The sequence below is a fragment of the Numenius arquata genome, chromosome 14, assembly GCF_964106895.1.
Source record: "Numenius arquata chromosome 14, bNumArq3.hap1.1, whole genome shotgun sequence".
Classification (NCBI taxonomy): Eukaryota; Metazoa; Chordata; class Aves; order Charadriiformes; family Scolopacidae; genus Numenius; species Numenius arquata.
In genome coordinates this window covers 18,609,339-18,869,974 of record NC_133589.1, presented here as the reverse complement: position 1 = coordinate 18,869,974, position 260,636 = coordinate 18,609,339, and the positions used below count along the sequence as shown (strand labels likewise).

At 44.5% G+C, this 260,636-nt stretch overlaps 9 protein-coding genes across 11 annotated transcripts; 3 read left to right on the top strand and 6 right to left on the bottom strand.

Moving 5' to 3' along the window:
* Window positions 1–13,225: 13,225 nt before the first annotated feature.
* Window positions 13,226–26,145, top strand: LOC141471738 (lysosomal dipeptide transporter MFSD1-like). Its single transcript, XM_074158412.1, has 13 exons — window positions 13,226–13,285; window positions 13,470–13,570; window positions 16,449–16,573; window positions 16,670–16,725; window positions 17,473–17,616; window positions 18,094–18,252; window positions 19,811–19,926; window positions 20,796–20,896; window positions 22,842–22,953; window positions 23,574–23,711; window positions 24,296–24,435; window positions 24,564–24,675; window positions 24,962–26,145. Exons 1-13 carry the CDS (start codon window positions 13,264–13,266, stop codon window positions 25,076–25,078), a joined length of 1,443 nt encoding a protein of 480 aa, XP_074014513.1. The 5' UTR covers window positions 13,226–13,263; the 3' UTR covers window positions 25,079–26,145.
* Window positions 26,146–30,248: 4,103 nt separating this feature from the next.
* On the bottom strand, window positions 30,249–41,590 carry JPT2 (Jupiter microtubule associated homolog 2). The gene is made up of 5 exons (XM_074158411.1): window positions 41,459–41,590; window positions 35,903–36,051; window positions 35,257–35,399; window positions 33,383–33,425; window positions 30,249–32,621 (listed from the first exon to the last, which is right to left on the bottom strand). Exons 1-5 carry the CDS (start codon window positions 41,500–41,502, stop codon window positions 32,437–32,439), a joined length of 564 nt encoding a protein of 187 aa, XP_074014512.1. The 5' UTR covers window positions 41,503–41,590; the 3' UTR covers window positions 30,249–32,436.
* A 2,834-nt stretch (window positions 41,591–44,424) lies between these two features.
* Window positions 44,425–94,282, bottom strand: CRAMP1 (cramped chromatin regulator homolog 1). Of its 2 annotated transcripts, none has more exons than XM_074158513.1 (21): window positions 94,239–94,282; window positions 93,410–93,759; window positions 83,482–83,675; window positions 81,673–81,826; window positions 79,465–79,548; window positions 76,863–76,911; window positions 70,257–70,342; window positions 69,404–69,527; window positions 68,188–68,269; window positions 65,913–67,172; window positions 63,251–63,428; window positions 59,918–60,099; window positions 59,179–59,253; window positions 57,850–57,931; window positions 55,962–56,066; window positions 54,792–54,970; window positions 54,178–54,258; window positions 52,822–53,056; window positions 52,357–52,521; window positions 51,572–51,717; window positions 44,425–49,059 (listed from the first exon to the last, which is right to left on the bottom strand). In XM_074158513.1, the coding sequence occupies exons 1-21, from the start codon at window positions 94,280–94,282 to the stop codon at window positions 48,895–48,897; spliced, it is 4,020 nt and encodes a 1,339-aa protein (XP_074014614.1). In that variant the 3' UTR covers window positions 44,425–48,894. The 2 variants fall into 2 exon arrangements, with proteins under 2 accessions (XP_074014614.1, XP_074014613.1); XM_074158512.1 differs by having other exon boundaries at window positions 94,192–94,241.
* Window positions 94,283–100,846: 6,564 nt separating this feature from the next.
* On the top strand, window positions 100,847–188,663 carry IFT140 (intraflagellar transport 140). The gene is made up of 30 exons (XM_074158802.1): window positions 100,847–100,924; window positions 105,311–105,486; window positions 106,740–106,961; window positions 110,961–111,082; window positions 111,765–111,907; window positions 116,784–116,959; window positions 118,069–118,160; window positions 119,099–119,205; window positions 120,037–120,185; window positions 123,503–123,706; window positions 124,064–124,136; window positions 125,608–125,699; window positions 126,559–126,686; window positions 128,250–128,367; window positions 128,807–128,934; window positions 131,489–131,636; window positions 133,233–133,364; window positions 137,152–137,348; window positions 177,154–177,331; window positions 180,355–180,545; window positions 181,624–181,719; window positions 182,070–182,202; window positions 182,294–182,437; window positions 182,850–182,978; window positions 183,192–183,374; window positions 184,353–184,559; window positions 184,776–184,988; window positions 185,072–185,238; window positions 185,576–185,717; window positions 187,756–188,663. The coding sequence occupies exons 2-30, from the start codon at window positions 105,340–105,342 to the stop codon at window positions 187,954–187,956; spliced, it is 4,362 nt and encodes a 1,453-aa protein (XP_074014903.1). The 5' UTR covers window positions 100,847–100,924; window positions 105,311–105,339; the 3' UTR covers window positions 187,957–188,663.
* Window positions 137,644–169,535, bottom strand: TMEM204 (transmembrane protein 204). Its single transcript, XM_074158803.1, has 3 exons — window positions 168,587–169,535; window positions 152,187–152,342; window positions 137,644–139,873 (listed from the first exon to the last, which is right to left on the bottom strand). Exons 1-3 carry the CDS (start codon window positions 168,864–168,866, stop codon window positions 139,629–139,631), a joined length of 681 nt encoding a protein of 226 aa, XP_074014904.1. The 5' UTR covers window positions 168,867–169,535; the 3' UTR covers window positions 137,644–139,628.
* Window positions 187,969–208,191, bottom strand: TELO2 (telomere maintenance 2). Its single transcript, XM_074158767.1, has 20 exons — window positions 207,956–208,191; window positions 207,243–207,508; window positions 206,550–206,618; window positions 205,778–205,925; window positions 205,289–205,391; window positions 204,446–204,514; window positions 203,357–203,498; window positions 201,977–202,113; window positions 201,133–201,221; window positions 199,413–199,523; window positions 198,700–198,785; window positions 198,308–198,399; window positions 197,247–197,363; window positions 196,262–196,333; window positions 195,532–195,702; window positions 194,785–194,876; window positions 193,879–193,978; window positions 193,403–193,467; window positions 192,670–192,785; window positions 187,969–189,731 (listed from the first exon to the last, which is right to left on the bottom strand). The coding sequence occupies exons 1-20, from the start codon at window positions 208,189–208,191 to the stop codon at window positions 189,628–189,630; spliced, it is 2,385 nt and encodes a 794-aa protein (XP_074014868.1). The 3' UTR covers window positions 187,969–189,627.
* A 250-nt stretch (window positions 208,192–208,441) lies between these two features.
* Window positions 208,442–218,475, bottom strand: RNPS1 (RNA binding protein with serine rich domain 1). Its single transcript, XM_074158433.1, has 7 exons — window positions 218,423–218,475; window positions 214,169–214,324; window positions 213,688–213,879; window positions 212,381–212,483; window positions 211,462–211,615; window positions 210,839–210,980; window positions 208,442–209,551 (listed from the first exon to the last, which is right to left on the bottom strand). Coding segments are annotated over exons 1-7 (855 nt in total). The 5' UTR covers window positions 218,425–218,475; the 3' UTR covers window positions 208,442–209,445.
* A 6,238-nt stretch (window positions 218,476–224,713) lies between these two features.
* Window positions 224,714–238,548, top strand: LOC141471917 (uncharacterized). 2 transcript variants are annotated; one of them, XM_074158653.1, is made up of 4 exons: window positions 224,714–224,889; window positions 233,084–234,136; window positions 234,276–234,454; window positions 236,382–238,548. In XM_074158653.1, the coding sequence occupies exons 2-4, from the start codon at window positions 233,728–233,730 to the stop codon at window positions 236,757–236,759; spliced, it is 966 nt and encodes a 321-aa protein (XP_074014754.1). In that variant the 5' UTR covers window positions 224,714–224,889; window positions 233,084–233,727; the 3' UTR covers window positions 236,760–238,548. The 2 variants fall into 2 exon arrangements, with proteins under 2 accessions (XP_074014754.1, XP_074014755.1); XM_074158654.1 differs by lacking the exon at window positions 224,714–224,889 and adding an exon at window positions 229,337–229,454.
* Window positions 238,185–254,516, bottom strand: LOC141472014 (uncharacterized). The gene is made up of 12 exons (XM_074158766.1): window positions 253,646–254,516; window positions 249,668–249,839; window positions 247,936–248,093; window positions 247,479–247,580; window positions 246,466–246,663; window positions 245,536–246,095; window positions 244,153–244,426; window positions 243,259–243,469; window positions 241,961–242,103; window positions 240,003–240,206; window positions 239,180–239,273; window positions 238,185–238,248 (listed from the first exon to the last, which is right to left on the bottom strand). Exons 1-12 carry the CDS (start codon window positions 254,514–254,516, stop codon window positions 238,185–238,187), a joined length of 3,051 nt encoding a protein of 1,016 aa, XP_074014867.1.
* Between the last annotated feature and the right edge of the window lie 6,120 nt (window positions 254,517–260,636).

Here is a 260,636-nt window from a genome sequence, read left to right as displayed (position 1 = left end):
AAAAAACAATTATTGGACAACTTAGGTGTTTAGGTTCTTGGAACATACATATTTCACTCTCCCTTTGCAGTTACAGAGCTTCTCCTGAAGAATCAATTCATATTTTGTACAGCGTTTTTAAAAAATTAAAAGAAAAATGGCCAAAGAGAGACTAAGAGAACTATACAGCCCATTCACTATAAGGAAACATTTTTGGTTTGGGTGGTAAAAGGAGGAGACCAAACAACTGCTTAAATTAAAAATTTAAGTTTAAAATCAGAAATAGGTTTTCAGATTTGGTATTTTTATTAAAGGCTGAAAAATGTCGATAAAAAGACATACCTGTTTTACACCACCATTGAAGTCTGTGTTTTGCAATACATCTGCGTTTAGACTAAAAGATAATTTAGCAAGTATGGTTTTGTAGGCCAGCAATGCTTTACAGCCAGAAAGAGTTGTTTGTATCTTTCTAGCGGCCTTTAAATAGTTTACATCAGTAGAATCTGTTGTGGTTTTGACCGGATTGACCAATCAGAAGGACAGATGGCCCCTCCCTCCCCCCTCTAAGGAAAAGAAAGGGGAGGAAGAGATAAAGAGATCTATGAGGTTAGAAAAAAACCTAAACTACTTTAATGAAAATATTAATAAATAGTGAAATAATAAATAATAATAAGAAAATTAAAAAAAAAAAAAGAGAAAAATTATACAGTATATACAAAACCATATCAAGCTCCCAGGATGACAATCAGGTCACCAGCAGGCACAGGGAAAAGTCCCAGGCTGGACTCGGTGATGGACAGGAGCTGGATTCCGGATCTGCAGTCAGGAATGCTCGGATTGGGATCAAAGACAGACGAATAGACAGGGTCCTCCTCCGGCGCTGGCCATTGAAGAAAAAGAGTTGACCCTTTGATCCCTCAGCTTTTATACTGAGCATGATGCAGATGGGATGGAATACCCTGTTGGTCAGGTTTGGGTCACCTCTCCTGTCCCCTCCTCCCCCCAGGTGTGACCCCTCTGCGCTTTTCCGCTTCTGACCCTCCAACGGGGCAAATAACAAAATTACCTGACCTTGGTTGTTATAGCAATAAGTATAAGCAAGGGCCTCTCTGCACACCATTCCTTGGTATAATCAGGTCTTATCACTGTGAGAGTGAGCAGTTTCTTAACAATATGCTGTTAATTTCAGAGTTTAGTTAGTTAGAAGAGGCCCAGCTAAAAAAGTATAATCTTTGAACAAAAAATTAGTTCTGTTTTACCTCAAACCAGGACAGAATCCCAAATATTGGATTTTATTACATAAACTGAACGAGCCAAAGTATATCTAGTCTTTCTGAATTTCAACTGGGCAAGGCTGCAACAAATAGTGGAACCGCCGTGACAAAAAAAAAAAAGGATATGCCCCAAAGTTACTGTGTTCTTCAGAGGAAAATTCAATGGTTCAATCACCAGAGTATTATCCCCGGTATCAGTGGTTGTTATCAGGTGGGGGGATGAAATTGGTATGATAAAAAACAACATGGAACATTTTGCTCACAGATTAACTGAGACGTCCACTTGCATTTCTACGGATATATTATAAAACAAGTTTCCCCACCTAATACCACCAGTCAGCATACCCAGTGTAACCTTCGGATTCTGGTGGCTCATCTTGTTCTCTAAACATGGGAAAATGATGTTTAATCTCAATCTCTACTTGCTTATTAGACATGTAGAAAAGAAATACCCACTAAACCCATACACTAGTACTTACATGTAGCTATTTCCCCTGCATATATGCAATAAGTACTAAATCAGGTATATCCAATTGCTTTTTCAGGCTCTGCATCAGATGTAGTGAACATGTACTGCTTTCAAATAGGTCCTCATTTAAAAACATATAATAGTGCAATTCAGGTCTCAAATTTTTTCTTGGAAATTTTTTTTAAAAATTGTACAAATGAGTGCCCTCGTGTTTTTGTAAACAGTCTAATCCACAGTTTTATGTGGATTTAAATCAGAATTTCATCAGAATTTATAGATAAATCTGCTGAGTTAGCGGGGGGGGGAGAAGATGGAAGTGAATTGCTTACTTTCACAGAGGAGAAATGAGATCATCCTGGTTATAACGTAATCAAAATGGAAAATGTTTCTGTAGCTCATGCAAATGAAACAGAGCTTAAAGGGGATGAAATTCTCATCAACTAAACGGGGTCATTTTTTTATCATTAATAGTAAATAAGGTAGCATCTAAAACTCCCAAGTACAAGCCACAACAACAGTATGCTAAACACAAGGCAAACAAAGGCAGTAAGATAAAAAATGGCCCCATCCAGAACAGTCTTGTGATCTAGGAAGAAAAAAAATGCCTAGAAAAAAGTCTTGCAAAACCACGGGCAATTGGGAATTTTCCCATACAACAAAGGAAAAGTAAATACTAAGGCAGTTGTACATAGCAGCATATGTATGGGCATATTTGACCACACCTTGAGTGCTGTGTCCAGTTTTGTTTCCCTCACAACAGGAAAGACATTGAGGGGCTGGAGCGGGTCCAGAGAAGGGCAACGGAGCTGGTGAGGGGTCTGGAGCACAAGTCTTGTGAGGAGAGGCTGAGGGAGCTGGGGGTGTTCAGCCTGGAGAAAAGGAGGCTGAGGGGAGACCTTCTCACTCTCTACAACTCCCTGAAAGGAGGGTGTAGCCAGGGGGGGTTGGTCTCTTCTCCCATGGAACAGGCGATGGGACACGAGGAAATGTCCTCAGGGGACCAGGGGAGGTTTAGGATGGATATTAGGAAAAAATTCTTCACCGAAAGGGTTGTCAAGTACTGGAAGAGGCTGCTCAGGGAAGTGGTTGAGTCACCATCCCCAGAGGTATTAAAAGACCGGACAGACGTGGTGCTGAGGGACATGGGTTACTGGTGGACTTAGCAGCATTAGGTTAATGGTTGGACTCAATGATCACAGAGGTCTTTTCCAACCTAAATGATTCGATGATTCAATGATTCTATATCCAGCAAGCAGAAGTAATACATAACTGAGTGGGATTACAGCAATATGTGTATTAATGATTTTTGTAAGAAATACCTGGTTTTGGTATGCATGAGACCACCGATCCACAGCAACATACTCAGTAACTCCCATTTTACAAATGCTAATTTCACTGAATTTCACTGAATCTTTTTTAGAGTTGGAAGGGACCATATAGATCATCTAGTCCAACTCCCCTGCTGAAGCAGGATTGCTTAGAGAATGCTACTCAGGACTGCATCCAGGCGGGTCTTGAAAATCTCCAAAGAAGGGGACTCCACACCCTCCCTGGGCAGCCTGTTCCAGGGCTCTGGCACCCTCACCGTGAAGAAATTCTTTCTCATATTCGAGTGGAACCTCCTATGTTCCAACTTGTGCCCGTTGCCCCTCGTCCTGTCACTGGGAACCACTGAAAAGAGTCTGGCTCCCTCCTCCTTCAGCCCACCCTTTAGATACTTATAGGCATTAATAAGGTCTCCCCTCAGCCTTCTCTTCTCCAGACTAAAGAGTCCCAGCTCTCTCAGCCTTTCTTCATAAGGGAGATGCTCCAATCCCTTAATCATCCTCGTTGCCCTTCGCTGGACTCTTTCCAGTAGTTCCCTGTCCCTCTTGAATTGGGGAGCCCAGAACTGGATGCAGTATTCCAGTTGTGGCCTCACCAGTGCAGAGCAGAGGGGGAGAATGACTTCCCTCGACCTACTGGCCACACTCTTCCCTATGCAGCCCAGGATTCCGTTGGCCTTCCTGGCCACAAGAGCACACTGCTTGCTCATTGTCATTTTGCTGTCTACCAGGACTCCCAGATCTTTCTCTTCGGAGCTTGGCTCCAGCAGGTCCACGCCTAACCTGTATTGGTGCCTGACATTCTTCCTCCCCAGGTGCAGGACCCTACACTTTTCCCTGTTGAACCTCATGAGGTTCTTCCTTGCCCAGCTCTCCAGCCTGTCCAGGTCTCTCTGGATGGCAGCACGGCCCTCCGGGGTGTCAGCCACCCCACCCAACTTGGTATCATCAGCAAATTTACTGAGGAAACACTCTGTCCCCTCGTCCAGGTCACTGATGAATATGTTGAACAGGACTGGACCAAGTATTGACCCCTGGGGGACACCGCTGGTTACAGGCCTCCAGCTTGAACCTGTTCCATTAACCATTACCCTTTGGGTCCTGTCACACAGCCAGTTCTCAATCCACCTCACTGTCCCCTCATCCAGCCCACACTTCCTTAGTTTTCCAATGAGGATGTTATGGGAGACAGTGTCAAAAGCCTTGCTGAAGTCAAGGTAGATGACATCTGCTGCCCTCCCCTCATCCAGCCAACCAGTTATGGCATCATAGAAAGCTATCAGATTGGTCAAGCATGATTTACCCTTGGTAAATCCGTGTTGCCCACTTCCAATAACCCCCCGCTCTTCAACTTGTTTGGAGATGACATCTAGAATGAGTCTCTCTATTACCTTCCCAGGGACGGAGGTGAGACTAACTGGTCTGTAGTTCCCAGGGTCCTCCTTCTTGCCCTTTTTGAAGACTGGTGTGATGTTGGCCTTCCTCCAGTCTTCTGGCACCTCTACTGTTCTCCATGACTTTTCAAATATGATAGAGTGTGGCCCAGCGATAACTTCTGCTAGCTCTCTCAGCACTCGCGGGTGTATCTCATCTGGGCCCATGGACTTATGAATGTCCAGTTTGGCCAAGTGGTCCCGAACCTGGTCCTCAGGTTCAGGTCCTCAGAAGGCATTACACCTTCTCGTGAATATTGTCTCTGGTTTAACAATGGAAGAAACTGAGGCAGAAGTGTTAAATGGACCCACAAAGACCATGTAGGGAAGGCTGGCTAGAGCTGGGATTAGAGCAAAGGAACTTTTGAGGACTAAATGCAGATCTGGAGTCTGCGTTTGACCTGTATTTTCATCTTCCCATGACAGCGTCAAGCACTGTCCTGCCCGGCAGCCTGCTGTGGTGCAGTGGTGCTGCCTGACTGTTATAGAGTTGTCAAGGTAAGGAAAATGCCAAAAGGTTGTACTTGTATGGGGACCAGCTGTTCCCTCCTGCAGCGCAGCTACAGAGAACCACTGCAGGCACACCTCGGAGCAGGCTCAGCTGATGTCAGGCTGTGGAGTTCAAGCAGGAAGGCAGCAGAAAGCCATCTTCTTCGTGCCAAGTCCAACCTGGCAGGATGGAGAAATGAGGCTCCCAACATACACATTTGCTTTAGAGTTCTTGAAGAAGAGTGCAATTCCAAAGTCGTTATTAGCAATGATCCTAAAAGCTTCCTATCACACAAAGGGAAAGAAAGCATAATTGCAATGGGAATATCACATCTCATCAGTAATTAACAGTTTTAAGTCTTATGACTGTTTCATCCTGTTATGTCATTATAGCTAACTGTATTGCTAGTATACTATAGATTCATTGCATGACAGCTTTTAGAGACAGCTGCATTTATATCAAAAAATGTGTTTGTCTCCCAAAAAAAGGAGAATTGACAGAGAAAGTATGGAATGGAATGGAATGGAATGGAATGGAATGGAATGGAATAGAATGGAATGGAATGGAATGGAGTAGGATAGGATAGGATAGGATAGGATAGGATAGGATAGGACAGGATTCGAGTAGTTCTCTTAGAAGGGACCTACAATGATTGGGTCTGAGGAGTAATTAGTTATGGGATGGGTCACCAATAAATCATGAAGCATCTGAATATAACAGTGAGATTTTCAAGCGTTCTCCACACAGAGCAGGTCCAGCCAAGTGCTGTGGATACAGTGGGTGAATAGGTGTAAACAAAAAATGTGAGTGCAGAGGATTCCACTGAAAAATTTAAAACTCAAAAAGTTGACCAACATGTTGGGTCGTGATTCACACTGTCTTGCATGGGAAACTATGCAGACAAAAAGTTGTACTGTCATTCACAACAAAACCAGCATGCCAGCAAACTTGATTGCATGCTTGATTAAATTGCATTTAAAATATTATGAATAAAAATTTACAAGATCAGGTAAAAAGTGAGAGAAACAAGCAACTATAGGGTCAGAGAAGGTTTATTCACCATTATTTTTTTTGGTTCATTCCTCATTACGTTGAACTTCTAATTTCATGTAATCATCTAGAGGGTATGTAAAAAAACATTTAGAAAGTTTTCTTCTGTTTTGCCCATGTACATAAGAAATTCTAACCAGGGAGTGACACGACTTAAAACCCATTAAATTGCATAGCCTGATGGCATTACCCACACTTCCTGACCGTAATCTCAGAAGGTCCAGCAGGCATCCCTGAGGTGAGGTGATCGGAGCTTAATTACATTATCCTTTCTACAAAAGAGCTTGTTCAAGTCCTGTGACCGCTGTTAAAGCTCCTACTGAAAAAGACAGGTGATTGCCTTAAGTGAAATTATACATTAAAATATACATTCCTTTATTTATAAATCCATAAATAATTTAAAGTCTAGAGATGAGTCAAGAAATGACAGAAATGGTAGGTGCTGCCACATGTGAAGAAGAGTTAAAATTACCACTTCAAAATGAAAGTTGGCAAGAAAAATATTTGCTTATTGTATCCCTCTTGGGTTTTTATTGCATCTAGCATAGGAACTTATATATGATTCAAATTGTTATTTGCTTAGCACTAACAACATGCTAAAAACTAATTGTTCTATAGATATGACTGCAAAGTCCCTTTCCAAAAGAATTTACAAGTAGATAACATAAAGGCAAAACACAAGGAGGGACAAATGGATAGAAACACCGGGACTAAGCAAGTAAAATCAGGATTGTTTTTAAATAACCACACGATCTCCAATTAGCCTTTTGGGTTTTTTCCTTTGGCAGCTGGAACTTTGCTGTGTGAAAGAATAAATGTTTTTAGGTCTTTATCTTGATGGCATGCAGCCAAGGAAAATATTAAGTTGTTTTTAGTGGCTAGAACTTACCTTCAAATAATATTCAGCTGAAATCCAAGACATCAAGCTGTTTCTGCAGAAAATTATGGCACCGTAGTACCAATATGACAGTTGGGGCAGAGGTAGGATTTCTGTGCTACAGACTTTCTTTACAAGTGATTATTCTTGTTTAAAAATGCCTGTACAGCAGAAACTATGTGTGCTTGGTTTCTCTAAGCCAGAATCTGGAGAGTTGACTGGCAAAATTTAGCTGCAGGAACAGGATTGTATAAAACCTTTTTAAAGATGTTTACCAGTTCAAGAAGGACAGGAAACTGCTGGAGAGGGTACAGCAGAGGACTACAGAGATGATTAGGGGCCTGGAGCATCTCCCTTATGAGGAAAGGCTGAGGGACTTGGGTCTTTTTAGTCTGGAGAAGAGAAGACTGAGGGGGGATCTGATCAACACCTATAAATACTTAAAGGGTGGGTGTCAGGAGGACGGGGGTGGTCTTTTTCAGTGGTGCCCAGTGACAGCACACGAGGTAGCGGGCACAAATGGGAACATAAGAAATTCCATCTAAACACGAGGAGGAACTTCTTCACTTTGAGGGTGTCAGAGCCCTGGAACAGGCTGCCCAGAGGAGTGGTGAAGTCTCTGTCCCTGGAGACATTCCAAACCCGCCAGGACACATTCCTGTGCAACCTGCTCTAGGTGGACCTGCTCTGGCAGGGGGTTGGACTGGATGGTCTCCAGAGGTCCCTTCCAACCCCAAATCATTCTGTGATTTCTCTCTAGCATAAGAACTGTTTAGTGCTATTCCATTTAAGTTTAAAAGGAATGCTTCATTTAGCTTCAAATAATTTAATGAAGTTCCATAAACATTTTAAAAACAATGTTTACAGAAGCCCGTTGAAAACCCTATCTAACAACAGCAACCGATGCACATATAGCTCATCTCCCACTACAGAAGCTTCTTCCATATTTGTTAAGGTCAGGAAAAAAATTATTCTGGTAGTTTTACAAAACATCTTTCACTGTAGTGAAAGTAGTTCCTGAACTGTGGTAATGACTTGTGCTTTGACCAGAGAATGCATGTCACAGAGGTAGTCAGCCTTTATTTTTAAATAGAGAGTCTACCATAACTCTTGGAAATCCCTACTAGTGTTTCCAGCTTTCAATTTTTTATTTTTAATTTACAGCCACAAGATCTTAATATACCTTCTACAGGACTCAGGAGCTGCTTTGAATCAGACATCATTCCTTGGTAGGTACCTACAGACCACAGACTCTCATATTTCTGTTTGTTCAATTCTCTTTATTAGACAGAGCTTCTATTAATTAAATGCACTGTAAAAAAAAGGTAGATAAAACTACATATTGGATACCCTCACAACCATGAAAGTTTTGTATAGACTAGCTGTGTACATCTACTCACCCTACTGAGCACTCCATCATTGCTTTGCAAATATACACTCATTTAGTCAAAATTTAATTAACTGCTTTGATGTAGCGCTTCGTTCTCTGCAACCAATGGCAAAACACGTGCATCAGGTCATTCTCTCTAATCTTTTACATTTCTTCAGTAGAGTAAATAGTATAGTATAGTATAAATACGCACAACAAATACACACACAAAAAATCATTTTCAGTCAAGGAGCAATAGGCAAGATTGTGCAAATACCAAACAAGATCTCAGGTGGTGATTAGGGGCCAGATAATGTGACCTATTCCCTGTCCCCTCCTCCTGGCTAAGCAAGGAGGCATTTTGAAGGCTCTGGCAGAACTGCAACCAGAGTCTTAGTCTTCAGAGGATGGTGGAGAGAAGAGGAGGAATTCAGGCCTTGTAGGAAGACCCTGGAGAGTTTTTGTTTAGCGTTCAAAAAACATTAGTAAAAGTAACTTTCATTCTGGGTGAAATCCCTGAGATGTGCAAAGGCGGATTTCTGCATCCCTGAAGGCAATTCTCCTTTTCTGCAATCTATTTTATTGAATTCTTTAAAGAGTGTAAGAAAGCAGAGGTGAATTCTCTATTAGCACAAGCGATTACATTTTTTACTACATTTTGATTAAAAAACAGTTTATAAAATCTGACATAATTTTCTTCCCATCTGCTGGTTTGCTGAATTTTGAAGTGCACTACTGCGATGATATGGTTTAGCAACAGAAAAGCTAATTTCTCCTCTACCTCTCTTCACGGCACTTCAGAAGCATTTGCTGGACAGTTTTAAAAATGGCATCTTTGCCTAAAGCAAACGTCTTTTTGACATGGTTAGCATATACCCAGTTGTTACGCAGCTTTGGATCTGTCACAATAAACTGCTCACCTCGTGCTCTGACTGACTTGTCCCCAGTACTCGCAGCTGAAGTTCACTTGAGAGCTCTGCAAAACGTCAGGACACGATACGCAAATGGTAGAGTATTTCCTTAAGATGGTGCTAATTACAAAACCACTGATTGCAGTGATCTGCCCTAAGGGTCTGTAGTAAGGATGAGAGTTTCATCTTCTGCCTCTGTATTTTATTAATTCTCATTGCTTTATAACTGATATCCAAGTGTGCTTTTCAGGGCAGATGATAATTACATTCACAGTTAAGATTAACACCAAAAATGTATGCAAAGTGTAAGTTCAGGGTATTTATTTTTTTTAATAACTTGCAGGTAGACTTAATTTGTTTTTCTTGCATATTAAATTGATGAGTAGACCTTGAACTGAAGGCAAAAAATATTTCCAGAATAAAGCCAAGGTGTCCTGGCCCACTGATCTTTTACTCCCTGCCTACATATAGACAGAGGGGAAAAAAACCACCCAAACCAAATCAAAACCAAACAAAAAACCAAACAAAAACCAACAAAACACCAAAACCCCAAGCAAGCTGCATTATATGAAAACCATAGCCAAAATCATGGTAAATTAAGGAAGAGTAGAATCGTAGTAAAATGTGCAGAAGCTCATGCTGTTTTCAGTAACGCTGGCTGCTACTAAATGTTTTATAGTAGCCCTTTTGCACTTGATGTCCTTCCCTGCCAGTGAGAGACAGAGAGAGACATGAAGGGAGTAGGATGGGAGATTTCGAATGTCAGTTTTGACACAGATATTCTATACCAGCATGATGCTTTCTTCCTGTATCCTGGACCTTACCCCCAGCCCCACTCTTACTGCTGTGCTTCCAGCTGACATGCTGCAGATGCAGGGATGTGCCTGCCTAGGGACAATCTTTTCAAGCAGCAAGGGGCAGCTGCTCACCCCTTAGTGCTTAGAAGTTTACATCAACTCCCCCATTTCTTTCCACTTGCTTATTATAAAGTAGGAGAGAGTCTCTTGCAGAGCCTTTAGAAAACTAAGCTATATTTAAAAGAGACCTTCAGTACAAATTAAGGTGACAGACAATGCTCAGATATGGCAGTAAGGGATGCAGTACAAGTACCGAAACAGTCAGGTTGCCTTTATTAGCGGTTCAGCAAAGAGGGAAAATTCTGCCTCTGTGACAAGGGCAAAGAATATCATTAACTACCAGGACTCCTTAGTTTAGTGCTATATTAAATCCATGGTGGGTTTTAAGGTCTGTCCTGAACCCATGGGAGGGACAGTTTCTCAGCTAGCTGGAATGAACATCAGCAAATGGAGCAGTAATGCTGGGGAAGGTTACATTATTAATTACATTAAAGAGCTCTCTCGCAACAGCAGGACATTACAGAAAAAAAAGCACAGCTCATTCCTCAGACACCATGGTAAGCAAACAGGCACAAGCGTGGGTCTTCCTGCCATTGCAAATCCTCCTCCTCCTCCTCCCTGCTGCTCACCTGAGCTCTGGGGATTTTCGTCTCTCCTGGCGCCCATCCTCGGCGGTGAGCAGCTCCATCAGCTAGGGAGGCAGCTGCTGGCAGCACCAGCAGCAAAAAGACATTTCCGAGCTTGGCAGCAGAGCAGCCTCTGGGGAGCCAGCAAGCCTGAGAGAAGACACGGGCTGGCCAGTAAGAAAAACACACAGTCATGAGAAGGATATGGGAAAATATGTTAAATGATTACGTATTAATGCTGCTGTTTCCTCTGTTTTCAGAAGACATGCACAATTCATTGCTAAATGAAGTATAACACCGGACAAATTAAAATTACTCACCTGCCTGAAAACGATGTGCTTACTACAGCTGTATTTTACCTGTTTGTGACTGAAGAGATAACAAAAAATACAGTATCTTTTCTTTTAAAAAAAGATTTAAGACAACTTGTCACAAAACCAATTTCACTGTTTTCTCTCATGAAAGGCAATCACTGGGAAACAGAATGCAAATAATGACACATGCTTTAATAAGTTAAGCGTTAAACTCAAAGGGCTATCCACAATACTTGAGGAGTCCCTGAGACTGAGATCTCAGTGATGAAAAAAGCAGATAAACAAGAGGAAACGTATACCAAAAGAGACTCCCTGCTTTAAGACAGAAAATTGAAGCTATAAAATCAGAAAAACTGGCACAAGAACTTCAAGGGCAGGAGAAGGACTTGATACTACTTTCAGTAAGCTTTCTGTAAAACTGAATTACAATTATCTGTATAGGTTTTTATGAGAGGACTAAAACCAGGACTTCTGAGAGCTTCAGGAAATAACAAAAGCTCTACAGTTTTCAAATAAATGTGCAGTCAAGGCAAAATCTTATGATGATACATTTAAGGATGCACAGGTGTAGGAACCAGGCAATGGTTCAAATCAAAATCAGAATGACTGAACACCTACAAATTCAAGTTAAGATGAATGGAACTTGACAGAATACAAGAGGCGTAATAGACAGGAGACAATATTCAAACCATAGCTATACTTACAAGGTAGAACCTAAGGCAAACCTTGAGTCAACCAGCTGCCCACAACTGTGCTCCAGAACGTACAAAGCCATCACAGATCCTCTATGATAAAGGTCTCCTTCAAGGATGGTCTCCCTAGATTGTGTTCAGAATCCCCATCTTACCTGTCAGCTAATTGATTTTTCTTATCAAATATTAATTCTCTTCCTTGAAGCAATACTGGAAGAAGAGCTCTCCTCCTCCTCTCCTCTGTCTGAATTGGTCTGTTTTTTGCCCCGTAAGAGTTGTGAGTAGATGAGGCTTCTGACACACTGTGGCTTCTTTGGTTTTAAATTTTTTTTGTTTTTTCATACTCCATTTGCAACATAAGCCCACACCTCTTCTACTACATAAAGACCTATTACTGAATAGAAGATGGAAATAGTAAGAGTCTTCAGGTTCAGTGTTCCCAAATGATTTCTGGATCATAGATTTTTAGTCTTTTAGTTCTGATTCTCTTCTAGGAAGCTCTGAGCAACAGCAGACACCAGAGCTGCTGATGTAGATTCAGCAAGAAAGCATTTCACCCGGCCACGCTCAGAAAGTTATCTTTAACTGACAAGACATCTAAAGTATTTTTATGCCTATCCCTTTCCTCCCTAAAGACAGCCTAAGGGTTCTTGTAGACATGCAGTAACCTGAGTCCCGACAAACATTCATGCCACCACTGCAAATCCCTCACAAGTGTTTGAGTTCACCATCACTAGTCCTATATACTAATTTTTACTAAGGGCTCATGAATCAAACACACTTCCAGCCCCTACTCCAGATCATTTATGAGCTGGAACTAAAGGCGGGGGGGAAAGAGTAAAATTCAAAAGGTGAATTAATTCTAACACATTGAATTCACATAGCCTGTTAGCCAAAGACTGAAAGGAGGGAGGGGGAAATATTTCGTATGTGTGGAAAATATATATTTCTATACATATAACATAGAATATTATGAAATATATATAATTATATATATTTCCATATATACACATACATATATATACAGAAAATACTTCATATATTTATAAAACAAAACACTTCCGAGGGAGAAAATTGGAAGTGTGTCTCTATCTGTTCTCGTGCAGCATCATTCACTACCTTAAAAAACTGCTCTCTTTCCCCATTTCTTACCTGAGACACTTCTATTAACACATCCTAGAAGATACGCCGTTCCCCAGCCCAGCCACCACATTTTTGACTCCTGTTTACGATGCGTTACAAACCAGTGTCTTCTGTGCTGCTGTTCCCTAGTCAGCTATTCCTCATCTTGTATTTACCCATTTAACTGCCATACATATGAATAAAAACATATGAAAGTACCGTACTAGTTTTCCTTCTCTTTACCAAATTTCCTCTTTTTGACTCGGGAGAACTCCTCCAGTTTATCACGCTGCTGTTCAAACGGGACCCTTCCCCTCCAGATTCCTTTCGGCCCGCTCCACCTCGGGCCCCCCCCCCGGCTCCAACCGCGGCCTGCCCGCGGGGCGCGGCGGAGGCCTCGGCGGGGCCCGGCCCCTGTCCCGGCTGCGGGCGGGGCCGGGCCCGAGGCGGGGCTGGGGGCGGTGCGGGCTGAGGCATGGCGGTGGCGGCGGAGCGGGGTGAGCGCTGGCGGGGCGGGGGGAAAACGGCCCGGGGTTGCGGGGCTCCGACCCAACGCCGCCCGCGGGGCCCGCGCCCCAGGGCCCGCCGGTCTCGGCGGGGCTTGCGGGAGGGACGGGCCGAGGGGCGAGGTGGGCGTGAGGCAAGGAACGGGAGGCGAGTTGGGTCCTTTTTGCCCCGTAGGCTCCTACAGGTTCGTGGTGCTGCTCTTCAACTGCCTCCTCACCTTCGGCTCCTACTTCTGCTTCGACATCCCCAGCGTCCTGCAGGAGCAGTTCCAGGGGGTAAGTGCTGGGCCTTTGCCTAGGCTGCGGCCTGGCAAAAAAAAAAAAAAAAAAAAGGCAAAATCAGCAAAATGGAGGCCTTGGTCGCCAGTAGTTTTGAAACCTTCTCTTACGGTGTCAGTATAGGAGTCATGCTGCGAGGTCTTCTGTTCCAGATGCTGGGGGTGAGGGGTTGTTACTGGCATGTTTGCTGTGAAGAAGGTGCACAAAGCCGGGACAAGCTGTGAGGGGTTTGAGTTCTCGCTGCTGCCTGGAGAACTGGAAATCTCAAACCTGACCTTGCGTGGTGATCACCAAGCCATCTCCATCCAAACCACTGTTATGCTAATGAAGTTCAGAGCTGGAATAGCATTCACGTCAATCTGCACGTACAGATACGTAGAACTGACTCTTAGTACCTACACTGGACTGGGAGACTGGTGATGTTGGAGGCAGGGGAGTAGAAAAGACTTCTGATATCATATATATATATATATAGGTATCATATCGTGTGTTTATTTGGTAGCCAAAAGACAGAGCTATGCAGGGAGATCACAGGAGGACTCTGTCATGTAAAAACTACTAGTTTCACAGAATGATATGGGGTTGGAAGGGACCTCTGGAGATCATCCAGTCCACCCCCCTGCCAGAGCAGGTCCACCCAGAGCAGGTTGCACAGGAACGTGTCCCGGCGGATTTTGAATGTCTCCAGAGACGAGACTCCACCACCTCTCTGGGCAGCCTGTTCCAGGGCTCTGACACCCTCAAAGTGAAGAAGTTCCTCCTCATGTTTAGGTGGAACTTCTTATGTTCCCATTTGTGCCCGCTACCTTGTGTGCTGTCCCTGGGCACCACTGAAAAAGACTGGCCCCTTCCTCTTGACACCCACCTTTTAGATATTTATAGGCGTTGATCAGATCCCCCCTCAGTCTTCTCTTCTCCAGACTAAAAAGACCCAAGTCCCTCAGCCTTTCCTCATAAGAGAGATGCTCCAGGCCCCTAATCATCTCTGTAGTCCTCTGCTGTAGCCTCTCCAGCAGTTCCCTGTCCTTCTTGAACTGGGGAGCCCAGAACTGGATCCAGTGCTCCAGCTCTGGCCTCACCAGGGCAGAGCAGAGGGGGAGGATGACCTCCTTCCACATGCTGCCCATGCTCTTTTTAATGTAGCCCAGGAGACCATTGGCCTTCTTGGCCACAAGGGCCCACTGGTGGCTCATGGGCATCCTGTTGTCCACCAGTACTCCCAGGTCTCTCTCTGCAGAGCTGCTCTCCAGCAGGTCACCCCCAACCTGTACTGATGTGTGGGGTTATTCCTCCCCAGGTGCAGGACCCTACACTTGCCCTTGTTGAACTTCATAATGTTTCTCTCCACCCAGCTCTCCAGCCTGTCCAGGTCTCACTGTATGGCGCTACAGCCTTCTGGTGTGTCAGCCACCCCTCCCAGTTTTGTATTCTCAAAATCCCAATATTCTCGAATGCTAGAAAATTTTGTTGTTCAGGGTTCAGACTGCTATCCCAGTTGATTTCTGAGATTTTTCCAGGGATGCCAGTCCCAAAGTTCTCACCTGACTTCCTGAATACCTGACAGGAAATCTTACTTTACTCATTTATCTGTCATAATCGCGTTTGTTTCATGTCTTTTGAGAGCTGATTTTCCTCATGTGTGCCATCTGCTGGTAGATTAGTATGTGTAGGATGAGAGTCACTGTCCTATTCTTTGTCTGCTTCATTAGCAAGGGCAGAAATATATATAGCGTGCATGTAACTTGGTTTGTTTTTAAATGCAGTTAATCCATAACATTCAGTGAACTCCAGGCTAAATTAGGTGCAGTTTGTCATTGCAAACAGGAGTAAAAAGAAAAAAAAAAAAAAGGTCAGTATTTATTCCTTGATCCTCCACAACATCTGTGGGAGAAGAGTCAGTTATTTATGTATAGAATATAGGACAGATTGTGTCATATTTTGTTACCTATGTAACTTTATAGGGTAGTGAAACCAAGCAGTATTTTTCTGTGTTAGGTACTGTGCAAACAGTGTTTTTATATGTTGACACTCTCATAATATTTTCACTCTGGGGAATTTAGCCTCTACCCGCCTTGCACAAGTGGTACAGTGGTAGTCAGAGCATCTAAGACCAGTGCTTGCAGTGAAAACACTTTGTTCGAGAGAACTGTTTCCCCTCAGCCTCAGACATTTCTACTACAGCAGATGTGAGGGGTTTATAAACACAATGGCTGTATGAAAATCATGTGGCTGAAATCGCACGTGCCTTGTGCTTATTCAAGATGATAAGCTTGTGCCTACTAATGTGGAAGACCTGGTGTCCATTTCCTAATGCAGGTAGGTTTTTAGTAGTTGGAAGATCTAGGTTTTTTTTCTGATCATATGGTGTTGAGGAGAGGTTGCTTTTCAGTAGTAAACCTGACGTTATTAAGTCATGGTAGGACTACCAGTTTCCTACTGTTCAGTGAACGCCTTATAGCTGTGAATCACTAAGCTATGGACTACTGCTAAGTGTCATATTTACACACTGCTTAAGACTTTATAGAATGGAATGAAGAGTCAGATCAAGCTAACCTATAGCCAAGAAATTAAGGGATCAAATAAACCTCATGGTGCAGTCTCCCGGCTTTTCTTTTGGACTGAAATGCTTATAAAAGTGCTGAGCTACTGCCACAGCAAGGGAAAGGGAAGACGTGACACGCTGATGGCCAGTAATTTCTCATTTGGCAAGGGCTAGCTTCCTGGGAGAAGACAAAAGTCCTCTAATTCCTGGTTGTGGAAGTGGGAACTGAGTAGGAGAAACAAATCTAGTTGGCAAGAACTTCATTTTTAAAGGAGTGTGTGGGTGTTCATCCACGTCTGCTGCCTAACACAGGCTCTGTGACTTGTTACGCAGAACTTGACCTGCCCCAATGGAACCCATCATAACAGCACTGGGCATAACAGCACGCTGGAATGTGTTGAAGGCTTGGGAATGGCACCTGCTCAATACAATTTGCTGTACGCGATCTACGCTTGGACGTAAGTCACTTCTCTCTCGCTTCGAGGGGGTGGGGTGGTTTGCTAGTTGCTTCCCAGCAGCAAGACACAAATGTTTCTGTTCTTGCTTTCTCCTAGAAATGCAGTAGTGGTTATTCTGGCTGGATTCCTAATTGATAAACTAGGAAATCGCTGTAAGTTCTGAGGATCAATTAATTTCTTCTTGTACTGAAGTGGGATTTCAGGCTCTTCTTTTGGTGCAAAGGGTTGATCAAAGGTTTGACTTCAGTAAGATCCCAGAGGGCTGGGAGAGGAGGGACACCTCCGTGTGCGGAGCACATGACGGTTACTTGAGCAGCTCCACGAAGGCAAGTGAGATGTTTTCATCATTTGACCACTGACTGACCTGAGTTTACACAGCAGTGCAGTAAACGTGCTTTCCTCTGACATGCACGTAACAGGGAACAGCATTATCTGTTTTCGATGGGACAAACTGATAAAGTAGCGTTCTGCTCTCTGCACTGACATTTGTTCTGGCATGTGCCATAATCTTAAGGCCCAGCAGTCCCAGCAAAGGCAGTTGTGCCCCATCTCTGTATCACAGAGGTAGACATCTTACAAATGAGGAGACGGAGAAGGAGATGGCTTGCTCTAGGCCATAGTCTGTAGGGGAGCTCAGGACAGAAACAGGGACTCTATAGCCAAGTCCTCTTTCTGACTTAATTGGCCTCATGCCTTCCACCTTGATAATGTCATCATTATTTTGAGGATTCACAGGTCATTTTATGAAGAGAGCAGTCTTTACAAAACTAAAATGATGAGGGTAAATAGGAAGCCCACAGGTTTACTGACATGATTTTGCTTTTTGACAAAGAATGCTTTTGTCCCAATCTCAGCATGTCTGTTGAGGTTTATGTATTTTTTTGTCTGTTTCTCCCTAGTTGGTGTCTTTGTTTTCTCTCTTCTGACTGTGTTGGGATCATCAATCTTTGCTCTAGGCTCACATTTCAAGGGATCGCCATACCTCTTACCCATGATGCTAACAGGAAGGTTGCTCTTTGGCTCCGGGAATGGGTCACTTACTAGTAAGGAATTCACATTCTTAATTTTGCCTCACCAGAGGGTCATGATACATTTTTATTTTGCCTCCTAGACCCTTGTCCTACCAGTCAGCTTCACCTGCTCTGCACCAGCTACCCACATTGCTGACAAGAACGCTCCTTCTTGAAGGGTCGCATGGATTTAATTTGTGCCAAAATGTTTAAAAATCTTCCCCTCTAACAAGTTTGCCCTTCTCCCAAGGGTGGGGACTGACGTGATTGCTATGCTTTTGGGGTTGTTTTTGCTTGCCTTCTTTGAGGGATAAGTTTACCCCCATGTCCCAGCATGATGTAGTATATTTTAAAATGGACTGCGAAGTCGACATGTACTATCTTCCCTTGGGGTGCGTAGAGGCCTCAAGCACTCTAGCTGAGAGGCTGTGTTTGTTGCTGTGTTGCACAAGAGTGCAATGTTCTTGGCCAAGTCTGCCTGTTCAAGAGAGAATTTTTGTCTTCTCCAAGTTGTGCAGAATCGTATCACAGCCTTCTGGTTCAAGGGGAAGGAATTGGCACTGGCATTTGGACTGACTCTGTCTTTCTCCCGTCTTGGGAGTGTCCTCAACTTCTTCTTCACCCAGCAGTTTGAGGCAAAATTTGGAATGCAGTGGACACTCTGGGGTGGTGAGTTTCTTTGGTGCTTTGGCCTTTTGTTTTCTAGACCTGAGGCTAGCTTGTTTTGTCCTGTTATGAAAAGTACCTGAAAGAGATGGTGAAGTTAGCAGGAGGAGGCACGTTATTTTCCTGTTGCTATCTGTATGCAATGGAGTGGTGTTTTCTTCTTTGATGCCTGAAAACTCTCTAAAGCTGTAGTGTCAGCCCGGCAGTTTTGTCTGCAGTTTTCTTGAGATATTTTAACATTTGCAATCCCAGGTAGTCAGTACTTAGTGTAGGTTGACTCCCATGGAATGGACACTTCGGAGTGAAACAAAGGAGGAAATCTAATGTGTGTGTTCTTCTGTATTTTAGCTAATAGAACGTGCAGGTTCTGTAGTAGTATCTGAATTGGTCTCAGGTTAAGGTGCCTTGCACGTGGACTGATCAAAACCGTAGGTTTAAATTACTGTGAGAAGCAGAATCTGAATTACATGTTTGTCAGTGAATCTGTTCTGGGGCTCCTATCTTTAGAAGATTTGAGTTTCTGTCCTCTCTTTGGTGCAGTGAGAGGGGGTCTGTCTCTAGTGGAAGGGATGATCTGTTTCACAGTGCAGTTAAGCTGGAGTGTGCTGGAGTGGTGAGGGCGGGGGGGCCTGTCTCAGGGCATCAGTGATTATAGGAAAGACTCAGTGTCTGGGAAAGTGTTATTTCCCAGACAACAAAACAGTATGGTCTGCAACCCTGGAAAAGAGAATGCATATGTGAGAGAAATCTCTTGCAGAAGTTGAAAGCCATTGCTCTCCTCTGATTCTAGCTCTCAGAGAAGAAATTGTGACAGGCATGGTGTGTTGTACCCCACATGACACTATTAGTTTCATTCTCGGGCAGCATTTGCAAGCACAGCACAGTGACTTCAGTAGCCCGTGAAGGGATAGATACATCAGACAAAGTGTGTATGCATCACAGAGATAGTTTTGGCTCTTTGGAAAACCAAAACGAGATACAGATCTCTTTCTGAGAGAAGGATGTCTGCAGCAGATGCCTGTTGCCAAACTTGCTTCTGGCATACCCAGCATAATCTGACTCACTTCTCTGGAGCCGAGTGTGCTAGCAGGTCAGATTGCTGCGTAACTGCAGTAGGTCACATAAATGAAGAGCTAAGACTTGGCTTCCAGTACCAGCCCGGCTGCGGTACCTCTCCTGCTGAGGGGACCATGGAAGTTTGTTAATGTCTGGCTTGTTTTAACCTTGGGTTTGTTATGCATAGAGCTGCTGCAGTTCAGAAGGCATTCTGGACACAGTCCAACAAAGTGGCTATCTTCAGGGATGGCTGGGGCTTTAGCTTTGCTGGCCACAGGCAATTCTGCAGCGCATTGGAAGCTTAGGGAACAAAAAGCTCAAGGACTCTGACAGGGTGGTCAGAGGTAGATTGTCCTACTCTATGGCTGTAGTAGGGAAGGCTGTTAATGTTAAGAGAAGCCAGGAGCAGAAGTCCTAGAGAATTCTGTGTATTAAATGTGGTTGGTTTTGTCGTTCAGCTGTCTCCATGTTGGGCAATTTCTAACCCCTCCTGTGTCTTTTCCAGGTACCCTGCTCTGCGTGCTTGGTTTTGTTTCAGCCCTCACAGTCAGTGTACTAGATAAAGTGGGCATGAAGCAACTGGGCTTGGATGGGGTTATCCAGCAAGAGTCCAAAAAAGTGGTATGTGGTGCACAGACAGCTTTTCCATCTGCATCTTTGAAAGCCTGGGGTGCATGAGCACAGCTTTTGCAGTGCAGGGAAGCCTGCAGCAGTAAGAGCTCGTCCTGGCCAGAAGAGGGCATTAACACCACTTGGTTAAATCTTGCGCAATAGTTCTTCAGCTACATCTGAGGATATTGCATCTGCAAGCCACCAGACAAGTGTAAATTTTCTGGTTTGGGCCTATGTATTTGCAGCCTTCCAGAGAGCGGAGTTAGCATTCTGAACAGCATTACTTTTCTGAGCCAGTTAGTTCTTGAGTGTAGGTGGCTCAGAGGAGGATCTTGTGTATAAAACTGGATAGTAGCCTCTTGCTGGAACTGCTTTCTGCCTCACCGGATCCGTGATAGAAAATAGTTAATCTGGTCAGTACTCAACTATCTTTTGCCAGGCCCTGTCTTCCATTCCTCCTTTCATTCTTCTGTCTAGGAACAAGTATTACAGACAATAGGTTGTTTTATGGCACCTAAATCTATTAGACTGCTTCCTTCTCATGACAATATTCTGTTTTCTCTAGCTCCTTGTTGTGACTCCTGTTTATACTCCTGTTTCATGTAAGGTTTTGCAGTAGGCTCTTAATAGAGCCCGCTTAGAAATAGGAAAGCTTTTTTTTTTTTTTGTTTTCTTTACTGAATAGTGTTAAAGAAGGAACGCTTTGGAGTCAGCACATGCCAAATTTTGCCCGAAGGTACACGAGCTGCTTTTCAATTCTCTTTTACCTGCTGTTACCTTTTTTTTTTTTGTGACCTTCAGTTGCTTGCAGAAAGTGACATTACTGTGAAGCTGAAGACTTATTTCCTGGTGAGTGAGGGCACATCTTATCTTTGCAGCGGATTCAGGACATTCGGCGACTTCCCCTTCGCTACTGGCTCCTGGTCCTCACCATCATGTTCTTCTACAACGGAGTCTTCCCCTTTGTGGCAGACGCCAGGTATTGCTCTATGGCTATCCCACTGACCGATACAAGGCCACCAGAGCCTTGCAGGCCCTTGATTTTTGGCTGACTGGGAAGTATGGGGGCAACGTGCATGTTCCTTCCACTCATGAAACACAGAGAAACGTAACTTTAATACCTAGATAAGGATAGGAGCGTTCTTTCACCTTTCTTTCCTTTCAAAGATGAGGGAGACTTCTGAAGGAAAGCAAAAATAACTCAAGGGGAAATGATTCATCCAATATTTAAAGCTTGGAACACTGCTAAAGGAGGATCAGAAGGATTTGGGAGAAGGGGAAGAAATACTTTATTTTAAAAATAGCCCATAGACTTTTCACCTTTGTGAGAGTCCAACAAAGTGGCTGTCTTTGAGTGGGGTGGGGCGTTGGCTTCACAGGCCAGGGGCAGTTCTGTCCTGCAGTTCCTGGACGTTGTCTGCTGTGTTTGGATAAAAGCTAAGCTTGTGTCAGCCTGGGTTTGTATGTGAGGAAGCCTTGGCATCCCAGTACAAGGCTTGCAGACTTCCTTTTTTATGCCTTCATTTGCTTAAAACAAAGACGCAACCTGCGCAACTAAATTGGGACTCCTGCTTCTGTCCTGTGGCTCTGCCACAGACCTGTCATTTTGCTGCTTTTTTCCTGTTTATGGATGATACAGCTTCTATCACATAATGAGAAAAAACTTTTATATTAGCAAAGACCTGCAGTAAAAAAAAAAAAAAAGAAAAATATTTTGGTAGTATTTCATTAATGATGTGTAGTAAACCACTGTGAAATCGGCAGTGAAGAAATGTCATCAACATCATCACAGCAAATGCGCAAGTGACCTCTTACTAATAAAATAAAGACATTCAAGATGGCAAGGATCATCAAGGCCTTGATGAGATGGGCTTTCTGTCAGTTGCCCTCTCATTTTAACTGAAAACAGTGTCTGTTGGTCACATAGAATCCTCATTTCCGCAATTCTGCCTCCCTGCAGAATTATTTTTTTACTCCCCGTGGAGCAAAAGTTCAGGCACTAAGAGTCATGTTTCACACCTCTCTTCTAACAAAAAAAGGCTATGCTGCTTCCCATTCGGAAAAATAATGGTCCCAAGGCCACTGCTCTTTGGTGAATTCTGCTGCAGCAACTTTCCAGGGACCAGTGTCCTGTTCCATACTTTGCTGACAGCACAGGCTATAGAGGCTCATTATTACTCATGGTAAGTAGCCCTGCAAGGAGCCAAACCAGGTTTGAGCAGCTACATGATCTCTAAATAAACTAGTCTTTCTAAGCTCTTACGACCGTATGACTGTAGATTCTGTAAATAATTTGTTAAGTTTCAATGCCATTTTTGTGTGTCCATAACAAAAAGTGAAAGGCTGACTTCTGACAATGAAAACAAAACTTGGGTTTCTGCTTTAACGATAAGCCTTCTTAAAGATGCCAAGGGGGAATTCCGAGTACTTCTAAAATGCAGGCATTCCATTTAAATGCTGATCTTTGCTGCTGGATTAATTTAAAATATTTTTCTTGCCCCTCAGCATTCTCAGTCTTGGATCGATAATGCTTTATGCTGCTTCAAAAAGAATGTAAAAAAAAAATCCAACCATATCTTTTGGACAGGTGACAGCGAATTGCTGCTTGTGAGCTGTGCTGATGTCATTGAACATATGCCCAACCTTAACCTGCAGTTTTACTCTGAACTTGCAGAAGTCGCCATTTAAGAAAGCAGCCATTTAAGCTACCAGCTTCTCTATGGTGTGCAACAATTAAAAAGAAAATAAAACAACAAAGGCTTGACACTACAAACCAGATAGAATCAAACTTGTTTAAAGTCCTCTCATTAAAACACTTCCTGTCCATATGTTTGTGTTCAGAGTTACTTTCTGTCAAAATAACCAGATCAAGTATCCTAATTATGTCATTCCTCTCCCCCTCCCCCCCTCCATTTTATTTTTAGCAAGTTTATCCAGGATAAATATTCTGGTTACAGCCAGCAGGCAGCCGCTTATATTGCTGGGGCAGTGTACGACAGCTCCCTCCTCCTCTCTGCAGCAGTTGGCATATTAATTGTGAGTACCCAAAACCAGACGTGCTTCCTGATAACCTTTTCCTCATTTTTTTGAAATGTCTTTGTTACAACCCCCTCAACCAGAATTTAGCCTGTTGTTGCTGAACAAGCAGTCCTTTAATTCCTTGCAACCTGCAAGATGCACTTTAGTATGAACTAAATTACAAGAAATAAAGTTTACCTGTTTTTCCCTCTGTCCCTTAATTGTGCTATGGTAGCACCAAAGCATGGCAAATGGCTGTATTTTTTGAGAAGTCCGAGACTGGAACAGAAAGCATTGGGATAATTTTTGCATGTAGATGGGAAACGACAACGTCCATGTAATCAGTCCCTGTTCTGTCAAACTCTCCCTTTCCTTATTTCGGTATTTGTCAGGGCATAATGGTGTGGTTTGTCTCCCCCTTTATTAAAGCCTGCCATTTCACATGAATACTGATGCTGATGAGTGTTTCAGTCAGTTCAGGCGTATGCAAGAGGAACTAGGAAGAGCTGGTCTCCTACAATATTAACAACTAGGAAATGACCTCTTACTGCCACTTGTGCCGGCCCTCTTTGGGCAGCCACTCATGCCACTACAATCTGTGGGAAGCAGGAATCCCTTCTGTTTGTTTTCTTTACCAGGACTACGTTGGGCTGAGAGGCGTCTTTGCTGTCGGCTGTGCTGCATTGACTCTGCCAGTCTTCGCTCTGCTGGCGTTTACCTTTGTTCCTCCTTTAGTCTCTACCATCTGGTTGGGGATTACTTACTCCTTTGCTGCTGTAAGTTCACAACCCCACTGCTGTAGCTGAGTGGTTTGTGGCTGTGCTCCTCCTGCATCCCGGATGGTGGCTATTGCTGCCCGCCTGTCCTGGTCAGCAGGTTTAGCAGCCAGTTTTTAATCACTGGCTCCCCATTCCTGAAGACTTTGGTTACTGGCAAATAACCCCAAAGAATCAATATGGAGCAAAATGCAAAGCAGAGTAAGGGACAGTTTGATACAGTGTGACATGTTAATCTGTTTATGCTTTTCTTAGTGCTTTTTCACCTTGAATGTAACACCTGATTCTCATTTGAGTCTTATGAGCTAAACCATCAGTTCTAACTGTCCTTCAGAAATGTGGAGTTGGGTTTATTCCAGTTTCAAAAAACATATTGTCTCTGCTGGCTCAAGCTGCTTGAGAAGGATGGGGAACAGTCTAGAACCAGCCAGTAGGCTGGGAGGGACAGATAACAGATTTATATTTTTTTTTAAGAGAAAGTATAAATGTTTATTTAGTGGTAATAATGGCTTTTTAAACCAATGACCACCTAACACCTTTAAACAAGGCTTCACAGTAATTCCTCTCCTCTTTACTCCTACCAGGCTAGTATGTGGCCATCCATACCTCTTGTGGTCCCCCAAGCGAGTTTAGGGACAGCTATGGGGCTTGCAACTTCCATGCAGATGATTGGAGTTGGCCTTTCGAATCTGATTGTTGGCCACATTCTAGGAACAAAGTCCAGGTGAGAATGCTTTTGCTTTTTTTTTTTTTTTTTTTCCCCCCAAGCAGAGGCACCAGCAGTGCTTTCGTGGAGTGCCTTGAGTATCTTCGTGTGACTAAGTTGTTCTATCCTGTTCTGGCCTTTTCTAGTGAATTAAAGATCCCCCTGTGGCGCTGGCAACAGATGATGATCTTTATGTTGGCAAACACTATCGCATGCATCGCTGCCTCCATTAGCCTCAACGTTGTGGACAAGAAACAGGTAAGTGTGATAAAAGGTGAAGAACAGCCTTGCATCACTGAGCTGTTTTATCGATGTAATAGCTGTTGGCTGTGTATATAAGCAAATCCCCCCCATAAAAGTGGGACCGCATAAGAGAACTATCTGCTTCAGTATTGCTGCAGCACACAGGAATCTTGCCTCCTGTCAAGCTACTAGTGGCTGTACTTTTTTGCAAGGAGGCATGGGAAGGGCCAGGGCACACCTGGAGCACCACTACGCGTGCACAGTCTGCTGTTTGTCGCTAATCACTGCTTTGAATTTCCAGGGTGGGACACTGAACCGAACAAGAAAGGGCACCCCTGTGGAGCAGGAGGAGAGAGCCCCTGCAGATGCAGCGCCGCTCCTTGACAATGAAACAGGAACCGAAGGCTCCGTCAGCTGAGCCTTTGCAGCGCGAGGACAGTGACGGCTGCCAGACACAGCACTGATCACCTCTGTTTGAAAGTGGATTTTTACCTTGTGTATGTTAAACATCTTTAAAGGAAATTGTGAAGGGAATTGTCTACAGGAAGGGAATATTTCCACTTTCTTATGCCTTGCACACAATGAGAGGTGTCTGCTGTATGGTTCTGAGGCACTCTCCAACACACACAAACCTGCCTGGGGCACTTTAAGAACCACATGACAGTAAGTAACACTAACTTAGCTGCAGCTTGTGCACAAGCTGTTAGATAGTTGTGTTTCACTTTGCATCCACACTGCCTGCACGAGGTGTGCCTGCTGCGTGCACCACCCTTTCTCCCTCACAGGAATCCTGTACATCAGCACTTGCTAATCCCATACCTTGGCAGGCCTCCTGTTTTGCTTACTGCTCCAGAGCAGCGTGCATCTTTCACAAATTGCATATCCACGTGAGTGCCACCATCATTATTCTTTAGGCAGGAGCCTGAATTAATCAAATTGATTACCTTTTGCACACAAGCCTAGCTTAATTCCTTATTACCCTACTAGAAATGCTTCCATAAGCCTTGCCTATTCATTTGCCTTCCAAAGCATAAAGTGTTTAATCTGAAGTTCTGTCTTTTAAACCGGGGTGCTCTTACTCATGAATGCTAGAGGCTTATTTTACTCAGGCGGTTTGCCATTTTCACTATGCAAAATGCTCACAAACAGTCACACAGCGTTTACAAAGGCTGCTTTAAGAATGAAGTAAACTTTAACACAGCCAGGTACAAGGAATGCTAAAGTGAATGACTTATGTAAATGATTACACATCCTTAAGTGAAAGAGCAGCTCTGCTCAAGTTACATTTAATATAAACACTAATAGATTAAAAGCAATTTAGGCACTGACAGCATCCAGTACAGTCACACTTAAACCCCACCCATCAAAGCAAAGTTTTCTTAAACTGATTTACTGATGAGAGCGTTCAGAGACCAACGTCTTCTAAACATTGTTACACTGTGTATTCATTGCAGACCACTGACAATTAAAGGGTTTCCTTCTTGGAGTCTGGTGCAGCAGAAATTTTGGGATGGGGCGAGAAGTCACAAAACTGCAAAAAAATCACAAGACTCCTTTAGTTTGTCAGTGGCCTCCCGAGACCATTGAGTCCAGCAGTCCCTGCTCAAGAACGTGGTTTAATTTGTGCCTATTGCCTCGGGTCCAGAGAAGAGTTTGGCTCCCTTGTCCTCCCTCCCTCTCAGCAGGTCCCTTGAACACACTGGTAGGATCTCCCTGAGCCATTCCTTCTCAAGGCTGACCAGCCCCAGCTCTCTGAGCCTCCTCTCCTAGGAGATGTCTTCCAGTCCATCTACCACCTTTGTGGGTCACCACTGCCCTCCCTCCCTAAGTCACAGCTCTCTCTAGGGAGCCCAGAGCTGGACTCTGTACTCCCTGCAAGGCTTCACCAGCGTTCCCACTCAGCTGGACTGCGCCTTTACATCCCTCAGCCTCCACTCCCTGCGCTGCTCTTCAGTGCTCAAATCATAGTGAAAAAATCCCATGGTGACTTTACAAATGCTGTTATGAAAAACCACACGCAGCAGTAACTATACATTCGCGTTGGAGGCTTGTATACAGAAGAAAGCACGTGTTCAACAGAGCTGATGTTTTGTGTCAATACTACCAACACCTGGCTTCAAAGCAGTAACTTCAGCCTGCCTGGCAGGAAGTCATCAGCTTCCTCAGTTTATAACCATCTGATGCTCCAGCTGAACTCAACGGGGCTGTTCCTGTAACGAGTGCTGGGATACCGAGTCCTGTACTTGGTTCATCATGGAAGAAGCTCAAAAACTAGCCATTCCTGTTTGCCATAATCTACTTCCAAATTACCAGAAGAAAAACTTTACTCTTCTGTTTTAATGAAGAGTTGTGACATACTTTCCTTAAATCTGCCACTGGTTCACAAGGTTCCCGATGATGTAAGTCTCACTGCCCACTCCATGAGGTTTTGCTGTGGAGCATTCCTGCGAATTCCCAGCATTCCCGCCTATGGGGAGAACTTTGGTTGGCTGCAGCAGTTGTTGTGAATCCCATTGTACAAAGATCCCTGCACATGCTTTTAAACACCCTTTCATATAATCTGAAGATGTCAGGGGATTCTACGAGTCTGTTGCACAAAGACCATCTCTAGGTTGGGAGGATTCTACTGGAGCCTCTTACAGCAAAGACTTGTTCTTAAAAGACTGCTCCTGCCTTTTAGCTCAGATGAATAAAGCTTGAAGCTGACGTAACAGCAGCAAAGAGGCAGAGGTATTCCTGCAGCAGTACCTGCTCATTGCCACTACAGTTCATCAACAGCTTCCTGTTGCTCCTGTTTAACTGCTTTTTTTTTTCATTAATTACTCCACTGATGACAGGAAAGCCACCTTCACTTTGCCTGGCTTCCTGATTCTTGCTCGACACCTGCTGTTGAGATGCCAAACTCACTTCTCAGAAATTTTTTACTAAGTAATTGCATGGCTCTCTGCTTTGAGCTCGTCATGAAAATGAAGGGGTGGCATTCACAGAGGTCAGCATGCTGCAAGAAATGGAAAGAAACAACCGGCTGGTTTTGTTTAATAGTTGCAGCACCGCACTGCGGGTGTATACAGGTAACCAACCCCCCCAGCCCTCACCTCTCCCCCAGCCTGGAGCGACCCTGGGAAGGGTAAGCTCTTTTCAACAATATTCTTTGGCAGAACCCTCCTCTGGTGTAAGACACGGCGCGTTGCAACTCCTAAAATATAAACTGTGAAACTTTAAAGTGAACTTTAGTTCAAGCAACTCACATCAAGGTGGATTTTTTTTCTTGCTCATCACTCCCGAGCATGCTCCCAGGAGCCAGAATGTTAAACACTTTCACACGAGGGAGCACACATTTACCCAAGCCTGTGGGAGGCGGCAGAGGAGGAAGAGCCATCAGCTTTATGAAGAACCTGGCACAAGAGGAAGTTCCCGGTTGCTTCCCATAGACCTCTCTGCTTCTGATACACCGACACAGAGCTGTTTGTGTTTGGGGTTAAGTGGCAAGTAGTGAAAACCCAGCAGCAGCACAGGAGAGATAATGGAGAAGCCAAAGGCAGCATCGCTACTGTTTAAAATACATGTATATGTAGGAGGGAGGAGGAAAGGCAGCAGGTAAGACACCAGAACTAGAAGCTGGCTGGAGGCAGAGGCAACGCAAATGACTGTGTCCTTGCTAGTTAGGCCCAGCATTTGACCTACTGGAGGAGGAGGAGGTCCTGTTACCAATATAAGGAGCTGCAGCTTGAAAGAAAGGGAAAGCCAGATTCCAGAGAGGGTAGTCTTCATCTCCAGAAGCAAGACAAAACTAAAAATAATCAGGGCTGCAAATTTAGCACAATAATTAAAAGCTGCTCTTTCTGCTCACTGACTGTTTTGAGGAGCAGGCAGCCGTGGGGCTGGCAGCCTGGACGTGCAGCTTGGTCTGCTGGCTGCTTGTGGGGTTCTGTGCACAGTTCTTGGGTAGCAATAAACCGTTACCCAGTCTACTCCTTGCACAGCTGACAGCAAGTAATGACGTAAATGGCTTATCATGTGCTGAAGTTTCTCTACAGCCCTGCCCTCTGTTACCAGCAGACAACCTGTGCTCACAGAGGTCAGCGTCCTTTTTGCCTTCTTTAGTCTAGCACAGCACAGCATCCTGGTTGCGACCCCACTTTGTTTCTCAAGAAAAATAAACAATGGAAAACTCCAGCCTCAACAGCCTTTGTTCAGTGAGAGCTTCAAGCTGAAATTCAGCAGGAGACACACCAGGGAGCTTGAACTCAGTGCTGGGTGCCCACCTGGCTTCCAAGCTATGAAGATGCATGTTGTCAACTGAGCACGCTCCGCGTTGACAGGCAAATGTCAAACTGTTCTCCACCACACGGTCACACAGGCAGCCAAGACACCTGGGCATCCCTGTGATCACCTTACACGTAAGCAACAGTGAGAATGTTTCAGGGAACACACAACAGTCACTCATGTAGTGCTTAAATAATTGTTTCCACACAATACTGCTTTACAGATGTTCTCTCACTAGACAAGCCCCAAGAATGTACTTTAGATATTCCAAGTCTGATTAACCTCTGTAAATCCTTCAAAAAACCACAGTAATGTTACTTAAAACGCTGAGGGAGAGGACATTAATCTTCCTCTTTAAGAGCAGGAAGTGGGTATCAACTGTTAACAGTGTTAGTATCAGACAGTGCTTGCTTAAAAGGTATTGCATGGAAGCCAGGAGTCTCAACAGGGGAAAGCATGGACTGATCTGGGTTAATCAGGTTCTCGGGGGATCAGGAGGGATGACACGGTGTAGCTGGGCTGCTCATGAGAGCATTCATTAGAGCCGTCTGGTACTAGATGGGCATGGTGACATATTTTGGAACTAAGCAGCAGCTATGTCTGGAATTGTACACAGGACTTATGAAAGCATGCAAATCATCCTTTATCCACTTTCCAAGCTAAGCTTGTTATAAGAGATATCATAATTTTCCTTCCAAGACTGAAACAGTAGCCTGGATAATAGTCTATCCTCAGTGTTTAAGCTACAAACCTTCAATTTAGGGGTAAGGAGGTAGCGTACAGAGTTGCAAACTGAAATATACTGTAATCTCCTAGTTGGCAGCACTTCAAAGGAAGGACAATCCTTTGTTGCTTATGTGTTATCTATCACGGATATTCCCAAATTCCCACACTCCGCAGATCCTACCCACGGCATTGTGCACACCTGAGAGAAGAGTTCTGAACTACACACGGCAGAACTGCCAGCGCAGAGCACAGAAGTCACTGCAGAAACGTGTGCTGCCCGAGCAGCTTTGTCTGGCATCACAGTCTGTAAATTACGGGGTGAACACAGCAGGTTTAGAGCACCCTGGCTGAGAGGCAACCAGTCCAACCATCCCCAGCGGGGACTTCTGTAGCTGTAGTTACCTCCACACCCCCCAGGGACACGAGCTGCTTGTCTCAGTAGCAACCTTGAGCAGGATGCCACATCTCCAAAGCGTACTGCCCACTACCGAAGACCTGAAAAGATTGGTGCAATTTTTCCCGCTTCAGGTAACAAAATTCAGTGTATCTCCATTGAACTAGACTACTGGTTCATTTATAAAAAGCAGACACAATGAAGTAACAAAATACAGAGGTTTATTGACAACTGAATGATTTGATTTCCAATCTCCTCCTGTCCTGGAGAAACGTTCTTATCAATCTTACTTGATGAGTTGAAAACGTGGTTTAGATTCCAAAGAAAGAAACGCAAGAAAATGAACACAGTTTAACTAATTTAAGGCCTAGTTGGAAGTTGCTGTTTAGAAGACAGGCACTGTAGCCAATGCACATCAGGTAGTAAAAGATGCCAAGCCCAAGCTCAGTATTACAGACAGCGACAGTTACAGCAGCCTCCTCAATGCAGAAAGCTGCCTCCAGTTGGGTTTTCCACATGGCAGCCTCTTGGAACCCTCTCAAGTACCAGAACAAGGAATTGAAACAGACAGATGTGTCTGAGAATCAGGCAGAGGCCAGACAGCAGGGACTCAGGAACAGCTGCTGGGAAATACAGGTTTGGAAGTAACATAAATCCATGACAGGGTTGCAGTCAGAACCACTGTCTTGCTTTCCCGGGGGAGGGGCAATAACGGGGACCTCCAAACCTATCTGAAAGGTGCAAAGGCATTGAAATCCCTACTTCCCACACTATTTCTACCCTTAGCACTGCCCCATGTATTTCACTTCCACCATTTGAAAAGGCAGCTAAGTCTTCATGCGGTCATCCACTGCTTCTGACATCAACCAAACCAAGCGGCCTACTGAGCACTACAGTCACAGGGTGTTTTAGCACCTGGCCCAGAGACAGTCCCCCCCGAACAGCAGGGAACCTGGGCTAGAACAGCAGTGGGCTGGTAACAACGCAGATAAGGCCACTTGTTCTTTGGTGTACCCGAACAACTCCTGTTTGGATATGTCAAATTTAAAGAGTCACTATTAAATACATTGAACAGTAAGCACCTCATGTTAACATTCATATATCAAAGCTCTGGATACGATCAGAAAGTCCCTTCAGAGAACAAATGATGGGAGCTACCCTCCTCAACAAACGTTTGTGCAAAACATGCACATCTTCCAAACATGATTTAAGACAGCCAGCTCAACCACAAGATTTGTATTGCTAAAGTCTTTGTTTCTCCAACTAGGATAGTCTATAGCATGTCTCAAAAGAACTACAGCTGTGGTTTGGGGAGAATCCACACCCTTCTCCAAACCTTACCAACAAAAATCTGAGGGAGTCAAAGGCAAACGTAAGGCTGACCAAAGACACGAGAATTCACTAACAGAGTCAGCACAGATAAACAAACAAAAAATGCACTGTGGTGAAGAACAGTCCTGGTTTCCGCAGGGTACAAAGTAAAAAACCTTTGCAGAAGCTAAGGCGTTTCTATAGGGGTTGGGTCAAAGCTGGCTGACATGTCAGTATATTCTCCACGGTAATGGTACACTTCTGTTCAGGAGCACCATAAAGCTACTGTTTGCACCCAACCAGGACACTTTAAATAGAAGTCTTCTAGAAGCATCTAAATGAAACAGTACATTAGACTGATGTTATCACTTGTCAAGAGCTAGTCATAGTAATCAGCAGATTCAGCAGAAGGCCTGAATACTCTGGGGAGGGGGAAGACATGATTTTTATTAACATATGACGGTTTAGGAGTATTAAAAAAAAAACTTTCAGTATGTTTTGTCTTTGTTTCAGCAATCGTGTGCTGCAAAGCAAGAAAGGAGACAAAGAGAACCAAAGACTGGACACTCAAACCCATGGCAGCACTACTTGTTCCACTGGAACATACTTATATTCAAGTGACCGCAAGTCAGCGCATGCTGTGATGCCACATCCTAAGGAGAGCAGAGCCCTCCAGCTGTGCTTCACAGTCTTTCAGAGGTGACCTCCAGGTCCCCACCCACTCGCAATGTTGTATGTGTTGATTGCAGGGATAAGCCTGACTCCACAAGAGCGTCCCGAGCCATGAGCTAGCCAAGAACCTAACAGTCGGATGAACTCACCACAAAGCAGCACTGATCTTTCACAAAGTTACACTAATGTCCCCTCTGCCAATCCCATACTCACATCTTCCACGGGGCACCCTTTCCCTCCCCAGCCCTCCCTCCCCAAATCACCAGGATACCCTTCCCACGCATGTTAGCATAACCTTCATCCATCTGCCTAAGAATCTATCCACAAACAATAGTCTATAAACTGACCTCCTGACCACAGACAAGGGTTTCTCTGCAGACTCCATTAGTGAAAGTGAACGGATGGCCCTAATAGAATGCAATACTGGATTTCCCCCCCGGTGGATTGAGGACTTTGTTGTGTGAGCGTGGCCTTGGCCCCAGTCGGGGCTCGTGATTGTCTATCTTGGGTTCTGGCTCCTTGCATCGCTCCTCTTTGCCCAGATCTTTTTTCTCGCCTCCATCTTCCAGCTGTGGTTTGATATTTTCTGTAGCTGAATAAAAAGAAAATAGGGATTAGATCAACTGGCTATTCTGTAGAGCAGGAAATGCCTCTTCTTCTGTAGGCTGCATTACTTCCCACGTCTCCCATCCATAGGGCACTAAGGTTTCTCTGCATCTGTTCACTTTTCCCCAAAGGAAACAGATGTTGAAGAAGAATTTAACTTTTTGCAACAATTCCTCTCTTCCTTCAGCAATCTTTCTAACAAGGATACGTAGCTAAGTCATACACCTTTGGAATTATTTTGGCAGCTTCAAGCAATTAAGAGATGCAACATACCCTTGAATCCTTTCACAATGAGCTCAAAAGCAGCGTTCCCATCATTCTTCAACAATAACTAGCTGAGCAATAATACGTTTTGTCAGTCAGCTATTTGTTATTTACGACTATGGAAGGCCAAGATTACACACTTGAAGGAGATGGCAAAAGAGGAAGAAGCAATCTGATAGGATGTTTTTATATACATATACAGATTCTATATGTATCTATATATATATACACATGGTATCAAGCAAAGTAGATACACACCCATAGTATCCAGATTTATACCTGCAGTGTTCTCCTCAGTAAGAGGAAGAGAACCATTTCCCTGCAGTCAAATGATTAAATTTCTGACTCTCAGAAGGAAAATTTCTCAGTTGTATTATCCTTAACACCAGCCTCGGTCTTATGTTTTTAAGAGGAAGCATAAGAAACTATTTCTCAGAGCTTATCTTCTCAAAGAGAACACAGAAAGAAATTTCTCTTGCTGACCTTCTAACTTTGGTGTTTCATCTTCTTTCAAGACAATGTGATCCTGCAAGGAAACCAAAACCTATCTTAGTATATTACTGTTTTCAAACAGGAACTGTCACAAAATCCTTCAGAAAGTTCTACTTTGTTCTAATGTAAGTTTATACGTTTATCACGGGAAAAGTCAACAGCTGCTGACACTGTGTGCAGCCCCTCCACTACTGCGTATCCCCAGAACACTGGTAGAAGGCAACTCCCACGTCCCGTCAAGGTGCACACCTCAGACAATTCATTGAAATGCAGATGACGATGCTACATTAGTTCATCAGAGGCTTAAAACTTTGTCAATTTTCAATTGAAAGGCCTGGAATTACCGTTCTTGTCAAGCACCCTATTTATGTTCAGCAATTCCTGTCTTCCTGTGAGTATCCAGAGAGACCCAAACAGTCAGGTAATTAACAAAACCCTTTAATACCATTTCCCCAGCAATCCCAAGTGACTGTCAGCAGCACACAGCAATACTTTAGAAAAACTTGCATGTTTTCCTACCCATGAAACTCTACCTGCAATAGTTTTTGTAAATATGCTATCTCCTTTCCATCCCAGTATTTCCCACAATTCCAATGCTCTAATTAAAGACATAGGAATTTCCTAAGTGTTGTCCTGTTTGTCAGGAGTTCACAAAAAATAATGTTACATTTTTAAAAAAGCAACTAAAAAGAATCAGAGACCAGCCTGATAAAGATGTACAGAGGAACAAAACAAAGCCCTTCTCTGCACCAACAGCACTACTGCTGAAAAAACCTAGCTCACAGTCTTCTTTTTTCTCCTCTTTTCTTACGACCAAATCCCCCAAAATAAACCCCAGAGCCTGCATAAAAAGTTAGGCAAAGCACACCACCAGAACCTTCAAATTTAAGGGGAAAAAAGGAGAAAAAAAAAAAATTGGACTAATCTTTTCTTCCTAAGGTTCCAGGAAAAATGAGACTGCTGCTGCTTTTTCAGCACAAAGTCAGTCATCTGTATTTCATGGGATGTTAAGTTCCTGTGCTACCCTCCATGCCAACAGCACTGCCAACATAGTAGCTACTCACTCAATAGTATCTTAGAGTAAGGCAGCAGGTTGTAAATCCCAATATAGGGCATTTAAATACAGAAATAAAGTATTTGGCAATGTAACCTCCTTTTTTCCAGAACAGATTGGGTCATAACTACAAGCCTCTCCAACTATTACACACCCCAGCTTTAAGATCAAAAAATAACAACTAATAGAGCAACACACACTTTTGTCTGACATCACAAAGTCAAGTGCATGGCAGACCTGACACTCGAACCTGATCTCAAGTTATCTTTTTCGCTTTGATCACCTAAGCTTAATCTCCTGCTAAAGTGCTTCCATGTTGCACGTAGATGCATGTATGGAAGAGCGGTGAAGGGCACAGCCAGGCTACATGAAGATTTATGACTGTAGCCCACCAGTGCTCACTGACTGTCCAAAGCTGGTATCGAGATCACCTCTGCTAAATCGCAGAACAAAGGGAAATATCTTCTCCCTGTCTAGCTTAAATGCCTCTCGGCTGTGTGCCAAGAACTCCAGCAGTACCTCACTTATGAGAAGTCCAAAGGCTTCTGAAACATTTCTTCCTCCTTTTTCTTTCGAAACACATATCCACGGTCTAATTAATAGTTCTACTGCAAACTACAGAGCATGCTAAGATCTCATATACCAAAGCTAACAAGCTATCAAATGGAGAGTTCAGGAATAACTGTCTAACTTCAAGTCATCCTATGCATAATTCATCTGATAAAGAACACAGGTATTGCATTGCGACAAGACAGAGACAACTCGCTGAGCTGCCAGCTCCTTAGTTTGACAGTGAAAGAAGTACAAATACCTTAGGCTTGTTTGGGTGCACTCGCACAACACTGGTAGGTACAGGAGACCCAAAGATATCACTGGTCTTCCCACCAGGTGGATTCATGCGGGGACGAGGTTGAGCAGAACTAGAATCCTCAAAAATACCACTTTCTTTTCCCCCTGCAAGGCAGTTGTTAGATTTATTATTTTTTTTCCTAGATGACTTAGTTTTACCACGCTATATTAAAAAAATTTAAAAAAAAAGATATAAGAATTCAAAGACTTCCAGAAACCTACTGCCTAGAGACTTACTTTTATTTGCCTGGAGATACTAGTTGAAATCCCTTGTTACAAGAATTCCCTAGAGGATCTCAGATTCACAGCTGTACTAACTGCAGCTAACTGATGACCCAGCTCTAGAATAGAAGCAATTTCCTTTCATCATTTCCTAGACCTCAACTTCGAAAGAATTAGACTTGTGCTAAAAAGTCTGTGAACAGGTAGATCACTGAAATATTCATATATTCAGAAGTCTGAATAGCTTTATTGTTCAAGCCCACTCAATTTGTAAAAGTGCAACATAAAGAGACAGACAGATCCCAGTGTTCCACTTAAAGAATATGAACCCAGTTCTGTGCCGCAATTCAGAGCCCAGTCACGCTGAAGGAGGTGGCTCCTCTTACCTGGAGGGTTTGTTCTTTTTGGAATGTTTTGAGGTTCTTCTGATGCTCCAAAGATATTGGATGCCATCCGGTGTGGCCTGCTTGAAGAAGAGATTTCTTCTGTACTCCCAAAGAGATTACTAGATCCTCCTCCTGGGGGCTTCAATACCCTGTATTGCAGAATGAGAGAAGCAAGAGACAAAAGTTTGTTTGAGATTTACAGCATTTAACATATTTTACGTCCCCTCCCCATTCTCCCTTGTATGTTATGAATAACTGTTCTGATCTGAACTTACTCCAAGTAACTCTGCTATGTCCACCAGGTATCTTCAAGAGCTGTTCTAATAAAATATTCTGAAGTCCAGCACAAATATTGCCAGCTTCCTAGTCACTCAACTTGATCATTATGTTATCTACAATTATTCGGAATGGTCATAACAGTACCACCAGAACAAATAGCTCTGCTCTCTGGGGTGTTCCAGAAGCAACACAAGATTAAGGGAAGTCACACAACTCTGGTTAGTATTTTAACAGAATCAGACTTTCTGCTAAACTGCACATACCAACTTCTAAATAAAAGCAGACATTTCATAACTACTAAAAATTTGCTAGTTTCAACCATGAGTTATCATGAGCTGCTGCAGAGTTTAGAACAGAAAGGTGGAATGCCAAGCAGCCAAATTTTTAGCGGTCAAGATGCAAATCCATTAAAACCAAAGCTTGGCACCAGAGGTATTTCAAACAGACCCTCATAAAAATTGGAGGTTACAATGGAAATGGACTGACTTCTCAAAAACCTACTGAAAATCATGCTTGTCCACAGTTAATACCTATGCCTTTTTCAACTGACTTCAGGTCCTGTCCTGAACCTGCACTGAACCACTACGTGGGAGTAGAATCAGTAGAATTAAGTGGAAAACTAACAGGAAAAACATGGGAAAGCGTTGGAATACCTAGGTAACAAAAATAATCTTTACAGTTGACCAATTACCCACAATCTTGGCAGCTGAGCAAAAATAGTAGCTGAATTATACCTCTCCTAATCTGAACACTTGATCTGGGACCTAAACTAACCAGATATTTTTATACAAAGAGAACAGTTATAAATTGCAAGATCTTTATCCCACTCTACCTGAACAGAATTCCAATGTCGTTAAATTAATACAACACATGCCCTCCACAGATCTGTGACAGAAGCAAGCCGTCTCAGGTTAGATATCTGCCAGGCATAAAAAGAAGTCCCTCTTGGAGCCAAGATCTACCCGAATTTAATCCTAAAGTTGAATTTCACAAACATGGAGATATTTGACTGAAAATGAGCTTTGTCAGCATTTCAGATCTCAGGATGCAGAAAGCAGTTCTATTTGCTTTGGAAGGAAGGAGGAGAGTTCCTCTTTTAGCCTGGGAGTAGTTTATATAGTCAGAACTAGCCTCAGAGAAACTGTCTTTACTGGCCAATTTCAGTATTTCAATCCTTAGTACAACAGTGGATTCAAGGAAATCCTTTAGCTTGAGGGAGTAACTAAAACTTCAGTAGACAGGATAACTATCTTGTCCACTGCACAGGTAAGATCACATCTGAGCAGAAGGTTTATTTACAATTTAGTGTCCAACAGACCCAACTATGCTATGGGTTTTTCACATATCTTAGAAGATCTAAAACTGCCATTAAACCAGACATCATATAGGCAAATTATGTATTTTAATCATTCACAATGGTCCAGAAATCATGAGGCAATTTAAGCATTTAAACTTGGAAGATGGAAGGAAGAGAAAAGGGAACAATTGAAAAAAGCCAACCAAACCTAGAGGAGTTCGGGAAGGGGCTCCTGTTAAAAAGTAGGCCTGCTAATATCCCTCATATAATTTAAGTGATTTCAGACTTTACCCATTGTTTTCAGCTATTTTTTTAAACATATCTAGTCTTTCTTGAGTTCTAAGCATACTATCAAAGAGATTAAAAGAGTGAAACACAGTTTATACAAATGGAGTTTCTTACGCTATAGATTCACTCCATATACCATGTTTTCTTAACACGTGCCTACAAGCACAGGAGGGATTAACAAAATAACTACATTCAGATTTTTTTGGTTTAAGAAAAACAACCAATCATAAGAATCAAATTACTTCCCATTCCTGCAACTGGATTTAAGATTTATTGCAGAAAAAAATTCTAGAGAAACCCCCTTTTAAGATTAAATGACTTGATTATTCAGCTAACAAACTTAATTTATGCATCAAAAGAAATCCAACACTGATTAATCTTATATTGTCCTCCCATTTTCAGCTCAGTATACATACTAAGAAAACCCTACTCTTGCAATGAATAAATCACAGGCATCGCTTGAGGTGCTTACAAGGCACTCTGAAATCAGCATAATAGGTGGCCTTTTCTGCCAGCATTATCCAAAAGAATGTCTCGACTCCACACACACAACATGGATTTGCCTCAATTTCAGACACTTCTAATCACTAGTAACCTTCCAACCCTTCCAACCATTCCATAAACTTTCAAGCGACTTTGATACCAGGTCCACAAAATTCTAACTAGTGCAAAGTCAGATAACTAAGTCATTCACAGGAATCACCAAAAATAATCTTGAAGTAACAAGATCTTCCAGCTTATAGCAAAGAGAACAGGGTTTTGAGCTCCTTCACTTCAGCCAAAACCCGGGGAGAACACAAAGCTATTCTCCTCCTGTGTAGCCTCTCGAGGATCGCTGACCTCCTTGTACCCCCATGTCACGCCGTTCTAGATCAGGGAGATGTGCAGGTCCCACAGACCAAATAAGAAAATAAGACTCAGCCTGTGAATCCTGCCAATGGAAAACAGTTACGCTAAACTTGGTAAGACAGCATGAGCTGTTTCAACAGAGTACAAGGAAATTCAACATACACTTTATATTAATTTTAATTTATAGTCATTTTATATTGGTATTATGCCAGTTTACATAAAGAGGTATTTTTGTGTTTTGTAGCCAGATAAGTTAGATCTTTTTTCTTTCTTTGTGAGGAAGGAGGGGAAGAAGGGAAGGTGTTGTTTTATTCTTTTAAACAGTAATGAAAAAAAACCCCTTTGTTTTCTACGCAATCTAAATCTGTCTGTTCTCCTCCTCCCCTCCAGTAGACTAGAAGTCCGTCAATTCATCTAGAACAGCTAAATTGAGAACCCTACCCTGTAAGTTTAAAGCCTCTACTAATTGCTTTGTTCTCTTCTGGCAGACTTGAAGAATTTTAATTAGTACTTGTGGTCTTTTTTCCTACATTCTAACACACTTGAATTTGAACGCCCTTTCCTCATTAAACCTTTCAGCCAAACTACAGAAGAGGTGCCAAAACTTACCCATTAATTCAAGACACTGGCTATATATATATATTATTTTTTTTTTTAAATTCTGTCTGAAAGTTAAACACTGAAGCCCCACCATTTTTCAGACAGTTCTAATAAAGCATGTAAAACAGAAGAGTTGCATTATATGCAAGAGACCCTCACTAAGGTAACTAGCAGAAAGCGAGTGTTAAGGTTTGGAACACGAGGCTCTAAAGCAAAGACTACAGAGGTACTGGGGGCTCTCCTGCTGTTAGATAATACAAATTCATGCCTCATGTCATAAACAAACAGCAATCTTTGTTACGTCAGTTACACTCTCCATCAGAAAGCTGGGGGATATTCTGCAGTAACACTGATGGGGAGGAAGGGAACATGCGCATCCCGTTTCCAAGATGGCTACATTTTGCATTTTCAGCTCTATACAGCAGTTGTGAAACTGCTCATATGCTACATGAATGGATGATACATAAAATAAACGCATCCTCATCGTGTGCACCAACAGCAGAATGATAGAATTCTCTCCTGCTTTGCTTTCAGAGCAACAACAACTCTTAGACATGCAATTCCTCGTTTTATTTTGGAAAAGCAGAACTTCCTTAAAAATGCAAAGTGCCATTATTGAAGTTTAGTAAAATAAAACTAGACAGTCAATTCGATTCATCAAACTAGTTGTTTGCTATATCACTGTACACATTAACTGGATCACGAGAGATACATCTCACGGGGCAATCATTTAAGTGGAGGCTTTCATTTAAAATATTTTTAGCACCCTTCATTTCTAACAGTAATAGCTCTGTATTATGAAGTTCTCAAAATGCAAAGTATATGTTTATAATTTCCTCACAAAGATTTTCACATTTTCTTCATTAGGAAGAGTTATTTTTTCCCCACTTCCACAGCTGTTGGCAGCTGCTGCAGAGATTTTGAATTAGGCTCAGTTTTAATTAGAGAAACTTATACATGTCAAGAACTGCAAAAGGATTTGCATTATCACCAAATAAAGTTTTGTTCAGGGAAAGAACAGAAAAAGTGTCTTTAAACCAAGTACTTTTTGCTTCTGACGGCGCAGGCTGTATGTCAATAATCACCATCTCGGAGACCACCCCATGCAATCCAATAACGCACGGAGACCACCCCATGCAATCCAATAACGCACGGTACCGCGGCGCCGCAGCAGGGCCGCTTGCTGTGCCGGGTCTGCTCAGAGCCGTGAGCCCTGCTATAGCGTGTCGGGCACGATGTCAGTCGCTGCCACGATGCCAGAGAACAAACGCGAACAAAATCACCTTTGCTCGCTGGTAACTAAAAAGTTACGGTCTGTGTTCCAGACTCTATCCAGAAACGCAATTTATGAGTTAAACACGGTTTCAAAGTTACCATGAGAACAGAAGCTTCTCAGACACTACACTAAGGACAGAGCATCCTCACAAGTCTTTTAAAACCAGGCGGTAACTTAGAGCACCCTGACACGATTTCGAAACATTTCCTTCCCCTCCGAGCACATGATTACCTGGCAGTGGATTAATCACTCCAGCTCCAAGTTATTAGGATATATGCCCCTGTCCAAGCATAACAATGTACTTCAACTTCACGAGGCGAAAACACACGAACATGCGCTTATGCGGGGGTTTGTGTCGCATCTCCTCGAAGCTTCGCAGCGCGCAGCCGGGCCCCGCTCCCTCCCCGCGCCGGCACCAACCCGGGGCAGGAGGGCCCCGCCGCGTCAGGACCTTCCTCCCGCACCGCGCCCCTCGCCGGGCCCTGACCCTCTTCCCAGCCCGGCCACCCCCGGCGAGACCTCACCCCTCCCGGCGGGACGGGGCGGGGCGGGACGAGCACTGCCGCCCCGCAGGGACAGACAGCTGCCGCCCTCCCTCCGCGCCCCACGCCTGCCCCGAGCCGCGGGCACCGCGAGCAGGGCCGCGTAGCCCCTGCGGACCAGCCCCTGCCCCCGCGAGAGGGAAACTGAGGCACGGCCAGGTCAGCGGCCACCGCCCCGCGCAGGCCTCCTGCCTCAGCGGCCACCGGAGGGACGGGGGTGGCCTTCCCGCCTGCCGCCGCCGCCGCCCAACAGGCCCCTCAGGAAGGACCCGGTCCCCCCAGCAGCCCCCGCCTCCCGCTCCTCGGCTGAAGCCTGCCCCTCTCCCACCTCTCCCTCGCCTCGAACAAAGCCCCGCCACGGGCTCCGCGCCGCTGCACGGCTCGTCCCGTCCCCCCGTGCCGCCAACCCGCCCCCACTGCACCACCTGGAGCTGGGCTTAGCTGAGTCGGCCTCAGGGCCCTGGAACATGGTGCCGGACGACGGGCTCAGCCCCACGCGCGGCGCCTCTCCTCAGCGGCCGGGACCGCAGGTAGCGCCGGCGGACCCTCCCTAGCTCACCGTTGGTTGGGCCAGCTGCCCATCACGCCGAGCAGCCTATCGAAAGTAGCCCGCCCTCTCGATGTCCCGCCTGTCCGGTGAGCCTCGCGGAGGGAGGGAAGCTTGAAAAGGGCTCGCATCGTCGCCCGTTCATTGGTAACGCCGCGCGTCCGTCAGAGGGAACTGCAGAGCTATTGGCTGAGGGGGCGTAGCGGCGCGAGAGGCGGGAGGGCATTTAAAGGGCCAGGCAGGGCAGTAGCCGCAGAGCGGTGCGCTGTGCGGGTCCTCGGGGCGGTGGAGGAGTATGCGGGGCCCTTACCCGCAGCGAGCCTGACCCCGCCTCGGGCGAGAGAGACCGAATTTCTCCACGGGGCGTGGGCGCCCTGGGGTAAAGGGCTGCGATCGCCCCGGGAGGGTCCGGCTCCGGTCCGTGCTGCCGGGCCCCCCTCTGGGCATCTCACCCGAACCGTCAGAACTCCGGCCCGCCGTAAGGAGTAACCTCACAGCGGCTTCATAACCCGGGGGCTCCAGCCTCGCCTAGCGCTGCCGGACGGGAGAGGGCCGCGCCTCGGTCCCGCGCAGGCGGCGGTGGGGAGGAGGCGCGGCCGCGCGGGGATGGGCCCTGTGTGCGAGCCCCTGCGCGCGCAGCCTCTCCCCGCCCCGGGACCGGCGGCCATGGCTGCCCCCGGCGCGGCGGCCGAAACCGCGGCCTCGCTGGAGCCCGCGGCCTCGCTGGAGCTGGTGCAGCCGCGCTCCGGGAGCCAGCGCTTCGACCGAGCGGTTCCGAGTGACAGTAACGCTCCAAGCTGACATTTTCGGTTGAAGGTTTTATTTAACGGCTCCGCAGCTTTCCGTAAGGGCAAGAAGTAAGCTTAGAGGCAGCCATGTTGCTGCTTTTGTCTTGAGGGATTAAAAAAACAAACGACAGAAAAACAATACGCGAGAAATAAGTACTTTAACTGCAGTATTTTGCTTTGCTAATCAAGATCTTAAGATTCATTCCTTTTGTTTTTACAGTGTTAAGTTTTGGTCATTAAGGGCGGCAAAATCAGATTGTGAGGAAAAGAAAGCGCCAGGATTCAGTATCAGCTTTGACATAAGGTGGAAGAGAGCTGCAGGCCTGTCTCAGCCTTGGTCACAGCAGGGTGGAGGTGAAAAGCTGCACAGAAAGTGCTCACGCTTGGTCACACAGTCCAGTTTTCCTGGTACACAGGTGGTAGGAGTCCTCACTTGCTGCATGGAAAGGAAGCATCTAAGAGTATTAATAATAAAGGTTCCGTTGAGCTTTAAACATTCTTCATTTCTTATCGTAGAACAACTTGGGTTGGAAGGGACCTTAAAGCCTCCCCAGTGCCACCCCCTGCCCTGGGCAGGGACACCTCCCACCACACCAGGTTGCTCCAAGCCCCCTCCAACCTGGCCTTGAACCCCTCCAGGGATGGGGCAGCCACAGCTTCTCTGGGCAACCTGGGCCAGGCTCTCACCACCCTCACACCAAAGAAGTTCTTCCCCACATCTCATCTCCATCTCCCCTCTTTCAGTGTCAAACCCTTCCCCCTCCTCCTATGGCTCCCCTCCCTCATCCAGAGTCCCTCCCCAGCTTTCCTGGAGCCCCTTGAGGGACTGGAAGGGGCTCTAAGGTCTCCCCGGAGCCTTCTCTTCTCCAGGCTGAACCCCCCCAACTCTCTCAGCCTGTCCTCACAGCAGAGGGGCTCCAGCCCTCCCAGCATCTCCGTGGCCTCCTCTGGCCCCGCTCCAACAGCTCCGTGTCCTTCTGCTGTTGGTGGCCCCAGAGCTGGAGGCAGCACTGGGAGGGGGGGTGTCTCCCCAGAGCGGAGCAGAGGGGCAGAATCCCCCCCCCCTCGCCCTGCTGGCCACGCTGCTGGGGATGCAGCCCGGGGTAGGGGGGCCTTTCTGGGCTGCCAGCGCATGTTGGTGGCTCACGGTGAGCTTCTCATCCACCAGCACCCCTAAGTCCTTCTCCTATCATCTAGTTTAAGAACACTTTTGCACTTTCTCAATGCAAAATTTAACTAAAGCTGCCATTGTATATTGCAGAGACCAAAATCCTAAATGTGTACAAAAAGGCATTAGTTGAGTTAGTGACATAGATCATAGGATAATTCAGCTTGAAAGGAGCCTCAGGCCTGGAGTCTAACCTCCTGCTTGAAGCAGGGTGAGCTACATCAGACCAGCTTCCTCTGGGCTTTATTCAGTTTTCTCTTGGAAAACTTGAAAGACAGGCACTGCCCAGCCCTCTCTGGGTAACCTGTTCCTCTTCCCAGTTGTCCTCAGGGTGAAAAAGTTTTTCTGGTAGTGGCTATCTAAAACACCATGGCCTGAATACAACCTCTACATCCGATTCCTGCTTATCTGAAGCTGGGAAGGTAAAAAAATCGGGGGGGGTGGGGGAACCCAAAATATACACAGCCTTTTTACTTGGTGTTTTTTCAGTGTGGGGTTCCCCCCCCGCCCCTTCCCCTTCTTACTGATGACCATGCACAAAGACAGGACATTCAGGCCAGACTGCCCTCTGGTCTGGCTCAGTTCTAACACTCACAATTAGCAGACACTACTGGGGATGGAAGCTGTAAACCAAAATAAAACAAACCAAACCCAAACCCCAGCCAAGACCTTCTTTCACAATGGGGAACATCATGAAACGTCTGCAACAGAAGATGTCAATGGAAGCTATGCCACCGATTTCACTGAAACCAGAATTTCACCTTGGAAGGCTTTGCCTTATGGACAGATTATTAACCCCGTCACCAAGGGGCCATTACTATGTAAATAAAGGTTAAATGGAAAAATCTGATGGGGCATGAATGGCAAGTAACACACTGGACAGAAGTTAGACCAAGTATTAGTATGTATTTATGCACAAGAATAAAAACAGCTTTACAAGTTGAATTGGAAATTTAAACAGAGGAAGTTTAACAGTTTTTGTATATTATATTAAATAACCGAAACACCTTTTTCCAAAATTGGTAAAGAATAAATAATATAATTTACAATATGGTACAAAAAATAATCAGTTAAGGACAGGCATTCTGCTTTATACATACACTATATAGGTATATTTATAATCTATAAAACAAATTCACATCTCCAACAAGCCAGAAACCTTAGATGATATGGCTTAACTATTATTAAAAGAAACAGCATTAAATTTTGCTGCCAGAACCATAAGCTCTAAAGCAGTTATCATGTTTTGATAATTAATGATAACTTATTGCCGTAGTGCTTGCCAAGGTTTCACTTAGTTAACATTTAGAAATTGCTCTGAAATTAAGAGATTCAAAGGTTTGAAAAGGTTAAAAAAAAAAAAGTGCAGTACTTTCCTTATAAATGCATCTGAAGTCTGAGTGTAAAAAACAAAATGCAACTTAATTTCCATTCTGGGATCTGTGGAGTCAGTACTGAGATATCTTTCTAGACTAATTTGATCCAACCTACTTAATTCAATTTAGAAATATAAAGAGGGGTGTCAAGAAAAGGCTTAACAATGCCATATTAAAAACAATTAGTATTCCTATGCTTAGTAGATTTAGTGATAAAGGATAAAATGAATTGTGTGGGCAATCAGGATACAACACGCAGCAGAAAACCCAGTTAGCGCACACATGCACACGCAGGTAGAGATAATTCTCAGGATCTAGTACTGCTTTTCACCCACACTATGATGACAACAAATACTGAATTTTCTGTCATTCACCTTGCTGAACTATTCAGAACTTCCTTATTACGTATCGTCACTAAACTGACATGGGAAAAGCCTAAAGCAATTAATACTGGAGGTTATTAGTGTCCGTTTGTCCCCTCCAACCATGTTGCAGTGCCCCAGGAAGCTACTCCACTAACACAGGAGCGTTTGCCTCACCATCAACCCTGCGTGTTTCAGTCTCTTGCTCGGGACAGGCTGACATCGTTACACACACAGATTTTGTCACTTCTGTTGGGGAAGCTGAAATAGTCAAAATCGAAAGAGTTTTGTGTTTTACAAAAAATAAATATATATATACACACGTAAGCATACGTATACGGATGCGTGTGTGTATATATCGTGTGTGTATACACCCCCCTCCTACACCCCTCTCCCCAATTTTTTGCTTAGCAGTCTTAGGCACGAACTGATAATGATTAGTATTGTAAAGCACATCCACCTAAAATCTAGAGCTGGTGAAATCACAGGTGTGTTTAAGTGACCTTTCGCATAATAAGGATAACAAATCCTGCATCAATTCCAAACTACCACAACAATCTATTTTCAAGTTTTTCCCTGATAAGACTTACTTGTCCCGAAAGGGCTTTATTATTAAACTGCAGTTTGCAAAGCATTACATTTCTGAAATCAAATTCTGCTTCGTAATGACAACTTTTAAGAGGCTGATGCCAAATGTGTTTCTAACCACAAAATTCTGAGTGCTGAACTGACCTGTGTCATTTCCACTTTGTCATTACTCGGTGGTCCAAGTCTACTTGCAAAGGTTCAGGATATTAAAGTTTTCTGGTCTCATAGCGTCATTAAAAACAGCCACTACGCTGACTTCATTCTGCAATTCTATTATTCCTCTCCGGCAGCTGAACGGGCTGAGGAAGGGCAGCCCGACAGCGCCCTGTATCAGAGGGCAGGAAGTCCTTGTGGATCCCGATGAGGTGCTCTGCCACACAGGTACTTCTTCTCAGCAACCCAGGAGTCAAAATCAGTGTCACATCCCCCCCATTACCAGCATGGGTAAAGAAGATGAAACACTTGTCAAGCTACCTAAATACACTGGAGACCATCAGGCTGGTCTTTCAACATTCAGAAGTTTGAGAGTTCAGATATTTTTTTTTAATACAGTACTTGATTAGAATGCATCACATCTCCTCCTGCGTGTCCTGTGATCCACAGCTACAGCAGGAGCCCTCAACTTTCGTCCTGCAAGTCCAAAGGGTTTTTGGAGGTACAGCATATAGGATAATCAGCATTACTAATGTAAGAAGTCAAAATCAAAAGGAAACAACATGGGAAAGCCAAACCAAACTACAGCTTAACTCTAAGTAAAACTTCAAAAGTTCTAGAGGGAGTGACTTTTGAGATTAATGGGTATCCTCTCCAAACCAAAGGTGAATAGTCAGAACAATACACTCCTCAGCATTCACTTCTGCTGACAGCCTTCAACTTTTTATATTTGAGGTTTACATGATTTCCTGGTAATTGCATCAGAATTCTCAAACAAGGCTCTGTAAGAATAATGAAAGATAAATAATGACAGAAGGACTTACTACCCCACGAGACATGCAGACAGAATAGGAAGTGACCCACAGGCATGAAATTCTCCATTCTTCTAGTCACAATTGTTTTCTTGCTCGTAATACAGGTTTGCCTCCCTGTTGGGAACATCCAATTGTACTAATGCTGGTTTTACACATCTGTATGGTTTCTGTGTCAGAGGAGAATATAGCCACCCAATATGTGGCGTCTTGGAATGTCATCCCAATCTCACTACTTTTTGAGTGAAATCAGGAAGGTTGCTCTGGGCCACACAAAAAGTACATCGGAAAACTTGTTACTTTTTCTCTTAATGACAGAAAGCATAAGTTAAACCATATAGCGGTTAAAAAAATAATCTACATAAAGCAGGGTAAAGTGACTGGGAAAACAGCAAATCTAATCAGTGCATCGTGAGCAAGGTTACAAGAAGAAACTCCCAGTCAAATGCCTTATAAAAGTAGCTAAAGGCAGGCAGAACTATATCCACCAAGTATAGTGCAAGTTGGGAAAATGAACCCCTGACAACAGCCTAAGAGATGGAGACATTTTGTTCATTTATTAATAAAACAAAGGTGAGGTTTATATAGGACTAGCCCCTTGGATAAGTTCAGATGTACTTAAAATAGCCAAAGGACATCCTTTTACTGGAGAAGCAGACAAGTGCTTAAAAAGGGGGCACAATAAAGGGATTCTCTCTCATGACCGTCAGGAAAGGAAATAGGAAAAGTCTCCTGAGTTATAAAGGTAGAATCAACGGACAACCAGCTGTAGAGAAAGTAACTTTATATTCCTTTGAACCTGCTGGTATCAGGATCTGGGTCTTTCGAATATTAAACCACTAACATTAAATGCACAGGGATTTAGTAGAGGGAGTACCAGATCCACTAGTGCCTGGGAGTGACTATAATGAAAAATGATGCCCTGAGGTACTACAGAGCACCTGGAATTCACAGAACAAGGAGGAAATAAGGAAGGACTAAGGGATTAAGCTAGGACTTGACACCTCTCCTCTTCATGACACAAAACAGGTCTCAACAACTTTAGCATCAACATATTATTTGTTTCTAAACGTTACAATGTTCTTTCCTATTTCCTCTCCCCAGGTAAATCCTCGGTTTTTGTGAAAAAAAGATGGCAATATATACAGGTTTCCAGCAAAGCCAAGGCTAATTATGACGAAGCTTTTCATAGTGATTCCAGTAAGCTCTTTAGAAGTGTTTCCCGACTTAAAAAGCAACCGTTCTTCAGGGAAAGCAAGAAAGCACTCTCCCACTCATGGGATGAACTGTGCAATGTGGTGAAGAATCTCAAAGGTGGAACATAGGGGTGCAGTCGGGATGATGATGATTGTGACATGTGATGTGGCTTAATAGAGGAAACTCACCAAGGATCCATGCAATCTGGAAGCAGAGACTGCAGGGTGAATTAGAGCTCCCTACAAAACAAGAAAGCAGGTACGTGCCCCTGCTGGAATGGTCAAATGACAAAACATAGCCAAAGAAACTGAATGCGCTATAAAGATGAAGCATTGTAGAGTTGCAGCGTCTTTGAAGAGAGTGCAAGAACCTTCAGTTTGACTGACAAAGAGAGTGCCAACTAGGACATGTCAAGACACAAAATGGTTCCCATACCCACCCCCACCCTTTATCCTCCACAACTTTGATGTGGATCCCAAATCATGGCATTTTGATTACTACGCCAAAAAAAATTCACGTAGGGGAGCTTCTGGCAATATCCTTCCCTGCTTGAGCTTCTTGCTTAGGCCATTCCAAAGTACAAGTCCAGGACTGTCCCATAAACCTGCCATCTTCTATCACTGATGCAAGGGCACCATCTCCTGTAATACTATCCCACATTTTGTTGTTCCCAGTATATTGCACATTCCAGGACTTGCAAGTACTTCTTCAGACTTTTGAAGACAACGCTTCTCTTTTAAAAAAAGCGGCGCACAAGACAGGGACAACTAAGCCTCAGCTGCTTCTCTACAGCCTGCCCTTGCCATCATCCAGTGCTGTAGGCTCCAACGTTAGCTGAACAGTCTACATCAGCCTGCTGGTCTCACACCCTCACTGCGAAAGATCCCCGATGGGGGGACCACCACCTCCTCCATCAAACAGAATTTCCCTGCGGGTTGGCTCAGGTATCGATAGCTCCTGGGCAAGGTCATTAAAACGAGATATGTAATCTATGCTGTTCTCATTCATCATGCAAGCCAGCTGGGAATCCACCACCTAGAAGAGACACAAGAGAAAAAGAGCTACGTGTCAGTGGAAATTTCACAGAATGACAGAATTGTTTAGGTTGGAAGGGACATCTTGAAATCATTTTGTCCAACCATCCTGCTCAAGGGTCAGCTAGAACAGGTTGCCCTGGACCTTGTCCGGTCAGGTGCTGAATGATCTCCATGAATGGAGATTCCACAACCTCTCTGGGCAACCTGTTTTCATGTGTGACATCACCCTCACATTAAAAAAGTTCAGGTGGAATTTCACGTTTTTCAATTTGTGTCTGCTGCCTCTTATCCTGAGAAGAGTTTGGCTCCCTGATCTTCATTCCCATCCTCTCCCTTATATGAAAGATAAAGTATATCTCACTTCATCTGAGTGAGAATAGCTCTTATCCACGGCTAAATGGAAGCTTCTCAAAAAACCAAACAAACCCAAACCCATTAAACCCCCAAACCTGTAGTCCCAATGGGCCTTACCTGCCTATCCTTAATTCAGCATTAAGGTGAACTAGTAGATGCACTATACAAACACTTACAGATATTACCTCTAACGTACAAAAACTCTTATAGATATTACCTCTAACGTAGTAACTGCGTTTGTAAATAAAACTTGATTCTGCAGGACATTTAAAAAAAGGCCTTTCAAAATTCTCCCATCATTAAAGCCATTTTTCACGATGCTTGCTTCCTCTGACGGCTCCCACACAAACCCACATCTGCCACAACGAGTGCTCTTGTGCCCCTAAAACGGTGGCTTACCCTGTTTTCTTCAGAAGGCAGTCTGTAAGATCAAGGGCTGCAATGTCACTTCAAATCCACACAAAATAAATTATCATATATCCCTTTAATTAAAACACACCTTGACAGATTCTCACCACCAAGTAAGTAGAATCTTCATATTTATGCCAGGAAGTGGAGCTGTGTGTGGAGTCTGAAGCTGCTATGGGCACATTGACACTGCATGAGCTTGCTGCAGCTTCTGGTTGCAAAGTCTGCAGAGAACCTCCGTATACAAATTCAAAGGGCAATGGAGGAATGACAGTTTCCTTCCATCAGGGCAAGCCCCCACAAAGTTACAATGTACATGATATTACACCAAGTTAACAACTGTAAACTGTAGGAAAATTATGACTGGAAGGGACCTGAAGAGGTCTCTAGTTCAACCTCCTGCTCAAAACAGGGTCACCCAGGAGGACAGACCAGCTCCCTGGGGGCTTTATTGATGTCAGTCTTGAAAGGCTCTGAAGACAGACACCATACAACATCTGTGGGCAAGCTGTTCCCCTGCCTGACGGTCCTGAGGGTGAAAAAGTTTTTCTTTATATGTAGTCAGAACCTTTCCCAATTCAGCTTTTGCCTGTTCCTCTCGCCATGTACCACCACTTTGTGAAGGGCCTGGCTAAATCTTCTTCATGACCTCCCTGCAAGTACTGGCAGGCAGTTAGGTCCCTCCCGCCCTGAAGCCTTCTCCAGGTTGAATAAGCCCAGTACCATCAGCCTTTCCTCAGACAGTGCTTCAGCCTCCTAATTGTCTCAGTATCCCTCTGCTGAACTTGCTCCCATTTATCTATGTCTTTCCTGTATCGGGTGCTCAAAACTGGTCACAATATTCTAGACATGGTCTCACAGCAGTTGAATATAGTGGGATAACCATCACTTTGTTCAATCTATCGGCTATGCTCGTGTTGAAACAGCCCATGACACTGTTCGTTGTCTTAGCTGCCACAGAACATCCTGGCTCACGTTCAGCTTACTGGCTATCAGGATGCCCAGGTACTTCTCAGCAGAGCTGGTTCTTAGACAGTCAGTCTCCAGCCTACATTGCTGTGGGTGTTATCCCCTCCCAGGTGCAGGACTTTGCATTCGTCCTTGTTGAATTCCGTTAACGTTCCTGGCAGCTCATTCCTCCAGTCAGTCTGTGTCCCTCTGAAAAGGAGCTCTGTCCTCAAGCCTTAATAACTGCTGGTCTTCACTCTACCCCTTCAAAAGATTTCAAAACAGAAGGATAATTCTACCAACAGAGAAAGTAATTCAGCAGCATAGCACCTTCTGCTGTTCTCTCAGGTAACTTAGTATTAGCCACTTCCTGCTTCTTCCTTCTGGACCTGTTTATTTTTTCTACCAGTCCTCCAACTGTACTGTAGCTGTATCGGTACTAACTTTTCTCTCATCTTTAGTATTTTCAATTCCTGCTCTACAAGGCAGGGCACACAAAACAGAAGGATTACAACTCTCTCTGTCAAAATAAAGGTATGTCCAGCATTGGTAAATATAACCTCTTGCAGCAAAAAGAACCTGGGTTGAAGGTGCTCATAACACCTTCTCACACCAGCTTTGCTGCGGTTCACCCTCAAGTCATTTTATATCTGTTATTACTGTAGCCCTGTTTTACTAAGCTAAAGTGCAGATGTCAAAGCACCTGTGCCTTAAGTATCTCAGGAAGGTGTGATGGACAATACACATCAATGCTGGGCTAGGAAAGGAAGCAGAGAGCCGAGTGCGATTTGATGACAAACCTCTGCTACATCCGCCAGGGACCGTGACACAAAGGAGTCCCGCGAGTTTCCATCCAGAAGGCTGGGTCCCAGTAAGGAGGTGCCACTGGCAGTCCCAACAGGAGTTGGCAACATTTTTCGTCCCTTCTCAGGAGAGATGAAACTTGCTATAAAGAAGAAACACATCAGTAAGTCACTGCACTGAGTTTTTGCAATTGGGAGGACAAAGAGAAGGACAAGGAAATAGAAAATGGAGGACGGGCAGCTATTTCTTCTCTCAAGATCTTAAAAATTACGTGCTACCAGTATGAACACCACCAGCACACTGCTAAGAGTACAGAGACTCATTACACTGGCCCCATTAAATATTAATTAAAAAACCACCAACCCCCAAACAAAGCCAGTGATCTCATGTCTTTGAGATTCTGCTCACCAAGCGCAGAACGAAGCCTATTTTTCCAACAGCAGAGCCAAGGGCATCTTTTCATTTTGGCAGAACAGCCAAAATGTCTCAATATAAGTGATGAGTCAGGCTCCAAACAGACTACACAGAACTGCCAAGGAGTTATTTGTCCCAAGGTATGGGCCCCAATCTAGCAACAGGATCTTCTCAGGAACAGACTTGTAAAGAGAGAGAAAATGTATTCAAGGCAACACTGTTGAAATGAAAGCAAGAATCCTACAAACATCCTACTGGGTTTATGATTTTCCAAAGGACTCACTTTGAATAAACAGCTCTTTTTTTTTTTTTTTTTAAATAAAGGAAAGAGCTTTTTTGTTGCAGTTTTCTGCATACGGGCACTTACAAAACAAGCTGCTGAGAGATGAGTCTGTGGAGTCATTGGGGTACCACTGGGGATCATGGCTGGGAGAGGCAATCCAGTTCTGCTGAGGACTACTGGACGGGGACGGAAGACTTTTGGAGCTGTCACTGCCATTTAGCTTCGCAGGAGAGAGAGAAACACCTTCACCTGTAAGCCAATGTCAGGAATCACTGATTCAGTCAATGCTGTAAAGTTATACAACACTGCACGAATTTATGTTTAAAAGGAAAAAAAAAAAAACCACCCTAAAACACCCCAACAACCACTCCCCCCCTACCTATATATACTAGAAAATAAAGGCTAGGCACATTATTTTGTTTCCAACAGATATTAAAAAAAAAAATAACCAAGAACTGCTTCCTGGAAAAGCTTCTGCTGACATGTAAGATGACAGAGAGGGTTTTTTTTTAAAGTTAATAGGAAGACTTTAGCTAAGCTCAGACTTACTGTATTGACCAGAGCTGATAGCAATTTCAATGATAGAATCACTGATTTGAGTGGCAGGTTCTCCTTGAGAAAGCACATCTTCAGGTGGCCCAGGCAGAGAAATATCCAAGAGAGCAGAAACATTGGGAGGAGAGAGCCGGGTGCTGGAAGCCTCTGACGAGGGAAGTGGAGGGGTGGAAATACCATTTTGGAGGGGAGTCTTGGGCAGTTCTGACAGAGAAAGGACTGATGTGCCCTGTTACAAGAACCAGAGTTAATCGTTCATGAATTTATGAGGGCTCATATCCTGCCAAATCATCTCAAAAAATATGGGTCTGTAACATTCCAAAGAATATTTAATACAGCCTGCATAACAGAAACAAGCATAATAATAAAATTAATACGATTTTGATGAATCTACAAGATAGTTCTTAAGTATTAATTTGCCTTTGTGCAGGCAAAAAACCTATAACCGCTTGAAGAGTATACAAATATTTTAAACTGCTAACTCACTCCTTACAGCCAGACTTCCCAAAACTCAGTTCTTTTTTAAGAGTCTTGTTATTAGTAAGTCGTCAGAGAACGTGATTTTTTTCGGATGTAGCTGTCCTGAGAGCAAGAACCAGAAACTCAAGCCCCATTACCACAAATAAATGCCTAGTAGGTTCACGTCCATCTGCACTACTCCTTTACGCTCTCCAATCTAATTAATCTGACCTTTTTGATATGTATCTGGCACAGGAACTGTGGAAAGTGCTTCCACTGAAAAAAAGAAAAGCCTATATTCTGAGGCTTAAGTATCTACCACAGGGTCCTGGGTCTCACAGGAGAGGAGGCTGGGGACAGGATAACAACTTTCTTACAGCTTAGGTGCTGCCACAGTTACTTTAAAAGTACCTGCTTCTTATTGGATCCAGCACAAAGAAAAGTGATTCTCTGAAATCACACTCTAAAGTCCTCGCTGGCATTACAATCAAGCTTTTAGTCTTAATAATTCTCCTTCAGCAACATACAAGCAGCAGGATTGCCAATTGCCAGAATCTTTCTTTGTGATGTCTAAAATACACTCTACAATACAGCAGAGCAATTATAAACTCCTCCACTGTATCAAGAAATATATAAAACCTGTTTGTCCTTCAGAGGTCAGAGATTGTCAGCTTCACTTTGCTTTTTTAGAGAATGGCACCCACATAAATTTAAGCAGCTTTCCTCAATTTCTTTCTTTACATTTCTTCAGATGCTAGAGATTTCATTTCCCATGAAATAGTATCAATGCCGTACAATTCCCTGGGAACAAGAGGTTTTAACTACTAACTCCAGTGGTGTTTTCAAACCATTACCCATCTCATCCAACTGTTCTTTCAGCACATACTCTACCTGGAAACCACCAGGAGCCGCCTCCTGTTCGTGCCGTGACGGCAGGTTGATGAACGGGACGCGACAGCCAGGAGCTGAGCCCTGGAAGCACAACACAAATGAGGTGAGTGACACACATCTGCACCAGCCGCAGCAAATACAGCTGGGGAGGTAAGAGACAAGTAGTGCCTGTTGCTGTTTATGCAGGCTCTTTCTACACAGCACGCCCTTCAAAATCATCCATCAACTCCCTGAGAAAATGACACGGACTGACAGGTATCTGGGCCTCAGTGAGAGAAACAGCAAGGAGAAATCAGTTTCTCTTCCAAATACATACCTAAAAGTCAATGTTTTGGCCCAGATTCCCTCCTGAATTACCACCTATTGAAATGCTACTGCTTGTTTTCAAGCCCAGATGTTTGGATGGCAAACTTCAACGGTCTCACAGCTGAAAGCTGCTCTATAGGATAGAAACCTGTCCAGTGTTATGTTTTGATCCCCCAACCCCAAAATATGCACTCCACAACATAGATTGGGTTTGCTGCGATTTTTTTTTTTTTTCCTTTTCTTTCTTTTTTACACAAAGAGCAAGCAAGACACTTAACTACTTCAAAAAGTACACTCAATAGACTGACCTCTGCAGCAGCGATGGAGCCCCCATTCTGATGCGCTGCTGTTGACTCCTGCCCTGTTACCACCGTGGTCACTCTGTCTGGTGACAGTGGGGACACACCTGACAAACCATCTGCATCCAAGACAGGCACAGGGCTACCAGGGATAATACCAGCACTTTTGGCTGCCAAGTCGATAGCACCTTTTGTGAAACAACAAAGCAAAATCCACGTTACGAGCCTTTACTTCAGACAATTATTTTGTTGTGACTCATCTTAAAGATGTTTTAAAAATTGCCCAGAGTCAAAACTTAGCACATGCAAAAAGGGAAACTGGTAATTATCTGATCAGCTGTTATCAGTTGTTCCCCTTCAAAAAGTGTTAACATTTCTTTCAGCTAAAAGGTTTACTTTTTCTGCCCTGTTATCAGGTATATCAAAACAATTTAGAGAAACATGCTAGTTCTCCCCCCCTCGCCCTTTCCTTCTAGTTTTTTCTTTTTTGTCCTGCAAATTTTTAAGCATTTGGCCATGCAACTTCTAGACATTTCCTCTGGTTTACTAGAGGAGCTATAAAAACAACAAAGCCTTATTTTGTTATCTTGCCTCTAGTAGCCATTTGGACTCAATACAAAAAAGCTATGTTGTTACAGGGTTAACCTCACTCAGATCTTTTAAAATCATCTGAACATCTTCCCATCATAGAGAAGCCTCCAAGTAAAACACAGAGGCAGTCACTGTTTTCACCTCACCAATCATTCCAATTATGAGACCATTCTTTTGTTGCAAGACAGTATTTGCTTGGGGTACACTGGCATGTTTTTTTCTTGTAGGATTTATAACCCCATGTTAGTGGTTAAGTTGCTCATAAGTTTCTTTGAAATATGTCACAACTCTTTTTCAAAGCAGTCTTGCAACAAAACATCACAAAAGCGCTCAACTTTGGTTACAAATTCCAACCCCTCTCTTCGCCTGCAGGTCAGACACCGCAAAGGAACCTCGTTCACACTGTCCCACCACTGACTATTCCCTTCCTGCCCTCACACAAAGGCACAGAAAGGAAGATTTCATTAACACAGCTCCTTTCTTTAGCTTCCAAAGGCACTAATAATTTTACCTAGGAAATAGAAACCATTAAGTAACATCATACAGATCACAACAGACGTGATTCACTCTGTTTAAGAAATGACTTACTAGACAGATGGTTGGTAGCCTGTGTTGGAAGAACTTTGGGCACAATTGGACGAGAAACAGCAGCTTTAGTCAGTGACGACTGGATTGGCCGAAAAGAACCTCTCCCTAGGACGAAGGATTAAATACCTCTGAAGCAAATGAAATCTAACATCTTTAAAGCAGAGCACAACACCATTCAATGGAAGAAAGCAAATTCCAAGCAGTAGTGAGCTCTGGGAACGCAAGTAGTGAAGACAATGAGCCAGACCCGAACTAGCAATGCGGGCGAACCAGTGCCTCATCGCACAGACACAACAGCAAGTGCTGCTGTATTATTGAAGCCACTTTCACTATTTTCAATTGATTTTGAGATTCAAGCTGAGATGGGGATCACCTGTACTACCCTCTGTACTCAAGACTATCAGCAGAAAAGGACAAATGGGCAGTATATCGTTTTACTCTATGAAATTTAAGACAGTATCCCAGGTATTAGGAAATGTCCATTATAAAATCTAGACAAATGATTACAGCCTACAGAAAAAAAAAAATCTTATCTAAATAATTTATTCCAAAATTTTGTCTCCTTGTAGAGAACTCCTTACCATTCCCTGCTTTCAATACCGGGAAATGGAAGAAAAAAAATTTCTATCATAGAATCACAGAACCACATGGGGTTGGAAGGGACCTCTGGAGATCATCCAGTCCAACCCCGCTGCCAAAGCAGGTCCACCCAGAGCAGGTTGCACAGGAACGAGTCCGGGGGGGTTGAATGTCTCCAGAGGAGACTCCACCACCTCTCTGGGCAGCCTCTTCCAGGGCTCTGACACCATCACAGGAAAGAAGTTCCCCCTCATGTTTAGGTGGAACTTCTTATGTTCAAGTTTGTGCCCATTTCCTCTTGTCCTGTCAAGAGGACACCACTGAAAAAAGACTGGCCCCTTCCTCTTGACACCCACCCTTTAAGTATTTATAGGCGTTGATCAGATCCCCCCTCAGTCTTCCCTTCTCCAGACTAAGGAGACCCAAGTCCCTCAGCCTCTCCTTATAAGAGAGATGCTCCAGGCCCCTAATCATCTTTGTGGTCCTCTGCTTTACCCTCTCCAGCAGTTCCCTGTCTTTTTTGAACTGGGGAGCCCAGAACTGCACACAGTACTCCAGATGGGGCCTCACCAGGGCAGAGCAGAGGGGGAGGATTGGGGCTCATTCAACAGCGGGCCCACATTTTCTCTCATTTTCCTTTTGCCTCCAATATACTTGAAAAAAACCCCTTCTTGTTGACTTTGACATCCCTTGCCAATTTTAGTTCCAAGGAGGCCTTGACTTTCCTTGTTTCATCCCTGCATACTCTAACGGCATTCCCAAGTGGTCAGTCCCTTCTTTCACACACTGTAAACTTCCTTCTTCCACTCGAGCTTTTTCAGAAGCTCCCTACTCAACCACACAGGTCTCCTGCTTCCCTTGCCTGATTTTTTTCTCTTAGGGATGCACTGATCCTGAGCTTGGAGAAAGCGATATTTGAGTATTGTCCAGTTCTCTTGAGCCCCCCTACCTTCCAGAGCCCTAACCCATGGGATTTCTCCAAGTCGTTTCTTGAAGAGGCCTGAAATCCAAGGTTTCACTCCTACTTGTTGTTTTGCGCATACTACCCACGATCCTGAACTCTGTCCTTTCATGATCACTGCAGCCAAGGCTGCCCCCAACCTTAATGCCCTAGTCATAACCATGACTCGCTTAAGAGTTATCCAGGAGAAAATCCCATCGTTCTGCAGAAAGTGCCTCAAACAACTGGTAAATGGCTCTGTGGTTTTGAAAGGATATTTTCCTCTTTTTAGCAATGATTCCTTTATGCAGTTTTAAGAAACACTTTCCAGTCCATCTCATGGCAGCGATAGAAGACGTGCAGACTCACCTGTAATGGATGAGTTGGATAAGATAGAAAAGGAACAGACATGCTGGGATGGATTTCCAGATGGCCTGGGCAGCAGTGTTCTCTATGTGAGAGAAGCAACAATAAACCAAAACATATTTAAACACAGAGCAGAGGGTAAAGCTCATCTTCTATGGCACAGAAGTTCATTATATTTTCCAGAATAAGAAGAGTATTTACATGCATTTACAATGCAATAACCACAGCAATAAGGTCTGTGTAATCTTGAGAAAGAAGCTACAGATAGGAATCATGTGTTTTCTCTGTAAACTACTATAAGAGAAAATTTTCACATGGAGAATTCTCAGAGAAATGATAATTAGAACAATATTCCTTTCTGATTATTCTCGCAATAGTTTTCAAATCTCCCACAGAATTACAGCAGTGATCTTAAGGATGGGATCTAGTCTGTAGGCAAACTGATCTTCCATTACAATTAAAGAAGTGTGAATTAATGAGGCAGCTCTATGTACTTGGGAGCTCTTAAAACAAATGGAATTGCATAGACCAAAATATCTCAGTACCAAAAAATAGCATGTATTTAATTTCTAGGTCTCCTACTCTTATATAGAGCAGAAGAGACAAAAGGGTATATTGACACTTGGTAACTGTTTTCCCCAAACAAGTTTCCCTTATTTTGGCTTTACATTTCTTGTATGTTCTCCACATGCCACAAGTCCCTAGGACAAGCCTGTGGTTTCACACAGGCACATACCTTTTTGCTGGTCATTGGAGCAGTCTAAGGGAGGTTAACATCTGCCTATGACCAAAGTTCCATGACAACAGTCTACCTCTTCCGTGCATCTCTTGGCAAGTCCCGTTGGTTTTTTTTTTTCCAGAAATCATTGTTCTTTCAAATAGTGTTATGTTTTATTTCACTACGAAAGCTTACGCTCACCCCTGTTTAACAGCCATTAGTGAGTTGGAAGCAGGAAAAAAATATCTAAAGGGAGCTCTTGCTGTAATAGCACTGACAGGTCAGGTACCACATGAACACACTGCTTGTGCACCAGTACCAGCAGGCCCAGGCAGCAGAACCTGCTTGCAGAAGAGGAGCTTTTTCATTGTTTTCCAAACCACCTCATGCACTGCACTACTACTATTGTTGACACTCCTCATACAGGGAAAATAACACATCTGGTTACAATACAGACTAAAATGCTTGTTCTTTCACATGTTCAGCTTCACTTTTCTGATGAATGTATGAGGCAAGTTCAGTTTTTTATTTCAGTTACTGCAAACCATTATAGCCTTACTGATATCTATTCAGGAAGTAAAACAGGCATTTCACACTTCGCCAGTTCTTCTCACCTGTACTACTAAGGGCTTCCGCAAGTGCCTGTTCCGTAACTTCCTTGGCTTTGGCAAGAAGAAGTCCGACTGCATCTGGACAAGAACAGGAAATGCATTAGAAAGTATTTTAAGCATGCAGACATAGAATAAATTGTAACACCCAAACTCCGTTTTTCAGTAAAGTTGTAACTATTTATTAAAATACTGGTTTTGTTTCAGACAGCAGAATATTCTTTCTGCTGGAGTAGGAAAATTTTCCACCAGGAATCTGTTGGGTTTTTTTCTTGTTGTTTTGTGGAGATAAAGCTTCTCCCCAAAAGAGCCATTTCGCTACTTAACTACTGCAGCTTGCTACGAAATTGCTACTGAGACTGTATATATAAAAATAAAATGAGCATTTCAATTAAATACAGCAATGAGGCTGTATTAAAATTAGCTGCATGATAAGAAGGGTATCAGTTTTGCTAAACCTGGCAAATATATTTGCTGGAGCAACGTTAATTGAAGAGTGAACCAGTTTCATCAGGCTGTGTGATGGCATTCGGATTCAAGTCTGAAGAGGTGATGTCACTTCAAAGCGTAGTTGTATTGTCAAAATCTGACTAATCTCAGATAGTATGTTCTGCTTGAACATCACTAGAAGCACTGCTTCACAGGGAAGCCTGTACTTTCTGATTTACAAAAAACCCCTGTAATACCTACTGGAAGCCAGCTCAGGCACAACACACTACTTTTTTCATGCAGTCGTCTCACTTACACCGATTGTGTCCAAGTGCTGCCGGAAGGTCAGTTCTGCCTCTTTGCTAGGCAAGAAGAGCTTCCCATGGCGGCTGTTGGGTGGTAGAGTTGTAGGAACTGCAAAGAGCCCACCATCTGCATCAGTGCTTCCAGAACTTGAAGGACCAGCCACCAAGAGAGGTCTAGGGAGATTTCTCAAACCTGCAAGATTTTAACAGCAATTTAAATGAAGTGAAAACAAAAATAAAGTAACTAGTAATTAAAGGATCATACAGAGAGCCAGGACTTATGGATTCCGGCTCTGCCACCATTTGTTTGGGATCTCAAATCATGAAACTTTCAATACTTCAGTTTTCCCACCTGCAAATTGACAGTATTTACCTGCTCCACAAGGACACTGTAAACATTCACTTGCTTTGAAATCCTTGGAAGAAGGCAACTACTAAAGAAATTAGAATACTAAAGAAATCAGAATCTAAGAATCCAGTTTTAAGCCCCACACAGACCACATTAACCAGTTTATCTATTCGGCTTGTAGAAATACTTGAGGGTCCTTCCCACTAAACAAACTATATATCCACCAGTCCTTTTGTAGGGGAAGATAATACAAACACAGACCCATTCTACAATGTTTATGTTTTATTTACGCTGCCACCTCCGTCCCGTGGCAATTCAAAGTGCAACCCCACTAAAGTGATTCTGGTGACAGAGAAATGAAAGAGCAGGGATCAATTTACCAAAATACCTTCCAAAAGATGGACTGTCTTTGAAATACATTTGGGACATTGAAATAACGGCATCTGATCTAAGTAAAACTTCACCGTTTACATTTAACTTTAAAAAAAATAGTGCAGGATTTCACAGTGCTGTGCCCACTCTGCAGGCATCCAGCTGAGATGAAAACCAAGACTGGTTATCTCAGAACGCCAGACTAACAGGACACACACCCACCTCACGTCCACAGAGGTGTTTGCTGTGTGTGTGACACTAGGGTTTGTGACAACAGACAAGATATTGTCACACTCGTATGCACCCACACTTGTCCTGGTTCTCCAGCCTCTCTTGAGGGGACACAACGAAGTGGGACAGGATCCCTGCTGCCTGCCTGGGCAGGACGGTAACACAGCACAAGCCTAACGCAGGGATGGGGCTAAGCAACAGTATTCAAGAAGTGTTTTGAGGAACGTCAAGCTTTATTTACCTAACAACTGAACCTGCAGGTTTTATTATCTTCGTATTAAAAAAGCTAAATGGCCACCTTCACCGTGCTGCTCTAGATCCTGACATTCTTTCAAAAGTTAGTTAAAATTACAGTGTGCCAATCTATCTAAAAATCAATTAAATGCAGAACAACATAGAAATTTGTGCCTCCTGCCTGACCAGGAGTTAGAGAGAATCTTTAAAGACAACGAACAGGGTATTATCTTTAAAAAAAGCAATAAAGGGTGCAACTGTAATTATGTAATGATATTTTAAGCACTATAAGTGATGTTGCACCACAGCTGTTGCTTTACTTTTTTCTAAATCTCTTTGCATGATTCTTTTTATCCTCTTTTTTGTCTCCCTAGCTGGCTGTGTGGCTTTTGTGGAGCTGTCAGTTTGTCAACGCTTTCAGTTCTTCTCAAGTGGACACAGGCTATCTATTCTAATCTTTATTTTCTACTGAGAAGGCCAAATCAATTTATCTTTAATTAAAAAAATACAATCCAAAAGACAAAAACTGAACAGCAGTTGGGACCTAGACAGACTTAGGACCAAAGTCTACAAGGGAACACACCTAGAAGTTACCCAGCAGTTTGCTTTCTGACAGCCAAATTACTGCAGTCATTTAATAGTGCTGTATGTGAGGATACAAAGCAGCTTGATAATTACTGGATACTAAAGGCTGCAATCCAGACCACAAACAATCCTGTTTTAAATCCAGAACACCCTTATCAGAGCTGATAAAAGGAATTCAGTTTGTCTACTAAAACAACACAACTTGGGGCAAAGATATCAGACGTGCTAGGGCATTCTCCGTCTGACATGCTGCAATGCCATCAACCGAGGGTAAGCCAAGTGCCTTACCCGGGCAGAGCTGCCAAGAAGCTACATGAATTAGCCAGGTAGAATGCCGTACTGAACACACTCTTACTGCTCCTCTGTTCAAGACAAACAGCTCAGCTGCAGCCTACATGGCTATCTTTGGGCCTGTACAAAAAAGCAGGAACACAGAGTCTGTATTTTTCACTTCCTGACTTTGCTCTAAAGGCTATGTGCTTCATCTTAATATGTTAAGCCCTAGTGCTACACAACCCTACTTGAAATTCAGTGATGCGAATCAAAGGCTAACATGGACAATTATATTTGTTTTTAAACCGAGGAAGCTCTATGTAAACCGAACAGGTGTCTGTTTCTAGGGGATCAGACAGGAAGTATTGTTACCTTCTTGCTGCTTCTGTCGGGTATCCTCAGCAGATACCCTGACCCTTACTTAAAATGCTTCAGAAAGGATTTTCAAGGCACTAGGGAAGCATAAAGTACAATCTCACAAAAATGAATGTCGCAGACTAAGTAAGTTTGATTCTTCTTGCAAGTCTGATTTAAAAAGAGATGTCTTTCAAGCCTGCGTATCTCACTGAAATGTAACAATTTATCTGTTTGATCTATTAAATTATTGGCTTTTTAATAGATATTTAAGTATGTCCTTGTCCGCAAGTAAGTACAATGATGCTTTAGACAAAGATGAAATTGCTATAATGCCATTTTAAAATGAAAACCACACAGAGTACTGAGTATGTTTTACAGCATCAGTTAAATTGCTCATGGTCCATTGCTTCTCACAGCACAAGTGTGAAAAGGACAGCATCAGAATCACAGCTGTTCTCAGTAACCTTGCCAGCTCCACAGACTCAAGTCATAAAACATTTGCTGGCAAATCCAACTATACTGAGGAATAGAACTGAAATTCTTGGGACTTCATGGCTAGGGCTCACATAATGGCACAGAAAATTGTCAGCAATTATTTCATCAACAAACTTTACACCACATATTTACTCTTTCGCTCTGTAAGCCTTCACTCTCTTGACATCCCACATCCTGCATCAGTCAGCTCCTAACCAGTGCATCTTTGGCAAGAGTGACTCCTGAGAGATCTTCTGGACTGTAAACTGTATTACTGACATGCATTGTTTTTCAAGATTTGAAGTAGTACTGAATTTAGGACAACTGTAACACATACCAATGTTCCCGAGCAGCTTAACTGCTGCTTAACTGTAAGAGTATGAACACTCATTCTCCCACTGTTATACGTACTCATCATGGTACAAGGTACTAGTGTGATCTCTTGCCATGGATTTTTATGAATACTCACCTGAGGAGCTGGAAGCAGCACCAGCAGAGAAAGGCTTGTTGTTGCGAATGGCAGATTGATTTCGTGCACAACCCGGGCTCCTGGTGCTGATGGCAATCACCTTCCCTGGAGGAGTCAGCGACTGCTCCTCTTGAGCAGGCTTTATTGGGGATGTGGCAACAGAGCTCACCTCAGGTGTCTAAAAATGCACGCACATTAAACAAATATTGTGTACTGTTACAACTGATAAACTCTTAAACTCATCCTACTTAGGAAGCTTAAAAAAAAATAAAATCTGACATACTACAATATCTTTAAGCACTCTAGCCAATACCTCTGCGTGTGTATGTGGTAGGCAGCTAAAATTCCCTTCCTATGCATTTAGCAGTGTTAAATGTCATCGATTCAATGTAATTAATTTAAGTTACAATTGGGTTAACACTCAACAAGCTTCACACAGTGTGCTTGTGTGTGATAAACAGATAAAACAGAGAATAAAACAGAAGATAAAACAGATAAACAGAGAAACAGATAAAAAGACCAAAAAAAAAGAAAAACAGGAAAGACAGATTTGTCATTGTAACGTAAAAAGTGTTGGTTTTAATACAATGCAAAACTAATTTTCATTAACTCTAACAATCTAGAGGGCTCCTCTGGTTGGAAGTATACGTGGACGAATATATTTTACTCTTAATTCTGAACAAGTAGAGACCAATAGTTTTGAATGTTTTCCCATCCCTTCTCCTATTTCATTCTGTAAAACAGCAATAACCAAGAGGCACATGACTTTTCCAGGCCTATCCAGTTATCTCATTAAGTCGTTTAAATGCTTTTCAAGAAAATGCTCCCTTTCTAAGGATGTGTGTGCAACCATAGGCTTAAAACTACCATCCACAGTTGACTGCAAAGCACTTTGCGACAGTTTGTCTTACGCTGACAATCTTGATTTAAAGGAATGAACCAGAGCACAGTTGGCCATTTCGCCTTCCTTACACATTATGCTGAGAAAGTAACAGCTATCTAGACAATTAACCCTTCCTCTGTTAAAACACCTTAGGGCAAAAATATTATGGTTCCTGTTATTATTTGACGAAATGCAGAGCATTTAAGAGACAAAACTTTCAAGAAGTCTCCAGGACTTTCAATTAGGCAGCAAATACTGTCCTTGCCTCTTGAACATATATCAGTCCCGTGACATTCACTGTCACAAGACCAGTACCTCTTCTGAAACACAGCAAGTATAAAGTGGTATTTGACAAATAGAAGAAAAGGTTATGTTTCATGCTGTATTGTACATTCCAATTAAAAAAAAAAAGTATCTGAAAGAGCTCCACTATTTTTCAGGAGCACTATGCTACTTTGATTAAGACACTAAGAGTGCTAGAACAACAGGAAAACACTTGCAAATAATAACTGCTGGGTTCCCCCTCCTCCACCCCCCCACCTTTTATCCCTATCTCCCCAAGTCTAAGGAGATGTCCTTCTTTCTAGTTTGTGATCATTTAACTGCATCACCCCTAGCTGTCACATGTGGCACCAGAAGCAAAAGTAGATGCCAAAAGAGGAGACACTGTCACAGATCTGTGAGACATCAGACCAAAAGCCTTTACAGTTTAAACAAAGTCTATATCTGGAGCTGTATCTGAGCAAAAATGGTTTAGAACTTGTAAAATTCTACATTCTATGTCTATAAAATGAGGCTCAAAGGGAGCTTCAGGGGAGGGGGGAGGGAAGCTTCGGGGCAGGATAAGTCTTCACCAAGAAAGAAAGATCAAAAAACTACGTGTGTTCGGGAACAGTGATACATTTGCATCCTATGCTGGAATACAATGCAAATGGTATCTTTAACCCATCATATCTCCATCACAGGAATTCAGTCAAATCTATTGAATTCGGTGTCTTTTGGTCTTTAAAAGGATGTTTTACTAAGTTTCAATTGGTTGCACTAGGTGGAAACGGCTGCTCGTAGGGACAGATCGTAAACGTCGGTTACAGTGCACAAGGAGGAAAGCAAGTTAATTCCCCGCTGTATTAAGGAAGAAGATATTTTTCTGGGTCTATTAAATAACTACCCTAGACTCTGGGAACTTTTACAAAAATCACTGTGGCATGCATAGTTATGTTGGCTATGCTATCCCAAAGAAATACATTCTTTTCACACTTACACTTAGTGCAACTTGAACTACATAAACATTGGAAATTAAGGATTGCAGTTTTCATGTGGAATGTTAATCTCATCTAGGCTCCATCTCCCACAGAAGGATCTTCCGAGGTGCCTTCCAACCTGGGCTGTTCTATGGTTCTATGAACCTGAGAGAGAACAGAAGGCTCGTACCTAACCTCACCTCATGACTGTTTTCAGTAGTGAGATTAAATGTTCACCCTAATACCACTGAGACTCACAGCGAAACAGAAACTAAAAGGTAGTGTAAAAAGCAAATGCAGTATGCTGAGGGAACAGCAAGCCAGGCTGTGTCTGGGTTGTTTCTGGGTGGTTTTTTTTGTTTTTTGTTTTTGTTTGGTTTTTTGTTTTTTGGTTTGTTTTTTTTTTTTTTTTTAAACACAGGAACCTCCAAGATCTTGACAAGGCTGGTCATTGATTTGCTATGAGAACAGGACTGGGCAATTATTCCCCAGATCAAATAAGAGTTTAGCATCTGAAGCATGAACAAGAGGTACTTACCGGTTTGGGATTGACTTCAGTAGAGATGAGTTTTAAAAGGCAATTCAGGAGTCTCTGCTTGTGAAAGGTGGTACATGCAGGAACAGCACTTGACTCAGATGTTTGCTCCCTCGCATCCTGGGTTTCTGGCTCCAAGACAGCCAACCAGTCATATTCCAGCTGCAACTTGTTCGGTTTGCCCATCATGAGGTAGACTTCAGCCAGCGTAAGGCTCTCAGAAGTTCGTAGACTCCATCCTTCTTCTCTAACCTGTTGAGAGAGCCGGCTTGGGTCATCCTTGAGAGACTTTGTACTAGATTGTCCCTGAGGTGGAAATGAGGAGCCTAGCTTCTCTTGAGAATCCTCCATTACTGCATCTGTTATATCCTTGGTACAAGCATCAAGCTGCTGGCCCTGGCTGTGGCTAGCCTGAGATTCAGATCTGGATGGGCCACTGCCAGGTGACGCCACACCACCTCTCTGTAGCTGTGAATAGGAGTCAGATATCTCTGTGCTTCTCCCGCTTGGAAAAGCCACAGGAGAAGCATCACCAGCTGCTGGAACAGAGTCTTTCCCATGCAGCTTGTCTGTGCAAGAACATTTCTCCGGGACGATCAGGTCCTGACAGGACTTCATGTACCGTGGGAATGGATCAAGCAGAGACAGCTCCTCCACATCAGGAATCTTGCTGCAAGCACAAGCTGTGGTGCACAACGGTAGCACAACTGCTTGGTCACCAGCCAGGGCCTCCCTGCCCTCCACACAGAAGGCCACTGAGCTCAGCTTTTCTTGATTCCCTCCTGGATCTTGAAGTCCAGAAGGCAGTTTTTGGAGAGGATTAGTGATGCCAAGATTTGAAGCTGCTCCTTCCACCAGGCCAGTCTCTGGGGCACCATCGTCAGTGCTGGCAGAAACTTCAGCTGTGGGCTGAGGAGTTCTGCTCGACTCTGTAGTGCTCTCTGCCTTCCCAACACCCTTACCTTCTGTTCCCCGTGTGTATTTTAGCTGTCCCCTAGCTGTCCCCTGGCCACTCTGTATGCCCAGGATTTGTGCAGGGGGTAGTAAGTGAGCATCTTTCGTGTTCTGTTTGCATTTGCCGGTTTCCTGCCAATGCACGGTGCAGAAAGCCTTGGAGTGGACCACCCTGGCTACCCCAGGCAGTGGAGTGAGCGTACAGTTCTCTCCTGGGAAGAGATGGAGCATCACTTTCTCCTCTGAGAAGCTGCCTCTTGTTTCTGTGTCTCTGGAGTCTTGAAGCTGCCGTTCTTCTAGTGTTTTACGCTAAAAAAGATGTGTCAAGGAATATAACAGATGACTGTGTCTTCCAAACAAGCACTTAGTAGCCTATTTTGCAAGTTTTTAAAAAAAAAAAAAATGTAGCTGATCAAGGACATGTTCTCTGTTCAGCACAAAGACTCTAGGATCAGAAATTAAGTCCTTTTGTGGTGCTAAGGATGACACAGAAGATCTGCTGCAAGCGCAAACTAAATATCTGTTCCAGACAAAGTTACTTTTCTCTGCTTGCCACACCACTGTAATTATAAAAAAACCCCAACCAATTAAGAAACCCCAACAAAACCAAGCAAAAAACCCCAACATCACTGCATAGCAAAGCAGACTCCCCTTTCTGTGTGGTAACCCCCACCTTACATGTTTTGACATCCTTCTAAGTTTCAAGTGCTATGCTGCTACTTCTTCCAGGCTCACTAATTAAAAAGAAAAGCCTGAAGTAAAGAACAAAGAACAGGATAGAGCAAACCAGTCAACAGGAGAACAGAACAGCTGTTAACTCACAAATCCTTCTACTGCACAGATCAAAGCTCAGAGGCAGGGATATCTCCACTGCTGTATAGTTCAGATGGCGGGTAGACACAGAACAGGCAGCAGCAGCCACCTAGACAAGAAGGTTAATTCTTGTTAATTCTTCATTTGGTGAAACTGCATAAAGCAAGTGGAAAGATGTGTCCTTAATCTCTCTGCTGAAGCTAGAAACAAAACTGTCAATTATTAACCAGGCTTCTGTGGTGGCCACCCATCTCTAACAAAACAGACTAAGCTCACTGTTTAAGGAAATTAAATAAAGGCAGGCAGCTTCACTTTTTACTAACTAGCTTTTCAGAGGATCATAGTACAGAATAGTTGAGGTAAGAGTGGAATATTATGGGATTTCCCAAGAAAAGCTCCATTAGCGATGCTGAGATAGAATCACATTTCCGATGCAAAAATGAACTTAGAATAGGAAAGGAACTGCTCCCCAAATACAGCGTACAGAACAGACTACGCGGAAAAAGGATACAATACGCACTTCATGGAGAGCCCACTTCTGCTTCAGGAACTCAATGAGGCTGGAGACCTTCCGATGCAACTCCACAATCATCCTGTATGAAAGATAAACAAAGTAAGGGAACAGAGAAAAATTGTCAGCAGAAGTTCAAATCACAGTCTGGATGCTAGAATTGGAATTAAGGGAAGAAACTGTCATTCTGCAATACAAACACAGAGAACACACCTAGAACTCTCAAGCTCTAAGGAAAAAAAAAAAAAAGAAAAACCAAGAATATATGTTAACCCACAACTTTAAAATCTAGGTAACTCACAATTGAGAAAGATCTAAAAGCTTATCAGACAAATCTGATTGCCACGACTCAAGATACTAGTTTCTTCAGATGGAAGATGATGATAGGAAAAGATGGCAAGATTTAGCTAAAGTGCAAAAGTGCAGGCGAGGCACAGAACTACCACATGACGAAATAAAGAAAAAAGGCACACCAAAAAACCCTAAACATTTACATTTTGCTCTCAAAGCATTTTACAAAATAAACCTAATACTAAAAATCATCATTCTTCTCTGTGCATCATCTTTGGTCATTATACTGAAGTACTCTATTTGAAAGAGCAATCAATATCACAGAGGCCTTGCATTTTCTGCCCTGAGTTGTGGGCTAGATGTAAGTACGAGGATGAACAGCCATTGCTGATACTGAAACAGCAGCACCAACTACATATTGCACATAGATTAAACTACAAATACCTTTCTTTCTGCTAGTATCACTGGGTTGCAGCTGACACGTTCAGAGTTTTGCTGGCAGGCACCCCTGACTACTGTTTTACTTCCCTCCCCTGTGCCTCTGTCTCAGAGTACACATTTGACACAAATTTTGGTCAAACTCATGCTGCATATCTCCATTTTACTTGCACCCTGCTCTGACAACTAACTGGGTGTAAGCAGCACACAGTACAGTCATCTCCAACTCTAATAGCTTAGATCATTACTCACATTGAAAGACAGAATGAACAATGGTAATCTACTTTTCAAGTCTGATATATTGTGTTTACAACAATTATGTACTCTGGCTGGGCAAAGCCTTCAGAATAAGCACATTTAGGCAAACTGCATTATCAAAGATGAACTGCCCCGTTGGCAAAGAGAACCCTGAAGGGAGAGGAAGATGCTTGAATGTTGCTCTTATTTCCCTACTCTATTCTGAGCATCACAATCAGTTCTTCGTTACCTAAGCCGTGGATTCTGGGCAAGACTCTGTACTCGAGCCCATGCATGATTATTTCGTGGCTGCAACTCCACAGGGACCTTGAGTGGAAGACGTACTGGCTTCTGGTCCTCTTCATCACTAACGCCTGAAGGGAGATGAAGCACAAAGGGCATGGGTCAAAGCAAGGACAACTCAGTCAAAACAATATATACTCAGGTACATGAAAAAAAGCATCACAGACATCAGCATCACCTACAGACAACTTAAGCAGCTCAGCTTCGCAAGCAGAGCCTGCTTCCTTAGATTACCTCCTGTTCCATTATGTTTATTTTTTTTCCTTGGACACTGCAGTGGTACTGGAGCTTCCAGTTGAGGAAGCAGTGTGGCTGGAAACTTTGAACAAGTACAAGATTTCAGACTTTCAAACTGCACTGATTCTACTTATTGAGGGGGAAGAAAAATAAATAAATAAATAAATCACACATAGCTGAACTGGAGAAGATACTTAGTCTAAAATGCTCAACGCTAAACAACATATACTACTGTTTATTCACTGGCACAAGAGACTACAGTTCACATACAGTGAAAGCACAACTGGAAAAGCAGTAGTGATCTTGTCTGATGTAGCTATTTCCTTTTCAATTTAGCTAGTGACGTACTCCAGGACTTAAGAGAGCTAGATGGGTCCTAAAGTTATTGGGGTTAAACAAGCAAACAGGAAAAGTAAGATAATAGGGACGTATCCGTGCCCAACACAGATGTGCATTAGCACAAATTCCCCTGCCAGTAACGTACACACCAAAACAGGCCTACTCTCTCATATTCTTCTGACCATCTGTTAAAACCCTTTCACATTCCAGCATCTCTTACTTACCATCTGGATCACAGAGTTTCTTCAAAGCCCTGCACATTGGAGCTTTGATACGAAGGTTTCGGCCTTTGTAACGAACAGTCGTAGCCCTGAATACATTGAAAGAGAAGTATTTACAAGCACCATTAACAAAAGTTTGTGAATACACACATATTGGGGACACAAAGTCAGACACGTCATGGCTACAGGAACAAACAAAGAAATGTAGGGGGTTGCAGTGCAGATTCATAAGAACACTCAATCTTTTCTATCACCTTACTTGTCATTATAGAAATGTTACTCTTGTCACTCTCCTCTTCCAGACTTTCCTGAAACACTGGGCTGTCCACTTACAGAGGGACTGCTCTTTTGTAAAGCAGACTAGAATTATGTTACTTCAGTTGAAGAGTACCCTCAGAGACAACTTCACAAAAGACAAGTGGTTTTGCTTTAGTCAACTCTTTGTACTCCTAATTCTTAATTATGGGAAGAAAAACTATCTTCCATTGCGGAATATCAACACTAAATTTGTTGCAGAAATGAGGTATAACAGCTTGTGCAGGAATCTGAACTTTTACAGTATGATTTCACTGGCTTTTAGCTTCAATACCACATTAACAGCTATAAAGATCCTTAAAAGCAAGAGGCCATTTTTGTTTTCACACAGTGAAACAAAATTTCTTGTTTGATTTCTTGTTTGATTTGTTTGATCAAGTAATTTGAATCAAATTACTTGATTTCTTCACTCCCTCAGCCCTGTTTTCTTTTTAGAGACTTAAAAGGCAGGCATTGAGACCAACTGCTACTGACGGTAGTATTTACTACCTATTACTTCAAGCACTAAGGATCAGCTGGCATAGGAGCAGCAGGATTGAACACAAGCCCTTGACAGTAAAATGAAAGAAATTACAAAGAACATTCATTCCTACAGCAGGTTCTGTATTTTTCCAATGCTGTAAGGAAGACAACATCAGGCAGAAAGATCTCTTGCCTACACTGCTAAGAGGGAAATTTGCAAGAGGGCAGCAGAAGTGAAGCGGAGAAGATGGAGCTGATGAGGTGAGCAGCTCAGAAGTTTCAGTTACTCAGCTGTGAACTTCCACAGATTCAGAACATCCCAGGGCTGGGAGGGCAAGTTTCCTCAATCAGCACGGAGCTCCCAGAAGCTGGAGTGAGTATGTTAGCCCTCGCTCTTTCTAACAATATGAGCTCTGACACAGAAGTAGTGACGGAGTAACTAATGAAAAAAGGAGAAGGCTCTCAAGCGAAACTAGCAATAGTGCTACTTAAGTAAAAATAAAAAAGACCCAGGAGCTGCTTGCCTGGGTTTAAATAGTACTTCCTATTCCCACACCTGCAACAACAGCAGCTGCTGTACCAGAAGCATTGTTACCTTTCCTCCTTCAACCTCACCCTAACCGGAATTGTTGGAAAATTGAATTGTTTGAAGATTGTGGGTCCCATCAAATACAATGGCTAGTCTCTGCCAGTGGAAAGACTCTTAGAGGAGGACATAGTAACACTTGTGGACACCTAGTCAATGAGATAAGGTAATGACGAAAAGTCAAAGGCTGGGTCATTGCAATGGACTCCTCAGTCTTAATGCGTGAGGATCAAAGTGCTCTTTGTCATTATATCAAAGTGAAGATACGATTTTATCAGAAAGCAGCATTTGTTAGAAAATAAATCTCCTGAAAGTAAATGTAATCACGTATGCAGTTGCACCCTCTTTTTTCCAAGTTTCAGTACGATTGAGGACAAGATCAGTCTGAATCAATCCAAACCCACTTATGTCAAGTTAATGGAGACTGCAATGTATAAAACCAGGAAAAACTCAGCTACAAATTCTGCTGCTCTCAAATTCAGCTGGTCAATGTTTCCACAACTACTCTCTTGGGTCTGAATCTTTAGGTGGAGAATCTCCACTTTTCTTCATGAACCCAAACTTTGGTCTCAGCCAGCAGTCAGAAGCAACTGCCTGGTATAAAAGTGCCTGGTACAAACCTAATGGATCCGGCAGAACCTAAGAGAATTTGCAGTAAATAAAAAACTCTAGATAAATATTACACTACTTGTCCAGTGCTTATTATTATTTCCTCCAAGAACAGTAACTGAAAAAACAGCTGAGGACTAAAATTCTTCAGCTTTCACTTTAACTCCTAGAATTCTCTATTCACGTTACTTTAGTGTAAAACTATGTAACACATTCTCATGATTCACGACAAAAATGCTTTGCCTTTAAACTACAGAGATTCGATGAAAGTTACATTTACTCTACTACCACTAATGCAAGGAATCACAGCAAGGAATTTTATAAAGTTCATGTTGAGAAGACAGGATGCACAAATACATCCAACCGCTAGAAAACACCAAGTCTGGGACTGTGATTGAACAGTTGTGCACAAAACAATGCTGCTGCTGCATGAACATGCCAAAATTACTGTCTCCCTTGCTCTTGCAAGGAGTTAATTACAGCATTACAGCAATCAGAACCACTGTAATTATTTCCTTGCTTAATGAAGATATGCCTAGATGTCCGTTCCTGTTCTAGGGGAAAACATGGTTTCATAATAGCCTCATTACAAAATCCACTAAAGCCAGTGAAAAAGAAATGTAGTAATTCAATGCACCTTGAAACAGGTTACTAAATTGCAATTTACACTACTTTAGGACAGCAAATTCTTTTGACTACTTGTGCGAGCTGAGACTCTCCTCCTGCATCTTGATGTTACCTAATGCAACACCTTGTTATCAGATGTGCCCTGGAAGTAGCTGCATGCAAGTGAAGAGTCAGGAATAGCATCATTATTATTATTATTAGCAGTAGTATTCCAACTTTGACACTGTAAGGGTGTAAGAGAGATTGTGGGAAGAAACATTATTTCTTCTTAGATTAACTGATATCACTATATAAAACAGACAAGCTTCGTGGACATTGTTGCATCACATGACTTGAAGGCAATTTGATCCACCTAGACCAGCTGAGCTGATTTAATCAAGCAAAAGAAGAAAACAAAAATGAGAAAATGAAAGCAGTGCTGTTCATTTTTCATATTTTCTGTTTCTCTTAAAAAGAAAAAGCCTAACTAGTTGGCCCTAGAGCGTTTATTACTGAGTCAGGCTTCCTGCTTTGTCTGCCACCTGCACCTCGGGCTGCAGATGCTCATGTTCTGCTGCCACCGGGCAGCTCGCAAAGGAGCAGAGCAGCATCACAAGCTCCTGGCTGCATTCGTACCTGTGCTAAAGGCAGAGGGAGGGAAAAAACCCAAACAACCCACCAAAACCTAGGTTAAAAGCCAGAAAAGAAGTGTGGAAAAACCTAAGTATGTTACAGAAAAGATACTTTAAAAAAATATATAAAAATTTATGAGAAAAATCATATTGGAGGAAAGAAAACAAATGCAAAACTGATAGAGGAGCAAGAACTCCTGTATTCCCCAAGTACCGATTGAGAATAGCAGGGTTTAGAAGTTAGCAAAGTACACTGTTCAGTAAATGAAGGAACACAGAACACACAAAAATTTGACAAAGCAATAGTAAAAGCTTCATGTGGAAGTTTCTGCCTTGGCACTACAGCACTCAATGCTTTTATTGTCATTGTTCCCTAAAATACATTTTAGAAGTAGTGTCCCAGCCCTCTAGATTTAGGTGTTCTGCTTGGAGAGTCAGGAATAATTCCCGTAATTTCCTTTTCCATAAAGTATGATGGGTTTCAAGCAATCTAGGGAGATTCTCATAGTAAGTTATTCTTTCAACTGATATAAAATTAGATGTATTTAGAGATTGTAGTTTCCTAATTGAAATCCACAGCCGGGAGGCTGTAAGGAGAATAGTTCTACTAATTTAAAAGAAAAGTACAGTAAAAAAGAGACAGCCTGCAACAGAACTAGTCTTATCTTAAAAATATGTACTTCCTTTTCTTCTCTTACCCAGATCCTGGATTTTTTCAAATGCAGAAAATGATAAATCTTAAAAAAAGTTATTCCACTGGATGTGTATTAAGAAATACTAGTATAACTTGACACCAAGAGCATATTCTGCCTACTTAAAAAGATTGGCTTTGTATACGATCTTGTTCAGCTCATTTATTATCGTGGTTTTTAGGGAATTACAAATTCCCCCTTAGCATGTCAAACAGCTTTTACAAGGAAATGGCAAGCAATGCAGGATCACTCCCACTGCACACAATGCACACCCAGGAACTGACCCAGACAGAGCAATCAGTATCTGGTAACAGGTTCTTACTTGTGATATTAAGAGCCTCAGGTTGGGGGGCAAAACCACATATGCTAACAGACACCGAGTAGTAATGTGCTTTAACTGTTGCGTATTTAAGTTCTTTCTTTAATTATGTGTTTGTTGTGTTTTGGGGTTTTGTTTTGGGTTTTGTTTTTAAACCTCATCCACAAACCCCACATATTTACAAAGATATCCAGAAAATATTTAACTTCCTCAAATGCAGTTTTTTATTAAATGTAAAGACGGTAACAAAACTTAAGTTAAATAAAAACATCTCACTCCTAAAAGTTAAACAAAACAATACCCCCTTGGTTTAAGTTTATAACCATGGGTTTCTAAGCAGTTCTGATATACTGCTGTGTATTTGTTTCCTGTTACATATCCTATCACACAACCCAATAACATATTGTTGCTGTAACAAAAAGATGAACAAAGGACTGGACAGAAAGTGATTCAGATCCCCTATAATTTCTAAGGGAGCTTTGTTTCATAGTTGTCCTCCTCAGTGACTCTGAAAACTCCTTTCAGCAGCTCGTTTGGGCCAGTGCTGACAGGAGTACGCGAAACCCCTCTGACGAGCTACAAAAGCTGACAGAACAATTCTTATCTTCCTCTTGCGTTTATAAATATCTAAACTTTGATCTATTCTCTAAAAGATCCCTGACTCATCCAATTACAACTGTACCAAAAGCTATTGATTAGCCTGATTTTACATGTTACTGAAATTCTGAAGACAGGGACAGAGATGTAGAGAAGTGAATGGCCTTAACTTCAATGACCAAACAGGGACACCTCACACACTAATTTTGCTATTACTTGAAAGAGCCAGTTGACTAAGCTTTCAGGCACTATTTAGTATCTGTAACCTGGGTTATAAGCTAGGAAGATTTTAAATATGGTTTTCTCATAAGCACCTCAAAGGGTCATTCTTTTTTCCATACACCACGGAATTATTACAGAAAGTCAGAGATGATGTCTAACATAAGCAAAATAAGCACTGAATTATAATGAATAACTCCAGAGTCTACAGCTGTCCTGCAAATAAACTGCCAGGTCACTCCTCACAATCTTAGCTTCTCTTGACCTTTCTTACCAATTAAATGAGGCTAATGTTTACCTAGGTCAGGAGATCATCAGAACAACGCATGCTCACATTCCCCATTTTTAATTACTTTTGATTTGCTTTCACTCAAGACTTTCAACACAGTGCAAGCCTTACAAAGCGCATTGCACTCAGAGGAAAAGCAGAAGTGTCACACCTGAAACTTTTTAGGAACTGAAAAAAAGAACGGCTTACAAATAGAGAGGGGGATCAGAGAATTGGAACAGCACTGAGTAAGATGGACAGTTTTATCTAATGGGATATATGCAATGTGTTTCCTCGTGTCAAATATGAGGCTGCCCTGCACATGCAGGGAATTGATTCAGATGGTTTAGACATCCAAGTGGTAATGAAGATGAAAATGAGGACATTGTTTCCCCTACAGTTTGCTCCTCTTTGACTGATAAGATTTACCTACCACATGGGGTAAGAGATGCAGGACAAAGAGGAACGCAAAGATGCGTCCTCCATCTGGTAGAAAGGAAGCCCATACAAGAGCCTATGCAATTTCTGAACTGTCTAAGAATGTTCATCTTATGCATTCAAAGTGCTAGACTGAAGCTACGGCTTGCTAGAAACCACCAGTCTCATTTATTACTGTTTACTCTATTTGGATGACACAGTATTAGAAAGACACAGAGACCAAAGTGACTGCCTACACCCTGAACTCTGGAGATACTCAGGACATGAGGGGAAAAAACACAAATACACAAATTCTAAAAGCAGGACCAGCTCAGAAAATTTTACATACAAATGCATCAGGTATTCCCTCATTTCTAATAGTATAGCAACTTCTAACCCCTCCTGTATTCTAAAAGGACATTGCCAAGACTGAACTCCCAAATCCCAGAATTCCTTCTTGAGGTGAAAGAGAATACTCCTTCTTCAAGTCAAGCAGAAGCTGAAGCGACTGGAGGGCTGAGCTCTACGGTGCACTGGAAGTGCCGTGTCAGCTCCAAACATCAGGACTTGTGAGCACTGTTGGCAGAACTGTTTGGAGATGAACTATATTCCCTATAGACAAACATGGTTACAATGCCCTTATTTCTGTAAAGGATTCTCATTTCATTACCTTCTCACTCTTCACCCATCCTTTCTTACTAATAACAATTAATAGCTTCATGGAAAAAGAGAGAAAAAAACCCATACAGACCAAATTAAGAATGGAAAATGTCAAAGTGCAGCTGTAAAAAAGTAAGGAATGCCCCCTAGACTCTGGATGACCAATTCAACAATCAAGCTGCTGAACAACCCAGTTTGAAGAGTTTCAGGAATAAGTTCTTACTTACCCGGCTTGAATGAGCTCATTGAGTTTGGCTGCATTCTTGTCATCCATACCTTTACATGAAACGGGATAACACAGTGAATTAGGATTTAAAGTGATATAGTCATGACCTGGTTTTGTGTCCTGTTTGGTTTTCAAAGCTGTTCCATTTTATTCTTACATTGAATTGATGTGCATAAATGAGCTATAACATACCCTTTCTGAAAAGTTTCATAATGTGGAAGCTTCACACAATCCTTGCCACAAAAATTACATTTTACCCATGGATTAAGTGACCCTAGTTTAGGTGCTACAGTCATCTTGGGTTGCTGGGTGTTAATCTGACACTGTGGTATTAAAAAGAAAAGCTTCCTCATCTTTCTGCTCAATCTCAGTTGCTAAGGCAGCATGGCATAATGAAAGACCATCAAGCCGTCTCAGCACCGAACGCAATAAAAAAAAGGAAATAAAAATAATAAAATACACACGTAGCCCACACTGCATTATATAGCCCATTTTTAAATGGACATTACAGTAGCTTGATTTATATTCCCCATGATAGTTAGGGCCCAGATCTATTTATTGAACAATTAACCTCCCTCCAGCAATGCTGAGAGTATTCCTGACACTCTTTCCTGTCTCAATAGCTCTACATAAGTTGTATCAATTTCTGGGAAGATGGGACTGGGTGAATACCAGAAGAGGGGGGAAAAAAAAGCCAAGGGAAAAAGAAAAAGAAAAAGAAACTATTTTCACCAGCTGCAGAGCAGACCTCTCAAACTGGGAGCAGAGGCTCATGACTTAAGCCCATTTGGTCTTGTAGACTAGAATTTTCCAACTGAGAGCAGGTAAAATCTGTAACCAAGTACCAAAGTTATAAAAAGACAGAAGCACTGAGTGTGCGTGCATTGCCATAGTGACTGTATGAAACCTTATTCCCAGTCATAGCAAAGAGAGTTTGTTGATGCTTTTAAGATAAGGCGTGGGTATAGGGAAGAAACACTAATACTGATTTCTACTGACAACGCAATCTGTCTTGCCTCTGCGCCTTCTTTGTCATAGAACGGTTCAAAATTCCTTCTCCAAGATGAATTAACACACTGGAGATGTTTGAACAAACAGAATAAAGTCAGTATAAACATCCACAACAATCTCCCTCATGACACTTTACAGTGAAAATACCAGGTGAGGAAATAATATAGAAAAAATATCTGCCAAAATGGCATGATTCTATTAGAAATTATACACACCCAGCCATTACATTTTTCTTGTCTTTTTCACTTTGTAACTAGTATGACTTTACAAAGAAGTGAAAGTATTTTGAAGATTTCCCATGTCTCACAAATTAGTCAAAACATGTAGAAGATGCACCATGACATAACACTGACTCTACAAAAAGTCTGCGGACAAATGAAAGAAAAAATACACAGATAAGAAGGTACACTTGCATGGACCAGTGCATCCAGTGCACGTTCCTCTGCTCCTTCTCCAAACCTGCCACATTAGAGCTCTCTATTCTGGAAGCCATAAAGACCATGTGAACTGCACCCTGGGCTGCATCCCCAGCAGCGTGGCCAGCAGGGCGAGGGGGGGGATTCTGCCCCTCTGCTCTGCTCTGGGGAGACACCCCCACTGCTCCTCCAGCTCTGGGGCCACCAACATCAGGAGGACACGGACCTGTTGGAGCGGGGCCAGAGGAGGCCATGGAGATGCTGGGAGGGCTGGAGCCCCTCTGCTGTGAGGACAGGCTGAGAGAGTTGGGGGGGTTCAGCCCGGAGAAGAGAAGGCGCCGGGGAGACTTTAGAGCCCCTTCCAGTCCCTCAAGGGGCTCCAGGAAAGCTGGGGAGGGACTCTGGATCAGGGAGGGGAGCGACAGGATGAGGGGGAATGGTTTTAAATTGTAAGAGGGGAGATTTCCATTACATAGAAGGAAGAAATTTTTCACCATGAGGGTGAAAAACTCTAACCATTCTGTGACACTATGAAGATGGCACTAAGCCCAAACTCTTGCTAATGCAACTGATCAGCTCCCAGAAAATGGGGGAGCATTGGGGTGGCATATACCCATCTACCCTCATCCTTACAGACAAAACCGGCCTCCAGGACTGACAAGATCAGAATGTATCTTGGCTAGCCAGTAAAGTTATTATTTCAGATTATGATTTGTAATGCTTTTTCATCTTCAGGGTTCAGTAAGTAAAGACTTAGAGAATGACTTAGAGAAAAGCACCATCACAGATTTTGATTGCGTAGGCAGAAATAATTGTGGGTGCAAATGATATTATTTACACATTTAATTGCTTAGTTTTCAAGAATACTGAAACAGATAATCTAAGCTGCACATACATTTACCTGTGATCTGTGGGTATTACATGCACTCCATTTCACAGACAGCAAAAGCTAAAGATATGTCAAATAAAAAGGGGACTAATGCAACAGACTAAGGTAGTCTTTAACAATAAAAATACATTTAATGAAAAAACGACACCACAGATTACTGCAAGAGAATACAATGAACAGAAATTCTGAATAACTCAAAATTGAAACTGTACCAGACATCGCCAGCGTCAGGAGTAGACACTTCTGATTCTACCATGTAAAAATAATTTTAAGTCATTCATACTCACATCCCCCAATCTTTTTCCTTAGTTCCCCATAGCAGATTAAGCCATAAAGCTCCAGGGAGGATTTTTTCAGCCCTTGAGAAAACACTGAAAAGCAGAACAGGGGTAAGTGAGACACAGACTGCAGATACACAGCAACACTGCAGATCCTCATTCAACACTGAATGAGATGGATTTGTATTTTCAACGATGAGACAAACACCTCATGGAAGGTAAGACTCTTTCAACAAAGACTATAATGAGACAGGTTCACCTATTTCCTTTTGGTGACCTAAGTATCTGGGAAAGGCAATATTTTTTAGATTACAGAAAAAAAAAAAAAACAACAACAAAGCAACTTCCACAGAATTTAAACAATTATGCAACAGTTCAGTATGTAAAATAAATCTAATTCATAATAAAGCTAACTCTAGTATGATGTAACTATTTACAGTCTCTAACATAAATATCCAGATGCCTGCAAGAAAATGCATATAGAACTGTTTCTTATATGAAAATTAAGAAGTAGGTCTGAATTTTCCAGAAGACACACACAAATGCAACTTAGAGATATAAAGCAAATTCTTGATTCTGAATTTTTATGTGAAGAATCGCACACATTTTATTCAACTTTACCCTTGTTTTTTTTCCTCCTTTCTCATCAATACACATGATATGGATATTATTATTGCTAATAGATCTAAATACTTATGACAGCATGGAAAGACCATCTTTTGGTTTACAAGTCAGATGAAAATACTTATTCTTGACTGCTCATGAAGAATTCAGTTCTCTTTGACTTGCAGACTCATTTAATCTCAAAATCCAGGCACACATATTCCCACCAATACTAAAGCCAATCAAACTACTGCACTAATTCTGAAATTCCTCCAGTGAGTGAGATTTCAGACCTTACAGTTACAGATACAGAACTTTACATTATTCAGAAAACAGATTAAGTTCCTCCATGACACTTTTTTTTTTTTGTTCTTCCATGTGTTTGCTGTAACATTTATTTTTAAATAAAAAACTAATTACTTGTTTCATCTTAAAATGCTGTCTTGTTTTGGAAAAGGAACTCAAAAATACATCTTAATGACAGGTGTTTTGGATAGGTAAGTCCTCCTCTAGATAACCTAATCTGAGGAACAGACAAAACAATTCCCTAAAGAGACTATATTGCACACTATCTTACATTCCCTTAGGTTTTTTCTAGTCATATCCATTTCTCGTTCATGACTTATTTTTAACTTGAGAGGCTCTGGCCACAAATGATATAGATGAATTTATTATCCAAACTTTTGCTGATGTTAGAGAGAATTGTTTAAGAGACTAAACAATTCAACCACCATGAAACATGCAACGATTTATGCAACTTAGAATATAGCATCAAAAGGATAGGAAAGCCCTCGAGACCTTTACTTGATCAAGCAGCTAATGGGAGAACTGACATTCTTCTTACCTTCAAAAAGTCAAAAGAACTGGGTCTTAGTAAAACCTGTTCACTCTGAAATAGATTTCTTTAACTTGCTATTCAGATTAGGCTACCTGCAAACTGACTTGAATTCTCACTGCCTGTTACTGAATAGTACGCATTTGAATCAATTATCAATGATCATATATTACTATTATTTTGTTACAAAACACCACTAGAAGTTCATATGATCTCCTGATTTCCTTCTCATTCAACAAGCTGGGAAAGGAGGGAAAAGAATGGGAAGAAGGGAATCCTAGGAATGTTGTTACTGAACCAATGATACAATTTCAGGTTTATTTAAAGTATCAGCAAATACTTCACCATTTACACCTCTATCAGACTATTTATTTGTTTCTGCCTTCCCCCAAGAAGCGCAGAGTAACACTGCAGTCAATCTGTTTGATGAAGTCAGGCCTGACTAACATTTCGCTGCCCTCAAAGGTGTGTTCCTGAGAATAGGAAAACATTTCCCCGAACCTGGCTTTTCCCCAGAATTAATAGGAAGATCAGCATTTATCATGGTGTGGTGAAAGGATATAAAAGCAGTGATACAAATACCAGTTTTTGAGAAGCACTTTTCCAAAAATACAAACCTCGGTATGGCCATACTAATAAGACATGTTCACCAAAATCCTATTCGGTATTTATTTTCTCATCTCCACCATTCCTACCCTCCACAATGGCACTAAAACACAGGACTCCAGCCCTCATGAGACTGTGAGCTCAACACTAAGCCCGTTTCAGCACATACTAACCGTTATCAAAGTCAATGTACTTTGAGATCTTGTGCCAGGTGCGGTAGTAGAAATGGCGGACCTGTTCCTTATTCTTCACCATGCTTGCTGGTTTGCCTTTCTTCTTGTATTTCAGTGCAATGTTGTTCTGAATAGCTTCAAAGTCCTTCCCATGCTGAAGAATAAATAAAACAAATCCAAATACTCAAACCCAAGCTTCTATGTTGTTCTAAGACAACTCAAACAACATAAAGGACTTTGGGGTTCTTTGTGGGAAATTAGATTTCAACGGTCATAAAATTCTTGGGTATCAGAACTCAGTGGTACAGGAATGACACTGGTTCCTTTATTGTATATAAAAATGTATTATAGATGTCAAATAAATTACTTTCCAATTTCTTGAACTATTTCAAAATAAAAACTGTAAGTTGCTAGCAAACTTAAAACCCCCCCAAAAAGCTCTACTCATAGATGTGGTAAGTACCAGAATTGAAAATACCGACTTTCTCACTTAGCTTTCCTTACCTTCCTCTGCATTTTCCCCCCCTCTCCTTCCTACCTCCATTTGTGACTAGGGTGAATAAAAAGCCTATTAAATTTAGCAGCTTTGCTTTTGTTTACAGTAAATTTCATTGCCTGGTTATTAGGAGTCCAAAATTTGAGTTTCCAATAATAAAAGGAAAATAAAAATAAAGAACTTCTTACAGAAAACACGTTTTTACTCTGTACGTCATTCAGAAGTTTATTCTCAGGGTAAAAATAAAAAATGAGACACCTAAGTGTCCCTTTAAAACCAGCTAATTCCTATAAAATCCTTGGAGTTCAAAAGAGGAAAATTTAATTTTAGATACATTACCACCGAGCTCCTGCTATTACAAAGTTTCTTAGGATTCAAGAAAGGTTGGAGCTGATTTAAATACAAAGTGTGGAAACCTCTTTTGAAAGGTAGCGGCACAAAATGAATGGAAGTGGGGGACCAAACAAACCAAGTCCCAAATCCATCTTAGAGCAAATTTTTAAACTTCTTCCTCAGCATTCAAAGCCCTCCCCCCCATTTTCTTTGAGTGATGAAGGGACTTAAAAATTACATGATTCCCAGGAACAGTACTGCAAGTCAGAGGAGTTAAGAAAGGAAATCAGTGCCTAAATGTTCATTTTGTCCAGAAAATACATACATGTGAATCATGCTTACCGCTAAAAAAAAAGTTTTTAAAAAGATGCACACATGCAAAGAAAACCCACCACCACTTCTTCCATTTTCACCTTTAGTATGTATTTTCATAACAGAAGTGCTCTTAAAGTAATTGTAAGAACAGGACAGCCAGGAATACATCATATACACCATACAAGATAAAAGGTAAGATGATCTAACTTTTCTTTGTCTCTCAACCCTACTACAAACATTTTCATGGCAAAAGACTAGACAGTGCCTACAATTCTTATTAGAATAGAACATATTTTCTTGTTTGCTACTATTACAGCACAAGTGTGTCACTTCTTAAAGTTGAGATGGGGATATTATTTGTCTCATTTGCAACAGAACCATAACTGAAAAATAATTTAAATTATTATAAACATTCATTAATGAAACTCACAAATATTTCCTATATATTTCAAAACAAAAAAAAAGCTCAACACTTTTGAACTATGGCTCTGATTGACAGGTGGGTTATAGCCAACTACACAGACACACATGCACGGGCAAACAAATGCATGCGTTTACTTACGCATTTTGTTGCTCCTGCAAATCTCAATTGAATCAAGCTTCTTTAGGAATATCCAGATACTAAATGAAGTCATCTAAGCTTGTTGATTTTCCTCTACACGTACCTCATACAGTCCCTCGAAGAAAGTATTTTTGTCCTCTGTGCTCCACGATTCCCACTGCCGCCTGACCTTCTTTCCTTCCTCCTTCTCTCCAGCTGAAGAGCCCAGGTTCCTTGCTGCTGACTTGGAATTCCCAGTAGGATTGCTGGAAGGAATTCCCGATGTGCCACCAGATGCCGTCCCTCCATTATCTGCTGCTGCAAAAAAACATGACCAGAGTGAATATTAAGTCAAGAGGATTCATGGACAGAGATAAACTGAAGAACTCAGAATCTCCTCCTTCTTCACCACTCCCATCTACATCAGGTATTTTTTCAAGATATTTCATCTGAAATACAATAGGCAAATAACAGGGTTTATTTTAAAGAAATAAAATCTCAAAGACCAAAAAACCAAGGTTTCAACAGCTTAATTTTTTATTTCCAGAGATAAACTGGAATATACCAAAGCAACCTCTAAAAGACAACACAGTCTCTAATGCTGATACACTGCTGGGCTCTGCGGCCAAGGGGAACTTCTGAGCAATGCTGAACATTGCTATCACCAATAAAGCAAACTAACGACCATGGGAAAATATGTCATGTCATACCCTTGTCTTTGGTCTTGATCGTACTGCCTCCAAAATAACTGTGCTAACAGAAGGACTGAAAGATGTCTACTTTAGTTCATTGCGTGACAACGTGTTCTCAAGAGTCTGACTCCCAGCATAAAGAGCACTATCTCTGACACTCAGCCCAAGGATGGCAAGTCCCAACCCCTTCTGCTTCCCCAAAGCCTGGTGTGGCTTCTGGAAAAAGGTGCAGAAGTATAATCCTGATTGTACCTTTGTCAGTTATCAGCACTCCAAATAACATGGGTCAGAAAAAAACCACAAAGATAGAAATACTAAAATAATAATAAAGCCCAATAAAATGAGAATTTGCTGTTTATCTAAACAAGGGACAGGGAAGAAAATGGGATGGAGAAACTGCAGGAAGGTGAGAGCTACATATAATGGAGTAAGATTCCATTCCCTCACCTTAACTCAGAAGAAAAAGCCTCTTTTTTCTTTTAATCACCTCTGAAACGATTAGTCTTTCAAAGACATTTTTATCAGCAAAAACATTATCAACTAACCTTAAACCTGCGATTTATTCACAACAGAAACCAAACCAAACATCATGCTTGGTTTGACACTGTAATGGATTACCGGAATGTTAATCCAGAAACCAGGGAGACCTCCCAGAAGGTGCACTCCATTTTTTTTCCATGAAAATGTAACCATTCTCAGTAACCTGCATTTCCAAAATGTATTCTCTTCAATTTTGCTAAGAAGTATTACTTAAGATTTGAATGCTCTTATCAATGCAGGAGTGCACTTAATAAAGCAGAATCCTTTTAACATTAAACATACATTGCTCATTACAAAGAATGCCTCTTACAGTTTCCATTTCTCCAGTTACTGTCCTTTATTGTTTGTGGTTTATGTCACGATAAAGTGGTTTGCCTTAGTTTATTTGCTTATAAATCCAACTTGTACAATACAGCAGTCCCAACTAGATTCCCAAACTTTTATATACTTAGCACAGTTCTCTTTCATATTTAGTCTTAAAAAGTTGTCATCTTTTACAATTCAATTATATGAAGCAGTTTGATTACCTAACAAAATCAGTGTTTCTATATATATACGTATCCCATTCAAGAACCAGGATGTCCCAGTCTGATAATCCTAATATTATTTCAAAAAAGAGTATCAGAAGAATCAAGTGCTAGAGGCTTACTATGGCTTAGAGACTTGAAAGACTTCTATGTATATCTTAAGCGTAACTATTCAGTTGCAATTTAAAAGTAATTCCTTTGGATGACAAAAACGTATTTCTCCAAATCCTAAAAAAGCTGTTTGTTCAAGTGACAAATAACATTTGAAATCAAACTTGAAAAAAGTATGATGTGCGAAAGTACATTTTTTCCCCACGTGAAATAAATATTTACTTGATATAAAATACGATATTATGACCATTTTAAGCTTAATGATTCTTTTATTTCTAGGAATGACTATTTGATCCTTCTGAAGAAAATTACTGTCACCACAGGGAAATACATAAGGCAAAACATGAAAAAGAACTGGACGTCTAAAAGGAAATGGACTTAAAACCAACTCCTCAAAGCAACAGCTTCTCTATTTCCTAAAGCCTTCATCAGTCACTGAGAAAACAATTGAAGGTTAAGAAATTTAATTCTGGTACTATGAAGGTAAATCCTTTAAAAAAATGAAACCATAAGAAAAACCCAAGCTCTTTATAATAGATGTCCGTGAAGAAAACCAACAATTTTAAGATACAGAATTGCTTCTTTATTCTGCAAATGTGAGGTTGGAATATCACAATTTGCATGGTAAAGAAATACAGATCTTAATATTTAAAATCTTCGGTCAAGAAGGGGGAATTCAATCACATCAGTCCTCACTCTCAATCTACAATCTCCTGTTGCCACTAGCTCCCAACGCACAAGGTTTCCTTCACCACAGGATAGCTAGAGAATCTATTCCTGAGTTACTATTTCGACCACAGACCTCTAGCTTTCTGAGAAATCATTTAGAGGAACCACAAATGTGGGGGCTTAGGGGGCTTGTTTATTTGTTGGGTGGTTGGTTTTGTTTGGGTTTTTTTGGGAGATTGGGATTATATTTTTACATCACTGTATACATACTCAAGTAAAAACCTAGAGGCAGATGCCTAAAGTTCAGATCTTACTAAGGATTTACTGAAGTTGTACAGTACACTTGGTACTCATTAAGTTTTCATTGTCAAAAAGCGTAAGAAGCAAAAGTATCGGTGAGAACTTTAAATTCCAATAAAGTCCAGTAGATTTCCTCCTTGTTGTATCTAAAATATGACATGAACAGTTCTACCTATGCTAAGGACTCCACTGATTCAACTTCTACAAAGGATATGTAGCTCATAATGGCTCTTTTGTTCCTTTTATATATACTTGCTATTCTACAAGACAAGCTGTAACCCTGAGAAGTTTATCACAATTTATCTTGTTTTAAAACACAAATAAATTACTACCCAGACAACTGTTTAGAGTATTATACATGAAGATTTAAAAATTCTAATACCCTGCCACCTCTACAGAGATCTCATAAGCCATTTAATTCTTCCAGGAATTACGGAGTTTGCTCTAAACTTTGCACAAACTTTCTTACTACTGTGCATGGTAATATTTATCACTGGGTTACCACAATGCACCTCAGGGTTTACTGGATCTCCGGAAGGCAACAGAATGCAGTATATTCTAAAACCTGGCATTATAAACCACTTCAGGATAAAAGGCAAAAGTGAAAATAGTCATACATCATTAAATTACACCCCATAAATTTATTCTTTCAATCTTACTGCATGAGATTCTTGTAACACACAAAAGAGCTAACAACATCCCCTCACTAATGATAAGACGATGATCACCATTAATTCCCAACACTAGACCATTTAAAACTTCAGCAATACATTAAAACAAAAAGGTCCATTGAGGCCAGGCATACCATCACTGCTGCAGAACTGCTGGAGAGGAGGGGGTTCACTCTAACAATCTGCTTAGGGGCTTTTCTAAGTAAAATAATTTCTAAAAGGAGATCACTCAAGACGAGACGAAGACAAGATGCTCATTTTTTGTCTACTTATCCTGCATCACCTGGCCACTGGACTGGACACCCACACAGTTACAGCTACAACAATTCCTTCCCTTTGCTCCAGGACACGGGAGCACCAGCACCTGCACAAGAGGTACGAAGCAGCGAGTTTGGATGTGTAAGTTCTGAGCATTTTCACTCAGCTTTCAACCCACAGTTTGCAAAGACATCAGGTTCCTGTACTCGGTATTTTGAACTGTAACCTCCAACAATATCACAGATCAGAACACCAATGTTTCAGAGAAACTTATTCATTCCTTTTATCCAGTGTTCTCTACCCATCTATATGACCCGTTACTAGAATTTCATTTATCCGTGAATGGCATTAACATAATCTCAAAACTACATTTTCTGTAGAATAAGGTGTCTTCTTTGTAGTTCTAATCAAAACACAAACACTTGGAGAAATTTATATAAAGGGATTTAAAGACTGGAATTTAAAAATCTGATATGAAAATGACAAAAAATGGAAAACTGCATATCAAATAACTGAGCTGCTGATAGTATCGGTGTCTTATCATGGCTACAGCCACAAGAAGTTCTTCCTTCCAGGCTCTACGTAGCATCCTAGTGTTTGCTTTTCTGTTTTCCATTGGCAGCTTTTACATGCCAGCTGATTCATATCTTCTGTGAGAGATCCCACATCCACAGAAGCTGGAATTCCCAGAGTTAATCGCCACTACACCCGAGTACCTCAACACACAGGCTGGTTCTCTTATTGGTGTTCTACAGGCTTAGCCTGCAAAATCTCAACTTCTTCAGGAGGCACCAGCCAACTGTAGGTGGAACATCCATCAGGGTGGTTATACCATCCATCTTTATAAATGAGACGGTACTTTCACAGACTTTTGAGTGCCACAGGCCAAATGCGGAGCGTTAGGATGCTAAATTCGCTCTGCAGAGCGTTGGATGCAAATACCAACTTGTAACATGCCCAAAAGTTTCCTTTAGCACATTCTTTCTTCTCTTTTGGGTTCTACAGGAACCAACAGCAAGGCTAAACTACACAGGATCACCTTCAAAAGTGGTTTTGGTAAAGATTACCATTAAGGAGGCCAAACCAGAAAACACCTTCAAGTGACTATTTTATTCTCACAAACTTGCATTAGTGCTCAGCTGCCTCACGAAACGTGCATCAAAACACCTGTTGCCAGGAGAGCAGGGTAAGGTGCTACAACCTGTACTTTCCAGAAAGCCACCAATGCATTCTGATATTCTCATGGCAGAGCATTCCTCAATGAGTGTGCACTCAATTTTAATGAAAAACCAGTGGAAGACAGATGTCTTCTTTCCAATCGCTGGGTAAATGAGCCCCATTTCTAGCCACGTATCTTTCTAATGGCAGATACCACATCAGTGAAGAAATGAATCAGGTGATCCCTGAAGCGTGTGCTTTAGGAATTTAAGTGAAGCCACTTGCTCCATGGAAGGATAACCCAACAAAGCTGCAGGCTGGATCCAATTTGCTTTTGTCTCCAAGAATTGTAGCTGAGAAGAGAATATAGAGGAGAGAGGGAGAGAGGCAGGCGTGTTCCCTGCAAGTTTGAGTACTAAGATTATAACTGGAAAACAAGTTTCTATCTCATATGCCTCCACAGTAAATAGCATGGACTCCTAAGAAGGGTAAAACTAGGACAGCTTATGCCATATTGCATGATTATACCATATAGTGTTCTTGTTATCAACCAACATCCAAAGTTTTAAACACAACAGGCAACTGTCCTACAAGGCTACAGACTGGTCCAGCTTCTTCTGTCTCTTATTATTTAGACAAGATGTAGTTGAATGTGTTTAAAACATATACAGCGAGTCTACAAACAGAACTATACTGAATGCTTGTTTTTCTACAGACAGTATATTTTTAATATATAACATTTTAAATGCAGCAGTATCTGAGCTAACCAAGCATAGCTGTAAAAAATAAACGTAGTACATTATAAATTTGGTTACTCCCCCATTTCCAGTAAATCATTATTCTCTTGCTCTTCCATTAGAAAACACCCATAAAGCCTAGTATGAAGTTCCACTTCAACTACAGGGTTATGGAGCCTTGCAGGCAGGCACCTTTCAAAGCTCGGTACCTACTGCATAGGGCACACAAAAAAAATCCTCCTACTGTGGTGCAGGGTGAGATACTGCAGAGTTCTGGTCCTGAGCCACTTTCAGAGGGAGGGAGGGAGGACTTCGGTAAACGGGACGGCAAAGAAGTAATGAAAGCATGTCAGGGTAGGATGGAAGGGGAAATACCAAGAATAAACAAGATGGACAGAATTAAGGAGACTATTAGAACAAAAGACCGTGCCAGTAGTTTTAAACAGTCATTCATGTCCTAGAGAAATAATGCCAGAGGAATGACACTTCAAATGAAGTTTACAATACATTCTGCAAATTTGGGAAGATATGATATGATTTTACTGTAAGTACATACATCAGGTACCTTGGTATATACGTCCCCTCCACAGCAGATGACAGTAGTTACTTTAATTGACATGATACAGGACATGCAATTTCAGTGGAAAAGCAAACTAGACTGCTACAAACTCCACAAACTGGACTGCTTCCTAGCAAGTTTTATACAATGTCATAAGATGCAGCATTTTAGTTCAATTAATGCTTTCAGCTGAAAACTTCTTTTTTCAAGAAAGAACTGCTTATTACTGCAAAAGAAATCCAAATACTTGGTTGGGCCATTCTACATATTTTATGAATAAATCTAGAGCAATGGCGTGAAAGACATCTTCAAGCTTCAGCTCATCACCATTAGACTTTGTTACAATTTCCTCCTGACTTCAGTCTGCATTCAGGAAATGGATAAAAACATGACAATGGGAACACTCTACTCTAGTTCAAACTAAACCTACAGCACAGGACAGCAGTGTATTCTGGATATGTTTTTTATGGTTTCGCATATATGACATATGGTCACAATATACACTTGCATATATGACATATGGTCACACTTCACGGGAAAAAGCCCCAAAACACATCTATAAACCTGTGCTCAGCAACCATGTGGTGTACTTGTATTTGAGAAGTAAACTCTCAGAAGTACCTCTTTTTCAGCAACCTTACATGGGTCTGCTTCCTCTCTTTCAATAAACTCCCTGCTTTTGAACTCTCATAACAAACTGCCTCGACCCCACTATTCCTTCAAGTTGCTCCTCTGATTTCATGCAAGTTACTTAAAGACTTACTTCCAAGCATTCCTACTTCAAAAGGAATGCATTAGGTGAAAAAGGTGTAGAGTATGAACTTGAAAATACAATAAAAAGATGACCAACATTTGAAAATAATAATCATTCTAAAAAAAAATAATGTGTAGATTTAGATATTTGCGCAGGAAATTTGATAAATCTTTCAGCAATTCAAGACATATTTTCTTTTTGAAGTGCAACAGTTTTCAAACTTTATGTCACTATTTTTGCCTTAAACGCAAAAGTGCAACTGAGTACACAAAAGGCAAGAGACAGAATCCAAAGATGCAATTAAAGATTACATCAGGGTAATCTGAAAATTAGCAATACGCTCATACATTCTACTAGGCAGAACTTGAAAATTATTACTAACAATCTTCCCTGAATCAAAGTTGAAAAGTCAGCAGTTGCTGAGCAGGCAAACTCTTCGTACACTTTACAGTAAAGTTTACTTCATCAATAATCTGTCTGCTACAGTGAGGCACCCTAAAAGCACAAATGCTAAAAGTAAAAAGGGACCTGCAACAGACAGGAAAAAATACTATTTTCAAAACTTTTTTTAAAGGCATGATAAGGACAAGCCAACAACTGCTGAGTAACTGCAATCTGAAGGAAATTAAGTTCATTGACTACACTCCTTAATGATAGCCTTTGGAAGAGTTTTCACTTAAGAATACACAGATTCTAAAAGCAGTACCACCTTAATAAAATTTTAAGGGTTACATAGCATTATTGAAAGACTATGACAAAAAAACAAGTTTCTGGTTTCACTGGACCAGTGTGAGTGCAGTCTAGACACTCCTGCTGGCCAGTGTTAAAATTACCTTTGCAGCTATCACTTCGGCGGTGACACGCAAAATGGAAAAGCTTCCAGTTTTCTGAGCTGATCCGAAGCACGTGCATTCGAGCTTTTTATCATTTTTATACTTACAGGGGGAGGAGAAAGTTGGTGGGACAGCAAGTGGAAGGATCTGAGTCCGATCTTTACTAGTAATTTTCACCCTTCCATTATATCCCTATCGGAAGCTTTGAGAGACACTTCACTCAGAATGCAAAGCCCTACAAATTCTGATCACAAGACATTCCATTAGGAAGACTTCAGACAAGCCTGGAGAACCTCTCAGTACGCAGCCCTGAATGTAAAGAACTCAAATCAGAAAGGATCCCACTCCGTGGCTCTGTTCTCCAAGACCTGACAGTTATAATCTCAAACGTATCAGAGAAATCAACTTTAATGCATTCACATCAAAACTAGCTGGGCCGAGCTGAGGCTGGTCCTACAATTCATAAAGTGAAAGCACAACCATAATTCTACCACTGACTGTCACCCGCAATGATTTAAGCGGTTTCCCCAAACCTGACAACATAGTCAGGTACAGTGATTACAAGCACTATCTATGACTGATTACTGAATATTATTTTTTTCTGTATATAATTTTATTAGGGTTGTTTTGGAATCTGAATTGCAAAATAAACAAAGTTTGCTTTTCAGTTGTGTCGATACACCTAGTTAAAAATCATTCTGCTGCTCTAAAATTGGAAATAAGTGTCTATGGACAAATATAGAAACATGAATATACACATGCACAAAGATACATGTATTTTGTTCACGCGTGTATACACTTTCAAAGCAATGGATTAATTTCAAATGCATATATTCAACTTGTCAACTTAAATGCGAGGAGGTGTTTCTTTGGAATACTATTTACAACCAATGAAACAATTATCTATAGCTAAACACTCCTGGGCATTCCATCCGTTTAATGCAACTGGGAGAAAAATTGCACAGGCTTTCTGTGCTATCCTCCAACATCACACATACGAGTTTTTCACTTAGAACAAAAAGTTTAAGAGATTAAAGAGGACTTACTAAGGTATTAAAAAAATACTGTAGTCAATTATATAAACTAACCACCAAGCAACTGAGTTAAAGAATTTTTTTGTGATACGGCAGTAACTAAAATATCATAATTTGCACTGCTTTATTACTGCAACACAAAACCATCAAAATTTGTAGTGTTTACCTGATGTCCCACGTGTGCATACCACTGTGATGGACCAAAGAGCGAGGAAATCTCCAAGACACATATATGCTACGTGGAGTATTATTTCGTTTTAACAGACAAGAGTAAACTTTGTTATTATAAATGTCGAAGATATCTGAGTGTTGTTTTGCTCAAAAATTAACAGAAAATAACATTTGAGTGCTTCTGTACAAGACATCCAAAATTAGTCTCAAGTACAGTGCAACTGTGGGGCCAGGTGTCACCCAGTAACTGCTGAGCACACACAATAGCACCAAGATAATCAAATATCCCTGCTGTCTTCTCACTACTCAAGAGAGACTTTTGAAAAAAATCCAATTTTTATCTACAATGCTAAAGTGAAAAAAGTGTGTGCATCTATGTGTGTACATACAGACATTCAGGTGTATACAAAACAATCTTAATAAAACTCAAATTACATGGAAATGCCCAAACTGTTCTGCAACAGTAATACAGGACTCTTACAAAACCTTAGAAACAATTATGTCAATATATGTATTCCATAGCCATTTCCAAAATAGTTCTCTGGGTAAACTGGTCATAGAAATAATTGGGGGAAATCACCAATGTCTTGTGGGTTGCTTTTTTTCCCTTTTTTAACTAGCACACAGTGAATATTTTATTATCCAAGAACAGAATTCAGAGCTCAGCCACCTGATTACACAGAGTAGAGTCTAATTTCCTAACCAAAATACAGGAATTTCCTAAAACTCAAGAGAGATGAAATACAGGAATTAAAGGTCTGCTTCAATAATGAAGATTTTTTTCCCCCCTCCTTACACACTCCCAAGCCCCCCATTTCTCCAAATGCAAAGAGGACAGTGGACAGTAGAGAAGCTGAAGCCTTGGGACACAAAGAAGATTTCAGCTACTATGAGAAACAAGCCCCAAAACACCTTCCCCAAAGCCAAACAAAAGATGTCATCCACAGGAGGAGAATGACAACCTCCAAACCCACAGGTGACCCCCCCACCCTGCCACCCCCCTTGCCCACCTGTTTTGCAGGTGCCAAGACACAGTACCTTTGCCTTTTGCAGCAGTGCTGCTGCCAACCGAAGAGGATGCCTGGGAATCCTTCTTCAGCCTCTTGCTCTGAGGTCTGACGCTGGACCTGAGAAAATGATGCTGGTCCTGGTTGTGGGAGGGCTGGAGGGAAGCCGGGGCCTGCGATAAGCTAGGGTTCGGTGGGGGGCTGCTGTTTGGGTTGTTGTTAATAATCTTCTCTTCTTTCTTTGTGCTGCTGCTGCCTGGAGCTGCCTCTCCTCCTCCTCCTGCCCCTTCTTCTTCCAGGGACTCCTCATCTCCTCCTGTTCTCTTGCCCAGCTTTTTCACCCCGTCTTCCCCGCTGCTCTCTCCCAGTTTCACTGTCATCCTGTTGGGGGGGAGAGAGAGAAAAGAGGGGGACACAAAGTCAGGCCAGGGAGCCCCGCAGAGAGGCAGAGAAATCCCTGGGCTGAGAGGGGAGAAGTTTAGCTGCAGAAATTCCTCTCAACATGGCCGCCGTTGTTTGTTACTAAATCCCCTTTCGTTTGCTGTCCCGACCCAACAACCTGTGCCGAGGGCGGGAGGGGGAAAGCCCCGCCGGAACCCCCCCCAAACCGCCCCAAAAAGCGGCCGGGCTCCCCCGGCAGCACTCCGGCACCCTCCCGAAGGGCTTCGGGCCGCCTTTGCCGGAGAAATCGCCCGGCCAAACTCGGGCGTGTGGAAGCGCTCGACAGCCGCCGAGAGGAACGGCAGCCGCCGAGCCCAGCGGAGCGGCGCGGAGCAGGGCAGCCCCGGCCCGGCCCCTCGCGCCCCATCCTACCCGTTCAGCGGCTCCGCGGGCCCGGGGGGGCTCTTCCTTCTCCTCACCATGGAGCCGAGGCGGTCCGACCTGCCGCGGGGGGGGCGTTCATATTCCCAGATGCGGCGGCGGCTTCTCCTCCTCTCTGTGCGTGTGTGTGTCTCTGGGGCTGGGACTGGCCGAGGCTACCGGGGCTGCCAGCCCCCCCTCCGCCCCCGCCGGAGCCCCGCACCGCTCCCCGCGGGGCAGCGCCCGGCCCGGCCGCCCCCTCCGCCCTGAGCATCGCCCCGCACCGCGGCCGGGCCTCCGCGCCCGCTCCCCGCCGGCCCTGTCAGCAGCTCGGGCCGCGGCTCCTCCGGCCAGCCCGACCCCCGCTACCATGTCTTCTGTTTGACTGAAGGGCAACGGACCCCACAGGCGTCTGCGGCGGCCTCGGGCCCTCGCCTCCGCCCGCCCTGCGGCCTCCGGGCCAGGCAAAAAAGTTTTAATCCATCATTTGGTGGAGGAGCGCTCCTGGGCTTTCCGTGAGGCCTCGCAAAACAACTTTAATTCCAAACCTGGCGGTTGGACCGGCCGCTGGGATGACCGCTCACCCTCTGTCAAATTTCGTTAAATCCTCTCAGTTCTAAAGTTTTTTTTTAAATACTTGGAACAAAAAGCCAGATACACACACAAAAGCTTAAGGCATTCGATTGTATTATCTGCTGAAACCCAACAACTTTTTTTTTTTTCCTAAAAAAGTATAAAAGTACTACTGACACCATATCCAAAATAAGTCCACTTCCAAGAAAGAAACCACTTACAGCAAAGCAGAAAGAAGAGCAGTTGCACTGCAGCTGCCTTATCACCAGTGCAGGAGCCACAGTCCAACTTTAATTATGGGAAAAGATAAAAACCAACAAGAGAAGGAAATTCTGACTATCACAAATAAAGAACAGAATTACTACAGATTAGGCTGACAACAGAACAACGTGGTTTAAAATAAACAAGATGCATCAGCGTTATATGGCATACAATATTTGTGTGATTACAGTTCACGGATTGCATTCCTATTATTAAAACCATACTTTTCCCTCTAATGATTTTCAGCTAAACTACTGAATCTGCCAATTCCAAATCACGTTGGGCAACGTTCCGTTCTTTGCGAATGCTCAATAAACTGATTTGAACTGTGGATCTAAACTTATTTTAAAACTTGGTTAACTATTCACCTGGCAGGTCCCCAACTACAAACCCAGACTTGTTCTCCACACAAGAAAAACTACAGTGTTTTCAGTGATTTCGAGGACAGAAGTCTTCCAACCCTGACAGCCTGTGCTCAAAAACTTAAGTAAGGCTTAAGTCTCCTCGATTTCAAGTTTAGTCTTATTACCGCAAATTGAACGCTGCAGCCACTGGCATCCCCCAGCAACGAGCAAGGGGACACCACAGAAACCCAGCTTGGGAACAGTTACTTACCAGACCAGGACAGCAAATTCCAGGACCTGTCCCCCCTGCCCGCAGCTGGCTCCTGGCAGCGTCCCCCGCACCCCTTCGCCCGTTTCAGCTGACTTCTCTTTCGCTTTCACCTCCCACCTGCTTTTCCTTTTCCTCCCGAAGGGAAAACACCCTCCACCTGGCCACTTTGCCCCTCCAGAGCCCCCTACCGCGGCCCTCCGCTCCACCGCCTCCCACAGCCCAGCTCCCCTCACAGGGGACGGGTGCTCTCCCGGCAGAGCCCGGCGCCGCCGTACCCTGCTGAGGGCCGGGCCGGGTCCCCAGGGACACGCACACCCCGCGGCCCTCCCCGCCCCACGGAGCCTCACCTGCTGCATCAATGCCGCCGCGCCGCCTCCACACTCTAGCTCTCCCGCCGGCGGCTGCCCCGGCTCCTCCGGCACCCGCAGCTCCAGGCACGCCCAGGCTACGTCCCCGACCCGCCAGCTCGGGAGGAGGCCGGCGCGCCCCACCACCGCCACGGACCCCAGCGGCCCTCCCAGCTTTGCCGGCAGCGGCAGCCCCGCTCCCGGCCACCGAGACGACCTCTCTTCCCTGGGCTCCTCCAAGATCGCAGTTCCGGCACCGCCGGCTGCCCGCTAGGCCTCAGCACCCCTAGGCGGAGCCGCAGCTGCCCGGTGCGCCGGGCTGGAGCGGGCCGCGGCGAGCTCCGGCGGCGGCGGTTCCGCTTCCTCCTCAGCCTGCGCCGGGCTGAGGGGGCGGGGCAGAACGCAGCGCGCGGACCCCGCTGAGCGCGCCAGGACGCCCCGCCCCGGCGCCGCAAATAAGGCGTCCCATTGGCTCGCGGCAAGGCGGAGCGAGGCGGGAGGCGGGGCCGGGGCCCCAACGCAAACCAAACAAAGCGCGACGCGGGGTGGGTGACGAAAGCCTTACATAGAGGAAGAGGCGGTACCTGGTATCCGTCAGAGGACGAGACGAAACCCGAGAGTTGCCTGCTGATTGGCTAAGAGAAAGACCAACTGAGGGCTGTGTAGCTGCGGTCCCTAGGCGTGACCCAGGATTCCATTGGTCAGGTGCCGCTGATTTGCATACGGCGCTCTATTTATAGTTCCGGGAGCGGGTGGCTCCACCACACAGGGTGGGCGGGGTGATCGTCGTGCTGGGGTTTTGAAGAATTTGGGCCTCGTGCTGGTGGGGGAAGCCGTGAGGTGCCCCCGTGGCTGTACCCGCGTCTCCCGCTGCTTTACGCCCGTTGGAACTGAGGGCAAGCCAAACTGAGCGCTAGAGCTCCTTGTGCCTTCCTGGACTGCAGAACTGGCAGGCAGGAGGCATCTCCCGGTGTTGCAGATTCCATACTGAGCATCAGTACAGAGCCACGGTGTGGGCCTGGTGGCTTTTCGATGTTGACGAAAGAACCTACCGATTCTTGCTAGTTCTGTATTTTTTGGCAGTTCTGAAGGAGAAAGGTGATGCGAGGGAGTGTAGCTGAGTGCCAGGGCCCTGCCGACTGCAGCTGGCGGGGGCCAGGCTGCCATGTTGTGCTGCTGAGGGGGCTCTCTGCTCAGAGCGCTGACACAGTTGCTGCCTCAGCAGCTTGCTTGGCAACACGCTTCTTACTAATTAAAGATGTCAATAAGTATTGTTCATACAGGTTCTAAATAACATACATGAAATGACAAATGTGAAACTTTGTGGGAAGGCCTAGTGTCTTCACAACTTCTAGTTGTCTTGCAGTTTGCAATTGTGTAGGTACCTTTAAGTGGGCTGTTTGTCTTGTTTTTAAATAAATTGTGACTAGGATTAAGAAGCTTTATTCAGTGATGTACTGAATTAAAGAAGGTTGAATTTCATTTGCTAACCTAATGTTATGGCCTGTTTTCTAGTGATTGTTCACTGATAATGTTTATGTGGTTAGCTACTAGGAAGAATGATTTCCAAAAACCTTACAACTGGTACTGCATGAGACTTCTTTTTTTCCCTTAATAAATTCTTTGTGGAAAGAACATTAGATCATCCTTTTCTTAAAACTGTGACTATCATAGCAGGAAAGAATGCTGCCTTCTAAGGAAAATCTTCATCAGCTGTAGCTTAGAAATTAATGTCTTAACAATTTAAACTTTATGATGGCATCTAAATTCTGGAAGATTGGGCTCCCATGGAGAGTGGTGCAAGCAATTATGTTATGATGGTTAACTCAACTTGAACGTGCCTTGGGCTCTGCATCATCTATAAATGTGCTGTAAAGCATAGCTGTGAGTAAATAAGTGTATTGCTATAAATGCAATTTGTAAATAAAAAAGCCAAATTGCTTAATGGTCTTGCTTCCAGTGTAGAGCTCTGCATTTTAATCTACATCTTAATTAGTGGTTTTGTAGAGAAGAGTATTTTGCAGTTTTGTTATAATGAAGCATGAGATCATATAGCTTATTTTTGCCACTTGGCTTGACCGCAGCTAAATTTAACAATACTCTCAGGAAATAATGCATTCTGTGTCTAAAGTGCCATATATTTCCATGGTGCTTTGTGCAGAGACATGAAAGTATGTTCAGTGCCCCAAGGAGCTCAGAGTGGAAGGTTTCCATTCTCTCTGTATGTAAATAACTTTATATACTTGGATAGCCCCATTGCCTCAAGTGGACTGTTAAGGTATGAAATTGCTCATGTGTGTAAATGTTTGTGAAAGAAAGACTGAATGAAAAGGAGTTGGACAAGAGCTGAGGGGCAGGGGGTAGGTGGAGACACTTGAACTTTCATTCGTTCTTTTTTAATAATAGGGAGGGTCCATGATCGTGCTTTGGCAGACCTGCACAAAACACAAATAATTTTTTAGTGTTTGTTGCTATGGTTTTCTAGGCCGGGCAAGAACATTAACTTCAATTTGTTGCACATCCTGTGTATTTTAAGGTATGAATAACAAATTACACGCTTAATAGAAACAGAGCAAGCAACACGGAACTTTCTGGCAGAAGGACAAAGTTAACAGTTCTGGTTTATGTTGAGGTACTTTTAATTTTGCATCTAATGGACATGATCACTACACTAATGTCTTGTATTTTCCTTTTAGGTTACTTAGAAGTTACTACATTTCATTTGTTCTCAAAAGGCTCTTAAGTTGTTTAAGCTGGCAAAGGGTAATGGATGATCTTTGTGTTACTAAAACAGTTCTTTCCTATTCAGGTAAGAGGATTTAAATTGAAGGTCAGGCTTCTTTTGTTAATCCTTTATGGCTTACTAAATAGGAAGCACCTAATCATGCAATTTTTTTTTTTATTTTTTTTTTTCTTCTCAGCATCTGGGGTCAAGCCCTGAGAGGGAGGGATAAAATGCACTGTGCATTTCATCTGCACTGCTGAAGCTTGTGCTTTGCTTCTCCTGGGGCTTCAGGGACTTGGAGCTGTTAGGCATCTTTTATGAGCGCTGTACTCGGGAGGGAACATCTCAGGATCCTGGGTTGCCCTGTTCATTTGTCTATTTGGGATATAAACCCTTTACAGCAGGGCTTCTCTGTTGACTATCCGGAGGGCAGGGAGCTTTAATTTCCAGCTAAGCCCGCACAAGTAGGGGTATGTAGTTATTGGCAAAATTTTGTGTAATGTTGAACCAGGCAATTATGAAAGCTGTAAAAATGGTCACTTGAGCAGAGACAGTCAGTGGGTTTTTAGACTTTTATTCCAGCCCAGAAAGGGATGATAGGCTAGATGATTGCTGGAGGCTGCTGCTGGCCATGTGTTTCTGACTCGATTGTACTATGTAGTTGCAATAGTTTCCTCATTAGCCTGGTTGTCTGAGAAAACAAGGCATCTGCGCATGTGGTCTGCTCAAATACACAGCTTCGTCTGATGATCTCAAAAATACTATGGGCACAAACAGTGAAAATAGTCAGCTGGGCTGATCCAAGGAATGAAGTGCTGACTCTGCTCTGGGAGTGGCCCCCGAGTGAGCTGATGGTGCTGTGTCCAGGCATCCACTGAGAAGAGATGCCATAAATGACTTTGTTAGAGCTGATGCCTTGTAATGGCTAATTAAAGCATGAGATAAAAAGCTACAGGAAACAGGACTTTGTAAGGTCTGCTGCTCAAAAAACAATTTGTTCTAGAGGGAGTTGCTGAGCTTGTAGCCCGAAGGTCTAAAGCCAGTGTTTTGCCTCCCCACTGAGCGCCTGTCTTTAAATTCTGGAAGAGATGCAGCACGTTTTAATGCAGTCTGCTTCCCACCCAGTACTTTCTCCTACTTGCTAACAAAATTGACCTTTTTTTGGTCAGAAGGGTCCCAGTAGTTGCTGCATACTTGAAGGGAAGCAGCGTGAAACACCACATAAATGACACAACGTGTTACACATGGCCAGAGCCAATGTAAGTCAGCGCACGCGGAAGCTGTTGGTGACAACTGTAGTAGAGGTGTGGCTTCTTTCCATCCCTTTGTGTGGCAGTGCGGAGGAGTCACAGGCGATTGTGGAGCTGACAGCGGTGCGAGCATTGGGTCTTTAATAGTCTCCTTCCAGTGGTGCTGGGCTGGTGAGGCTGGAGCAGGCCTGGTAGTGCTGAGTGCTGGAGATGGAGCTGGGCCTGCCTACCGCCCCGGGGGGTTGGAGTGCGGCTATCTTCACTTAGATGATACTAGAAAAACTTGGCCAGTATCTTAAGAAGTTATCAAATCACTTTTCCCACAGAAGCGCTGAAAGAGCTAACGAGCTCTGGGATGTGCAATCACACAGGGCTATGATGGGCGTTTCTATTTCACTGAGCGTCAGCCGGGTCGCCCAGCTGTAGTGGGGATTTAATGCCTGAGGAGCCTGGGTTCCCAGGCAGCCGGGGGTCCGTCACCCCCGTTAGACCTTGTTCCTCGCAGGTCCCTTCAGGGAATGCTGAAGGCCGCCTGCTGTGATAAGGGGTCTCCACAGCCCCGCGGGTGCGTGCTGCGGCGTGGCGGTGGTTCCCTGCCCACAGATCGGGGCAGGGGCAGCCCTCCTTCGGTAACGTCCCCCGGGGCGGCGGCGCCTCCAGGCCCTTCAGCCCCGCTCCCAGGAGCCGTTCGGGGGCGCCGGAGCCGCGGCGCGGAGCCGCGGGCGCCCGGGCAAGACGCTCCCTGCTGGCCCGGCGGGGTCCCGCGGCGCTCGGCAGTTTCCGCCTCTCTCCGGCGCGCCCGCGGGCCGCTTCGGGTATTTCCGTCACTCTTCGGCTGCTGGTCGGGAGTTTCCCGTTAGGAAACGTTGAGCTGCCGCTGGGGGCTCTCCCGTTGTCAGGGGTAACGCAAAGCCTCTCGGAGCGAGCGCGGCCTGGCCTGCCCTGCCGGGACTGTGCTGCGGGGCTGCAGCCGGGTGAGAGTGGGCAGGGGGCCCCGGGAGCCCTCAGCGGCTTGGCCAGCGCCTTCTCGGCTCGACGTGCGGGAAGCGGGGTCGGTGGCGGGAGAAGCCGGGTTCGCCGGTGCGGCTACGGGGGCGCGCGGCGGCTGGGTGTTGCAGGGCTGCGGCGGGCCCGCGGGGCCCGTTGCTGTGTGGTGTTGCGCCGAGGTGGCCTGCCCGGCTCCCGCCCGCGCCAGGCGCCGCTCCACGAGTAGGGGAGTCGCTGGGGGAGCAGGCGGGCCCGTCCCTCTGCCTGTGTCCTCAGTCCCTCCTCTTCGGTGCGCGTTCGGGGTGTAATCAGATTTTTACTATTTACTCTGTGTTTTACTAGTGAGAGGAGATAGCATTTAGTCGTTAGCCATCGGTAGCATAACTCCATTTTGCACTCACATTTTTTTTTCTGGAGCTATTTAAAACACTTTAAAACTTAAAAAGCTAGCATTTCTTTTAAGTAGCGATTATAAGAAAAACTCTGGTTTTGCATAGGTAGCCACCACATCTTGTGAGGGAAACATCCTGTCAGTGCGTAGAGAAACCTGACTTCACGAACTTGCTTGGTGATGGGGTTTCTGGTCAGCCTGTGCCTGGTGGCAGTTCCAGGAGAAGAGCAAACCTAACTGTAATCAGCCTCCCTTAGGTACTGAATGTGCTGACAACATTGTCATACATGGTGTAAAAGTAGCTTTTTAAGAATTGCCATGAAAGACAGAATAGCATAATTAAAGTTGTGGGCTTGGTGGTGTTTTTTTTTCCTGAATGTAGACGATCATCTTTTGAAATATGTGCATGAATTCTGGCTCACTGCCGTCATCTGTAGCAACAGGAATCTTGAGGTTACCTACCCAAATCCCAGAAAATTCAAACCAAACAAATAAAAGCTATTTCATTTGTAATTTATTTTAATACTATGTCAACTTGTAAGTAATATCTTGAGGAGGGGAAATCACCCCTTATCAAAGGATAATCTTTCCCTACTACTAAAATTGCTGACTCCTTGTGAGATCTTATGCACGTCTATGTTGGTGGGTGCAGACAAACACAGTCCTTTGCCCATGCTCTGAGGTGATGGCCAGTTATCGATCTGCATTGGTCCCTCTATTGGTAGCATATGACCTGTGAGCTGATAAACACTGAAATAAGGCTTGATTTTCCCAAAGGACCTGATATCCCAAGCACAGGGGCACATTAGTATGGGTGTATGATGTCTGGACCAGACATGGCTTGTGCCTGGCCAGTTAAGAACAGGGGCAGAGAATGATCTTGAACCTCTCTTCATTTTTCTCTGTGGGCAGACGTTATTGTCATATCTGATGTTTGCCCGTGTGAACCTCATGAAGCTCAAGGTCTTGCAGCTGGGTCGGGCAATCCCCAATATTGGTACAGACTGGGGGATGAATGGATTGAGAGCAGCCCTGAGGAGAAGGACTTGGAAATATGGGTGGGTGAAAAATTTGACGTGAGATGACAATGTGTGCTGGCAGCTCAGAAAGCACCCCCCACTCCCCCACCCCCCGGGCTGCATCCCCAGCAGCATGGCCAGCAGGGCGAGGGGGGGGATTCTGTCCCTCTGCTCTGGGGAGACACTCCCCCCCGCAGTGCTGCCTCCAGCTCTGGGGCCACCAACATCAGGAGGACATGGAACTGTTGGAGCGGGGCCAGAGGAGGCCACGGAGATGCTGCAAGGAGCCCCTCTGCTGTGAGGACAGGCTGAGAGAGTTGGGGGTGTTCAGCCTGCAGAAGAGAAGACTCCAGGGAGACCTTAGAGCCCCTTCCAGTCCCTCAAGGGGCTCCAGGAGAGATGGGGAGGGACTCTGGATCAGGGAGGGGAGCCATAGGATGAGGGAGAATGGTTTTAAACTGCAAGAGAGAAGGTTTAGTTTGGGCATAAGGAGGAAAAGCATTATGATGAGGTTGGTGAGGCGCTGGCCCAGGTTGCCCAGAGAAGCTGTGTATGCCCCCTCATTGTACATTTTCAAGGCCAAGTTGGACGGAGCTTTAAGCAACCTGACCTAGTTGAAGATGTCCCTGCTCATGGCAGGGGGTTGGACCAGATGATCTTTAAAGATGCCTCCCAACCCAAACCATTCTATCATTCTATGAACTCTTGGGGTTTTCTTGAAGTGCTTGTGGGTTGGTTGGAAAGTGTCCATCAGGTGTATCTAATGTGATTACTGAGATCAGGTTTCTGGACTTGGTCATGTTCTGTAGCAATCCTCAAAGTGGTTAATTATTTCTGAGATTCTTGTCTTTAAACCTTGAAAAAATATAACATGCAATGCCAGAATCATTTGTGGACATAATCCTACTTGGTTTTCTTTTTCTTTTTTTTTTCTTTGAAGGCTTTTTTTGAAGATTCATCTGTCAAAGCTACAGAGTGTAAATACATGAGCTTGAAGCAACAGTAAACATGTGAATAATGAATTCCCAAGATTACAGCAAGCAAATGAATGTCACTTTAGTGATTTTTGCACCCCTGAGTAATCTACTTACATGAGTAATTTATTTATTTGTGTGGCAGTCTCCTGCACCATTTTGTATAGTTATTGAGATGGTGAAAAGTATTTTATATTAGGGATTGTCCATAATTTATATGACAGTATCACCGAATCTTGTTTTAGTAAGTGCTAGTCTGCTTTTTTAAATATATACAGTATTGATTGAGAAATTGTTTTTGTTGCCTATTAATGCCAAAAGGTATCGTTAATTATAGCTATCCTAATTGGAACAAGCTGACAGTCACTGGTAGCAAAGCAGACAATGTGGCTTGATGTACCCATTAGTGAGTTGATCAAGAGATGCAATTTGTAAGTTTGAAAAATCTACTTTCTTCCCCCTGATAGGGACTGAAATAGCTGAATAATAATAAATATTATTTATAACTACAGATGCAAGGAATACTTAACAGCGGAAAAAGGTGGCTCTAGGAAAGGCATTACAGCAGTGTGGCTTTGTGTGATAAAACCATTAGTTCATACCAAATGTGTTTTTTTTTTTTATTTAGGCATCTCAAATTTTTGTTTTAATCTGAAGTGAATTTCTCTATTAGTTCAAAATTTGAGCCCACATAAAGCTTATATACAAATACGGACTAAATTCTTCCTGTGCTAGAGTGAAATGAAACAGATGAAATAAGAACGAAAGTGGTAGAATGAGTCCGGTGTTTTGGAGCAGAACTGGAGATTTAAGAAAGCTATTAAAACCCATGAAATAAAGGTGAAAACCAATTTTGAATGCTTTGTTGGGTATTTTTGTGTGGCAATAAAACAAGATCCACATGCTGCTATGAGAATGCAGAGGATTTGGAAGGAGTATGAAGATAAAAGTGAATGGAGACAGCTTTATGAAGCAAAATACTTAAGCACTGACATAAGTAAAGAGACTTTAAAACAAGAGTCTGTTTATGTCCATTTTGCATCCTGCATCAGTGTCCAGCTGGTGACTTAGGCAAATCAAACTGGTGCATATGTGTGCCTGCAGGTTCCTAACTCATCATTTAGCTGCACAGAAAAAAAAAAATCTCTTCCCCTGAAATGTCAAGGGAGTCTTTTGGTTTTGTTTGGGGGTTTTGTTTGTTTGTTTGGTTTTAGTTTGGTTTGTTTTTTTCACCAGGTCTTGGCATTATTTGCTAATAACTCTTGAGGTGTTTTTCTTCAGCTACTTCTCTTTTGAAACCAAGCCAATAAGATCACACAACACAAATCCCAAAGACCATCTCTGTTTGTAAGATATTAAAGTTTATTAGTGACTTTCTCTATTTCTGACACGCAACTCTGAAAAGAGCATTTCTTTCCAGTTCTTTTCCTTGGAACATGAGCACTGCTTGAGTATTTTCTTTCAAATGTAGATAACGGTTCAAATGTATATAGCAGATAGTATGAATTAAACTAATTTTGCGTAATTTCAACAATATAAGCTCCAAAGTGGTGACAACTATTAAAACTCTCTTCACAGGTCCAGATATGAGACTTTACAACATAAAACCGCTCTGTTTGTACATTAATTGACATCTTTGGATATGAAGTACAGGAAGTAGCTTTCTGGTAAATTCTGAGTTATTTCAGGGTCTTCTGAAATAAGGCAGCACAAGCCACTGGTGAGAGATTGGTACTGCCCTATGTGCACTGTGAACCTACAGACTACAAGGCTCAGTATTTCTCCATATTTTTTAAAAATACCACTTTGACCTTCTTCATGTCTGTGTAGTATGTATTAACAAGGTGATGCTTTATTTTTCCCCGTTTTTAAAGCATACTTGTTATTATATATAGTGTATATATATTATAAATAATATATATACACTATATATATGCTATATTACATACTTAAACATACTTGTTAGAAATGTTTGTTTTCCTTGTACAGGTTTGCAGTCTGTGACAGCTGCTGTGGTTATGGCTGTGTACGTGGATCATCAAACAGAAGCTCCGGATTCAGTTGCCTCCCCATCTCACATAACGTGGCACCCACTCCATCCTCTCCTGGCAGTTGCTTCCATCAGCACAGCGTCTGGGGGCTGTGTGGATATCTACCTGGAGCAGGTGAATAATCAGCAACTTTCCTTTTGGGCTTGATATCATTTTGCTGGTTTGAAACTTCACTTTTACATATATATATATAGATAGATATATGTATTTGCAGCCTTACTTATGCTCCTTGAGTCGCTCTTTTTGGATTTTAATTACTATCCGTGTCCCATGCTATCTAGGACATGTCAGATTCATCAGCTACTGATTACTTGTGTTTTATAAAAAGGTCTTCATAAATTAAATTGATCTTTCCATTAAATTTAATTTTTACAGCCTTTATGTCTTGTTTGTGATGGTTACTGATTTGCTTTTTACTTCTTATAGTATGAGACTTTCAGGCTTATAAGTAAAGTGGTTACATGCTGCTGCTTTTTTTTTAACTCTTAAATGAATAAAATGTACTAAGAAATGTAAATTAAAAAATTCATTCCTCCACCTTGAGACTGAGCTGATTTGCTACACTCAGCTTTTTCCATTTGAGTAGGTTGTTTGCCAGTACAGTTTCTGCCTGTAGACAGATACTTCCTTTGCATACTCTAAACTTTACACACGAGGCTTGTGTGGGTCTATGGTTTGCATAATTTTCAGGAAAAAAGTGTACTATTTAGGGAAACGGTACTACAAGCTATCTAGCAGCAGATATACTGGAAACATTTAAGTCCACTAATGAGTAGCATATAAAATGTATAGTTTTCAAAGTGTATTATGAAAAATTGTCATCCAAATTTTACAAATGGGACAATAAATACATAGAGAGGTTAAATGATTTGCCTGAAATATTATTGCAAACCATGCGCAAAGGAGGGTCTACCTTTAAAAGCTGTTAAAGCATTAGATTATTCTGTGTCTTCAGTGAGGTGCTTTATTCTTTTTCAAAAGTTGCTTTTTTTACCTTGAAATGTGCTTGAAACTTTCTTATCCTTCGTAGAGGAGTAAAAGCTTGATATTCATTGAGAGTCGTTCATGTGCGCTGTGAGGGAGGAATAGCCTGGGAGAGCAGTGAGGCACTCACTTGACACTGCTGTGTTTTCATTAGCAGTTTTCAAGTGGATGTGCTACATGTTGTTGCACAGTTTTATGCACGTGAAAGAGCTGTAAAGAGAATTTGTGTAGCCACTTCATATCTTTTGCAGAACGCTCTGTTACATGCCAGTCTTTTACCACAGAAAAATACCTTGTTGGCTGGGAAGCGAATCTGAAGGTGTAGCTGCATCCTTGCGCTGAGTTTCCATTGTACTGAGCTTGTGCTTTATTTCCATTTGCAGGGAGAACATGTGTCCGATGCACATGTCGAGAGAAGCTTTCAGGTCACATCGCTTTCCTGGCACCCTTCCCGACCAATTCTTGCAGCAGGCTGGGAGACAGGAGAAGTTGTGATACTTAATAAACAAGACAAGGAGCACCACGCTGTACCGCCAAATCACGATGCCAAAATTACAGTCCTGAACTGGAGTACAAATGGTACCTGCCTTGTGGCTGGTGATAGGGTGAGTAGTTGAAATGCCAAATGCGTGCTTGATGTGGAACACGGTGTTACACAGCCTCTGATGGGAAGGGATTGTAGAATGGATCGGTAGGGGAAGGGATGGTTGCAGGGGAGAGACATTTCCTTGCTTTAGATGCAAATTAAAACTGTTAGGAAGTAAAATAAAATCTCAGTATTTTAACTTTTCCTACAGTACTCATTGCAGTTTTATCAATTTATCAGTCTTCACCAGCAAGGGCTCTAACCATGCTGCCCAAGTCACGGAAGGCAAAACCAGGGGCTCTGAGAATGAAGAACTGCCCACAGTAGGAGAAGATCAGGTTCGAGACCTCTTAAGGAACCTGAAGGTGCATAAGTCCATGGGACCTGATGAAATCCACCCACGGGTCCTGAGGGAGCTGGCGGACGAAGTTGCTAAGCCGCTTTCCATCATATTTGAGGAATCGTGGCAATCTGGCGAAGTTCCTGCTGACTGGAAAAAGGGGAACATAACCCCAATATTCAAAAAAGGAAAAAAAGAAGACCCAGGGAACTATAGGCCAGTCAGCCTCACCTCTGTGCCTGGCAAGATCATGGAGCAGATCCTCCTGGGATCTCTGCTAAGGCACATGGAAAATAAGGAGGTGATTGGAGACAGCCAGCATGGCTTCACCAAGGGCAAATCGTGCCTGACAAATTTGGTGGCCTTTTACAATACTGCCACAGGCTTGGTGGACAAGGGCAGAGCAACAGATGTCATCTACCTGGACTTATGCAAAGCGTTTGACGCTGTCCCGCACGACATCCTGGTCTCAAAATTGGAAAGTCGTGGGTTCGATGGATGGACCACTCGGTGGATCAGGAACTGGCTGAATGGCCGCACTCAAAGGGTTGTGGTCAATGGTTCAGTGTCCAATTGGTGGCCAGTGACGAGTGGAGTTCCTCAGGGGTCGGTAGGACCCCTGTGCTGTTCCCAACTGGTCCCTGTGGGACCAGTGCTGTTCAACATCTTTGTCGGAGACATGGACGGTGGGATAGAGTGCACCCTCAGCAAGTTTGCCGACGACACCAAGCTCGGTGGCGTGGTCGACACGCTGAAGGGAAGGGATGCCATCCAGAGGGACCCGGACAGGCTTGAGAGATGGGCTCGTGCAAATCGCATGAAGTTCAACCAGGCCAAGTGCAGGGTCCTGCACCTGGGACGTGGCAATCCCAGGCACAAATACAGGTTGGGCGGAGAATGTCTAGAGAGCAGCCCTGAGGAGAAGGACTTGGGGGTGTTGGTGGACGAGAAGCTCAACATGAGCTGGCAATGTGCACTGGCAGCCCAGAAAGCCACCCGCATCCTGGGCTGCATCAAGAGAAGTGTGGCCAGCAGGTCACAGGAGGTGATTCTACCCCTCTACTCTGCACTCATGAGACCCCACCTGGAGTACTGTGTCCAGCTTTGGAGTCCTCAACACAGGAAGGACATGGACCTGTTGGAACGGGTCCAGCGGAGGGCCACGAAGATGATCAGAGGGCTGGAGCACCTCCCCTATGAAGACAGGCTGAGAGAGCTGGGGTTGTTCAGCCTGGAGAAGAGAAGGCTCTGGGGAGACCTCATAGCAGCCTTCCAATATCTGAAGGGAGCCTACAGGAGAGCCGAAGAGGGACTCTTTGTCAGGAAGTGTAGTGACAGGACAAGGGATAATTGGAAGAGGGGAGATTTAGATTAGATATTAGGAATAAATTCTTTACCATGAGAGTGGTGAAGCACTGGAACAGGTTTCCCAGGGAAGTTGTGGATGCCCCATCCCTGGAAGTGTTTAAGGCCAGGCTGGATGGGGCTTTGAGCAACCTGCTCTAGTGGAGGTGTCCCTGCCCATGGCAGGGGGGTTGGAACTCGATGATCTCTAAGGTCCCTTCCAACTCTAACAATTCTATGATATTTAAATAGAAGTGTATCTAATCTCAGTATATCCCGAGTAGCAGATGAAGGTTTAAGGCTATTTAAAAGATGGGGTAATTTAGGCGAAGACAATTGGAATTATTTGCTCCTGTCTATGCACTATTTTTTCTGGCAGATTCTCCTACCTCTTTCCCAATAGCTCTTCAGTTTATTTTTAAAATATTTCCCATGTAGGTTTATATTCAGGTAACGTCCATTAGGTGAGTGGTGCCGGGATCACATTCTGTTCATATTAGAGGAACACCCTTAGAAAGAAGATAAATATTTGGGCCCTGATTTGCTTTCTGTTTGATCTTCACTAGGACTTCATAACTGAGAGTGCTCAGCTGAGAACTTCCATTCATCATAAATCCTGATTTGCAAGAAAATAACTTGAAAATAAGTTCTTAAAGGTGGAATTGGATGCTGTGAAAATCAGAAGCTCTTAACTTGTGTTTTAAGTAACAAACAACATGGATGACTTCCAGGTTTCAATCGCACAAAAGAATCCTCAGGATCTATGTGCTTTCTATAATGAAAGCCTATTTATAAGGCAAATAGCCTTTATGAGAAGAAGCTAAAGCTTTGGGTTGTTGCAAATGGTTGGGAAGATACAGGATACCTTAAGAGTAAATCTTACAGATCGTAAGGTCAATGCCCTTTGTGCTTTTCAAATACCATTTGTACACAGACCAGTTCTGCATCCTTTCTATAACCATTCACACTTAGAACAGGTAGTGAGATTTTTTTATTTCCAATCTCGTGTGTTCCAAACTCAGAACTGAGTTTGCAAGTAGGTTATCTGGATGCAGGATGGGATATCTAGAACACTATGGAAGGAAGGTCAGCAGCTTTATAAAGCCACAGGCTTTTCCTTCGGCTTATAAGTGGTGCAGGTTTTCTTAGTTGAGATCCCCGGAATTTGGCGGGGAATTTGGATCCCAGTTGCGATCCCTGGAATTTAAAGCTGGAGGAAAAGTGAGAGGAGGAGCCAACAGGACATGAACTTTCAGATTGTAGGATCATGTAATGTCCAGAGATAACCAGCAAACAATGTATGAACCACAAGTGACCTCTTGGAAGGGTCAGCAGTTTCACAGATGCACAGCTGTGCTGCATTCTTTAATGCTGTAAGAGACAGCATTGCACAATAAACAGTTTTGGGTGGTATAAATATTATCATCTTACTGCTGAAAAGAAGTTAGAACTTTGATTCTTAGGGAAAAAAAAAAAGGAAGTATTTCCTTGGGAGGCCTCAGCTGCATCTTGTGTGGCTTCTAGTTAGAATTGTGAAGAATAAGTGTTCAGAGCTACTCTAAGCTTCACTTCTAGAAAGACTATACTCCACTAAAAACAGAAAAGAAAAATAGAGCGAATTATAATACCACTTTATTGTTATCTGTGTTAATTAAAAAAATGAGCTTGAACTTGATAGTGCAAATTGTTGCTGTTCTTTTTCATGTAATGCTTACACAGAGGGCCTCCGAATGCAATTTGGTTCCCTAAGCACTAACATAATAACAACAAAAAGTTCATTCTAAAAAATGAATTCTTGTTGTGGTTGAATGTCTACTCTGAAAGAAGAGGAAAGCTCCAGAAATTCTGAAATTCTTTCCTTAGGTTATCTGTGTCCTGCTACTTCACATGTGTCTAATCATCTATATCAGTGTTATGTGCACTTACTCAGGGATGCATATCTTAGGCTTTACTGTCCTTTCTCTCAATATCTTTTCTTTTAGCAGTCAGGCTCCTTGCCAGGAAAAAAGTGAAAAGGGAGTTACCTGAACAAATATTTATATATGCTACTTGCAGAGGAAATCAAGGCTGTTCCATGTAATTCCTCTGACAGTGTAATTTTATTAGGAATTGATATGACCAACAAGCTTTTTTAGATAAGCAAATAATATAATATTAAAGATAATTTTTATTCCTTGTGGCTTAGTTTTAAGTGTGAATAATTGCATGTGTCAACTAAATGAAAGGACAGGTGTTGTTCTGTCAGTAAAATGTTTATTTTTATGTGCACTGAAAGGTGGAGTCTGGATTCTCATGTGAGTGCACAGTGAAATGAATTAACTGTTGTCTTTCCAGCATGGTGTCTTGGTTCTATGGCGAGTGGACCAGCGAGGCAGAGTGCAGGGTCCTGCCCTGCTGAAACAAGAATATGGAAAATGTCTGTCCCACTGTGTCTTTCGACCACCCCCTCCTGGCGAGTGAGTATCGTGCCTCATCAGGGCACTGGGAGATCAGGTCTTTCCCTTGTTCCACAGAAAGAAAATCCTACTCACAGACAAACATTTTTTTTTAAATATATATATAAAAAATATGTTCTTCTCCTAACTGTCCTTTATTTCCAAGTTGTTCTCTCACTTCAGTAGCCGGCTATTTGTGTGCTGTATGCAGCAACAGATCTTCTTCCTTTTGCCCATAGCTTTCTCTCTGTTGCTGTTGACTCTTCTTCCTTTAGTTCTTCTAATTAGCAATGTTGCTGATTGTGAAAAGCAGAAAGCACACTGAAAACACAATTATCCATTTCATTATTGGCAAGAATAATTAAATTAAAAGTCAGTTCTTAAACATTATTATTTCTTTCCTCTCCAAGCAAGAAATAGGAAACGGATGTAGTAAAAAAAAAGATTTTTCCTCATGTGCGCCACTTCTCTTTCACATCTCTGTAGAAATAATATGCTTATGGAAAAAAGGTGAAACAATGCAAATGAAAACTAGTTCTCAAAAAGATACAAAGTAAAATTTTAATATCTCCTTTTTCCAGTCAGTCTATGAAACATCTTTATTCTCTCTTTACAATATGTTTTATTGACTACTCATCCATTCTTTGAGATAGAAAGCACTCTGTTATGTAACGAATTGGAAATTAAGTATCGCTGTTTACAGGGACTTTGTACAGCTGGCAAAAGCAGCTGTGAGTGGTGATGAGAAGGCCTTGGATATGTTTAACTGGAGAAAAGCTGGAATGGGAGCACCTCTGAAAATGCGACTCCAGGAAGGACTGTCCTTCTTCATTACTTTGACAGATGGTAAGAGCAAAACTACTTCTACAGTCTGCTGGAAATTTGTCTCCTTAATGCTTCAAAATAGCTCAGTGCATGATAGTCCTGTTTTCGTATATCCAGCATCTGGAGTGTGTCCGTATATCCATCATATATGGATACATCCAACAGGACAGAGTATTCGCAGGAGTAGGGCAAGAGTAGGGTGCTGCACCTTTGGAGGAATAACCTCATGCACCAGTACAGGGTGGGTGTCAGGAGGAAGGGGCCAGTCTTTTTTCAGGGGTGCCCAGTGACAGGACAAGAGGAAATGGGCAAAAACTTGAACATAAGAAGTTCCATCTAAGCATGAGGAGGAACTTCTTTGCTTTGAGGGTGGCAGAGCCCTGAAACAGGCTGCTCAGAGAGGTGGTGGAGTCTCCGTCTTTGGAGACATTCAAAACCTGCCTGGACAAGTTCCTGTGCAACCTGCTCTAGGAGGACCTGCTTTGGCAGGGGGTTGGACTGGATGGTCTCTAGAGGTCCCTTCCAACCCCATATCATTCTGTGATTCTGAGTTGAAGAATGTTTGGTAAGAAGAAATTAAAAAAATTATTAAAATCTTAGCATCTTCAGGGTGAGCCCTCTCCAAAAGGGCACCATAGGTATTGGATTAGGTTCTGAAGAAGTGAGTGCAAGGAAAGTGATCTCTAACAACACCTAAGTGTAAATAAAATTAGAACTTATCAGCATTTTGTGCAAAGCTTCAAAATAATGCGTGTGCTGTGTTTTTTTTTTTCTAGAAATATGTGAGTGCTGCTAGAATATACCTTTTAAAATAAATTATTAATTTACATTTTCTTTTTTTCTCATGCTTTGAAATGATGCTTCAGTCTTCAAGAAAGTCTGAATATCTGTTTTGTTAGTCTTCTCCCTGCCATCTGTCTTTTCCTCTCCCTTTTACTGTTCTGGGCATTAGCTTGCTCCCAGCTCAATTTCTTCCTACCTCAGTTCTCATGATGCCTCCTTGTTCTCTAACCTGTTAACTCTTTGGACAGAAGCCAGAATGTATGTGACAAGTATCATAATGAGTACGTTTCTGGTAGATGATTTGAGTATGTAAACTCTCGATTCAAGTGTTAAGTACTCCAAAAAACATTCCAGTTCTGCAGCTCAATACAGCTTGATCCAGTGTTTACATTATGAAGAACGAGACCCATCACTGAAACCACTCTAGCTTCCGTAGGATGGCAGGAGTGGCATTGTCCAGCTGCATGTGTTTTGCAGAACAGTGGGCTGTGCCTTCATTCGATTTGTGAGTTACAAGCCTTTTTACTGGGTATGAATCATTAAAATGAAAAAGAGGTACAGGGCACTTCTTAAACATACAAGGATAGAACCTTTGAGTGGCTGTGCCCGTTACACCCTCACTTTCAGAGCAACTGTTGTGCTGATGCACAGCCCCATCTAGGGACAGAGCCGGTATCCTGCAAGTGGGTGTCCTGCGCATCTTCTTTCTTGGGCCTCCTCTTCAGACATCTCAAATTTTGATCAAATGACACGGACTGCTCTTTTGAGCAGCCTCATTGCCTAGGTTGATTTGGGTATATGTATTCTGGACCCAGTTCTTAATTGAGTTAGTGATCTGTCATAACTTCAGAATCAGTTAAAATTTTCATAGGATCTAAATGTGACCTGTAAATTTCCTCTAAAGTATGGATTCTCAGCCCAAACTTATTTAATAAAAATGAATTAAAACCCTCCACATTCTTATTGCATGCTTTAAGATATCTCAAAAGAGATTTGAGTAAAGACAATAGAGCATCTTTTAAAGCAAAACTAAATAAACAATTAAGCTCCTCAAAAAGCCAAAACAAAGTGGAAAAAACCTCCCAGGTTTCAAGTATTTTATTAGTCTAGGTATTTTTTGATGCTTCTAGAACACTGATCATTGTAGTAAAACAATGCAGTTCAGGCAGTATGTTAAATGAGATGCTAATCTGAAGAGAGGATACCTGAACTGATAACAATTTTCAGAGCCTGTTTTGCAGCACTTTCCATGAGCACAAAGAATCATCTTGATATCTTGAGATATCGAGGTGCTGGAGCGGGTACAGAGGAGGGCAACGAAGCTGGTGAAGGGCCTGGAGCATAAGTCGTATGAAGAATGATTGAAGGAGCTGGGACTGTTTAGTTTGAGGAAGAGGAGACTGAGGGGTGACCTTATCACTCTCTATAACTACTTGAAAGGACATGGTAGAGAGGTTGGTGCTGGTCTCTTCTCACAGGTAATTAGCGATAGAACAAGAGGGAATGGCTTCAAGCTGCAACAGGGTAGGTTTAGACTGGACATTAGGAAGAAGTTCTTCACAGTGAGAGTGATCAGACACTGGAACGGGCTGCCCAGGGAGGGGGTTGAGTCACCATCCCTGAATGTGTTTAAGAGTCGTTTAGATGTGGTGTTGGGGGATATGGTGTAGGGAAAAACTTTGTAGAGTAGGGAAGATGGTTGGACTCGATGATCCCAAGGGTCTTTTCCAATCTGAATGATTCTGTGATTCTATGATCTTCATTGCTGAGCATTAGAGATGACTGGCACAGGTATTGGCACATAACCTGGATAGTGGAGGTCATCCTGATATTGTTACTGAACGAACTTTGTTTGTCTTCACTGCAGACATTTTAGGTCATGAGTTATCCTCTTCTGGTCCCTTTTGTATTTCCTAAACAGTGTACAATTTCTACTGCTTTGTATCTTCTGAGGCTCAGTTATTTGCTCTACTTAATAGGCTCAGATTTGTTAACTTTTGAGATTAGTTTCTTGTGTGATACGGTGTGAAAACTAACTTAAAGTTATGCAAAAAGCTATAAACCTCTCCCTAACTGCCTAAATGGCTTCAAAATAGTGGGGAGTGTTATTGGTGCAGCATTTAATACTTTGGATGGTGATATTCAAGCACAGAAGGTTAATTTAACTTATAAAACAATTTCAGGTGGCAAATAAAATCAAAGGACTGTCCATTTCTTGTAAAAGATGCCATAAAACTGAGATTAAGTAGTTGATCGGTTACTGCAAAGTATTACTACAATAAATAAAAGTTATCTGTGTGATAGAAAATGCTACATTGGAGAACTATCCCAACAATCCCAGTATCAGTACAGACTGGGAGATGAATGGATTGAGAGCAGCCCTGTGGAGAAGGAACTGAGGGTGGATGAAAAGCTGAACACGAGCTGGCGACATGCGCTGGCAGCCCAGAAAGCCCCCTGCACCCTGGGCTGCATCCCCAGCAGCGTGGCCAGCAGGGCGAGGGGGGGGATTCTGCCCCTCTGCTCCGCTCTGGGGAGACACCCCCCCAGTGCTGCCTCCAGCTCTGGGGCCACCAACATCAGGAGGACATGGAACTGTTGGAGTGGGGCCAGAGGAGGCCACGGAGATGCTGCAAGGAGCCCCTCTGCTGTGAGGACAGGCTGAGAGAGTTGGGGGTGTTCAGCCTGCAGAAGAGAAGGCTCCAGGGAGAAATTATTGCAGCCTTTCAATACTTAAAAGGGGCTTATGAAAAAGAGAGAGTCTTCTTACCAAGACCTATACTGATAGGACGAGGGGGAAGGGTTTGACACTGAAAGAGGGGAGATTGAGATGGGATCTCAGGAAGAACTTCTTTGCTGTGAGGGTGGTGAGAGCCTGGCCCAGGTTGCCCAGAGAAGCTGTGGCTGCTCCATCCCTGGAGGGGTTCAAAGCCAGGCTGGACGGGGCTTGGAGCAACCTGGTGTGGTGGGAGGTGTCCCTGCCCAGGGCAGGGGGTGGCACTGGATGGGCTTTAAGGTCCCTTCCCACCCAAACCATTCTGTGATTTAACAAGAGAGATGAATGAAGTTATCTGTTCAGTGTTTTATTTAAGGGAGAAAATACAGCAGTGTGGGAGGAGGCGGGAGAGGAGTTTGAATTTTTTCATATAGTTGGAATGTAATGGATGATAATTTATCTGCAAGAGTTTTGGAAATTAAACTAAAAATAAAGTACAAAAAATTTAAAATTCTTTTTAATTAGATACAACATGTTGCCTCTTGGGTGCAACATTTTAGCATGGATCCTTAATGCTCATTCTTATACATTTGTGTTTTCTACTTTGGCTTTTGGGGGAAAACATATGGTTTTTTGATTTGCACCAGTTTGAAATGCCATGTTTAAATAATACCATGATTTGCTAAGAAATTATGTGTGTATGGCATGAGATCTGTCAGATTTCAATGACTTCTTTTTTTTTTTTTGTCTGGGTGATTTCTGTAATATCATTTGCAAGCTGCTACGCTAATTCTAGGGTTTTTTACTGGGTGGACCTGTTCATGATTTATACAGTATTACAATTTAACAAAATGATAATGACTTTTAGAATGGTGCTGTAGTTGCGAAGTCACACACTACGTTGTCTGTGTTGTTAGAAAGACACTATCTCATTTGCTTGTGAAATTAATGCAGAAAAGCTGTATTCAGTGTGTGTGGTTCAGTGTTTCTAAACAATGAGGACCTTCATGTCCACAGATTTCTATAATCTAGACTGCTGTAAATTGTACCAGTTCTTAGCTGCTATTCTTCTTTCACAAATTATTATTAATACTGAAGATTTCAGAAGCTATCATTCATGCACACACGTGCAGAAAGTTTACGTTTCATTTAAAATTATTTAAATGATGGCATTTAAATTATTCCCATCTGGATTTCTTAGGTGGGGAAAAAGTCAGTAAGTTTTGTTTTATTGCTCTGGTCAACTGTTGTAGTCTGTATCCTGAGACAAAAGAATTGTGGTTATTTTGATATTTTCAGCACTTGAGGAATATTTTATTAGGGTAGAAAGCAGCAACTTTGATTTTTGTAGCTAAACGCTGTTGACTAAAAACTATACCTTGTTTATGTGTACTACAGGTTCTGTGCATTATGTGAATGAGAAAAGACAGACAAGGCATGTACTGTCCACAGAGAGTCTGGTCCAAAAGCTTCTTTTCATGGAGGAAAGAGATGTTTTAGTTGTAATAACAGAGAATCTGCAGTTGTCCTTGCATGCAATTACTCTTGAGGGAGAGGCAGAAGAACTCATGAAGGTAAGTCAGATGACACAGTGAAGTTGCAAGGTTTAGCCTTTTTAAGTATTTGCTAGGGTTTTTTTATTAAAACTTTTGCTTACAAATGAACCAACTCTCATTTTTCTTTCTCAGATAATACCTTGATGAGCAAGTATATGCTAATTTAAAAGTGGAATAGAGTTACGTGTTTTTGGAGTTGGAAAGATGGTTTTTATCTTGCCTACCTGTTTTTTCTTAGGTTCTTTGATTTTGACCCTACGTTAATACTTTTACACTTCATTTACTTTGTCTTAGGGAATTAGAGAAGAATTGAAAGTTCCAGTATAATCAAATATTTGTTAAAATGTCTTGTGGATAAATAGTTGGTAAACTGCATCCTCTGTTTTATTATCATCAGTCACTCAGAGCTGTTCTGTCTTTCAGATTGGTAGGAATAGTGATATTGTCTTGGTGATGTTGTCTTTGTGAAGCTGAAAGATGTTTTAGTTCTTACATTGTTCTTCACAGCTGCAAAGGCTAGGAAGCTTTTGAAAAATAGCAACCCACAAGTCACAGAAACACAAATGATAGTGTAGTGACCCCAAAATTATTGTATAGGGACAAAACCCAAACTGACCTCATCCAGGACTTACAATCAATCACCTTAGCTCAAATAAAATACTGTACTGTTGGAGGATACTGCTTGGGGGGATGGAGCCCAAACCTTCACCTTCCTTAAACTTTTTTTCATTTTATCTAAGATTGAAAAAGACTGGAATTTTGTGTATTACAGGAGTGTCCGCTTCTTACTAATCATTGCTTATTTTTGACTAGAAGTAAGATTTAGTATTTTTATGTTTTAAAGAAATCTTTATCAAGTTCTAAGAGAAAATCTAGTACAAGAGAAAAAACTCCTTACCTACTTAATTAACCCACTACAAGGGTTCTTTTATTAAATTTATACATCATATACTTGATGCAATTAGTGGTGATCCCTGCCTGAGAAAAACTATGAGTCTGGCTGAACTGACATACAGGTCTAGTTATATTTGAACTTTTTAGCTGAAGCAGGCAATTCAGATGTTTACTGTCTTTCAGTGTGTTCCTCCTACCTTCTGTAAATGTATGTATTTACTTATGCTTCACAGGTGAAGTTGAGTGGGAAGATAGGTCATTCTGCAGACATCATTTTAATAGACCATAGCCTTGTTGTTACAGCATTAGGCGAGGTGGTCATCAGGTAAGAATCCTGTTTTAGAGCTCTCCTGGCTGCCCATGAGAAGTGCTGGCTCAAAGGTTTACGGTCTGCAGTGCACTGAGTATTTTACTGAACTGGTGGGGTTTTTTTTGTTTTCTTTTTCCTGTGAAAAAACTACAATGTTTTCTATTTTTTTTTCTCAAAATAAATAGGAAATTGAAATGAAAAAATCTCTTTCCGTGAGGATAAAAACTAATTCTATATCTTTTTTTTTCTCTAGTTATTTTATTTTATCAGGCAGTACTATCCAAACCTGTTCCTTTCTGAGTGCTGTTACTGTTTTCTTCTGAAAATATATCCATTTGGGTTTTTTGCATGAAAAAGCCCATTTGCTGTTCTTTCCATTGTTGACTTGCTCTACCTGTTTCTTCTAACTTTTTTCTTGTAGTGGCGGTGTTCCATTAACATCAGTAGTTCACTTTCTTGAGCCTCTATCTGCTACTATCAGACAAAATCGTCTGTTATTTTTGTGAGAATGTGATAAAGACCAAGTATCAAGAAGGAATATGTTTGATTACAATGTTTAGTTCTAAAAAATAAATCTGGAATCCAAAGGACTACTGGTTAGCCAAGGGATATGCTTAAAATAGAGGAGGATGCATAAGTAGGGAGGAGGAAAATTACAACTAGACCTCACTTCTTTCGTTTTCTTTTTTTCTTAAACTGGGTTTGCTTCTGATTCCTTTCTTCAAGGGAGAATATCACAAAACATGCTGCAGATTAAAAAGTCAAAGGAAAAGGAAGGAGATTAAGAAATTCACATTTCAGAGGCAGCTGCTGACAGTTTAGTTTTAAAAATTGAATGATCTGGGCATTATGGAAATAGCAAATCAACGCCATGGACAGCATCCTATTGCTTACGTTTAGCAAGACACCTGGAAGGAAAAGCATTGTTAATGCTCTTGTTTTGTGTACCTTAGGTTCTGGGATTTGGACCGAGATGAGAACTATGTGCTCTCCCTAGATGTGCAATTTGGCTTTGAGGGAGGAGAATGTATTAACTGTGTTTCTTACTGCAGTGCAAAAGGTAAGAAGCAATATGACAGCTGTGATCTCTGGGTCCTAAACCTTGTCAAACCTCAGCCTTTGATGCCCTGTAGTCATTTCAGTATGTCTTGTTACTGAGGGTTGCAGTAACAGCATGTGATGTAGCACCATTTTAGTTCAGATCAGGAGTGTGCTTTTGAAGGTGCAATGAGATCATCAAATAATAGAATCATCTAGGTTGGAAGGGACCTCATTTGATACTCGCCAGGCTTTGTCTCAGTGTGGAGTTATGGAGACAAGCAGCACATTGTTGGATTCCCTTTGATGACACTGAATTGGTATAGGTTCTCCTGGAGCACACCTATTGCACTCCAGCATATTATGGGCATTCAGCCTACAAACCTGCACCTGAGCTAATGCAAAGTAGAACTCACCAAACACGTATAGCGTGGACATCAGGTCCTTCAAACTCGTTTTCTACAGAGCTACTCCTATGCATCATATTGTTTGCCAGTGTAGGCGTAGCCAGTGTCTGCTGGAATGGATTTCAATGGTGACTTGCCCATGGTGACTACAAAACCAGCTATTCATGATTTAAGTGAAATCATTGTCTGACACATTTAAAAGATAACTTAATCTGGTAGTTTAGAAAATGGGCCTTGCCAAGTGAAACTTCTCCCACTGTTTCTCCAGAAAGTTTCTCCACTTTAGGACTAGGATGCTGGTTTGCAGGAAGGCAGAGATGGGTGCTGCTAGAAGGCAGCTTCTCAGTGCCTTAAAACTAGAGCTATGCTGCCTGCTACTTTGCATAATGTGGGTTTGTTTTTCTAAAGCTAAAACATGAAATGCCTAAAAGGTTTGTGAATGGCAGGTCTCTTAGCAGCTGGTACTAACAAAGGGAGAATAGCGATGTGGAGGAAAGCAGCAGGATCCCATCAGAGCACACGGGCTTTGGAGGGCAAAGAGAAGTGGAAGCTCCAGGCACCTACAGATCTTGAAGGAAATGTCACTCAGATAAAGGTAAAACAGGAAAGAGTCTTCTTGCATGTTAGTAGGATCTCACAAACATTAGATTAATAAATTGTCTTTGTGAAATAGATGAGTGTGATTGCTATCATACCGATATGTGCGCCCGTGGAGACTTGTCCTCCTTCAGAAGGAGGAAAAAACATCAGGGTGAAGTAACTTTTAAAATTTAAATGGCCAAAAGTGTGACCTGTTTGTAGCTATTCTGCTACAGGCAAGCTTGAAATGCTCAGCAAGATCGACACACTGAAATACAAATGCCCCTCTCTGGGAGAATTAGCAGTCGTGGCATCCTTAAATCCAAACATCTGTCCATTATATGTCATATTGATAAACCCTTTGGATCCAGCACCCTGAAATTATTTTCTGGAAAAGATAGATTGTCAGAAACATTAAATTTACATAAGTTTTTTAAAATATCAAGCAATAAAATCTGACTAAATGCATTGTTTTATTTGTAAATAATTTTCTTCTTTTTAGTCCCTTTCTCTCACTTTCTACAACCAAATTTTATTTGGTGAGAAGATGTGCCGTCTAGAAGGGAATGCTATATTTTTACACACAAAATGTTTTCAGCTGCTTTTTTTGTCAGAAACTGTTTTTTGTTTGCTCTAACTCTTTTTATGTGGAATAGTGTCAGACTAGATGTGGATGATAAGTTTTCTCTTACAAATTTGTTAAAGGAGTGCTTTAAAACTTTTCTGCTATTTACAATATTTTTAATGTGAAAGGTTATGACAAAACATAGTATTGTAATATTTATTTTTTAACCCTTTGTCTGTTAGGTGTTAGGGTGCATAATTTTTATTTACTTGAAATACTTTCATTTGTCACATTAAGCTTAAACACTGTCATTGTCATAAACACTAGCGCTTTGATATATGCAAAAGAGAAATGCTGAGCATTACAATTGTAAATTTGAATTTAAAAAGTTTTACATTAACAAACAACTAGCTTTTTTGACCACCGCCATTCTGCTAAAAGGCAAAGCGTTTGCTTTTAGGTTCTCCAGCATTTTTTGATTTGTTTGTTTGTTATACCCTATTATTATTTTTTCTGGTTTTTTTGGTAGTTTCTGTTGATTTTTCTGTTGCTGTGCTTAATATCTGAGAAAAGTATGCATTATTTTTTATATATATGGTGCCTTACAAGGGAAAGAAATTTTATTTTTTCCTTTTATTCTGTTTTCATGTAAGAATAGAATGTATTTAAAAAGCAATGGCATTTGCTTGCTGTGGGTTGGTTTATAGCGAGAGTCTGTACCAGAGTCCTATTTACAAAATTAAAACATAAAAGTTGAGAACCCAAGTCTTTTGTTAAGATGCTTCAGTAACAAAAGGTCCAGGATATAGGAAGTAGTGTGTGCCATTAGTGTATCATATACCTGCTAGTAGGTTGAGGGAAGGGAAGAGATACAGGTGTTTGTCAGTTTGACCATTCAAGCATTTTCCAGATCACAGGATATGGAGCGCTCTCCAGAAATAGCACCTTGTTCCCAATGTTTGTTAGCATAAACAAAAGCATTGCCAAACAATTGTCAAAAATCACTGCATATCTCGTGCTATGAAGCCATCTTTAATTATGGAAATTCTAGATTATTTTTAATAGTAATCCTTGCATTCAAAAAATATTTTGTAAGATTTTAAAAATTGTTACATGAGGAATCTTTTGGTAATGCCTATAAAAGCCTTCTCCTATATTTCCATGAAAAACTCAGAGTAGAAAGCCATATACCATGGTGAGGTCAAAGGGCAGCAGTAATTTCATAGGACTCCTTGCCAACCTCAGCTTTTTTTCAACCTGCTAGGTTGGGGACTTCAGAAGAGCGGTGGTTGGGAAGTGCACTCTAGCTCATCTGTTGTGCAGCATAGGATCTAGTTATTTTAACCAAGTGCTATTAAAAGGAAAACCCCAAACTGTGTAAAATAACTTCATTTCTTAGATCACGCTCTTGAATAAAATGAAATTATTTCCAAACACAACTGTTTAAATCAGTGTTGTGGGAACGGTATAGCCACAGAGATATCAGTATGTTAGGAAAGTAATACAAAACTTCAAATACCTTTGAGGGAAGCAGCGACAGTAGAGACTCAGCGCATCCCTAGAGCTTATAGAGCTCATCAGTTGTGCAAGAACAGAGAAGTTCTTGGACTTTGAAGGGATTTTCTGGAGCTTTGAGAAACTTAATAATTTATCTAGCCCATGAAAGTATGTTTGTATGAATGGTCTCTGGTAGATTAAAAAAAACCCAACAGCAAACTACAAAAAGCCAAGCCCAAAGCCCTCTGCCTGTTCCCTGGCCCAGCCCGGAGGAGCCCAGGTGCTGGAGCTGTGCTGTGGGCTGTGCTCAGCCCGGAGCGCTGGTGCTGGCATGGGGTCCCACAGGAGGAACCCCGTGCATGGGTGCAGCTGCCAGGCTGGGGTCGGGATCACTTCAGGCTAATGGTGTGTGCGGAGTGTTTACAGGCAGTCAGCTGGTTGCCACAATGCTTCCTGAACAAAATCATCCTTTGGTAGGAGTAAACATCAACATTGTCAGTCATGCTTGTTTAACTGTGAATATAGAAAGAAAGAATGAAAACGTGAGCATTATTTTTCTCTTGAATAACAGAATTCATCAGCTGCATGTTAAAAACTGTGTCTTTGCAAGTCGTCTTAGAAACAGATCTTTCTCCTATCAAATTTTGTAAGGTATTTTCAGTTAATAATTGCTCTGTGCAGGTGCTCTTTTTCAATCTTAAAAGGAGAGAAAGATAACCTTCATAGGACTCATTGAAAAAGAGTTAGCTGGAACATGGAAATTCTCCCAGGAGAAGAGGAGAAGAGTACTTTTGGACCCCTTTATTTATGCATGTGATTTAACTAGGGAATTCGAAATGCATTGACTGAAAGGGCTGTCAAAACAGCCAAAAAGAATACGGTACTCAAAAAAGAAACTATGTGTGCAACTTGCTTTCAGAGATCACAGCGTTATCAAGTCCTCTAAATATGCAATCCTCTCTTGCAGTAGTAAATGTAAGATGGTGCAATAATATCTTAAGAAAGATGTGTGTTTAATTTAAAAAGCAGCTCCTCTACTTAGACTTAAGGGAGTCTGAGTAGCTAGGTAACAAGCATAATAATTGTTAACTGTAATAATTCCTAGTCATTGACTATAGTTGCATTTAGATAGCAGGACTTTGTATATGTATAAAAATATTTATTCTGTCTTACCCCTTGTCATCTGTCTTGGGACAGTGCTGTGACTGTTCAAGCTGATATTGTGTGTTGTGCTTTTTTTAAATTTTTTTTTATTTTCTCATTATGGGCAGTGGGGTTCCCGAAAAAACCTGCTGGCAGTGAACAACATCCACTCGGTGGTGATCCTCAGTGAGCAGGCCATGTCATTTCATTTTCATCAGCAAGTGGCCGTTGTACAGGTGTCTCCCAACCTGTTTAATGTGACCACCTTCAGCACAGGAACCACACACAGCCTTCGTGTTGATATGAATGTTAATGGAGTCTTCACTACTAAGGTTAATTGGATTTTTTCACTTATTTGCTTGATCATTTGCCTAGTTAGGTGTATGAAGACCAAACTTTCTAAGTCTTTAATATGACCCTTCTTTGATATTCAGTGTATTGTGCAATGGAAGTATTGTTATGATGGTAGCAATGATGCTGTGGTGGAGTTTTCAGATAGCACAGTGACTCAGTAATTCTCTAGGTGCTGACCAGAGAACTTTTGGGTTACCAAAAGGCTTCCAACCCAACATACAGAGGAACTAGTGAATGGTGGCTATTGTGTGGAAGGTCTTGCTGTGTTATTGCATGAATTCCTGTAAAAGAAACTGAATGTATATATTACTTTGCTTTTTTTTTGAATGGTTTAGGACGCTGTAGTATTCTGGAACGGGAAGCAAGTTACTGTCTTTGAGCGCTCAGGAGATACCTTCAGAAGTGCAGGTAGGACATAGAACACTGATCAGAGTTGCTATGGGTCTTTTCCTCCAAAGTTATATGTTCTCTTCATTCATGATAGCTGATGGACTGTAATCATAAGTGCAAAGTCATTAGTCATTAACACTAATTAGACTTTATATTCCCATTTGTAGAATAGAGAGATTAGGGTATAAAAATCATCAACAAAACCAGAATTCAAATGCCAACTCCTACATCTGTGCTTGATTCACTAAATACGCTGGGATATGATGTGTGGGTTAACCTCAGAAGATGTTGGTACTCCGGTATATGAGTAGCAGTGTGGCAACAGAGGTAAAACCAAAGGTGATGTGCATCTGTAGGCACAAAATTAAAATATATATCCTCTTAACCTCTGTTCAGCTACAGCCAATCCTGGAAGTACCTAAAGATTGAATGTGCTTCAGTTCCTAAGGCATTCAAGGGTGTTACTGGCCCTGACAAAACCAAGCATCTTGTTGCTGTTCCCCACAGATTAGATGTGTACCTGACTGTCACACCTAGACTGAAAGGTATCCTCAGAGCTAGCGTATCATACAGGGCCTCGCACAAAACATGGGATGAGGACAAGGTTGCTTCTTTTAAGTAAAGCATTCCGACACTTGATCAAGAACAGAATTTATTTTTCCTACTTTCATAGCCATAGCTCCTGTTGCTTTCTACAGATGATGGCTGTTGAAGGCTTTTCTATTTTGCTTTAGAGAAAGTGTAATCAGCATTACGTAGCACTTGCCTAGGAACTGGGAAGGAGTGGGTTTTAGCTGTCAGGAAAATCTGCTCCATAAATTGCTGTAGATAAAGGTTAGTCAAGTAAACTAGTTTTTTCTGTGATGAATTCTTCCTAAATATTTCTGCCTTGAGAAACAGGTTATGCAGAATTCCATCAATCCCACCCAAAATCTTGAGAGTTTAGGCTTTGTCTCTTAAGAACCATCAAGTGTTTCCTGAAAAATGGTTTATCTTGTCCTTATTTACTCACTTATTTCATAACTTACCCATGCTTAATCAATTTATTATTGCCACCAAGGTCCCAACAGTCTACAACACTCATGAAATTATTTGAGCCACACTGCTTTTCTGACAGATTCCTTTATTACTCTTCAGTCGTAGTTCGATGAAGGAAGGAGTGAGTTCTCTTAGCAGAACCTCACATTGCACTAGTCCTTTTCACTCCCCATATCAACTCTTCCCCTTTCTCTCCTGCTTGTTTTCGAGGGCAAAGGGTACAAGACACCTGTTTTCAGTAGGACTCTCAGCTTTTGGTTGTAGTGGCAGAATGGAAGAAGGCTGCAACACCAAGGAGTTTGGGAATCAGTTGAGAGTGAAGGATTGAAAAATAGATTTGGTGCAAGATAGTGGAAATTGAATGCTTTAAGTCAAAATTAATTTTTTTTTTTTTCCCTTTAAAAAAATCTGTTTATTGTAATGATGGCTTTATTGTGATTGATTGTTCCAGGCTCTTTTCTTTGTGACTCTCCAGTTCTGGCTGTGCACGGAGAAAATCTGTACACAGTTGAGCCGTATCGGGTCCAGGTCCGCACTTGGCAGGTGAGGGCTGATGAAACCATGAGGAGACAAGTCTGCTTTCTTGTTTTCAAAGATTGGTGTTACCCCAAAATTTAAGTGCGTGTTCTGTAAATCTACTAACTCTACCTTTGTCATAGAAAAAATATTTTGAGTATTTCAGCAGAAAGATCTCTGACATTTTGTGATCTTTAAGAAGTCTGTCACTTTAAATGCCACTGCACTGTAACTAATAAGTATTTATAAAAGAAAACAGAATTCTGTACAGGACAGACTTTAAGAGGACCAAATCTGCCTGCAGATTGAATATATATATGTATATTACTCCCAAGAAAATGAACATACTGAATATTCTTATAAGATAAGGAAAATACCCACTGCACATTCTGTGTGTTCCTGCAAAATCTCTTGCTTAACCTTTGCAACCTCTGCTAGTCCATGAGAATCAAAAAGAGAAATCTAATTATCAGAGTTCTATGATACATCATTTTATTTAAGAAATAAATATTGTATTCAAGAGTGGGTGGGATTTATCACAATAAGGACTGATTAAATTAATATATTTATTTTTGCAGCTGTATATTAAAGACCTTCAGGGACCTGTATTTCTGTATCCCTCTTAGTTGGAAAAAGCTGTATTATTAAAGAGGAAACTGTTGCAGAAGGATACGTCTAAATTTTTACTTTTTTGGAGGCTATACATCCAGTTTTCAATCTGAAACACGGATTGCTTTTGTAGAGATCATTTGTGTGTGTAGTCTCTCATTTTGCCGATCTGGATTTGGCTAACAGAAGTTCAGCAGTTAGTAACTTAACTTGATGACCAAGTCCCTTCTAGTTAGACCCTGAATACACAAACCTGGTGTTACATGTTTCTTCTCAGGGCACAGTGAAACAGCTGCTGCTGTTCTCTGAAGCAGAGGGGAATCCGTGCCTCCTGGATGTCTGTGGAAATTTCCTGGCTGTGGGAACTGATTTGGCTCACTTCAAAATTTTTGATCTCTCTCGCAGGTATTAATGAGCATTTTAAAAACATCTGTTTATAGTTGAGTGTATATTTTGTGAGGAGGGGGGGATCTTTAATTGATTTTGGTCTGATGAATCTTAAGACAATACATGCAGCCTATGTGAACTGAGGGCCTGTATCTAAAGCAAGGGAAGAGCCACAACATTATTGGAAAAATCATGGATAAGTAACAATAACAACAATAATTTTTAAAAGAGGACATTGTGAGGGATATTTGTGTGTATTTGAAAGTGGGTGGAGACTTTATGGAGGATTGAGACAAGGATGTCACATGTTTCTGCTGATAACTTGACCAAGACCATTAATCTCAGAAGAGTTGAAATAAAGAAGGAAAAAAAAAAAGCTAGGTCTCGTATCTCCTCATAAATCAACTAACTTGATTCAGTGAATCCGTGGAGGAAGTGAACCTAGAATTGTGGACACTCCATTTTCCCTCCTGTTTAGGTTAAGAGAGGGGTTTACTTCACTTGGTTCAAACTTCATTGGGTGTTCCCATACTGATGTGGGGTGGCATGAAAAAGATATGTGCCTGACATGATGTTCAGTTCAAAAATTTATCTGCTAAAGACAAATGTAATTTTGAAAACCTGAAGAACCTTGAGTGAAACAGATTCTGTTCTTCCTTCCATATTGGCACCAGAGGCAGAGGACCGCTAAAGTCTAGTTAGTTACCCACTTGGAAACTTGTTACCTGTGTTGAGATGGCACAAATTCTGCATGGGATGCAATTTGAAGGTTACTGGATTTACAAATATTGGATTATGATGTTTGATAGTGGAGAAAAAGTAACTAAACTCCTGCATGCTATGTTAAATTTTTGTGGCTAGTAATGAAGATACCTTCTCAAATGATGACAGTATAGCGCTCTTTAATTTCAAAGCTAGGATAGTTGGCTTAGAACCCCGAGAATGTTATTTTTACAGAATCAAAGATTTTTTTCATGGGATCATATTATGGGTCTAAATTACTGTCCCTTCTTTATGTCACATTCTTTTGATTCATGAGATTTGTCGTCTTTGTTGCTGAATGACTGCTGGGTTTGTATCTATACCAGCAGTAAGATTCTTTTGAGATAATAAAAAAAGCGGGTGTGTTGGTGTGTTAACTAGTAAGATGATATAAATACCACCCACCAATGACATGTCTTTACTTCTGCTCCATGGTGTGTTTTCCATACACAGAACTCTTATGTGACAGGCTGTATTCAACATTCATAGTACTGTTCAACTTACGTAGGAAAAACAGACCTCTAAATTCAAAATTCTGGGAGGATGTTCTTGCTGTATAGCCCTGTTCTGGGAGTCCTGTTGGAGCATAGAAGTTTACTCTTGCTGATTCATTGAGGAAAGAGTGTCTCATTAACTTCTTCCTGAAAGAAAGGCAGGTTGCAGCAATTCTCTGGAGAGAAAGCTGGAGTCTGGGGTGGTGGTGTCATAAGGTAGACATAGTTTGTTTTTAAGTCTTACCCATCATTTGAGAAATGTTTTGGCTAATGCGTATTGCCAGTTGCTTGCCACTATATGATGTAAGTTTATTCCTTTCCACAGAGAAGCAAAAGTGCACTGCAATAGCAAGAATTTCTCTGAGCTGTCTCCTGGCCTTGGAGGCATCGCATCTGTCAAGTGCAATGCTAATGGCAATAAAGTCAGTATCCTTATTAGCAAGGTGAGACAAAGCTCTTCTCTTACTGCCCTAGGACCTGACCATCAGTTACTAGACTGGTGCAGTTCAAGGTTCACTTCTCAGAAATAAACCTGCATGTCCTATGCAGCGTATTAGGTCTTGAAATGTCATGTCCAAGCATGTAACTAAACACCAAAATTAAGGTACGTTAAGGTTTTGTACATTTGGTGAGAAGAACAGCCTGGAAAAACAAGGAATATTTTAGTTACAAAAGCTAATGTGTAGCATTTCAAAGAAAGCAAGGGCTAACTTCATAGATTAGAAAAATAGCAAGAAATTTTCTGATATTGTTTTCAAAAAATGCGCTTGTGTGATTACCAGTGAATAAAACTGGGAGAGTGAATGAGATGAGATAAACATACCACCTGAACTTTACTTTTTGACTGCATGCTTCAGCAACTTTTGTTTTCCCTTTGTATAGGCAGATGGGAACATTGATTCCAAGATATGTTTCTATGATGTCGAAATGGACAAAGTTACACTCTTTGATTTCAAGGCTGAACAGGGAAATGGTAGAGAGAAGCTTTCTTCTGGACAAGGCATTGGCAAGTAAGAAGCTTTTATTTCGAGGAGTGTTACTTGTGGATTTAAGATAGGAACCTGCCCTATGAAGACAAGCAACACCTACTGGCATTCCTCTGTCTTTGTGTAGGAGCTTGTAAGAATTTAATTATTTTATTTCTAAAGAATTAATTAAAGCCAGTGCATTGTATGTCAATCTGCCTGTGTCTGTCTCTTCCATTACGTGAACTAGGGAGTGTCAAATGAAGGTATTGGAGAGCAAGCTCAAAATAAGCAGGAGGACATGGTTCTTCAGACAACATGCAGCTAAGGAACTTCTTGCCAGTTATGGCCGTTGAAGTAGAGATGTAGATGCGATGTAGAAGTTACAGGTGATGAAGGAAGGGGTTTTCTGAGATGAGGATGATTGTGTGTTGGCGGTGTATGTGTAGAGGTAGTATATGACTGGAATCAGGATTCTGATCTTAAAATAAAGAAAAAACTTGGCAAATCTTGGAAAGCTACTCTTCCAAGAAGAGTTTAAAAAGTAGGAACTGAAAAGAAGACATTCTGAAGGAATCCTAGGAAAAAAGGTTATTTTTAAAGTCCAATACAGGATAGATAAACACTAGTATAGATACACTATTTTGTATAGATAAACACTCATGATGTCTATTTAGAACTGACAGCTTTGTTTTCATATGAGCTGTTCTGTGGTAAATACATTAGAAATCCTAGTAATGAGGCAGCAAAATGCCGTGAACTAGGAATTCTCATGGAAGTACGGTGGAACGTTAGGGTACAATTTCCCATCTGATTTTACAATTATTTTTCTGGCTGTATTTTTCTTAAGAAAAATCAGCATTAGAATAGAAGGTGGTTTGCTCTTTTAGCAGTTATCTGCTGTAGATGTTACAAGTGAAAAAGGATTTACTCTCCTTATCAATGAAAAACAGAAGAAACTACCTAGCTCATTGAAAACCAAGTCCAGTGCAAATTTGAGGCCTTATGTCTTGGTCAGTTAGGCAAACAGTGTAATAATGAGTAGTGAGGAAGTTGTTTTCAAGTGTAGTATCTTGTGTAGCCCAACAGAGGCCACCACAAATTAGTAATACTATTTCACATATTTAAATGTTACATGGTGTCAGAGTGAATAAGCCATTTATCTGTGCTTCATTTTAAAGTATCTCGAACTTAGAATGAGTAAAATCACCAGAAAATAATAATAATCTATGCTTCTTCCCCTTCTCTCTCTTTCTTCTTCTGAAGCATAATCTAAACACTTCCAATTATTTTACACAAATGCTGTTTTTCAGTTTGTGAGTAATTTATTTTGAATGCAGTGGCATTGATAGGACATTGTGTATTCCTGCATCCCTTTGAATCTCTCCCTTAATTTGCCTTTCAGCCCTACTCTAATCCTCCCCACAAAGTCCACACTTCAGTGATGGCAGCAAATGAGAAAAATATTTTAATGATTTTTTTTTTCTCCTTTTTTTTTTTTTTTTTAAAAAAAAAGGCACCTATTTATATTCTGTGTATAGAAGAAGAATCCTAAGTCATTGCTAAAATAGTCTGATTCTGTATGTCTGGAGTCTTAACATGGCCGGCACTGAAGTAGTATTTAAATGCCCGAAGGAGGCAGTAAAATGTCTCTTACATAAACTTCTGCCAGAGAGTGGCTGTCCTAAGGCTGCAGGGGTTGTCATTGTGCTTAATGTGCTATTTCACAGTGCCTCGGAATTCTCCGTACACAGTAGGAAGGTCAAGCTCAGTTCCAAGGAAAGGGAATGAGCTAGGGCGTATCTAGAGACTGAAGTCCCCAAGCTGCACGTCAGGTTGAGCTTCAGCTCTGGAGTTTTCCTCAGCACACAGAACTTCAGCAGGTCAGAGCATCGATCACACTGCATGGCCAGGTCTCTTTGCTGAACTCTCAGTAGAGAGAGATCTGTTGCCTGAGAATATAAACTAATTTCTTATATTTTTTCCCCATCAGTTTAATCACAATTAGTTGTGATCTCTTACGACCACTGCTTAGCTGGATTTGAACGTGAGGTATATGTACTAGATACTCTCTCTTTACTGCTCATCTTACTGCACATCAGTGTTCTCATGCTGTCTTTAACCTGGCTGGGCATTTCTAGCAGTGCTGGCAATAAGCACCTTGGGGCAGGTTATGAAACCCATAAGCAGACAGGGCTGAGGTGGTCCTTATGTTACAGCACCTTCACCGGGAGCTGTCACTAAGGTAGATTGTTGAAGAATGTTCAAGTATCTCTGCAGGACATGTAACCTCAGTGGAGGCAGATTTTGGATGCCTATTTTATTTGTGGCAGTACCAGCTTTTTTCTATTGAAATACTATCTGTCCTATAGTCATGGTTAATGTATACAGAGCAAACTAAAAGTGCCATTGCCATGTATAAAGTGTCAAGAGGTAGGAAGATGCATATGGTTAATGTTACAATGCAGAGGTACTGGTATGGATAACTCATAGTCATCTGAAAATTATTGCTTGGTTAGTCCTTTATTTACATTCATGCACTTAACGGGCTGGAATTATTTTGCCTCCCTTCATACATTTTTTTCTTGTCTTTTTGTAGGTATGTTGTGGAGTATCCAAAGTTACACAGTCACATCCCTGCTTGCCATTTCTGGGACCAGAGTGAACCAAGACTTTTTGTATGTCAAGCAATTCTTGAAACAGGCCTACTGTCTCCAGACCAGAAGAAAAACCAAACTGAGAGCACAGTATGGCCTTTTTGTTTATTTGTTTTACCTTGCCTTACATGGAGTTCTCCCTGTCCAAGTAATAATCATTGGTCCTTTATTAAAGATGTGGGAGTAGGAAGTGTACATTATCTTGTACAAAAATGAGTAGTGAAGCTACGTGTTTGCTGTCTGTGGCCTCAGGCAATCACTGTATATTAGGTTTCTGTTTTAGCCCTAGCTTGCATACAGTAATGAAGAGGTAATTTCTTTATCTATGCTAGCATTTTGAGGATGATTATAATGCAAGCTTGTATCTGAACAAGTTTTTCAGGTGACATTAAGGGTGAATTGATAATCTAGAGGTTTGATATTTATTCTATTCTATTTATTTTATTTAAAAAAATGCACATTTTATATCTTGAATCTACTTTTAGCAGCAAGAATTAATTTGATAGAATAACAGGTATCCCAACGTTAAGGTGAACAGTGAAGTACACTCTTCCCACCTGGTTCTTACCATCTTCTGCTTTGCTGGACAGACATTGTATATCTTTGTGGTACTTCCCGAATTGCCTTTTACATTCTTTTTTACATTAGAAAAAAGATTTCATTTTTATTGATCAGAAATTATCTAATCAAAGATTTCTTTCATCAGACTAACAACTCTTCCTCGCTTCCTCTGCTAATGTGCTTGTAGCGGTCCTTATCATTTGGTGTGTACAGAACTGCCTGTATTTCATTATGAGTCCATTGGTTTGAAATGTTGGTGTAAAGTTTTCTCATTTGTGCATGCTTTTAGTTCAACCTTTTCCAATTAGAGATAGAAGGCTCTTTGTTTATTTTGTTGGTTGAAATGACTTCAGAAAAATCATGGGAAGATCAAAGTAGAAAGGAGGAATGGAATACTGTCTCAAAAGACCTTGGTGGGGTCTTCTAGCAAAGAGAAGAACACTTCAACCTAATATTCATAATGTAAACAAGCAAAAAATATTTGGCTTCTACATAAAATTGAAAAATAAAAAGATACAAAGCGAGTGCAATTTACTTCTTGGCCCTTATTTAACAGAACTTTTAACTGTGTGCTTATCCTTTAAGAAAAGAGATGTCTGATTGACTTTTGTTGGAAGTAAATCCTTCATTTTGACTTGAGTCAGGTCAACATTTAAGCTGTTACAGAAACTATTTTTAAATGGCTGGTATATCCATGGGAACTTAAAGCAGTCAGTGAGCTGCTGAAATTATAATAGAAATAACACAGTATTTAAAAAGAAAATTTGTTGAAAACAATTGGGAGTATTTCTTTGACCTTAGTCAGATCTGTCAGAGAGACTTCTAGAGTAGCAGTCTGTGGCCAGGGACTTCCCTCTTTATGGTCAGTGAAGTTGGTTCCTGGAACGCGGAGGTGGAGGTCCCTCTGCAGTAGGAACAGGGGCTATAACATGGGTTGAGTCGTTGGCTACTTGCTACAGGGGGCAAGCCTGCAGTGTTGCCCTCTCCAGCAGGTGTGCGCATGTCAGTGTATATGTCATGTTATTTTCAAGAGAAGGTTCTGCCAAGTGAATATGGAAAATAAAAGCAAAACGAAGGAGGATACTACAGCATAAAACCAAAACAATGCTTTGCTTCCTTTTCCAGACGGATGTTTGGATTATATCATTCTTCAGTACTGAAGAGTATGGCCTTTTGCTTCAGGATAGCTTTCCATTACCTTCATCCTACCAGGTTCTTCTGGGCATAGAGGTGCCACATTATTACTTCGCAAAAAAGGTGAGGAGATCTTTCACAATTCCTTCCCTTCACACAAGTTCAGACTTTTCACTGTGGAGGCATCAAATTTAACTAAATCGAGTCTGGGGGAGTAAAGCAACTCCAGTGGCAGTTGCTGCATCACACGTAGAAATGACATAATTCTAATGCGGGTGTACTTGGCAGTATTGTAGAAATTTGTACTGAATTAGCTTTTCATGGATATTGCAAAGTGGATGAGACATACAAGCGTAGGAGACACAGTAATTACCAGGGAATGCAACTGAAAAAAGGATTTGAAAAAAATTCTGCTTTATGTAATCCCCATGCCTATTGCAAATAAGGGGTGCATGTGTCGACTTTGCACAGGCCATGAGAGGGGACATTTCCTACTAGCTTCAGCAGAAGCAACCTATTTCCTTGTTGGAATGGAGCTTAATCCCCACAGAATATCAGAGAGCAAGAATACTCATTTTGCACTATCACCAAATGCCTACATGCTACAAAGACAGGAATGCATACTTTAACTTCTTACGCTTCAACATGAATCCAAAATTGTCTGCCTCGTAGGTAAATAATGCCATGCGTGACTCCATGGATACTGGAAAAAGCTTATTACCTGCAGATTGGTTTTCTGATTAAGCTCTGACCTAAGTTTCTTCATGCCTGTTAAGATGATAATTTCTACTGCTCCCTTCTTGTAGGGGGAGCTTAACAGAGTCTGTTTATTCTACCAAGGCATTTATTTTTGTGAAATCTGCAGGAACTTAATATTAATGAGACTTCTAATCCTCTAAATCTTCTGAGTAAGACAGACCAATGTGATCACGTAAATCTAATTTCATATAGTTTAGGAGCAGTGTTAAACAGGAAGAATGTATCTAGCTGTTTCTCTACTAATTTATTTATATTCAGAGCAGGATTTTGCAATTTAGTCCCCTTGCAAAGAACTGACTGTTGTCACTCTCCCTGTGCAGATCTAGCTTTTAGAGATTTTACTTTCCTTTTTCCCTTAATTTGAAAGGTCAAAGGTGATCTGCAGTTTCTAATATTTCTTTTAACACTTCCCCCCATCATCTCTTATGCTATTTTACTTTGATATTACGTCTCTTTTTCTTTTTTTTTTTTTTTTTTGTTAACTCTGGGTGGATTATTGCTGCCATTAGTTGTATTTTTGGAGGGGATGTGTCTATAAACCTGTAAGTATCTGCATTGTTTTGCTCTTCTTCCTTCATTCTCTGCTTTTCTCTCTTCTGTTTCCATTTTCTTTCCTCAGTAGGTTACTGTATCTTAGTGACTAAATTACTTGTTATAGAATAATTAATTTTGGAAACATGATTTAGTGTATTAACAGAGTCTGCCTTAAATACAGTAAATCAAGTTGATGCAACAAGTCCGTTTTGACCAAGTTTCATCCCAGGGTTTCTCCTTATTCATTATAATGTCTTTTCTGTCTGAATCCAGAAATTCTGCAGATTTTTGGAGCAGTAAAAAATAGTAGTAGGTGACTCTCACCAGAGAGGTATGGAGGCACCCGTTTGCTGGCCTGATGCGCTCTCTAGGGAAGTGTGCTGCTTACTAGGGACTTGTGCCAGGGATGTCACCAAGAGACTGCCAAACCTCGTGCAGTCCTCTGACTATTATCCACTGCTGTTGTTTCACGTGGACACCAGTGATGCAGCCAGGAAAAGCCTGAAGACTATCAAAAAAGAGTATAGAGCCCTGGGAGTGGTGGTCAGGGACTCTGGGGCACAAGTAGTTTTCATGGGTCCTCCTGGTCAAAGGGAAGGGGATTGATAGGGGCCAGGTGAATCTGGCAAGTCGATGAATGGCTACAGGACTGGTGCCACAGCCAGGGATTTGGCCACTTAGACCACAGGACTCACTTTGAGAAACCTGGTCTACTGGGGCCTGATGGGGTCCACCTGTCAGAGAAGGGGACAAGCATCTTTGATCAGTGGCTTGTCCAGCTTGTGAAGAGGGCTTTAACCTAGAGTTGTTGGGGGAGGGGAACCTCAATCCATCCCACTCCTACCAGTTTGATGCCAGTACCAGGAATAGATGCCAGGGAACTACAGGCTGGTCAGTCTCACCTCTGACCATGGAGCAGATTCTCCTGGAAACTTTACTAAGGCATACGGAAAAGGAGGTGATTGTGTTGTTCCAAAGTGTTTACCCGGTGTGCAGATGCCAATATACACACATAGTAAAGGTATGACAATCAACATGGCTTCACTAAAGGCAAATCATGTCTGAGAAATTCGGTGGCCTTCTACAACAGTGTTACAGCATTGGTGGATAAGGGAAGAGCAACTGACATCATCTACCTGGTCTACCTGGAAACGCTACCTGGCAAAGCGTTTGGCACTGTCTGGCCTCTGACATCCTGGTCTCTAAATTGGAGAGACACAGATTTGATGGATGGACCACTCGGTGGATAAGGAATTGGCTGGATGGTTGCACTCAGAGTTGTAGTCAACGGCTCAATCTCCATGCTGGGAGGGCTGGAGCCCCTCTGCTGTGAGGACAGGCTGAGAGAGTTGGGGGGGTTCAGCCTGGAGAAGAGAAGGCTCCGGGGAGACCTTAGAGCCCCTTCCAGTCCCTCAAGGGGCTCCAGGAAAGCTGGGGAGGGACTCTTGATGAGGGAGGGGAGCCATAGGATGAGGGGGAAGGGTTTGACACTGAAAGAGGGGAGATTGAGATGAGATGTGGGGAAGAACTTCTTTGGTGTGAGGGTGGTGAGAGCCTGGCCCAGGTTGCCCAGAGAAGCTGTGGCTGCCCCATCCCTGGAGGGGTTCAAGGCCAGGTTGGAGGGGGCTTGGAGCAACCTGGTCTGGTGGGAGGTGTCCCTGCCCAGGGCAGGGGGTGGGACTGGATGGGCTTTATGGTCCCTTCCAACCCAAAGCATTCTGTGATTCTATGAAAATATAGTAAAACACATTTGAACTTTTGATTTCTGCCTTTTACTGTATCTAATACTGTCACTGCTTAATAATACAATACTATTTTTATTTGCTTCTGTAAACCTTAATATTTCTTTATCTCATCTAACTATACAATTGGAATATATGTGAAATTTGATGTTCTTCATGACTCAGATGATCTTCCACACTGTTTGCCTTGTGAAAGGTTCCTTGTTAAACTCTACACAGATCATTTGATACTGATGATTGACTTTGCCTTTATTTTTTTTTCTGAATAATGGTTAAATTGCTGTGAGCTGCTTTTCAATGACTGGTGAAAGTATCACTGATGCTCCATAGGCTCCACAACTGTCAATTGTATGGGGAAGGGTTTGACTCTGAGCTTTGGTATTCATATGCTTCACGTGAAGGCAAGAATAAAAGAACTGAGTCTGTATAGTTAACTATATATACTAACTTAACTATATAGAACAGCAGATTTATTTTTTGAGAAGAGATTAACCTTTATGAAATCTCTAATTTATCTGAAATCTCCAGAAATCTGGGGACTTAAAATAATTGTTGCTATTGTAATTATAATAATGTATATAAGGTAATTATGACTATAATAATAGGGGTCTGCCTCTTCTGTGGCATTTTGCCAATCTCCAGACTGTCACTGATGTACTGTGATTGTTATGATATTCTAAGCTCTTCTATGACATTCCATATTTTGCGGCATTTTCTAGGAAGTTCTGAGCCATTGCAACTCTTTGTCATTACCGATCATGGTCCTGCAGAAATAGAAAACTTGGGACTGTGGTGGAAATAATGTAACTGATTACACATACCAAGGAGTAAGTTTCAACCTACTTGATACCTAAATGATAACATTCTCATTTTAGACAGGAGAAGCTGAGACACAACAAGCAGAGTCTAGCTCAATAAAAGTCTCTCCGATGGTTGCAAGAAGATGCATGAGAGATTTCATTGGATTAGGAGACTGTGATAAAACCACCCGGGATGCCATGCTGAACTTCAGCTTCTATTTGACTGCTGGAGACATGGATGAGGCCTTCAAGTCCATCAAGCTGATAAAAAGGTATTTGTATGTATTTCTTTATGGGTACAGTTTTTATTTTCATTAAAAGTTTGTATGAAGTTTTGATCATCCTAAATCCTCCATACATTTTTTCCCTTCTGATTTCATTCTCCCTTTCATTTTCAACAAGATGAAATATCTTTTATCTTACAGATGTTTTAATGTATTCTCTGCTTACTTACTGTCTACAAGACGTTGCAAAGATTGTGGATTCTGTTTTACTAAACAAGAAAAAACAATTGATAACAAGCAACCTTATTCTGTGTCTGAATGTCAAAAATCCCACATTATCACTAGAAGAAAATGAACATTCACAACTTTATTTATACATCTAAAATAATCACAGTAATACCAAGTATTACAATTTTACCGACCACATAGCTGATTTTTAAATTTAAATGTACATTATTATAATATGGATATTGCAATATTAGAAGAAATAATACAATGTCTTTTAAATATTCCAATATTTTATTTAAAAAAAAAAAAACCCTGCAATTAATCATAGCAAATTATTTCTAGAAAAGATTTTCCAGAAAGTAATGCAGGCTGATGAATACAAATCTTAGTTGGTTTTTACAAACCTACTGCTAGAAGAAACTCTTTGTCAGCTCTATGATATTCTACCCTGATAGTCTAGAACAATGCAGTTCATCTGGAGCATCAGTCTCTGCGGAGTGTTGCTCACTTTGAACATGGTGCAGAGCAGCAGTTGGGGCTGAGTTTCTTATTACGTCAGAACTGAGTGCAGAACAGAACTCAAGAGCCAGCTTGATGATCACATTTTAACAAAGTGTGGAAAAGTGTGGTGGAAATAATGATGAAGAAGAAAAGCAGTGTGCATAGTTGGGAGTGACAGAACAGTCCTAAAGAATTTATAACATTCACAGCTCATGGTCCTTCAAACCTGTCAGTAACTCTGCTCAGAGTAGCATCCGTAGAGTTTTTAATCATCTGTCATTGCCTCTAGTTCTTATATCCGAAGTATTTCTGCATAATAACTTTTGCCCTGTTGTTTTTCTTCCTGAAAGTTATGTGCATATGACTTTTGTGAGCCCACGTGCTTCTCAGGGTCAGGCTTATAAACATTATGCCTAATTCCAAAGGTACTAATTATTTTCATTTCCTTACCATACTAAGTTACCAGGCAGGTCTTTTTTTAAAATCTTGTGCTTCAGTCCTCTATATACGTCTTTTTCTCCAGTTTGAGTGCTTGAGTGGTAGTTGCATTCTCCAATATTCCCTGTGTTATGTGCCTCTGAGCACGTAACTGGGGCACTTGCTGGGCCGAGCTGGGGGTCCTGACATAGCACTCTAATCTCAAAATGTCACAGCAGATGTTAAAGCAACCTGGGAAAAAAAAGTATTTAATTTGGGTTGAAATATCTGTTCTTAATAATCGTTTCCAATAATGTACGTTAGTAGTATCTGTGATTATTAGAGAGTATGTGTAACCTTCTTCTGTAAATATTTGTCCTTGTTGTAACACCAAAGTAGATTTTTTTTTCAGCAACATGTGTGGCCTCTTCTAGCTGTGTACCCTTTTCGTTTTTAATGGCATATCTGGTTAGATATGGGATAAACCCAAACCCTTGTCTCAAGATACGAAATAAGTGTCTGAAAAAATGCAGCTTAATTCTGCCTTCCCTTACTTTACAATTAGAATGGTTAGATTTGCTTTCACTTGTTACTGTCTGGGCTGTGCTGTGGCTGGGGAGCAGGCATTGCCGCTGGGGAGAAGTTTCTTGAGGAGCGGATGGATGGAAGGACTAAAGATTCATGAAATTTAAACAGCTGTTAAAATCATCATTTATTCTATAGTGAGTTTTCTGCTTTCTCAGATTGCCTGTTAACTCCAAAGCTATTGTCACTGGTCTCCTATAGCCTTTTACATTCTTATTAGAGAGCAGGATAACTTTATGCAGACAGAGAACACGTGTTTGGCTGCCTCTTCTCTATATTCACATTGCGTACACCCTGACTGCTCCAGCTGACCCTGCTGACATGTAGCTGTGATGCTCCGTCAGGATTCTGACAACACAACATTCTGTGCTGCACAGCAGAGGGAGAGGGCAATATAATATAATATATATAAAATTATGTGTTTTATACATATGTATATAGATGGAGCCCATCCAAATAATAATTGAGGGCCTCTGCCCACAAGAGTGAGCTTTGTGATGTCTTTCAACCCTTAGTTTTAAATTATAGCATATATTTATAGAAAACAACTCCAATGCAGATCTCCTTGGAGATCTTTCCCCCTTCAAGTCTCCTCTTTCAGCATGGTGACTCAACATAGTCATTTTCCAGGCCACGGCGAAACCGGGCAGTCAGGGTACGGCTGATGACAATGACCCGGGGTGCCATGCAGTCCTCACGCCTGTGGAGAATATTCCATATGAGAATGGCAGCTGCCAGTGTGGCCAAAAGACAGGCTCCAATGTTCAGGTAGCAAGACCAGGAGAGGTTGGTGTATGGTCCAATGCGGTAGAAAGTCACCAATCCAATAACCAGAACAAAACCTGCAAGGAGAATGTGAAAATTATTTTTAATGAGTTATTCTCTTGAATTTCTGTGGTCACAAGATGCCATAGGCCAACTTTCATGAATCTGTAAAGCCTTTCCCTCCCTATTACGATGTGCTATATGTGTTCTTGAAGGCATATTTGGGCAGGATGATATATGCAAAGACTGTGTGGTTGAAATGGATTCTTAATGTTAGACTGAAATCTGTTTGCTCTGATTTAAGGTTCATCCTCCCACTTAGCTGCGTTAAGCTTTGTGGCTTTTTCCTCATTCTCTTGTCTCACTGACACAAATGTTGTCTTTCTTATTCCTGTTGCCAACACAGAAACCTGGTATATTGATCATAATAATAATGAAAATCTTTTATTCAGAATATGGTACACTTATGAAATTTTAAAATGTTTATTTAAGGCAGGCTGCTACTGTAAACTGCAAAGATGATGAATAATTAAATATCTTACAGAAATAATAATTTTTAAAAAGTACAGAAGCTTAAAAAAAAAGGAAAGGTCAAATAAATGGGGCTTTATGGTCCTACTTTTTCTATGCTGGAAAAAAAGTGTTATGAGGGAGAAGTAATAAACTACCAAAGGCAAGGCTTCCATTCCCTTCCTAACCTTAAACATGGTGGTAAGTTCCCTAAAAGGCAGGTTATGTTAGAGTAATAGCACAGCACTTGTGTAGCGCATCCAGGTGCCATGATGTGATTTGCAAAAAAAAAAAAAAAAGAAAAGAAAAGAAAAATGTGTTTTTCACATTCATTTTGGTAGACAGCACTGATACATAATAATGTTATTTCAGAGATGAGGTGTGGTGACTGCTCTAGTCCTGCTGCAGGTCTGTGCTAGAACAAGGGGCAAAATCCGTATCCCTTGACTCCTACTTTTTTTTTTTGTCACTAAGACTGTCCTTTCCCTGAAGAATGCATTGATAAGCAAACGATTACTTTTCTGCCCTCTGTTTATTGTATTAGTCTCTCTTCCTGTCCCTATTCAAATAAAACTACATACCAGCTTTTTAAGAGAAGTAATTTATACATGTGATTAGATGCAAATGAACATATAAAGAGGCCACCATAGCACAAGAAATATAATTGACAAAAGGGCCCCTTTATGAAGGAATTCTAGAATAAACAAAGGCCCAGAGGATCTCTAGATACCATCTTCCTAATCTCGTGGGCAAGGAGAAGTCAAGAGCAGTAAGTCCCGGTGGCTGCATGCTGTTTTCTTAGTTCGCCGTGCCACTTGCGAGCACTGTTCCCACAGATCCCCGGCAGCGCTCTAAAATGGTGTGACATCTGGCTCTGGTCCTTGATTTTCCATGAAAGAGCACATCCTGAGTATGCATTATAGCAAGTTTCTTTCTAAAAAGAGTACTAGGAACGCAGTGAAGATGGAAAAGACACACGCTATATACAGATTAAAAAAATAGAGGAGGGAAGTGAAATACAAACAGGAGAAAAAAAAAAACAATCGCTTCTTAAGCAGGTGTGACACATTTCCTATTCTGAGTCAATAATGCAAAGGGTAAATCCCCCTCCTAATAAAACAAGTAGTGAATGAGTATTAATTGAGGAGACGTCTGGCATCCTCAGCTCTCTTGTGACCTCAAACATGGTTTGTAACTCAGTTGCTTGCTACACCTTCTGCTGCTGAAGCAGCACTGTCCCCAGGGTGGCACGTACCAGAGGGTCTGAAGTGAGGCATCTTTCCTAAGGATGTATCAGGAGGAAATGGGTTCTTACAGGAGGAGTAGCTCTTTCCTGCTCTCTTGCCACTCTGTAGTAGTCTTTGCTGTGAAAAAAACCTAACGTACTCTGGATGGATTTTAGGCTGTCGAGTCAGTTGTAAGGACAGCAATTAACAACACCTTGGTTTTCTCAGTAAGTCTAGTAGTTATTTAGTGGTTCAGCTTAGTTATAAATGAACCAGTTCCATCTGGGAAAAACACGGCCACATGGAGCACACTGACTCGAGTCGCATAAATCACTGATCTGTACGCTAGCGCTCCCGAGTTGAGTCTGTAGGCTTACTTAGGAGGGCATTTTAATGTTAGCTGGGTTGGAGATGAATCCCAATACAGAGGTGGTCATCTAGCATTATTTCAAAGTACGCAGGTTGGAAAGTTGCTTCTCGACTCCTGTTCAAAAAAAGACTGAGTTATGGTTGAGGTAGAAAAATTGTGAAGTTGTTCTTTTGACAAATTAAACTTAAATCTTCATTTTTTTCAGTATTCACTGTTGGATGACACACTTTATATCAGATTATTATGCAGGCTTTTTAAAATCCTGGTCTCTTTAAGCCAGACAGATGTTATCTACATCCTTGGATGGTCTGTTGAAGGCAAATCGTCTGTCTTTGAAGGAGTTAATTTTTCTGTGTATTCATACGCTTAGCTCATCACCACATGAAAGTGGAAAGGTTCCCTCCTTTCGCATTCAGAATCCTCACTGAAGTTTGCACGTTTTTTCAGTGTTCCCAGAACAATAGTTTTGTCCCCAAAGCCACGCTCAATTGTGCTCATCCTTTTCTGTGATGTTTCCTTGAATTGCTTTTGAATTCTCATGACTTTGCTGTTTGGTGTTACCGGGGTCTTGTATGACTATTTCTTTGTTAGCAGTAATAGCATACAAGACGATTGCAGCAGAGCTGGGGAATGAAATAGTTTTTCCTCATTTCCAGTGTAATTCTCTGAGTTCAGTTTGTCCTGAGGCAGATGGTAGAGAAGAGAGGGACAGATCAGATCCTCTACTGTGGAATACGTCGGATTTTTTAAACTCTCCTCTGAGATGGCTCGGTTCCCCATCTGTGGAACGAAGATGATAAAACTTCTTTTCTCCTGTGTTTTGTTTTGTATTTCAGAGCTTTGGGAGCAGAGCGTGCTACTTGTAATGTGTGTCTCTACATCTACATTTACGGACTTTAGGTCTTATAATATAGATAAACGCTGATAGTGCTTTGCTGTTCCGCAGGTTGCAGGCCATTTTTCAAAGGATGATAGATACCCATTTTCTCATAGAGGTAGGAAATTGAGGGGAAGGGAGATTGCTCGCACCTCCTGCAGCCAAGTTGTGTGCCTGTTTCTTTTCCTTCCGGTTTAAAATTTGCAGGAAGTAGGGTACTGAGGTACAGATTGAGACCCCCATCTTATTGATGAGTCTGGCACACGACAGAACTTTCTGTCATTGGTTCTCCTTTTCAGTTTTCCTTTCAGAACTCTTTTCCAGTTCACATACAATTTCACGGGGAATCCAAAAAGCATTCAATAAATTAAAAAAATGGGTGAAGCGAATCATAAAACCTTAAGCAGAAAGAGCTTTGAACCTAAGCTGCTTGTATCAGTGACCATTTACTATCAGTGACCACCTCTAAGGGACAATTATAAATATTAACAACAGTCCATTTTGCACTATCTTGCATTATTTGGTTTAGGCTCTCCTGGTGGAGGGAGCTCGGCTCAGGAACACCAGTTACACAGAGTAATCCTGATGCTTTGTGGTGTCTTGCAGCTTAATTTCCAGTTACTGACTTGTGACTTGTGCTCTCCCACTGCAGGTTTTCAGGTATTTACCATTATCTCTAGTTTAGGGAAATAATGGATGATTAGCACTTCTAGTTTACTTACTGAAAGTCAGGTCTGCTTGTGTAAACCTGCTGGGAAAAAGCTTTAGGGTTCTCGGTGTGAGATCTGTACTCCCTTGGGCATGAGTTTTGCCCCATTCTTTGCTCATTTAGCCAAGGTAAGCAGCAGTGGTCTATGCACATTCTTTTATGGCACAGTAGACATAAATAAGCACTGTAGGAATATTTGCAATACTTAAACTTTTTTCTGAATACCCAGCTTTTAATTAAATTACTTAGATTTTTCTTTCTTGCTTTTGTATCACTGATGGCAATTACTGTTGTAAATGGCTACACATCTCCATGCTAGACTGGCCACCTTCATTAGCCCCCTTCCATCCCATGGAGAAATCATCCACCAGGAAAAAGCACTTAGGCTTCCTCACAGGTCCCAAAATAAAGCTATTTATGCTAGCAAGACTGTTTCCCTTCGCAGGCCCTTTGCCTGAACCCTGGTCAGATGAGCAGCCGGTCACGCAAGAGGCTTTCTCTCCCTCTGCAGTTCTGTGCCAGTGCCTGAGCAGGGGAGAACTGGGAGATGATGGTTTTAAGAGCTCCCCAGGTTGGCAGATCACAGGAGTGAGTCACTGGAGCTCTTGTCCGATCTGTTTCAAATACTTTGCTGCAGGCGAGACAGGAACTGACATTTCAGAAGAGAGAAAAACATGACAGAGGTGGGAGAGCTGGAAGCACGTTACTGTAGAGTTTCCACAATTAGTTTTACAGTTCTGCCGGTGTAAGTGAGCTCCGGAATAAAAATGTCACTGTGAACATTATTTTCCAGCATTCTTGTTTCATATTATCATGACCTGATACTGGATTTATAAATGCAGGAACTCAAAAGCAAAAGGTGAGGAAATTGTATTGATACAAAAAGACTGAGTTCGCACAGGACGATATTTAAATTTCAATGAATGCTGCTTTTGTAAAGATGTTGTTGACCGAACCCCCCTGAAGTTTGCTTGGAGAGATTTTGTCTGTAATAATTTAATCAACATTAGACTTCTTGAAGCAAAGTGTTCCAATGTGCTACTTTTGTTTTCCTTGCCCTTAGAGTGGTCTGTTGTACAGCAGCCAGGAATGGAGATGGAACATTTAGCAGCAAGTCTGGGCTCTAAAGGACTGGGCAAACACATGCAATTCACTTTTTTGTGCCAGCCTGGCCCTTCTCCTTCAGTGGCTCCTCCTTCTTAGGGAAAGTAGATTTTTTTTTAATTTTCTTTTTTTTTATTCCTCTGCTTTATAGATGTATCTGAGGCGTGATGTCTTCCTAGTTTGGGTGAAACCTTATGAATAATTACATATGTACCATCTGATGGCAAGCCCTAATGTACTTATGCAAAAATCCTCAGCTTTTGGAAGGAAAGAGAATGAAACTGAAATTTGACTAATGTTTTATTTTTGCAGAGTGTTTTCATTATATTGGTATCTCCTGTTTTGCTTACTGCCTTCACTGAGAGTGTTATTAGCATTAGGAAATCCTTGACAACATTTTAATTTCTTGCCTTTGGATATTGTTAAATACTCAATTACTGTATCTCTTTTGTGAGAATTTAGTGTAGGAAAAATGGTGCTGGAATTCCGCTCCTACTGATGGTTGTGTAATAGGGGTATAACTCAGTTGTTAATGTAAATATGCCGATGTAGAATTTGGCTCTGTATTCAGAACAGGTAGGGGTACACCTATAAAAATTAACCTCAAATTAAGAATAGCTTCTCTCTCCGTGACTGAAACTGTGGTGGCTTTTCACTTTTTAGATAGATTTTTGTGACATTGAGTAACAATGTCTGAATTTAGTTTGTGTTCCAATAAAATACATAGGGTGAGGCAGTTGGTTTCCCAAACTATTTCCCATAGGTAACTCTAGTAAAAGTAACCAGAAAATTGCTCTATGTGCCATCAGTTGTCTTGAGCTCTTGGGAAACATTTCTTTAAATTTAGTTATGGAAAGATTAAACATTTTCATCTGGGTTTTGTTTCTGTTCTGTAGCAATGACAAGACTTTTAGCCGCATGACTGAATTTCCCTCAATTAATTTAATTGTGTACGTCAATCAGTTTCAGATAATTTTATTGTGTATTGTGTAAAGTCTGCACAGAGGCCACATCTTTACTAAAAATCCTGATGAGATTACTTAAAGTACTTTATTTTCCCATAGAGCTGCTGTTTATCTCTAGTTGTTTCCCATCCATAGCAAAACAAGCCTGGATGGGGGGCTTTTCCGTTGGGGAAGGAAACAGATAACAAATTCACTAGGAAGACTTTTGGTTGTGACAGTGTTGACTCTCTGAGTGGGGGTGGGTTGGGAGAATGTTACTTTTTGAACTTACATTTCAGATCTGTATACTGAATTTCCTGTTTGACTGTCGCTGGCTGCAAGCCAACTACAGATTTTTAGCATTTCAAAGGAACTCTCATAGTCGCTTTTATACTTCTGTGATAGTTGGGTGTTGGTTTTTTTTTTTTTTTTTTTCAGACACCCCTTGATTCGTGTTCCTCCTTTTTATTAATATATTGAGTTGAAGATATTTACATTATGTTTTCCCTGGGTCAGTAGAAAATCTATATTGGGAGTTATAATCTTCCTCTTTACAGCTTGTCCTATAGGATGACTTTTGCTGCCAGGAAGAGGGAGCAGAAGGAAAATAGAGCAGGCAGATTTGTTCGGAATTCACAACCCACGCTTGCACAGCAAAACTGCAAACAAGGAGGGGAAACTTTCCCCCCCTTCTCTATGTACCCCATAAAGGTTTACAGGGGACGATGCAGCTGCAGTGAGTCACAAGCCTGAATAAGCTGCTTGTAGGAGCTTGACTGTATTTATCGAAGTGAGATCCATTCGCATAGTGCGACTGCTGTAGGACTTATGTGATTAACCAATTAACACCTTTTCCTGGGTCAGCTTGGCACAAAAGGGAGTTGCTACAGTGTAAGGCAGATGTGGAGCTCCTGTAATAGTTGTGTGCTCTTCGTTGCTGTACCAGGCTGACAGCTGTAGCAGTACTCTTGCTTTGGTTTAGAATGCCACACAGACCTCAGTGGCCTTTGATTTTTCAGTTGTACATTGTCAAGTACAATAAAAATTTCCATTCAAGGATTTTGATAGAATGTAACATCTCTTAGAATTAAACAAGTTCCGAGTAGCAAAGCTTCTGAGGGGCAGTAATACCCTCTTGTCCTTCACTTTTCACTACTGAATTACAATGGCTTTCCACTTGCGGTGTTCTTTGGGTTTGTCAATCTCTCTTTGTCTTTAACCTGATAAGGTTGGGAGACTTAACCAGTGTAAGGAAGGGAATTCTACTTTATGTGGGTTGGAAATCTTCGAAGGGAGGTGCAGAGCACTGTTTAACAAGTTCAGGTGTACTGACAGCAAACTTGCTTTTCGTGGTTACCTTTTGCAAGTTTCCTTAGAAATTATGCCAGTTCTTGAACTGAAGGTTGAAAAGCATTCCTTATGGATTAGACATAATTCCTGTTGGGCAGCTGTTTAAATAAGGATAGATGTCCGGACTTTCACACTGAAAGTCAGCTGCAAGCATTGCTTGGCACCTCAGATTCAGAGGCAGCTGGAGTCAATGAAAGCTCTGCTTTTGATCCCAGTAAACTTCTATCAGACACAGGTAAGAGCCTGAATGAAAACAACCTGTGCAGAGAGACGCAGTCATTGGCAGTGATCCTCTGGAAGTTTCAGTTGTTGTCTTTTGTCTTTAGGGATGAGCTGCTTCCATTTTTCAAGTGCTCTGTCTATCTTCTGATGCGTCAAAGGGTACAAGTTGGATAACTCTGGATCTAGCTCGGTAACTCAGTTTGAAACTTTTTTAGGAGACATCCTCATGGATATATAATATGCATGTTCGTAAGCAGTAAAATGAATATTTGAGTTGAAGAGCTTTTCATTTCACACTATTCTTTCTGCATTATTTCTAATGGTGTGTCGGTCATAAAGCATGTTCCTTATACTTGCATATCCAAATGGTATTTATCTGGTAATATATTTGTTACCATATATCTAATAAGAATACATGCCCTTGACATTGAGATGCTACAACAAATCGCCTGCTACTCATATCGGTATTTAGACGTGAAGAATTTACGCAGGTCTTCTTCCTGCTGTGGTTATACCCACTGAAGAGTTCAACACACTTCTTGTGAGCTGCCGCCCTTCCCAGTTTGCTGGTTCAGCTGCTCACATGAACCATTTCAGGCTAATTAAGTGGGATGGGCTTCCGTATTTTAAGATCTTTACAAATGCGGTTCATTTTGCAAATATCTGAAAACAAGATAACTTTATTGTGAGGTTTGCAGTCCACATAAAGAACACGCAAGTTTGGCACTGATGTGAGATGAAAATGAGAAATAATGAAAACATGTAGCACATATCAAGCAGTCAAGTTCTCTCTTTTTGTTACGATTTTTAGGTTATTACAGTATCTCATTTATTTGCTTCCTTTTCAGGAAGTATTAGGCTTACAGCTCTGTAGATTTCATCTTGGAACAGCTGTGGCTTGAGGGTGTCATGAAGGAAAGAGGTGGAATGCAGTAATACAGAAATCAGGGTTACATTGCTGTTGTGAATCTCTTCAGCTATATTCTGCAATGGCTGCTTTACTGGTCGCTTCTGCATTAAAATTCTATTGATATCAACCAATCTAAAGTTGTAGCGTCCAGAAAGAAGAGAGAAGGTAAATGGTCTAACCATTGTTTGATTTAAGTTTAATAGCACAGAAGTGAGATTTGAGTATGAGCTCAGATTTCCTGTGATGCATTTGGGGTCTGGAGTGAAATTACACCATCAGCAGAAAAACGCAGTAGGAAAAGCTGGAATGCAATGCATGAAATTCAAGAGGTGAGACTGTAATTTATGTGGCTGTAAATGACAAGCTCAGTATGAGCACAAAACTTTTTAATCTTCAAGATGTTATGTATTAAAGTAGTTTAATGCTGAAAACGGATTAGCAGGAATATTAGTCATTATGATTCAGCTTTATTCCAATCTTGGACTTTAAGAAACTAGAATGAGATCTAGTGTAAGGGATATTTTATTCTGGACCTTCCCCATTATGTTTCTACCATTTCACTCTGAAGTCTGTGATAATCCCCATTGTACAAGATCGGAGACTTGGCTCGACTCCCTTAAGGTCTGAGCCAGTCTGACAGCTTACTGCTTGGAGCAGTTTAATATTCCCTGTCCTGTTAGTATGGATTTCCCTTTCCAACTGCTCTTCTGTCAGCTCTGTTATTCATCCTATATTCAGCACAGGGAGTTTGTAACAGTTCCTTGGAAAAAAACCAGAAAACCCAAAACCCTCTAGAGGGAAATTTCTGAGCATTGACACAAAATTCCACGTACAGCGCTGGTTCCATTTTCACCACATGGTTTTTCCAAAGCAAACAGCTCACTTTCCTGTGAACTGGGAAGTGTGGGGTTGTGGAGCTCTGGAGCTGTGTGAATCCCATTGCTGTCCCAGGAGCAACGCTGTTTCCTCTCTTCTTTAGTTCCTCTTTGCTTCCTAGGGCTTTATTTTCTGTCAGAGGTCCATCCCTTTGGAACGGCTGTCAAATGCTTGTGCAGGTGCAGAGTGACAGAGCAATGGAGCCTGGAGTCATTGCAAGCTCCAGCAGGATCAGAGATGGTTGATTTGAATTTGTGAGAGGGTTTGGAGGATAATACTTAGTACACTTCATTTTCCAAACCAAAATGGACTTCTGTTCAGACCTTGGGTAACTGTAATGAAACTCATGCATAGTGTTTTAGTGGGTAAACTCTGATTAAAAATAAGTAAATTGTAGCTTGACTTCTGAGCCATATACTCAAGCCTTGCTCCATAATACTAGACTTCATTCTACCAGTGACCATTGCAGTGCTCTTCAGCACTTATTGGCATATTCCAGAATGAAAGTTAGAAATCAAACAGAAGTTGGAATTAGAGGGACATGACTAAAGATAATTTTCTCTGAAATTACTGGCAGGATGAGCAGTCGCAGAACAATTCTCTAGATCATTTGGACTTTGAAAAGGAGAAAACAGGAGGATGGGTGCTTGTGTTTTCAGTGACATATTTGAAAGTGCAATAAATAGAAATTACCCAGACGGTACTCAAGAAATATTTCATAAGATCTAAGTATGTACATTCTTAAGTATTGTTGGCTCTTCTCACACAAAGGATCTGTCTGGCCTAAAGCACTTTGGCTTTAACCCTTAAAATGGAGAGGAGCTTCACAGTGATTTCTCTTGGGCTGTTTTGCATGGACAAAGTGCTTTTAAATACAAGCTTTGTTCTGTTTTTGCCTAATATTGCTACTTTACTTTGAAAATAGAAGAGAGGTTGCCATCTTGGAGTGGAGGCTCAGAGGCTGAGTATTACTCGTGGCTGCTTTCCTGCCCTTTGATACGGAAATCTTGGTCTCTAGATGTAGCAGCAATCCTTCATCGGAGCAACAGCAGCGCTGGACTCGCTCGGTTTGCACATGTGTTTTGTCCGATATCAAAGACATTTCAGCCACAGTGTATAAAATGCCTGGGCCCAATCCAGGGAATTTGGTGGAAGTGGTTGATTTTTTGGGGCCAGTTTGAGTGGTGCAACATTATAGAGCATGCGTTGGGCTCTGTGAAAGAGGAAACAGCCTCTTTTGTCTGTGCAGGCTGTACTCTGAACTGCCTGTCCTGTGAGTGCAGACCCTTGACTACCCAGGTGGTCAGCAGTTGACGTACCACTGTCCTGGAAAACTAGGGAGGTCTCTAAGAAGTCTGTTTTGTACTGGGCTAATGGTAGATATGATAACTCCTCTTTTTTCAAAAGTATACATTCCAGACGACTTCAGCTGGTTGTTCTGGATATGAGGAAGGAATTTGTTTAAACATAAAACTTTGAGTAAGATAATGACATGTAAAGTGATTATCGTGTTACTGACTGCAAGGCTGATGAGGGTGGAGAGCGTGGTGTAACTGTGGAGGAGGGTGGGCAAAAGGGCAGGGGTAGCACCAAAGTCATTGCATTACTTCTGCAGATAGGAGACCTTGGATTCATATAGTGAATCATATAGTCTGTCTTCTAACTGTCACAAGCTGCCAGATCCATCTCTTCACACCTTTTAACACAGGCAAGCAGATGAACTCCTTGATTCAATAGCTTCTTCAGCCATTCGCATTAGTGTTTTGTTAATCGTCGTGACTCTGGCTTTTCTCCCCTCTCCCCTCCCAGCACTGGGGATTTCAAGGTTCAGCTTGCATAACAGGTAATAGCAGGCATTTCCTTCTCCTGTGTCGGGATATCCTGGCGCCCTTCAGTCTCTCTCTGACTGTGTTTAAAACAGACTCCAGCACAGGAAAAAAAAAAAAAAAAAAGAAAAAAAAAGAAAAAAGCCTAGTCTAAAATTAGCAGCCTTGATAGAAGAAAGGCACACGGCTGTTCACTGTGCTGTTTGTCAATGAAACAACACATCTAAACAGGGCCAGAATGCATTTCCGCTCTGGGAAAAACAGACCCGTCGAGTTTTGGGGAGGAAGGGAGTGAGAGTAAATGAGGCATCACACTGATCACCAGGGAGAACTATCCAGAAGGTGTCTAGAGTTACAACGACCATGGTGTACATGAAGAGGTTGGTCGTGGGGGGTGTCTTGGTATGGCAAGACTGTATATCTGAAGCTTGATGGTCTCACTGCACCTGGAAGCTGGATCAGATGTTACAGAACCCCTGCACTTGCCTCCTCTTGTTGGATTTCAGGTTCATCGTCCTTAATGGGTATTTATTGCTGTGAGGACCATATGTGAACGACTTACTCTACGTTCTGATCTTGCTGCATTGTAAACCTGAGGTCTCCAGAGGTTTATACCATTCTAAATATTCTGAGTTTTTAAAGTTGAAATTAAAATTTAAAATAAAATGGTGTTATTATAACCTGTTGTTTGCATTATTATTAATGATATATTTTTAATCCAATCTTGTAAGCAGCCTGAATGTTATACTCCGTTAATGCATGGATATTTTATAGGATTGGACTCGGTGTAACTGAATACTGAGTGACTTATTTTATGTAGTAAAGAAAGGTGTTATTGCAAAACATTTACAGTTTGTTGCCACTGCTGTCAATATGGACTTGTGATAAAACCGTTTCCTCCTTTCCTCATTCATCTCTGTATACAGTCTGCGTCCATGAGAATTACTGTGGGAATTTTATTTCTAGCAGTCAATGAACTCAATTGACTTCAGCTTTCTTTGCTAGACTGCAGATGGATCTGTCTATCAAAATCCAGCTGATGACCACTGAGTAAAATTCAGCTAGCTAAAAGCAGATAATCATGTTTCAGCAAGACTTCAAAAATTTGCTCCGCCATTCTGCTCTGCTTACAGACAGTTCCTTTGGTATATTTTATCCTGATAAATTGTGGGATTACATTGCATCCAGTTTCTTTCTTTCATGTTTGCCTTCCTGGTTTCATAGGAAACAATAAAGGCTTGTTTTTCTTGGTTGGCAGAAGACTTCTGATATATGCAAGATAAAAGCTTCTATTCATCTACTGCAGAATCTCACAGGGAGAGCCTTTAAGAGACAATGAGCTCACTTTTAGATTTAGGCCTTTTTGCTGTTTTTTGTCACTTAAAAGACTTTAAAAGTAAGAAACTCTTTCCCACCTGGATTTAATAGAGACTAAGCATTTTTCCATCAGTAAAAAGTGGACTTACTGGCAAGTTGGAACACGGCAGCTATGGCCTCCTCCCACCACTGGGTATCCTGAGAAATGATGGGTAGCTCCATTAGGCCCAGGATGAAGATGAGCTGGCCAGCAGTCAGAGCAACAGTGGCGATGAGGTTACAAGCACGCATCATGTCAAACTGCACTAGGGAAACAGAAGGAGTAAGCATAAAGTTAAAATGGTACAAAATTGGGAAAAAGAAAATCCTCAGCAAGCATGTAAAATTTGTCAGTCCATAGAAAATGATTCTCAGGCACTGCTCCTGCTCCCAGCAGGAGCTCTAACTGCATTCCCCGGGGTTTGAGTAAGAAAATATTTTCTTAATATTTTCTTTAGGATGTGTATTGAATCTTTCTTTTAGATACACAATATGCCTTCACTATTGCTTCAGTGCAAAACAATCTTGTATCAAACAAGCAGCTAATTTCTGAGGATGGTTCACTGGAGGTGCTTGACTTCTGCCCTATGAAGATTTTACCTATCATTAGTAGCCAGAATTGTTTGGGGCAGGAATGGTGTTTATTTTGTGTTTGTGTGGCACTGGTTGAAATGGAACCTTAGTTCATAAATAGGTTTTTAAGGCCCTAAAATTATAATCATCCCAAAGACAAATCTGTAAAACCCTGATTTTTTTTCACCTTGTCCATCTGTACTGTCCTAGAAAACATCCTGTGCATGTTAACGCTAACATCTTCCTGGTTTAAGGAAGCTTTGTATAGTGGATTCTTAACTTTTTCTTCTTTTAACATTTATTAATCTTTTGGATGTACTGGAGAGACCCTTGTATTTCTATCTGTGTAGCGAGGGAAACGGTTACAATGAAATTGTCAACGCTTGGCAGTTCTGAATGAGGTGTTATGGCATAATTTACGTGTATAAGTAAAAAGTTATTTTTTAAAAATATATATATTAGTTTATGTATATTTTAGTGGATGGTGGGCCACGCAGCCAGGACAATGACATCAATGAATTGTTCAATAAGGAATTAAGGGATATCTTTGAATCAACTGCCCTGGGCCTTATGGGTGATTTTAACTTCCCAGGCATCAACTGGGAATATCATATAGCGGACACAGGTCCAGGAAATTTCTGAAGCACGATGAAGACAACTTGGTGCAGGTACTGAGGGAGCCAACTAGGAGAGGTGCTTTCCTAGGTCTGTAGTTTGTAAACAGAGAGGGACTTGAAGGTGAAGTGATTGCTGCCTGGCTTGGTCACAGTGGCCACGAAGTAGTTGAGTTTCAAATCATTGGCGATAAGAGAAAAATTGCCAGCAAAACTTCGACCGTGGATATGGGGAGAGGAGACTTAGGGCTAGTGAAGGAGCTAGTCAGTAAGGTCCCCTGGGAATCTGCTTTTGAAGGTATCGGGGTCTGTGAATGCTGGTCAGTATTTAACAGCCATCTCTTAAGACTGCAGTGTCCAAAGTCAAGTGAGCGGGACAGAAGGCCAGCTTGGCTAAGCAGGGATCTTCTGGAACTTCTAGAACTAGGCAGAAAAGGATGGACATTGGAAGCAAGGACAGGTGACATGGGAGGTCTACAGAGATTCTGTTTGCCATGGTAGGGAGAAAATTAGCGTGGCCAAAGCTTGATTAGAGTTCAAGGCAGCCAGCACTGTGAAAAAAAACAAAAGGGCTTTTTAAGATATGTTAACAGCAAAAGGAGGACCAGAGATAACATTGATGAAGGCCGGTCACCTCACAAATAGGGACATACACAAAGCAGAGACATTTAATCCCTTCTTCGCCTCTGTCTTTTAACACCAGCGATGGGCCTTGAGACCCCCAGTGCCCTGTGTCAGAAGACCCTGACTGAGGTGGAGGATAAACTCTCAGCCGGCCCTGAGCTTGTTCAAGACTTGCTGCTCCAGCTGGATACACATAAATCTGTCGGGCACAATGGGATCTATCCCAGGGCACTGAAACAACTGGCCAATGTCATTGCGGGACCCCTCTCCATTATTTTTCCATGGTGTTGGGAGTCTGGAGAGGTCCCAGTTGACTGGAAGCTGGCAAATGTTGTCCCAATTTTCAAGAAGGGTAAGAAGGAAGACCCTAGTAATTACAGGCCTGTCAGTCTCACCTCAGTGCCTGGTAAAATTATGGAGAAGGTTATTCTGAGAGTTACTGAAAAACACTTGAGAAACAACGCAGTCATTGGACATAGCCAGCATACGTTAATGGGGGAAAGTCCTGCTTAACCACCTTCATTTCCTTTTGTGACAAGTTTAGCCATCTAGTTGACCAAGGGAAGCCAGTAGATGTGGTGGTTTTGGATTTTAGCAAACCTTTTGCTACTGTCTCTCACAGTATTCTTCTGGATAAACCGCCCAGCACCCAGCAAGACGAGTCCATCATACATTGGGTGAGCAATTGGCTGGCAGGTCAGGCTCAATGGTTGGACTAGATGACCTTAAAGGTCCCTTCCAACCTAGACAATTCTATGAAAGAGTTATAGTAAATGGGGTGACATCAGGCTGGCAGCTGGTCACCAGTGGGGTTCCCCAGGGCTGAATTCTAGGGCCAGTATTCTTTATTGTTTTTATATAATTATATGGATGCAGGAATTGAATGTACATTAAGTCAGTTTGCTGACAATACAGACTAGGAGAAGCTGTGGATTCCCTCGAGGATAGAGAGGTCTTGCAGAGAGATCTGAATAGAATGGAGAGCTGGGCAATCACCAACTGAATGAAACTTAACAGGGCAAGTGCCAGATTCCTCACCTGGGATGGGGTAATCCTGGTTATATGTACAAATTGGGGGATGGGAGGCTGGAGAGTATCTCCACAGAAAGAGATCTGGGGGTTTGGGTTGATGGCAAATTCGAGTCAAACAGCAGCCAAAAGAGCCAACCATGTCCTGGGGTGCATCAAGCACAGCATTGCGAGCCGGTTGAAGTGGGTGATCGTCCCACCCTACACTGCACTGGTGCAGCCCCACCTCGAGTGCTGTGTGCAGCTTTGGGTGCCTCAATACAAGAAGGATATCAAGCTATGAGAGTGTGTCCAGAGGAGGGCAATCAAGATGGTGAAAGGCCTCAAGGGCAAGACTTGGAGAAGAGAAGGCTGAGGATTGACTTCATCACAGTCTACACCTTCCTCAAGGCGGGCAGCAGAGGGGGAGGTGCTGATCTCCTCTCTGGTGACCAGTGACAGGAGGGTATGGAAATGAAACTGCATCAGGGGAAGTTCAGATTGGACTTTAGGAAAAGGCTCTTCACTGAGAGGGTGGTTGGTCCCTGGAGCAGGCTTCCCAGGGAAGTGGTCATGGCACCAACCCTGTCAGAGGTCAAGGAGCGTCTGAAGGATGCTCTTAGTCATATGGTTTAATTTTAGGTAGTCCTGCAAAGAGCAGAGAGTAGGACTCAATGATCCTTATGGTGGGTCCCTTCCAACTTGATATTCTATGATTCTATATTAAAGATAAAGAACAAATGCAAAAATTATTACAGACATAGATATTTGGAGTCTTGGCTAGAAACCTGATTAAAATGTGTCTCCCAGCTGGCTACTAGATGGAATATATTCATTGCAAAGTAGGGTACTTTTAGTCAGGCTTTTTTCCTACTTTTCCTGTTAACCTGATGGATGTCCTGTTTTCATCCTTTTCCTTCCTCTGTAGCAAAAGGTAGGAATTGTAAGTATCATTGTGCCAGTTCAACATCTCTTGCTAATGTGTCGTTGCTATTCTGAAATAGAAGCAACTCAGTGTTTAAGTTGGCATATATTAGAAAAAGAAAGACTCTGGACATGAATATTCACCAGATCTTCAAAAGTGACTTAACTGGTATAAGTTTAGTGGGTGCACTGACCACCAGAATTTGATTCATGGTATTCTGAGGAAGTCCAGGAAGGTACTCCTAGGAAGTCCAGAAAACAAAACTTGATGTAAACAAGCTAGAGTAAGCTTCATCAGGGTAATCATTGAGTCAGATCTACTTTTGTGAGTTATAAAAATGAGTTTACCCTTTATTTTTCCTTTATATGTCATCTTTAGCTTCCAGTGTTATAAGTAACAACTCATGATTTAATTAAAATTTAATAAAATATGGTATTGTATCTGAAAGAGTTAGTTAAGAACCATAGTCCACTAAACTTTTGAATAAACATTGAATAAAATATTATGAAGATAACATAGTAAGTATTTTTGGTTTTTCCTAGTGAGTTCATCTCTGACCAGAAGGAAATTATTTCACTCAAAAAAATAGTTTGCTGGAAGATTTTGTGTTTAACTTTCAAACTTGTCCTTTCTAGCATTGGGAGCATTTAGATCTCTTGGCACGTTGAACGCTTACAGGTCATGAAGCACGTTGGCTGAGAACAGAATCATATTCAGACGTCTGAGCTTTGTAAATATCAGTAAAACTTTCAGCATTTGGAGTGTTTTTCTGTTTTTCCCCTTAAATGGACTTCTGTAACGCTTTGAGGACCACTGCTCACTGAAGAGATAGTAATAACTTTCAAAGGAGAAATATACTAAGTAAAGGGCAGGCTTGCAGCCATTATTATTAAAGTACTTTAATTTGTCGACAGAACTATCTGTAGTGTCAAATTAAAAAAATGTTTGGTTTACAGCCATAATGAGTTCTGTTTTATTGTCTGTATATAGTATGCATAAGCTTATAAATAATAATAAAAAAAAGCCCCTTAATATATACCATTTAATGTCTGAACTTTATGCCAGGAATACATACTATCCCTTGACATAGAAACAAGCACCAACTTTTTGCCTTCACTGTTATTCGTGACTTCTTTTTAACACTTAACTGAATTGGAAATTAATTTGGCTTTGCCGTGGTTGATATTATACCTAGCACACTTAAAAATAGTAAGTTCATGACTGTGACTCAATTGAATTCCAACAGAATTTATAATAATTTAGACTTGAAATAATGGTTCTGTGCTCGCTGTCCTCTCTTGCAGTTGGAGGTGCAGTAGCACTAGGTGTGTAACACTGATGAACTTCTTTGCTGTTTGTGAGAACCGCAGACTTAGAGACGCTTATTCACCTGATACGCTGCACTTCTTCAGAGAGATGCAGAAATGCAAGTGCTATTTTGCATAGCTGCTTCTTTTAACCAAAAAGAAGGTGGCACATGGTCCAGGTTGGAACCGCACCAGCATGATGAGAGGTAGGATAAGGAGGGAGCAGCTGGTATGATTTCATTAAATGTGAAGACAGTTATTTTTATGGTGTAACGTATTACAAGAATTGAGTACCCTTCCATATTTTGTATTAGGATATTGTTGTTTTATTCTAACAAGTTTAATGTGTGGCCTGTCTTCTTTTGGTTTTGTTCTAAAATTGTAATGATTCCTCTTCCTCAGAGGCAAAAAATCAAGCTTAACTCTTATAAACTCCATTCTTCTTGCAGTGGAGCTTGTTAATTGTATCCAGCCTGAAAGTGCCACTTGGCAGTGACTGCGCTTCCTTACTTACAGCCATTGGAACTCCACGTGTTGTCAGCTCAGCACGTGGTAATTCCATTTTGTACGTACACAACCCTGAGCTGAGCTTCTGCAACATGAAACCTGCCACCCCAAAAGGTGGTAGTTGTGGAAAGCAGCTCTGGCCTCCTTTTTTTGCGGACAACCAATGGAGAGCTCTGATCAGGAAAGAGAACTGAGTGTGCAATTTCAAAGCATTTCTTCAGAGCCTGTACCCAAAGGTGCTGAAGATGTAAATGATGTTGAGGAAGGCCAGGCCACAAAGCTCTTTTCCTGCTTGAACGACTGCTCAATCCAGGAATAAATATTTCTCATCTCTTCTAAAATTGGCTGCAGTATAGTTTTTGTAAGAGCTGTGAAATTTAGTGTTTACCTTTGTGGTCCTTTACTGTGCCTGTTGCTATTTTAAATTATATGTAGACCAGAAATTCCTCAGTAGCCAGCTTCAGTCCATTCTCATGTCTTTTCTATACGCTTTATAATTACTATGAATTTAGGACCATCTGTTCAACCATTTCTGCTTCATTTCCAGTAGCCATGATCCCACTGTAGCTTGGCTATTGCAAACTTCACCAACTTTTGCGGAATGATTTATGTTAGGACAGTTTGTTAAACAGGAGGTTTAAGATTATTATAATGTCTGCACAATTACTGGTGGCATTTGTGTTAACGATTAGCTTCAAGAATCTATTGTCTAGGGCTGTCGTGACATAGGTGTTACGCATTTGGGATGTCCAACTTTTTCTGTTTTCATATAATCATAGAATGGTTTGGGTTGGAAGGGACCTCAAAGCCCATCCAGTCCCTGGGCAGGGACACCTCCCACCAGACCAGGTTGCTCCAAGCCCCCTCCAGCCTGGCCTTGAAGCCCTCCAGGGATGGGGCAGCCACAGCTTCTCTGGGCAACCTGGGCCAGGCTCTCACCACCCTCACAGCAAAGAAGTTCTTCCCCACATCTCATCTCCATCTCCCCTCTTTCAGTGTCAAACCCTTCCCCCTCCTCCTAGGGCTCCCCTCCCTCATCCAGAGTCCCTCCCCAGCTTTCCTGGAGCCCCTTGAGGGACTGGAAGGGGCTCTAAGGTCTCCCCGGAGCCTTCTCTTCTCCAGGCTGAACCCCCCAACTCTCTCAGCCTGTCCTCACAGCAGAGGGGCTCCAGCCCTCCCAGCATCTCTGTGGCCTCCTCTGGCCCCGCTCCAACATCTCCATGTCCTTCTGATGTTGAACTCATTATTGTTAGTGTCACCTGCCTCCTGAAGTTTAACTGTGAAAGGGGTTTCCTATAGCTAGATGTGGATCCTTCCAGCAGAACAGAGCCGGGCACTGCAGAAGGTGTTTATTCCTTTGTGCGTGTCTGTCACAGGTGATGGAGGGAGGACAATCCAGAGTGTATCTCTGCTTTGTGCATACCTTTCCTTCACCTCCCTAAGGATGCAACTTGGCTGTCGAGAACTGGAAAGGGGTAGATACTGGCTCCAAAACTCTGCACTAAGCAGCCATTGTTCATCAATATAAAATGCTAGTCTCGGACTTTTTCCTTCGGAAAACCATCTTCATCCCAGTTTACTCTGAGAAGCAGTTAATTCACGGGCAGGGTATGCAGCTGGGTCTCTTGTACAGCTGGGGGTACTGGCTGATGAATTCTGCTTTGTTTAAAACACAGTGATCAGTCAAGGGTTAAAACCCAAACTCCAGGGATGAGACCAATTCAAATTCCTCCTTGTCTTGCTCACTTCCTAGACCAGATGTATCCATCTGGATTAGAAACGTTTGTTTGATTTGTTATTTGCAAGCAGGAATTTTGTTTTGTTATGTTCCATGAGAGCCCCAGGACTATTTGTGCTTCACAGAAGTAGGTTAGTCATATCAGAGAGCAATTTGCAGTGTTTTGGGACAATGAGGAAGAATGATCTCACTGAAAAATCAGATTATGCTAATCACTTTAAAAGTGAGGTTTTCTGCCTGTTTTCAGACAGGGTAGGAATGCAAACTTTTGACTGATTAAAGCACAGAAACTAAGTGGCCTGAGATATTTTAATATTTGTCTAAAACGTCACCTGAGAAATGCCAGTTTTGGTGAACAATAATTTTAGTGCAAACTTAAGTTCAGCTTCTGTAATTTATTAAGTTCCCAGCCCTGGGAAGACCCCGGTGGCTGCGTTTCCTCACTGCACAGACCAGTGCGGGCTCCCAGCATCACCCCGGCTTCACTGGTTCCTGCCGTCGGCTGAGCTGCCCCAGCTGGCTGTGAGCGTGCTGTTACGCTCTCCGTGCTGTGGGACGCAAAACGTGTTACATCTAAAAAACACTATTTAAACTTTGTAATTAGGTGGGCAGCAATTCGTTATGCTTAGCTGAAGGATGCCTTAGGCTGCTACCAAGTTGGTGACATTTATCAGTTTATCCTTACTTTAAATTTCCTGAGTTTTGCTTCCTTGTTTCTATTCATTGTTTTGGTGTTAAACAACTACTCTAGTTGTTTTTAACTTCAGTTTTCTTTTAACCAAAAGGTATCAATTTTAGGTATCAATTAAAAAAATTACTCCAACTAACTAGAGTTCTGAGTGTAACACCTTTTCATCACTGACTTGCTTTTTAAACGTTACTCAGTTGTTAACCTTTTTTCACTGTCAATATAAAAAGGCAGACTTTCTAGGAGGAATTCAATGGTTGCTATGTTTACCATGAAAGGAATTTTTTTTTAAAAAGTATTCTGTTGGTGCTCTTTCCTTTTTCGTTCTTGGATTAATTTACTGATTGTACATTTATATATATTTATTGAGTATATATTCTGAGATGTACCTGATTGTCTTCATAAATGCTTAATGTTCACACATGACTTTATTCTGGAAAGGAGGATAAATGGTTGTATTTCCAAAATAGAGATTTCTAAGTAATTATGGAGAGACTTGGTAATGCTTCTTATGCTTTAGTTGCTTCACGTGTTTTTGTAGGAACTCATTTTCAGTTGCTTGTAACTTTGCTAGACTTGATCTTCTTGAGCAGGGTGTCTGCAGGCTGAGATCATATTCTGTTGTTAAAATTTAATCTAATTAGGTCAGTAATTAGATTTTCTCTAATATAATCAAGAGATTCTAACAGAGTACACAGTTTTCCTGTGGAACTTGACATTGTGCTGAGCTGTTACCCTGACATAAGGGATGCATCATCTCCTGCTGTTCTATTAATATTCACTCCAGTAAGTAGTCTGATAACTCTTAGTATACGCTGCCTTAATGGAACCACAGCTGGCAACTAAATCCCCTGAAAGCCCAGCAGTGCTCGGCACGTCTGTCACATCATGTCAGGGAGCAGCGGATGTGCCATGGGACCGACTGCGGTCTCTGCATGTGTTCCTCCAGCCACGCTGCTGCCCGGCGCTCCAGAGCAAAGAGTTCCTCTGTCCCAGCTCTGTGTCCTCGCTGGGCAGCTTCTCATTCCTGCCCCAGTTACTCAGTCATTTGGAAAATAAGTTAAAGTTACGCCTGTGCATTAACCTCAAGGTTGGAAGCCTGCCCATGGTTCAGTTTGGGCTTAGTGCATGGTTTTGTATAACAGACATACAGTATATCTGCATATATGTATAACTACTTTTTCAGCCTTTTGGAGTAATTTTTAAAATCCACATTATAGGAACTTCAGAAATGCAAAGCTAAGCATCCAAACATTGGGAAAAGCCAGAATAGTACACTTTTACCTAACTGGGCTGATCCTGTTTTTGTCATGGGAGCTCTGATTCATTCAACACATGAAATAGTGCTTTGCAGAAAAGCCGAAGTGGTGCCGCTTGGGCTGGCTCTCTATTTGCCTCCGGTCTTGCTGACTTTTACTCACGGCCTTGCTGTTAGTGAGGCTGAGTTCTGACCTGGAGAATTGAATTCTGTATGAATAAATAATTTTAGAAGAAATTCTTCTTTAGAATTCTAAAAAAAGTCCACTTTAGCCAAACTTATGGCAAGTAATTGTGTGTTTGTCTTGTTTTGGATGTCAGCGTTGTCAGCAAAGCCCAGATGTGCAGAAATGGTCTCTGCAGCTGACCTGGAAATCAGCTGGAGCTGCACCTTGAATATCAAGAGCACTATGAAAATGCAAAGTACAATTATGCTTCATTTTACAACATAGGCATAGGAGATTCGATGCTTACTGTTAAAATAATGAAGAGATAATAACGACAATAAACAGTATCACTGTAACTGGACGGTCAGCATATGCTCTTGTGCTCTATTTATGAAGTCTTTGGACATTTCTTCTGTTGATTTAAATTTATGGCGTTTATGTTGTTAAACTCTTGAGCTGTTCTTTCAGAGAATGAATTAGGAATTCAGAGAATATGAATTAGGAAATATATTGAAACAATTTAAAGATATTTGTGAAACAAAGTAAAACACTGGCAGTATCTCAGTGTACCTTTGCATGACTGAGATGGTGGGAAGATTTAATTAAAGCACTGCCTCTGATACAGATGTATTTTGATGGTGTGAATATGCACTAATTTCTTAAAATTTAAATAGATCTGAATCTACTTTTTTCTTCATCAGTTTATCCCGTTCCATGTGAGGACGTTGTTTGCATGTCTTGTTGTAAGGACAGGACTTTATCCTGGAAAGTAAAGTCTCTCCTCTCTTTTCTCTTTAAATCTCCGTAAGCAGCTATATAGCTTTCAGCTGCAAGGAGTCCTCAGCACGTTCTGTCCCTGGATGGATATCTTAAAAATCAGAACAGTCGCTTGTTTTGCTTGGTATCATCTCCTGGGTAGCTTTCTGAAGTATGCAATTTATGCTTTTTCACTTAAATATGATTTAAAAAAAGGGGGGGGAGGAACAGATCTATTTTGGCACAATTGAAATAATGTTCTGATGTGCCAAAATGGTTAAATCTTCCATCCTTTTAGGTAATTTGGAACTTTATGAGCTCATCTGAGTGTGAAACTTCATATTTGATTATTTAGTTGGAAAGGTATGCAGATCTTGTTTGGGGAAGAGAAGAAGTGTGTGGTTGCTTGTGGTTCTTTTTTAACAGCTTCAGTTACTTTGGGAGGGAAAACACAACTACATCTGTTCTCAACATAAACGAGTGCTTGTGGCTAAATGGGGAACCCTTCCAGCTCAACATTGAGACTGCTTCTAGACAATGATCAATTTTAACAGATGACGCTGTTACATAGTTCCTGTTGAGATGTTCATTGTCTACATGTTATGGTTTGCCTGTCTGTAAGCATCAGTGGGGTATTCTGTGTTGGTGGCTGTAGTAAATGCATTTAATCTGAAATTTTCAAAACCTCCATAGCCATTTTCACTGTTAACGCTTTAATTGAGTTCAAAGTCTTGATAGTAAGAGTAATCAAACATTGATTTCTCTGATACTATTTCTGTGCAACACATGTGAAGGTACTGTATCGAAACATATATTAGATTAATTTTCCTGTCCTGAATCCCAGAAAGTTTTGAACTTTTCCAAAATAAGTACACAGCACAGTAAAATCCACATTAAAATGAGCATTCGCTCTAATTTGAAGAGCCAGATGTCTTACAATTCACCTCCAATGGCCTCTACCGTTAAATTAATGATTTCACTTATTTAAACATTGATCATATTGCAGATGTTAGGAGGAAAAATCACAGGCCCTGAGCTGCCGGCTGTCTGCTCTGCCTCCATCTCTGTGGAACAGCCTGAGCAGTTTACTAGGAACCAGGTATATAATAAGATTTCGGGCTTTTTTAAAATCAGGTGGTAGTTCCTGTCTTCTCCTAATGCCTCCTTTCCTGATCTATATATACTGAAAAAGAAACGTGTCTAAAACACGCTCAGCAGCTTGACTCAGCCTGGCGTCCATCCATCCAATTTTCAGAGGAATTTGTGGACGCTGGAAAGGTATGTAAATGCAGTGGCCACGGGCACTCAAGTGAAGCGCTGTCTCTGCAAGCAAAGGGCAGCTCCTTGTTCCCGCGCCGAGCAGCATCCCCTTGGCTTTGGCCCCCGTGTTTCACAGTGTACGTGCGTTTGCATAAATCATAGATTTACGCTGGAGAGGTGCTTCCCTTTGATCCCTATGGCAGTCACGCAGTCACTCATAGTACTGTGCCTCTCCCTGGCGCTGGCTGTACCTCCTTGTCAGAACTGTTAACTGGAGTCTCTTGTCTGGGCACCTCCAGGTGACAGACGCTTCCCACTGCTGGGATTTTCGTTATGTTTTCTGGAGCCCTGAAGAACTAGGCAAGGTTTCTCTATCTTTATAAACCCCTCCCTATTCCTGCATCTCCACAATGTTCAAAGTGTTCTTTAGACAAAAAGGGACAGACTGTGACCTCAGCTAATGAATAAATCAGCTCCGTCTGTCCACCCAGCGATAGCCTTGTAGCACAGGAGAGCTTAAGGGCATATATTGTACTGCGCAGCGTGGTTAAAAATATCTCAGCTGATTCCAAGTACTCTGGTGTGTTCACACAGTGCAACGCAGTGTTACTGGCCTGATGCTGGGCCGGTAACAGCGGTAGGGAGCTGTGACTTTGAGCATGTCTGGGTTGCCCTGAGAGGGCATCACTGGTGGTGTAGGTAGGTGTCACAGCTCGAGGCAGCTCGTGTGTCCCTGTGAGAGGCTGCATCGCTTGGTGCTGAGTCTACTCATGCACTAAGTGGGAACAAAGCTGAGTGTTGGGTACTCCAGACACACTGTCCTACCCAGGACCTTATTAAGTATATGTTTCTACTTCTGTGGTCTTCTTTTTTAAGGGTTAAGAGATCCAGGCAAGAGCATAATCGTCTGGAATTTTGCAACAGCTCTGGAACTGCATCTCACATTGCCTGGGTCCAACCATCAACCTAACACTGACAAAAGCCATCACTAACCCATGTTCCTCAGCACCACATCTACCCGACTTTTAAACACCTCCAGAGATGACAATTCCACCACTTCCCTGGGCATCCTGTTCCAGTGCTTGATAATCCTTTCAGTGTAGAAATTTTTCCCAATATCCAATCTAAACCTCCCCTGGTGCAACTTGAGGCCATTTCCTCTTGTCCCATCAAATCTCCATAACCTTTGGCAAATTTCTTTGCCCTCACTTGAATGGCAGGAGAGTTAGGCTACCTGGCTAGGTTTCCTTGAAGTGTTCTGGAGAGGGGCCATATGAGTTCTGGATGAAGCCTTTGTATTGTCTAGTGGTTTGTCCACATTAGAAAATCTTGGATTGGTGTCCTCATAATTGGGCTCTGATTCCCAGCATCAGATCTGATAGTTTGGTGCCACTAAAAAGGAGCTATCTCACCCATCATCACACTTGCTTCACTCAGCTTGTGCTTCGTGGACTCCTGATACCATCACTTAATTCAACAGAGAAACAACCACGCCAAAAAAACCATCTCATCCCCCTCCCTGCCCCAAACCTCCCACTCCAAACCTGGGAATTTTCTTGCTCTTAGTAATTTGAACTGTCTCATAGCAGCTTTTTAGCATGACTGATGGTTGAAAGAAGGGCGCAGGACTGCACGGCGAGGAGAGAAAGAAGCGGATAAGGACAGATGGAAGGCCTGAGATCCCCTGCCAGGAGCAGCAAGGCTTGAGCTCGAAATGCAGAGCCGAGGTGCCTTCCCCTGGGACCAGAGTCAGCCACTTTCCTTGTGTTGTGCCTTGCTGAAATAGTTCCCATTGAGAGGCTTCATTTCCCTAGAATATTTTCAATATCATTTACTCCTGTCCCTGGATTTCTTTTTTTTCCCCTATTCCTAATCTTTTTTTTCCTCACGGTGTCTCTCTGCTGCAGCATCTGCAATCTCCCTTGTCTTTTATGTCTCTTGGTATTCACACCAGCAGCCCTTTCCTGACACTTTAATATCCTTGATGTGGTGTTTACATCATAGGACTTGCATGCAGAACACCTTCATTTTCCTCTTGCTCCACTGGTCTGTGTTATGGTGAAATAATTCACACGGGTGTCCTGGCAGTGGGGAACTGGGTCAGAGAGGTATTTAGTGTGGAATTGGACTTTGTGTTTGACTTCTGGCAGGCATGCTCCATTACATTGACTTCTCCTGTTCATTCCCCACGTGATCTTTTGACAGATCATTTACTATGACTTTTACCCAAAATATGCAAAACTTCAATTATTATTTGTTTCCATTTGTAGTTTATTTTTAGTTTAAGCACATGCAAGTCCTGACATAATGAGCTACTTCTGTAGTTTTTCTTGTAAATCATTTTGCTTGAGCTGTGTATATGATGAGGGGAAAAAACCACCCCAGCTTTATGGTGTCCCCTGAAAAGAAGCTTTGCCAATGATTTCAATGGGAGAAAGAGCAGGCAGTGAAAGTCCGTGAAAAATAGGATTTAAGAATGTGGTCCTGTCTGCCAGTGAACAAGCCTGTGTAGAGTAGTGCATTTAGTGGCTGTTACTTGCATACTACTTGTACAGAAGTAATCAGTATGTGGAAAAGCAAATTCTCAAAGGTTTTACAGTTTTTCTTTTAAACTGAAAGATAAATAACTTGCCCCCCAAATATGTATGTATGTATGTGTATGAATCATTTTTTTATATGAGCGAGATTGTGACCTTTTTTACATTGCTGTTGGATGAACATATTTGCAATTTATCATTCTACAAATGGCATCCAAACCGCTACATGCTAATTGTTATCATTGAGGAAGGAATTTCTGTGTTCAAAATGTTATTTTTTATATGTATATATGTACATACACACACAAACATGCTTCTGATTTATCTACAACTGACAGATGAGGATTGACATATATATTACTAACACAGTGTGATTTCTTATTAGAGAAATTCTTTACATTGACAAAGACATGGATGCAGAATGAGGCTCATATTCACTATGGGTACTATCTATGGAAACATATTTGTCTTAAAAATACGTGCAACAGATTTGTTTCCTCCTTAGTTTGTCATGGCACCAGCTGCAGAGGTGAGATTTTCTTTTAAATGTTTTGTAAAGATTCAGAATTGGCTTCTGCTTACTATTTGCTCCCAGGTGAAATAGTGAATGGTTGTTTTATTCCTGTACAAATTGGGCTTCAATTGTCATTGGGCTTCAAAGTCCTCCTTTAAATTAGAATTTTTAAGAGTGTTAAGAGAATTTTTAAGAGAATTCTTCTAGGGACTTGATCATGCTATAATTATTACTTTGAAATTTTAAATTTTTCTATCACATTTTGCTTCTATTTGATGTAAGAAATTGCTGCCCATACAATCCTGCTGGGAAACTGATAGATCGACGCCAATCTTTATAGCACCACCCTTCTTCTGACCAGCGCACAGCAAGAAATACAAGTGTGGGTGTTTAAAATGCTGCAGGAGCCAAATCCAATATGCAGGAGCTCGTTCTAGCTGTTGAATATAGAAGATGTACTCTTAGAATTTATGAACGGTATGCATGTTTTTCAAATCAGAACATGGCTTATAAATATTAATTGGGGGAGTGATTCCAGTGATGAAGTTGCACATACACATCAAGGAACTTTTTCAACGGTCTAATCCTTTTTATAATTATATGTCGTTACAAAAGATCTTTCAGTTAGAAAAGAATTGAAAGTTAGGTTTAGGGCTTTGTAACAGCTCAGAAGTTTTGTTTGTGATTTCTGCAGGTTTAACATTAGCAAATGCGCAAAAAATGTTACTGCACAATTTTGTTGGAAAACACGATATGGAATGGGTCCATGTTAAAGCATTTTTTTAAAAGAAATTCCTCTCATATTCCTCTTTGTTTTCATCTCCAGAAGGATATAAGACATTTTGAGGAGGAGCAGAGCATTTTGCTCTTTCTCCACATTTCAAACCATGAAAAATAATCTATCTGAAATGACTTCTGTTACCAATACTACCGACTTTTGGAGGCACCAGAGCTGCTTATAAGCACTGTTAAAATCTCTGGAAAATCCTAAGGTCTGTCAAGGTATGAAGTTTATAGGCATTTTTTTTCTGTTAAATTCAGTTCCTTGAAGGATGCAATTGAAGAGTTGATGTGGCTGCAGGAGCGGCCCCAAGGCACTGCTGCTCCCAGCCCTGGCCCCGCTGCTGCCCAGAAGCCAGCGGCTGGAGCAAACCTCTGGGCACCAGTCACAGCCCTGATGTCCAGGACGACCGCAGGTATCGCACGCACAGTTCTGCTCTAGCTTCTTAATGACAGCAGGGTCGCACTGGTAACTTTATGAATGTGATGAGTAAGGTGGAGTTTTTAATTATTCAGCTTTATAATTCTCATCATTGGCTTACAGGTTTCATCTTATCCAAAAATTATAACTAGCTCAGTTTAAGCTGTGTGCATTCTTCAGATCCCACGAGTGTGAATTTGCAAAACGAGAAATACACCATGCTTAATGATTTTCAGGTTCCCCCAGTAGTATATACTATTCGTGTTTTTTCATCAAGAATAGTTGCATGCATTAAGTCCTATTTCAATTTTACATGTTTTTACCGAAACTGTTTCTGTCTTTTCCACTCCTGGCACTTCCAACAAGGGTAAACAGAAGGGAGAAATAACTTAGCATGGCATCTTGATACTTTGTTTGTTTAAATTTTATGGTATTCAGAGCAACTGTGGTTGAGGTTTAATATATTGCACAGGAAGGGATATGCTTATAGCTGGAACCCAGGAGGGAACAGCAAACAGCAGAGTCGCAAAGCTTCAGGCTTACAATTCACATATTGTTTTTTCAAAGTACATCGTTCCATGCACTGCATAAACCAGACAACGGAATGTAGATTGGTGCTTTTTGAGTGGGAGGAGGAGGAATTTAGTTCATCACTGGTAGACATAATTATTTTTATTTTCCCAAATTAATTTATTTGGGGATGAATGTTAGGAGATGTTCAGAATCAGACGGTTAACAATGATTTGGGGATGCTCTGCCAGGCTATAAATCTCCTGGGAAGCAGGTACCCAGTATAATCGTGACCTAGCAGGGAAGACCAGAGATTGGACTTACGTTTGACAGTGCTGCGTGACTCCTGGAACCCAGCTGACTCTGAACCCCAGCCCAGGGCTTCACACTCACGCTCCTCCCCTTGCCCGTGCCTGGCACTTGTGCTTCCACCTCCTCTGCTCTTCTCTGCCAGCCAGCACATCTTCCACAGCCCCACGCTGCGCTTGCGCCCATCCTCCAACGTCTGGTACACCCAGTTGGGAGTAAAGGCAGCTGCGTTGTTAAGAATAAGTGAGACCAGGGCTACCAACACAGCTGTGGCTACCAGTTTCTGGACAGTCATATCTGACTGTCAGCTCGCTGCCAGTCTCTATTTGCAGAAGAGTCAAGGTCTCAATCAGCTGCAGCACATTGAACTTGGACTTGAAACACAGACAGCTTTGCTAGAGTGTCACGGATGGCTAGAGGACATCACCGTTCATTCTCAAAGTCAACTCCAGAGGTGTTTCTGATCAAGGCAATGAGAATTTTGCGAGGTAGGTAGGAGAATTCCATAAAATAAGAACACGAAGCTTTTTTAGGTCCTTCCCAGCTCTGGCTTATCCGCCTTCTTGCACTTTGATAAGTAATGCCAGTCCTGTGCTGAACTGAAGGATAGGGAGGTCCATTCCTTGTGAGACGAGGCAAATCCAGAAAGAATCCAGTCTCGAGGCAGGAGAGCCCGAGCTGCTGCTGGGGCAGAGGGGGTATGCTCGCCAGCAGCGTGCCAAGCACGCCGAATCCTCCAAGTCAACCGGTGCTGCTCCGAAAGCCTTTTTTTCGGGTGCAAACTTCAGAATATCTCGCAAACTGTGACAAATGTCATTCTCTCAAAGCCAAGCTGAGCTGGACGTGAATGCTGTCATCCCAAAAGAGCTCTGCAAGTTTGAAGGATCTGGAAGAGTTTGCCGTGCCGTGTCCCTCTCTGAAGATCCGAGCTGCGACTGCTGCGAGGAAAAGGCCCCCCCACCTCTCCACGGAGAGGAAATGGCTGTTTTTGTGGCTGTTTTTGGTGAGCCTCAGGGCGTAGTCGACCGCAACAAACGGAGCCACTGCCACGGCAGTCAAACATTAACAGGATGTGTTTCCTGAAAGGAAAAGACTATGGAGACTTCTAAGTTGCACCTCCTCCCCTCGGAGAGCCCCCCTCCCCATTCTGCTCCTCCTCCCTCCCCGCAGCACCGCGGGCTACACACAGAACCCCAGGGCCTCTGTCAAGGGAGAAAAAGAAATCCCCAGCCTCCAGCTTCGGAGCATCAGGTCTGCAGAAAAGGATGGAGGAGAGAGATTTTTGAAATGTTTTTTACAGAAAGCAAAACAACATTGGGGTTACCTTCTGAACAGCATGACAAAAGTGGGGCGTGGGGGGCCCTCTGGTGTCCCCCCTCCTCTCTGCAACCCCAGAATGGAGCATGGCAGATAAACCTCGAGATTCTCAACCTGATAAACAAATGAATTTGGGGGTGTCTGAAAAGGCGTTACGACGTGAATGGAGTTGAAAATCGCTGCGTTGCGACTGTGTGGGGCTGGCCCAGCCCTGATCCCCACATCCCACTTTTCCGTGAAGCTCCGCAGTGCCCCGGAGAAGCCCAGCTACCTCCCACCAGTGCCCAGGGGATGGAAAAGCTTCTCCAAGCTCCTTAATAAATGCCTTTGGTCACAACCCGATACCAAATTGACTGCCACACAGCGAGCCAGGACTGCAGTACTGATGCTGCAAAAGCTGCAAGGAAAGCAGCTCTCATAAACAGATTTGTTGAGGACATTTCAAACTGTCCCAGAATGTGGGTGTTTGCAGAGACCGGCTCTCCAAACGGCTCTTCCACGTTTCCATCAGCTGCCAGAGTGGGTCCTGCCGTGGGGTCAGGCCAAGGGCAGCCATCCCCGGTGGCATTGCCCAGCTGCTGGCTTCTCCTACCCCCACAGGCATTATTGCCTGTGGATGTGCCCTTCCCTGATCTCAGCTTGTCAACGTTCTTTAGGCTGAAAAAATACTGTACAAGGTGTAGTATTAAATAGTATATTGTGAAACAGAGGTGTGTCATTCTTCAACAGCCTGGAGAGGGAGTAGTGAGAAGTTGTGGCAGAGAACCTGCATCACCAGGCACTGATGCACCACACCGACCCCACCTGAGGTGTTGGCACGAGAGTTCGCAGCAGTGTAATTAATAAAATTAGATTAGAAACTGATTCGGTTTTATAACAGCTCTGTCTTGCCAGCTAAGTTACTTTGCCCTTAGTCAACAGGTCCATACTCACCCAATACACGTAGGCAAACTGGTTGGAATTTTTTTGCAAGGCAGCATTTTATTCTCTAACACTCGTTGCTGAGAGGAATGGAAAATATTTCAATGAATTTCATATGCCCCTACAACTAGGTTTCAGCTATTGGAATTGGATGTACAAACCTGGCTATGAATTCACCGCTCCTCTGTGCTCTTGGTTCATTTTTAATCCCTCAATGGATTGAGCTGTAGGTATTTTGAGCGTCTTCATCCTCCGACAGCAGTGCAGCATCTCTGGTTTCTTTTTTTCCCGTGAGTGGTAATGTTTCTATACATCTCTGATTTTAGAAGTTTCAATATAAATAACACATTGCTGTCTGCCATTCTTCAAATAAATTTTCTAAGAACAATTACTGTATTTTCATATTTTGTATGGATTATTTGTTATTATTTTAAGCCTGTGATTCAGCATCATACACAGATCATGCCAGGAGGGAAAAATCTTCTACACAATCACACACTTGCTGTCTGATATTTGCGATTTGTTGAAATGTAAATGTAATTTTATTTTCAGAATCTCAATAATTTAGATTATATCAGATAACTAGGCACTTCCATACTGAATTTGTCCATTTACTACCTAATAAATTATGTTTACAGTTGCATACGCAGGGCAAACTCTTTTTTCCATTATTTTTTAATAGGCAAATTGCTTTTTTATCATTCTGTTCAACTAATAACAATATCTAAAGATGGAAAATCAGGGAATTCCCCAAATGAGTAGATTACACTAAGTAAAAATTAAATGAGTTTTGCAAAGATCTGGAATTTTTCCTAGCCTGCTTATACCAAAACGGCTCAGTTATTCATTTTTGTTACAGTTTGTTGGCACATTAGTGGTCAGTGACATTCTCTATCTTCACTCAGAGATCTTTTGCTTCCAGTACAGAACAGTCCAGCAATCCTTCTGATCCTTAAAAGAAAAAATCAATTACCTTAATGGACACTTCTCTACTGATAAATGTGCGGCGGTGTATTCAGTTGTGGTACGTGCTGCTTTCCATGGGACACGAGTTTTGTGTGGCACAGTTCATACTCGGTGTTTATTTTATTGAGGCAAGTTTGGAATAGGCAAAGCTATGTATTTAATGTGATATAGATACTATTCTGTAAAGCTTTTACTGCTTTTTAAATATTCTGTTTCTGCTAGGAATAGTCTAGACAGCTTGTAATGTTTTGTTCATACATGAAAAATCCCTGCCATCATAGTTCTCAGAGAGGCAGTCATTTAGTGTGATTAACGTTATCAAGAATCTCATTGAATTGTTGCAGCTTTTCATATATTATTTAGTTCCTTGTTATCTCTTAGTCCCACTGTACAGGGATAACCAGAATCTGATATATGCATTTTGGAAGCATCTAATGTAATCTAGCTACATTGGATAAAACTTGTTTTCTTCAGGTCCTGAGTTTTTCCCAGGTTACAAGAGAACAGACAGTAAGTCACCAATTTTGACATTTTAGGTCTCTATTTATTTTGCAGTGGCTTGAAGATATGATCAGCATCCATTTTTATAAATGTGCTTAAAAATTTTACGTTGTACTTTCTTTTCATTGCTGCTAACCTCAGGTGCCATGTAGTTTGTCTCATTTGACCACGTCCAAGCCCCTGGGGCCGTTATGGTCCACAGCGTGATGCTTTTCTCCTGTGACCGGTCTATCAGGGATATGTAAAGTTGATCTGAAATGAATTATCTGGTCAGAATCACCCGCTGTTGTACATTTCAGCCAGGTGACATTATTCTAACATGTTTTCTCAGGGGTTGGAAAGTGCAACTCTTAAGTTACTGAAATCCAGGCAGGGGATTAACATTTGAGAAATAGCAATAGACGTTGTTAATTTTCCTTAGGAAGCAGCACCTGCTTTGTCCCGTCCTTTTCCTCTGCATGGCGAACCCCCGAGCAGCACGTAGGCAGCGGGTGGAGGCCAGGGAAGGGTGGTGCCCACCGCCCCGGCACCGCTTACATCGGGGTCCCTCTCGTAGGAAACACTTGGCGCCACTTGGCACAGCCACTCCGGCAGCAGAGAACCTGCTGAGAACCTCCCCTGAGTGTCTTGGGGTCTGTATTTTGTGGTAGGGAAGCGAAGTCTTTGTCCCACCACTGGGTCAGCACACGCTCTTCTGCTTGCTGGATTTATTTCCATTTTTGACAGCCTGCAGCACAAGGGGACACCCGTCCAGGTAGATGTATGCGTTAGGGACGTAACAATATATTATGACATATATAATATAGTGTTATAGAGATGCAATAATATATTATTATATATTATATATAACATAGTGTTATAGATATGATATCTTATTTTAGTATTTTCCTTTACAATACAGTAGTCTTTTAAAGCAGAATGCTTAGGGAAGTGGGGCCCAAATTGGAAAGAGATTCTTTTTTTGTCCTGATCAAGATCTTTAGAGGCAAGAGAAGGAACATACGTTCATTTTCCAAGTATACCACATTAAATAGAGGGGGAGAGATTTTGTAGTGAGATGCTTTAGACGTATAATTCTCTAGCACTTCTAAATAATAATCAATTTACTGGATTGTCTCTTTAAACTTGCATGCAAAATGGGCAATGAAAAATATATAGGAACAGAAGGGGCTGTAAAATGAGACCGTTAGATGCTATAAACATACTTTCATAGAAAAACAGATGCAAAAGATCAGATGTAAGGGAAGAAAAGCTTTTTCATCAAATATGTTGTAAAACTTGTGTCCAGTCTTACGAGGCATCAAAATTTGTCTTCCAGCTCCACAGCCTTGATGCACCCAAAGGCTGGGCGTTTGGGGTGCGGGGGGAGCTCAGTGGGGATGCGGCTCCCCTGGGGTGCTCCTGGAGCACAGCCCTTCCCACGGCCCTGCTCCTGCTGCGGCGCCTGCTCTGCATTACGTTTCCAGCTTGGGCTGATGAAGTACAGATGCGAGCAGCTTTCCAGGGGGGAGAAAAGGAGGAGGAGGAGGGGAAGAACAGGAAATTCCCAGAGCATGGGCTGGAGGCAGGGTAAATCATTACTTGGCATTTTATGTGTAACGGTGGGGCCAGCCCTGGAAAGAAGGGGCCTTTTAGGGATGCAAGGGCAGATCCGTCTTTCTCACTACTCTAGTAACTGTTGAGAGCGAAACCATGGTTTTGGAAGGGTTGAGAGTGGAGGAGGGATGGGATGGCAGAGCTTCAGCTCCTCGGACAGAGGTGTGTCTGGGTGCGTACGGCTGGCGTGAGTGCTGGGGTGGCCCAGGGGCAAGAGCTCCCAAAGAGGAACCCGCTGAGTTCTGAAGTTGGCAGGAGCCACTGCCATTCAGGAAAGTCTAATGTAGCTGATAGATGATGAGTGGCGTCTTCTAAGTCCTGCTGCGTGTGTCTGCACACTGCTATCTTTTAACTTTGTATTTTAAAATACACTATTTGGTCTAGTTCCTTTCAAAAATTTCCACTCTATATAGTTTAAATAAGATTTCTTATCCACTCATCTGTTCAAGCCCATGGACTCTCACCTTCCTGCACTGAGGGAACTGTGAGCTGTCAAAGCTCTGAAAAAATAAAGATTTTAATTTCCTTTCGGAAATCTGCCATTAGCCAGTTTGACACAGCACAGCACAAGCATGTGTTCCTTCACCCAGAGAGAAAGGGCTAGTGGCAACTTCTTCTGGCAAGCTACAGATTTTGGAAACGCTATTTCTTTTCCTTGCGTGTAGTGAAGTGCAGCCAAGCCCACCCGCACACGATCTGACATCTTTCACTAACGACAGAACTCGCTGTCCTTGTTGATCAAACCCAGGTGACAATATCTAACACAACCTAAATGTTCTTTAAAGATGATTTTCCTGCTTATTCCTGTTCCGGATACAGGCAGTGACTGGATGTCCCGGTTTGAAGTAAAACCGAACCAATTTTCTGTTCTGTAACTTTACATCCTGGCTAGGCCTCCTCTAACTCTCTGAAATGAACGGCAGATTGTGGAGAAAACTGCTCGTTCTCAGAATGATGAGCCCAATGTTTGTGCTCCGTGCCAAGGGATGGTGTGCAGGAGGCCCTTGCTTATCCTTATTGCTGTAATAACCAAGGGCAGCCAATTTCCTTATTTGCCCCCTTAGAGAGTCGGAAATGGACAAACGTAGAGGGGTCACATCGGTGGGGAGGAGGGGACAGGAGAGGTGACCCAAACCTGACCAACTGGGGTGTTCCATCCCATCTGCCCCACGCTCAGTATAAAAGCTGAGGGATCAAAGGGTCAGCCCCTTCCTGCGATGGCCGACGTCCAGAGAGGACTCTGTCTGTTCATCCGCCTTTGATCCCGATCCGTGTGTTCCTGACTCCAGAGCTGGAATCCAGTTCCCATCCGTCGCTGAGTCCAGTCTGGGACTTTCCCAGTGCCTGCCGGTGACGTGACTGTCATCCCGGGAGCTTGATACGGTTTTGTGTATATTGTATCTATTTCATTATTTTCTTCTTTATTTTTATTTTAATATTAATTCTTCATTAAAGTAGTTTAGTTCATTCTAAACTTTTAAATCTCCTTATCTCTTTCTCCTCCTCTCTCCTCTTTTGGGGAGGGGAGGGAAGGGCCATCTGTCAGTCTGGTTTTGGTAAATTCGGCTGAAACCACGACACTGGAATAAAAGAGAAACCAATTCCAACTTTTTAAAAATTAAGATGGCCACATCTGCTGCTGCTGTGTCAGCGTTTCTCTATGGAGTGGGGATGCACAGACCCAGTCTCAGAAGGATCCAGCGCTGAAGTTTATGTGAGGCCTTTCCAGTTCTGGAGCGACTGCGCTCTGTTTCAGTGCTCCTTTTGGCTCCCCAGTCCGGGGCACCTGGAGGCGTGGGAGCAGAGCACAAGAGCAGGTTGTGTTTGAACCACATCCATCATGGACGAGCAGCTGTAAGAAATTCAGTAAAATATTCAGACATGCATTTTTGCTTTTCCAAACAAGCAAAACTTCTGAACTATTTGAAATTTGCCCCTGATTTATCACTTCTGATCCTATCTTATTTTCTCTATGCTGTTTAGCCTTAATGAAGTTTATGTCATATTTTTATGTTGATTACCTGAAAAATTTGTACCAGTTGTAGTTGCAAATAGAAGATGATCTAATTGTAATTTGGGAAAAGCATTTTTTCTCTGCCTTTCTTTATTGTATGTGTTTGACAACACGTCTTGTCTCTTCCCGGTTAGTCACTTTCCCCTGTTTGTGCAGGGGCTTTCCCACAGCAACTGGGAAGAGAAAAACATTTTAATCATAGGAAAACTGGAAGAGGATTTGCTTGCAGATGCAGGACCTGAAGTGTCATTCAAGTCTTTTTTTTTTTTTCTTTTTTTTCCTTCTATCATTTAGATACTGATTTTGTGCTGTGGTGTTGCCTGAGAACTATGTGAACCATACTCCGCTGAGGTTCTCACACTGAAGAAACCCCATATTTTGAATGCTTATGGTTTCTTTCAGTCAAACATTGCATTTTATTCTGAAGACCCTCAAATGTAAATAGAATCCACAAAAATCTTTGCTTGTTACCACCTATAATGGTCAACTGTGTTGCAGTCCTTCTGCAGAGCCATGCTGCTTGCTGGGACCGGCCGTTCCAGAGAGCGGTGCTCAGCCAGCCCCTGCCTCCCTCTTGGCAGAGGGTTTTGCAACGTTAAGTGTAAGCTCCTAGCCCTGAGGAGTTATCATTCTGAGCATCGCAAAGCTTTTCTGTGTGCCATTTTTAATGCAAATTTTAAATCAGAACATGATAGTTTGATGAGTTGTTTCCTACACATTAGTCCCTGTTGTTGAGTGCAACTATTAGGCTCCTAATAGCTGTTCACGGTTGAACTCTTGCAGGAGAGCAGCAGGACATTTTCAGTGTAAGGTTTATGTAGATAAGACTTTTCTCATAGTTTTTCTTTTGAATTCTGAACATTGACCCAGGCAATTCTATGATTCTAATGTCTGTATGTTGCAGCTACAGCGCGAACCCCAGTGATGGGTGTGTAATAAATGTTTGTATACATGCAAATATGTATACATGCCTTTGTTTAGACACTGGTGTAGAACAAAACCCGCGATATTTCCTTGAGGCTGTGGGCATTAAACTCCAGAACTAACCTTTTTGTCTGAGGCCTATTTCTGTTCCTTTTTAATCTTCACGCAGCAACTGGAGTCGCTTTCATATGTCCAGGAAGTGCCCGTCACACTCTCCTCTTTCCATGCATCTTCCAGATTTGCCCCATCACACTCTCCTCTTCCCATGCATCTTCCCCACTTGGTACCCAAGCCTTAAAGGTGACACCGTAACAGCTCTCCGTTTCTTTCCCGTTTCTTGCAGCAAGGCTGTCTGGGAGAACATGGCTCGCATGTGTGTGAAGACTCAGAGGCTTGATGTTGCCAAAATTTGCCTTGGAAACATGGGTCACGCAAGAGGAGCCAAGGCTCTGAGAGAGGCTGACCAAGAGCCGGAGCAGGAGGCCCGAGTGGCTGTACTGGCCATTCAGCTGGGCATGCTGGTAAACCCCACGTCCGGGAATGTCCACTCGCTCCACTAGGGGCAAAAATGAGAAAGATAATTTTTTAAAAATTCTGAGATGCAAAAACCTTACAGGGGAGTAAAACCTATTGCCAAGTTTCCAAGAAGTGATGAAGAATAGTTCTGACAATTATTTTCCTGAAGTTGAGTTTATCCTGGGGAAATGGGAATCCCATTGGGCATTGCACAGCCCTGTGCTGCACGCTTCCTGTGTGACTCCGGGCAGCGGGGGCTCAGCAATCCCCCCAGCCCTTTTCCTGTTCTTCAGAGAGTAGGTGAGAATGCGTGTGGCGGAATCTGATGCCTGGAAATAAGAGTACCAGGAGCCATAACCCTGTAAGGGTTAATAGCAAATTAATTTGAGTGTTTTCTTAACTGCTGTACAGAATTTATATGGGAGTTTTACTGCTGAATGAAGGAAGCATCTTTTAAGAATGGTTTACGTGTGAAACATTAAACAGAAAATCTGTTGTCTTGGGGCATAATTTTTCTGAGCTTAATCATTCTAGGTTTGACTGGATTAAATAAAAGGATGTACTTTAAAGTATTGTAGCTAAAATATTTCAACGAACATATTTTAAGATCCAACACAAGTTCCATTTTGACATGTTTGTAGAGTGAAAGGCTGAAGCTGTGTTCTGGCAGAGAGTGAGGGCTGGGTTAAGGTATTTAAGCAATTTAGGCAAACTGATGTTTCCTGCGGAGTTGGAGAGCTCTGGTGAGTCACAGCTGCTGCTTGTGCTGTCCCAGGGGTGTCTGCTCTGCTGTGGTCACCCACATTTCCATCCCAGCTTCTCCTGCCACAGGCAGGCTCTTCTCCCATAGTCTGGTGCATGGGGCAACTGTCCCTTGGACCTGTGTCTGGAGCCCAACTGGATCTTAAAGGTCCCTTCCAACCTAGACAATTCTATGATTCTATGATTCTTGTCTGTCCCATGTGTCTTTATTGTGGTCTCACCCCAGTCCCCTTGATCACCAATGGAAGCGAGCTCGAAAACGAGTTTGAGACCAGCATTGTCAAATGAATTGAGAACTAACTGGAGTGCTGTTGAGTTAGATGAAGGATAAGAGCATCTGTTCCACTGCATTTGCCTTTATTTAGTGTCTTCATCAATGAAGTGTAAAAAAAGCAGAGATTTTTTAGTTTGGGAACTATAAAAGATCCAGGCATATGATCTCAAAGAGGGAAAAACTGGGAAAGGAGAATTGATGAAATACCCCACAGTTCGTAGGAAATCACAAATTAGATAAAAAATGGCAAGGTGCTATGACAACAAAAATCTGTTTGGGGCTGCATTTGAGGAGACTCCACATCCTGGGCTTTGATTTGATTTGATTTTGTCTATGTATTTGTTGCAGCTACAGCTGGAACATTGACTTCCACCTTTAAGTATCTCATTACCAGAAAAAAAACCACTGATGAACTGGAAGAAATTCAGAGAAAATCAGTACAAATTGTTAAGCTCTTGAAAAGATTTCACAGACAAGGAAATCTTTAAGATGGCCAAATAATTAGAATTTGGCTTTAAAAGATGTTTAGCAATCTACAACTATTTTAAGAGTATAAACGCTGGAGAGATAGAGTAACTATTCTGAGTTAAAGTGAGGAAGAAAAGGAAAATTAAATCTAAATGTTTGGAAAAGCTTCCTGGCAGCAAAAACTGCTGGAGAGGGTACAGCAAAGAGCTACAAAGATGATGAGGGGACTAGAACATCTCTCTGATGAGGAAAGGCTGAGAGACTTGGGTCTTTTTAGTCTGGAAAAGAGCAGACTGAGGGGGGATCTGATCAACGCCTATAAATACTGAAAGGGTGGGTGTCAGGAGGATGGGGCCGGTCTTTTTTCAGTGGTGCCCAGTGACAGGACAAGAGGGAACGGGCACAAACCTGAACATGGGAAGCTCCATCGAAAGATGAGGGGAAACTTCTTTCCTGTGAGGGTGTCGGAGCTCTGGAACAGGCTGCCCAGGGAGGTGGTGGAGTCTCCATCTTTGGAGACATTCAAACCCCGCCTGGACACGTTCCTGTGCAACCTGCTCTGGGTGACCCTGCTCTGGCAGAGGCTTGGACTGGATGGTCTCCAGAGGTCCCTTCCAACCCCATATCATTCTGTGATTCTGTAATACTCCTTTTTTTGGTTATTTAGATCTATTTGGAGAGGCAGAGGGGAAATATAGCAAAAAGAATGCAGTTCTGTTGCTTTTTTTCATCTCATACAGAATCATAGTGCAGCCATCTTCCATCTCTACTTTCTATGTTTTTTTGAATTTGAAACAATAAGAGACAGAAACTATTTTTCTGTCTTGGACAGATAATCTCAATTTACTAAATATAGTGTTCAGCTGGATAGCAGTTGGGTGGAGCAGGAAAATGCTCCTTCCACAGGAGTACCTCTCAATGTGCAAAAATAATAGTTCCAAATTTGTTTGCCCTTGCGTCAGCATCAGCAAAGTCCTCCTTTTCTAATTCTGTCTTAAATTAATAGCGTTTATTCCCAGGAATGGATGCAATTTATCCATGAACAGTGTTACTACCTCTGAGACCTCCTTGAAGGTCACAGGGGGTCCCCTGGCACTTAATGCCTTCTTCCAAAACCCCTGGTGCCTGGGACCTTCTCCTGGGCCTCTCCTCTGGGTAGGCAGCATGGCCGTTAATGGTAGCCCCACATGAGTGTATCTCCCCTTTCTGAAATGGTTTACACTCCTGATGACAGCGTTCAATTGTTGATGGCTTGCTCATGTCACCCATCAGTTGATACTGTACAGTAAATGCCAGGATCTGAGTGCTTTCCTTATTTCCACATAAACATCCTGTTTCCCAGTAATGTGCTATTCCAGGCTACGTATATTTAGTTGGTTAAACCCCCTGCCTGAATTATTGTTACTTTAATTGCATTACAGTGACCTGCACTAAGAAACTTCTCCAAAGTGCGGGGTCTGTTGTGAAGGACTCCTATGAAATGCTGGTCAGAGCTGACGAGGTGTTTGTATGCTCTCCTTCCAGGAGGATGCCGAGCGGCTGTACAAGGCTTGCAAACGCTATGACCTCCTGAACAAGTTCTATCAAGCCTCAAACCAGTGGCAGAAAGCCATCGAAACAGCTGAAGCTCACGATCGGGTTCACCTGCGCACCACATACTACAACTACGCTAAGCATCTGGAGGCTACTGGAGAGCACAGTCTTGCACTGGCACAGTAAGCACCAGCCTGCAGCCCCCAGGGGACTGGGAGCCTTGTTCTGCTGGAGGCAGTCTAAGGAGGATGTCTCGGGATGACTACTAATAATTAATTAAAGTCTTTTCCTGTTTCTGGTGCTTTCTATCTCATGGAGTGAAAGCATTGTTACAATAAACTTCCCAGCAGCCTCCCAGGCTAACAAAGCTTAGCCTCAGGAAGGTTAAGTGTCTTCTTGGGGCCAACAGTTGAACCCCATGAATATCCAATCCTGTACTTGTCTCTGGAAGACCACTGGCCTCTTTTTCTTCCTTTTCCATGACAAAACCACTTGTTTACTTCTCTTGAGAGTCCCAGACACAACTGCTGTGGCAGAATTTAGTCTGGGTTTAATTGGGTGCTTCTGGTGCCTGGTCCTCTCCTGTGAATGATGAGTCCCTAAAGAAGTTAGGGGAGCTGAGTTTTTAATGTGTTGCATTTTTTGCTTGAAATCTTGGCTTTACATGAGTTTTCCCATATGAAGCCTCACAATACAATAATAACAATAACAAATAGGTCATTTCTGTTCAGAGTCAAAGCAGAGCTCTGATGTGATCAGACCGACCCATTAGGTGATGAAGGGGGGCAGGGACGTGAGGAGAGACTCTAACGGTGGATGGTGGCATCAGTGCAGTGATATCCCGGTGGACGCAGAAGAGGCTGAAGTTGCAGTGGATGCAGAAGGACTAGGCAAGATGAGGAGCCCAGAGCGCTCGCGACCTTTTCAGCCGGTTGCACAGGGATGTCCTTGGTGTTTGGGGAGCTTTCTGGGATATTTCTTTGGGCCATCACTGCCACTTTTAAAGTATTTACTGTCCTATGATCACATCGCTTCCCTGATTCCAGGTGCCTTGCAGGACAATTGAACTTCTTATTTTTGACGGTGCTGGCAGACTTCAACTGGTCTCACATTGAATGTAATAATACAAATGAAGCAGTGTTACCAGTGTTGTCACTCTGTAGCTGTTGAACAACATTAAATGGATTATTTTTTTTACACAGGAAGTGAGCGAACATGAAGGCAGTTATTTCCCATCTAATATGGTCTTTTTCTCTACAGCTATGAGAAGTCAGACACGCATAGGTTCGAGGTACCTCGAATGCTCTCTGAAGACTTACAAGCCCTGGAGAACTACGTCAACAAGACGAAAGACAAGTCAGTGTTATGCTTGTTCCTTTGCCTTGGTGGGATTTTCAGCTCTGAAATACAACTTGTGAAGAGAGCAGCGGAGGAGGAGTGTGGATCCTCTCAGCCAGTTCAACCCCTGCCTGAGCCATTATGATCTTCCTACAGCTTTTCAGGATTATGCTATATCTCACCCAAGAACTGCCCCATTGGCTGACCTCCCTTGTAGTGCAGACCTTTGACCACCACCCTTGAGCTAGGGGTGAAGTCTTGTCTGCGTTCTGCAAAAATGATTCTAGTCTTGAGTTCAGTATCTCCAGGAGTGAAAAATGCAACCTCTGGCAATTCTGTCACTGCAAGTAATATTGTTGCTTTTCTAGGGGCCTGTGGAAATGGTGGGCACAGTATCTGGAGAGCCAATCAGATATGGAATCTGCACTGAAATACTATGCACTGGCTCAGGATTATTTTTCCCTAGTCCGTATCAACTGCTTTCAGGGCAACATTCAGAAGGTAAGGCAGCCCGCTCCCATCTGCTTCCAGAGACTTCTCATTCCTGGGATGAGTGTGGGCACAAAGTAAAGCTGTATGATTTCCTTTTCAGGCTGCTGAAATAGCAAATGAAACGGGGAATGGGGCAGCGTCATATCACTTGGCCCGCCAGTATGAGAGTCAGGATGACATCAAGCAGGCTGTTCACTTCTACACCAGGGCCCAGGCATTTAACAATGCCATCCGCTTGTGTAAGGTATACAAAGAGGTACATTTATGTCCAAAAGCAAAGTAGGATTCTATGCTTGGGCAGCGTATAGAATGCAAGCAGTACAAGTTGCTGTGCCTGTTCTCTCCTGTGAGACACTGCTTGCTCTTATACAGCCCACTGTGAAGATGCTCCTGGTTTCTACCTGCATCTTCTACAAAAGATGCATCATTAAAGGCTTGGCTGTACAGGACATTATTTTCTTGAATAGCTCAACAGAAAACTGCCTGAAACAAATTATCATCTTTGCAGCTCCAAGGTACTTGGGTTGGTATAGGTTTTACACAGAAGGGGGTCGATGGGCTACTGTGTGACAGAATGAAGCTCTAGGCTTGCCAGAGGACAGAATTATGAAATCTGGTAGCTGCACGCCTAGAGCCAAATCTTTGCTTTTGAATAGGAGAACAATCTAGATGATCAGCTGATGAACCTGGCTCTTCTGAGCTCTCCTGAAGACATGATAGAGGCAGCCTGCTATTATGAGGAAAAGGGGGAACAAATGGATAGAGCTGTCATGTTGTACCACAAGGTAAATGCCTTTTTAGTAAAAAAATACCAAACTTTAAACTGAAGCGGTTCCTACAGCAGAGGAACATTAAATCAACTGTAGTTTTTTTACTATGTGTACTGTTTATTAGTCATTTCTTCATAGTGGGTCATACTTTATTAATCCACTTTAGGGTATCTGGTAAACTCTGAAGTGCTTAGTCTAGTCTTTAAATACTCATTCTTAATTTTGCAGGCAGGACACTTCTCCAAAGCCCTGGAGCTGGCCTTTGCCACACAGCAGTTTGGAGCCCTACAGCTAATTGCTGAAGACCTGGATGAGAAATCAGACCCAGCTCTGCTCGCCCGCTGTTCAGATTTTTTTATTGAACATGCCCAGTATGAGAAGGCAGTGGAGCTGCTGCTAACAGCCAAAAAGGTGAGCTCCAGCTTCTCTGGGCCCTCCATAGCAGGTAAAGAGGAGCTCAACATGTGCGTACATGCATGCACATACGCTTATCTTTGTTGGTAAAAAGATATGCAGGGACATTTGTAAGGTTTAAAGTTTCCTCTCATGCCAATGACTCAGGGGGTGGTAGCCCACTGGCTCAACTCTAAAAATGGATACCTGACTTTCTGTCTTATTTCTGGCTTAAAATCTGCAGATTTTGCACTCTTGGGAAAAGAAAAACTCCTATTCTCTAAATAGTAGTTGGAGACAGGGAAATTATAACATCATCAGTCAAAAAAAACAGTGTTGTCTCTCTTGTCATACTGCCAATGTAGTTAAGGTGCTTCATTTCTCACTTAAACTGTTCGCACGTCCACCTTGCCCTCTCATTACCGTGCGCTGTGTACCAAAATAGTCCTACACCCACTCCTCCTTGATGTGCTCCTAGGGCTTACTTTTTCCCATGTTTTACAAGGGTACAGTAGCCCTTCTCTGGGCTAAAAGCTATTGTATATTCTACTCATAATTTGTTCCTATATGGGAGGTAGCAAAATGTTTAACAAAATCTTTCAAATGCTTATATTTATTTTATTTGTATTTGCTGAAAACCTTGGTACAATCAATCATGCCTAATAAATGTGACTCATATGTCTCTGAGAGCATCATGTTCAAAGAGACAAAACAGATGAATCTTTAGTGCCACACTAATGTCCTCTGAGAAAACAGGTGAGAAACAACGGTCTTCATGGAAGAACAAATGCGTTCTTAGTGAACAAAATGAGACAGCGTGTACTTGAACAGGACTTGATGCTGGGATGCTTAACGATACCCCAGTGTTCTAGACAGAGCATCCACAGCAGTTGGCATTTGTGCCTTCATATAGCTGATTTCTGTAGGTTACACCACAAGCAACGTGAAGCATCATAGTACTGTTTGCAAATCTTACCGCTTTCTCACTTTCGTTAGTACCATGAAGCTCTGCAGCTTTGCCTGAAGCAGAACCTGACCATCACAGAGGAGATGGCTGAGAAGATGACGGTCTCAAAGGACTCCAAGGACCTCTGTGAGGAGTCCCGGAGGGAGCTGTTGGAGCAAATTGCTGATTGCTGCATGAGACAAGGCAATTACCACATGGCGACCAAGAAATACACCCAAGCAGGAAACAAGCTGAAGGTCAGCCTGGATAGGTAGAAAAAATGCTGAAGAGGCTGAGTTGGTCAGCCTTCTAAGATTTTTCAAAACAAGGGTGTTTTGAGAAGCAAATCTTGGAACAGCCTTCATACAGATCAGCCAGACGAGGCTTCCTAGCCATCTTAGCATAGCTTGTGTTTTTGTGTTCACAATGATATTTTTCTCCCTCTTCCCCTGTGCCCCACTTCCCATTGCCAGGCTATGAGGGCACTACTGAAATCTGGAGATACTGAGAAGATCGTCTTCTTTGCGGGAGTTTCCAGACAGAGGGAGATTTATATCATGGCAGCCAACTATCTACAATCCCTGGATTGGCGCAAGGACCCCGAGATTATGAAGAACATCATTAGCTTCTATACTAAAGGAAGGGCCCTTGATCTGTTGGCAGGTTTCTATGATGCGTGTGCTCAGGTGCGCCTCCCTTCTGTGGCTGCTAAAGGGGTTTGGTTTGTTACCTCTGGAGAAAGACTTTCATCTCATTTCTCCTCTTGCAGGTAGAAATTGATGAGTATCAGAACTATGAGAAGGCCCAAGGGGCGCTGACAGAAGCATATAAGTGCCTTTCAAAAGCAAAGACTAGAAGCCCTCTGGAACAGGAAAGCAAATTAGCACAATTGCAGAGCAAGATGACCCTGATTAAGCGATTCGTCCATGCTCGGAGGTGAGCTGCAGTATTCAGAGCATGTAAGGTAATGACAGACATAGCATACAAGAAGAAAAGTTGTACTAGTGCCTACAGTTTAACAAATAATTTGCAGACTCTCTTATAAAAGCTGCTGTAACATTTTTCTAGCAGAGAAACTGTTATGTGATTATTTTTTTTTAAAAAGTGCCGCTTACATTAGAGATGAAAAGATGAAATAGAAGCAAGTGCATTGACCGAGGAAAGTGCTGTCAGAAAGGCAATTATGAAACGTAGCACAGTAAAAAAACATAATCTCCCCCAAGCTGAATGCTCTCCCCCAGATTGGTCACAGTTTCCTTTTGCTCTTTACTAGAGTTTACTCTGAAGATCCCAAAGAAGCAGTCAGACAGTGTGAACTTCTCCTGGCTGAGCAAGATTTGGACAATGCCATCCGTCACGGCGATGTCTTGGGATTTCTGGTCGAACATTATGTACAAGCGGAGGAATTCCATACAGTAAGTTAATTCTTAATTCTCCCAATCTACACAGCCTGTCTTATATACACCAGTGCAGCTTGGTTATCTCCTACAGGAAGACATTCCATAGGAGAGGCTCCTTTACAGGAGCTAAACTGCTCAGCAGGGTGTGATAAACCTCAGGAACTATATCCAAATTAATATATTTTTCATTTCATGGGAATGAAGAGGAAAACAAAAAGCTCACAGAGCATAAATAGCAGAGGATTCTTAAACATTCTCAGTTATTAGATAAGACCAGAAGGGTCTGTCCGGGTGCATGTCTCAGCTCCTCCTGGAAACCATGCTAACACATGGAAAACAAGGAGGGGATTGGTGACAGCCAACATGGCTTCACCAAGGGCAAGTCATGCCTGACAAATTCGGTGGCCTTCTACGATGGCGCTACAGCATTTGTAGATAAGAGGAGAGCAACAGATGTCTGGACTTATGCAAAGCATTTGACACTGTCCCACATGACATCCTGGTCTCTAAACTGGAGAGGCACAGATTTGATGGATGGACCACTCGGTTGATCAGGAACTGGCTGGATGGCCACACTCAAAGGTCGGCGGCTCAGTGTCCAAGTGGAAGCCAGTGATGAGTGGTGTTCCTCAGGGGTCAGCACTGGGAACAGCACTGTTCAACATCTTTTGTTGGCGACATGGATAGTGGGATTAAGCGCACCCTCAGCAAGTTTGCTGATGACACCAAGCTGTGTGGAGTGGTCGACACGCTGGAGGGAAGGGATGCCATCCAGAGGAACCTGGACAGGCTGGAGAGGTGGGCCCATGTGAACCTTGTAAGGTTCAGCCCGGTCAAGTGCAAGGTCCTGTACCTGGATCACGGCAATTGCAGGCACAAATACAGGTTGGGTGGAGAATGGATTGAGAGCAGCCCTGAGGAGAAGGACTTGGGGGTGCTGGTGGACGAGAAGCTCACTATGAGCCAGCAACATGTGCTAGCAGCCTGGAAAGCCTCCCTGTACCCTGGGCTGCATCCCCAGCAGCATGGCCAGCAGGGCGAGGGGGGGGAATTCTGCTCTGCTCTGGGGAGGCCCCCCCCCCAGCCCCAGTTCTGCCTCTAGCTCTGGGGCCACCAACAGCAGAAGGACATGGAGCTGTTGGAGCGGGGCCGGAGGAGGCCACGGAGATGCTGGGAGGGCTGGAGCCCCTCTGCTGTGAGGACAGGCTGAGAGAGTTGGGGGGGTTCAGCCTGGAGAAGAGAAGGCTCCGGGGAGACCTTAGAGCCCCTTCCAGTCCCTCAAGGGGCTCCAGGAAAGCTGGGGAGGGACTCTGGATGAGGGAGGGGAGCCCTAGGAGGAGGGGGAAGGGTTTGACACTGAAAGAGGGGAGATGGAGATGAGATGTGGGGAAGAACTTCTTTGCTGTGAGGGTGGTGAGAGCCTGGCCCAGGTTGCCCAGAGAAGCTGTGGCTGCCCCATCCCTGGAGGGGTTCAAGGCCAGGTTGGAGGGGGCTTGGAGCAACCTGGTCTGGTGGGAGGTGTCCCTGCCCAGGGCAGGGGGTGGCACTAGATGGGCTTTATGGTCCCTTCCAACCCAAAGCATTCTGTGATTCTATGAATTACACTGTACTTCATTTAACACTTGGCCAAAGACAAGAGAATTGTAAAATTACAGTCATTTGAGGAAATGGTGAATCACTGCACCACCACTCCCCCCCCCCAGCACTCGGCCTAAGCTGTAACCTGCTGCTGTTACGAAACCCAAGGATGCCAAGTGCAGGTTCTTCCAGCTGCGGCAATTAACCTTAGCTTTAAGGTTGTTTTGACAGTGCTTCAGCCATCAGGAGAATGTAACACCAGCCTTTGAGACACCTTATTTTTTAAGCTGGAAAAGACAGAACTGACACAACTTGCTGTGAAAGGGCATCATGGTGGCAAAGGCCATAACTCCTGGCTAAGTGTTAGTGCCCTTCAACACTGAGCTCCTGCTCAGAGCTCAGCCCTGCACGAAGGGTGATGCTTTTCACCGTTGTGCACCCCCCCCCAAGCAGTGATCTCTGTGCATTACTTTAGGCTCACCGGTACCTGGAAGAGATGCAGAAAAGAATCCCACCCGTGAACCTGAGCTACTACGTGACGCAGCAGACCATCGAGGCAGTTCACCGAGGAGCAGGTGTTCCCATAAGCCAAACCCTGGTTCCAGAGCAGATTCGCCACAGCAGTATGGAGGACAAGGAGGTGGAAGAAGTGGTTGATGAAGTGGAGGACTCTTGAGAACTTAACACTTACGAAATGCCAAGTTGACTTTAATACTAGGTCATTTATTCTGTCCTCGTTAGAGGTCATATATCAGGCAACACACTGCCACAATAAGGTTTTTTTTGTTGTTTTTTTTTATTGGTTAGCACCAATAAATTTATTTTTGCAGCTTAACTGTACAAGCAACAGTATTATCTCAAACACTACATATAAAGATTCACATGTATATCCTGTAATGAAGCTGGCTTTAGTATTTTAATAAATTCAAGGGAGAAAAAACCCAACAGGACCTGCATATTGTGATTTTAGGCCTTTTTCTAAGTACAGAAAAGAACTGAGTAACTGAGGTGGAAACTCATGAGTCGACAAAAATCTTCCAAGTACAACTTTGATCTGCTAAGCTGCCAACTGATTTGTCATTCCCTGGAAGTCACAACTTCTGAAAACAATCTGTGTCCCATCTGGGTAGGAGCTCGGCTAAAAGTCAGACTACTCCCCTACTGCAGAATGAAGGGAGAATTTGCCCAACCCAAACTGGGTCAGGTAGGTTCGAGCTACCCCTTACAAAACCTGGACCAAACCTCAGAACCGCAGAAGGGTTGGGTTGGAAGGGACCTCTGGAGGTTGCCTGGTCCAATCCTCCCTTATGCTGGCTCACTTTGCACCAGTGAAGCTTCTTTCTCACTGGGAAGCTTCTTTTCCAAAGTTACGTCAAGCTACTCTGTATGAGTCAGATTTTGGAATGCAACTGTCTTCCCTGGCACAAGTAGGATCCTGAGACATGAAGCCCAACGTCAGTGACCAAGGTTTTGCTCACCTTTCAGCCTGTTACCATGCCCCAGGAAGGTGCATTTATAACATACCAACCAGCCCTTCTGTTTAGAACAATTTTTCTTTTTCCTGTTTTGTGACTTACTTCCAAAACTTGGGGTGAATGTGAAGTTTTTAAATTGTAATTTTAAATGTGAAATTTTTAAATTTCCCTTTCAGGGAAAAAGGGCAAGGGGAGATTTAACATCCAAAATCTGGATGCTAGTTATCCTTTAATAGGAACTTATTTCTGTACCAAGATTATACAAAAAGGATTCCTGCTTTGTTCCTGCCTAACCACAGCCCGGCTCTACCTCAAGCCTTTAAGGTTTGGCACATTTTCAGAATGTCAGTGCAGCTCTTCAGTTCCTACACCTCATCGGCAGTGTCATTACCTGGACCGTGTCACCCCTTCGAACAGCAGACTGGTAACTATTCCGCCAAACGCTGACTGCTAGGAGAGACGGGAGCCTTTGTTAAGGGCATGTCATAGACTGAGCCCTGGGAGGTGCGTGGCCCTCTCCAGTCCCCGTTTTTCTGACAAGAAGTCTGCTGTGAGATCTGCCCTGTATTTTTAGCAGAGCGCTGGAACCTGCCAAGGTTATAAATAGCTGGGGGTGGGGGCTGGGAAGAGTGGGGAGGATGGCGGTGCTGGCCTACCTTCCTGCATCTGTACACCCCGTACCGGATGGCAATAGCTCACTAAATTGGCCTCCACTACAAAGTCCAGATGTCAAGTCAGGTTCGCTATGGCTCTGCACCCTTCCCCCTTCTTCCTCCTCTCCAGCCAGGTGACTGCTAAAGAGGCCCCAGCAGGGCCTGCACACATCCAGCTGGCAAGAGGATGAGGTAAAGGTAATTTCTTTTACCCTTCAGCTATGAAGAGACAGTTTTGAGTTTCTTTTTCAGGTTCTCCATTAGTTGCAGGTTCTGCAAGGCCAGCCTCCTGCAGTCTCCATCTGGATCCTTCTCCACCACATCTGTAACAGAAGCAGCTGCTGTTAGTTGGAAAAATGGGAAAAACTGCCCTTCGCCGAACATGTCTCAACTGTTGCAGCGGCCAGCACAGAACAGCACGAAATGCAGCTGGGTCCGGGCTGGACATCAGCGCTTGCAGGAATTACGTCAGACCAGAAGGCAAAGATGCCCAACCTTGTTCACCCCAAGCAGCGAGTCTGGCTGAACCCTGTCACATGCGAAAATGCTCAGTTCGTGCTTGTAGCAGAAACAGTCAGTTGGGCTGAAACACTGTGGAAACTATCTGCCCTTGTATTCCATGGGATAGCCTCTGTGCCAGAACGTGTATTTGTGCCCTTGAGCTGCACAACACCTTTCTCCAGCAGCTTACTAGCATGAATGCAGTTTGCAATTAGAAATCCACTTACTCAAAAGCCTCAAGTCTTGGCTCTGCCAATTCCTGCAACCTAAACAAGAGCTCAGTGCTCCCTCCTGCAATCCGTGGTCACGCTGCCCTTCAAAGGGGGGGGGAAGAAAGCGGCAGGCCATGAGTTTCAACACATTCTCCCTTCTGAGAGATTAGTTTTCTGGTAAACTAGTACTTTCACGCTTTATGCGGCATGTAAGGGAGGGCACGAAGCCGCTTCCAGCAGCTGTTATTTCAGGGGCCCTCACTGGGCCTGCAGAGTAAAAGCCAGGATGTGTGCAGGATGTCTGAGCAGGGGGAGCTGGAAGCACAGCGAGGCTGCGTGAGGATATCCTGTACGCACGAGCTCTGCGCCCCGAGCCCTCTCAGCCCAAACACATGACTCACCCTGACGGAGTGGGGCTATTTATAACCCCGGGGAGAGTTTCACAGTGATGTTTCCATACTCCCTCTACAGCAAGCAGAAAGCGGGAGGAGAGTACAAGACAGATCAACACAGGCTGAAAAGCAGAGAGTCTGTTTTTATTTGCCATGAGTGTGGACCTTGAGGTGCTGCACTGAACGGGAGGGCACAGGGCACCAGAGTATCATCCTGGTCCTCACATAAACAGAACTTACCTATGACACAGCTCTACAGCACTTACAAGGGGTGGGGAATTCCCTCAAAGGCAGCTGCTGAGGAATCAAAGGAACTGTTTCCTAGAAATGTTTAGGTATTCCCTCCCTCCCCCGGGAACGATCAGGCTCTCAGGAGTAGGTCCAGGGGGGCACTAAGGGCAATGACAGACAAGTACGAGGTGGATCCCAGCCTCCCTCCCCAGCTGGAATGTCCCAAAACATCCACTAATCAGACAGTGCCATGACAGTGACTGAAGCAGTTTCTTACACCACACTGCGAACACTTTCTAGTGGGGAACAGTTCTAGTTACAACCCAAAGGCCAAAGGGCAGGAACACTCAGTCATATTCACACGATGAACCACAGCAATCTGCGTATCTGCATATATCTGTGATATAATAACAAACTGGAGCAGATACATAGATTTCTATTAAATGCTTCATGGATAACATTTTCTAAGCCCAATGTTGAGGAGGCTTTAGCCACAGGAGGAGAAATGTAGATGCTTTAAGCTGAAACCCAAGGTGGTGACACTTGTCCTGGCCATCAGGCATGGCATGCTTGACAGCTTGTCATTTTCCCCAGCTTCAGCAGCAGACCTAATACATGACACCTCTTGCAAATCTTGGCTGGAAGAGTCACAAAGCACCAGCAAATCTGCTGGCTCAAATCCATGACTCAGTCACAAAAGCAGATCTCAAGTGACCAACTTCATCGGTTGGAGCACCAGGGAGGAGCGCAGTGCCCCCCTGCGAGAGCTGTGTCACCAACAGTCTTACAACAAAGAGCAAGGGCACAGCCCATGAAGCTGTCCTGGTTCAGGAAGCAGCTCTAGAAGGATGTGCAAGTTTTAAATTGCATCTGACCAGACATGGAGCTGAGCTGTATTCTCCAAGGTTTCTGAACGGCTCCTAGAGCAGTTTCCCCTTCTCTGCTAAACACACAACTGTGACCTTCTGCTCTCATTCCCACCAGGATCTACCATGCAATTTTCATGCAAAAGCATCACACCTACAGAGATGGCTGTTACACTACCTACAGGCATAAAAAGATGCTACTAGCTCTGTTCTCCTCCTCCTTCTACAAATAACTCATTAAAAACAGATTACGCAGACCCTCATGCTGAAAATACATTTATAACATTCCTGGACAGGCTTTACTTGGTAACAGAGGAGTTAACTGCAGGGACGAGCAGATTCCTCAGAGCACACCATGTCATGGGAAAAGTGAAGTTTTCAGCCCCACAAGGCCCCTTTCAAGGGCATGGAGCTCCACAACCTGCAAGCATCAGGGGCCAGCTGTGTCAACGTCACTTCCTGCCTGCTCCCCGCGGGATGGCAACTCACCAGGAGTGAGAACGGTGAGGAAAACCAACCCAAGGAGCCACATGAGGTCCACTCAGAACACAGTGGGGGCTTCAGAGCTACAAAGCGCACAGCATTATTTCCTCCTGTACTTCAGCCGTTGCTGACCGACTCGTGTGGCTCCCAGAACCCACAAACGCAGCTTGCATGGATGTAAGGGGCGTTGGGTGCAGCACGCAGTCACGTGCTGTCTTTCATAGGTTGTTCTTGCCATCAACAATCGGAAGTTGGGAGATGGGGCCATGCTCTTCTTCCTCTTATTTTTAGCACTAACAAAACCCATCGTCTGTGCGCGTGGTGCAAACAGGCCGTACAAGCCATGGATGTTACTGCTGGTCAGTCACTGCAAGAAATGGGTGGTTGCATGCTTGGACAGAGACATACACTGTGGTCTGCTATTTGCCCTGAACTTACAAGCGAGCAATAATTATGCTTATCATGCAAGTCTCTGGTGTGCAACACCAGGACTTTACTGCTACCGTCACAAAGAGATGCTGCACAAAGACTGGACCACTAACCAGAAAAACACTGGCATACACCACCACCGCTTACCTCCCAGCCAGGACTGAGTCTCCAAAAGCTCTTCTGTTGTGTCTTCCAGAAGACACTCTGCAGGGACACTGAGGAGCACGGAGGAGACACAGGACAAGAGACCCTGGCGCACATACCTGTTGGAGAAAGCCTGAACTGATTACAGCTTGCAGCTTCAGGCTCTACCTCAGGGGCTCTTCAGATTCAAATGTTTGTGGTTATAATGACTTTAGGCCATATTCCTACTGGTAAGGAGTGTAACCATGCACCAGCTGGCAGAGAGCCCACATCTGGAGCCTCTGCCATACTGTGGTGCAGGGACTCTCATGTAATTCACAGTCCTGGACAAATCTGAGATCAAAACAGAAACTGGATGTTTACAGCGTTTTGGCTACGTCTCTATTTCTTTCCAGGGTTGAATGCTGGAATCGCATCTAAAGATTTCTGAGCTCCCTGAGTAAATATAGACGGAACTATCACATGGATAGTTGACCAAGAAATTTGTCATGCTCTCTATAGGTAACGACTGTACCGCCCACAAGTTCATACCTTGGCCTGACATTAAAGCAACGCCTTTGCTACATATTCTTGCAACACTCAGTCATAAGAGCCCAAGGCTGGAGGACAGCACCGAGTTAATGCATTAAGTCATTGACATTCTCAGTTGGGTGCTAGTATTGGACAAAGACAAAGCATGGCTGGAGACTGGCTCGCAGCGGATCTTTAAAAACAGAAGCGTACAACTACAACTCACGAGTCACTGTGGAAACGCAGAGCCCAAACAAACTCCAGCAGTGCCTTTCCCATTGCAGTAACTGCCTGCAAAACAAGATTATGACAAAAACACTGAATACCTTCCCATTCACACCACCGTACAGAACTGGACCTTGACACACACTGCTGTGAACGTTGTGGTCGCAATTAACTTTATTTTACAGATTAGGAAACTTATGCTTAAGTTAAAGTGAAATGTAGTGCCCAACCTCCCACAGAAGTTGATAGTTTTTCTACCAGAAGCAGCAAAAGATACTGCAGGGGTGTCTGAATGACTCCTTTCTGACCACTTTCTCTCAGCCCTTTTTGCAAGTTCTCAGCACACACCCAACTCAAACTTGCTGCCAGTCTTTAAGTGTGGCAGGCTCCAGAGTACACTGCCATTTCAGAAGGCACCTCTGAGCTCCTAGGCTGGGTCTCTCCTGCCACCTGCAAGCTCCTCCAGCCTTTTCTTACCACAGTGTTGACAGCCAAATACATCAGGATTGCTAAAGCGTGGACCAGTCTTCCAAGGACAAAGTGATCTTCCCCAAGGAGATCAAATGTTGTCAAAGGCCTGCAAGTGCAAGACACACAGTCTGTAGCAGTGAGAAGGCTGATCAGTGTGTCTTTGGAACAGTCAGGGTGGTCATGCAGGGTGAACTGTCCCCCACAAGCCTGAATCCCTAAACCAACAGTCACTGTACAGTTATTCCCAGCTTAACACAGGCCACAGCTGTTGAGCTGTTCTCATCTTTGCTCCCAGACCAGTAACATTCTCTACTCTTACAGCAGGTATCACTCATTCTACCAACAGGCTCCACTTAGAACTGCTTGCAAAAGCAAGCACCACTGCTGTACCGGAAACAAACCATTACGACTGGTATTACAAGAACCTTTATTCTCATGGGATCAATTACTCTGCCTTTCTTAGGTATGCAAAGACTTAAGTAATTGACAATAAACATGGTCACAAGGACCAGTCCAGGTGACAGGCCCAAAGCTGAGACAGAGTTAATTTTGGTTAAAGACTGCAGTTCTGTGGTTCTGTGTGAACCTCCCACAGTGGAGGGTCAGCCAACGCAACTGGTGTGGTACTGCCAAAATCATCTGCCTGTGGACCTGTGACAGGTTATTCTTCATAATGTATCTTCACTTCTGCAGGGTCTCACATACTCCTGCCCAACAAGACTTCACAGGATAAGCCCAAGAGACCACAAACCCGTCCTCTTTAAGCTTTATGCATGAACTAGGCACCAGTGTGGTGTCACTGGACTCCCACAGAGCTTCTGGTTTTTAGCGTGCTGCTCTGGGGCAAGCAGAACAAGCAGAAAGGTTGACTCTGGCAGCTCCAGGCCCACATCCCAAGGGATTCACACTCACCTGTCAAAGTGCTGAATCAATGGAAAAAAGAAGTGCCCAGCAACAGAATTGAACTCATTTGGGCCGGAAGCCCGTTCCACTTGAGACTGACCCTGCCCAAGAGAAAAATGAAGTTTAGACACAAGATGCAGCATCCGACTCTTCCACTTCGCTGGACACTGTCAAGAGTCCCTTGCAGCCATTGTCAGCTTGTACGCCTGTGGCTACTTCTTTCCAGACTGGATGGCTCACTTCCCACTGCATATCCTCCACCACATACAAACAGTTCAATAGAATATAGTTCAGTACTGCTGGGCTACAGATAAGAAACAAGAACGTGCAAGGGATAGAGGAGTTTTAGAAAGCAAGTTCTCCAGGATGAACCACAGGGGAGTTCTGGGAACTGGCAAACTGGCATCAATTTATCTCCCTGAAAAATAGGCTGAAACAGTCCTGAGCAGAGGCAGCTACTCTGATGGAGGCAGCTCTGGGATCTGTGCGGTGCAGTCACAGCTCCCTGCAGCGGCCAGACAAGCTCAGAACAGCAACAACTATCCCTCAGTGCAAGGCAAGGAGTTCAAGGTTTATTTTCCTCTCCCTGCCAGGTAGTCTGCACCAAAAGATTCAGCCACATACTAAGATGAATTTATTTTTGAAGCTACACAGCCTTTCCTTTGGGTTGGGCCCAATTTCCAGACAGAACTACAGCAACTCCTAGTGTCTCCTTTTGCTGGATTTGACATGAGTTTGTTTCTGCCCTGGCCTCACCGTAGCAAATCTCCGAGTCTTGCTTTTGATCCTCTCATCAACAACTCTTCTCCAGTCCTTAGAGCTATCGCTTCCAGGGAGAAGCTGGATACAAGGCTTTTGGGCACCAGAATGCTTGGTCTTCCCATGGGATTTGGGATAGGACAGTTCTTGAGCTGCCAAAACCAATACCTAGATGAAAAAGAGGGGGGGTTCTGTTAAAAAATTCCCTGTATTAGGGAAAAACAACAACACTTTTACCTGCACCCAAACTGATAGGAAGAGCAAGGCAGGAAGGCACAAGAAGTTTTGAATGAAGACAGCAAGGTAACTGATGCCCAAATAACTAGCTGGCTCCGAGGCACTGACCAAACACTTGGTCACCTAGCCCTGAAACACAACAGCGGCTCCGTCTTCAGACACAGTCAGTGAGATGCCGTAGGAGTCACAGGCAAATCACCATTTTTCAGAAAGTGAAGATAAAACAGCCTGATGGCATGGTAGGAAACAACAGCTTCTCCTAGGCAACTGGCCATCCCATATCTTGCATTCTGTGGGGAAGGACAGCTGTACAACTGGAGTGCAGCAGGGTTACAAACGAGAGGGGAATGACAGGCACAAATACTAACGTAAGAGATTCCCATGCCTCTGCCTCCTCCTATGAAGAATAAAAGGTAACCCCATTACATCTTGGAGGAACAGCACTGGTGCAACAGAGACACAAGGGAAGTGGGAAGAGCAGAGCACTTACATCGAGAATGTCCACACGCTGACGAAGACTATAGTTCAAAGAGTAGAACTGGGAGGTCAAATACTTTGCTACCTGTACAGAAAAATCAAGGTGTAATGAACACAAACCCTGGCTGGAAACGGCCTTCCCACTAACTCTAAAAGCACTTCGTTTCAGGAGAAATGCGCAAATAGGGGAAATTCAGATACTTCCACTTCTAGACTCTCACAAAGGAAGTAAATGACAAATGAGATTTTGCCTTTCTTCTCTCCCTCCTATGCAGAGGTAACCAAACAACTGTCATGGCAGCTTTGACACTTTGAAGGGGACCTTTCAATACTTAAAGGGAACTTATAAAAAAGATGGAGACTTTTTACCAGGGCCTGTTCTGATAGGACGAGGGGCAAAGGTTTTAAACTGAGAGGATAGATCTAGATTGGACATAAGGAAGAACTTCTTTGCTGTGAGGGTGGTGAGAGCCTGGCCCAGGTTGCCCAGAGAAGCTGTGGCTGCCCCATCCCTGGAGGGGTTCAAGGCCAGGTTGGAGGGGGCTTGGAGCGACCTGGTCTGGTGGGAGGTGTCCCTGCCCAGGGCAGGGGGTGGCACTGGATGGGCTTTGAAGGTCCTTTCCAACCCAGACCATTCTGTGATTCTATCACTACAATCACCAGTCATGTATTCTTCTAGAGAAGCCCTTCGTACATAAGCTTCCCTCTATGTGAAACAATCTCCTTCCAATGCAACAAGTCCATATCTAATTTGCCTTGTCAGGTATACTCATACTAACAGTCTCCAAACAGCTTCTCCAGTTCATTACAGTGCTGACAGAGTTTTCTCTTTTCTGTTGTTTCAGTTGTCCATTGCAGATTCTACAGTCCATAGCGCAGCTCTGCATAAATGCTGTCAGATGTGAACGAGCTATTCTACACACTGATAGCTGCTTCTATCAGCTTAAATTTTTGACAGTGCCTCAATTGAAAAAAGGAAAGCAGTAAGAGGGACTCACAGGTATTGGATCTGTGGTTAAAACAGCTATTTGAGCCCTCTGACGGAGCTCCACAAAGCCTTCAATGCAGGTCTTCTCCTCCAGATGCAGTAGTATTTTTGCCAGCTCCACGCTCACCTGCTCAAAATACAAAAAATGGAATCAAGTCCCCGCAGCTGTTTTCTTTCTCACAGGATTTACACAGCAGCACCTATTTTCCATTTCTAACATTTAAGCAAAGACAATGAGGGTCTGGAATACAGGCAACATGTCCATAGCTCAGGAGGGAGAGAAAACACAGTAAGCTAAACACCGACCAGACAGATTTCTCAAAACACTGAACAAACCCTATGCCGATTCCTCTGTCCACATTCACTTTTGCTTTTTGGACAAGTGGTGGCATCATGAGCTAGGAGGACTTGTGACTATAACTAATGAGTTCAAGGGTGCAGTACCACATCCAAAACCCATCCAGATAAGCACCCTTCCCTTTCTCAGCTGGAAGAGGCCTGCCGCTCTGCCACCTTCAAGCGTTCACTAACAAGAGGTGGTGAGCTCTCATTACACCAGTGACCTTGTCCCAAGTTCCTCTCACCTGAGCTTTTCAACTTGACCAGTACAATCCAACTACTCCCTCCAGAAGACATTACGCTTGTACGAGCAAATAGGGAAAGTCCATTTGATTTTATCCCTCTTTTTATTGGGGAATAACAATTAAATTCAATTTCAATTCAAAATCAATTAAATCCCAAATTAAGGTCAATTGGTCTGTGGAATTTGTGGCTGCTCTGTAAACTGTATTTCTAATGTTTTTTCTGCCCAGCACAAAGCATGGAGCTTCCTCGTGTTACTGGCAAGGGCTACTTGCAACACATTTCATTTTCAGCACTGGAGTTGCCAAATGCCAGCCCCTTAGCCTGCTTCTTTGTTCCTTTGTGCCCTGCAGCCTCACATACAGCCTGGCTGCTGCCCTGGTGGCACCTTTAGTCTCCTCACAAGGGCAAAGGATAATTCCTGTATTTTACATACATGATCTATACATACAGGATAATTTCCTGTATGCATAGCTCATACTACTTCACCTCTCTTGTTGCAGCTGGATTCTTTCGAACCAAGCTCTCAAGGGCCTTGACTGTAGCTTCCCATTTGTCCACGTCTTCAGAACCTGTCAGGACTGAAAGTAATCAAAAGACAAACACGAGCTATTAACAGAATGATTGTGCTTGGGTATATACCCCCAACTTTCTTCTGCCAATAGCTTGTCTTGTTATAGGTAGATATCACTGACCCAGCGCAAGACTGGCATTAGGAATTACATTTAAATTACTCAGAAATTACAGTTCAACACCTGAGCCTGTGTTACTGAAATCCTACAGCTTCTTCAAATTAGCTCAGAAAAAAAATAAACCTACACAGAGATCACTCCCCCAAAACCAATAAAAAACAGATAAAGGCTCAGCCCAAAATCTCCTACCTTCAATACAGTCTCGGATATACACAGGAGCCTTAGTCTTTAGTTCTTTATCCTCGGACATGTCATAAGGGATGAGGTCATCATCACTGTAAAAGAAATAAAAGCAGGAGTTAAGACTATGGGCTATGGATGTTTTTCCTTTCCCCAGCTCTCCACACAAGAGGGAAAGAACCAGCAGACACATTGTGGTAACACTGTCACTCTTGCATCATCCAGCAGCGCTGCTGAAGGCCAGCCTGAAAGGGCTCCTTAGGAAGTTCTATCCATTACTCTGAAGCTCAGTGGAAGAGCAGCTCCATGACCAGATCTAGAACTGGATCTCCTAGTCAAGTGAAGGAAGGACTCGAGTGACCCAGTGACTAGAAGCTGATTCTTGAGATTTCTTTATATATTGGTGAAGTGACAGATTAAGGCAGGTCCACTATTAGAATGGGTAGATGTATATCCATAATTCCAGGAAACATGTATCAAAGTCAAATGGAATAAATACAATGGATGTACACGACACAGACATTGCTCAAATTATTGACTAACATACTTGTGTGCAATTTCCTACAAAAAGTCCTGTCGTGCTGCACACTACTCAGCTGAACAAGGACAGAAAGCACAAGATTTGCCAAGAAATGCATCTAGCAATAGCTCCCTTCTCCCCATATCTGCTCTTAAGAACCTGCTGTTTATTTTCCATTTCCTACCAGTTCCCTGCCCCTTACCTGTCAAGCTCAGCATCCGACTCCTCATCTGGCTTCACAGGGGCTGCTGTATGTGATTTCTTGTTACTTTCTAACACCACCGGCACTGCAGCATCTGCTTTCGCGTTCCTGCTTTGAGAAACAAGAAGTATTACATCCAATGGAGTAACAGTACTTATTCACAAGTAAGAAACTCCCCACAACATCAGCCCTTGCTGCTGAAACAGAATGGCAGATGATTATTTCTGCTGCAGTCACCCACCTCGATTGGCCAACACAATCATAGAATCATAGAATGGTTCAGGTTGGAAGGGACCTTAAAGATCATCAAGTTCCAACCCCCTTGCCCTGGGCAGGGACACCTCCCACCAGACCAGGTTACTCCAAGCCCCCTCCAACCTGGCCATGAACCCCTCCAGGGATGGGGCAGCCACAGCTTCTCTGGGCAACCTGGGCCAGGCTCTCACCACCCTCACAGCAAAGAAGTTCTTCCCCACATCTCATCTCAATCTCCCCTCTTTCAGTGTCAAACCCTTCCCCCTCCTCCTATGGCTCCCCTCCCTGATAAAGAGTCCCTCTCCAGTAGGCCCCTTTAGGGACTGGAAGGGACTCCACACAGCTTGGTGTCATCAGCAAACTTGCTGAGGGTGCGCTTAATCCCACTATCCATGTCTCCAACAAAAGATGTTGAACAGCGCTGGTCCCAATACCAACCCCTGAGGAACACCGCTTGTCACTGGCTTCCACTTGGACACTGAGCCGCTGACCTTTGAGTGCGGCCATCCAGCCAGTTCCTGATCAACCGAGTGGTCCATCCATCAAATCTGTGCCTCTCCAGTTTAGAGACCAGGATGTCATGTGGGACAGTGTCAAATGCTTTGCATAAGTCCAGACATCTGTTGCTCTCCTCTTATCTACAAATGCTGTAGCGCCATCGTAGAAGGCCACCAAATTTGTCAGGCATGACTTGCCCTTGGTGAAGCCATGTTGGCTGTCACCAATCCCCTCCTTGTTTTCCATGTGTTAGCATGGTTTCCAGAAGGAGCTGAGACATGCACCCGGACATTTCATCTGAAGTTGTGAACGAAACTGAACAAATGGGGAAGAAACATCTTTAACCATTGCTAGTGGGATGAATACAGTAACAGATTTTTTTTTCTGTACCTATTTCTGTGGACTTTGGCATGTCCTTTCAAGTCTCTGCTTCTCAAATACTGTTTATGCCCCTAAAATGGGAGTAATAAATCTTCTATATTTCACTGCAGTACTGGACAGCTTCATTTTCTAATAAGATGAAGTGCTTCGTTCATCTGCTGGTAAAACTAAGTGCTTCAAAGGCCAAGAGCCTCAGCAGAGGCTATGGAAGTTGAGAGCCCAGAGAACCAGCCTTTACACTGACAGATATGCTAGATTTTTGCTACTGATAAATGGGCTGGGGGTATATGGCCCAAACACCAGATTTCCCAGACGCGAACAGAAAGGTCCATTTGATTCTACCAAGGGGCACCTAAGAGCCCTAGAAACTACAGCATGGTTTCACCGCACGCAGCTGTCAAACAAGCAATTTTAATACATACTACCATTGGAACGATGAATTTAAAAGAACTACAGCGCATTGTGAGAATAAGGTGCACTGTAATGCTTAAGAATATGCAAGACATCTTGAATACAGCTCTAGTGTGTAACTCAAAAAAAAGGTATTAAGAGCAAAAAGACGGCACAAATAGTAGCAATATCTTACTCTTCATCTGGACGGCTGGGGACAACAGAGGAGGGTGGAGTCTGCACCAGGAGGGACTTCAGTTCTCTTGCTTCATCGTCTTCTTCATACTAGACATTCAGAATAACCGTTACTGCGCTATTTGATTGCAAGTATGACGCAACATTCAACATTTGACCCTTCTGTGGTGTGCAAATGAAGACTGAATCATGAGCAGATGAACCCACACAAATCCCCTTTCTTTCAATCACTGTGCTGCCAGCAGTGGTGTATTTATGCTGTATAGCGACCGGTGCCATACGTAATCTTTGTCTCTATAATTAACAGTAGTACCTGATCAGACCTTGCCTGAATGTTATTTACAATCTTTTAAAAATTCAATAAATGGCAATGCGACATGAGGGATGATGCAGGTTTTTAAAGAATTAATGTGATTTAATCACATAATTCCTGCAAACTCTACTGGAAACAGCAGAGCATGTATCCCCATGTCAAGCTTGGAAATCTCAACTCAGAGCAGGTCTTCCCACTGTGTCAGGGACTGAGTGTTCACCACTGGTTTAGGTTTGACATTCCCTCTCAACTTCCACGGGTCAGACTCCAATTTCCCCACGTAATACGGTAAGTCCTTTATTATCATCAGTCTACTCTGAACTTTGTCATCACATTACACTTTTAAGGTCACTCTCAGCCACCTGACTATTTTCTATACAATTGGTTTTTTGTAAATAGATAGCCTCTCTTTTTGAAAATGTTGCTGCCTTTCTTTATTTCCAGATGCTATAATGCCCTGGATCATCTAGTTTAAAGCTTTGATTTCCTCTAAGCCCTGCACACCAGACATAAATTTCATTATAACCTTCACCTGAAACTTCAGGACAGGCCCATCAGTGTTTATTTTCAAACTAATGCTCTCTGCCACGATCATTCCCAGCCGCCGTATTTGTGGCAGGTTGCTGTCCAAGTGGCACTTCACACCCTCCATCATGCTTGTGAGAAGCTCTGGAAAAAAGCCCAAACAGTGCACGAAACAGTGACAGAAACAAACATCCATCTTTATGCTGGTTCCCTGAGAGGGCATTTTTAGCCACTCACCACCCGGTAACAGGTAGAAATACAGGAAGGGCCCATGCAGCTGTGACTTCTCTTTCTGCAATGGCAGGATTGCCCTTCAGCACCAATATAATAAACCCATACTTCTTCATGGTCAACAAAGTCAGCAAAACATTACCATATATTCTAAATTTGGAATATTTCTGTTTTCACCAAAACGAAAAATGATGGTAAGTCAAGACAATCTTCAGTTTGTTTTTAGAGTGCTTCAAAGCAACTGAAGTGAAAAGCCATGTTTTGAGGAAGCTACAAATTCTGAGCACTACAACAGTCACAGAGGGAGAAATTTCCCTCACCACCTAGATAAGCAGAACCAGGCAAGTAACACCAGTACTGCTCAGCCCACAGAAAACAACGGTTGCCAGCTTTACCGGGCAGGCTCACTGCTGTTAGACTGACCTTCTTCAACTCTGAGAAGCTTATCTTTTCAACAGCTGCCAGATAAAAAACAGATTATAAAACTACAGTAATGTTAGTAAATAACAAGTCACTTGTTCACCTAAATAAAAATCAATTCTAGAATGAAACCTAGAAGTCAACCTTTTCCCCCTCTCCAAAAGCCACCCACAGAGAGAAGTAACTCTAGACATTGGACTGAATTTTTTTTATTACAAGAGAAACAGAAATTTTAGACCAGGACCCCAGTGTGCTATGCCCTGTATGAATCCATAACAGGAGGTCCTTGCTGGTAACTCACTGTCCCTACTCACCACACACCGAGGGGAGCAGAATGAGATGGAGGAATGCACATGGACAGTCAGAGCCCAACCAAACAGCTTTTTATCCTTGGTGTACTTTCCCCTGTCCTCTTTGAAGCCTTACTGATGTTCCAACAGAAAGTCTATCAATTGCGAATCACATCATTCCTCTACTCAGTCCCAGAGTCAATCCTTGTTTTCCTGTGACAAAATGTAAGGGTTCCCAAACCACTGTTCAGGTAAAGAACCTCGGTTCAAAGATATGCTTTTCCCATTTCATAATTTAGAGCTATGCACTTGGAATTACATCATACCCGTCCCAAGATGAAGATGGGACAATTCTGTTTATCCATAGATCAAAACAAGGTGTTTTTCCACTCACAGTCAGACTTTCTGTTACACAAATCCATCCCCTGCTTCTCCCACTGCCTCACCTTGTCTGCAGCTCTCAATTTCGTGCTCCCTCAGGTGGGAGAGGCAGATAAGGATGGCCTGGCTAATGTACCGCTGCTGCTCGGGCGGGGAGTGTTTCACCGCACTGCTGCTGCCCCAGGTCTCCAACAGGTCTTTCAGCACCTGAATCAGAGAACTCCAGTTGGCTTGAAATAGATCTTTTTGACACACAAGTAATCTTCTTGAAGCACATTTCAAAAATGTGCTTTCATACAGAACACTGTATATTCTGACGGCACTTTGTTCTTTATGTTTCCCAGTGAACTTTACACTCCCTACAAATGGACCTAATCTTGTAATCCAGGGCCCAAAACGTACTGTGTTTGATCAACTGAGAACTCCACACCACCTTCATTTAATGTATTGTTAAAAATAATGTTGGGTTTTTTTTTGTATTTAAAAGTGATAATTATATGCAGAGCAATAGGCATTATTGTCAAAAACCAATATGATACTATATGGTGTAACATGTTTTGAGTCCAATCTTATATAGCTGCCAGTACTTCCAGATAATTAGAATAATAGAACATATAACCAGTGCAAAAAAAAAATTTAAAAAAAATTTATCAAAACAGTAGGGATTTCCAGAGATACAGATTTCCTAGAAGTTCCATGACACTGCTGAGAGGGAAAATATCTGCATCCCCGCCCAGGAAAAAGTAGATGAAAATGATCTGAAGCATCAGCCATTTGGGACACAGACAGCAATCAACAACTTCATCAGTTGATGCCATCTGCCCAGCCACATAAGCAGGGGCTGACAGAGGAAGCTGAGAGGGATGAAGGACATGTGACATCTGTCAGAATCCAAGCCTCATTTAGTTTTGCTACTTGGAAGACAATTCACCCAATTAAATATTAAAAACTAACGCCAGCAGTGCAGAAAGCCTTCTATTTATATATCACAGTTTACTTGTGCTATGACAGGGCTTCCCTCACTCTCATGAACAGTAACAAAAGTGTCTTAGAGAAGTACCAAAATAGTGCACCCCACAGACACATACACATACACTCACACAATCCAATTTTTTTCCATCAGATACCTCCCCAACAATGTTACTTAACCTTACTTTGATCAATAAGGCACGCCGAAGGCTATCTAGGGCCAGGTAGCCAAGGAGGTTCTGTAGCACTTCAGTCTGCAATGAAAACCATGAGTCCTGCTTTAACTGGGCATAAAGTTGTCATCAAGCAATGGCAAGTGTGTATTTTCACTTCATTAAACTTTTCATGCTAAGAGACTGGTTGACAACATTCAGAGACAGAAAAGTAAATTGAAAAAAATCAACCAGACACACACACACGCAGTTGCTGATGAAATACATGGAAAACAGGACAGACATTCAGGACAGTATTTTTACCATCAAAACCAGATCAGCACAGTCCCAGGCAAACATGAAGCACAAAGTCTAGAGAACATCCCTCACAACAACATCACAAGCCCCAGAGCACTTCCTAACACCTTGTGATAAATCCAGGTGTGCAGAAAAAAACCCCAAACCAATCCCAGTCCTTGTCTCGTCTCCTCAATCTCATTCTTGTCCCTGAGGGCAGGTCGTGGCTTCTTCAGTCTCTTCTCTCAGATTCTAAATTAACTAGATGTCTCCAACCCCCCAGAACCCTGAAATCATGTGCCAATAACCATTTGGTTCCAGACAAAGAGTACAGTAATTCTGCTAATAGCCTTCAACCCTGAGAAAGCACATAAATCCCATGATTTCAAAGCACCTGTTTAGTGCTCCCTCGTCATTATGTTGAACTGAGGGATGCACAGCTCAGATACGCACGGAGAGGCTATTTCAGAATAAAGAGTTAAATCTTACTCAAGACGACTTGGAGCTCAGCTACAAAAAACACTGGCACTTGGGAAAAGCAGGCGTCGCTAACACCGCTGTTCACCACAGAGTCCTTACCGCGTGGCCATACTGCAAGAGCAGCATCTTCTGTGTCACCACAAACTGAGCTTTCTTGTTTTTCACAACCAGGTTCCCCAGCAACCTAGACAAGACATCTGCCCTAGCAAGACAGGGCAACAGCAGAACATCAGGAATCCATGTAATTACTATCAGGCTGCTACTAATCACAGAAAATTCTCCAAGCAGCTGTTTGCAACAAAGTCTCTAAAACACCTCTAAACTTTAAGAGTGAGCCAGCAATTGCAAAGAATGTTTTCACTTCTTTTTTCACTGCATGTCATGACACAGATCTTTAAGGAATGGTGCAGGTTCTACCTGAGAGGGAACAATCAAGTACTCTACCCTTAGAGTTTCTCAAAAAACAGCACTGTAAGAAACCACCTACACAAACACACACGTCAGCACCTTTCAGAAAGCGATTCTGCAACTATTTGTGAAAGAATTCCAGCTTTTGCTCTGGATCAGGGAGAAAAGCAGAGTTCTTACCCGTGTGCTCTCTGCACAAACCCAAGGACCACAGCTTCCATACAGCGGTCTGGCACACATTCCACCAGTCGCCAGCATATTCTTTGCCAGATGCAGTCTGACTTGGTGAGATCCGTTAGGCGGGGAACCAAAGCGCTCAGAATTTCCTCTGAAGTGGAAGGGAAAACAGGTAAATACAGCAGATGGATGGAACTGATGCAATGGTGCTCAAGGTCAGCCCGCAGATTTCAAGATCCTTACAAGATGAAGAAATACAACATAGTTTGCAGTTCTAAAATGCTCCTGTGCAAACTTGCAAGTATTCCTCGTCACAGTAAACAGCTAGAAAATCTTCCCTCTTCTTCCCCAGCCCTGTTAACTACTTCTGCATTCAGTGGCTGCAAAGTCCTAAGCAAAGGCAGACTAAAGGCTACTCCCGTGAGAGGGTTATTACGTACAGGCAGTGATTTACGCTGGTATTTAGAAGGCACTTTCCGACTAGAAGAGCATTTAATAGTTATGACCCAAACAGCAGGAGGAGAAGGCTAATCTCTTCTCAGCGATTTTTGAGAGAACAGATCACATTCACGTGAGTTGACAGAAGCATGAAAATCTCTCAGATACGTAGTTGAATACCTCCAGAAGGCAGAGAGCAGCCTATTCAGTCCAACTCACAGAACCCCCAAAGTAGTAATTGGTACATCTCCCACTCCCGCTGCTGATCATCATCATAGTCATCCTTCTATACTAATGCAGAAAAACAGACCTTCCCCCTCCCCAAAACAGCACTCACTTTGTCGCCCATGAAGGCACACCTTCCCCAGGACGTGAGAAACAAAAGAGATTGAGCAATCCAAGCCACCTGGGATAAAACAGACACAAGCTTACCAAAAGCATCACCAGCATTCTCCAAAAAGCCTTCAGAAGGAGATACTTCTACATATATATATACAGAAGCATATACTTCTACATATATGTACTGTACATATACAGAAGCATATACTTCTACAAACCTGAAAACACAGATTAATTTCTTCTCTTCAAGCATCATCTCCTCCTCCCTCCACCATTTGTTGGGCACAAAGCGGCATCCAGTATTATTTATACACAGCCAGAGTCAGAAGACTAAAGTAGCTCATTCCCACGTTAACACAATGGTAATAAAGCCACTGGTTCATTCAGTACCGTTTAAATCTTCCATGCAATTCCTTCAGCATAGACCAACTGACCACAATTAGGCTTTGGCAACAGACGATGCTATTTAACAGCTTGTAGGAGAGCAGCTTTCAGTGGGATTTTAAAAAGCCTCAGCTTTCTTCCTCATCCCTAGTATCTTATGCTTTTAAATGCAATGAAGTTTGGCACGAAGGATGACTGTGAGGCTCTGCAGTACCCACCACCTGTATCTAAAGCACCAGCCAAGGGCGTCTATGCACAAAACACTTCTCCAGAAGAGCTGTCCCTATCAGTCCTCCTGTAATCTTACCTCTTAGAGAATCGGAGATCTTCTGCAGCACGTGGATAATTGCACCACCCAGGAGAGGAAAGTAGTTCTGTGGGAAGAACACGGGTGGGTTTTTCCCCTGGAGCTTGTTGCTGACGCGGTCGGGCAAACACACGACCTGGGTGAGCAGGGTCTCCTGCAGCCCAGGGGTGCCAGCCTGCTCCCGGCAGAGCTCCCACAGCAGGGCCGGGAGCCTTCCCTCCTGCAGGAACTGCTCCAGCACCGCCACCACCTCCGGCACAGCAGGGCTGGGGATGGAGGAAAGCGATTGCCGTAAGTCCTTGCCCTTTTAACTGGTGAAAAAAGCCTGCACACCGTTGTTTTTCTGCTGTGGTCTCACCACCGCAGCGCTGCGGCCCCACCATGCAGAACTTCAATCAACATCAGACTAAAGCCAAAGCGATTTTAACCTCTCCCTATCTCTAGTTTCCTCAGCTCGTCACGTTTCAGGAGATGCCACGAGCACGACTGAGGAGCTGTGTGACCCCGGCGGTGACACCAAGGGACCCGGGCCCGAGGCAGAGCAAGGATCCCCCGCGCCCGCCCTCACCCCCGCCCGCCGCCTCCTTACGCCGCTCGGGGCCCCGCCGCCACCCCTCGGGAGGCCGAGCCCCTCAGCTCTCCCGGCCCCGCGCCGGGCACACCCGCCTCCCACCGGGCAGCGGGCTCAGCGCCCCGCCCGCCGCCGGACTGACCCCGGGGCGGCGAGTGCCTCCAGCAGGACGGAGAGAGCGAGGCCGGGCGGCGCCTCCAGGAAGCAGCTCCGCCACTCGCTCGCGGGCCGCGCCCGGACCAGGCTCCGCAGGGAGGCGCCGAGCAGCGCCCGCTCCCGCTCCCCGAGGGAGGCCGGGCCCCCCACCGCCGCCACGGCCGCCCGTGACGCGCCCAGCGCCGCCGCCTCCCGCAGCGCCCGCTCCGGCGGCGCCGCCATGGCGCTGCGCGAGCCGCGTGAAGGCACCGCTCTCGCCCGCCCGCGGCGGCAGCCAATCGGCGGCGCGGGCCGGCGTGACGCTGCAGCAAAGCGCCGCCCACGCGGGCCTTAAAGAGACAGCTGCCCTTCGTAGGGGGAGCCCGCCGGCGGGAGGGGGCAGCATTGGTTTTACCCAAAAACTCTCCTCAGAAGGCAGGTGCCGGGCTGAGCGGGACTGCACGGGGCAAGAAGGCAGCGAGACAGGCCGGTTACTCTCAACCCTACAGCTTTATTCAAGAGTCGCTCATCCTACACAAGTACAAACACAACATGGCCCAAAAGGCTACAAAGTGATACAAAACAAAAAATCTGTATAGTATTGACTGTACAACAGGTGGTAAATTTTTTGCCTTTCCCTATGCAAACCCTGGTTAATGCAGGCAGCGTGGCAGCCCCCAGCCCCCTGCTCTGCCTCGCCAGCCTCCAGGGAGGGGGTCGATGGGCAGTCGCCCCCTGAGATGGGTTAAAGCAGAAGCACTCGCACCATCACCCTGGGGGGCTGCGTAGAAAGTTTTTACGAAAACCCTTTAAGAAAAGGTGAAAGAAATCACTTACAGGGGCAGCTACAAACCAGTTCTTAAGATTTCCAGCTTCTTTTCTAAAGTATCATGGTCAGCAGGCTGGACTGTGGCAATGGCCTGGTGTATGCGTTACAGAAGAGCTTAATCTGCAGAAAGAGCGTACTCTGCAGGAACTAACGATCCGCTTGGGATTGGAATAAAGCAACAACTCGGTATTTAAGTCTCGGGCAGATCTGGACTCCAGCTGCTCTGAAAACCTGGTGCTGGCACCCAGTGATCAGTTAAATGCCTCCCTGCCTGACAACACGGGGTTTCTGGAATAGCTGGAGATTTACGTGCTGGTCTGTACAGCGTGCTAAGCGGCTAGAAATCACCAAGCAGCAGCCTGCTAACTGCAGAAAGAGAGGCTGTAACATCTTTCCTTCCCTTTACCTGGAAAAGACGTTTTTGCAGCCTCCAAAATCAAAGCCATTTTTAAATAAATTCAATGCCAGGAAACTAGAAGCCCCACAGCAAAGGCTGTCTACTGGCCAGGAACTGTCACTCTCTCCTCTTAGGTTGCCTTCACTGCCAGGATTATTTCTCTCTCACTCCTCCTCACCCAGACCCATTATAAAAAAAAAAAAAAAAAGGTACAATATTTAGTCTGACGAGATTTAAGTTAAAAAATAAAAAGCTGTCCAGTCTTTTTGCTTTATCGTGAGGAGTTTGAGCTGGAGCGGCTGCGATGGCGCCTTCGGCCAGGAGATCTGGATCTTGATCGCCGGCGAACGGGGGATCTGCGCCGAGGAGACCGGGACCTGGTAGAGGGAAGGAGAAAGCTTTCAAGAGGAGACAAGGGTAACAGCTTCCAGTAATTTGCCAGCCCATTTATCAGCTTTTCAAAACCACTTCCCCGCCTCCCTCCAAAAATGCCTCACACACCACAGTAAAAGAGCTCCAGCAAAACAGAGCCAGCTCCAGAGGCAAAAAAGGCAACTCAAACTCTGACCACACAGCAGGAATATTCTGGCTACCTTTCCTCTGCTTCAGAAAGTTGAAAGAATCTTTAATATCTAAAGAACAGACAAGAATCTTGTTTTCTTCCTCAAGCAAAACAAGCTCACATTCATTCTACATCATTCTCCTTCATCCGAAAGGTCAGCTTTGACTCCTGAAATACAGTGATATTCGGGGATTTAACATAAGCCCTTTCAAATCCCAGGGACACTTCTTAGAGGAAGTCTAACTCTAAAGAAATAGTTAAGATTCAAGCTTTTCAATACCACAATCAATCTGTATGGCCACCATTGTGACACTGATATTCCAGGCCCAGAATATTAACAGAGCCTGAAGAGGATAACAGAAGTTAGACTAGGGGAGAACACACATGAGGAGGGAATGCCAAATCTAGCTTTTGCCAGACCTCAGGAAAAGGCATATTTAAATGAGGACCAACAGGCAGCAGATCTTGTGCCACGTTAACGAGTTCTCATTTTTAAACCTGTAGTTCATAAGCTATTCAGCAATCCAGTGGCTCAAACAGGAGTGGCTTTTACTCGTGACAAGAGTCCACGCAGATTTCCAAGCCCATCTAGATGCTCTCAGCACCTAGAAGACTCCGAAAGACACATTATCTGAGCATGTTCAGGCAGCCCCAAGTCGCACAAGGGGCACACGCATGTCAGGTCACACCTTGGGGTCAATGCACTCCGCTCCCCCGATGCAGGACGGCTTTTTGGTCTCAGAAATAAGGGAGGAAGCGGCAGGGGCTGCAGGAAAGCAAGCAGCTGGAGCAGGCTGCCAAAAGCATTCTGCCAGCCAGAAGCCCATTCCCGCTTCACCTGGAAGCATTTGTGCAGAAGGGACTCAGGGAACAGACTGGAAAGCATCTGAAATTTCTGACTGACTGCATTCAGGGTGCAGACCAGAGCAGGCCACTCTGCCACAAAGCAGTTAATAAGTAGAACCCTGGTTCTGCTGATGCCCAAAAAGTCATTTGGAGGGGAAAGTCAAGTCCAACAGGATTGAACTGTCCTCACAACGAGTCTTTCAGTGATAAAGCATTGTTACACTGAGAAGGAAATAGAGATTGTCACAGCTCTCACCTTCTCCTCATGCGAGGGGGTGACCTGCGCCACATGGGTGGCGGCGGCAGCATCCTCCTGGGTGGACTAAAGCGTCTGGGAGGTGGCCGAGGTCGTGGTGCCAGCACAGCTGTAGCAGTGATCTCCTGACCATCAATCTGGCCTTTTTAGGGAATCAGAGAAACAGGAAGAACTAAGTATTTTCCAATACTAACATCTACATGTCACATTACTGCAACTCACAGCTTTTGTCAGTAGCGACTGAAGCGTGACTTGGCCTACAGTCCTATTTCCATCACCTGCTCAGGGGTTATTTTGACAAAGTCTGCACATATACTAGACTTCTTAACCTAATATCCCATTGAACTGCAGTTCGGATGTTAACTGGGGAAGATTTTCACAGAAATTTAAAGAATTTTATTACTATTTGTTTTGAAAAAAAAAATTACTTTTAGTAGTTCTGTGATTTTTTGGATCTGTCCTGAATCACACAAAAGCCGAAGCTATTTTGGCTGAAAACAAGCAGAATTTCAAATCAGTTCCCCAAAGGCTTCCCCATCACCTCTAATTCATTTTCAGATCAACCTCATCTGCTCCAAAGATTTTTAAAATCACCCAGCCTCCATGCAGCATTTGATACCTACCTCCATCCATGTGCTTTAGGGCTTTCTCAGCATCATCTGGGTTCTCAAACTCCACATAAGCATAACCTTTAGAGAGGTGTGGGTTTAGCCTGTCAACTGGCATGTCAATCATTTTAATCTTTCCATAAGTGGAAAAAATTTCCATGATGTGATCCTGCAGAGAAAGAGCAAGACCACACTTACTGACCAGGACTCAGGCTGTACTCAGCACTAGATCAGCTTTAAATCAATGCCACCATCAGGAAGAGACCTATTTCATTGGCCAGACGCAGAAAGGATTACCACTGCTTTCTCTGCTGTTGTCTGTTCAACTCATCCTTGGATTGTTCCAAACCCTCAGTTCTAGGAGCATTACTGCTGCATGTCAACACTGGCTACAAAACCACAACTAATGTAAAAATCCTCTTGGGGATCTGAAAAGGGAACTTACGCCCTTAGCTGAAAACTCTTAAGATGCAATTGTTAGTACTTTTTAAAAAACATCATTTTTTCCAGCACCCTAAACCTTTTACCTCTGAAGGCCTTTAAACTACATTCTAGCAAAGACAACTCAAGCCAGCCCAGCTCTCTTCAGATTCTTTATCAAGAACCTCCAGATATCCTTAAGGCCTCCAAGGTAATTTCAGCTATTGTCCCAACTTCTACAATTTTCCTCCCAGAAAGGCAAGATACAAGGCCTGGGATACTGACAAAGCAGACAGACCTTTTAAACACTACACAGTCTCAAAAGCCTGCACTGTATTTGACTCAGTAAAATTCTACCAAAATTTTCCTCACTGATCAATTTAGACACAAAGTAGGAATCTGCTACAGCTTGGCAGCACTCTAGCAACAAGAAAGTTTTGAGAGCTTTAAAAGAGCCACTCACATCCTCACAGAAGACACACAAGTTTTATACTACATGGGAATGTGCCATTACCTTGGTCACGTTTCTAGTGAGCCTTCCAACGTGCACTTTTGTAGGTCTCGGTGATGGGCTCCGTCTCTTCCGCTCCTTTTCATCCCTCTTGGGTGGCTTGGACCTTATTTTGACAACAGAAAACATTTACAGTTTTTGGGCAACGTGCAAGACAAAACCAAGAAGTCAATCATTATCACATGACAAAGAAGTACCATTTTCTTGGGAGGGCATCTTTTTTCTTAAGAAGTTACAGGTTAGGAAGTGCTGGGGTGTTGGTGTTCCACTTAGAAACACCTCAGGACTTACATTTGCCTTATCTGCTTTTGCTTTAGAACATTCTAGAATTTGAGAGCCTTTTTTTGTGAGTTTTCAATTTGAATGCAACTAGGTAACAAACATTAAATTTAGCAAACATTTCTTCAAAGTTGTTGGCGATAAGTAAAGAACTTCCCATTTGTTAAAACAAAAACCATTCTTTGCCTCAACAATTAAAGGGGCAAAATGAAGACATAAACACGAAAACGTACCACAGCCAGGCAAATGAATGAATCCAATTATTTGTGTTTCTGTATCTTCTGTTCACTACAGGGGTCCAGAAATGTCACAGTTTAAAAAAATTTGCAGCTGCCCAAGTAGCTGCATATCACAATTTCTTTGTAGTTTTTTTAATGTAATTTTAATCTGTAAAAAATTCAGTATGAAGACGATTTATATTTATGCTTCTTCCTAACCATCCATAAATTGAGGGATATACTAAAAAAACCACACACTAGTTTATAAGAATTCAGTAGATTTTATCAACCTTCAGCACCTTACCTACAGAATTATCCAAAGGAAAAGCTGTATGGACACTAACATAGTTTGATTCCTTCCCTTACAGGAAAATGCTTCCTTTGCCCCTACTCCCATTTTATTTTTTTTATACATAAGAATATAGATTTATATATGTATACACATATACACAACTTTCAGCCCTTCAGACTTTTCTGATAGTCTTGGCTGTAACTTACAGGAATCAAAGAGCTATAATCTCATCTAGTGCCCATACAGTCCCATACTATTGAGGAAACATTGATTAAAGCTGCCTCTACAAAATACAATATTTAAAATCACTCTTTAAAATGAGGTTTTCAATCTCTCTTCCTACAGGGCGTATGTTTTGATCGTAAGCAAAAGGAGCACACTCATTCTAACAGAATTCAGACCTCTAAGTTACAGAGAAAGTAAACGGTCCTCAGAAAAAAATTTATTCTGATCATAATCTTGTATTCTACATGGAAATTAACCTCCCACCTGGTAATTCCCAGAAGGCAAATAAAACTCACTTGGAGCGGGAGCGCCTCCTGTTGTCATGTCTCCGTCGAGATGGACTTGGAGATCCAGAGGAGCTGCTGGAACTGGAACTGCGTGAAGTGCTGGAGCTCCCAGAGCGGCTTGAGGCAGAAGAGGAGCTAGAGCCACTGCTAGAACCAGTGCTGGAACTGGACCCTGAACTGGAAGTTGAACTGGAACGGGATCTGTTGGGGGCAGGGGTGAATAAAAATGAGTGAAGTACCCAGAAAAAGAATGGCTGAAAAACTTCTGTTAATTACGGAGAGAGCAACTGTGAGTTAGAACAATGAAAACTGACGTTCCATAGCTCACTAGACAGCCAAAAGAAATTCCCACCTAAAAAAACCCTAAAACCCTTTAAGTTAGACAAAACTGCACTGTGACTAAAACAACACAAGGAATGAAACATACCAGAAATCAAGCTGGTGGTTTCTGAGAACACTGTGATTTGTTGCTACCTGCACAAGTAACTACCTGGTACTGCTGCTCCCACTGGAAGCACTGCGTCTTTTGCGCGTCTTGTCTCTACCACGATCCTTTTCACCCGATTCCTTAGTGGCTGCTTTATCCTTGGACCGGTCCTTTGATTTCTCTTCAGACCTATCCTTGCGCTTGGTTGGTGAGGGAGCCCTTCAAGAACAAAATGCAGATGATGTTGATTAATGAAAAAAAACAAACAACAAAAAACCCACACCCAAACACAGAACAGAACAGCAACACAAAACATTGAACTTCAAACATAACTCAAGATCACCGTAACTGTGGAGTTAAAGCGTTAGGCAAGTTTGGAGTTTTTAGAAAAAGGAAAATATTTTACACTACAGAGCTTTGAGGAAGACAGTTCCAGAATACAGAAATTCTCACACATAGAAATTCATGCAGGAAGAGGTACCTTTCCAATTCCTCACCCTCACTGGGAGGGTCCTAGCACCCTACAACATCCCCAGTTTTGTTAAGCCTAAAAAATCCAGATGAATTATTGCCTAGTGCTGGATTTTTTTATTATTTTCTTTGAATCCTAGCAAACTCTTCTTTTTCAATCCTGATAACTCCATTTCCCCTTTGGAGACGTCCAAAGCAGCGCTAAATGGGCCTCACTTATCTCAAATTTCACCTCTAACTCCTTGATTCTGAGAACCGATCCCTAATCTAGTGCAATAAACTCCAAAGAACAGCCTAGTGGCAAGATAAAAGGGTTTAGAAAAAAGAAATTTACAGAGAGGCATAAAACAGCAAACGCGCTTTGCACCAATGGCAGCACACTGGGCATCAACCGACTCCTGACCTACAGGGAGAGGCCCGTTAACGGCCAGCCTCTGTGCTGCTCACACCGGCACCGTGCGTCCCACGTAAAAGTCTGCGTCCAGGTTTAAAGCTATCATTGTGCCATTCACAGAATTAGAAAAGACCTTAATTATCCAACAAAGAAAATGGCAGACAGAGGACATCCATTTTCTCTGCAAGAGGTACACGCAGCTCATGCCTCTTGCTAACAGCCTTGTCTCCAGAGGAGTAAGACACTGTTTTTCTCCAAAGCCAATTTGTGCCACATAGCACATATGTGTCAGGAAGGGATTGTTGAGAACACCCCCCCCCCACTCAATTATGGCTGCTCTCAGCCTCAACAAGCTGCTTCCAAAGCTCTGCCAGCCTTAGAAAGGCTAGATTACAGGGTCCAGTTTGCTGCAGGGCTGCAACAGCAGATCCCACTTGAACTTCTTAGCAGAGTCTAAACTGGATTCTGACCTCAGCTAGCCCCAGTCAGTTCCCCCTTTACTCTAGATCTAAATGGGGACAAATTTAACACCCCACTATTTAACACTGAAATACTGGGCAGTAGTTGAATTCCAGATGTTTCCCATAAGAGGGCTGCATCCATCACATATTCTGTGATGTCTAAACATGTTGTTGCATTTTGACTATTCCACATGCAGGTTGTTTCCACCTGCATTACAGAGCTACCTCCAGCATATGTTTTAAAAACCAGTAAAAGGCTGTGGCAGATCTGACGATCTGACTTGCTGTAACACCCATTATCTACCTATGAATGAAACATTCAGGAAATGGAAGAGTGGGCACAAGCATGTCTGAACTGCCAGGCTTATCTGAAGCGGCGCTGAATATTCACAGTTACTGCACAGGGCACAGCTCACTGCATCCAATAGCCTTGTTGTTTCTGGTGTCAGATTCTGGCATACAGTTACTTTATTCTCTAAATTGCAATTAAATTTATGTTTGGGAAGAGATGGTTTCTGAACAGCTAAGCTCGCTTTCCTGATTTTCAGCTTCACAGTTTTCCCTAATACAATGACTCCAAACAGCAACACCACAAGCTAACACTTGCAAACCCAGCTCTCTGCAGATCCACAAGTTAAGAAACACTCAGGCCTTTTTGCATGGAGATCAGGAAACCCACAACACAAACGCGACGCTGGCAGGGCTCTCTGGAAATGTCTTCTCTAACAGCAGGGGCAGTAAGAAGGCAGTCCATGGACTATTCCATAGGTGCTGCAAAGGTGACTACGAAAAGCAAACCTGAGTACGTCACCAGGACATTTCTAACCAGCTCTATGTCTCTAGTGCAAAGTGGGAGGGGGCTGCAGTTCAAGAAATGAAAGCCACGGGACCAGCCAACTCACTTGGAAGAACAGAACAGACAAGTTTCTGGACTCACAAAACCAGAAAACTCAAGATCTTCCTTTCCCACCTTTCTTCTCCTAAACATACCACAGTCAGGTTTGTGTTATCTCTTCCTACACACCGATTTCTCTTGCATCTGTGGACTCTGACGGTGATGATGCAATCAGCTCAGCCATGCAAAACTATCTACTACCGTTTGATAGCTGGCTCTGGCTTCACCCCTACTGGAAGGAAGGACGAGAGAGAGCCCAGATGAAGACCAGCGCACTCTTTGCTGTTATCTAGGGCTGCTGCTGGAGTAGTAGGTAACACTCCAGTTAAACAGCTACCACTCTGGCACCACTCCTCAGGACAGGCACTTATCAGACAAATCACCCGTGTGATTTTCATACATCGAGCAAAATTCCACATGCTGGTACATGCAGCATTTAAGCAGCCTCCAAACTAAACACTGTTTTCTTTCCATCAAAATCACAGAATCACAGAATAGTTTGGGTTGGAACGGACATTAAAAGCCATCTAGTGCCAACCCCCTGCCCTGGGCAGGGACACCTCCCACCAGACCAGGTTGCTCCAAACCCCCTCCAACCCGGCCTTGAACCCCTCCAGGGATGGGGCAGCCACAGCTTCTCTGGGCAACCTGGGCCAGGCTCTCACCACCCTCACAGCGAAAAATTTCTTCCTAATATCTAATCTAAATCTCCCCTCTCCCAGTCTGAAGCCATTACTGCTCGTCCTATCACTACAGGCCCTTGTAGAAAGTCCCTCTCCAGCTTTCCTGTAGCCCCCTTCAGATATATGTCTCCCTGGAACCTTCTCCAGGCTGAACAGTCCAAACACTCAACCTGTCTTCATAGAAGAGGTTCTTCCAGCCCTTGGATCATCTTTGTGCCTCCTCTGGACCTGTTCCAACAGGTCCATGTCTCTCCTGTGCTGAATGTCCCAGAGCTGGACACAGGACTTGAGGTGGGGTCTCACCAGTGCAGAGCAGAGGGGGAGAACCCCCTCTCTCACCCTGCTGGCCACACTGATTTTATAGATGTACCTTTCTCAAGAATGCCACCGGCCTAGCTTGCTTCAGTTGGAAACCTCAGCCTAAGAGACACAGCCTGTGGGCAGTGTCAGCTGTAAGTGTTCGTTCACTGGAAGACGCAACAAGAATAAAGTCACGGCCTTCACACAAGGGTGTGTAACAACGCATTCCTAAGCAACGTACTTTTTTCCTACAATCGAAAATACCTCTCAATCCCTGCCAAATGAATGCTTTTGCAGCACCCACCCCAAACAGAAAGTCTAAGACCAATCTGCAGAGGCCAAACGTTCATTTCACACACACACCTCTCTGCTTTAAGAGCTGGTTTGCACTCTTAGAGAGCTGCAAAGGAAGCAAACTCCACTCTCCCACGGACTTCCTGCACGACCGCAGGCAAATCCTTTAACGGCAGCTTGCTTCAGATCCTCATTTGCACAATGGAGAAAAGGTTTCCTCCTGTGAGGAGAGGGTTCAGCGCTCGGCAGTTCTTTGCAAAGCTACGGCCGCTCGCCCAAGCTTAACTATAGCGAGCAGGGCCGGAGAAGTGCCGGGGCAGCCAGCTCCGCGTCCCGATTCGCACGCCATGGGGTACGTTACAGCGCCGGGCGGGCCGAGCGCTTGTCACTGCTGACCGCGCCGTACGTGTCGCCACACTATGAGCGAAGCCGAGGCGCGGGCTGAGGAACAGGGAGAGAAAAGCAGAGACCAAGCACGGAGTCGGTTCAGAGCGAAGCCCGCCGCCCGCCCCGAGGCCAGGCCAGCGCTCCTCCCACGGCCGCGGAGAGCGCCGAGACCCCCGGGCCCGGCTCCCCTTCAGGCCCCGACCCGGCCCGGCCCGGCCCCGCCCCGGTCCGGCCTCCCGCCCGTCCTCTCCTCCCCGCCCCCGGGAGCGGTAGGCCGCGGCGCCGGCGCCCCATCCCTGACCCTCGCCCCGCCATCTCCTTCTCGGCGGCTCCGGCGCGCTCCCCGCGGCACCCCCGGGCGGCGACGGGGCCGCCCCGCGCCGCGGCCGGCCCGGATGGACGCGGATCCCCCGCGGCCCCCACCCCACTCACATCCTCGACGCCCGCCTCAGCCGCCGCGCCCGGCCCGTCGCGCGCGACCGACGCAGCGCGGGCGGGAAGGGGCGGCGCGCGCCGATGGCGTCACGCACTGAGGGAGGGAGGGGGACGGGTTTAAAGGGACAGTGCGGGGGGGGGAGCGTGTGGGTCAGGTTGTGTGAAGGGTGAGGAGGGGAGCTAGGGTGTTCGCGGGGGGCTGGGGGGGAGGGGGGAAGAAGAAGGAGGAGGGTAAGGGGGAGGGAGGGCGGGGAGGTCAGGGTGTCCGTGGTGTAAGGGAGGGGGCGGGGGGGATCAGGGTGTCCGTGGGGTGAGGAGGGGAGCGGGGGGGGATCAGGGTGTCCGTGGGGTGAGGAGGGGAGGAGTCGGGGTCAGGGTGTCCGTGGGGTGGGGGTGAGGAGGCGAGTGGGTCAGTCAGGACAAGCTCTGCAGCTGCAAAGGGCCTTTCTCATTTGTTCGAGCCCCCCGTGCTCCCCCCTGGCTGGAGGTGCCTCCGCTCTGTGGGTGCCAGCCCCCTTCATTCGGGATGTCTGACCTGTGCAGCGGTGAGCGATTAGTGCCTTTTCTATGGGCCTTGCGTGTCTGTTATTGCATCTACACTTAACTGTTTTAATAGAATTTGTTAAGTTTTCCTACAAACATTGTTCTGCTTAATAATAGTAACAGCCAGGGCTTCAACTCTTGACTTTCCATAAGTGATAGCCCAGGCAGCTGTAGGCCTTCACCAGTAGGTGCTGGGCCCAGTGTCATGTCCAGGTTGCAGTCACAACCCACAAGTCTCTAATTTGAGGTTGTGGCAGACATGTCCTCCCAGGGGACAGGGAGCAGAAAGGGACGGGGACCACTGAGAGGGGACTCACCTGCTGCCTGACTCGCCAAAGTGCAAGAAAAACGTGAAGAGGAAAATGAAAGACTTAAGATGGAGCAACATCCAGTGGCATTTCATAAATCTGAAGATTTATGTGGGAAGGATATTTTCACACTCTTTTTTTTTTTTTTCTGCCAAAACGTGCTGTGAACTTAAAAGGAGATTTGTCAGTGGAGGCATGGATCTTCTGACCTGGTCACATTGGGTTCCAGCTGTTTTGGCTGCCCCACTTCTGACTTGAAGGGAACAAAATCAGAAATGTACTTTGACCCCATTCCTAATGCAGGGCCTTAAACATGACAAACCTCTCCAGGAAGCAGGTGTGCTGGTCTGCTGAAGTGGGACCAGGGGCATTTTTGTTAGATTCCTAAGATCTGAATCCTTGTGCTCGTCTGTGAAAGGAAGAGAGCTCCACCTCCTGAACGTAGTGTAAGAATATGTCCCGTTCACCTCCCTTGCAGAATGTGGGCGAGAATAGGTCTGTTAGATCATGTGTGGCAAGGAGAAGAATTGGTTTATTTTCTCTTCTGCTGCAAAACCAAGGGGGTGTTGCATGAAACTAGCCATGGGCAGGTTCAGAAAAAAACAAAAGGAGGTTGTTCTTCACACAACATCTTGCATGAAGGTTTCCCTGCCACAGGATGCTGTAGCCTACTAAAAGTTTATAATGGGCTCAAAGAGAAACCGTACTATGACTGTGGAGGACTATCAGTAGACTGTCATGATGACTTCAGAATCACAGAATCGTTGAATCATTTAGGTTGGAAAAGACATTTAAGATCATCAAGTCCCACCATTAACCCAGCATTGCAAAGTTACCACTCAGACCCATCTACCTATCTTTTAAACACCTCCAGGGATGGTGACTCAACCACTTCCCTGGGCAGCCTGTTCCAGTACTTGATAGCACTTTTGGTGAAGAAATTTTTCCTAATATAGAATGATAGAATGGTTAAAGTTGGAAGGGACCTTAATGATCATCTAGTTCCAACCCCCCTGCCATGGGCAGGGACACTTCCCACCTGCTTTTGAGCAGGTTGCTCAAAGCCCCATCCAGCCTGGCCTTAAACACTTCCAGGGATGGGGCATCCACAACTTCCCTGGGAAACCTGTTCCAGTGCTTCACCACCCTCATGGTAAAGAATTTGTTCCTAATATCTAATCTAAATCTCCCCTGTTCCAATTATCCCTTGTCCTGTCACTACATTTCCCGACAAAAGAGTTCCTCTCCGGCTCTCCTGTAGGCTCCCTTCAGATATTGGAAGGCTGCTATGAGGTCTCCCCAGAGCCTTCTCTTCTCCAGGCTGAACAACCCCAGCACTCTCAGCCTGTCTTCATAGGGGAGGTGCTCCAGCCCTCTGATCATCTTCGTGGCCCTCCGCTGGACCCGTTCCAACAGGTCCATGTCCTTCCTGTGTTGAGGACTCCAAAGCTGGACACAGTACTCCAGGTGGGGTCTCATGAGTGCAGAGCAGAGGGGTAGAATCACTTCCCGTGACCTGCTGGCCACACTTCTCTTGATGCAGCCCAGGATGCGGGTGGCTTTCTGGGCTGCCAGTGCACATTGCCAGCTCATGTTGAGCTTCTCGTCCACCAACACCCCCAAGTCCTTCTCCTCAGGGCTGCTCTCTAGACATTCTCCGCCCAACCTATATTTGTGCCTGGGATTGCCATGTCCCAGGTGCAGGACCCTGCACTTGGCCTGGTTGAACTTCATGCGATTTGCACGAGCCCATCTCTCAAGCCTGTCCGGGTCCCTCTGGATGGCATCCCTTCCCTTCAGCGTGTCGACCACGCCACCGAGCTTGGTGTCGTCGGCAAACTTGCTGAGGGTGCACTCTATCCCACCGTCCATGTCTCCGACAAAGATGTTGAACAGCACTGGTCCCACAGGGACCAGTTGGGAACAGCACAGGGGTCCTACCGACCCCTGAGGAACTCCACTCATCACTGGCCGCCAATTGGACACTGAACCATTGACCACAACCCTTTGAGTGCGGCCATTCAGCCAGTTCCTGAACCACCGAGTGGTCCATCCATCGTACCCACGAGTTTCCAATTTTGAGACCAGGATGTCGTGCGGGACAGTGTCAAACGCTTTGCATAAGTCCAGGTAGATGACATCTGTTGCTCTGCCCTTGTCCACCAAGCCTGTGGCAGTATTGTAAAAGGCCACCAAATTCGTCAGGCACGACTTGCCCTTGGTGAAGCCATGCTGGCTGTCTCCAATCACCTCCTTATTTTCCATGTGCCTTAGCAGAGATTCCAGGAGGATCTGCTCCATGATCTTGCCAGGCACAGAGGTGAGGCTGACTGGCCTATAGTTCCCTGGGTCTTCTTTTTTTCCTTTTTTGAATATTGGGGTTATGTTCCCCTTTTTCCAGTCAGCAGGAACTTCGCCAGATTGCCACGATTCCTCAAATATGATGGAAAGCGGCTTAGCAACTTCGTCTGCCAGCTCCCTCAGGACCTGTGGGTGGATTTCATCAGGTCCCATGGACTTATGCACCTTAAGGTTCCTTAAGAGGTCTCGAACCTGATCTTCTCCTACTGTGGGCAGTTCTTCATTCTCAGAGCCCCTGGTTTTGCCTTCCGTGACTTGGGCAGCATGGTTAGAGTCCTTGCTGGTGAAGACTGAGGCAAAAAAGTTGTTCAGTAGCTCAGCCTTATCCATATCGTGGGAGGCCAGGTCTCCCGTTTCCTTCTGGAGAGGGCCCACAACTTCCCTAGTCTTACCTTTATCTCTGACGTATCTGTAGAAGTTTTTCTTATTGTTTTTGATGTCCCTGGCTAGATTTAGTTCTGCCTGGACTTTCGCTTGCCTGATCTGGTTCCTGGCCACTTGGACAGTTTCTTTATATTCTGCCCATTCTACCTGTCCCTGCTTCTACCCTCTATAGGCCTCCTTTTTGGTCCTGAGCTTGTCCAGCAATTCCTTGTTCATCCACGCAGGCCTGCTGGCTATTTTGCCTGACTACTTCTTTTTTGGGATGCACCTCTCCTGAGCTTGGAGGAGGTGATCCTTGAATGCCAACCAGCTTTCTTGGGCCCCTCTCCCCTCCAGTTCTTTCTCCCACACTACCCTGCCAATCAGATCTCTCAGGAGACCAAAGTCTGCTCTTCTGAAGTCCAGGGTAGCGAGCTTGCTGCACACCCTCCTCGCTGCCCTATGAATCTTGAATTCTACCATTTCGTGGTCACTGCAGCCAAGGCTACCCTCGAACTTGACATTCCCCACCAGTCCCTCCTTGTTGGTAAGGACAAGGTCCAGCGCAGCTCCTTTCCTCGTTGTCTCCTCGATCATTTGAAGAAGAAAGTTATCATTAACTCATTCCAAGAACTTCCTGGATTTCACGTGCCCTGCTGTGTTGTCCCTCCAACAGATACCGGTGTGGTTGAAGTCCCCCATGAGGACCAGGGTGTGCGAGTGCGATGCTGCTCCTATCTGTCTATAGAGGGCTGCATCCTCCCTGTCACTCTGATGAGGTGGTCTGTAGCAGACCCCTACTGTAACATCACCTGCCCCTGTTCTCCCTTTAATCCTCTGTCGGGTCTTCATCCTAAACCTTCTCTGGTGCAACTTCTCTGGTCATTTCCTCTTGTCCCATTGCCTGTTCCATGGGAGAAGAGACCAATCCCCCCTGGCTACACCCTCCTTTCAGGGAGTTGTAGAGAGCGAGAAGGTCTCCCCTCAGCCTCCTTTTCTCCAGGCTGAACACCCCCAGCTCCCTCAGCCTCTCCTCACAAGACTTGTGCTCCAGACCCCTCACCAGCTCCATTGCCCTTCTCTGGACCCGCTCCAGCCCCTCAATGTCTTTCCTGTTGTGAGAGAAACAAAACTGTACATGGTATTCATGGTGGGGCCTCACCAGTGCCGAGCACAGTGGGATAATCACCACCCCAGTCCTGCTGGCCACACTATTGCTGATACAGGCCAGGATGCCGGTGGCCTTCTTGGAAAGCCTCTCAGTGCTGTACTGGAGGGAGTGTACTCTGGAAAGTGCTACTGCAGGCTTGGGCTGCTTTTATACTCCTGCCCAGGCATCTGCTCGTCAGCCTGCTGGAGACAGGATGCTGACCCACAGGAACCTGTGGGCTGACCCAGCATGGCTGTCATTCTTTCCTTTCTTCCAACTAACTTGTTACATACAAAATTTTAAGGACCACAACTTTAATTCTTGAGTTTTATGGTGCTTTATTAAAAACTTCAGCCCATTCTTGTGCTGCCGATTTTTGTCCATACTCAGAGTAACCACTGGGCTAAGGAGTACTTAATGAATGTGTCCATCAGATAACAGCTGCAGCTACAGCTGGAGGGTAAGACATGATACATCCGAGCCTCTTCTATACCACGTTTTAGCTGCAAAACTGAAAACTGCTTTATGAAAAGTGGCAAGTACTACTATCTTGATTCAATACATGGCAATATGGACTAAAGATTAGGCCTCACAAAGACAAGCCAGAAGTCTCAGCCTGCCTTACCCACAGGGCCTGTGGCGTCCAGCAGGTTGTACTGTTCAGCGACCGCCTTTGGGTGCTCAGACCCAGTCCAGCCTCCACCCCAAGGACCGCTGCAGAGAGGTCTGGTGGGAGATGCCGTGCTTCTGTGGGCAGGAGGGATGGAGACCAGGCTCATTCCCACTCGTCTGGGCTCACTGCTGTTAGGCTTAGGGCACCGTGTTTAAAATGGTTGCCTCTCTCGGCTGTAGCACAGCCATAATGGCTGGCTGACCCAAAAGTCACGCACACCCTTATTCTTCTCATAATGGCCCTCATCCCTCCAGGGGTGATCAGGTGAGTTCACTGAACCAGCAGAAATATAATACTACTGTGAAACAAAGGAAGTTTTCTGCCGGTTCTCGCCCTGAAGCAGCTCCCCGCAGAGTTGTGAGCAGCAGGGCCAGCCCCAGAATGGTGGTGGCAGGGTGCCGGGGGGTGATCTCCTCTCAGTGCCTGCTAGCTGTTGGAAGGACTAAGCTGTAAGGCCAAGCCTGAGCAAGAAGAGACATTTGAACACCTCATTTGGGGGCACAAGCAGAGGTGAAAACAAGTCAGAGCACGTCTGCTTCAGTTTCAGAGGGAACGGCACCACCGTGACCTTCTGCCCTGTGCCAGCCATCAGCCTGGCTCAGGCAGCCCACCGTCACCACTGCAGTCCTGCCCAAGGAGATGGTGCTTCCAGGTCTGGATGGAACCTCTCGGGATGACACCACTGCTTCGTGTGGCATTTCTCCTCTATCCTCTAACACAGGGGCAATTGGCTACCTCTGAGCTGTGGTTGGGGCGGGATGGACCTGAGGCTGCGAAGGTGATGTGGCTCCTCACAGTCCCGGAGCAAGACTGCCCCGAAAGAGTTAAGAGGAGGGCTCCTCCTTCCCTGTACATAAGTCTCCTCCTGGGTGACCTTCCCGGCAGCCTTTGCTGGCTCTGCCCCAACCAAACAAAGAGGGCAGGAGCTTTTCAAACAACAGCCTCCCAAAAAGTTGGCTGCTGCAGAGCTGGGCTGTGCTGGGACCCTGGCACACTGGAGGATGCGGCAGCGGCAGCAAGTTGATGCCATCACCTGGGAGGATCCCGGCAGTCGCCTTTAGTCCCTGTATGTGGATGCTCTGCCTGTTTGCTTCCGTGCATTAAGCTGGTTTGGGTGCTGGGAGCTTGATGGGGGTGCGAGCGGCAGGGAGGGGTGGCAGGAGCCTGGTGACGGTGAGCTCTGTGGCCCATGGCCATCCTGCACTCGGCGGGGTGCGGATCCGGACGGCTGCTGCTTGGCACACAGACCGGGGACGTGCTTGGAGTGGAAATGCAGAGGTCTGGTGCCACACTGAGACTCAGTGTCACAGCTGGGAGTGGCGTGTCCAATCTGACATGCTGTGCTGCTATCCTCCAGACCATTCTTGAACTCAGAAACTTGCCTAGCAATTTTCCAGCAGAGGTGCAGACCCTCTTTAGAAATTGTTGGTGTGTTGATAGACTGCTGGGTGGTGGATTTAAGGCAGCAAACAATCACAAAGCTGCTGCAGCCAAGACACAGCAGATGAGCGGGAACGGAGCTCCATGAGTGCTGCTTTTGGATCTTGCCTCTGTGTTTTTCTGTCCCTTCATTCCTGCACCTCTGGGCTGTTGATGAGAACAGTGCTATTTACTGCCATCTCTTCAGGTGAACTGCTCCACTTGAGGTGGTGGACAGTGGTTAGGACTAATTAGTCAGTGTCTCTAAATGCCACCTGAGGCTGAAAGTGTTTGTCCGGTGCGTTGCATCATCTTGCAACTGGGTGTTTCATTTTTCCTTCCTATTTGTTGGCTTTGGGTTGTGGAGCTGCAGCGGCGTGGTGGCATGGCTAGAGAGGGTTCTCCCTGAGCCCCAGAAGATCCAGGTGATTGGTGGGTTATTCTGCCAACAGCAGCTCTAAAACACTGGTGTTCATTTATCATGATGATACAGTCTGTGTGGCTTCATTAGAGGACTTGCAGCATGGGGGATTTGTCTTCTAAGGGCTTGAAAACTTTTCATCCTAATGCGAAGTAACAGCCTGCAGAGAGTCGAGATTAGCCCCAGTTTCCATTGGCTGCACTGTCAAGTAGCTATATAGATTTGGAACAGCAGAAAAAGGAGATTTGGGGGGTTCTCTCTAATCTGCAGAAGGAAGTGAATTTAGCAGTTTTGCTGAAACCCTTCTAGGTGAATTAAGTCTTCAGCAGTAGTCTCTGAACATCTGGCCTGCCCTGTCTCGAGGTCTGAGGCTGATTCTTGCAGTGGACACCAGCAGGTAGGCCGTGGACAAGCTCAGGACTCCAGGACTGTCTGCACCTGCATGTGTCTATGCAGACATTAGTATTTTGGGGCTCTTAGCCAGAAAACCGTGCCACGATGCACCTTTTCTCTGTTTTCCTGCAATACCCTGATGCATGTAATATCCAAAGCATGCCCTGATGCTATAGGAATATGCCTGCTCAATGTTAACCTTCCTCAGACATCCTGATTTGAACAAGGAACAAATAACATGTTACACTTTGCAGTGATTTATTTGTTTCCTCTTCAGGCACATGAAAGACACTAGAAATTCAAGGTATGCTTGTGGTTTAGCCTCTGCAACTCTCTCTGCTGGAAGGACTTGCATCACTGGAGAGCAGATGCTTAAAGCTGCAAAACACTATAAAGAGAGGTTAATGTTGACTGTACAGATAAAGGCAGAGCAGCGTGATACTTGGCATTCGTTGTTCTTGTCTGAATACTTAAGCTCAGCTTGACAAGTTTGTCCAGTCCCAGGGCAGAGATGGATTTCTGAGCCTGGTTGTGAAATCCAGCCTGTCTCTCTCCCCAAGGCCTTTCCAGGTGCTCTGTGAAAGCCTCTTGTTCCTTCAAGCTGTGGTTCCACAGTCATTAATATCAGGTTTTGACCCTCCAGTTCATTTCTTAATACAAATCCAAGCTTTACGAGGTACAGCATCACAGCCATGCTGAATTTGTTACACCACATGATATGGTGTTGATGTTGACCTATGGTTTTTGAACTGTAGGAGTGCTGATCCATGGCAAAGCCTTTTTGTACAAAGCTATCCGTCAGCGCGATTTTATACAGTGCCACTGCTTTGTGCTGTATGGCTTGGGACTCTCTGACCATTAGGGTGGATTTTCCTGTATTCCTGAAACTCCTCCTTTCCTCCCCTCAAACATGAGGAACCAGTACTTTGTTTATGTTGTTGTTGTTACCCTGTGCCCCTAAACAATCCTAACACTCATTACATACACATGGTCCTTTTTATCCTATCACCTTGTCTTTATACCCCATTCCCCAGTTAGCACTAGGCTGCAGTGGCATTGTCTGGGTCAAAAGCAAACTATGTGTATCATCCTACTCACATTGTGTTTTGCAGACCTCAAACTGTTAATTAAAGAAACCTTTAAAGGGTCCCAACTTTCTTCAATTTGCATATACTGCAAACCTTAAAGTACAACCTTAAAGTTTTGTATTTTCCATTTGAGGATCTAATTTTTGAAGCATGGCCAGGTAGGGAGCTAGCTCCTCAACTGCTCTGAAAGGAGAGCCTAAAGGAACAGGTCAGTTGTCAAAGGCAGCAGAGCAAAATGAGGCCTGCGCTCTAAATAGCTCACTTCCAAATCCTGGGCCAGATATACAACCCATTCTTCTCAGTTCTGGTGGCTGAAGTACAAGTTGATTAAAAATCTTCTTATGAGACCCCCCCTTCAGCGGGGGAGCTGGCACAGCTCAGGTAACAGCAGCACCGTCTAAATTGAACTGGCCTGTCTCCTTTTAATAAAGCCTGTAACAGAGCTGCTCCTTCACCAATTTTGCAAAGAAAATCAGGGCTCTGTAACATGGGATACAGCAGTCTGTACGGCTGGTAGCAGTCGATATTGTTAGATAATGTTATTGCTTCCATGAGGCTAGACAAACCCCAGAAAGCAGTGACACTGGGTACAATTGCAGCCTAGGAGAAACGGCTACTCTTCCCTGGCACAGATCTTCCTGCTTTGGTACCATTTCAGCATAGGACACATAATACTGTTCATCTTCCTCCAAGCTAAGCACCATTAAACCACATTGCCAGTTCTTTTTGATTACCTGTCTCCATGGAGCTAAGGTTTCCCAGCCCGTTTGTACAGTATTGAAACTGTTACCTAGGTGGAGAGCTAAGAACTATCCATGTGCCTTCAAAGCTGTGCCAGAAGCTCTGAAACAGGACCCTGAAGACAAGAAACCAAGCGGAGCATTGCCACAGAAGCTCGTCTTTCCTGTCCAGCCTAGCACTCTGTGCTCAAAGCACTTTTCTCTGCAGTGTGAGGAGGAATCAGGCATTTCCCCAGCACATTCACCCCTTCCACAGCATCTTTGCCTTCTCACTACTTGTTGCAAGAAGCTCTTTTCCATATCTGAATCCTGTGTAAACCAGCACTGTCTCCTTATGCTTCTGCAGGATGTTTTTTTAGTATTTATTTTCCCCTCTGAGCTGCTGCAGAGCAAAAAAGGATGCATCTTGCCAGCTTTTGCAATGGCTATTTAGAATGCTGTGGAAAAGCAATAATACTGATGAGGATGGATCAGTGTCCCTCTCCAGCTGCTTGCAGCTGCTCCAGCTTCCCAAAGGCGTGCTGGGAATCTGAGGAGGGCTGGAAATCAGAGGCAGAGAGAAGGGTGTGCAAGAGAACCAAGCCGAGCTGCTACCAGCCACAAGGCCCACAGTGAAGGGAAGTCTGGCAGATTTGGCTTATGGCTCCTTACAAGCTCCGTGAGGATCAATTCCCTTTTGCTAACACCTTCCCCTTCTTTATTTTTGTGCTTTTGCATAGCCTGGGGTGCCCTGCACATCCGTTATGAATAAGTCAAACTGTTTCCCATCCCATGCCTGGTACACTGGCCTTGTGCTGTACAAAGGCAGTTCAAGTTGAAAGGAAAGGGATATACCCACATCTAACTTTGTCCTTCAAGCTCTTGAGTCCAATATGCATTGGGATGTTAACAACGTAAAGTGGCCATTTTCAGTTGCTGAGGCCAGACAGGATAAGCTGCATCCTCCCACTCTCTGTAGGCTGCAGTTTTTCCCTCCTCCTCGGTCACAGCCATTCTCAGCATCAGCAGTTTGTCTCACTGGTGAGACACATTGCTCCACCTTGGCATCTGCTACCCTTGTGGCTGTGCTGCTTCTGAAATGACAAACTGAAGCTTGTTGCTCTGGTTAAGTCCATCCATAGACAAATGCCTGCATCTCTCAAAGGCTGTTCCATCCCCGAGGGCCAGGCTGGCCGTGGGCATGCTGTCGCGCAGCTAACCCAGATGACTTAAATAGCCATTGAGAAAACACTACCCCAGGGTAAAGCAGTTGCGTGATTGTGGCCTGGCACCACTGTTTGCTGAAGGCTCTGTGGGGATTTGATTCTTCTCTGCTTCACCCCAGCATGAATTTCAGAAGAAGGCTTTCTCGCACCTCCCCAGGGTAAAAACTGCCTGTGTCCAAGAGCAGGCTTGCAGCTGTGAGACAGAAGGGAGGAGTAAATCTTCCCAGACATGAGCCAGCTCTGTGGTCACACAACTGACGTTGAACTCTTGGGGAGTCTGGTATTCAAACCTGGGTAATCAGGGCTGCAGAAAGATTGGGGGAGAAAGCAGTGGCTGTGCAGCTGGTGGGTGTAGGTGTGTGCAGGTGAGTGGGGGCCCTCTGCCCTGGGGACTTGCAGGATGGACCCTGGGGAGTGCCTCTTCCTCGGGTTCACCTCCCGGAGCCGGGGCTTGCACTGGCACAGAAACAATGCTGCTTGCCCTAAGGCTAATGGTTAGGTAACTTCACCTGGGTTGCAGGAAACTTGGATTCACGCTCTTCTTCCTTCTCAGACCTTAAATCCACTCTGTCCTGAAGGGAACTCTGGGGCATGCATAAATCCTGCCTTCTTTCTCCTCTCTTGAGGCTATTCCATTTTGTATATAACATTTTCTCAGCCAGAGAGCGGGAGAGCTACAGAAATAATTCCCGTGATGACAAGGTTGCTCCAGGCTCAGGTCTGTGTTTCTGTGGATATTACTGCATACAGAGTTACGGAATTGCGTTGCCAGCAGTGATGCCCAGTTAAAGGAGCTTTCCTGGCTACAACTAAATAGTTAAAGACTTTAGGCACTGCAAGGGTTCAGCAGCAGCTGAAGAAAGGGTGGCTGATCTGAAATTTGGACAGACGCCTAAATTGGCAGGCTGAAGTGAAATTCCTTCTGCAGGCCTGGTTGTATAACAAAACATGCAGCTGCTCACAAAAATGTTTATGTCCAGCTGGCTGGGAAAGGTCTCGAAAGCCAACCCACCAAAAGGCAAAACTTGGAGCCTGTGGTGCTGTGTGACAGCCCTCTCCAGCTGTAGCCATAAGCCGAGTGTTTCAGTCACCCTGCGAGTCCGCATTCTGCTGCAAAACAAGGCATGTGGTGGGGGAAGGACACTTGCACACCCCCGAGGAATCACACTGAAGCCATCATAGCTCTCAAGGGAATGATGCTGTGTCCAGACAGGCATGATTGCAGAATCAAGGCTCGCAAAATGACTTGCGGCTGTGGCTGGTGCACAATGCGATAGCCAGGTAGGTGGAGGCAAGCTGTGATTTCAGAACAGGGGCTTCTAGTGCCCACGCACAGCTCACAGCACCTGTGCTTTGCATGGAAACCTCCAAGCCAAGCGGACTTTGTGGTGCTGCTCTGTTTTAGAAATAGCAAAGGCTGAGTCAGCCCAGATGAGATTGTTCCAGGGGCTTTCTGGAGGAGATGAAACCTTTCAGTTTTCCCGATATCCACAGAAATTAAAAGGGCTAAAGGCAGAGAGTAAGCTCGCATAATTGCAGTGCTGCAAATTTGCTTCCACTGATGTGCTCCCTTTCCCTGTCCCTCTGCAAAGGCATCACTTGAATTAACTTCTCCTGAGTAGCATAAAAAACCACATCACCCCCAGCCTGGCCCTGAGAAGTGAAGGGAACTCTGTCCCTGATGGAAAATCACATGTCTAGGAAAATCTCTGAGTCTTTCCCTTTCGTTGAATTGATTTTTTTTTTTCCTTCTGCAAAAATTATTGGAGAGTAACAAACATCTTGTAGGCCAGGTGAGTGTAAAGGTCTTGTCTCTGTGAATGTGTAACTTGGGCAGCTGTGTTGCATAAGCTGCATGCATGACACAGGCTGCAGCTCCACTGGGAAAATCCCCTCTGGAGAGGGAGGAAGAGGAGAAAGTGATGGACTCAGCTGTGGAAATGGGGAGCATATTTAGTACAGAAAAACTTCAAGTTTGCAGCAGGACCTGGATAAATAAAGTCATAACTAGAGATGGAGTCAGACCCAAGCTGTCAGAGAGGCTGACTTTTGTGATCTTGGAGGAAATTGCTGGAATACTGTACTATCTGGAGGGGGGACCTGTTGCTTCAACTGACAGCCCTTTTCTCCTACCCATGATGTAAGTGAGCAGGATTTGAGCTGGATTTTGCCCTGCCCTACACTCACCTCCTGCTTGCTAGCTGGACTCTGACCCGCAGCCTTCTTTTCAGAGTCTTGTCTGAAATGGGTTTCCAGGCCTTAGTCTATCTCTGATCAATAAATATGTATTTTTAAAAAGCCCTGCTGCAGAGAAAAGTGCTGTTCTTGAAGCACAAGGAGCCTGGATGAAGCTAGCCCTGGGGTGCTGATGATACCTCCACGGAGTTGCTGCTTACAGCCATGTGCTGCTCATTTGGAGCCATCCCATGGAGCCATGTACTGTGGCAAGGAGCTATCCTGACCAAACTTCTAATCCAACTGCCCCTCCAGCAAATAGGGGGGCTGCGGGGCAACACCCTGCATTGGGAATGCCGAGCTGACGTGGGGTTAGTGGGGCAGGGATGGTCTGTGCCTCTCCTGAGCCGTCGCCAAGCCCGGGAAAGCAGGGCAGCAGGAGCTCTGAGGAGGGCTGGGGAAGGTCTGGAGGGGATGAGCAGGAGAAGAAGGAAGGAGCTGGGACCTGGGGATGGTACAAGTGAGCCACGTCTTCTGTCACCGCATCTCCAAGGTGCTCTCATCATCTCTCCTCCCTTATAGAGGCTGGATGAAGGGTGCAGGCGTGGGATACTGGCTTTCCTGGCATTTATGTAAACTTTCTGTCACAAGCTGTTCAGATAGCTACACTGCTTTGCTTTTGCTCTAGCGTCCTCTGGCCATGTCTTGAAACACTCTGGGAGGATGGCAGAGCTTGCTAGGGAGTGGGCTCCCTGTACCTACAGTCACAGGAAGCTCAAGGTGGTGGTTTCCTTGTAGCATCTACCCTTGGCACAGAGAAGGCTGGGTCTTTCTGACCCTCTTGCTCTGCAATTGCAGTCTCTGCAGCTAGGGACATCTGTCTTCCTATATCCACTCCCCCAGCTCTTATCTACAAGGTCCCTAATGCACATAGCAGGACGTGGGGAGGCCTTTGGATGTAAACAGATCTGGATCAAAGTACAATCTGCATCTCTGGAGTTAATGTCCCTCTCTTTTGCCATGGAAGGAGTAAAATGCAGAGGGGCACAACTCTTGTGTTGAATTAAGTGGCTCTGTTTCTCCCTGTGGCTTTCTGCAGCTGATGTACAATAGACTCTGTGCCTCCTTGGCCAATAAAACATTTCATTGTTAAGATCCACATGTGCCTGGGGACGTGGGATTTGGAAAAGGTTCCTATATCCCATCTGATTGGCAGCGACCACTTGAGGTAGCCTGTATTATACATTGCTAATCCAAAAAGTGTTTTGCTGTCTTACGGGAATTCTTGGAGGCTATTTATTTTGATGAGGCAAAATCCAAAAGTATGTCCTTTAGGCAGCAGTTGCAGCACCGAGTGTCTAAGAAACACCTGCAGATCAAGGAAGCTGAGAGGAAGTGGAGAAAACCCTCCACCATACTTGTATACAGACATACATGTATATGTATACACGTATAGAGGTATACCCCTGTGTAGGTATAGGTGTATACACAACTCCAAGCACTGTCCGTCCTGCCCTGGCCCTGCTGTGATGGCTGCAGCAAGGGAAGGGGCTGGTCCTGCCGCATTGCTTTGCTGCGGGGTGCGACCCAGCAGAGAGGTGTGCGCAGGGGCTGTAATGGCAGCGTGGTCCCTGCTACGCCACCCATGTGCACACAGCAAGTGTGACTGTGTCCAGGGCCACCGTCCCCTGACTGACACCACCAGCCAAGGCTGTACATGTGGGGAGAAAGGGGAAGCACAGGAGGCACAGTCATTACATTTATATATGTGCCTTCTTTACAACTGGTATGTAAATGGTTGCTTTTGCTTCTCCCAAAGGTATGGGGCGATGCCGTCTCCAGACCTGAAGGGCAGGCTCTGCAGCACCAACAGTTTCCATGCAGTAGCTGTCAAACGTGGGCATCCCCAGTTCTGCTCACCATAACCTTCCAGGCCACCAAGGAGACGCGAGGCTCCAGCAGGGACCTGCCAGCCTCGTGTGATGAACTGCCGCTTGCCAGGACTCACACTGAGCTCCCTGGGACGCCGAGATACTGCTTGGGACCCTGATCACTCCTGATTCCTCGCTGTGCTGCTGGCAGTGGGGAATCGATGTCCAGTTTGGGACACTGGGCAGAGCCGATCCCGTTACCATCTTCTGTGCCCTTGAGGGTCCGGGGGACTGGGCTGGACACCCTGCTCTGAGGAGGCTCCGGATGAGCAAGGGATGAGGTTTGGGCTGTCCCTAGTTGCTCTGGTGGGAAGAGCTGCCTCCTTCCTCCTGTCTGTCTGGGAACCAGGTCACTGCTGGAAGCTGGGGATGTCGCCGCGTGGAGCAGTGGCCGGGCCCGGCAGCCTGGCGGCGGAGCGCTAGCCGAGCCAGAGCACCCTTGTGGGGCCTAGTGCTGCCTGGGGGCTGCGGTGTCCCCACAGCGGCCCTGCTCCGGGGATGTGAGTGCTGGGCGTGGGAGGTGCTGGGAGCGATGGGCCGGCTGGACGACCATGCCAAGAGGAGGATTGTGGAGCTGCGCAGGGCTGGGCTGAGCTTCCGCAAGATCAAGAAGGTGCTGGAGCTGGACGACATCCAGGTGACGCCGCAGGCTGTGTACCTCTTCCTCAAGCGGAAGAGCGTGGAGCCGGGGCCGGCGGCAGCCGGCTGGGATGGGGACCAGCCCTGGCCACCACTGCCAGGGCATGAGGCTGAGCCACCTGAGCCACTAGGTGCCCGGCCCCCCACAATGCCTGGCGGGGTCCCTGCGGGCAGCCGGGTGCCCTGCCCTGCTGGTGGCCAGGACACCAAGGAGGGCATCCAAATTCTCAGTGTGGCCTCACTGTGCAAGGACGGCAGGCAGCTCAGGGAGAACCTGCCTGTGGGACTGCCCCCTGGGAACGGTAAGGCCTGGCTCCCCGTTGGGGGGTCACCACTATGGCCACCGCCCGGCAGTGCTGGGCTGGGGAAAAGGCTCCTCGTCCCCTGCCGGGAGCCCCCTGGGGCCTCCTTTCGAGGCGTTTCTCTCTCTGTCCCTTGCAGATGATGACAGCTCTGCAGGTGCTCCCTTGGCTCCAGGGAGCTGCCACCCTCCAGGGATGCCAGCCACCCCCCCACAGTCCCTGCCCAGCCGAGAGTGGCTGGTCGCACCCCCTGCCAGGAGCCCGGCCCTGATGGTGAAGAAGAAGATGGTGGACAGGGCTATCCTCCTGCAGAAAAAGGTAGGATGCCAGATGGCACGGTGGGATGGGAGAGCCCATCTGTTCTGGCCAGGAGCTGGTGTGGTGCTGCCTGCTGGGACAGCCCCACAGAGTGCCCTGCTGCATCCAACCCATGCAGATGGGGCAGGCCATTGGGGATGAAAGGCTCCTGAAACGCCCCCCAAATCTCTGCTACCTGCACTTTCAAGCAATGCTTGACCATAGCAGTTGGCGAACTCGTCTGGGAAGCCCCTCTGTGCGCTGGGGCTATGACGTGTGATGCCCATGTGCCTGCAGCCAGCACCAACTGCTGCACTTGGACGATACTGGACATGGTGATGTCCGTTTCTGTCAGCTCTGGCCTCCAACCTGCAGCTCACAGACTGCCTCTGTAAGGCTTGGTTTCAGTACCAGCTCAGGAGGTTCCCCAAGCCACCGCAAGGACACCAGCAGTTTGGTGCTGCACCACGAGATGAAGGGTCTCATCTTCTGACCTTGTGGCAGGCCAGGATGGGGTGACACAGACAGGATGGCTGCCATCTGGGACACATCCAGCTGCTGTAATCCTTAATGCATACACTCCAGCCTTTCCATGCCATGAGATCGCCAGGCCATGGCCATGCATGCCTTGTCCCAGCACATCCACATCCCTGTGGCCATCCCAGTCACCACAGTGAGTGTGCAGCCGGCTGGCCAGCTCCATAGTCAAGCCCAGTTCTGCTGGCAGCTGCAGTGAGCCATGGGGCAAACATAAGTGACCCAGCAGTCCCAGGACCAGCCCTGGGAAGGCTGCCAGCAGGGCAGCATAGCCATGGGGCTGCCCCAGCGCCCAAAGTTTACCCCTTCAGAGCAGGCTCCGACCTCCAGAGACTTCACTGCTGGGCGATGCTGTTTCCCCCACAGAGGAAGGTAGGACATCAGCAGCTGCCTTTCTTGCCATGGTGTCCTGGGTACACAACACAGCTGTGAGCCAGGCTGAGCCTTCGTTCACAGGCCTGTCTTTGCTCAGACACAGCAAACGCCTTCTCCAGCCCACTTAGGTATTTCTCAAGATCCTTGCCAGCTGCTTAAAAGGACACAGATTGTTCAATGCCCTTTCCAGGAGAAAGGCTTCCCTGAGGTTCAAAACCAGCACATGATCCCTCTCAGCGAGCAGAACAGCCTTTTGCTTCAGGGTGCAATACAAGAAATGATGGGGCTGGAAAGAAAAACCCAGGATACACTATTTCTGTCCCTGCAGAGAGCAAGCACAGGCCTGGTGTCATCACAGGCAGCCTGATGGTCACCCAGCAGCATCCCCCACCGTGTGGCTATGCATGTACTGACAGCGGCAGCGGGGTGTTCCTGCAGAGCAGCGGCACTGCAGGGGCTGAGTGGGGATGAAGTGCAGCTCAGAGCATGGTGAGGTCTAGAGATCCGCAACAAGATGATGGCTTTCTCTCGTGCCTTGTAGAATCATAGGATCACTGAATATCAGGTTGGAATGGACCTCAGGGATAATCTGGTCCATCCTTTCTTGGCAAAAGTATGGTCTAGACAAGATGGCTCAGCGCCCTGCCCAGCAAAATCTTAAAAGTGTCCAATGGTGGGGAATCCACCACTTTCCTGGGGAGATCATTCCAATGGCTGATGGTTCTCATTGTGAAAAATTTTCCTCTTGTTTCTACTTGGAATCTCCACAGCAGTAACTTGTACCCGTTACCCCTCTACTTTTCCATGTGACTCCTTGTGAAAAGGAAGTCTCCATCTTCTTTGTAGCCACACTTTAAATACTGGAACATGGTCATAAGTCTCCCCTAAGCTTGCTTTTCTCAAGGCTGAACAAACCCAATTCTCTCAGCCTTTCTTGTAGCTTAGTGCAGAACAAATCCTTCTTTTGCTCATTGCCATTAAAGAAGCGGCTGATAATGTTTCACCTTCCCTTCTCTCCTGCCTCCCACTACTCCAGGTCACAGATGCCAGCACTCAAACTGCCCTGCTGAACCCTGCAAGTCCTGGAAATCAAAGCCTTGCTTGGGCAGGACCAGTGCTTCCCCCTGCTCCCAGCTCCCATGCCATTGCTGAAAAGCTGGATGCCGTACAGATGGAGGTCCAGAAGCTGAGCCAGGCCCTGCAGGCAGTGTTGGAGCGGCAATGCCGCCTGGAGCGGCAGCAGGAGCACCAGCAGCGGCTGCAGCAGGAGGTGCTGATGACACTGCAGCAGCTCAGCTCCACCATGAGCCACAGCACAGTGCCAGCTAACCAGCCCTGTGTCCCCTTCAGCAGTATGGCTGAGCCCTCGCCCACTGTGCCAAACTTCAGCCAGTTCAAGATGGAGCTCATCTGACCTCACCTGATGCCAGTATGCTCCAGCAGCACTGCACTGGTGGCAGGATGAAGTCATGAAGAAGAACCCCCTCTCAGAGGCTGTGGCAGCTGCCTAAAGATTATGTGGAGCACCCAGCAGAGAAGGTCACTGGTGTCTCATGTTTTCAGCTCTGTTGACTGAAAGGAGCTGCCTGGGACAAGGGCAGGGCAATGGAAAGCTGAGGCCTTGCTCTCCCATGCTGCCCATCCTGGCTGACACTGGAGCTGGCTGGTGGCAGGCTGCCTGCAAGTAGAAGACACAACTAAGGGAGTCACAGCAGGGAGGCGGGTCTCAAAGAAAATGCGAGGCTTCCTCTCACGCGGGTCAGTGCCATGACGATGAATCACAGAAATGCTTTGTGCCCTCTCTCCACAGAGCCTTGTTCAGTAAAAATCCCCATACACCATGGTTCAGAAACTGTGGGGTCTCTTTCTTCATCTTACCTACCCCTCGCCCCACCAGCGAACAGGTTGGATCTGTCTTGGGTGCTGCCATCACGTGTGGAGCTGTGCAGGGTGCTCAAACTCACGAGGTGAGACCACTGCTCCACACATGAAGGATGCTACCGGAGGCCTGGTGTCAGCTGCCGCACCGTTAGGGGTATTTCACACTTGTGTAGGAAACAATCTTCTACCGAGCAGATTCCACCTAGGTCATCCTCCTCACCCCAAATTCTCAACAGATCTGGAGTCTGGCACTGCTCCTGCCCACTGTCTGGCCAGGATACGGGCAGGACCACACAAGAACGGGTTGCACCTGGGCATGAGCTGGATATTTGTCTCTTCTAACCCCTTTTTCTGGGCAGGACATCCTCCTGGCTGTGGTCCCTAGCAGCAAGGGGTCTCCTTGGTGCAGGCTGCTGGTGGTGCAGAGCTGCTCAAGCAGAGAGGGGCACAATGCAGAGAAGCCCCTTGCCCAGAGAAGGGCTCAAGGGAGAGTGATGTACTTTCCCTGCAGCAGTGGAGTCCAAAGGGACTGGAAGCTCGACTTGCCTGCCGGGTGGAAAGGTCTGCTGGGGGGTGGCCTTGGTTCATTACCCAGCAGTGAATCTTGAGAGAAGACAGAGTATGTCCTTCCTCTGCATCAGCCAAGCAGGCTCCTTTCCTGCTGGCCACCACACTTAGCGCAAACTTTGCCCAGAAGAAGCAGCCTGTTTCTTTGAACTCCTTTAGTCTAAGGTCAAAATTCAGAAGTGTAAAAATAATTCAGGTATTTGTATACACACACACAGATCTGCATACACACACACACACACATATACATGTATAAATGCATCTAGGCATTTTGGAGGTCCTTGCAGCAACCCCGGTAGATGGGGGAGCTGGACAACCAGTCTGCCCCCACAAGACACATGCACGGTCCCAGCGCTGTTAGACTCTATCTCTGCTACTGTGCCCAGGAGCGTTAGGAGTCTGCTGCAATCTCCCAACGGTCATTCATTTCGATGTTGGTGTAATTTTGGGGATGTCTGAAAAGCAACAGACAAAGAAAGATGGAAGATCAGTTGCTCTGCTCTTTTGCACAAGGCGGCTAATCTGCATCTCATCTTTGCACTTAAAATGAAGGGGCTGGATGACCAGCCTTCAGCAGGCACAGAGTTTACTGAGGTCTCTGTTAACATTTTGGGGAAAACAGGAGCAGAACACCTGCCATCACATGGCACATACATCATGTACCACTCTGGTTTCTGAAAGGGATTCCCTAAACCTGACTTAATGGTATTTTTTTAAATTGCTTTTAAAAATACAACCTAAGTTTTCTATTCCCCAAACGTATTTTAAGAACTTTACTCATTTCTAACACTTGCACACCAGCATCCTATCCCATGATGAAAGAAGATCAGTAAAAATTCATGGCAGGAAATCCCTTGGGCTGGTTAAATAGCCCATCTACTGTAATATTTATTTCAGACAAACATGCAGCCTGACTGTTAAGCTGCTGTTTGCCTGCTGACATTAGAGAACGCCAAGTAATTATTTAAAGTGGTGTATTGTTATAATGTGAAAACTGTTTCCATCAAGATAATCCTAAACTGTCCATTCTTCCACCCCACTCTAAGAAAGAGCTCTTCCCTGTGACCAAAGCATCATCCCACTGCCCCTTGCATGCCATGAGCCTTCAGCTTTCTGCTCTCCCACCACGGCACGTTGTAAGATTGACGGCCTGTACACTGTGCCCACTGACATGCCTAGCATTATCCATGGTTTTATTGGTGGTTATCTGAACCTCCTGCAGAACCTGGAGTCTGCCACATCAAAAGCAAAGGGGCTTTGGATACAGCATCTGAGCGTAGGTGTTCACCTGAGTGAAGGAGCAGGTCCCTGTGCAGCAATTGGAGAGGAAGCACTGGGGAAGGAGAGGGTGAGAGATGCAAGGCAGATGGGAAGGTGGTTTCTCACCTTTTGATGAAGTAAAATGCCAGGCTGACCAACAGGAACACAAGCAGGAGACATCCCACGACAAACAGGGCAATTTTCCAGCCCTGGATGGAAGCTGAGGGTGCAAAGGTACAGATGGACCATTGTAGCCATGACCTTTCCCAGCACAGGGTGCCATCAGGAGGTCAGAGAATCACAGACTCACAAAATGGGTTGGGAAGGACATTTAAAGATAATTTAGTCCAACCCCCTGCCATGCACAGGGCCATCTTTCACTAGCTCAGGTTGCTCAAAGCCCTGTCCAACCTCACCTTGAACACTTCCAATGATGGGACACCCACAACTTCTCTGGGCAGTGACAGATTGGACTGTCCCAGCTTCCTGATCTGGAGAGTCACTCTTCCACCCCGCCCCGGCTGCACATCCCGTGGTGTGCTGGCTCTGGCTGGCTCCAGCCTGGCTGCCAGCTGCTGCTCTGAGCAACTGGCCTTCCGGGCTGTGTGTCCAACAGCTCCAAAAGCAGCCAGCTGCTGCTCTGAGCAATCAGCCTTCTGGGCTGTGTCCAACAGCTCCAAAAGCAAGGGGCTCTCCAGTGAAGCTCAGTCTCAGCAGAAGATTTAGACACCCAAACTTCAAGCGGTATTGGCGTGACAGGGCTGACTACCCCATCACACTAGAGGAACTGACCACCACCTCTCTTGTAATGACCCATCAGTTTCTGGAAGGCAGCTGTGTTTGGAAAGCATCACCAGAGGTCCCCCGTGGCTTGCCCTGCATTGTCCCTCTCATGCGGAGATGTGTCTTGATCTGGCCCTGCACGATGTGATGGAAACCTCCTACTCACCGCCACTGTGCGACACAGATGGTACATTTTTTGGGGCGACACATTCGGGACTGGTTTTCAGCGCTCTCCCATCCACGGAGAAGGGGTGGGGGCTGGCCATGAAGCCTTGGCGCCAGGTCTTGATGGACTGTTGCTGCTCTGGCTCCCGAGCCCACACCTGGCCCCAGATCTTCACCAGGGAGCCCATGCATGTCAGGTTCAGCTCTGCAGAGAAACAACAGTGGGTCTTGGGGGGGTTGGAAACCCTCTGGCTGTTTGGGAACACATTGCTCCCATGACTTTACGCCCGGCTCCAGTAATACCCTCCTGCTCTCCACCCTCTTCTCCCCACCGCTCTGAAATCATGCTGCCATGCCGTATCACGAGTAACGTGAGCACATGCTCAACCTTTCTTTTGGTGATAAAAGGGACTTGGAGTTGTCCTCCCAACCCAGTAGAATATTTGCTGTAACTTTACAATCTCTATCCATTGGTGAGAGCTGTCTGAAATTGTTCAAAGGGTCAAAAAGGTGTTTGGGCAACTTCGCATGGCTGCAAAGCCCTCACTTCCTTACAAAACCAGCCAAAAAATAGGAAATAATTCTTCCCATCTCTTAAAAGTCCTTAAGACTTCCAGATGTGGCTTTTTGGTGCAAGTCCTTCGAATAAGTATAGGACATGAAAGGAGTCTGATAGAGAAAGAGCTGAGAACCAGAGTCCTCTAGAGTGCAAATGGCTTTTTGCTTTGTGGGTTTAGGATATTCAGTTTGTCTGGAAGACATCTCAAGGCATCATCAGAGACTCTCATTCCTCACAGTCCCTCTAGCCTGCCCTTCCTCTAGCAAGCAGCCCATATCAAGCTCTCTCCTGCTCTCCTCGCTGAAATCCCATGTACCCACCACTGCTCCTCCAGTTCCCCTCACTCGAGTGCAAGTCTGCAAGTTTGGCTTGAGAAGGGACCATCCTGATGACAAAGAGCTGTGGACGGGTGAGGGAGGAGGGCACTGTGAACCAGGCGAGTGGAGCAGGGCACCAACCTTGCAGGTAGAGCTCAGAGACGCCACAGGAGCACTTCTCCTCTAGGGAGCTCACCAAGACCCTTCCCAGGCTTTCCAGCATCCTCCTGTGGTGCAGGGTCCACATGGAACAGTCTAGATGAAAAGGAGAGGTGGTTTTCTGGGTGCAGCTCCCAGCCACGTGCCCCTTCTAAAACACTTGGCTTCATGCCTGAGCTCAAGAGCAAATCTCCTCCAGAGCCTGCATCCCACCCTCCTCTGCAGGACCATCCTCCTCTGTCCCGCTCCTGCAGGGTCAGGCTTCACTTCTGGCTGCCTACCGTCACGTACAGCAGATTCACTCCTTCACCAACCTCCCAGGGGAGTGGAGAAGAGGCATGCCCCACATGTCCCACCACATGGGCCAGTGCAGTGGTCGCTTGTTCTCAGAGAGGAGGAAGAGGTCCACTCCCTGCCCCTCAGGAGGCTGGAGGAGGACAAATCTCCATTTCATTTTACCCAGATCTTGACTGCCCCAAGCGGATCCAAGCAGGGCCTTTACAGGGGTTGGTGAAGGGGCTGAGACAGGAGGGTTTGCTGGCAGTGTCCCTGATCGTGCCCCTGCCACCAGGAGAGATCTGGGGAGGCCGGGGGGTTCCTGCCACTGCTGCAAATCTAACTCTGCAGAAAGAAATCCCAAGAGCAGGGCTCAGCCCTGCCTGAGCAGAGATGTCTCTAAATATGTGGCCACCTTCATACAGCAGATGCTGAAGCTGTGAGCGAGGCTGCCCTCTTGGGATGGCGGCATCACATCAACACATGGGTGTCTGCACCAATGTGCCCCAGCATGTCCTCTTTCATGACCAGGAGGCAGCAGGTCCTGCCAGCATCTCCCTCCCATGCCATGGGAAGTTGGGGTCAGCCTTCTGTCCCCCAGCCCAACCCTCCCACCCCGCACCAGTGGGGGCACCCAGCTCCACTCACTAGGTGTCAGGAAGCAGAGATGGAGATCCACCGCAAAGGCGTCCTGGGGACAGCTGTTCTGCAGACCAGGGGTAGGGTCCGAGATGGCAAACTGCAGCTCTGCGCTGGCATTGCTGCAGGTGCAACGGCTCAGGGACACCGGCCTGTCCCCAAAAGAGGAGTCAGAGCTCACCAACACAACACACACATTTCTTCCCACCTTCAACCACAAATCCCTCCTGGGCTCCAGTTCCTGATGCTGCTGGGGATGACGGAGAGTTTGCTGGAGCTGGTATCAACTCACAGAGCCATCACAGAGATAGGTCCAGCCAACCCCACCAGTTGGAGAAGACCTGTGCTTGGCCAGAGCAAACCTGTTTGGTCTGACTGGCTTCTATAGGAGTAAGATTGCTGCCTCATTACAGCCAGCCTCCCAAAATTAAGAGTTTGTCCTCCAGGATAAGGAGTTTCCCAAGCTACACGATATCTGCCCCTGCATTTCACTAACCTAATTGCTTCCCTCCTCACACCAGGGCTTAGAAACTTGGTCATGGTGTGAGGAACCAGCTTTTCTGCATGCGGTCGTTCAGGGCTGGACTGACATAGGCTGCCTACTGTCAGCCCATGGGAGCTTTCCCACCAAACCGCTGCCCTCACCTTGGGAATAACCACCCTACCAAGGTTTCAGCACAGGGTTTCTGCCAGCCAGAAGCCGAAGATCCGTTTCCTGGGAAAACTGCGCATGTGGGGCTGCGCTCTGTGCATGGGTACTCGTAGGGGAGGCTATGAACGCAGAACCTCCTGTCACTCCAGATGGGACAGGGAAGCAGAGGGCTTGAGAAGTACAGATTTAATTAACAGTGGTGATCTGCTGGACAAGAGGAACTCTGCTAGTGTTCCCACCAAGAGAAAGGCTCAGCCCTCTTTGTTATTGAGTCCGCCTAGGAGCAAAAGGGATGTTGGCTTTTGTTTTGTTCTGCTGCTCACAGGGATATCCCTTTTTGTTTCATGCATTGTTTGGTTTTTTGGTGTTTTTTTTTTAAAAGAAAGTTTGGCAAAGAAGCATGTACGGCTGCTATCTGTAAAGGCTGCATTCCTTTGTGTGACGCCATACCTATCCCCTGGGCAATGGAGGAAAGTTCAATTCCCTACGCCAGGGGTGAGGAAATGCCTTCCACTGCAACTTGCTGCCCACCTCTCTGTTTTTCATCACAGCGCTGGTGAAGGACGCAGAAAAAGGTCACAAGCCCAGTGGCATGCTATCCGGTGGTTCTGGGTGCAGGCAACACAAAGGCATTTTCCCAGAGAAGTGACCTCACCTGTCATCCTTGCAGGGCACAGTGTAAGATGGTCCAAGGAAGTCCAAGTGTCCTCCAGCTGTGCTGGGCTCACATGTGTAAACTAAGGCATCCACCAGGTTCTCTGATGTTGCCTTTGTGCCATCAGGAATCAAGTTGGTGCTGTACACAGCAACAGCACTGGAGCCTTCACTAGCAGCAGAGATGTCCTTGAAAGTCAGGTTTGTCCCATCTGGAAATGCCAGGGGAATAAGTGGGGTGAACATCTAGATAGTGTTAGGCTGAGCCTTGAGCCTGAAAGGACAAGCTGGTAACGAGAACTCCAAGAAAAGAAACGGAAGACAAAGTAACGGTGATGACTGCGGCTAGGTAAAGCTGTAAAGAAGCAACTGCTTACTGTGAACACAGGTTTCCAAAAAGATCAAGGTTCTTCCGAGATGCAGAGTCCTCTTCAAGCAGCCCAGCCAGAATTTAAAGGTGAACAAAAAATAAAGATAAATGAAGGAAACACCAGCTCATGACCAGGAGGAGGCAGCAGCACTGCAGGGCTCAGTGAGCATCAGTGAATGTGGCATCAGTGAATGACCAGACAGTCCTGGTGGACCCTGCTTCTCCTGAAAGTCTCCTTGTCTTGGTACCTGCAGGCGGAGCTTTCAGTGCTCCCGGTCCCTCTGCTCTGCACGGGGGTGCTCAGCAAGGGCATGGAGGAGGATTAAGCACCTTCTCAGCTGGGGTGTGATGGAACAGCCCAGGCAGAACAAAGAGAGAAAAAACAGGAATAAAGGACAGAAAAGGCAAGGAAGAGATGTTCCCCATGTCATGCACCCTCCTCCATCTCTTTCCTCAAAGCTGCTCAACCACCTGCCCATTTGTTTGAAGACAGACCACAAGCCAGGTCTATGCCATCAGCCTCACCGTGCCCGTGCCCTCCGTCCAGTGCAAACACGAACAGCCCAGTGGCTCCGACAGTGCCCCTCAGTGGGATGCTGGCATGCACCTTGTCCTCCTTCCCTGAGAAGAAAACCAGGCTGAGCCCTCCCAGGCTGGTGCCAGGCTTCCCCTCCAGCTCAATGAAGAGGTAGGGGGTGGTGCTTTTGGCCAGGCACAGCTCGCTGATGCGGACGGCAGGAGGGACCAGTGCTGAGGAGCTGCTGCAGAAGTTCTCTCCCAGTGGCGTCACCATGGTCACCTGCAGGGAGACACAAAAAATGCTGCCACCACTGCTGCTCCCGTTTCTTCAGATGGAGTGACGGCTGCTCACAGTGTTACCTCGTTTGTGCCTCCCATGGCTCTCTAGTGAGGCCCAAAGAGTATGTGGTGGTTCTGCCTCACACCAGCTGCTCCCAGGGCTGTCCTGACTGCAAGGTCCCATCACCACACATCCCTATTACTGCCTTTGCTCCCACCTTCAGGACTAGGAACAATTCTCTTTCCCTGCTCTCAGTAACACTTCTACACTTGTGTCTCCAGTCCACAGCAGTGCTTCCTTGCGGTCCGCTCCCACTGCAAACCTCCCTTCGAACATGACTGTGGAGGCCACTCAGCACCTCCCTCCTGCCAGCAGACCTCTTCTGCTTCTAGAGTAGTTTTATTGTCCCAGTTTTGGACCTGAGGTCCAATCCCAGCAGGCATTAGCGGTGGGCCAGCAAAGCCCTCCCTTACCCAGCTTTGTGCCAGACAAGCATACATACTCTCTCATGTTCCTTCTGGGGGACTGTCTGAAACTAGACATTTTGAAATAAAAAGGAACAGTTCAGATGAATTAACACAAATCAATCACGTCAGTGGTTGATGCACATTCTTCATACATTGGCCCTGCAGGACGCTGGGTTTCAGGGGTGTGATGTGTCGTACCACACACCCTGGAGGTGGCACCAAGTAAGTGGGAGTGAAGAGGTGGCTCCACCTCTGGCTTGGGGTAACTTGACAGTCCAGGATGCTGCCCAAAGGCAGACTCCCCCGTTCTGGGGTTGGCAGCATGTGAGCTGTCTTCAGAGATCTCCTGGTTCTGAGTCATGCTGCACAGCGCAGGGAGCTGTTACCTGGCCAACAACAGGCAGGTGAAGGGGGCAGGGAGGTCAGAGCTGGTGAGAGCATCAGCAGATGGCAGGAGGTAGATGTGGCTCACCAGAATGCCCTACTCTCCCAAATAAAGGACATACTAAAACATGATCGCTGCCCTCCCAGTGGCTATGGATGGAGAAGGGACATCTACCCTCATAGTGACTATAGATGGAGAATGGACATCTGCCCTCCTAGTGACTATGGATGGAGAAAGGACATCTGCCATCAACCTACCTGGAAGCTGCTCTGGAGTTTTGCAGTCAGGCTGTGGCAGCGGCTCAGAGACTCATCCTCAGTGCTATGAGAATCATTTTCGTACAGGATGCTCTGCCCTGGTACCAGCACTTTGACCAGCTGGTGTGCCTTCTCTGGCATTCGGGACGTGTACACCACAGCGTCCACCAGCCCCTCTGCAGTCACGGCCATGTTGACAGTGTAGAGGGTGGCATTGCTGTAGTAGAGAGCCACAGCATCCACCCCATTCTGGATGGTGTTGGGGGGCAGCCTGATCATGGGTGCTGGGCGCACGGCGCTGCTCCCCACCAAGAAGTAGCCCAGCTCATCTGTGTGGTGTCCAGACAGGTCAAACACTTGGTAGGCTCGGTTATTTTTACCGTTGTAGAGGACCAACCAGTATCCCTGGAGGTCAAAGCGTGTCTGTCCAGTGTAGAAGAGTTCAATGTACTCTGTATCCTCTGCTCCCCCTGGGTTGTCTGGGTTCACCTCGTTGATTAGTAGCTTGGCCCCATGCACAGAAGGCTCTTGAGTCCCTTCTGGTATCTCTGATGGGACACCTCGGAAAGCAAAAATGTCATGAATATGGACCTAAGCACAGAGCTCCAGGGAAAAAACACAATGTTGTACACTATTTTGCTGGGGCGACACCAAATTCAGCAGGGGACTGAGAATGCTGGCTCAGATTTTTATCATCTGTGTGTTCCATACTCTTTAGAAGAGCCCTGGCAAGACTCTGGCTAACAACAGAGCTTGCTGCTATTCCAGAGAATGAGTGTTATGGGCTCCAGTAACTGGATGCGATGGAATTGGAGGGGATCTTTGCCAGAGTTGGGGAAACGGAGGGAGGGACATCTCCCTCCTCTAGGATCCACATGTCCACCCTCAAACACATCATATCCCCCAACCTGCAAGAATGATGATCGGTACCTGGAGGCAACTCTGGCACATTAATATCCTTGAAGCAGGAGCTTTCTACTGTGATGTTCCTTCTGTCAAAACTCACAAGTCTGGGTGTCTCTAGGAAGGTCTTGAAGGCTAGCAGCAGGCTGCTCAGCTGGTCCTCTGACTTAGCAGTTAACAGAGTGGTGAACACAAGGCCCAGGTCCTGGCAGACTGCCTTTGGCTCTGCAGAGGCAAGCAGAGACCTGCCTCAGTTTCCCCATGCCACGGAAGACCCACTTTCTCCTGGAAGACACACAGCCCCACTTTCTCCTGGAAGAGACACAGAGCTCAAAATCTCACCTCTACCACCGCTCCTCTCCTGGTCAGACTGACTCAGGGCAGCTCATACCATTCGCACAATGCTGTGAGCTGTGCCCATGCCAAGGGGCACCAAGTCACACAGCCCACCCAGATACTATGCTCATCCTTTTGAAGCCTTGCAGTGCCAACAGCGAACAGAACGGTCTCTTCGGGCTGTGTCTGAACATAAGCTAAATATAACGCTGCTGACAATGCAGGCTGCAAAGTCATGGCTCCTCTTCAAGTGTCTGCCTGTGCTCATCACACTGGCGCGCTAACCTAGTAGGGATATCAGAAAAGCAACGCAGGCCAGTAGGGCCATTCACATTTCTTCTGCAACTTGGCTTAGTTCATATGGATCATAAAGTCAAGCGGGCAACAAATTCCTAGTCAACATGTCAACCCTGTTGCCATATCTGTCTGACTGCAAATACTCAAGGCCATAATAGCTGGTGGTCTGCAGATGAGCACCGATGTGTGTTGGTGGAGCTGCAGATGGAAGCACCCTGCAGAACATGCAAGAACAGGACCATGCTCTGCCTAACACTTGATATTTCTGTCATTAGAATCAAGGTCAACTTAGCTGCAATCCAAGCCAAGAGGATGCAATGCAACAGGAATCACAGGGCTGAAAATCAGAAGTGAATGGGCGTTAATGACTGGTGGTCCCTGGACTGCCCTGCTCCTGCCCAGCTCACCTTTGAGGTAGGCAGCAGAGACTCCACAGCTGCAGGATCCATGAAGGGCCTGGACCAGAGTCATCAGGATCTCTTCCGGCTTCAGGAGCCACTCCTGGCAATCTAGGAAACAAAAAGCCAACTGTTACCCAGCCAGTGCAACCTCGATCACAGGATCCAGCTCATTCTGGGATGGGTGCAGATCAGCTCCTGCTTATCACTCAGAGGGCCCGAAGAGGCTTCACTTCACCCCAAGCAGTTGGATGTAGGAATCAAGACTGGAGAAGCTCAGTCACGGGCTGCCATGTAGAAAAATATTGCAGAAAATTGTCAGATGTCCTAGCTGTATTTCCTTTGGTGTTATGTTCATGTGCCCCAGCATGACTCTGGAAGGTCTTCCTGGACAGCTCTGGCTTTGTGCAAGTGCTCTTGTCCTTAGGAGGTCCTGCCTATAGAAGCAGAAATAACTAATACCCACCTGTTACACGAAGACAGAAAGAGAGAGTCTGGCTGAAGCGCTTGCTGGGGCACTCATTGAACTTGCCAGGGGTGGGCCTGCTGGGGATGTAGGACAAGGAGTCCCGGGTCACAGAGCAGCAGTTGCACTGGCTCATGGACACATCTCCCAGCTGGTGCCTGCAAGAGATAGACATGTAATGAAAGAAAACGCGACCTGCCAGCCCGAGACCTGAGTGCTCTTCACCCATCCAGTCACACCTGCCTGCACCAGAGGATGAAACCATGCACTTACAGTCTTTTCCCTTCACAAGGTTTGGAGAGATATCCCAACCCCACCAGTACCTCCTTGTCTCAAAAAAAAAGCCCAAGATCTCACTAAATCTTGAGAGAGAAGAGCAGGGGCTTCATCCAACCCTTCATTTTCGAGCACTGGCTGCTTTTATGACTGATCTGAAGACAGGCAAGATAGTACAGACACACTTGTACTCAGCCTGGGACCACTGGGAAGAATGATGGGGTGCAGCTAGAGAAAATGAAAGGCAGCACCTGCGATTGAAATGCCTGAGCAGTGCAAGGGCCCTCAACTCAAAAGTGAAGCCCGTGATTGGGGATGATTGGGGGTTGGACTAGATGACCTTTAAAGGTTCCTTACAACCCAAACTATTCCATGATTCCGAAAAGCCCCACTGTGAGGAGCTGCACAAAGCAGAGCTGCTCAGAGCTCCTCAGGGACGGAGACCACCTCCTTACAGGACAAGTGCAGGTTTTGTCTCACAAGAAGGAGGAAGATGAGCAAAGGAAGGAATAGGAATATGCTGTGAATGAGTGGTGACCCTGTCACGGGAGTAAACTACACCCTTTCCTGATGCAGTTGACTCCAATGGTCGTCTCAAATGGTCTTTTCACAGGCCCATCCAAAAAGAAATCTCCTTTAGCTACAAAAGCCAGGACACTGGTATTTAGTTGACAGTTATACCCAGAGATCAAATCTGCTGCTTTGCTGTCAAAACCATAGTCAAGAGCTTGCCCAGATTTTTTTTTGCTTATTGCCTGGTTCTACACACCCCACCCCGACTTCACGTTCACGGCACCTCACTGCCTCTGCTCCTCCGCCTGCTCCACTGTCCTTTCCCCACTCTGTTCCCCTCTTTCTCCCGTTAGTAGAGCATGCCTAAAATGTGAAGGAAGCAGTTCTTGTATCTCACAGAAGTCTGAGGTTACTGACCCAGAAAGACAAAAAGAAACCCCAAACCAAAAAAGAAAGTGGCTCAACTCAGAATGAACAGTAACCCTGCTTCCAGTCCTTGGTCTGGATGAAGCAGGGCAGGGATTTCCTCCTGCATCAAGTGAGTGATACTGAAGTCCCTCCCTTGTCCTCATTTTGACCTGAAATTCCACCCTGAACTTAAAAAAAACCTTATCCTGTTGAAAGAGGTACTGGAAAATGTATTATATTGACCATTACACTTTTTAAAATAATACATTATAAAAATTATAAAATAATAACCAGCAATCATTTGGTCAGAAAGTTCCTCCTCAAGTACTTTATTCTACAACTGTACAGCTGCACCAGGACTGCTGTGGCGAGGGTGACACCTACAAATCCAGCCCAGGCAGTGGAAAAAGGCCGAGGAGGAGGAGACCCTGGTCTGGAGGTGACACTTGTCTTCCAGTCCTGACCAGAGTTTGTGACAGCAGGCAAGGGTGACTCTGCTGCCAAACTCTCCTCCCAGCCCTGCCCAGCCTCTCACCGCTTTTCCTTGTAGGCAGGTCTGCCAGGGGTCAGGGTCTCCAGCAGCTCAGGGTTTGGTTCCTTGTTGCTCGTGTACACAAAGGCATCCAACAGGCCGGTCATCGGCAGCGCCTTCCCCGGGACAAAACTGCTGCTGTTGCCTCTGTAGAGGGCAATGGCATTGGGGCCACCTCTGAGGACAGGACGGGTAGTGTTCTCTGGGAATAGCAGATCCACTGCACACCAGCAAGGAAAGGAACAACAGTGGCACGTAAGCAACACATGAGCGATACCCACCATGTATGAAACCAGCATCTCTTCAGTCCTGGACAGCAGGACACAGGAACTCAGAAAGTAGCTGAGTTTGTCTGGTTATTGCAAGTTTGGCATCCGCTGCCACATTTTTTTGCCTACTAATATTTCTCACATTTGTTCAGCCTAAATTTCCCCATTTCTGGCCAGATTCACAGTGTGGAAAAGGCTGGCGGGGAAATCTGAGCAGAGTTTGCTCTGCTATTTTGGTTTTGCAAACCGAGAAGCTGATTTATGCATAAGCAGGGAAACTGGAAAGCAGGCGCTGGTGTGACTTTGTCTACAGTAAAGTAAATTTTTAATTCTAAAAGAGATAATGTAAAATCCATTAACCTTTCAGGTAGCTGTTGCTTTAATAATACACAAAAATATTTAAGAATTTACTTTTTTTTCCTAGCATTTAACATTCCCTAGTTTTTACAAACACAAACACTCTACACATACACACATATACTCAGCAAAGGCCCAAGACACCATCACACAGAATTAAGGTTGAGGTTTGGCGGAGCTTTCCAATTTCATGAGCTTCCCAATTTCCTTCCTTGTATTTACTGTTCCTTCACAAGCTATTTCCCCAGCACCCAGTAGGAACTGCTGAGGCTACTAAAAAGCAGCAGACTGCTGCTATTTCAATACTTCTCCCTGTGTAAATGGCTTCAGGGAATAAACATTAAAGGAGGAACCACATGACAGACACTGGGGTAAGGAGAACTGGTTACTCCTTGAGAAGTGCTACCAAGGCACCTGCACGTTAAGGGGAAGTCCTGTGCCTTAGCCATGATGCATCCCTGTTCATGGGACTGGTTTTCCCCTGCCTGGCTAATCTGGTGGCCTTCTATGGTGGAGCAACTGTGTTGGAGGATAAGGGAAGAGCAACTGCTGTCATCTATCTTGACTTCTGCAAGGCCTTTGATATTGTGCCACACAAAATCCCTGTCTCTGAATTGAAGAGATATGGGTTTGATGGATGGACTATTCAATGGATCAGGAATTGGCTGGATGGCTGCATCCGAAAAGTTGCAGTCAACAGATCTATGCCCAAACAGAGATAAGTAACAAGAGGTGTCCTTCAGGGGTCCATACGGTTCAATATCTTCATTAATGACACAGGCAGTGGGATAGAGTGCACCATCAACAAATTTGTGGATGACACCAAGCTGAGTGGTGCAGTTGATACACTTGAGGGATGGGATGCCATGCAGAGGGACTTTGACAGGCTGGAGGAGTGGACCCATGTGAACCTCCTGAAGTTCAACAAGGCCTCTTACACCTGGGTCAGGGCAACCCCCAGTAGCAGTACAGACTGGGAGATGAAAGGATTGAGAGCAGCCCTGTAGAGAAGGACTTGGGAATACTGGTGGATGCAAAACTGGACATGAGCTGGCAACGTGGGCTGGCAGCCCAGAAAGCTCCCCACACCCTGGGCTGCATCCCCAGCAGCGTGGCCAGCAGGGCAATGGGGGGGATTCTGCCCCTCTGCTCCTCTCTGGGGAGACCCCCCACCGGCCAGTGCTGCCTCCAGCTCTGGGGCCACCAACATCAGGAGGACATGGAGCTGTTGGAGCGGGGCCAGAGGAGGCCACAAAAATGATCCACGGGCTGGAAGAACCTCTCCCATGAAGGCAGGCTGAGAGAGTTGGGTTTGTTAGGCCTGGAGAAGAGAAGGCTCCGAGGAAATCTTATAGCGGCCTTTCAGTACTTAAAGGGGGGTTATAAGAAAGATGGGAGAGGGACTTCTTACCAAGATCTGTACTGATAGCACAAGGGGCAATGTTTTTAAACTATCAGAGGGTAGGAAGAAAAGTTTTATGATGAGGGTGGCGAGATGCTAGAACAGGTTGCCCATAGAAGTGGTGGATGTTCCATCCCCGGAGGTGCTAAAGGTCAGGTTGGAAGCGGCTTTGAGCAACCTGGTCTAGTGAAAGATGTCCCTGCTCACAGCAAGTGGGGTGGAACTAGATGATCTTTAAAGGTACCTACCAACCCCAACCATCCTGTGATTCGTTTAAAAGTTTTCACCCTGGCATCTGTCAAGGGAGGACTTTTGCTCCACTGCTCTCACAGCTTTAAGTTCTCTGCAGTGACAGGCAGACAAGCCTTATAAAGACAGCACTAACAGTCAGGACCATTTTAAGAGCGCCTGTCCCAAATTTGAAGTGGTCAGGTTAAATCAAGTGGTCAAATTCTCACAGGGTGCTCAGCATGGAGTCACTATAAAAGTATCCTAAGTATCCTTTTAAGATGATTAAAATGCAATCCCACAGTGTCATTGGGTGTTTTGGGGGTAAAACTTCCCACAGAAACGTGTGTTTGAGACATCTTGACAAAGCCTCATTGAAAAAAAAATGCCAAAGCATATCTCCAGTCACCTTCTTGACTTGAGTGAGCCTTGAGGAACACCTAAACGTAATCCTTAGAAATTTCCTGCTTAGTCTGCAAGCTGCTTGTGCTTTCCCATTGCTTTCTTTGAACCCTCTTGGCTTACTGACCGCTAACAGCCCCAACCCATCCAGAGGTAAGAGCAGAGCACCTTTCCTGGTGAGAGATGCAGAGCTCAGGTGGACAATCAACTCTTCTCCTTGGGGTGAGAGAGAACTTTGAATTGTGAAAAGGAGCTCAACTGCTTTAAAAAAAAAAAAAAAGTTTTAGTTGCAAAAGTATTTTAATTTTTATGGGAACCAGCTTTGTAGGGGATGAATATACTCCCCGACTCAGAAATCACGAGTCAGTGAATTACTCAAGACATCTGCACAGTCAGCGCCTCCAGCTGCCAAAATCTTCTTTTGAGGTGCCCAAAATAACAAGACATTTCTTCCTCCTCCAGTGGCCTGGAAGAAATTTTGAACATTGGGAGGAAGTTCAGATCACAGCTTCACACAGCCGATACATGGTGACCTACATTTGCAGATGGCATAATGGAGGAAAAGCCCTTGTGCTTTTTGAGAAGAGAGTATGTATCTGCTGTGAATGACCACGAAGTTACACACAAAGAAGGGAGACACTTCAAGGAGATGTGGCGCAGTGTCCTGTGGCAGGCTGGCCACGGGGCTGGGAGCAGAACTGCATCCTCCTGAGCAGTAAAGTCACACGGGGGCTTCTGACCTCCACAAGGTCCCTCATCTGGAGCTCTGCAGGTCTACAGTGCTGCGAGACATACGGCTTCCACGTGTTTGTCCTAAAACCAACTCCTTCTACCTTCTTTTGATGCCCTAAAGGGGCATCAGTACCAGTGGAAAGAGTAAGTAAGCAATTCCTGTCCATGTTCTTCAGGCTACCCACATTTCTGAAACCTCTGTCGGGGCCCTCCTAAGCTTTCCCTTTTCTAGGCGTACTTAGTTATTTCTTCTGTGGAAGCATTTCTAGAGCACTATCCATCCTAGCTGACCCATACAAGACAAAATAAAAGACACAAGCAAACCATGAATTTAAACAGTGGCATAAAAGATGGCCTCCATTCTTTCCTTTTCTCCTAATAATGTCTTATATTTAATCTATTTTATATAATTCCTTTTCCAATAATTACCAACATTTTATTTGCTTTTTTATCTGCCACTGAGTTCTGAGTCACATTTTCACCGATCTCTCAGAATGACAAACAACAATAAAAACCGACAGCATCCTCCATCCCCAAACTTGGCTGATTGCTCCCCCAACTCTGAGGTAGTCATCAAAATGCAGTCCTTACCTGGGGTTTTGCTTTGTGCTGGACCGATCAGAAGCAGCCCATCCAGTGAGGTTTTGCCATAAACATCCATGGCAAAATAAATGTCTTTGGTCCAACCATCGATCAGCACCAGAACAATGTCCCTCAGCATGGTGGAGCGGGGACCCTGAAGCTCTATGAACTCGAACTCTTCAGAAGAAGAGGCAGGAAGCACCTCACTGATCAGGACAGCAGATGCGTTCAGCTGAGAAGTTAGGATGCAGTGGTTGTCTGTGCCTGGGGTGGGCATGGCCACTTGGAAGATCCACTGAGAATCTGCCCTACGGCACCTTTCTATGGACTCATCCATGGTCCTGAAGGTGGAGTCCTCCAGGAAAGCATCTCTGCCAGGGGTGAGTATCCTGACCAGCGTATCTGCTCTGTCTGTCTTCTTAGTCTTATGGACCAAGGCATCCACTAGTCCATAATTTGTGACACCCATGCCCTCCTTGTAGTTCAGTTTTCCATAGTAGAGAGCAATGGCATCAGGGCCATTCTGGATAGTGTTCTTAGGAATAACCATAGCAGGGTTCACAGAAGAGGAGCCAATGAGAAAGAACCCTTGGCTATTAGTAACTTTGCCCTGGAGGTTTAAAACTTTGTAGGCTTGGTTTCCATTGCCATTGTAGAAGACCAGATAGTAGCCATCCAAGCGGGCTGTTTGCCCGCTGGTGTGATAGAGCTCCACGAACTCAGAAGTGTCCTCTCCTGGGCTGTCAGCATTGACTTCATTAATCAACAGCCTGTGCTCTGTTTTCTGGTCCCTGGGGTTTTTTATGAGATTCTGAGCAGCAACCTTGGGAAACCAGACGTATACAAGTACCATCAGTCCAACCAGCCAGATATCTCCCATGATCGAGGCTGGGATTTTTCTTTCAGTTCAAATCTAGAGGAGATTCGAACCTCCACAGAGCACAGAAATAGCCACAAATAGAGCAGAGAAGGAAGCTGCCACCACTTGGCTGTCGCAGGACAGCAATGCAAGGCCTCCAGCCTCAATGCTGACTGGCAGAGGCACTGGCAGAGGCAGGAACACTTCTTCGGGGAGTTCTGATTTGAAAAGCAAAGCAGCAATCCCCCCCAAAATCAGACTGAGAAGGATATGGCTTGAACAAGAGATTTCCTAGCTCAGCTCCTTTAAAAGTCAGGGACAGGATAGGGAGGGGGAGAAAAGAAGAATCTTGTTAGGCAACACAGCAACACACCAGTGACATATAACAGCCTTAAAGCCCCATAATTTTTCCTCTCTGTGTTTCTTCAGAGGTTTATCAACGTGTGTTAACAGCGGCTGCAATGGGACAAAGCCAGCAGTTTTCAGTGTTCGAAACTGAGACTTGTGTGAACACTGAAAGTTTTACAGTGTCTGTGTTAACAGTTAGTTCCCCGAGTCCAATTTATTCCATGGGAATTAACACAACATGGCACTAAAGATGATAGCAACCATCTTCTCCATCAAGGTGAGGGTGGGGAAGATGGGGACAGATGGGTTTGTCTGGACTCTTGTCGCACACATCGCAGATCAGCTCCACTGACCACCACACCAACCAAGCCCGCTGCAGCTCTGGCAGACGCCGAGTAAGTCTGCGGGATAAGCAGTGGGGAGGAACTGACAATTTAAGACGCTTGAGACATCTCCTCACAAACAGGAGGGAAATGCAATATCTCCAGAGTGTGAAGCTGACAGCGGTTCCGCACAGGAACAGACCCCGATGGTGGGAGAGGTGACCCTGAGCCACTCTGCCCCGTAACGCCTTCCCTTTTTGCTGTCCCTGGCAGCCCTGAAGCTCATCTGCTCTCAAGCTCCATGCGATGGAGAAACACACACACCCCCCTCCACCCCACAGGACCAGCCCCGGCGCTGCTCTCTCTTCTGTTAGATGGCCACTATCAAAAAAGTTCTCTGTTCTCCTTCAGGCACAGTTCATCCCCAAAATCACCATCAACATCTAACAAACTCTTGCTCCTGCCCAGCCTCCAAAGAAAAAGGAATCGCACCAGCTTCTCCTGCCCGAACCCGGCCTCACGGGTGCCCTATTTTCACGGTTTTCCCCCACTTCAGTCAAAGGCAGGAGGAAAGAGGGGGAACACACGGGGGAGCTCCTGCCCAGGAGCGTGCGCGGGACAGGAGGAAACCCACCAGAAAGCGGAGAAAACTGCAGAAAAAAAATACCATGCCCCCCTCCAGCTGGAGAGACCGGCAGGGGCGGGAGCGGGGCGGGATCCCCCGGCGCGGCAGGGACCGAGCGGCGACCCCCGGCAGCCCCCTGCCCTCTCTGCGTGGTGGGGAGGGACGGGGATAGGGACGGGGACGGGGACGGGGACAGGGATGAGGTCAAGCCTCCGTCCCGTCCGGGAAGGCGGCCCGGCTGCCGGCGGGGCTCCGCGGAGCGGGGCCTCGGGGCTCGGGCCGGGCCGCCGGGAGCGGGCTCTGCGCGGTACCGCCCCCCGCGCACCCCCCGCGCATCCCCCGCGCATCCCCCGCGCCGGGCCGGCGGTGCCCGGGCGGGGCGCAGAGAGCGGGGCCGCCCCGGGGGTCGCTCGGCGCCGCCGCCCCGCACACTCACCGCCGCTCGCCGCCACCGCCGCGCCGCCCGCCGGGGCCGCACCGGGGAGGGCGGGGCGGGGGAGGGGGGAGAGCCATCCACGGGGCTCCAGCCCCAAAATAAGTTCCCTCCTCTCCGCGCCCCAGAAGAACCTTCTCTGGTTCTTCCCAGCTCTTCTCTGGGGCGGGACGGACGGATGGGCAGACGGATGGAAATGGAAGGACGGATGGAAAGATGGATGAATGTTTAGCAGTTGTGTGTCCATCCCCCCACCCCACTGAACTCCCCAGCCAGGACCAGCGGCATGGCTGTGCTGGAGGACACAGTGTCTCTCCTCGCAGCAGCCTCAGGGGTTGAACCAAGAGCTGGAGGGCTGCATGGTAGTGCTGGAGGCTGTGTCCAGCCTGCCCCAGTGGCAGTGGCAGGACTTTTCCTATGGGACTGGTCCCCGCAACCTCCACGAGCCACGGTGCTCCCTCTCTGCTGCGCAGGATCCAGTGCCCAGCCTGTCTGCGTGCAGAAGAGCAAATACCACTGCGCATCTCCCAGCACGCCTGGCCGGGGGGGATTTACCACCCCCCAATCCCCCCAAGTTGCACTAGGACCTTGCTTACAGGGACTCGCCTGTCCTTCCTCTTGACCCATCAACTCCTGGGTCCTGCTCCCCCAGACCTGCTCTTGGGGCTGCCCAATCCCTCTTCCCTGGATTTCCCTGTGGGGAGACGGGTGTGCTTACTGCCCCGCTCCACCAGCCACAGGGACTCAGTGGGAGGAGGAGGTCCCAGAGATCCCACTTTGGGCTGGACTCGGTGCCAAACATCCATTTGACAAAGCAGCTGCTCCTGCAGCTGGGCCAGATGTGGGCTCCCGCTCATGACTCAGCAGCCTAGTGTCTTCTTCTCTCTTGTAACTGGAAACCAGTGACTCAGAGCAAGGGGGGAGCTCTGCCAGAGGGGCCACATTTGCCCCAGGTCTTGCCGGTTGGTCAGGGGGCACCTGTGCCCCCACAGCCCCAGCATCTTCATGGGATCTGCAGTTATTCCTGCAGGAGAGGCTGCACTGCAAGGGGCAGGATATGCCCCCAAGTGCTCCTTGGGGGGTATCTGCACCCCAGGGAGGGAGACGTTGGCAGTATGAGCCACAGACTCCATCCGGTGCAGACTCGGCAGCGTCTGTGTCCCCAGAACAGCGCTGGGGCAGTTCCCACCTGGAAACCCAGCAAAAGGAGCTCCCTGAGTGTGCAGAGCCAATTGCTGGGGCTGAGCACTCAGTGTGGCTGCTCAGCGACAGGGTAGCAAAGCCAGCACTGTTCCTCCTGACAGGGTTTATTCAGTTGAACTATCACATTTTGGAGACATTGTGTTTATGCAATCATGAGGCTGTGGAATTACAAAGGGCGGCAGAGGGCTGTTGGGGAGAGGAAACACCCTTACCCAGAAGGGCCCTGACTCATCTCTTGCTGGGATCCACGTGGCACAAGTGAGTCCCCATCATGCCTGCGGTGGGTCCCGGCCCTGATGGGGTCCCCCCCTGCCCCATGCCCTCCCACCCTTCCTGTGTGCTCAGCCCTGGGGCTCACTTCGCCTGCTGCTGCTCTGTCCTGCCAGGCTCCCCTCCTCCTGGTGGGGAGCACAGCCTGGCCCCCCAGAGAGCTCCTTCCTCCCACCCGTGCCTTCTCCAGCTGCACAATAGCCCCCAGCCTGTGGGGAGGCAGAGCAAGGCAGGATCTGGGGACAGAAGACCAAACTCCATGGAATTGCTGCCACAAGGAGCTGCTGCCTGTGCCGTGAACAGGGTCTGGTAGGGGAGAACCTGGCTCCTAGACTGGAGAAGCACAAGGGTGACAGGGCAGGACCTGCTTTGGCAGGGGGTTGAACAAGATGATCTCCAGAGGTCCCTTCCAACCCCATTTGATTCTGTGATTCTGTGCTCAGGCATATGGCTGATGCCTAAATTCCCTTTGTGTGCAGTCTGCCTGGGAGGTGGGCCTGCAGTGCTGGGCAACTCTGGGCCATGGCACCAGGAGGAAAGCGGCAGCTCCGGCTGCTTTTGGGTGGTTCTGTGTCTACCGGTGGGGTGTGCTGGGCACTGCCATGTCTGCGCTCTCCAGCCTACAGCGAGCACGGCACCAAGGGGCTTTGCCAAGGCAGAGCTCGGCAGGACAAGTGTGTGCAGCCCTGCAAAAGCTTTAACCACTTCATTAGGAAAATGTACCTTGTATTTCCTACCTGTGTTCTGAATCGCCTCGCCGGTTGGGCGGGAAAAACCTGGAAGGCTCAGATGCTGTACAAGGGCACATTTTCCTCATGTCAAAAATACACCCTCAGCAGAGGAAGCTGCTTTGTTCAGGTGCTGGAGTGTGGCCTGACTGTGCCTGGGTAGATGGCTCTTACCATGGGGTGGGACTTACAGCCGATGGAGAAGGTCAGGGGTGGCTGATCCTGAGTGCGTGGGGGAAAAGTGGGAGCCCCTGTTCTGTGGCTGAGGGGCACTGGTGCGACCCATGCAGGACCAGACGGGAACAGACCAACTCCAGCTTTCTCCAGCAAAGCCCCCGGGGGTGTCTGGCCAAGTTCATGCCCAGCATGGTGCACCATGCCCCCCAACCCACGGCCAGACTGGGCACTGTGGGTTGCACACTCCTGGGCTTGGGGAAGGCAGGGTTGTGGTCAGACCCAGGATGGTGGCTGTGGTGACAGCAACCACCATGAGCCTGCACGTGGGTGCCTAGCACTGTGCTGCAGCACCAAGGGGTGTGCAGGGCTCCCTGTGGCCGTGGGTATCGTATCTGGATGGCCAGCCATGGTCACCACATCCAGATGGTCAGCTGTGGCTACGGGTGCCCTGTCCTGCTGGTTTACTGGCCATGGCTGAGCTGCCACTGGACAGGTGGAGCAGGGACCAGGCATGGGGAGGCAAGGGGAAGAGATGCACAATGAGGCTCAGCTCGCTGACTAATGCAGGAACAGAGAGCTCAGTGTTTATTGGTTTTACTCCAGATGGTTTGTACAAGGAACAGACACTCCCACGGCTGCAGGCTGCCTCGGCAGCGCCCAGTGTCCCAGCACCATTGCTCAGCCACGCAGAGCAGGGCTGAACCAAACCCCCTCAGCCAACGCCGCTGTGCTGCCCACCAGGCTCTGCCTGCGCCCACGCTGCCGGTGAGATCCTGGGCTGTGTCCCAGCCAGCACCCGCAGCCATCACCAGCACAGGTCTGTGCAGGCACCCGCATCCCTCAGCAGTGGGGGCGAAGGACCCTGCGTGGCCTGAGCCTGTGCGGGGAGCAGAGCTCCCCAAACCTCTGCTCTGCTGTCACCACAGAGATGTCTCTGAGCTCCCACCCTGCAGTTAACAGGACCTTTGCATTTTTATCACTACTCTACATGGCGGTGAAACCTCTCAGCTAGCGAGCGCTGCCTCTAAAGCTGCTGCTGCAAAGTAAGACTAACGCACGCGGCCCTCCCGAGCCTGGAGACCTCCTTGCTGCTTCTAACAAAGTGCTTTTGGAGCTGCTGACCTGACCCTTGCAGGCTGAAAGACACCAGGCATTTACTGCTGGGGCAGGAGGGATGTACCCACCAAACACAGGGTGACCCTGACAGCCACTGGTGCTGGGATCAGAGAATGCAACGAATAAAAACATGTGACCGATCCTGTCCCATGGGACCCAGGTGATGCTCCCAAGCTGATCGGCCCGGTTCTGGGGGATGCTGTCCCTCCAGGGGCATGTGATGCCCCAGGTGAGAGCATGGCCATTACCTGTCCTTCCTGCTGAACCTACCCTGCTCCACCCTACCCTGTCCTGGCACCTCCGGAGGGCGAGTGGTTATTGTCTGCCTGGAGGATATTTTCAGCATCTTTATGCTGCTCACCTGTGTCCACTCTAGATGAAATCCTGAGGAAATCCTTACCATTTATCCACTTCAACTTTCTTCCTTCCCCAGTCGCTGCCTAGAATGGTCATGAATTGAGAGATCTGCAGAGAGTTGGTTTGTTTTTCTTTTCCTGGCAGGCTGCAGTCACTGTGCTGTGAGCCTGGGGTCTCACTGGCACATGCCCCAGTGAGCGTGGAGCAGTTAGAAAATGCTCCTTTGTGTACCTTTCTGCCAGCCCAGCCGCAGGGATATTTAACTGGCAGAGTATCCCAGCCCCACTGCGGGGGGGCCTTCTCACCTCCCACCCACCTGTGCTAAGGGTAAGACTCCCCATGGGACTTGCAACTCAGCCCAGAAAAGCCAAGGAGATGTAGGGGTGAACTCAGAGGCTACTGCCTCCATGTCTATCCTGGAGGAGCGTCACCGTACCAGCCCTTGGGAAGGCTCCCCTCCCTCTGCTGCCAGGTCATGGCACAAAGGCAAAAAGCCCGAGGACATCAAATACTCACTGCAGATCCAGGCTGAAGAAGTGGGAGTGCTTTGGGGACAGCCTT

What these genes read in the sequence shown, in the direction of transcription:
- LOC141471917 (XM_074158653.1), top strand. Translation starts at nt 233,728, where the DNA reads ATGGGCCGGCTGGACGACCATGCCAAGAGGAGGATTGTGGAGCTGCGC. An exon ending in GGGACTGCCCCCTGGGAACG is followed by an intron (nt 234,137 to 234,275) that starts GTAAGGCCTGGC and finishes TGTCCCTTGCAG; the next exon opens with ATGATGACAGCTCTGCAGGT. An exon ending in CTATCCTCCTGCAGAAAAAG is followed by an intron (nt 234,455 to 236,381) that starts GTAGGATGCCAG and finishes CCACTACTCCAG; the next exon opens with GTCACAGATGCCAGCACTCA.
- RNPS1 (XM_074158433.1), bottom strand. An exon ending in AGGAGGCGCTCCCGCTCCAA is followed by an intron (nt 212,484 to 213,687) that starts GTGAGTTTTATT and finishes TGTCAAAATAAG; the next exon opens with GTCCAAGCCACCCAAGAGGG. An exon ending in TCACTAGAAACGTGACCAAG is followed by an intron (nt 211,616 to 212,380) that starts GTAATGGCACAT and finishes CTTTCTCTGCAG; the next exon opens with GATCACATCATGGAAATTTT.
- LOC141471738 (XM_074158412.1), top strand. Translation starts at nt 13,264, where the DNA reads ATGGCGGTGGCGGCGGAGCGGG. An exon ending in GCAGTGGACACTCTGGGGTG is followed by an intron (nt 18,253 to 19,810) that starts GTGAGTTTCTTT and finishes TGTCTTTTCCAG; the next exon opens with GTACCCTGCTCTGCGTGCTT. An exon ending in AGCAAGAGTCCAAAAAAGTG is followed by an intron (nt 19,927 to 20,795) that starts GTATGTGGTGCA and finishes TTATCTTTGCAG; the next exon opens with CGGATTCAGGACATTCGGCG.
- JPT2 (XM_074158411.1), bottom strand. Translation starts at nt 41,502, where the DNA reads ATGTTCCAGGGCCCTGAGGCCGACTCAGCTAAGCCCAGCTCCAG. An exon ending in TGCACCCAAACAAGCCTAAG is followed by an intron (nt 33,426 to 35,256) that starts GTATTTGTACTT and finishes GTTTCCTTGCAG; the next exon opens with GATCACATTGTCTTGAAAGA. An exon ending in TGAAACACCAAAGTTAGAAG is followed by an intron (nt 32,622 to 33,382) that starts GTCAGCAAGAGA and finishes CTTTTTATTCAG; the next exon opens with CTACAGAAAATATCAAACCA.
- IFT140 (XM_074158802.1), top strand. Translation starts at nt 105,340, where the DNA reads ATGGCTGTGTACGTGGATCATCAAACAGAAGCTCCGGATTCAGTTGCC. An exon ending in ATTTTTGATCTCTCTCGCAG is followed by an intron (nt 126,687 to 128,249) that starts GTATTAATGAGC and finishes TCCTTTCCACAG; the next exon opens with AGAAGCAAAAGTGCACTGCA. An exon ending in ATTATTACTTCGCAAAAAAG is followed by an intron (nt 133,365 to 137,151) that starts GTGAGGAGATCT and finishes TTCTCATTTTAG; the next exon opens with ACAGGAGAAGCTGAGACACA.
- TELO2 (XM_074158767.1), bottom strand. Translation starts at nt 208,191, where the DNA reads ATGGCGGCGCCGCCGGAGCGGGCGCTGCGGGAGGCGGCGGCGCTGGGC. An exon ending in TCGGATGCTGAGCTTGACAG is followed by an intron (nt 198,786 to 199,412) that starts GTAAGGGGCAGG and finishes TTTCTTTTACAG; the next exon opens with TGATGATGACCTCATCCCTT. An exon ending in TTGATTCAGCACTTTGACAG is followed by an intron (nt 193,979 to 194,784) that starts GTGAGTGTGAAT and finishes TTGCACTTGCAG; the next exon opens with GCCTTTGACAACATTTGATC.
- LOC141472014 (XM_074158766.1), bottom strand. Translation starts at nt 254,516, where the DNA reads ATGGGAGATATCTGGCTGGTTGGACTGATGGTACTTGTATACGTCTGG. An exon ending in TGTGCCAGAGTTGCCTCCAG is followed by an intron (nt 246,096 to 246,465) that starts GTACCGATCATC and finishes TTGCTTTCCGAG; the next exon opens with GTGTCCCATCAGAGATACCA. An exon ending in ATCTGTGTCGCACAGTGGCG is followed by an intron (nt 239,274 to 240,002) that starts GTGAGTAGGAGG and finishes TTGCACCCTCAG; the next exon opens with CTTCCATCCAGGGCTGGAAA.
- CRAMP1 (XM_074158512.1), bottom strand. Translation starts at nt 94,241, where the DNA reads ATGGTGAGGAGAAGGAAGAGCCCCCCCGGGCCCGCGGAGCCGCTGAAC. An exon ending in GTACATTGACTTTGATAACG is followed by an intron (nt 79,549 to 81,672) that starts GTTAGTATGTGC and finishes TCTGCTTTTCAG; the next exon opens with TGTTTTCTCAAGGGCTGAAA. An exon ending in CGGCTCCTGGTGGTTTCCAG is followed by an intron (nt 53,057 to 54,177) that starts GTAGAGTATGTG and finishes TTCTTGTAACAG; the next exon opens with GGCACATCAGTCCTTTCTCT.
- TMEM204 (XM_074158803.1), bottom strand. Translation starts at nt 168,866, where the DNA reads ATGACTGTCCAGAAACTGGTAGCCACAGCTGTGTTGGTAGCCCTGGTC. An exon ending in GTCACGCAGCACTGTCAAAC is followed by an intron (nt 152,343 to 168,586) that starts GTAAGTCCAATC and finishes CTGTTTCCCTAG; the next exon opens with TGCAGTTTGACATGATGCGT. An exon ending in TGCCGTGTTCCAACTTGCCA is followed by an intron (nt 139,874 to 152,186) that starts GTAAGTCCACTT and finishes TTCTCCTTGCAG; the next exon opens with GTTTTGTTCTGGTTATTGGA.